The 234502-nt window shown below is 42.9% G+C and overlaps 6 protein-coding genes, 1 non-coding gene and 2 pseudogenes across 7 annotated transcripts; 5 read left to right on the top strand and 4 right to left on the bottom strand.

Moving 5' to 3' along the window:
- Positions 1-2798: 2798 nt before the first annotated feature.
- On the bottom strand, positions 2799-32447 carry NUP54 (nucleoporin 54). The gene is made up of 12 exons (XM_012744161.3): positions 32203-32447; positions 28515-28598; positions 28265-28405; positions 18857-19083; positions 16165-16352; positions 14962-15158; positions 12953-13007; positions 12025-12118; positions 7909-8016; positions 6676-6795; positions 6230-6340; positions 2799-3617 (listed from the first exon to the last, which is right to left on the bottom strand). The coding sequence occupies exons 1-12, from the start codon at positions 32267-32269 to the stop codon at positions 3489-3491; spliced, it is 1521 nt and encodes a 506-aa protein (XP_012599615.1). The 5' UTR covers positions 32270-32447; the 3' UTR covers positions 2799-3488.
- LOC142864722 (large ribosomal subunit protein eL39-like) lies at positions 27126-27405 on the top strand. The gene has a single exon (XM_075997762.1). It carries the CDS (start codon positions 27163-27165, stop codon positions 27316-27318), a length of 156 nt encoding a protein of 51 aa, XP_075853877.1. The 5' UTR covers positions 27126-27162; the 3' UTR covers positions 27319-27405.
- Positions 32448-38145: 5698 nt separating the features above from the next.
- On the bottom strand, positions 38146-92291 carry SCARB2 (scavenger receptor class B member 2). The gene is made up of 12 exons (XM_012744175.3): positions 91970-92291; positions 66911-67068; positions 62266-62413; positions 60682-60870; positions 59803-59894; positions 55094-55213; positions 51523-51692; positions 47832-47950; positions 46105-46178; positions 44260-44311; positions 40985-41143; positions 38146-38442 (listed from the first exon to the last, which is right to left on the bottom strand). The coding sequence occupies exons 1-12, from the start codon at positions 92084-92086 to the stop codon at positions 38404-38406; spliced, it is 1437 nt and encodes a 478-aa protein (XP_012599629.1). The 5' UTR covers positions 92087-92291; the 3' UTR covers positions 38146-38403.
- Positions 92292-107544: 15253 nt separating this feature from the next.
- FAM47E (family with sequence similarity 47 member E) lies at positions 107545-125142 on the top strand. The gene is given in 8 exon segments (XM_075997736.1): positions 107545-108986; positions 108988-109290; positions 109783-109922; positions 111678-111825; positions 113903-114103; positions 121247-121402; positions 124197-124274; positions 124968-125142. Coding segments are annotated over 8 exon segments (1188 nt in total). The 5' UTR covers positions 107545-108902; the 3' UTR covers positions 125046-125142.
- A 4097-nt stretch (positions 125143-129239) lies between these two features.
- STBD1 (starch binding domain 1) lies at positions 129240-133231 on the top strand. The gene is made up of 2 exons (XM_012744259.2): positions 129240-129492; positions 131329-133231. Exons 1-2 carry the CDS (start codon positions 129291-129293, stop codon positions 132177-132179), a joined length of 1053 nt encoding a protein of 350 aa, XP_012599713.1. The 5' UTR covers positions 129240-129290; the 3' UTR covers positions 132180-133231.
- Positions 133232-135088: 1857 nt separating this feature from the next.
- Positions 135089-209495, bottom strand: CCDC158 (coiled-coil domain containing 158). Its single transcript, XM_075997801.1, has 24 exons — positions 209322-209495; positions 197193-197335; positions 189871-190088; positions 185682-185791; positions 185242-185569; positions 184688-184764; positions 183661-183771; positions 182531-182645; positions 176933-177052; positions 174693-174890; positions 173828-174310; positions 163230-163419; positions 161193-161345; positions 157736-157848; positions 155263-155421; positions 154193-154285; positions 153521-153646; positions 151304-151467; positions 150078-150137; positions 148940-148999; positions 143309-143376; positions 139454-139612; positions 137186-137293; positions 135089-135196 (listed from the first exon to the last, which is right to left on the bottom strand). Exons 2-24 carry the CDS (start codon positions 197260-197262, stop codon positions 135120-135122), a joined length of 3360 nt encoding a protein of 1119 aa, XP_075853916.1. The 5' UTR covers positions 197263-197335; positions 209322-209495; the 3' UTR covers positions 135089-135119.
- On the top strand, positions 145659-147469 carry LOC105859877 (tyrosine-protein kinase RYK pseudogene; annotated as a pseudogene).
- LOC142864761 (U6 spliceosomal RNA) lies at positions 160435-160541 on the bottom strand. Its single transcript, XR_012915108.1, has one exon. It is a non-coding gene; the product is annotated as a U6 spliceosomal RNA (small nuclear RNA).
- On the top strand, positions 197697-198332 carry LOC105860429 (endoribonuclease LACTB2 pseudogene; annotated as a pseudogene).
- Positions 209496-234502: the final 25007 nt, after the last annotated feature.

Genomic DNA, 234502 nt, shown 5'->3' with positions numbered 1-234502 from the left:
GTACTCCATGGTATACCTATACCACGTTTTATTAATCCACTCATGTATTGATGGGCATTTGGGTTGTCTTTGCAATCGTGAATTGTGCTGCTATAAACATTCAAGTGCAGATGTCTTTTTTTATAGAGCGTCTTTTAAAGCTCTCTTGGGTAGATGCCCATTAATGGAATTGCTGGATCAAATGGTAGATCTACTTGTATCACTTTTAGGTATCTCCATATTGCTTTTCACAGAGGTTGTACTAGTTTGCAGTCCCACCAGCAGTGTGAGTGTTCCTGTCTCTCCACATCCACACCAACATTTATTGTTTTGGGACTTTTTGATAAAGGCCATTCTCACTGGAGTTAAGTGATATCTCATTGTGGTTTTGATTTACATTTCCCTGATGATTAGAGATGTTGAGCCTTTTTTCATGTTTGTTGGCCATTCTGTCTTCTTTTGAAAAGTTTCTGTTCATGTCCTTGGCCCACTTTTTGATAGGGTTGTTTGATTTTTTTTCTTGCTGATTTTCCTGAGTTTGAAATAGATTCTAGTTATCAGCCCTTTATCGGATGTGTAGCTTGTGAAAAATTTCTACCATTCTGTAGGTTGTCTGTTTGCTCTTGTGATAGTTTCTTTGGCTGTGCAGAAGCTTTTTAATTTGATCAGGTCCCATTTATTTATTTTTGTTGTTGCTGTGATTGCCCTTGGGGTCTTCTTCATAAATTCCTTGCCTAGGCCTATGTCTAGAAGAATATTTCCAATGTTTTCCTCTAGAATTCTAATAGTTTCACACTTTAGGTTTAAGTCTGTTACCTGGCGTGAGTTGATTTTTGTGAGAGGTGAAAGGTGTGGATCCTGTTTCAGTCTTCTACATGTGGTTATCCAGTTTTCCCAGCACCATTTATTGAATAAGGATTCTTTTCCCCACTGTATGTTTTTGTCTGCTTTGTCGAAGATTAGTTGGCTAGATGAGGATGGTTTTATATCTGAGTTCTCTGTTCTGTTCCATTGGTCAATGTCCCTGTACTTGTACCAGTCCCAAGCTATTTTAATTACTATAGCCTGGTAGTATAGTTTGAAGTCTGATAAATTGATACCTACCACTTTGTTTTTATTGCCTAAGATTGCTTTTGTTATACAGGGTCTTCTCTGGTTCCATAAGAAGCATAAAATTACTTTTTTTATATCTGAAAAATGATTATGGTATTTTAATAGGGTTTGCATCAATTCTGTAGATCACTTTGGGGTAGTATAGACATTTTAACAATGTTGATTCTGCCGACCCACAAGCATGGTATGGTTTTCCACCTGTTTACGTCCCCTGCTATTTCCTTAGGGTTATATTTGTAGGTACTTTATTTTCTTTGTTGCTATTGTGAAGGGAATTGAGTCTTTGATTTGGTTCTCAGTTTGACTGTTATTGGCATATATGAATGCCTCTGATTTGTGTGTATTGATTTTATAACCTGAGACTTTACTAAATTTATCTATCAATTCAAGGACTCTCCTGGTTGACTCCTTGGGGTTTTCTAGGTATCAGCAAGAAGTGAAAGTTTGATCTCTTCTGCCCCCCATATTGGGTACTAGGATTTCAATGGGACACAAACATCCAGTCTATAGCACTTGGTTATCACTTTCTGAGTCCAGTTATCTAACTAGCTGTGTGACCAAGGACCACAGGCCGGCCTCACATACGCATGCAGCCCCCAGTGGCATAGAAACCTAGCAGGCTGACGAAGCCTGTCTTTAAAGGGGGCTTTGGGCCCTGTCTAGGTGTATTTATTTTATGGAACTAGGAACCAAACAGTAGCAGAACCTGAGAAGTGAGCATGGTATGCATGACGAGTGACCCACCCACTAAATGATGTGGCTCAGTAATAATTCTCATCAAGTAGATCAGTTCTCCCTGCTGTAAGCGAGAGTGTGCAGAGGGACAGAAACACTCCTTCCATACTTGGCTGCGTGGATGAGAACAATGGAAGTGCCTATCTTCTAGGCCAGGGGTCCTCAAACTTTTTAAACAAGGGGCCAGTTCACTGTCCCTCAGACCGTTGGAGGGCCAGACTATAGTTAAAAAAAACTATGAACAAATTCCTATGCACACTGCACATATCTTATTTTGAAGTAAAAAAACAAACAGGCAAAAACACCCACATGTGGCCTGCAGGCCATAGTTTGAGGATGCCTGTTCTAGGCCAAGGAGAAAATGTGGACAAAGAGAAATTCCCGTCAATGGGTAGGAAAAGTATGATGAAAAAGGGTAGAAGAAAAATTTGTATGCCATAGACTTGGCAAAAGTGGCTGCAAACTTAGAAAGGAATAGTTTTAAAGTTCCCAGTCTCCTCCACAACCATAATCTAGTCAGCACCGGAGGAGCAGTCCCCTCCGTGGGCTCTCAGGGCGGACGTGTGTCACACGCACTGCCATCCCCGCAGTGAAACGAGCAAGATTCACAGGGATGGGGCCATGTCTTACGATACCTTCCCACATAAGCCAAAGCACCACACAGAAGTGCACAGTTAAAGCATTTGAAGAGGGGCCAACATGATGCAACCCAAGTATGTAGTCTGTAGTCAGAAATACTATTTAAAATGTTAAAAAAATCACTTGCATATTAAGTCAGATTTTTAGTGTTTTTAGATGCTAATGACATATTAGGGAATTCTTTATACCAGACATCTGAAGTTTTGTCTTTAGGAGGGAAATCAGACTTAAGACTAAAATTCCTGAATTTTGATTATGAATTTAGTAACTGTATGGACATAAATGATCATTCCCCAAAAGCCAAATAAAGCACCAGACAGAATTATATAAAACTACAAATTAAGAATTTATTTGTTTACATTTTTAATAAATCTTTATTAAAAATAGCAAAAATGGTAATTTTGTTATATCCTAATTGCTTAGGTGTGTGTTCTGTAAATTCCAAATAAATATAAAAATATATTTTTAAATCTTTATAGAAAAAGAAAACCACATTAATCATTAAATACTTTTAGATTTTCTTTACTCCTCCCACAGATGAATTCACAAATATAAAAACTGATGTACATTTTACATTCTGAAGTATAAACCTCTAACAGTCAAGTAATTATACAGTTTATTTTGTTATATGCAAAGTAGATATTTTATATTTACTTGCTATGGAAAGCAGAGTACAAGTTCAATGGACAAATAATCATTAAACACTGATTATATTTAAGAAAATGCTGTTGTAAAAATGTACAATAGTACATATGCTTTTGGTAATTATGTACTTTTTTAAAGTAACAGCTTTTAGATATAAATCTTTCAATGGTTTTCTTTGAAGAGCTGTGAGGTGACTATGTTATTTCAGATTTGATGAACAGTAATTTGTTAGTAACCTCAAAAAACCAAGCCGGGAGAGGATTATTTACCTTTTTTTTGTTTTTTGTTCCCTCCATGTGGTCAGTTTCATTCTTAAGGAGGCCTGATGCACAAAGACGACGCATTTCACACAACTCCTAACACAGGTCTGTGAACTGTCAACTACAGACACCGCCTCTGATATGGATAGATTCATTCAATCCATGTTCTACTAACTTTATATCTTCTAGATCATCTTTTATGATGCTAATCAAATGGCTAAGGCCTTCTTGTTGTTGTTTCAAATGCTAGAATGAATGTAAAAACATATTAATGTATGATTCTAATAACCTACTCACAGGAAAAGTACTATCAGCAATAGCGACTGCTCTAGATCTAGCAGGCATGCATATTTAAACATTTGTACTACATCTTTTGCTAACACTTTGTATGACAGTGTAAGACACACTATAAAGAATAAAATCAAATGTATGATGAACAGTATCTTCAACAAACATGTTTTTTAGATAGCTACTCCTCTTGTCAATCTCTGATAAACAAAGCTATGATACAATAGAACTCAAAGAATGTACTCAAATCTAGATGAACAAAATCATTCTAAAAACTGAGAATTTTCTTTTCTAAGAGATAGGCTCTCTGTCACTCAGGCTGGAGTGCAGTGGCATGATCATAGCTCACTGTAGCCTCAAACTCCTGGGCTCAAGCGATCTTTCAGCCTCTGGGATTACAAGGCATGAGCCACTTTGCCTGGCCTTATGTTTTGATGTACATATTATATTGTGATGACTACAGATGCTAACATTTTTAAGAGTCTTATGGATTAAGGCACTATTTTAATAGCTTTATTGGTATTCACTCAAGTCATTTAAAATGCTTTTGAGCACCCTTTGGGGGAAGGTACCATTATCCTCTCTAATAGTTAAGTTGAGATACAGGTAAGTAACCTGTTCAAGATCATAAGTAGATGGTGAGCCATGATTCAATTCCAAATAAAACACTGGAGGGGATGAGTATATACAACCACGAGTCAGATGTGCAACATTTGGGGGATAGACACGCTTGAAGCTCTTACTCAAGGGGGGCATGAGCGATATATGTAACCTTAATATTTGTACCCCCATAATATGCTAAAATTTAAAAAAGGTATTTGTCGCAATTTTATTGCATATACAAACTCTTTAATAGACTAGAATCTGTTAATTTTATTGTAAATACCTAAAAAATGGAATATTATTGAGTATATGTGTACTTTCCAAGAACTTAGCCAAACTAGTTTTTTAGTTACATAAAACAGTAATATCCATTGCAAAGCACATAATTGGGTTTGTTGATGACACTGATAACCATCTAAAATCTTCAGAGCCATGCCAACAGTCCTGCCTCATATGTTCCACAGAAGTTACCATCTTAATATATTTTTAGACACAATGGCCGGACAGATTTTGTTAAGCTAATCTGTAACTACACTAAGGCAAACAAGCCAAAGCAGTGTTTCCCAACTTTTTCATACATGGCGAGCCTTAGACCCAGCCTCCACTTGGGTCCCCAGGGTTGCGGGGACCAGAAACTGAACACATTTGTAACTTGTGGTAAACAGGCTGGGAAGGCACGATCCAGAACAGTTGCTTCTCAACTTTGACATGCACACAAATCATTCCATGGTCTTGAAAAAATGCACACTGAGCAGCTGTGGGGTAAGGACTGAAATGGTGCATTTCTAACACCCACTTAGGTGCTGCCGCTGCCTGCACTGAGTGGCAATGTCTAGGGCACTTGCTGCCTCTACTACCTCTAAATTCATCTTTAAAAAAGGGGATGATTTGCTTTTCTTATTGAGGTAAAACAGGCATAAAATCTACCATTTTAACCATTTTAAAGTGTGTAAGTCAATGGCGTTAAGTACATTCATGTGCAACACTCGCCATCATCCATTTCATTTAGAAGTTTTATCTTCCCAAACTGAAATTCTGTACACATTAAACAGTAAGTCCCCATCCTCTGCTCTCCCAGCCCCTGGCAATCACCATTCTACTCTATTAATTGGGCAACTATAGGTGCCGCATGTAAGTGGGATCGTATGGTATTTGTCCCTTTGTGACTGGCTTATTTCACTTTGCTTAACATCTTCAAGGCCTATTCATGTAGCATGTGTCAGAATTTCCCTCTTTTTAAAGGCTGAATAATATTCCATTGTCTGTGTATATACACCACATATTCTTTATTCATTCCTTGACAGACTCATGGGTTACTTCCACATTTTGGTTATTTTAAATAATGCTGCTATGGGCCAGGCACAATGGCTCACGCCTGTAATCCTAACACTCTGGGAGGCCGAGGTGGGAGGACCATTTGAGCTCAGGAGTTGGAGACAAGCCTGAGCGAGAGCCTGTCTCTACTAAAAATAGAAATTAGCTAGACAACTAAAAATATATAGGAAAAAAATTAGCCAGGCATGGTGGTGTCCATGTCTTTAGTCCCAGCTCCTCGGGAGGCTGAGGCAAGAGGATTGCTTAAGCCCAGGAGTTGGCAGTTGCTTTGAGTTAGGCTGACACCATGGCACTCACTCTAGAACGGGCAACAGAGTGAGACTCTGTCTCAGGAAAAAAAACCAACAAAATGCTGCTGCATAGTTGTACAAATATGTGTTTGAGTCCCTGCTTTCAACTTCCTTGGGTATTCATTCAGAAGTAGAAATGTTAGATCATATATAGTAATTCTATTTTTAATTTTTTAAAAAACTACCATACTGTTTCCATAGAGGCTGCACCATTTTACATTACCCTGAAAGTGCAAGCTTCCAGTTTCTTCACCATCTCACCAATACTACTCTTTTTTTGGATAATAATAAATCCTAATAGATGTGGTAACTTTAAAGAGTATACCTTCGTGCAACACTTACCTGCTTGATTTCTCGTAATAGATCTGCATCTATATAATATCTTTCTTCCGATTTGACTGCCCCAAAATGATTCTGCATCCTGATTTGGGACATCAGTTCATTTAGTCTACCCTAAAAATAAGATTGAGTCAAATTACAACTGCTAACCACCACCACCCCCACTTCTAAAAGAGAATATATTCTTTTGACAGTTTTGAAAACCATCTATTAAAATTTTCGCATTCTCCCCCTATACATTATCTGTGCATTTGTATATTACATTATTTGAAGCACTAATACAAGCAAAAAGAACCATAACTAAGAGTTTACTTTAGAAACTAGGTTTTAATTAAAAGGAGCAAATGTTTAATAAACATAAGTATGTAAAATTCCTGTTTGAAGACTGTAACATTTTTCTGCAGATCTACCTGAAACAAATGTAGCTTTATGGTCTGAGAAGTGCTTACCTTGAACTGAGTCGGTGCATTTAGTTCACACTGAATCGTATCTAGCTGAACTCGCAACTGTTCTTCATCAGCCTGGATGGCATAACCACTCTTCCTTTGAATTTCTTGTTTAATCAGGACCTATGCAAAGAAAAGCCACCAATACCAATAGAATCATCTCTCTTCAGTTATGCAAGTAATTTTATTACAATTAGTTGCTGAAAGAAATCAGCTGAAAATTATACTAACAATATAGTAGGGCTTAATAGTTCAAGAATTGAATTATATTTGTCCATTTTAATTAGGCAAAGGTTATCACATAATATACACTGATGTAAACTTAATTGTTTTAAAAGTATGGTATTTTATGGCTTTTAAAAAGGTAACTCAAAAAAATGGGCAACAAAATGCCAGTTTTAGACATTTACAACCTTTCAAAATCAAGTATTCCTTATGTAAAAACATGAGCCTATAATGTTGAAGTTTTAAAATTGGTTTTCTGGCCAGGCGAGGTGGCTCATGCCTGTAATCCTAACACTCTGGGAGGCTGAGGTGGGAGGATCCTTGAGCTCAGGAGGAGTTTGAGACCAGCCTGAGCAAGAGTGACACCCCATCTCTTCTAAAAATAGAAAAATTAGCCAGGCATGGTGGTGCTTGCATATAGTCCCAGCTACTCAGGAGGCTGAGGCAGGAGGATCACTTGAGCCCAAGAGTTTGGGGTTGCTGTGAGCTAGGCTGATGCCATGGCACTCCACCCTGGGTAACAGTGAGAAAAATAAATAAATAAACTTTTATTGGACTACTTCTGAGATTACAAATATTTGTTTTCATGATACTTTATAATTTCTGTTTTTGTTGCGATTCATTCTTTGAGTTCCTCATTAATCTGGAAATTCTGTTGTTTTTCAACCATTATGGTTACACTACGTTTTCTAGCACTCAAAATAAAACTGTTTTTCTGCTATTTTATGAAAACTAGATATCAGTGATCTTATCCGCACACCAAGATACCTTATTTCTTCACTGTTTTCCCTCACTCTCTAAGATATGGACTTAAAATATTTTGATTCTCCTCACCTAACCTTACCAAGAGATCTCTCTTCCAATTTGTAGGTGTCACTGAAAAAGTTTGGTTAATTTTAGTTTCAGATTATTTCCTTTTAGTCCATTTTTCCTATTATGAAAATCTATATTTAGCACATACTGTGCACATATAATCTTATAAACACTGAAGAAAAAATTCCATATTACTACCTGTAAGGTTCTGTGGGAAAGATCCATGAGTTTCCTCTTATATTGTGCAATTTTGGCCATGGTTGTAGTTTGATTCTTTTGTAGCTCACTAATGTCTTCAGATATGATCTGTTGTTTTAAAAAATTTTTTTTAGGTAAATCAAGTATAGACATCACAGTTATTTAGCGAAGTATAATATGCAAATTCTAATTCTCAGATAAGCCTGAGATTCAGCCCTCAAAATATAAACTCTTTTCCCTTAAATCAATTTTTATATTTCTTCCCTTTTTATACATGTAAAAATTTTGAAAGTACAACTCAAAATTTTCTTTAAAGGTCCAGGAAATTTAGTGATGAGACAATGTATAGAAAAAATAAAACATATGCTTCAGAAATAATTAAGGAATTTTAAGTAATGTTATAGATTAGAGCCAACATTAGGCTTGAATTTTAAAAGTTGAGGTCTGTAAGATGGGCTGGGTGCAGTGGCTCATGCCTGTAATCCTACCACTCTGGTAGGCTGAGGCGTAAGGATCGTTCAAGGTCAGGAGTTCTGGACCAGCCTGAGCAAGAACGAGACCCGTCTCTACTAAAAATAGAAAGATATTAATTGGACAACTAAAAATATATAGAAAAAATTAGCCGGGCGTGGTGGCGCATGCCTGTAGTCCCAGCTACTCGGGAGGCTGAAGCAGGAGGATTGCTTGAGTCCAGGAGTTTGAGGTTGCTGTGAGCTAGGCTGACGCCATGGCACTCTAGCCCAGGCAACAGAGTAAAACTCTGTCTCAAAAAAAAAAAAAGATCTATAAGATGCCATCCAGGCAGTGCCTTAGTAGGTAATTAGCCTTGAATCTAATTTCTTCAGGGAAGTACAGTTCAGTCCAATATTAACTGTTATAGAATACTTGGAGAGAGCAGAGATGAAAAGGAATGATATTAATTATATGACCAAATATAATTCTATGCCTCTGATTTGCTTTTCGCCTGGTCTAAAATCCCACTGTTCTGCCTTATGAAGTCTTAATCTTACAGACTGGGTTAAAATCTCACCATTTCATTAAAGCACTCCAATCATAATGAATCATTCTCAGTCACTGACTTACACTGACATGTTATAAGGAAGAGGATAAGACTATGTGAGACATATTTTAGCATGTCTACCTGCGCATGTCATCTTTTAAAGAAACTTTCCAATGCCAGGCCAAACTGAAGGGACAAAATTAGGTAGCCATGTTTTATACTATGTAACTTAGGCATCCTATCCATCCTAATTTTGTCAAAGTTGGGCTTCCAGACACAAGAGTAATTATAACATTATCTTCTACCAGTAATAACTAAAAAAAGAGAAATGTTAGCATTCATAGTATTTACTGACAACTAATAGGAATTAACCTCAGAATGCACAAGATTTTTTAAAGGAATATTTAAAAACTATTTTAAAGGATATAAAAGACCCCAATGATTAAAGAGACATGCCAAATGGCATTCATTCACAGATGGAATGATTTAATAAGATTTAATTCTCCACAAATTAGTCTTTACATTTAATGCAATTCCAAATGTTTATGGAAGACTAAAGATCCATAAAGAACTAAGAAAATTTTGAAAAGAAGAACAAAGATTAGAGATTCACTTGCTAGATATTAAGATATACTACAAAGCCATAAAAATAAAAAAAATTTGGTACTAGAATAAGAACAGACCAACTGGACAATGAAAAATAAGACAGGGTCTAGAGACATCCGGTATCTATGGAAACTTGGTATAACTGAAATTCTTGGACACATCATGGTGAATATCAAATTTTGACAGATGATATTCAAAATATGAAACCACTACTTACAGAACAATAAAGTTGGGTTCATACCACATACTATATATAAAGGTGAACTCCATGTGGACAAAAGATCCAAATGTGAAAGGTTAAATTCTAAAATGTTAAAAAAAATGGAGACTCTTAGACCTTGGGGTGAAAAGTGATTTAAGCAAATTCTCAAAAAGAAAACACAAGGTGAAAAATTAATGGATATCATTACATTAGGGATTTCTATTCAACTAAGGACACCAAAGACAGAGTTAAGAGAGATGAGAAACTAGAGTAAATGAACTACTGAAGTTCAATAAAGAAAAGACAGGAAGCCCAATAGAAAAATAGGCAAAAAATATGAAAGATTTCAGTTCTGGACAAGATGGACTAAGCACGCCACCTGACCTCTCCCATTTAATACTGCTATACACTCGATGGAAGGCATGCGACAGCTGTCTGAGGACTCTGAAAAGCAAACTGTGGCAGGAAGATGGGGAAGAAGCTGAGTTGGAGGTACCACTGAACTGGTGGTGCGTGTTCCAATTGTCCCCTCAGGCATCCTTAGTCTGGTCTCAGCCCCACCCCAAACCTGGACACGAGCATGCATGCTGACAGCTCTAGGAGAAGCCTGCTGGTTCTAACGCAGGAGACACACTGCGATCTCGCCCTGTGAATTTGGGGCCAGATAACGCTTTGTTGCAGGAGTACTGTCCTGTACACTAGTTGCCGGTAGCCCTTCCCAACCCAGTCTCCAGACACTGGGGGACGAAACCACGGCCACCAACCACTGTCACTGCAACCTCCCAATGAGAACTGCTGCCCTAAAGCAACCACTGAAAACAAACTAATAGTGGAAATGATAAATTAAAAATGGAATGCTAAACAAAGTCCAAATAACCCCAAAGAAGGCAGGTAAGAGAGGAATGAAAAACAGAGGTAACAGAGCAAACAAATAAAATGGGAGACCTGAATCCAAACTTTATGCTAGCTATAAGAAACTCACATCAAATATAATGATATAGGTAGGTTAAAACCAAAAAGATAAAGATACACTACAAAAACACTTATCAAAAGAAAAAGTGACTATGTTAATATCAGGCACAAAGAGACTTCAGAGCAAGTGTCTGAGTAAGTGTCCATGAAGAGATGAATGGATAAAGATGAAACAGCAAGTCTTGGCTGAGGAAAAGAAAAAAAAAAATGAATAAAGAAAATCTCATGGGTGTGGTGGCTCACGCCCGTAGCAGGCCAAGGCGGGAGGATCATTTGAGCTCAGGAATTCGAGACCAGACTGAGCAAGAGTGAGACTCCATCTCTACTAAAAAAATAGAAATTAGCTGGACAACTTAAAAAAAAAATTTTATATATACATATATATAAATAAAATTAGCCGGGCATGGTGGCGTATGTCTGTAGTCCCAGCTACTTGGGAGGCTGAGGCAGAGAATGCTTGGGCCCAGGAGTTTGAGGTTGCTGTGAGCTAGGCTGATGCCACGGCACTCTAGCCTGGGCAAAGAGTCACACTCTGTCATAAAAAAAAAAAAAAAAAATAGGAATCATATACACAATGGAATACCATTTAGTTATCAAAGCTTCAAGATATATGAAGCAAAAATAGACAAAACTGAAAGACAACAAATCCATAACTGTAGCTGGAGACTTCAATTGTCTTCTCACAATGATCAAACTAGCAGACAGAAAAATCAAGAATATAGAACTGAAGAATACTATCAACCACTGGATCCCACATTTCATTTACACTAACAGAAAACTCCACCCCAAAACAGCAGAAGATACATGATTTTCATAGGCGCCTGGGTTATAAAACCTTAACAAAGTTAAAAGAATTGAAATCACATGAAGTTTAAGAATCTTTTAATTATTTGATTATGAAAGCTTATTAAATAAAATATTAAGTAGATTTAAGCATTCAATAATTTAAATTTGCTTCATCAACATATACCAAGACAATTATACCTTATAAACAACAACATAAAGGATAAGTGTAGCCTTCATTTTCATAAGGCACCATAAATAAAAGTGTTTAATAAAAAAAGTAATATGCAATCTCCTGCTGAAACTGGCAATGACAATCTAATTTACTAAGCCAACAATTCTAAATTAATTATTAAAATATATCAAATCAGATCTACATGATTTGGAACTCTCATAAAAAGACAGTTGTATAAAACTATAATTGTTAATTTGCAGTGTATGCTATTTTATTCCCCTGTAAAATAAAACAGTAGTACACAAAGTAAAAACAACTAAATATATTTAATAGCTCTTCCTACTCCCTGGGCCAGAGAATGAAAAGCTAAATGCTTACATCTAATCTAGTTTGATGCTGCTTAGTCATCTGATCTTGAACCTTCAGTCTTCGGAGCAGCTCTTTGAAACCCACCATTGGTACAGGAATTAACCTGAAGACATTCAAGTGGACAATTTTCAGATCTTAAGCCTACTATTACAAAATATAAGACATTAGGGTTCTTAGGATAACATCCATGAAATTTTACATCAAATTTCTAGGGTTCTAAGGCAGATCTATGACTATAAAATAAAAAATGTTAGGGGTGGGTGAAACAAAAAAGAAAAAAGAAAGGAAAAAAATGTTACACCATAGAGATTTTTATTTCACCTATTTTTCAAATGAGGAAATATAGTTCAGTCAAAACACTGCATTATTAGCCGGGCGTGGTGGATCACGCCTGTAATCCTAGCACTCTGGGAGGCTGAGGCCGGCGGATTGCTCGAGGTCAGGAGTTTGACACCAGCCTGAGCAAGAGCAAGACCCCGTCTCTACTATAAATAGAAAGAAATTAATTGGCCAACTAATATATAGGAAAAATTAGCCGGGCATGGTGGCGCATGGCTGTAGTCCCAACTACTCAGGAGGCTGAGGCAGAAGGATTGCTTGAGCCCAGGAGTTTGAGGTTGCTGTGAGCTAGGCTGAAGCCAGGGCATTCACTCTAGCCTGGGCAACAAAGCGAGACTCTGTCTCAAAAAAAAAACAAAAAAAAACAAAAAACAACCACTGCATTATTAAATGCAATGTAATTAGGGGACTGGCACTCAGATTTCTCCATTCCTGGTTCTCACCACACTATGCTTCCTTACCATAATCAATATTTTTAAAATATCAATGACAATAAACCCACCTCATATGTAAGAATTATAATGAATAGCTCACAAATGTTTGCTTTCCTAGCAGCAAGTACCAGTTCTCATATAAAACAAGATAAAGACACACTTACTTTTCAGAATCGGGGTTGTCCACCTTGGCTTGTTCCCAGATGATAGGATCAACACCTATCATTAAGACAACATTTATTTTCTAAAACAAATTATGTTCTATTTTTTGAAATTTATATGAGAAAGGCTTTCCTAAAGTAATACTCAAAACCCAGAAGCTACACAAAGACTGTCAAATATGATGATCACTGTAAACATAAAAATTTTTGTAGAATAAATAAAACTTAAAAAAAGCACTGATTGAAAGGAAGTATTAGGCCGGCACGGTGGCTCACGCCTGTAATCCTAGCTCTCTGGGAGGCCGAGGTGGGCGGATTGCTCGAGGTCAGGAGTTCAAAACCAGCCTGAGCAAGAGCGAGACCCCATCTCTACTATAAATAGAAAGAAATTAATTGGCCAACTAATATATATACAAAAAATTAGCCGGGCATGGTGGCAAATGCCTGTAGTCCCAGCTACTTGGGAGGCTGAGGCAGGAGGATTGCTTGAGCCAGGAGTTTGAGGTTGCTGTGAGCTAGGCTGACGCCACGGCACTCACTCTAGCCTGGGCAACAAAGCGAGACCCTGTCTCAAAAAAAAAAAAAAAAAAAGAAAGGAAATATCTATAACCTATAGGATAACAGATTAACCTCCAGAATATAGAAAGCGCTCCTATAAATCAAAAAGGAAGACGGGAGGGGGTGTGAGGGAAAAAATAAAAAAGGAAGACAAAAAAATCGAATAGAAAATGGGTGAAGAATACCAATAGGAAATTCACAAAAAATACAAACATGTAGCTAATAAACATATATAAAAAGATGTTCAACTTTAGTGATGATCAAGGAAATGCAAATTAAAATAAGTACTGATTTTTTAATTATTTTGCCATGAGTGGCAAAAAAAAAAAGATATATGAGAAAATAATAGATTTCCTGTTATCAATGTAAATGGTACAACTTTCTTTGAAAGGCAATTTGACTAGGGAGGCTGAGGCAGGAGGATCACTTGAGGTCAGGAGTTTGAGACCAGCCTGAGCAAGAACAAGACCCCACCTCTACTAAAAACAGAAAAAATTAGCCAGGTGCAGTGGCACATGTCTGTTGTCCCAGCTACTTGGGAGGCTGAGGCAGAAGGATTGAAGTTGCTATGAGCTAGGCTGACACCACGGCACTCTAGCCCAGGCAACAGAGACTCTGTCTCAAAAAAAAAAGAAAAGAAAAGAAAATTTGACAATATCTAACATATAATATTGAGTCAAAAGTTTCATTGCCAGAGATCTCTTCTAAAAAAATATATTACCTATGTATTCTAAAATATACGTATAAGGATGTTAATTGTGGCATAGTTTATAATAGTGAAAAGACAGAAACAACCTAGAAGTAAAGGTATATTCATGGAATACTATGCAATGTTTAGAGTAAGAATTATCTTCACGTACTGACATAAAAAGTACTAAGAAATATCATTAGTAAAAGGCAAACTGCAGTAAATGTACAATGCAGAAACCTTTTTTAAAGGACTGACATGTAAACATGCTTACATTTAAAACCACAGAGAAAGGACTAATAGAGTACCATAAATTACTAATAGCTACTTCTGGGGAAGGGAGGTCAAAAGGATCTATCACATCCCCTTTATTTGAATCTAGTTATGCCATCTAGAATCTTTTTACAGTGAGAACACATTCAGGTTTTATTTGAATACTCAGTTAAATCAAGAGATAAGCTAGAAAAAATAAATCAAAATATTACTAGTGAATTACCTTTGTTAGATGGATTATAGACTATGGACTATTTTTCCTTAGTTCACTATTTCTCAAAATTTCTAACAAACATATTAGGCTATATAGAAAAAAAAAACCTAATTGACTGAATTACTATAATTATTCAAAACTATATCCTAAATATGCAGACATGTAAAAAGTTGACACTAGTTTTATTTACATTAAAAACCAACCAACGTCTCCCAAACTAGGGGGAGCATTTAGTTCTAAATCTTTCATTTTTTGAACTCTTTGATTCTAGAAACATACCAGCAGGAGGATTCTGTAAAAGCTGTTTGATTTGTGCAGGAGAAAGTTCTGTTCTAGTCATGGAAAGGGTTACACCAAGTTGCTGCAGTTGTGTTTTGACATTGGTTTGCTCAAAATGGGCATATAATGTTGTAGCTGGAACTCTTCTCGAAGTACCATTTGGAGAACGCTCAACAACATAAATGACAACTTCTGTCCTAAAGGAAAGATAACCAATTTATAAAATACAGAGCATGTTACTCACAGCCACAAATCTCAACATGTGTGATTTTAGAAGGGTGGAAGCTAAATTCAAAAGTGGTGTTTTTTGCATGTCTTCTAATTTCACAGGAAAGAAATGAAAACTAAATAAATTAATTTAAAAAAAACAAAAATGGTTGTTTTAGAAGGGAATGTTTTCTTTGTAAATCTTGGAAAATAAGAAACCTTTACTTAATGCTATGTTCACTCATAAATCAACTTAAATGATAAAGTTAAAATGAGGCAGGTAAATAAGATAATATTTATAAAAGGGTTTGCTTAGCTGCAAAGTCATATATAAATACTATTTATTACATTTTCCAGAATTGAAAAGTACTTCAGAGATTCTGTTGAAACTTAGGGATTGCTTCTCTACAATTAGGACCAAAAAGTAAAATCTGATTCAGTTAATATATCTCATTAATAATAATTTTTCTAGCACCACATGTACTCACCAGCAGATTGGTTTCACTGATCAACACCTAAGTGGACATATAGGAATAACATTTATCGAGTGTGTGGGGGTGGGGATGGGAAATATACACACATAATGAGTGTGAAGCGCACCGTCTGGGGAAGGACACACCTGAAGCTCTGACTCAAGGGGCGGGGCAAGGGCAATATATGTAACCTTAACATTTGTACTCCCATAATATGCTGTGTTTTTGTTGCTGAAGCACAAATTAAATCTCAGCATAGAGTCTGAGGTTGCTCTCAGCGAGGCTGATGCCACGGCACTCTAGCCTGGGCAACAGTGTGAGACTGTCTTATAAAAAACAAAAAGAAATCTAAAATTTTTTTTAAAAACTTTTGAACAAGTATTCTATAAATACTGAATAATCTAGCTGAGAAAAAACATTCTATGCTGAGATTTAATTTGTGCTTCAGCAACAAAAACACTGTTGATCCCTCTCTTTGGACTACGGCATGCAGAAATAAACAATATATTTGACATATACTTACTGATCATCTGGCAATGTTTTAATGCCCTCTACGTTTACAGTAAGGGTCTGGTTTCCTCCCAAAACTTTATGCAATGATTCTACCAACTGCTGTTGCTGGCTTCGAATATCTGTTTCTTTTTTGTTGAAAACTAAAACCACTAGCCCATCTTCATCTTTATTACTGGGCATACAACTATAACCTACTGCCTGTGGAATGACAAAATAAACAATATCAAAAACATGTACAGATCTTAAATCAGGTATTTCATATCAATAGTCTAATACCCGCTAAAACAGGGAGAACAACTTAATGTCTGGTAATGAAGGTAACAGTGCTTCTTCCCACCACTCTGTGCCCTAGGAGGTCACAAAATTATAAAGAAAAATATTGTACCCAAGAATAACTTAAACCTATAAAGTGAAATTAAAATTTCCTCTAAAAGAGAGTAACTAAAGAGCTTTCTCCTGCAAAAAAATTCTGAAATCCATTATTGTTGGGTGTTCTGAACTGCTGAAGCAACTCTTGAGCCTGTAATCCCAGAAACTTGGGAGGCCAACCTGGGAGGATCACTTGGGGCCAGGAGTTTGAGACCAGCCTTGGCAACACAGTGAGACCCTGTCACTAAAAAAAAAAGTTTTTTAAATTAGCCAGGGGTGGTGGCATGTGCCTACGTTCTCAAGCTACTCTGAAAACTGAGGCAGCAGGATTGCTTGAGCCCAGGAGTTCAAAGCTGCAGTGAGCTGATTACACCAATGCACTCCAGCCTGGGTGACAGAGCAAGACCTGATCTCTAAAAAGAAAAAGGAAAGAAAAAACAAGAAATAACTCTGCTATGGCATTATAAAAATGACTGCAAATGTTTTATTCATTTCACTATACAGATAGTCCCTGACTGATAATGGCTCAACTTATGTTCTTCCACTTTATGATGATAGAAAGCAAATATGCATTCAGTTGAAATAATATTTTGAATTTTGATCTTTTATATTTTTATTATAAAACTTTTATTTTTATTATTATAAAATATATGATTTGTGTTAGATGATTTTTTCCAATTGTAAGCTCATCTAAGTGTTCTGAGCACATTTAAGGTAGGCTAGGCTAAGCTATGATGTTTGATAGGTTAGGTATATTAAATGTATTTTCAACTTACAATATTTTTAATTTACGATGGGTTTATCAGGGCATAAACCCATCATAAATTAAGCAGCATATGTATATCTGATCCATGGAAACTTAAACTAAATTTTATTAGATATGTTAATATACACAAGTGATTTATACATAAATGCTTTTAGAGTATGTAATGACACTGTCAACCTACAAATACTGTAATAAAAGTCTATATCATTTTATGGTTTCATGTAATATAAAACTTTATGAGACAGGTTAGTTTCTTACTTTGTATTATGTACAACTATACCTTTCTAAAGAATTGCTCTTTTATATAGAATCATTTTACCCCTTGTCATCACTTATATGCAACTTTTTTTTTTTTTGAGACAGAGTCTCGCTTTGTTGCCCAGGCTAGAGTGAGTGCCCTGGCTTCAGCCTAGCTCACAGCAACCTCAAACTCCTGGGCTCAAGCGATCCTGCTGCCTCAGCCTCCCGAGTAGCTGGGACTACAGGCATGCACCACCATGCCCGGCTAATTTTTTCTATATATATATTAGTTGGCCAATTAATTTTTTTCTATTTTTATAGTAGAGATGGGGTCTCACTCTTGCTCAGGCTGGTTTTGAACTCCTGACCTCGAGCAATCCGCCTACCTCGGCCTCCCAGAGTGCTAGGATTACAGGCGTGAGCCAACAACTTTTAAAAAACAATTCAAATTTACTCAACTGTACACTATGCATTTTACCATATGTATGCTGTACACTATAAAAAATTTAAATTATCATATTCAACTTACGTCTACTATTTTATACCTCATAGTCACTAAACAAAATTATTAAAATTTCAACTATATGCACTCAAAAGATATACTCTTTGATTGAGTGATGAGACAAAGAGATGTTCTTTTAACAAGACAAGGTGATCACTTTTTGCTGTTTAGCCCTGCAGCTCTAAACACAGGTTTGTGTACACATTGATTAGGTTTAAGAGACTGATATACCTCACAAGAGGCTGAAGTATAAACTAGATTGCAATATATTTATTTGTTATGGAAAAATGCACCACATAAAGGGCCTAAATACTCTCACTGGCTGATGAGCAGATTCTCTGAAGCATCAAATTCAAATGAGAAGGTTGTCTGATAGGCAAGGTATCTGAACAAAGAAAATGGGCTATATTGTTTTCTTGACTTCAGCATCCAGCTATAATAGTAGTAATAAAGTTGTATATGCCAAGAAGAATTCTCATCCACTGGTTAGGGTATATACTTTCCTGGACAATGTTAAATGAATACCACTAAATTCCAGATTTGGGTCACGCCTTTATAAAAGCCAAGCAGACCAATTCCCCTTTTTCTTCAGGCATGAATCATATTCTTGTCCCGCTTTCCTTCAGTTATATTCTTCAACCACACATATGTAAGAAATCACTTTGCTTTTATAATTTCTATATTTTAAAAATAAAAGTTTGATCATATTATGTTCAAGGAGTACTAAAGACCTAAGCAATTGTTTTCTTGATATTATTTTAATCTCGATATCACATTCTCTCTTATATACACTCTAAAATTGAAGGTCAAAAACAGCATCAATACCTTAAATCGGCAAAAGGGATTTTCTTGTGTGAATTCCACTGGTGGAATGTTATTGTTGAAATATCCTTTGCCTGTTCCCCAAAAGGCCTGCAGTTGATTCCATTTTGCCAAAATAGCATCTCTCTCATCTCCCAATAGCGTTGGAGCAGAAAGAGCACTCGCAGTATTTATCAGCTGGTTGGACTGGGTAGGAGCTTGTGTAGGCTGACTGAAGAGACCACCTAATGCTAAAAATACACCCAAATTAGTATTTAAAAACAAAACTTAATCAATTCAGATCATAGACAAGGTAGGCAGAATAATGCCACCCCAAATATCCATATCCTAATCTATGTTACGTAGCAAAGGGCCGTGGAAGATGGTATAAAGCACGTTAAGATGGAGAGATTACCCTGGATTACTGGGATGAGCTCAATGTAATCATGAGGTCATTAAAAGCGGAGAGTGAGCTCGGAGTTAAAATGAGATTTGAAGACGCGATACTACTGGCTTTGAAGATGAAAGAAGGGGCCACAATCCAAGAAAAACAAGGAAGCCAAGAAGCTAGAAAAAGCAAGAGAATGGATTCTGCCCTGGAGCCCCACAAGCGACACAGTACTGCCAACACCTTCATTTTAGCCCCATGAAACCCAGTCCTGGACCTCTGATCTCCAGAAACCATAAAATAATAAATTTCTATTGTTTTAAGCCACTAAATTTGTGATAATTTGTTATGGCAGCAATAGGAAACTAGGATAAACCTTACATCCTGATCAAACTAATACACTAGACAAACTCTTTGTCCCTTATGTTAAACTTGCTTTATCAGTGATGCTGTCTTTTTTTTTTTTTTTTTGAGACAGAGTCTCGCTTTGTTGCCCAGGCTAGAGTGAGTGCCGTGGCATCAGCCTAGCTCACAGCAACCTCCAACTCCTGGGCTCAAGGGATCCTCCTGCCTCAGCCTCCCAAGTAGCTGGGACTACAGGCATGCACCACCATGCCCGGCTAATTTTTTGTATATATATTAGTTGGCCAATAATTTCTTTCTATTTATAGTAGAGACGGGGTCTCGCTCTTGCTCAGGCTGGTTTCGAACTCCTGACCTCGAGCAATCCGCCCGCCTCAGCCTCCCAGAGAGCTAGGATTACAGGCGTGAGCCACCGCGACCGGCAGTGATGCTATCTTAATATAATTAATTCCATTACCAGAAAACAAATTAGATCCACAATAGTATACCCACACCAAAAAAAGAAAAACAAAAAGAAAAAAAGAGGAATGCATATGGACACAGAAAAGTCTATGAAGTTGGCCAGGCATGGTGGCTGACGCCTGGAATCCTAGCACTCTGGGAGGCCGAGGCGAGTGGATCGTTTGAGCTCAGGAGTTCAAAACCAGCCCGAGCAAGAGTGAGACACCGTCTCTACTAAAAATAGAAAGAAATTAGCTGGACAACTAAAAACACATAGAAAAAATTAGCCAGGCACGGTGGCACATGCCTGTTGTCCCAGCTACTCAGGAGGCTGAGGCAGAAGGATCACTTGAGCCCAGGAGTAGGAGGTTGCTGTGAGCTGGGCTGGCGCCATGGCACTCTGCCCAGGCAACAAAGTGAGACTCTGTCTCAAAAAAAAGTCTGTGAAGTTGTAGGATTTTTTCTTTTTTAAACAACATTTATTGCTGTTATACGAATACAATAAATATAAATTGGGAGATATAAAATAAGCTAAAAAATTGTTATATCAAAATCAGCTTACACTTTTCCTTCTCTTATTATAAAATATATATATATAATGAAAAGAACAAATGGACTAGCCATCAGTATTCTTGGCTAAGGCTTTGGATGGCTGTGGAATTCTGAGCAAGCCACTTCCTCTCCTTGGGCTACAACCTTCTCCAATGCAAAGGAGGGCAAAGTTCCAGGGCAGCTAAATATTTCCCAAAGTGTGACATAAGTAAGCACCCCAGTGCATGAGATTACAGCTGTCAAGCAACAGCTGATTCATTAGGCAATTTACATAACAAAAAACTCTCTTTTGATGATCTAATTGTATAAAGAAAAAAATCTGTTAGGTGCTAATATGCCTTTAACAACTCATGATACCTGCATCTCATTTTTTAACAAGAGGAACAAGTCTAAGGCTCAGAGCTTTAGGCAAAAGTATCTATCTAGAATTTATTAACATTATATTTTCTTTGTACTTAATTTCAATTATCTTTACAGCAAATAATACTGGTTTTTCCATTTATAACAGCAATATAAATTGTGCTTTTAAAATAACTGTTTAATGTTTAAAAGTAAATTGATATAAAGAAAACCTAAATAAATGGTGTGAAGATAAGAGGAAACCATAAAGATAGTACCAAAATGACCTGAGTTTTAGAACACTGTACTAGATATTTAAGTTCCCTTTCAGCTCTAAAGACTGAGAGTGCCACAAGGTCCAGGGAGCTTCTCCAGGGCTAGGAGGAGGCTCTTTTATTCTTCAGAACATGTTACTAATTCTCAAATGGGCATATATGAAAACGAAAGAACTGGACTAGAAGTCAGTACACCTAAATCCTGGTTCATTATAAGCTCAGTGTGTAGCCTTGAGCAAGAAATTCCTAGGCTTTATCTTACTCAACTGTTACATGAGATGAATTATGATCTACACTGATTTACATTCAGTCTCTCCTTTTTCACTTAATTTCACACTGAATTGCAACCATACTAATCCACTCAAAAGTTCAGTGGCTGAAAGTCACTGATGACCTCAAATTACAAAATCCAATATAGATTCTTTTCAATCCTTAGTATATTAGACTTCTTGTACCTTCCTACCTTTTAGGGTCCTTATGCTGTTGACTATATTCCTTCAGCCCCCAAAGAAAATCTTCAACTTCTGTTGAACACACATCCTCCTTGAAAATCCCTTCTCCCTTAGATTTCCCGGCAATATAGTCTCTCTTGGTTTTATTTATGTGTATATATAAAATCATATATTCATTTGTTCATTCACCTTCATTCATATAATAAATATTTACTGAGTACCCACTAAATGTCAGGAATAGAGGTAAATACTAAGGATACAGTGGTATACAAGACAAGGTTCACTAAACAAAGCACATGAAACAAATACTAACAACTGTGATAAGTTCCTCAGAAAAGCACAGAGACCACGAGAGTACCATGTGAGGGAGCTAAATTGAGCCTGAGAGAGGGGTCAAGAGAAGGCTGTCCCATTAGAACTTCAGTTAAGGCCTAAAGGAAGTAGCCTGGCCATGGAGCAAGGGTAAAGATGAACAGCATATACAAAATCTCCGTTTAGAAGGAGGGCAGACGGGCTGGCAAAAGCAATTAAGGAGGACTGAACAATGAGATAGGAAAAAAACAGACTAGGGTGTCATAGCAGTCAAAGTTTCCCACTGGCCAAAAATGTGACAGGGTAAGCATCAAAAATAATAATGAATGCAACTACCTGACATATTTATTAATGCCCGTGCATTCAAAATGATAATTTTAACAAGTAAAAATCAGGTCTGGTGCAGTGGCTCAGCCTGTAATCCCAGCACTTTGGGAGGCCAAGGCAGGAGGATCACTTAAGGTGAGGAGTTTGAGACCAGCCAGGGCAACATAACAAGGCCCCGTCTCTACAATAAAAATTAAAATAAAAAATTAGCCCAGCATGGTGTCACACACCTGTAGCCTTAGCTACTTTGGAAGTTGAGGCAAGAGGATTGCTTGAGCCCAGGAGTCCGAGGTTACGGTGAGCTGTGATTGTGGCCTGCAACTGTAGCCGAGGTGACAGAGTGAGACTCTTGTTTCAAGGGAAGAAAAAAAAAAGTAAAGATCAAAATTTTTAAAAATCCTAACTCCTTGCACACCATTGGCAATAGAGCCACCAACTCTCTTACAAAACTTGTCAATTAAAAAGAATTTTTACTGCCTTTCCTATACAAACTATGTATCAGGGTGATCAAGTAGTCTCAGGGGATGAAGAAAAAGTTCCTTTTACAGAAGAATTTCGTGTGGAAGGGAGGAAATTAGAAAATCACCATATTGCAACTCCTGATAAGACAACTTGATTGAGGCAATGATCACGAAGGAATGAAGCCATTAAGTTAAGCCATTAAGTTGACGGGGAACTTTGTAAGATAGAGACCTGCTGTCAGCATCTGACCCCACTCATGACCCTGAGCATCACTGAGAGACAGCCGTTTCATGCACCATGATGGGAAGCACACAGCACCACCTGCAAAGCATCCCCGCCAAAAAGTCCAACCTAAATCTAATCAAGTCCCTAAAGGTAACTTCATTTACCAGAATTATGAGAGATAACGTTAAATAATACTATAAGGAGCAAACAGAAAAATCCAGAATGAGGAACATTTCACAGGACAACTAGGAAATTCATGAGGGGAAAAAAAGAGAATGGGGAATTTTCTATACTAAAATGAACTTAAGAGACATAACAAGAAAATGTTTGGATCATGATTCAAACCAAATGCAGAAAACATTTTGAGACATAAGGGGAAATGTGATTACAGACTAGGTATTAGATAATACCAAGGAATTATTGTGGGTTGGAATGACATAAGACATATAATAAAGAAAGAGAGAAATTACATGCTTGGGGTTTGCTTTATTTTATTATTATTATTTTTTTTTTTTTTTTTTGAGACAGAGTCTCACTTTGTAGCCCAGGCTAGAGTGCCATGGGGTCAGCCTAACTCACAGCAACCTCAAACTCCTGGGCTCAAGCAATCCTCCTGCCTCAGCCTCCCAAGTAGCTGGGACTACAGGCATGCGCCATCATGCCCGGCTAATTTTTTCTGTATATTTTTAGCTGTCCAATTAACTTCTTTCTATTTTGGGTAGAGACGGGGTCTCGCTCTTGCTCAGGCTGGTCTAGAACTCCAGAGGTCAAACGATCCACCCACCTCGGCCTCCCAGAGTGCTAGAATTACAGGCATGAACCACCTCACCTGGCCGGGATTTGCTTTAAAGTACGTCAGCACACAAGGAAAAAAAGGGAAAAAGGAAATAGACAACAAATGTGGCAAATTCTGACTTTTGATGACTCGCTGGAGGACACACAAAGGTTCACGTCACTATTCTTTCTTTGTTGGAATTTTTCATAAAGAACAGTAAGCGTTCATTGGATTTACTGACATGATTAACGACCTTAACTGTTTGGTAAAGAAAATAGAAACCACATTATCGTGGGCTAAGAGGGAACAGGAGACAGAAGTAGGGGATCCTGCTCTTCTCTAACAACTATTTCGAGTAGTCTGTAAAGGGGAGAAGAGTGGCAGCTGAAGTGAAATGTGAGATAAAAGTCATTTTTTCTTGTTGGTATTACCAATATAAGAAAAAAGAAACTTCAGGTTTTTAACACATTAACTGCTACATAAGTTGTATTTAACTCATGCTAGTTTTGAGCCCAGGGCCTCGAAGCAAGCCCTGGGCAAAACCCTGCAGCTGGTTCATGAAAATCTGTTGACGTTCTTACTGTTACAGTTAATATTGACAAATTAATTCTAAAAACACGGATTAAATAGAAGTCAATAAATTTCATTTTCATTACATTAGAAAGGATCATTTTGTTTTCAAAGTTTTTATTCTATTTTCATAATCAAGCACTAAGGCCCCAAGGAAAAAATTTTTTTCTAGTGTGGCAATGTGTTAAATGTGGATGAGAAGGACCACTGAGGAGAAAACTGAAGACAGCCAGAATAATCAACAGCACAAGGGCCTAAAGAAGGTAGGAGGTCATGGGTTCCTAAGCACAGTTGAAAAGAGGAAAGGATGAGTAGTAGGGAGAGGAAGAGAAAGATTTCACGGTGGGAATTTGAAGGAATTACAATGCAAGATTCTATTTTCTCTTTCAAGCAGGGGTCAAGGCTATCTGCTAAAAGCAAGAACACAGAAATTTGAGATTTGAAGGCACTAAAGGTTTAAAGTAATCATTATAGAAAGTGAGAGAATAAATCAAAAATAGAAACTTCACAGGATTACCAGGCAATGTTGAGGCCTAAGGTTGGTAATCAAGAATTTAGAAGTACTATTCAATCTTCCATACCATGTGACTTTTCTTAAGCAGTATCTGAATACACAGTTGGGCTTACAAAGACTTGGGGGATTTTCAGGCACATGTGGTACAAAAACAGTAAGTTTAGCACACTGGCAAGAGTCACTGAAATGGAGGCCATAGAGAGCTGACGGAAAAGAGCAGCAAATATCAGTTGTCTAAAGACTCCACAGTCTTTTGGACTATTCTGGAAAAATCAGTGCTTTAGCTTGAAAAAGAGGTCTGGTGGTTGTAGGGAAAGCTGAGCGTCTGTTCCTCTTCATTCACGGGTGTTGTCAACCGAGAGAGGCAGTACCCGTGGCGGCTCTCTTCCTCTGCCTACTCAATATTGCTCTGGAATCAAGTTTCCTAAATGACATCATCCGTATCGACTGTTTAAAGCAGCGATGGTTTTCTTATATTTCTCCTGAGTTCACAGCCACATATACAACCACAGAGGGGCAACTCAAACTACCTACAAACACCGGCTCTTGCTCTGGTGTTCTGTGTCTTAGTGAAGAGCAAGAGCTCTGTCAGTCATGCCGTCCATGAGTCCAAGATACCTTTATCCAGTCATTAAGTTTTATTGATTCTACAATTTAAATCTCTCAACTCCATCTCCTGTTTTTTTCTCTCCACTACTGACTACCACTGCCTTAATTTAATTCAGGTCTTCGCTATTTCTTACTTAGGGTTTTGGCAACAGCGTCAGAACAAGCATCCCTGCCTCTATTCCAGCCCACCTGTAACCTATCCATTCTCTCAGAAAGTTCTAAAAATCTGATAATTTTCTTATGTAAGCTAAATCTTACAATGGTTCATACATGCTTAAAGGACAGCTACTTATTAAAACACACAAGGCCCCTCATAAACCAGTTCATCTCTCTCTCCCCAACTTTCACCAGTGACCCTGAGGTCAATTATGCATTAAAACTATACTGACCAAGCTGCGGGTCCCAAATGCATTATGCTCTTCCATGAATCCATGCCTTTGTCGATGTTAATAACCCTGGAATCTCCTGGTAGACTATGAGCAGGGCTTATGGTTTTCACCTCTATACATCAGCGCCTGACATACAATATATACAATAAACAGCTATGACGTAACTGAATGAGCCCCTTTCATTTCTAAAACAGCATCAGATTCAAATTCCCATTTTTCCCCATCAACAGTAATTGCAATTACAATTACTCAGAGTTGGAGAGACTTCATTTCAAGAAACAAATACTTTATATTTGCTTTTCTCTCCTTAACTACTTGGACATTTCATTGAACTTTTTTTTATTGAACTTTGTATTTTTGCAGGACTGTAGAAAAGAATGACTGGAACACCAGAAAGAATTCTGACACAACTATTATCTTTATCCTATTGGTTAGGTAATCCTTGAAATTCATGTTTAATTATTAATCTTCAATGAATGAGTAGGATAGATTTTACCCAGTTAATTAAGTTACCTAAGAAAAATGAAACAAAAATGATTTTAAGAGGTACCAGACTGTGGACAAGTGAAGAGAGCACTACACAGAGAGTCAAGGAACTTGAATTTATGCTCCTGTACTCCTTAAGAGATGTAAGGATAAGTCACAATCTCTCAGTTTCGTCTCTTCACCCATGAAATAGGGATAGCAACAGTGCATTTCACAGAGTTCTTGTGAGAATTAAATAAGTTAATTCATACAAGATAACTCCTGGAACTTACGGCCATACCAGCTAATAAGGAAGCTATCAAAGACTGATACCAGACTTGTGTCAATGGGACTTGGGAGCCAGCTTGAAGAGGTTCGCGTTGGCTGAAGAGGGAATAACTTAAGCATCGATAAGAATAACAACTGCAACGGATTAAAAAATAAATAGTTCAAATGCTTGTGTTACTGACATTAAAAAAAAATTGGTCACCTTTGGAAAATGCTAGACAACCAACTCTTTATTTTGAAAACTATGAACAAAGGAAAGGATCAAATACATGAGGTGAAGCTTCTCTTTATAAAAGTATTTCAACAAATAAATGGAAAAAGAATTGAGGTAGAATAGCACCATTTTGTAACCTCTAATGAATTAATGGATCTAGGTAATAATCACCCATGGCTGCTAACATCACATACAAAAGAGACAATTAGACATTATATGCCTCTTGATAAAGAACATAATACCTATAAAATAGTTTTGCAAACAAAAAACTGATCAATATGAATAAGCCCCCAGATACAACCCAATTATTGAGAAACATATCTTTCTCCCTTCGTCCGCCATCGTGCTGCGTGCGTTTGACTCTCTCGCCATGTCTTCTCACAAGACTTTCAGAGTCAAGCGTTTTCTGGCCAAGAAACAGAAGCAAAACCATCCCATTCCCCAATGGATTCGTATGAAAACTGGCAATAAAATCAGGTACAATTCCAAGAGGAGACACTGGAGAAAAACCAAGCTGGTTCTATAAGGAATTGTACACGATATAATGGCACACATGTTTTATGCTGTATCAAGGTCACTATCATCTTACCATATCAAGTTGGAAATCTCACTGTTATCCAGACAGACACATTTCATTGGGAAAAGTGATTTTTCTCTGTTTATATGCCCTGTACTAATAAGCTGGTTCAGTAATAAATATGAGACCTTTTATTTAAAAAAGAAACATACAGGACAAAGGAATATGCTAAGCTATACTATGGCAACGTAATTGGTAAAATCTTGACTAAAAACTCTGAGGTCCCCAATCCCTGGGCTGTGGCCCATTACCAGTCAGTGGCGGCTTATCGCCTGAGCTCTGAGCTCCACCCTGACCCCATCCCCAGTGCATGGGAAAATTGTCTTCCATGAAGCTGGTCCCTGGCACCAAAATGGTTGGGGACCGCAGCTCTAAAGGACAAATGATCTGATTTCTCCAAAAAATTAAAAAATATAAAAGAGAAATAAAAGGGGAACCCATAGAGATGTAAGATAGGCAAAACTAAACAATACTGTTTACATACTTGACTGACAAAACTATAAAGAAAAGTAAGGAAATGATCACCATGAAACACAGGACCGCAGTTCCCCTGCTGGGGAAGTGTTTGGGAAGGGAACGGGGTGGGCTTCTGAAGTGGCCAGCCAAGGTCCATCTCCTGACATGGGCAATGGTCACCAGGGTGTTACACTCGTATATAATCCATTAAGCTGTACTTTCGTGCAGTTTTCTCTATTTTTAACAACAACAAAGGTTTCAGTCTTCTCCCCAGCTGCTATTATATATAAACATGAAAAGTAGCTTAGGGAGTCCTTTAGAATATTTACAATTCTTAAAAAAAAAAGATAATCCACTAAAGTATATCAAACAATGCACTCAATTATGTTAGCTATTATTGTTACAGTTTTATATTTGAAGACGAAAACATCGTACTTACTACTTTGCTGCTGCTGTGTATTAAATCCTCCAAATCCCAGTCCAGTTCCCAAACCAGTACCTAAACCAGTACTTGTTCCTGTTGTTGTGCCAAACCCAGTACCGAATCCAAAACCTTTGTTCTGAGTACCACCGAAGAGTCCTTTCAATGAAAAATTGGAATTGCATAAGTTAAAAAAAACAAACAAAACCCAAAAACCCCTAATCTCTACCTCATTTACTACTACAAATGACTTAAGATGGCTTCTTACCAGTAGTGCCTGTGTTAGCTGGGGCAGAAAAGCTGAATGCTGAGCCTGCAGTTGTAGATGTTGTTCCAAATCCTCCAAACCCACCTAATTAGAAAAGGATGAAAATAGAAAGGAAAAATATTTTGTATACATAAAGGCAATTTCTTTTTCAAAGTATAAGTAAATGCTACATATTAAATCAAAATATATTTATCTGGTTTTTCCTTTCTCTATTTTCAACATCAATTTTTAAAAAAACTATACTACTAACCAAGAAGTCAATGTTGCAAGATATAAGTGACTAAGTATTTAAGATAGAAAAATCAAAATGCTTATATACTCTTCAACTAAAGGGGTGATTAATAGTAACATCCAAGAAAACGTGTTAAGACTATTGCCATAACTCGAAGCTTACTATATATGTGCTTTTAGATTAGGGGTTGCAAATTCAAATGCCTACAAGATTTAGATTTATAAGATTAATGAGCAGACCATGTGTTTACTGACAGGTGGAACTGTTTAAAGCGAACAGTTTGTTTAAAAAATAGCTGCAATTCCTAAATTCCAGTATATTACTATTACAGAAGAATGGTACTTTACTAGTGCCATATACTTCCATTTTCCCCCAAGAGAAATAGAAAACTGGATTTTCCATGTAAAATTCATTGGTTTTTAAGCTCTAATTCAACTATTTTTTTGCAACTAATTCAAATGGTTTAAAAATAGTATTCCAAACATGTCACATAGGCAAACTTATTCCAGTTGCAACCTTGGTTTTGGTAAATTAATTTATATCTACATTAGCTTATATTTCTACTTAGTCGGTTTCAAGACTAAGTAACTTTTCAAAAGAAACATATCAATATGCTTACCTCTATGCAAAAAGAATGTGTTTCTTGAAGGAAGAGATAAAGGCAAAGAAACAACACAGGTGGAGGCAGGGCGGGCAGCAGAGCTCCCACAGGCCTCCGCACCACCACAGTTTGGCAACTCAGACAAATTTTTAGATAAGTCTAGAGAAGAAATTACTCTCAGCTATATCTCACTTGACATATAAATGGAATGCTAGCCAATCCAAAACTGTTTTTATTATTTTTAACTCAGTTTCAGTCTTCAGCTAATTATCAATGGGGTGTCAAAAAGCCTTTCAAGACAAATGTTTGAGCCATTAGTGCTGAGTTATGCCACAGGTTTTTCTGGGATTCTCCCTTTGAGCGCATATATTTCTAGTATACATGACAGATTCATCAATATTTTAACATTAAAGATAAGAAAAACACAACCATTTGACATTAATCACATAATTTTTAGAAAACTACTTAAGAATAGACTGCTTGTTGCATGCAGCCACATTCTATTTATTTGTAGGTTCTACTGCAGTACTGCAAACTGTAAAGATTTTGATAAAAATCACCTAAAGTATTAAGCATTGTTCTTAATCTCTTTTCATTACTCCTCACTTCCATAGAATAACTATGATATAATCTGAATTGGCTACTCAATAAAAATATTAGTTCATATCTTATGCTCCACAACACCAAAAATGTTTTATTACTAATAACAGATCTGCAAAGAAACAAAATAAAATATACACAAGAATTTCTATCAGCCCTTTGCTGCAAGCTAAGTTAATAAACACATAAAAAAGTAGTTAAAACAGTTATATTATCGTAACTAAAACTTAACGGTGATAACTTCAAATGAAGATGAAATCAAGCGAATACCAACAGGTGTATTTATTGCTGTTGAATTATGAGTTGAGTGGCTTTATTCATAACACACATTTCAAAATAAGGTTTCTGTTTTACCCAGTGCCAATTTTAAGCAAACAGGAAAAAATAAACATACCAAAGGATAATGATACATAATCACTTCAAATATATCTTAAATGATAACAGATTATTTTACCTTTGGCATTTTCAAATATTCTTCAAACTGTTTTCAACTCAGATGTTAGGCTGATATTCACATTGCTGTAACAAGTGAATGAACAAAATACCAGACTTCTCAAATAAGTTTTAGGGAACAAATGATGTTTACCAAATGCATATAATTGGCATGGGCATAAGAGGCATAATGTAAGAGAATATGGGCGATAAATTCATATACGAGCAGCTGAAGAACAAGATTTTTCTATAGGGCCCTTGAATGGAAAGTACATATAAATCTATTTTTAATTGATATATATATCTCCATTGCAGTTTGTGTTTTGCAAAATTTTTAATCAGTTTCACACAATCCATATAGATACAAATATCTTCATAATTATCTTTTAGAATGTAGTGATTGATATCTAGCCTACCTTTTAGAACTCAATGTTATCTGACAATAAATCAAGCTGCTCTCTGAGCATATCCCAAAAATCCAGTGAAGAACTGGGGATTCTTTCTATAATCACATACCTTATAGAAATGTATCCTAATCTGCTGAGTCAACCAAAGAAATACATTATTATCATTATCATACAGGTTAAAAAACAAGACAGATTACTGCTGTTCGTATAAGACTTGTTTCTCTTTGGAAACACAAGGACAATAACATGAAATCCCAATGAAAGATGCAGAAAAATGACAAATGACTGCAGGAGTCCAAGAACCCAGGAAAACAGGCCTGACTGGTGAGCTTATATTTTGGAAGACATATCTCATAACTTAAAATATATATTTTACCCAAAATTATAATCCAAATTCTTATCATTTGGAAGATACATTCTTTTCAATTAAGTGCAAATTTAACAGGAGAATATTATAAGTTGCAAGTCTTCTCAAAACCACCTTTTACAGTCAAAACTTAATACAAATGTTTTTGATTCAATATAAGGAAATGAATTTCCTTTCCTTATTAGAGAAGTCACTGTTCTTCCCCAAACTCCAGGAATCACGCAATATTCTTGGACTCCGGCTCCCAACAACTGGTTACACATACGACCCGCAGTATCTACCTGCACTCGCCAGACTGTTACCAAAATTGAACGGAGTCGCCGAGGTAGTAGAAACACCGAAATTCCCAATATTAAAGTTCACTGCAGGATTAGCAGTTAATCCGAAACCCCCAAAATTAAACCCACTGGCGGTGGAGTTGGCAGTCTCAAGCCCACCAAATCCTGATAGGCGTGTAGGCAAAGAAACAAACAAAATTGTAAAAAAAAAAAAAAAAAAAAAAAGGGGAGAAAGGGAAGAAGAAGAAAAAGAAAAAGAAGAAAGCAAGATAAGGATTACAAGAGTCAGCAGAAGGCTTCGCAGAAGCGAACAAATGTGACTTCGCTCCAACAGGTCAAGAAAGCAGAGGAGGTGGGACAGACAGAAGGAGCAGGAGCGTGAAACCCACGCCCAGGAACACCGGGGGCCGCGGCGACGGCTCCCGCCCCGCTGGGGTGGGCCGGGGGCCGCAGGCAGCGCCCCGGTTCGCCAGCCCTGTCCCCAGCCACGCGAGAGAAGGGGACAGGGGAGTAGCCGCCCATCTCTCCGAGTCGAACTCCCCGGCGGCGGGACGGGGCCCGCGGGGACCACGCGCCGTGAGCGCCCCCTGGACCTCGAACACCCCGCGGCCGCCCCGGGAGCCGCCCGCCCTTTCCCGCCGCCCCTCGAGGCTCCGCGCGGGCGGGAGACCCTGGGATCCCCAAGCCGGAAATTCTCGGACCGAGGGGGGCGGACCAGACACGTCCCCCCTCTTTTCCCCGGAGAAGAGCCAGGGGTGGGGAGCCACTCACCCGAGGGAGCCGCGGTGGCCGCAGCGGTGCCCGAGGTGCCCGAGGGAGCCCCAAAATTGAAGGCCATGTCGCGAGAGCAGAGGGCCGGCGCGATGCTCCCGCGACGCTCGGTGCGCTCCGCTTTTCGGTCCGGCTGGGAAACCGCGAGCCGTGTCGCCGCGTTCCGCCTCCTTTCCGGCCCAGCCTAAGAGGCTGAGACGCCGCCGCGCGGGCGGAGCTGGGTGTATGGTGCGGCGGGAACGTGCCCCGGCCCGGCTCGCTTCCGGGGCCTTTATGGCTTCACGTGGCGTCAGGTAGCACAGCTGTGGTGAGACGCTGGGGAGCCCGCGAGGTGTGCCGCCTGAGGGCAAAAGCGGCATCGCTGAGTCAAAGGACAATTGTAATTTTCATAGATGCAAGGGCTTTTTTGTTATTGTTTGTTTGTTTTTACTTTTATTAAAGTCATACCTACAAGCACATAGTTTTAAGAATCAAACAGTTCTAGAAGGCGTATTATTAAAAATGAAGAAAAGCAGGCACCACTCCCAGAAGCACCTCTTTCAACCTTTTTTTGTTTTTTAATTTACCCCCTTGACTCCAGATGACCTGCTGCCTGGTGAATTTTAGTTTGAGCATCGCCCCTGACTCCCCACCCTGGAGGGCGAAGATTGGGCTCTTTCCTGCTCCCCTGCCCTACACACACCGAATCAAAATAAGGTTAAAACAACAGGCCCCATAAACTTAAAGAAATGTTCATTTTATTCTGAGCCAAGTTGAGAACCACAGCCCAAGAACACAAACTTAGCAAACCGAGAATTCACCCTGGAGTGGGCTACGTGAGGCTCAGTGTTTGTATGTTTTGCTACACAGAAAATGGGAGAAGGGGGCAGTGAGGCAAAGGTGACATTCTTACAATTCTGAGTGGTTCTCAGTGACATTACATGCAAGATAAAGCCAATACGTGGTTAATGTATATGGAATAAAAAGGGGTGCGTAGGCATCTTAGGGTCTGGAGAGGGATGGTTGATCCTAGCTTGCCTTTGAGCCTCATCTGGTAGGCAGGGGTGCAGTCAGTGTGTTAATATATGTGACAGATCCCATCCTGGGAAGTGAGAGTTCAGTGTAGTTCACAGGCCCAGTTTCTATTACCTATATGTCCATCCTGTAGCTATCTTTGGGCTTTAAAACTTTTTTATTTCAGCTTTTCCTTTTTCTGGCATTTTACAATATAGTTATTCCATAATTTTGGCTAGATCAATATTCAATTTACATTATTGGGATTACATGGAAACTTTCTACAATTGACTCCTGTAGTAAACCTTTTTTACTACGTTTCCTTTCTCAAACAACATTGTTTAATTGTCCCATGTGTTTATCACCAATTCAACCCCAAACTCTTTGCTGATTGCCTCTCTTCGTAAGCCATATGCTTTATCACAACTACTCTATTCTTCTCTTGCAGCAATGAAAGTAGCTGTAGACACATGAACAAATGATGCGTCTGTGTTCCAATAAAACCGTATTTTACAAAAACAGGCAGTGGGCTGGATTTGGCTACTATCCGCCACTCCCTTGAGGGCTCTCTGCTCTCTTCCTAATACTGGCACTTAGCTGCAACCTCTTCTCCCTTGATACTCTCTCCCTGTCAATTCCATTTACTTCCTTGACTTCAACTGCAATCCAAACGTGGGCTTCTTTCTTCAACTTCAGCCCCACACATCCAAATATCTGCGGATATCCCCAGCCAGGCTTTCTCAAACACAGTATCTAAAGAAAGGAACTCATTTTTCTTGTCTTCTTCCCAAACTCCCATTACTGGAAAATGGCATTCACAATCTATCCCGCTGTAGAAGCCAGAAATCAGGGACTAATGCTAGACTCCTTCTTTCCCTCCCCTCCACATCCAGTCAATCAATCCGTCCTCAGGCTTCGTTCCTGTTGTCCTCATCTGCATATCTACACCCTCACTAGGACTCCTGCAATATCCACTATTAGCATTATTTAATTTTTTAAACAGGTAACCCATTTACAATTTCAAAAATGATAAGAGGTTTAGAGTGAAAAATCTTCCTCCATCCCTATACATTTTCCCAGACATAACCAATATTATTTTTTAATGTATCTTCCTAGAAATATTTTGTGCAAATTACATGTATTTGTGTATTCTAGCCTTCTTTTTCTTTACTCAAATTGTCGCATACATATTCCATACATGCTGGAATGAAGGACACTGAAACTCTCCATTCTCCATTGCCTGGAAGTGAACATGATTTTCACATGCCCAATATATTCCATTCCTTTTCCTGTGTATGTACTGGAGGTAAGAGATTTTAAATACGTATTTAATCTTAGCAAGAAAACTATTTGGGACAGGTTATGATGAAGACTGTGGTGATAAATCTTTGAGGCTGTTTGTGTGCATGTTTGTCCACTCTAAACACTTACTGGATAAACTGTGCATGAATTATGTTCTGAATTGTGCATTTTCATGTAATTTATCTTTGAGGTCTTACCAGCACATAAAGAGCTTTTTTTGTTCCCACCTCATGGCTAAATAGTATTCCTTTGTATAAATGCAACAAATTATTTAGCCAAACCCTTGTGTGTTTCCAATCATTAGTTATCATAAACAATGTTGTAACAAATTATCCTGTATTCTTTAATTTTGCCACATCATTTGTAACACTGAGCTACATCTTCTGTTTTCTTTTTTCTTTTCTTTTTTTTTTTTTTTGAGAAAGGTCTTGCTCTGTTGTCAAGACTAGAGTGCCATGGCATTATCATAGCTCACTGCCACTTCAAATTCCTGGGCTCAAGCGATCCTCCAACCTCAGCCTCCCAGAGTGCTAGGATCACAGGTGTGAGCCACCATGCCTGGCCTGAGTTAGATATTTTAAGACTGATCTGGATTTGCTGACTTCAAAAATAAGATGCAGTATTGGGATGGGAAAGGTTTTAAGATAATCTGAATTTTTGTACTAGTAACTTTAGTCCAAATGTCCCCAGAAACAAAAGCTGGGGCTTCTGTACCTCTTCGATAGCTCTCTGATCCTACTGAGCCCTTCGGATGACTCATCTGATTTTAGTTGGGTTTACCTGGAAGCAGACCTGAGTTAAGATAGTGCAGACAGATGTTAGTGTAGGTAGATGATTTGGGAGGAAGCAGTGAGAGGGCGGGGAGAGTGAGACAGGACTCATGGAAAGCAGTTACCACTGTGAGCAGTCCTACTTGATGGACCACAAAGAAGGAGCCTGAGAAGAGTTCTTCTAAGAAGTGGAACATTTATCAGTGAACTCTTGCCCCCTTTGGTTGAAGGCTACATGGGGTTTCCCAGGCTGTGGAAAAAGCCCTGAAACAGAAAAGCAAAATGTGGGACCTGCTGGGAGTGGAACTTACCAGCTGCCTATGACTGTCCACTGCAGCTGAGCTGGAATCAGAGGTGGCCTGAGGGGTGTGACTCTGAGCTGCATTTGTCAAGGAACATCTTTCAAACGAGACTCCATAGACAACTGGACATCTGATGACATGACTACTGGTGCAATTTTATATATAGTTTTTTTTTTTATTAGTGAAACATTTCATTGCATTAAGGGTAGAAATAAACATGTCAAGAGTCACATGAAATCAATCAAATGTAGAAGCTACATGAAGAGCATTCCGGTCAGTATTCTCTTTAACAGGCACAAGCAATTTACTCCGATCAAATGCCCAGAGGGCCAAGTGTGAGGATCACCTTTTGCAGAACTCACATCCAGAGCAATTTAAATTAAAAATTACCCTCCCTTAAGTAAAAACCCCAATAGGGGTTAGTCATGTAGTACTTGTTCCACTTGACCCTTAGTGATCTTTCTAGAACATAAGGAAATAAACTTTAGTGGGAAAAGCCTGGGGCTAAAAGTGGCAAAGCCCATTTCCTGTTCTGTGCTCAACTCTCAATTTTCCCTGAGAGAAGTAAGTGAAGCTCTCTGTCTGGTTTCTCCCTCTCTAGGTTGAGTGTCATGGTATGGGACACCTGTGTTCTGTGATCGTGACGACTGACAGGCACAAAGCCTTTGGGATCCTTCCAGGATAATGGCTGCAAGAGAATGAGCACAAGGAAGAGTTTGTTATTTTTAATCTATAACCCAATAGAACAATAGGTTCATTTTTCTTAACCAATCTGTAATTTTGACTGCAATTTATAGGTTTGCCTCAGACTTTTCAGAAGGAAAACACCAAATGTGATTTGGGCCAAGTTACGATTAACAAACATGATACAAATATGGAATTAATATGCTTTTGGTCTCCCTGCCTGTGTGGGACTCAGTCTAAATGTGCACATCATCAACTATTACCATTTACAGTATTTAAAATGTCCTCCTCTCAGATGATTATATCCTGATAACAACACTGAACAAATAAGCATGCACAGGTTTATCGGTTTTATTAATGTGGATAAGTACATGCATAAATAAGATATTCCAATGATCTAATCATTGACAAATTCAAAAAAATCTATGTATTTAACATTATTGAAGACCAAATATTTTTTATTTAGTTGTTCACATTTTAGTGAATTAGGATATCTAAAGGTTCTATCTTGATTTATAGAAAAGTTGAGAGTCTAATGATGCAGGAAACAAATCACATATTGCTTTAGTGTAGAGAGAAGAAAAATTGGGGCTCATAAATTAAAGCAATGTATTACCTCCAAACAGGGATGAGAAACTATGTAAGTCAAATCTATGATTTTTTCCCTTCATTTGCTTTCATTGAAATCCAGGTTTAAACAAAAAATCCCTTAGAATGATTCTGTTGTTAAAAAATTCTGTAAGCACATTGCCAGATAACTATATAGGCTTCTCAATTAAAAATGAATGGTGAACTTTGAGAGTCAAAGAAAATACGTTTAAATATGCTAGAATTCTGAATGCTGTGACATATGATGGTCCCTAATTCCCGTGACTTAGGTTACGCTGAAACCAGGAAGTCTTTTGAAGAAGATGGCTCTGCTTCTGGTCCCAAGGGATTTTTCTTTAAAGTACTTTCTGTATAGTGTCATAAACTTCTGTCATTCTATCAGCAAAATGATTGTCACAGGAAGTAGAGAGCACAAGTTACTCTACTCCGTGAGTGGGAGTGAGCCGCAAAAGACTGGAAGGAACTGAACCCAAGGAAAGAACTTACAGAAACAATTTCAATGTTACCGAAAAGACTGTCCCAGAAGAAATGTCTCTTTAGTCTCATCAGACTTCCTGAAATGTATGTGTAACTTATGCTGTAGAAGGATGGATTTCCTATATTCATAATTTTGCAAATGATCACTCAGTAGTATATTAATTAATCCAGTACCACAGTGGGCAAGAGTGACTGGGGAAAGAAATCAGTTACTATGTTCTCCCAGAAGCGTCTTTCCACATCAAGATCATTTTCACGACAAAATAATAGTCAACTATCCACAAGCGTCATAACTAGCACTTAGTTCTACTCTACATGAAATATCTGTACTTATCCTTGCCAGCATTATTTATGCTCTCTCTTGGTTCACAAAAGGACAAGTTAAAAATCCTTAGGAGCTTGTTACTATTAATTCATTGGTATCCCTCTACTCACCCCTTCTCCACTTGATTCCTACAGTATAAGAGTAGCTAGAAGACCGAGTTATATTCCTGGAGGAATTAAGAACTGAAGATTAGCATACAATGCCATGTGTAATGTCTTAAAGAAAAAACTAGATGCATCTGAATGATATATCAGGTGAGGCTACCATTTTTCCCTGGGTTCCGAACTCTTTCTTACTTCTGCTGTGGGAGTGAAGTGGAGGAATACAATAAAATGGCATGTGTGGATTGTGAGCACAGAGTTTGATGAATGAAGCGTAGTGAATAAAGTTAGACCAAATAGCACTAACAAGTGATGCGGAGACATTTTCTCCATGACAGTGGTCATAATACTCTGGCTACTGGCACCCAGCAACAACAAAATTACTGTACAGGGGTTTATTAAATACTTGCCAGACATGTAAAAGACAATTTCAGAGACCACATTTGATTTGACAAAGCATAGTGGCCAGCCAAGCCAGCCCGTCCTTTAGCCGCTGGCCAGAACGCCGTCCTCACTTGCCAGCACGCGCCTCTCCCCTCCTTCCCGGGGCAGCGAGCCCGCGAGGCTGCGGAGGCCTCCCGTGCCCTGGTCCGGGTCAGGACAGCTCCCACGGTCCCTTCACCAGGCGTGGGCAACGGCTAGGTTCGTATGAGGGGTGCTCTTTCATCTGCTGTTCCCTGAGACACGGAAGAGGAACGAAGGGGAAGTTAAGTGTTAACATCAGAAACTTCTACACACTGCGAAGAGTTGGGGCGAGGCGTGTGGAGGAGAGTGGAGGAAAAGACTGATAGGAAGATGGTTCATCCCACAGCCCTCTTTGGCCTGATTCTTCTTCTTCTTCTTCTTCTTTTTTTTTTTTTTGAGCCAGAGTCTCACTCTGTTGCTCAGGCTAGAGTGCCCTGGCATCAGCCTAGCTCACAGCAACCTCAGACTCCTGGGCTCAAGCCATCCTCCTGCCTCAGCCTCCCGAGTAGCTGGGACTACAGGCATGCGCCACCATGCCTGGCTGATTTTTTCTATATATTTTCAGTTGTCCAATTAATTTCTTTCTATTTTTAGTAGAGACGGGGTCTCACTCTTGCTCAGGCTGGTCTCGAACTCCTGAGCTCAAGTGATCCTCCCACCTCGGCCTCCCAGAGTGCTAGGATGACAGGCGTGAGCCACCATCCCCGGCCACTGATTCTTCTTTTGTGTAAGATTCACGCCCAGCCTTATCCAGAAGGCCTTCTCGGACGCTTGCACCGCCAGTGCCGGAGCAGCACCCTCCCTGAGCTGGCCTGGACCAAACACTTGCCACGCACCGTTGAATCTGCCTCCTTCCTGATTTGAAACCTACTAGGAAACAGTGGCTCAGATGTAACAGGCACTCAACAATTGCTTGCTTGTTGAATACATGAAGATGGTTAATTGGAGGAGCAGTAATTAACATTTCCATGGGGCTTCACTTGTGCTTAAGAAAATCTCAGTGACTATACAAAGTCAGACTGAAAGATCCACAGATAAAAATGACAAAATGGCCGGGCGCGGTGGCTCACACCTGTAATCCTAGCACTCTGGGAGGCTGAGGCAGGAGGATTGTTTGAGCTCAGGAGTTCAAGACCAGCCTAAGCAAGAATGAGACCCCATCTCTACAAAAAATGGAAAAACTTGGCAGGGCGTGGTGGTGCACCTGTAGTCCCAGCTACCTGAGAGGCTGAGGCAGGAGGATCGCTTGAGCCCAGGAGTTTGAGGTTGCTGTGAGCTAGGCTGATGCCACGGCACTCTAGCCATGGCAACAGAGTGAGCCTATGTCTAAAAAAAAATAAAAATAAAAAGGCAAAATACTTTGCCTCATGGCCCATTCAGGCTAGAGACTGGCATGGGTTAAGAGAAATAATGAAAGGTGTGGAATACAGGGACATCCAAGCTGACTTTACTCAGATGGTTTCAACCTATGTACCGAGTTTCCCGGAAAATAAGACAGGGTCTTATGTTTAGTTTTTCTCAAGAAGACTACCCTAGGGCTTATTTTCAGGGGATGTGTTATTTTTTTTTAAGTACGGTTCAGCAATCTATATTTATTCAAATATAGTTAAGTCATCTTCTTCTGGAACATCATAACTCTCCAAACCCCAAATTCCATCCTGAATTTCTTGTGACTCTATTTCCTTTAGAACCACTGGCCCCAGTCTCTCATGCGGACCAATAGAGCTCTCATGGGACAGATGAGAAGGGCTGCTGGTCTTCTTTGCTGCTCCACGACGAAATGCATAGATTGTGCCAATGAGCTGTGTAGCCACGCCCATCACTAGAGCTTATTTTGGGGGTAGGGCTTATATTGCACAAATGCTTAGAAATCTTGCTTGGGCGTATTTTACCAGTCTTATTTTCAGGGAAACTCGATATTTTCTACTTCACAGTTGCCTCAGACACTTAGCTGAGGTGACTAGGAGAAAAAAATGCCTTTGTTGCAAAAAGAGAATTTATTAAGAATTTAAGAAGGGCTCTTACAGAAAACAGTCACTGGAGGTATTTAGACTCCTGGCTGGGCTACGTCACTTCAGGAGGCCAACCCAATTTCTTGTCCCATCCCTCCAGGAAAGTGACCATTCCTATGTTCCAATTGTTTATTATACTCAATCATAGGTATCTTCTGATACATCAGGGATGCATTTGAAGCAGGTCTCTGGCTGCCTTGCTCTATAATCTTGGAGCTGTTTTATCATATTTAATAAAAATAATGTTTGGTGAGCTCTTACTACACACTAACACTGGACCTTTATGTTTACTACACCAGCTAATCCGCACAAAAAACTCACAAGGGAGGCTCTTACTACCCCATTGACAGATGGGGTCATGCAGCTGTTAAGTGGCAGATGTGGGATTTGAACCCAGGCAGTCTGACACCAAAGCCCAAGTGCTTAACAGCTACATTTCTTCCTTTTCTTTTCAGGCTATTGTTTTTTTAAGACATAAAGTTAACTCCCAGGGGCTACATCCAGGAGTTCCATTCCCTAAATAGCTGGTACTATTCTATCACTCTGCCTTCCTTGCCACACTTCCTTTGCTTTCCATTTGGTCCAACAGTAATATTAATATAACCACAAAGTCACCAGGCCCAGCATAAACCCCAGAATCCATCCTAACGAGCCAGCTGGCCACCCCTCAATGAAGCACAGTTGAGGAATTCCTCAGGTAAAGTTACCTAGGAAGGGAGAAGCTCCTGCAACCAGTACTCACCTCATCCATGGATCCCTGTCCCTTGCATGCCAGCCAGGTGAAGATCATGCCAAAGAGCACGCCCAGGGCCATGATGATGTAGGGGATGTTGGTGATAATCAGAGTCGTGTTGATCACGGACTTCAGTCGACTTGCAGTCTCTTCATCAATGAGAACACTCTGGAGGGGCAAACGAATAATATTCCCTTTGTGACTGAATATCCAGAATGTACCCTTTTTTGCTGTCTCTTTCTTTCACATCATTAACACATTAACTGCCATGTGAGTTGTATTTAACTCATGCTAGTTTTGAGCCTGGGGCCTCGTGAAGCACATGTAACTCATGCCTCTTTTCACCTTGGGAACCGAGTGAACTATTTTTCAGCTTGCATATAACTCTCACATACAGAAAATAATAAAAAATATATCTTTCACTAAATTAGAAAGGATCATTTTGTTTTTCAAAGTTTTTATTCTATTTCTGTAATAAAATACCATGGCCCCAGGGAAAAAAATTTTTTTTTCTAGTGTGGCAGTCAATGTGTTAAACACAGTTTGGGTATGTCCTCCTGTTAGCAAATCAGATATAACTAAAAATTCATTTAAAAATTAGACTAACTAGAGGGGCATTTATTCACTAATATCTTCTCTTTTCTAAGAACATTTTTTAAACACTTAAAATAGTTTGGAAAAAGAAGAGAAAAAGTATTCAGAAATACTGAGATCATCTTCTGTTTTATAGGAGACAGTTCCAACTCATCCCTCAAAATCCAGCTTAGCATTACTTCCTTCCAGAAGTTTTGTCTGGCCATGCCGGGCCTGGTTAAAGGAACCTTCTCTATGCCATCTCACTCTCTAGCCCCATCATTGTCCTTGCACCCGACATTGTCACTGCCTATTTATCTCCCAGTGCCTGTGAGGTTCTTTGAGGCAAGACTTTTCTCAGTCACCTCCACACTGGGTATAGTATCTAGCACACAGTATGTGCTCAATTAATGTTAGCTGATTAAGTGAACAAACACTCCAAAAATGGTATGTGGAAAGTATAATTTCTCTCTTGGTTACATCGATAGTAATCAGGACCAGAGGTCTCCACAGAAAGTGTTCAGGAAGTAATGGGGCTATAACCAGAATTCTGTTGATAACCAAGGAAACGTACTAGAATAACACTTTCTGAATGCAGAACGGGGGTATTATCACCTAGTGTAATGGGTAAGGTATCTGAAGAGCTTAATTCCATTAAAAATTATAAGCAACAATTCTGGCTTAATTTAGGCTTAATTTGTATTAGGCTAAGTCAGGGGATTGGGTTCTAGGACATTCTTCCAATAAATGGCCAAGGGCCCTCCTGGTCAGAGTTTCCTCCTCTGTAAAAAGGGAGTGGGCCAGTAGTCTCCAATCATGTCCAGTTGTAGTCATTTATTTTTCTAGAGAAGAGAAAAATTAAACTCTTTCTAGGAAGCAGTAAAAGCACAAGGCTTCACTCCATGTTTCTGGACTCAATCTAGTCGTTAACAAAAAAGCCAAGCAAAAGTTGGAGGTTAAGGGGACTTCAAATATGCCACTTCTATGAACATAAACTGGTGGAAATGGACCTTCTGTGTTTTCAAAGTCTTTCATGCCTCTCCTCACAACAATGATGATCTAGGAACAATCTCAAATAGGTCCTATAAATTGGTACATACTTCCTCAATTTTTCCTATGAAACAATAAAAGCCTCATCTTAGAACTGCCCTTCAAAAGTTTATAAATGTGGCTACCACTATAATGCTAAATAAAGGAAAAAAGATATAAAACTGTCTATGGTATGATTTAACCATGTAATAAAAACCAGAAAATACCAGGAGGAAACATCTGAAGATGTCCACCATACATGTCTCTGAGAGGCTTGTCAGTAATTTAGTTTTTAAATCGATTTTTAAAAAATTTTCCAAGAGTTCTATAAATAGCGTGTTTTACAAAATGTAAAGCATTAAATTGTTTTTTAAGTTATTGTTACAACACATTGAATAAAATAAAACTAAATTAAAAACAGTATGTAAGGCTGGTGTAGATTTTGTGACTAGTGTAACAGAAGAAATGGCTTGAAAAAAGTGGCAAAAATGTTTTCTGTCTTTTTAAAACATCCCCCACCCCTTCTATGAGAACTAGGACCTGCATCCCCACTTCAGGCCAGTGGTCAGCAGGGGCAGGGGAATGTCTTTTGTTCTTGGTGCCACAGGAGATGGCTCCAGAGAATTGTCTGGGCAGAGGTCAGGAGATCATTTTAGCTGAAGATGGGATGAATCCAAACAGAGGTCACAAGATCACCTTAGCCAAAGATGAGATTAATCCGTTAGGAGGTCACAAAATTCTTTTAACTAAAGATGGAATGAATCCAAGCAGAGGTCATGAGATAGTCTTAACCAAAGATGGGATTGATCAGAACTTGTCAAAACTCTGTACTTCTGCTCAGAAGCAGGACTCTGGTACTTCGAGATGGGAGCCTGCCAACCTCCTCTTTCCCTGCAAATTAACAAACTTAATAAATTTCTCTTTCCTTCTCCTCAAACCTCTTGTCCTCGTTCTTCTGGTGCAGCCTCGGGGACAAGTGCTGAGCTTTCGGTAACAATAGTGATTTTAATTTTTCCTTTTCTTGCTAATCTCTGTTACTAAATTTTCTACAAGTATTTTTAGGGAACAGAGGAGAATAATAAAAACTTTTTTAAAAAATGCTGCTATTAGTAACAGAAGTCTGCCAATCAAGATTTATTGAAGGAGAAAAACCTTTTTTTTTAGTTTTTTTTGCATTTTTCCCCTCAAAACTGGGTGGAAGAGAGGGAGAAATTGAGGCTATAGAACAATAGTTAATGAGATATGTAATTTAGAAAAGAATTTATCACAGGTGTCTTAAACTGGCAGGATTTCAAAGGAGGAGACAAAGAAAAGTTTAACTGGACATCTGTCTCGGCGTTGGCTATCCACTGTGCTTCAGTGGTGTCCGACAATGCTTCATTTCACTTTATGTGTTGTGTCTCACATAAGCAGCCCCCCAGAAGGGAGTTTTGCCCAAATAATGTTCTTAAAGCAGGAAAATTTCTGCCATCTCTCCAAATCAACTCTCAGATACAGGCAGGTTCGCAGGTTCATATAAACATTTAAAAGAAATTTTCTGAGGACAAATGGGTTTCAAAAATCATCTTTCCCTCATTTTTCATGTCTCAAATCACACATGGCTGCAATAGTAGACATCATAACAGAGGAGTTCCAAGCGTGGGCAGTTAAAAACACACTGACGGCTCTCTCTCAGGACTTACCTCATTGAGATACATCACTGGGAAAACCATAGTTCTGATGTCTCCCGTCTCACTGCAAAGACAAAGGATGAGATTATTTTATAGACACCCTCACAATGGCACACTTGCCTGGAGAGACGAGTTTATACGAAAATTCTAGTACACTTATTTCATTAAATTACCTAGGATTTACTGCTTAGTTATCTTTACAAATACATATAAATCGGAAGTTAGATTCCAGTCCATCAGTCTAGCAATTCCAAGTGCTGCACATTTATATGGTGTTTTTACCAAAACACAAGATACTGAAAGCAGATTCTTCAGAATGATGACTGTTGTCCCTCAAGTCCCGCCCGGCAGAACAGCGCGGCCGCCGCTCCCCAGGGCGCTGGTGCTAGGCCGCTGAGGCGCCGCCTTTGCGGCAGGGGCCGGCTGAGCGCTTGCCAGGTGCCAGCTCTGTGCCGGGGTTTTGGAGACATTATCTCATTCAATTCTTACAGCAGTCACGTGCGGTGAGTATTAGTGTCCCAGGTTTACAGACGAGAAAATTATGGCTTGAGGAGGCTAGCTAACTTGTCACGAAGCGCCACAAGTCAGTGGTGGGGCCAGGACTGTCATTCCATTTTGATTCTCGGGTTCTAGCTCTTAACTACGAAGTCACACCACCTCAGAAGCACGAGCACAGGCGGCAACATGCATTCTTGCAAACTACATTTGGTTCTTAAAGATCCGTGACACGTGGCATTAAATCTGACAGATTTGATGGGGGAAACAAACCACGTTTTATAGAGAGATATAAAATATTGTATGTGTAGTTTTGCATCCTGTTCTTTCATTCGACATTGTACCATAAGCATTTTCTCGTATTTAAAAAATTCCCCATTGAAAAGCTTGAGCAGGAGATTATACTTAGGAGTCTTAATCAGGTGTTAGTTTATAGACCGAGTGCGGGGAGAAAAGGCGGGACTCGAGAGACTGTTTGAACTATGCAAGTGAGAGGTGTGGCTGGCCCGGGGGGGGGGGGGTGGCGGGGGGGACATCGGGATGGCATCCAGAGTCACAGTGGGGAGGGACAGGCTTACTGTAGCAGATAGAAGCCGACTCTGAAGCCACACAGCCTTACTGTAGTCGACAGCCACAGATGGACGCACAGCCCAGCGTCGACTTTAGCCGACAGCCATGATAGGACTTTTCTAATTTTTCATTTATCGAAATAAAATGTGAACATTTAAAAATAATGTAATGAAAACATGTATGTATGTGTTACCTATTCTGATTTACACGACAAGTAAAGCTGCCTGTAAAGCAAAACAAGCTTTCAGTGCTTTCAAGCTTTCCTCATCGCACAAGAGCAAGACGGACGCGCCGTCAATGCGCAGCGCAGACCCCCGTGCAGACTGTGAGTGCCGGCTGTGGGCAAGGTTTTGAGGCTGGTGAGCGCCACACCGAAGTGGTTAAACTCTCTGTGCCTCTGTTTCCTTATCTGTAAAATGGGGCTAATATAAGGTTATAAGTGAACGTATATAAAGTGCTTAGATGGGTGGGGTCCTGCGGCCTTGGGCCACATGAGGCCTCCTGGGTCCTTGAGTTCAGCCATTTGATGGAGGGCCACACCTGGGGATCTGGAGGGCCACGTGTGGCCTTGAGGCCGTAGATTCCCCACCCTAGCGACAGTTTGACAGTCTGATTAAATAAAACATGTAAATTCCAAGACCCAGGCACCCATGGACATGCCGATCAGGTCCTGTCCCTGGAGGGACAGGGACGAGCAGAATCAGGAGGGCTCTGTACTCCCAAGATCAGTCCCACCAGAAAGGCAACGTAGCAAGATCATTCTCTGCCTCTGTAGAAAGAAGCAAAACTTACACAAAGTCGTCCAATTTTTGGACATACACGTTGATTTGGAACCTCTTGGCTGCTTTTAGGATCATTCCAGTCAACTGCAAATCAGAAAAGTGAAAAGAAAACATTAGGATTTATTAAACTGCAAACATAATTTCTTCAATACACAATATTTTTTGAGGTAAAAACTGAATTCATTTTCTTTTCTTTTGTTTGTTTTTTCCTTCATTACTTTTGTTGCTAATGAAAGCGAGCCCAGGAGGGGTGAGGCAGAACAGCTCCCTCTTAAGCACATCATTTCTTTTTTAAAAAAATAATTAATCAATTTTTAAATTTCAGAATATTATGGAAGTACACGTTTTGGTTACATAAATTGCTTTTGTACTGTTTGCATCAAAGTTACAAGTGCACCCATACACCAGATAGTGTGCATTGTACCCGTTAGGAACACGGCACCATTTCTGTGTAGTAGTTTGTTTGTTTTTTTTTGAGACAGAATCTTGCTTTGTTGCCCAGGCTAGAGTGAGTGCCGTGGCATCAGCCTAGCTCACAGCAACCTCAATCTCCTGGGCTCAAGCAATCCTCCTGCCTCAGCCTCCCGAGTAGCTGGGACTACAGGCATGCGCCACCATGCCCGGCTAATTTTTTCTATATGTATACTTTTAGTTGTCCAGCTAATTTCTTTCTATTTTTAGTAGAAATGGGGTCTCACTCTTGCTCAGGCTGGTCATGAAAGGCATTCTGAATAGTGGTCCAGAAAGACTCCAGCGGGAGGGAGACTTGGCAGGTGGCCCTCAGGCCTGGACAACCCACATGGTTGTCTAGAGAGCCGGATGGTCACTGCCAGAGAATGATGTCCCACTCATTATTATAGGGCCCTGATTATCCCTTGGTGACAAGCACTGCTAACAGTTTGGCTGATGAAAGGGAACTGATTGATCGATGGCTAAGAGAGAGAAAAGGGAGAAAACCACACCCGATCTTATTCACCAAAGGATAACATTGCTGGTTTCCCAGGTACAAATGCAATGCATGTAGCTAAGAGTGAAGGGCCCATAAAATTCTGTGCCAAAAGAATGTTCTTGCTTTTCTTTACTGTTCCATAGTGTTCAAGGTCTCAAAAATGAAGATGTCCAACGTTCATTCAGTTTCTACACTGAGGGGCTCTCACTGTGAGATGATATTCACATCCTCTTAGCATGGTTCTCAGTTTTCTCCTCTATGAATACAGGATAAAAGTGTATGTGTATATGATACTTTTTAAATTAACAATAGATTAAACTCTCAAAAGTACTATAGAAAGAGATTTGCCAAAAGTGATTGAAGCTAATATACATATTTAAATTTCAACCAAAATATTCCTGATATCGAGTAAACAAAGAGACATCTTCAAGCTAACTGATCTGTACCCCAATGAGAGAAATGTATATATGTTCGGGTCCAAAATAGGTAACAGAAGATTGCCCAGGTTACGTGGGTCCAATGTCAGTTGTTTCCAATGACTGAATTTTCACTCTTGCTTTTTGGTTAAATAAAGCAGGTTTGCTGGTATTTCTAGCAGATCCACAGAATTCAGCCTTCAAATTACAGAAGTACCTGAACCAGCACTGAGCTGAGTTCCCCCCACTTTTATGTATATTAAAGGAAGATACTATGTTTTTCAAAACTGCTCAGGACTAAACTAGTGAACACTGTATCAACAGAATAAAACACACACTTTTTGTTTTTGCCAGGAATGAGTGTGTACTCACAGGATTAATGTCCACAAAGGTCTCGTGAGCTTCCTTGTTTGGATGCATGCCTTTTATGGCAGACACAAACCTCTCATCTGCTTGGTAAAAGTGTGGGAAAGACATAATGATGGGTGCACCTGCATTTTAAGGAAAACAGGAATGAATGATGCTGTTCTTAAAATCTAAGATGTATATAAAGTTCCTGATCACAAACCTGCTTCCCAAAGGTCGAAAAAAAAGCTATCTTAAGTGAAGTTGGGGGAGGAGGGCAAGCTAAAATATCGCCCTATGCCTCCTAGTTCAGGATTTATACTTCATTTTCTGACATCTTATTCACCCCACATTATTCTATTATTCTAAGTTATGTGTTGAAGTCCTGTCTGCACTATTTATTCTTTAACAAACATTTACGGAACCTATAAAGTGTAAGTGCTTTATATACATTATTTTAATGAATGTTCCCAAGAGCCCTCTAAAGCTAGAACTATTATCCTCATTTTGCAGGTAAAGAAACTAAGGCTCACAGAAGTTATAAAATTTACCCATGGACATCTAGCCTTCCGGTTTTATAGGCAGAATTCTAGCTGATTTAGGGATATCCCGTCTCAAAACACTCGTTTCAACAAAATTCTCTACCAGTAAATGGACCATCTGTTTTTGGGTTTTTTTGTTGTTTTTTTTTGGTTTTTTTGAGACAGAGTCTCACTTTGTTGCCCAGGCTAGAGTGAGTGCCATGGCGTCAGCCTAGCTCACAGCAACCTCAAACTCCTGGCTCAAGCAATCCTCCTGCCTCAGCCTCCCAAGTAGCTGGGACTACAGGCATGCGCCACCATGCCCGGCTAATTTTTTGTATATATATTAGTTGGCCAATTAATTTCTTTCTATTTATAGTAGAGACGGGGTCTCGCTCTTGTTCAGGCTGGTTTCGAACTCCTGACCTCGAGCAATCCGCCCCCCTCGGCCTCCCAGAGAGCTAGGATTACAGGCGTGAGCCACCGCGCCCGGCCTGCTTTTGTTTTTTGCTTTGCTTGTTTCTGTTTGTTTTTTTTTGTTTTTTTTTATTATTGTTTTACCAAAGATGGACCTTATTGTTTTCCTGAATATATTCATGTAGGATTTTCTAAGAGTTTGCCTGGTTGTGCTATATGCCCAGCCTCTAACACGTCATGAAGACTCTGATTTTTTTTCTTCTCTATTCCTTTTAAGAACCAAACAGGGAAACAAGTTATTAAAGGAAACATTGATCTGATTTTTAAAAAGAAGACAGGAACCCAATAATTGCTGCCAGGGAAATACATTTTTGCAGAAATGAGCTTACTAGCAAGTCATGTAAATTTGCCTACATATCCGCCAGCCGTGGTTAGGGTACACGCCGTCTCTCACACACACAAGCTCTTTGCTCTTTACTGCTAATGGTGCCACAACGCCAAAAGCTCCTTCTCTGTGGCCGACAGCACCCTTTTAAAAGTATATTGAGGGCTTAATAAGGGCGAGACACTGTCCTGAGTCTTTTACATACATTGTCTCTAACCCTCACACGTAACCTTCCAAGAACTTACAATCACCCCCATTCTACAGCTGAGAAAAGTGATGTCTGAAACAGTTCTTAATCAACTTGGCCAGTTTGCCAACAAATGGAACAGGGCTCAGACCCAGAACTGCCTGACTCATCCACCTTCCAAAATGTTCCCCTAGAGAATTCAAAACACTTAAGGATAATCCTGGAAAATTTAACTTTTCAGCCCAAATTTGGGAATATGTAACAGGCAAGAGGAAAAAAGGATGGTAGCAAGAGGTTTGACGTTACCAAGTAGATCTTGCTGTGGACCCTGGCACAGCTTCTTGAGGAAACAAAACAACAAGACAAATGCATCTGTATTTGTGCCTTGAGCCAGAGGCACAATGGCCTGGGAGGACAGGGACAGGTAAAGGGCCATTCACCGAGTAAAGCAACAGGAGAGATCAAAGCCAGGAACCTGACTCCATTCACCCTTGGTCTTTATCTCCAGGTAAGGGTACCGTGTTCCCATGGATGGTGGTCCCTAGGTACCTGGCCACCATCTTTATGGGAATTGCCTGGAATGCTTGTTACAAGTGTAGATTCTGGGGCTCTAGTATGTTTGGCGTGGGGCCCTGGGACATATATTTTTAATAACTCTGCAGACAATTCTGATGTAAGGCCAGGTGTATGGGCCACTGCCCTGTCAGATGAGGACAGGGAGGTTTATTGCTCAACTCAGACTTATCCCCAAAGGAGATTTTAAAACCAATTAGACATGAGAGCAAAAGTTAGCACATTATTTTATTAAGGAGAAAAGGGTATTATTAAGGAGAAAAGGGTTTATTCAGGAGAAAGGGGGACATCTTTAAAAAAGAGGGACAAAGAGGGACATCTCTCAAGAGAAACTTCAAAGAGGAATTACAGCCCAAGAAGGCAATCACAGTACAAACATGAGAAGACCCTAAGTTCTAGCAGAGATTTGCTCAGAGATAAGGGTTGTGTTAAAATCGTGTCCCCACTCTGAGCCCTGGTTTCCACAATTATGAAAAGAGCCCACCGAATGTCTCGCAAGGCCCCTGTGAGTAGTTCTGTGCCACAGCGCTGTTAAACTAGTCTTCAAGACAAAGAAAGCCCTTTTGTCAGTGGCACCGCCGGTAATTCTGCCTCCCTCGTGGAAAGAAGCGGAGTAGCTCAGGCATTAAGAAACATCGGGAAATTTGTGGTCAGGGCTTAAAACTAACTGCTTCAAAATCATTGAGAATCTTTGCTAAGATAGGGACTTTCTTAAAAACTAAGTTATTCACTTTCTCTTTTAGCATTGTTTTCAACGTGAAATCAGTTAATGCTTTACATGTATTGGCTACATGTAAACATGCAAACCACTTAGAACAGTGACTGGGACATATTAAGTGCCCAGTAAACATGAGCTGTTATTACACTATTAAGATTTTTAAACTACTGCACAGAAAAAAAAAATACAACATGGCACTCTAGAAATAAAAAGCATCACAGAAAAGCCAATAATAATTTTTTTTTACCATTCAATAACCATAGTATAGGCGGGCGCTGTGGCTCATGCCTATAATCCTAGCACTCTGGGAGGCTGAGGCAGAAGGATCATTTGAGCTCAGGAGTTCAAAACCAGCCTGAGCAAGAACGAGATCCCGTCTCTATTAAAAATAGAAAGAAATTAATTGGCCAATAAAATATATAGACAAAAAATTAGCCAGGCATGGTGGCACCAGCTACTGGTGGGACCAGTAGTCCCAGCTACTCGGGAAGCTGAGGCAGGAGAATCACTTGAGCCCAGGAGTTTGAAGTTGCTGTGAGCTAGGCTGACGCCACGGCACGCTAGCCCGGGCAACAGAGTGAGACTGTCTCCAAAAAAAAATAAATAAATAACCATATTATAAAACGTTATTATTATTATTATTTAGAGATAGGGCCTGGCTATGCTGCCCAGGCTGACTGTAGTGGCTATCCACAGGTGCGATCACAGCACCTCCAACTCCTGGGCTCAAGCAATCCTCCTGCCTCAGCCTCCCAAGTACCTGGGAACAGGCATGCGCCACTGTACCCAGCTCAGAAACATTTTCTTGAAAGATCAGAATCGTTTTGTCTGTTAGGCTGACAACATATTCTTTATTGTAACTCCAATCCTTCTTCATTCTAAACAACCATAATCATGCCCCCTCTCTGAGTTCTTACCGTTCTTGCAGATGCTGACATTCAAAACTCCTGAGCCCAGGCAGTTTCCTTCCGGGACGCAGAAGCCAGCATTGTCTGAGGTATTGGCTAATATTTCTGCAGGGACTTTATACCGAAAGGCAGGCAGTCCGTGGACACTCTCAAAGTCACTGAAAGTTATATACACTGACCTGTTAGGACATAAGAATAAAAAGTCAATGTGGTGTGTTCACAATGTTAGGTTCATTAAAAAAAGAAAAAGGTCCGTATGGGCTCCCGTGGTTAGCAATAGTTCTCAGGTACGACATGGCTAGAAACGGACAGGGGAAGCAGAAAACGAAGAGGCAAAAGAATGCCTGAAAGCAGCTTTGCCAGCTCACTGTGTAACACAAGAGAAGATGAATTGCAGTGAAAGATGTTTAAGAGGTAGCAACTATGGCAATATGCAAACAAGGGCAAGAAAAAACAGAATATGTGACAGGAAATTAAGAAGATAACATTTGGAATGGAGGCTCACGCAAATATAATAACGACAGAGTCCGCTCGACCAGCGTGGACGGTGGGCCGGAGGCAAAGCAACGGCAGGAAAGGCGGCGATGGCTGGCCTGGTGGACTTGATGACTCGGGAAGTGTCACCTGGACACGTATTTGATCAGAATACATACTTTCCTATCCATTTCCCCACATAAAAATAATCAGTTTCCATATTTTGCCCATTTATTTCAGCGGAGCGCACCGTAACTGTGCTGTAGTCCTCACTGAGCTTCCAACACGCGCCCGTGCGATGCGGCCCTGGCGCTCGCACAGCGCCTGACTCACAGACAGAGCCCGCCCCGCCGCCCCGCCGCCCCGCCACGCCCCGCCGCCCCGCCACCCCGCCACGCCCCGCCGCCCCGCCACGCCACGCCACGCCGCCCCGCCACGCCCCGCCGCCCCGCCACGCCCCGCCGCCCCGCCCCGCCCCGCCCCGCCGCCCCGCCACGCCCCGCCGCCCCGCCACGCCCCGCCGCCCCGCCACGCCACGCCGCCCCGCCACGCCACGCCGCCCCGCCCCGCCACGCCACGCCACCCCGCCACGCCCCGCCGCCCCGCCACGCCCCGCCGCCCCGCCGCCCCGCCGCCCCGCCGCCACGCCACGCCGCCACGCCACGCCACGCCGCGCCGCCACGCCGCGCCACCACGCCACGCCGCCACGCCACGCCGCCACGCCACGCCGCCACGCCACGCCGCCACGCCACGCCGCCACGCCACGCCGCCACGCCCCGCGGTTTGAAGGCTGGCAGGGAAGCTTTCTGGGCTTCACTTTTTCATCTCTGCACTAGCGGTGCTGACACGTCTCTTGGAAGTTTGTGAATAACACGGGAGTTGCCTTCCACTGCACGCCCCACCCCACAGCATTTTTAATAATATATTTTAGGCAAACAAAAAGATTAAAAAAAAAATACTATAACAAGTACACTTGTTTCCAGCACTTAGATAAATAAAACATATATGACGGATAGGACTGAAGCTCTCTATATAATGCTCTTAATTCCATTCCTTCTCTGCTTCCCCTGAGGAAAGACTGTCCTGAATTTGGAGTTTACCATTTCCATGCACATCTGTGTTCTTTTACGTATGTGCACGTTCATAAACAATCTGTGGCGCTGGTTGCTATCATTAAATGCTCCTTAAACAGTATACCATATTGCCTTTCTGTAATTTGCCTCTTCGTTCAACATTATATTTTTAAGATTTATTGGGCCAGGTATGGTGGCTCACACCTATAATCTTGGCACTCTGGGAGGCCGAGGCGGGAGGATTGCTTGAGCTCAGGAGTGCAAGACCAGCCTGAGCAAGAGTGAGACCCTGTCTCTACTAAAAATAGAACCAAATTATCTGGACAACTAAACATATATAGAGAAAAAATGAGCCGGGCATGGTGGTGCATGCTTGTAGTCCCAGCTACTCGGGAGGCTGAGGCAGGATGATTGCTTGGCCCAGGAGTCTGAGGTTGCTGTGAGCTAGGCTGACGCCACGGCATTCTAGCCCAAGCAACAAAGCCAGACTCTGTCTCAAAAAAAAAAAAAAATTTTATTAATGTGCACAGCTGTTTCCTTTATTTTCAATCCTATATGACATTCCATCATACAGGATACTCTATCACCATGTTTATATTCTCCTTTTCGTAGGTATCAAGATTGCTCCCAGTCTTTCACTGTGATAAGATTACAATGAACATTTCTGCATAAATGTCCCCTTGCACGTACACACACGAGTTCTCCGACCCAGGAGACTCCCTAGGCGAGAACGGCAGAATTAGGAAGTCTGCATGTCTTTGGCCTTACTAAGTGTTACCAGATTGCTCTCCAAAGTGATTATACCGGATCAGAACGTGTTTCCTCTGTGCCACATCTTTTAAAAATTTCCTACAGCCCTTCTGGGTTCCAGGGTTTCACTCATAGCACTCAAATCCATTTTCCCTTCCTTCAGACATCACTGAGCATTTGCACACATTTACTGAACGGGCGGCCGGCTGAGGGTGACCATGGCTTTCCATCTGAAGGACAGGGAGGGTCTGAGCCACAGCACACGCGGCAGGGAGGGAGCTAGGGATGAGTTCTAGCGCGATTTCTGAGGACAGATTGAATCAGGGTAGGAGAGGAGGGAGACTGACGGTGTCGCCAACGAGCCTGGCACAGCTGACTGGGTGAGTGGCTCAGTTTTGTGAGACACAACAGGGAAGGGCAGCAACGTGCAGAAGTGTGAGCACAACGGATCGCCAGTGTCCAGTGCTGCTAGGCCGCTCTGCCCGGGAGCGGGTTTCCTAGAGAGAGCCTGTGGGCTGGGTGGGAGAGGAGAGCAGGCTATAGGAGGCGGCCACTCTTCCAAGCTCTCGAGGGCGCAGGGTGGGAGCAGAGCAGTGGCAGGGTGAGGGAGACGGAAGCCAGGGTGGAGGGAGGGTGAGGGAGCCATGCTCACCTGCAGAGACAGGGCAGGAGGGAAGGCAGGAGGGAAGTGGAGATCACAGGGCCAGGGAGAGTGGACGAGACCATTAGGAAGGTTAAAGCTAAGCATATCCCCATAGACTCCAATATGGACAACAGTGTCATTTATTAATCTTCTGTGTAGAGATCACCTGTTGACTGCAAGAAGACTGTAAGAAGACTAGCTCAATTCATGCTTTACCAAGTATATCACAGTAACTAAGAGCCAACGCGCAATGTCGTTTACTTTGTGATAGGCCCTACCTAAGCATTTTACTGATTCTAACTCATTTGTCCTCCTACCAACACCCGAGGTAGGTGACTACTTCTATCTTTGTTTTACAAATGAGGAAAGTGAGGCACCAGAGGTTAAATAACTTGCCCAAGGCCACACAGATATAAGTGGAGGAACCAAGACCCAGCCGATGTAGTCTGGAGTTGGTGCTCTGGAGTCGATGCTGTGACCCAACACCGTGTCTCAATATGCCATCTGCAGTCATCACGACACAGCATGAATATCCACCCACAGTCAGTGTACTGTGTATGTTCTCAATCCTTTCGGTGGTCTTATAGTCAAAGATCTTATTTAAAAAAAAAAAAAAAAAACTTACTTTTAAAGCTCTTACCTGCAAAAATCAGATGGGAAGACATACAGGACTTCGTCTTTGGTTATTAATGGGTGAAAAGAATCTCCGTCTGTTCCATTAATCATATTGCACTTGTCTGTTGTCCACCAGTCAAGTGACCTGTAATTGATAAGCACAAGAAAGAGGAAAGATGAATCAAATTAGATTTTAGGTTCTCTTAAATGGTCAGGGCTTTACAGGATGTAAGTGTAGCTGGCTACCCACACTGTGTTATCCACACACAGACACAACAGTGTTAGGGATGAGATCAAGGGGGGAGAAAGTAGGCCCTTGGCCCCAGATTCATTTTCACAGAGACAATAGCCAAAAGCCCCTTTTTCCTTCCTCCAAAAAAGCTGTTTCCTACATAGACGTCTAGAAATGCTGGCTGACTTAAAGCAGCGATCCAATTCAGCGTTAACAACAGCCTTGTTCACAGCCAGTCCACAGACCAACAAACTCTGCATGGCTTAGTCGGGCTCTGTAATATTCATGACCGACTATTTACTCAGTCTGTCCTCTGAACAATTCTCTCTTCCAAAAATAGTGGAGGACTTCTCTTGGAATACAAGAAAGCTCAATCATAAAGTAACTTCATGCTCATGAAAAACAGTTGAGACAGCAGTTTTTTTTAAATTAAATTTTTAAAATAATGGTACATGCAATGGATTGAATGTTTATGACTCCCGTCTCTCCCCAAATTCATACATTGAAATCCTGACTCTCAAGTTGATGGTGTCAGCAGGTGGGGCCTTTGGGAGGTGATTAGGTCATGAGGACAGAGTCCTGATGAATGAGACTAGTTCCCGTATAAGAGGACCCAAGACTCCCTCACCCCTTCCACCATGCGAAGGTACAGTGAGAAGATATCATAGATGTGAGAAAATGGGCCCTCCCCAGGCACCGAATCTGCCAGTTCCTTGATCTTAGACTTCCCAGCCTCCAGAACTGTGAGAAATAAATTTCCATGTGTTTATAAGCCACTCAGGTAATTTGGTAATTTGTCATAGTAGTCTGAATGGACTAAAACAGTACAAAATGCAAAAGGAAGGAAAGGACAGGCAATAGATAGTAATTCTCCCAATTTCTGGCCAAGATGGCACTCTACGTGCACGAGCTCTTCCAAGTACAAACACAAAATAGAACACAAACATCTAGAGGATCCATACTATCCTTGAACACAAATGTTTCCATAGACAATAAAAAGATGATAAATGCAAAGTGGTGAGCAGGCCTAAAGCCACTGCCCTGCAGATCTGGGAATAAGGAGAAAGAACCAGAAGTTCAGCTTCTCAAGTTATTAAGAATTAAAAGTGGTCCACCGAAGGCTCGGAATCAGGGTCTAAGGGGCAGAGATTTCCTGCTCATCAAGTGAGGCCAAACAAAGCAGCTTCCAGCTGCCATGTGGATTTAAACCTGTGCAAAGCTTAGGGCTGGGGAGGCAGGAAGACGCAGACATAGCCTCAAACCAGAACCTGAGCCAAGCTGACTGTTGATTTCCCCACTATAACTGTGGGGAGGAGGTTCCCCTGTGCATGCTAGCTCTGGACTGGGGGTTCCAAAGCGGGCTGCATGGAGGCAGCTGCAAAGCTGTTATACAGGGAGAGGTAAGAGGATGGAGAGATAGGTAGGTAGCAAGTACACACACACACACACACACACACACACACACACACAGATAACAGACTAACTTCCCAACCAAAATAATTCTACAAATCAACATTAAAAATATATATATATTGAAGGGACTGGATACAGTGGCTCATCCCTGTAATCCCAGCACTTTCGGAGGCTGAGGTGGGAGGACCGTCTGAGGACAGGAATTGGAGTCCAGCCCAGGCAATAGCAAGACTTCATCTCTACAAAAAATAAGGAAAAAATAAGCAAAGCATGGTGGCGCATGCCTGTAGTCCCAGCTACTTGGGAGGCTGAGGCAGGAGGATCAGTTGCTTGAGCCCAGGAGTTGGAGGTTGCAGTGAGCTATGATGATGCCACTACACTCTAGCCTGGGCAACAGAGTAAGACCCTGTCTCAAAAAAAATTTTAATTTAAATTTAAAAATTGAAAGCAGTTTATGCTAAGGGACAGGCAACAAAATCAAGGTGAATTCACTCTAGAAGAGATTAAAGTAATAGAACAATCCAACTAATACTTTAAATAAATACATTGTTTAGTATCCTCAAAGAGATAAATAAAAGAATAACATCTTAAAAAAATAATGGAAAATTATTAAAATATAAAAAGGAAATAATGAAACGAGAGTAGAGAGATAAAAAATAGAAAATTAGAAATCTTGAAAACAAAAGGTAGTTTCCAAAAGAAAAACTCAATACAAAACTCTAGACAACACAGTTGAAAAGAGAATTGATGAATTGGAAGATAATTTCTAAGGAATATGCACAAATATAAACTCAGAAAAATGAAAAATTAAAGTATCAAGATACAGAGAATAGATTGAGAGGCTCCAATAAACATTAATAGAAGTTCAGGCTAGGGAGTGGGAAGAGTGAGAATGAGGTGAGTAACAGGGAAGCAGTAATTGACAGGATCATTGCTCAGAGTTTTCCAAAATTTAAGACAGACATGAGGGCTTGGATTGAAAGTATGCCTCATGGGCCAAACCAAATAAATAAAATAAATTCAAATCCGGTTGAGAACCATTGTACTAATGGATAATCTTTAGCAAGAACAAAAATAAACCCAGAGGGCAGATGTGAGCAGGATAAAAAATAATAATAAATTAACAAAATATGTTGCTAAATTCAGTTAAGTATTTATTATTAAAATAATAAATTTTTACATTTATATTTGACTTCCCAAGAAGGTTATAACAATTTATAGACAAGAACAGCAAGGAAGATGTGTACATTAAGAAATGGGTCAAGCCGGGCGAGGTGGCTCACGCCTGTAATCCTAGCACTCTGGGAGGCTGAGGTGGGAGGATTGCTGGAGGTCAGGAGTTCGAAACCAGCCTGAGCAAGAGTGAGACCCTGTCTCTACTATAAACAGAAAGAAATTAATTGGCCAACTAATATATATAGAAAAACTTAGCCGGGCATGGTGGCGCATGCCTGTAGTCCCAGCTACTTGGGAGGCTGAGGCAGGAGGATTACTTGAGCCTAGGAGTTTGAGGTTGCTGTAAGCTAGGCTGACACCACGGCACTCACTCTAGCCTGGGAAACAAAGCGAGACTCTGTCTCAAAAAAAAAAGAAATGGGTCAAGTTATTGCCTTGTTTAGAAGGAGAAGAGATAATAAATAGGTTTAGATTTTGTTGGAAAAATTATTGTTAGATGGGAATCATAAAAATCTAAAGTTGGAAAATAATATAAAAATAAGTCCAAATATATCAAATAATATATATTATATCACAGATATATCTATAATTACAATACGTATAAAAAAATTAAGCTGTGCTATTAAAAGACTGGAAAATAAGAGATCTGGTTTAAAATAAAATGTACTTACATCTTGTTTACAAGTAATTTCCTCCCAGCCTGGGACCCCGATCCCTCAGGCCCCTCTGAGGCAACACTCCTGCCAGTCCCCCCCATCCTTTCGGGGATCTTACGTACTGCAGGGTCTGTGTGTGTGTAAATATATGTTTGTGTACGTGTGTGCTTTTTAAAACTTAAACTCTAAATAGTTTAGACTCACAGGAAAGTTGTGGACCTAGTGCAGAGTTCCCCTATATTCTGCATTCAGCTTCTCCTACGATTAGCGTCTTATCTGTAGTACATTCGTTAGGACTAATGAAGGACTACTGACACCTTATTATTAACTGAAGCCTGTACTTTATCCAGATTCCCTTAGTTTTCCCTGATATCCTTTTTCTGTTCCAGAATCCATCCAGAATACATGACATTCAGTTTTCATATTTCGTTGGGTTTCTGCAATAGTTTATCACACTTTCCTCGTATTGACGACCTTGGCAGTTTTGAGGAGTACTCAACCCAGGTATCTTGTAAAATACCCCTCCCTTTTGGATTTGTTTGGTCATCTTTGGAGAAAAATATACCAATAACCCACAAACACAAAATTAAATTAAAAAGAGAACCTCTCCCTCACTCCTCAAAGCAAGTGGTTTGGAAAGTATTTGTGCTATGGCTGCTACACAGCACTCAGTGACTATGTAGGAGTGAGGCTTTTCCCTGGCTATGTAACCCGTGCTTGACTATTATAAATCTACAAATCACTAATATTTCATTTGTTATATGTTTATCCCTATCTTGATTTGTAAAATAATAATTACAAGAATATTTATATATTTAGACATTTTTCATCTAAAAAGTGAATGCTTTTATTAATTAAAAAATTTTGCTTAATTTTTTTTTTTTTTTTTTTTTGAGACAGAATCTTGCTCTGTCACCCCGGCTAGAGTACAGTGGTCATCATAGCTCACGGCAACCTCAAACTCCTGGGCTCAAGCGATCCTCCTTCCTCAGCCTCCTGAGTAGCTAGGACTACAGGCATGCACCACCATGCCCGACTAATTTCTGTATTTTTAATAGAGACAGGGTCTCACTCTTGCTCAGGCTGGTCTTAAACTCCTGAGCTCAAGCAACCCTCCCGTCTCGGCCTCCCAGAGTGCCAGGATTACAGGCGTGAGCCACCGTGCCTGGTGCCAATGTTTTTAAACAATGCAAAAGTTGAAATTCAACTGAAATGAAAATTGAAAAAATAATCACACTGATAAATCATTAGACTTACGTCTTTCCATTCCATTCCACAATCTTTGTAAAGTTAAGGTAATTGTCTTCCCCAGTTAGAAAAACATAGTCTCCATCATTAGTCCCATTTTTCTGAAAATAAGTAAATATGATAATTTAAAGCAACTGTGACAGTTAATTTGAGGCTACCGTGCCCTGTTGTTGGTCAAACACTAGCCCAGTGAGGTATTCTACAGATGTGATTAACACCTACAGTCGGTTAACATTAAGTAAAGAAGATTCCCCTCTACAATGCAAGTGGGTGGTGGGTGGCTTCCACCTAGTCAGTTCAAAGCCTTAAAAACAGAAAACAGGATTTCCTGGATCAGAAAGGCCTTGAGGGAACCTTTGTATCTCTCAGTAGATGAGGGTAAGGCTCTTGAACAGGCAGAGCCAAAAAATAACTACAGAGTTAAAGTTGGGCAAACTCATCACAATCCCAGGGCCCACCCCAATCTAATATTTTCTTCCTGAGGTTAACTTTGTCTTTTGCCAACTTCCCAACTACCCATTTTACTCAAGTTCCCCCCCTCAAGAAAAAAGGCTTTCTGATTTTTCACATACTCTACACAGGGTCCCCAGCCTATGGTCCTCTACATTATATATTACAATGTAATAATAATAGAAATAAAGTGCATAAAAAATGTAAAGCACTTGAATCATCCCAAAACCATCCCCCTCCTCCCTGGTCTATGGAAAAATTGTCTTCCATGAAAACAGCCCCTGGTGCCAAAAAGGTTGGGGGCCACAGCACAAGGCATCTAGCCTTCAGGTCATTTTAGTCTATATGACACCCAAAGTCACAACAATATCTGGCTTGGGGTGCCCTGTCCCCATGGTCAGCGGAACAAACAGGCACTGAAAAGAAAAATCAACTCACCCCGTAGAACAGGCCAAAATAGGGAGAGATGTCGGGTCTGAAAGGATGGATGAGAGACATGATCACATCCTTGTAGCCCCAGAGCAACTCATGCACCGTGTGGGTCACGAAGAGCTTCTGTTCGTAGGTCTTCAGTATGGCCTCGATGATCTCCCTGAGGAAGCGGACCTGGAACCACTGCATGGCGGTCTGAAGGGCAGAGGCGGGTTGAGACAGCAGTGCAAACACCCCCCAAACACCCCTGTCCACGCCCTCCTACTGCCCCTCAAAGATGGGGCTGGAAACTCAAAATGTAAAGGTTGAGATTAAACAGCTGAAAAATCAGTCAGTGAGCTCCTCTCTGGCTGCATGTGGAAGGGCAAGACTCTTCAGCTGCTGTCCTTTCTGACCTTGGCATCCCCATTTGCAGGCTCTGAGCTATCCAGACACCAGAGACGGGGCAAAGCGCTTGTAAACATGTTGGCATCTTTGGGCACAAGGTGGTGCCACCTCCCTCCTGGGCGGGGCCCTCACTATGAACCCTACACGCCTGGGCAGCAGGGCAGGCCCAGATCTGGGATCCAATATTCTCCAGGTCCTCGGTCCACCATCGGTGTCCAGCGACATACGGAGCAGGGTTAGGGTGGGAGCCTCAGAAGGGGCTGCTGCAGGTGAGTAAGAAAGTGTCCTGGGTCTCAGTATAGCACAGGTGTGGAACAGGTGTCACTGTTAGGCAGAATCGCCTTTATAAACAGAGCCCAGTGCAATCACGGCAGCCTGCGATCAACAGCTCAGTCTGTGGTTTCTATTTGAAAAGGGGAGGAGTCAACTTATACATTTAGAGAATATAAAATCCAAGATAGAAATCTGAGCTAAGAAGTGGTACGGGCCGGGCGCGGTGGCTCACGCCTGTGATCCCAGCACTCTGGGAGGCCGAGGTGGGGGGATTGCTCAAGGTCATGAGTTCAAAACCAGCCTGAGAAAGAGTGAGACTCCATCTCTACTAAAATAGAAAGAAATTAATTGACCAACTAAAAATATATAGAAAAAACTAGGTGGGCATGGTGGTGCATGCCTGTAGTCCCAGCTACTTGGGAGGCTGAGGCAGGAGGATCGCTTGAGCCCAGAAGTTTGAGGTTGCTATGAGCTGGGCTGATGCCACAGCACTCTAGCCCAGGCAACAGAGTGAGACTCTGTCTCAAAAAAAAAAAAAAGAAGTGGTATGCAAATTACATTGCTGAACAATGTAATTTGAATGTCATTTGCAAGAGGCAAATAAATACTTTTTAAATTACTAGCTACCAAAAAAATCCGAGGGGCTTATTTATTTGCACAAGTGCTAATCCCAAACACACAAGAAGAAATTGTGAAAACAAATCCTAAAATTTGCATTTTTGTCATCATTGGAAAAGACCTTGTTTGATTGATTGATCTTAGAAAAAAGTCTAAGATGGACTTTAAAGAAGGGGAAAATGTATTTTTCTTTTTATATATGTATACTTTCAGCATAACTTAATAGCTCTTAAATGTAAAATTGTAATAGCATTAACTTAACTTTTTCCTTTCTTCACAATCCACAATAATGATACCAAAAGGCCTACTCACCAATACAGGAATATTTAATGTTCTAATTAAGTCAATTTTAGGGTCTCCAACAGATTGGTTTCGTTCAAAAACATAGGCCTTGTTGCTAACAGCAGAAATTGTTGTTCCATTATCTCCAAATTGAATATTTGCTTTGTTTCTGAGTTCCCTAAAGGAAAAAAAAAAGGATTTGATTTGAAAATAGGCACCACTTTAGTAAGCAATACTTCTCCTTTCTTTGAACATCAAAGTTACATTTTCAATATAACATTATACAGAGAGAGACTGCAAACACTAAGCCCTTAAAAACAGGAGATTAAAGCTGTAATGATGGAAGGAAATACGGCCTAGGATAGTCTTCTCAAAAAACTGTTGTTTTCACTCTTTCCACCCATGATTGAGGAAATACAACAGTCAAGGTGCACCTTGACCAAGGAATTGAAGTCAATAAACTCCCTCCTGGGTTAAGGTTTGGTCCTGAAATATTTTCAAAATTTTCAGTTCAGTTTATAGATTGTTGGAATTTCAATTTATTTACCAATGTCATTTTATTTCTAACTTGAATTCAGTTAAAAATTTGTTTTTTAAAAATCAATGTCCTCCCAGCACTCTAGGACAAGGTGGGAGGATTGCTTGAGGTCATGAGTTTTAGACCAGCCTGAGCAAGAGCAAGACCCTGTCTCCACAAAAAAAATAGAAAAATTAGCCAGGTGTGATGGTACGCACACCTGTAGTCCCAGCTACTCAGGAGGCTGAGGCAGGACGATCGCTTGAGCCCAGGAGTGTGAGGTTACAGTGAGCTATAATGATGCCACTGCACTCTAGGCTGGGTGACAGAGACTCTGTCTCAAAAAAAAAAAAAAAAAATCGATGCCCAAGGCTCAGTAAATTAGAGCTCACTCCCATTTCTGACATGCAGTTCAGTTTGGTTCAAGTCAGTGTCCCCGGATGTGGCCTTAGGAAGCTCGTAGAAAGCGTGCGGTGCCAGGGCTGGGCCCAGAGCGAGTGTGAGTGAGGACTCACCATCAAGGGCTGCCAAGATACTCAGTAATCAAAATCAATATTTTAATGTACTATTTGTTAAAATCAAAATTAGTGCCGAAAATTCATGATGAACAAAATATGAAAATTTTAAATAAAAGCACAATCTGATCTTTTGTGTATCACATGCCTCAGGCTAGTCCTGGCCATGCCCGGGACACAGTAGATGTTCAGTGATCCCAGTGTCTATTCCTTCTCTCTCTGCTCGCCTCTCCTCCTTCCTCCTCCATGCAGGGATAGTGGCACTGTAGCCACGAGTCACATGTGATCACTGACCACTTCAACTCTCAAAAACAATACCAAAAAAATGTAAAATATCTCCTTACCTTTTTAATATCAACTACATTTTTGAAATGATGCTATTTTACATATAATGAATACAATAAAAATATATATATATAGTTTTGGTTTTTTTATTTTGAGACAGAGTCTCACTCTGTTGCCCGGGCTAGAGTGCCCTGGCATCAGTCTAGCTCACACCAACCTCAAACTCCTGGGCTCAGGCAATCCTCCTGCCTCAGCCTCCCGAGTAGCTGGGACTACAGGCAGGCGCCACCATGCCCGGCTAATTTTTTCCATATATTTTTAGTTGTCCAATTAATTTCTTTCTATTTTTAGTAGAGACGGGGGTCTCGCTCTTGCTCAGGCTGGTTTCGAACTCCTGACCTTGAGCGATCCTACTGCCTCGGCCTCCCAGAGTGGTAGGATTACAGGTGTGAGCCGCTGCGCCCAGCCAAAAGTATATTATTAAAATTAATTTCACCTGTTTCTTTTTCTTTTTTTGAATATATTGGCCAACTCACTAGCATACAAAAAGATATTTAACACTTACTATATTTGTGTCCTATGGTTTTAAACAATTTCTCCACTGTGTCCTGTGGACTTAAACCATGGCTGAAGACGTCCCACTCACTCAGCCCTGCACACTGGCGACTCTGAGCCTGCTGTGGGCCACGGCCCCTTTGGTGCCCTACACAGAGCCTCTGGGCTCTTTCTCAGAGCAACACTTTCAAATATAGAGAACAAATGCCCAGGATTACAAAGGAAGCCAATTATATTGAAATACAGTTTTCATTTAAAAATCTGTGATATGGCAATATGTGTGCCTATTTATTAACACTTTTAAGATGTAGCAGCAGGTTGAATAGTTACTATAATGTTGAGGTATTTACGAATATAAATGATATTCCAGACAGCTATAATGAGGGCCAACAATACCTGTGTTTCCATTAGAGGCGTGAACTAGAATAAAAGTTTAAGGGTCACTCCCCGCCCCACCGGCTGACTGAACAGACCAAAGGAATACCCTAAAACTAAATTTCCAGCCATGAGGAGGGAGGTCAAACATGCCTTATCATGCCCTCCTCTTTTCTTGGGGACTTTCTTTGTAACCCATTAACAGGCCTAATGGTATGCAAGACACACCTGCAGGTCCTCAATTTACACAATGAATCTATGTCCAGTGGTGGGTCTCTGATCACAGCTCCTTAAGTTAAAACCTTCCAAGCCTTTAGACAAAGCTTCATGTTTTTAACCAATTACAATCCAAAGAATCTTTAAACCCACCTGTAACCTATAAGCCCTTGCTTCGAGATGGCCCACCTTTTCCAGCCAAGCCAATGTCTGCCTCCCACGTATAGATTTATGACTTTACCTGTAACCCCCGTCTCCCTGACATGTAAAACCAAACTGTAGCCCAGCCACAGCGAGTCCACTTGCTCAAAGCTTCTGGAGCATGGCTCTGGGTCATGGCCCTCAAATGTGGTTCTGAGTAAATATCTTTAAAATATTTTACAGAGTTTGGCTTATTTTTGCGTTAACAGAGGTGAGGTCACTGCTAACACTGCTGTGGTCTGTTGTATACATTTATACTTAAAGGAAACGCTAAATGTCAGTGAGAGGGTAGGGAAAAGCAAATGTAGTTTTTCCCCACCCAAGCCATAGACAACCCTGAAATCTACCCAGTGAGCCCTTAGGGATCCATGGATCCCAGGTCAAGAGTCCCATAAAATATTCCTGCACTTTCATCAGAAGTGAATCCGCTGAGGTCCCTAACAAATGGGCACAGGGCGGGAGTGTGGGGACAAGCGGACCGGGCTCTGCTTCTAGAATTTGTTGCCAGGACACAGCCAGGAGAGCCCACCTGCGCCCACAGCCACGGCTGCCCCAAAGACAGCTCGGCAGAAGAATATTGAGATTTCTGTGGGTTATGATTAGAAATCTAAGTCTTTTCCTTTCAAGTAACAAGGATAATGATCACAGGAACAGGCCAGCAGGCCCAGAAGGAAAATTGTTCATTACAGTTTTTCTTTAGTTCTCAGTTGAGGTTTATTCCTGCCAGGAGGCGGGGTCTCCCTCTCAGCCTGAGGAATTTAGTTTTAAAAACAATAACAAATAGCAGGACAGCCTGGGACACAGACTTGCTCTACCCAGTACGTGGTTTCTTCAGGCTTAAAACACATACACAAGTGCTTTTTAAAATGAGGACGAAGGTGTTTTCTTAAAATTCCTTTATATAGCAACAGGGTTCATCTTTATAGTTCTGCATATTGATGTGTACAGATAATTAATGCAGTAAGAATAAGAGGAACCAATTATCACTAATTATGCTCTAGGCACTAGTCTAGGCACTTCATAAATACTGACTCACCGGCTCACTTAGTCCTCATAACAGTCATACAGAGGAGGACCTATTCTTATCCTCATTTTATAGATAAGGAAACTGAGGCACAGATAACTAGCAAGTCACAGAGGCGGGATTCGAAACAGGCCATCTGACTCCAGAGCCGGAACAAGAGCTCCTAAGGCAAGGATCAGGATTTTTAAATATCTGTATTCCCAGCACTGAGAATGGTACCGACTCATAACAAATGAATCAGGCGGCAATAATTCATTAAGTAATCGATATGGGATTATGAGGCACGCTCACCATTTAGCAGGTCTGAAGAAGAAAGACCTTGCTGTCTGTTTCCACTACTCATCTTTTTTTTTAACTCGGTAAGGAGAGACTTACTGGAAAGATCACTGCACTAGGGGATGGAATGTTAGTTGCCACAGGGAAAATGCTCTGACCCAGGCGCCCCCCTCTTACTAACTTTTTTAAAACCCATTAAGGCAATCCCGAGTCCCCAGTGTTTGGAACTGACGATGACCACCAGAGACTCCAACTAACTTTCCTGCCATGTGGTCATCACTCATGCCAAGCATGGGCAGGAGTGGACAAGAAACAGAAAGAACCATCCTGGACCAACAATAAATTTTGGAAACTGGTTTAAAACTAGGTATGTGGAGCAGCGAAATGGGTAAAGGCCCTAAAATTCACTAAAGAATATCAAGCGGTGACATTAAAAGGGTCAGGAGTGGGGAGCAGCTCCACAGGATCGATAAGCACATTCCGCCAGCTCAGGAGGAAGCCAGTGCGTCTCTGACCACAGCAGGCTGAACTCAGCCCGCCCACAAAGCCACCCCTGCTGAGGCCTCACACATGCCTGCAAAAAGGCAGCAGCATTTCAGACAGCAGGGGACCAAAAGCCCTGCTCCCGCACAGCCCCCAGGGCAGCACTCGCAGGGGCCACGGTGGGGACATTCCACATCCCCACGCGGCAGGGAGGCAGTCAGGACTCACCTGTAGGTGTACGGCCCCACTTCCTCTAAGCGGGGGGCCTCCCCTCTGAGGACCTCCTCTGGATTGGTGACATTGAAGAAATAGAACTGGGTGTACACGGGTAGAGGGGGCTTCTCCCAGGAGTCAAAGAGCTCCGTGCCGTTCCTTAGCACGATATTCTAGGAAAGGAAACCAAAAGGGCATTCACAAAACGGTAAGGCGGCTGGCTCTGAACACAGGAGGCAGGGGGAGGGAGGCTCCTAACTGGGATGGCCTCGCTCATTCCACAGGCCTTCAGCGGCAGCCTCCTGAGAACACGGCGTGTCTGCACCCGCAGGCCCACAGCCCTGCCAAGTCACAGAAGGCCTGCAGTCACTATCTGAAAAGGAAGCTGCTAGAGACATAGCTATGGGAAGAAACACGGTGTCACCAAAAGGGAGGCCACAGACTGAGGCCCTACTGGCTGGATTAGCCTTGAAGATCCCCTGATGGTCTAGCTTCCGTAGAAGTCAGGCTCTTCTGCAAAGCACCATCCACCCCAAGGTGAGAAGGGAACAAGGAGACGGGCCAGGAAGGCCAGTGCTGGTCCTTCCTTCTGAGGTGGAGCCACACCCATCCCTAACCCTCCACAGCAGGCCTTGGCATGCATTTCGTGTTCGGTCTCCCCAGACCATATAGCAGAGACTCAGCCCTGTTTCAAGGACCAGGAGGATGAGCCTCAGTCCACAATCCTCCTTTCGCTTCCCACCTCGTTAGGTGTTAGGAGCTGAATCATGTCCTCCACCCTAAATTCAGGGGTTGACATCCTAACCCCCAGCACATCAGAATGTGACTGTATTTGGAATGGAGGTAAGAGCCTTTAAAGAGGTGATGAAGGCTAAATGAGGTCATGACCATGGTCTTATGACCGGTGTTCTTTTTTCTTTGGAGACAGAGTCTCACCCTGTTGCCCAGGCTAGAGTGCCGTGGCGTCAGCCTGGCTCACAGCAACCTCAAACTCCGGGGCTCAAGCGATCCTCCTGCCTCAGCCTCCCGAGTAGCTGGGACTACAGGCATGCGCCACCATGCCCGGCTAATTTTTTCCATATATTTTTAGTTGTCCAATTAATTTCTTTCTATTTTTAGTAGAGACAGGGTCTAGCTCTTGCTCAGGCTGGTCTCAAACTCCTGACCTCAAGCAATCCTCCCTCCTCGGCCTCCCAGAGTGCTAGGATTACAGGCGTGAGCCACCGCGCCCGGCCTAGGACCGGTGTCCTTACAAGAGGAGGACACTGGGACACAGACGTGCACGGAGGGAAGCCCAGGTGAAGACAGGGAGAAGACAGCTACCGGCGGGCCAAGCAGAGAGGCCTCAGGAAAACCAACCCTGCCAGCACCTTGACCTCAGGCTTCCCGCACCCAGACTGAGACCCACTTCTGTTTCTCGAGCCACCCAGCGTGTGGTTTGCTCCAGCGGCCCCAGCAAACCAGCACGCCAGGGCTTCCCTGGGAGAGGATATCCCCGCCCCACCCCCACTGACTTCGGGCGTGGCCACATGGCTAGATTTGGCCACAGGACATGGTGGAATGTCAACGCTGGTGTGCAGCAGAGGCCGTGAGATGCGTGGCGTGTTCCCGCCAGCCTTCCGGGAGCCGCCACCCTCTGCCAAGAGCAGAGCAGGCGCTGGGCACTCTTGACCCCTCAGCGCGCCCTAAAGCGGGCATGGGCAGCCCAGACCTGAGGTTGAGCAGAGCCCGGCGTCCCGCCAGCTCGGCCGAGCCAGTGGGTTTCAGCGGCAGCCCGCAGCCGCCGGCGTGTGCAAGCCAGAGGCGCCTGGGCGGTAGCGAGTTGGCCACCTGGCGGCAGCCCACAGTGCCCCGGCTAGCGAGCAGAGATCCGACACCCAGCAGTCCTAACAGTCTCCAGTCTGTTCCTGGAGAGAAACCTTGTTATTTGTACAGCAGGAACTACTCAAGGGCACAAGAAAGACAAAAGCACAAACCAAAAAATAAACAAACCAAACCTTGAACAGTGATTCCTTTGAATGTTTGGAATTTGGATCACTGTCATTCTCACCTTGACAAGATTTTGTCTTTTCTAACTTTTTAATAATGAACAGAAAAAAAATTAACATTGAGAAAATTTTAAAAAAAGAAAATCAAACAAGGAGAACAGGGTCCACTGAGACAGTGTCAGGCCTTTCCGAGAGCCAGATGGCACACACACCACCTGCCACCCTCTGCAGTGAGGCTCTGAGCGACACTAAACAAAGGGACCGGCTTCAGACCACGTGGGTAGAACAAAGTCCAGGTCTCCCGTTTAATAGAAACAATGTTGCAAGAGAAAATCCCCCAAGAATCTCTGCGGGGGAGGGGGGAATGACTATAGAATAAATGAATGTAGAAAACTAAACAAATCAAAGCCCGTCATCCGGAGGACTGGCAGTAAATAAATCCACGCCCACGAACTGGCCGTGTCCTAGAGTGGGGATTACTCACGGTTTGGCATCCCTGCAGACTCCTGTCCAACGATACATTGCCCAAAGACTATTGGTCTTTTCTGAGTTGCCATCAGATGGATGAGACAAACAAATTTAAAGACAAACCATGAAATCCCTTTCCTCCGGCCTCCGGGGCCAGCTCCGGACTCTCCTTAGCAACGCCTCCCCCCTGCTGCCCCCCTGCTGCCCCCTGCTGCCCCCTGCTGCCCCCCTGCTGCCCCCTGCTGCCTGCACCCTGCTGCCCCCTGCTGCCCCCCTGCTGCCCCCTGCTGCCTGCGCCCTGCTGCCCCCTGCTGCCTGCACCCTGCTGCCCCCTGCTGCCCCCTGCTGCCTGCGCCCTGCTGCCCCCTGCTGCCTGCGCCCTGCTGCCCCCTGCTGCCTGCACCCTGCTGCCCCCCTGCTGCCCCCTGCTGCCTGCGCCTGCACCCTGCTGCCCCCTGCTGTCCCCCTGCTGCCCCCCTGCTGTCCCCCTGCTGCCCCCTGCTGTCCCCCTGCTGCCCCCCTGCTGTCCCCTGCTGCCCGTGCCTGCACCCTGCTGCCCCCGTTGCCCCCTGCTGCCCCCTGCTGTCCCCCTGCTGCCCCCCTGCTGTCCCCTGCTGCCCCCTGCTGCCCCCTGCTGCCCCCCTGCTGCCCCCCTGCTGCCCCCTGCTGCCCCCCTGCTGCCCCCTGCTCCCCGCGCCTGCACCCTGCTGCCCCCTGCTCCCCGCGCCTGCACCCTGCTGCCCCCTGCTGCCCCCTGCTGCCCGCACCTGCACCCTGCTGCCCCCTGCTGCCCCCTGCTGCCCCCTGCTGCCCGCGCCTGCACCCTGCTGCCCCCTGCTGCCGGCGCCTGCACCCTGCTGCCCCCTGCTGCCCCCTGCTGCCCCCTGCTGCCCGCACCTGCACCCTGCTGCCCCCCTGCTGCCCCCTGCTGCCCACGCCTGCACCCTGCTGCCCCCTGCTGCCCGCGCCTGCACCCTGCTGCCCCCCTGCTGCCCCCTGCTGCCCCCCTGCTGCACCCTGCTGCCCCCCTGCTGCCCCCTGCTGCCCACGCCTGCACCCTGCTGCCCCCTGCTGCCCCCCTGCTGCACCCTGCTGCCCCCCTGCTGCCCCCTGCTGCCCACGCCTGCACCCTGCTGCACCCTGCTGCCCCCCTGCTGCACCCTGCTGCCCCCCTGCTGCCCACGCCTGCACCGTGCTGCCCCCTGCTGCCAGCGCCTGCACCCTGCTGCCCCCCTGCTGCCCCCTGCTGCCCCCCTGCTGCCCCCTGTTGCCCGCGCCTGCACCCTGCTGCCCCCGTTGCCCCCTGCTGCCCCCTGCTACCCCCTGCTGCCCCCCTGCTGCCCACGCCTGCACCCTGATGCCCCCTGCTGCCCCCTGCTGCCCGCACCTGCACCCTGCCCTGGGCCGGGAGAGGCCTAAGCAGCACCTCAGGCAGATACTGAAGAGCTCTGTGGTCTTTCCTCTCCTCTCCGGAATCGAAGTCTATGCTGTTTGAGGAGCAGCAAGGACTCAGGCTCACAGTGCAAGAAAACAATAGTCCTAGGAAGAGCGCACGGTTGACAAGGTGTGACGCGGAAGCCCGGAAGGTTAAAAGCCGTTCTCTACTTAGAGTCCGAGCTGGCCTGGAATTCGTGCAACTTTTCTCCACTCTCCCATCCTACCTCTTCAGACACCTCAAGAAAACGGGCACACTATATGACACCGCTTAGTTATGCAAGTTAAATGGCGGAGTCTCCAGAGCGCCTGTCAGCCTAAGATGAGCCACAGAGGCCACTCTCCAAAGCAGAGCTTATTTGGGAAGAGCAGGACCCGCAGCCTGGTACCCTGCTGTGTCAGACAGTGGGCGCATCCCAGGGGCTCAGGGCAAGAGGGACGATTTGCTTTGCTTTTATTTTATTTTTTAAGACAAAGTCTCGCTTTGTTGCCCAGGCTAGAGTGAGTGCTGTGGCGTCAGCCTCGCTCACAGCAACCTCACACTCCTGGGCTCAAGCAATCCTTCTGCCTCAGCCTCCCGAGTAGCTGGGACTACAGGCATGCGCCACCATGCCCGGCTAATTTTTTCTATATATATTAGTTGGCCAATTAATTTCTTTCTATTTATAGTAGAGACGGGGTCTCGCTCTTGCTCAGGCTGGTTTCGAACTCCTGACCTCGAGCGTTCTGCCCGCCTCAGCCTCCCAGAGTGCTAGGATTACAGGCGTGAGCCACCGCCCAGCCTGAAGCTTTGCTTTTAAAGACTAAGCCGTTTTGAAACAAAGACCACTGCTTACGGGGCTTGTAGGAGCCGGCGTTAGCTCACGGGTGCAGACAGACATTGGTAGGCAAGGGGCCCTGGGCAGGGCTTATCTGTAGCACCGCAGTTTGAGGAATTCCTTGCATAGTTCCGTCATAGGCAGAGGCACAAGTATGCGAGGGTCCCTCCTTCCCCGCATCCCAGCTCCACTTTGTTAGGGTTTGACATTAACGACCCATTTTGATACAAATAACTGTCATACACCTAAAAACAGGTCAGTGCCATGAATTTAACCTACCTAAAACTGACATGTCAAGGTCTGCTATGAGCAGGTCTAACACGTAAATCATTACCTTGTCTTCTATAGGGTTCTAAAGGCCCAGGGATGCTTAACAAGTTGTCTGGTTTCATTAAAGTAAGGATCTCTTTTTCTTGTACATAAGTTTCCAGGAAACGGCAAAACAATAATAATTTTCCCTTCTACAGGAATTCCTTGAGTATCCCTCCAACTGGACAAATCGTCTCTTCCTTTGAACCCCATAACACCTGATGTAGAAATCTCCTAGGAAAAAGCAGTCAGGACAGAAAACATCTTCTAAAAATTGAAGTTAACAGGAATCAACCTGAAGCAGATGAAATTAGCAAACTAAAAGGAGAAGGAAAGGGCAGCTCTTCAATCAACATGGCAGCAGGCCGAGTTGACGCTGGCCTCTCAAAGCAGGAGGTGCTGCTCCACAAAGAAAGCACACTTAGTTTTTGTTTTGTTTTTTCCTTTAATACTCCCCACAGTGCCTAGGACAATGCACTTTCTGGAGAAATATTTGCTCAGTTGATGAAACTATGTCGAGTCACTATAGTTGACTGTAGGTTCCATTCCACACTGGCTCCCATTAGCGCTTGCAAAACAGGAGAGAAGAATCCGGTAAGAGGTGAACAGAGAGGGGCAGAGAAGGGCCATGGGGGGGGGGTGGCAGGGGCAGCCCCAGGCTGTACACAATTCGCATCAGCTGTGAGTTTGGCAAGCTGTCAAGGACTGTTTTTATTGTTTTATTGTTGTTAAGGGTTTGTAATTCTGAGGTGATTTTCTTTACCTGAGCAAATAGATGAGATCCCAAGTTCTTTTTCACTCTAAAATTCCCCACCCATCATAACGCTTCTCACTGCACAACCCCTCCTCACCCTCCTCTCCCTCCCCTCCAGGCCAGGCTGGTCTTGGGAAGTCATTCTCTCATCACTACTGTCAATCCTGCCATTCTGTGTACCCTTCTTCCCTCAAGGTTCCTTCTGACCTGGTTCACTCCTCCCTTTAAAAGAAAGACTCCTTTGCCTAACCTTGGAGACTCTTGCAGATGTCCTGGTCAGAGCTTCCCACCCTCCACACACACACCTTGCAATAATCCTTTCAAGCCGTCTGTCTTTATCTAAGTCAGGTTTGCTTTCTAGCTAACACTCTACCACTGCGGTCCTCAACCCCTGGTACCAGTCTGCAGCCTGTTGGGGACCGGGCGGCAGAGGGTCCCCCATGGCCCCTCTGCCTGCACTGTGGAAAAACTGTCTGCCATGAGGGGGAGGGGAGGAGGGGGAGAGCACAGCAGGAGGTGAGCGAGCCAGGGAAGCTTCATCTGTACATCCCTCCTGCACTTACAGCTGGCTTCGCTGCCTGAGCTCCGCTTCCCCGCCCCTTGGAAAAACTGTCTGCCATGAAACTGGTCCCTGGTGTCAAAAAGGTTGGGGACCGCTGCTCCACCACACTTTCTATTTAGAACTGACACAGGAAAGAGGTATTTTAGAAGGTGATCTGGCACAAATGGGAAGGAGGGGCTGGCTATGATTATGACAAGGATCAAATGAGATTTCAGCTGAGTGTTCATCTCAGGACACACTCCAAGGGCTCAGGAAATGGTAGCTGTGATCTTGATTATTACTATCCTCAGGCTGGGGTTGAGAAGATTCTAGGGCACGGTCTGAAGAAAGTAAGGAATCATGTCACTCCCATGAGTCCGCTGAAATATAGACAAACCAGCAAATGTCAAACAAAATAGGAACAAACAACAGAAGGTGTCTTCAGTGACGACCCTCTCTTCCAGCTTAGATATAACACGGTTTTGAAGCAGTATGGAGTTAGCACGAAACTGGAAATAATGAGAAGGTTGAACAGGAAAAGAATGACTTAGAAAATTATAATGATTCATAGGTTAGAGTAGAAAGTAACCATTAAAACTACAAAGACTAAATAAAAATAAGAAACATACTTATGATCTATGTTAACTGGAAAAATCAGACAATGTAAAATAGGTCCCTGTGTGGACAAGACTAGCAGATAAAATGCTGACAGACACGAAAACACTAGGACGGTGAAACATAGGTAATTTAAAATTCCGATCTTTCAGTCACCCTCCAACTCTGCGCACCCACACCCGACGCAGCCCTCTCTATAGGCCACCACGTAAGGGCTCCATTTCCTATTGTTTTTGTTTGGATTTTTACAACAGAAATAAGTTACTTCTATAGGCAGGAAAAAATTGTTCCCTTATCTTTTTTTTTTACAAAACCAAGAAAATCTAAGTGTTAGGTTTACTTAGAGCGGGAACCCGAAAAATATCATAAAGCCTGTGAAACAAAAGCGGCAGGAGTCTGGAGCGTCCCAAGTTATAAATCTAACTTCAACCGCAGGCAGCTACAGCCAGGCCTGATTCCTATCCGCCCTCACGAGGACAGAGCTGCTACCCTCCCCTATCTCTGTAGGTGGTACTTACTCCCCTTGGAAAAATCCTCTATAAAACCCAAGGCTGGGCTGGGCTCGGTGGCTCAAATCTGTAATCCTAGCACTCTGGGAGGCCAAGGTGGGAGGATTGCTTGAGCTCAGGGGTTCAAGACCAGCCTGAGCAAGAGCAAGACCCCGTCTCTGCTAAAAATAGAAAGAAATTAATTGGCCAACTAAAAAATAGAAAAATTAGCCGGGCATGGTGGCGCATGCCTGTAGTCCCAGCTACTGGGGAGGCTGAGGCAGGAGGATTGCTTGAGCCCAGGAGTCTGAGATTGCTGTGAGCTAGGCTGACGCGATGGCACTCTAGCCTGGGCAATGGAGTAAGATTCTGTCTCAAAAAAAAAAAAAAACAAATAACCTTGGGGTGGACACCTTTTTTGGCCTCCACCCAGCTGCACCCAGATGCTCAAGACAAACAGCATTCTGCTGCGCCCACGGAGGCACAGGCCGTGCTCCCCCACCGCCCAGACCTAACCAAGAAACCCAGATTCTATACAGTGTTATCGACAGACTCTAAGGGAGGGAGAAGGAGTAGATACAAAGAGAACCCACTTCATTCTGGCCTTTCCTTCGTTCTGGCAAAATGAAAGGGAAGTTGCCCCAGCGGCTGGGAGCGGCAAACGCCCCAGGGCAGCCACCCCCGCGTGGGGCTGCAGCCTGTTTCTTTTCCTGTCACTGCCAGGACGGTTGATTTAGCACTCTGTGATCCTTGCTAATCTTTCCTGACAAGCACCACAGTGTGTGGGGAGTTTTGGAGTGAGACAGGACTTGAGATCACATTTATTTGTTCAAGTAAAGAAAATCAGCTCAGAAATAGGAGCCCTGGAAGAATCAGTGAGCTGAATGAACACACGGTTCACCTCAAGAATTGTCTCGCCTGTCCGGAAACAAGGGGAAGAGTTTCCAGAGAGAAAGAAGGCAAACCTCTCCCAGAAGGAAGGGCGAGCCCGGCTGCTCTCGCATGTGTCCACAGTCCAACTTGGAAGCTGTTCCCCCGACTTCCAGGACAGAAACAAACGTTTAGTGGACTCGACTCCTAAACTAAATGAAGCAAATGGAAAACAGACAATGACAATAAAACGGCCTTGGGAGCTTGCCAGATTCACAGCTGGCCCAGACTGTGCAGCCAGGGGCTGCCTGTGTCACCTCCACCTCCCTGTCCCCCTCTCCCCGGCCACTTCTTAGCTGAGCCAACAGCATCCAGACACACTCTCATACCCACTTTTATTTTATTTTATTTTGAGACAGAGTCTCACTCTGTTGCCCAGGCTACAGTGCAGTGGCGTCAGCCTGGCTCACAGCAACCTCAGACTCCTGGGCTCAAGCAATCCTCCTACCTCAGCCTCCCGAGTAGCTGGGACTACAGGCGTGCGCCACCATGCCCGGATAATTTTCTCTATATATTTTTAGTTGGTCAATTAATTTCTTACTATTTTTAGTAGAGACGGGGTCTTGCTCTTGCTCAGGCTGGTTTCGAACTCCTGACCTCAAGCAATCCTCCCGCCTCGGCCTCCCAGAGTGCTAGGATTACAGGTGTGAGCCACCGTGCCTAACCTAATATCTGCTTTTATTCCACTCAAATATCTCCCTCAAGGAAGTTGGCTTTTCCTGCACCTTTAATGTGTCTCTTGTCCTCCATTCCACACGGCTGGACGTTTGTCAAGAGACCTCCTGCAGGCCGGGCGCAGAGTGAAACTCTGTCTCAAAGAAGAAAAAAAAAGCCCCCTGTGAATCCCAGAGCAGGCTGCGTGCTGTATTGCCCGTGCGCGTGCGCGTGTGCGTGTGTGTCTACATCCGTGCACAAGCAGGGAGGGAGAAAAGGAATGAGAGAATGGGGGAAGTTGTAGATACAGCTGCCATTTCTGAAACAGTTGTGTCTTTATTTTTATCTTCTCCTCTGACTTTGAGCTCAGAGAAAGGCGGTCACTATATCGCTACTGCTACCAGCTGCGACTCTCGTGAGTCTGCTAGAGCCAGGCGCCGTGCAGGGGTCTTTATGTACATTATCTGAGCCTGCCACTGACCCTGGAAGATAAAAAGTGCCATCTTGCGATGGTGGCGCTGGCTTTCCCAAGCCACACAGCCAGTGAGTTAAATCAAATCTGACCAAGTGTGTGAGTTGGCAAAGCCCACGCTGGGCCACTCCGTCGCACCCCTGGGGTAGAGCTGCCAGATTCAACACATAAAGACACAGACACCCAGGTAAACGTGAGTTTCAGCTAAACAACAAAGACTGTTTTAGTATGGCTCTGTCCCAGCTGTTGCATGGACTGTGTCAAAAGTGCTTTAAATCTTAGACGATACATGCTGAAGGAGGTAGAGGCAAAGTGTATGTGTGATGTCTGCAACTTAAACAGATCAAGAAAAAGTGTACCTGGGAGAGATAAAGTAAATATGGCACGGTGCTAACAACCGATACATCAAACTGAACTGAAATATCGCACAAGGCAGACTCATACGAAAATAGCACTCGTTGTTGTGTATCTGAAATTCAAATGTAACTAGGTACCCTGGATTCTACGTGGCAACTCTACCCACCCTAGTGGGGCTGTGAAATGATGGAGAAGCACAAGTCGAACTCTCTGAACTCTGCAGGGTTCTTGGGCGGTCAGCCCTTCCCTCTGGCGGGAAGAAACCAGGGCAGCTGTGAGGTCATGGTCTGTGCGTTCCCTGGCACGAACTGAACCGATGCAGGAAATGAGGAAGGGAGAAGTGAGTTTCCAGGTGCCGCTCAGACCTCGTTATGCTAATGTGTCCAGAGAAAGCACCAGAAGAGGGCTCCGTTTCCACTTAAATTTCTCATTTCAGCCCCAGATACTTCAAAGCATTTACATGTGCATTCCTAGGAGCTCGCTCTGCAAAAGAAGGACTGAGAAACTAACAAATAATAACCTTAACCTCTGGGCCGCAGAATGTCTGGCAAAGGAAGTCAGTCATTCCCCCAGATTCAAGGGGGGCATCCCCGGGCAGGGGCCCTTTGCCACTCTAAGCATGAGCCAGGGCTTGGGAACAACCAACTGATCCTCCTCACCCAGGGCTCTGCTGTGTGGTGACAGCCACCAGACAAACCTTGCAGTCAGCTGAGTTTTCTTACACTAAATCAGAAATCGGCATAAGGTCTTAAATTGGCTTTACAGTGTGACTGTGGATAATGCTCATTAATTTCAGCCAAGCAGAGTGTGATGCATGTTTCCAGGCACAATACTGTGCTACTACCACTGTAAAAAAAAAAAAAAGTTGGAAAGATTATGGAGTTATGTGGTGAATCTGCAGTTTCAATAGCCAAATTAATGATTTAGACTGAAAAACTTACTTTTCAGTTAATCAGCCAATATGTGCATATCGAGAGCTTCTATGTACCCAAGAGATGTAGGCCCTGTTCGCAAGAAGAAATTCAGCTAAGGACACAAAACTGACATGCATGTAACAGTAAGTGAAAAGTCATGTGCAGGACCCAGTAATTCAACCCCAAAAAGGGCTGATGCCTGAAATTATCCGGATCATCCCAGTGGTGTGCACCTGCCCTAAAATCCCCCCCTTTGTCCATCCCAAAGGCTGATCCAAGTCAACATGACCAAAAAGTGACTCATGATGTTCCCCCCTAATCGACCATGAAGTCCCGCTGGTTTTGCCACCTCCTCCTCCCATTTCTACTCCTAGGCCCATTTCACTGAGAGCTTGGACTACGGCAATACTGTATGTCGTCTTCTAACCTGTCTTCTCTCTCCAGCCTCACTCCTTTCAAATCTCTTCTCCATCTCAGCCTCCAGAGAAGGCTGTCAAACAGAACAGTCGCTCCCTCCACGCCTGCTCACAGGAGACAGTCCACAGCCCTTGACATGGCGCGACCTCAGGCAACCCCATGCCCTGTCATCACCTCTCACTGCCTGGTGGGCATGTTACGCCCCAGCAGTAATCCTCGGTCTGTTGCCCAGCACCCCCCACGCTGGTGCCCAGACAGTGCCCTGGCCTGAGTCACACACTACCCTGTGCCCAGGGTCCCCAACACCTGGCCCACTTCTGCTTGGGCTTCAGGGCTCAATGCACAAATGCCATGTTCCAGGAGGCCTCTTGGGGCTGCCTGTCTCCTCTCTGCTTTCATGAAACTTTGCAAGTTTTATTAGGATGATGTTCATTAGTCTTCGGTATCAGACTGGGTCATCTCGGAGGCTAAGGAAAGACTGAATCACTTGCATCTATCCCCAGAACATGACATGGTTTCTGGCCCAGTTTGGGCACAATCAGTGTTCAACTGAGGAACAGGTGACACTGTGACAGACATTCCTTCTCCATCCTCCACCTCGTTCTTCTGGGTAAGGGCTTCAATGTGGCAAAACACAGCACATTCTAAATAATAATGAGAAAGTTGGTCTGAATAAATGAAAAGTCTGAACTTTGGTGCTATAGATTCAAGAAGAAATAGTAACTTTCCTGCCCAGGTGCGGTGGCTCACGCCTGTAATCCCAGCACTCTGGGAGGCCGAGGTGGGAGGATTGTTTGAGCTCAGGAGTTCGAGACCAGCCTGAGCAGGAGTGAGACCCCGTCTCTACTAAAAATAGAAAGAAATTAATTGGCCAACTAAAAATATATAGAAAAAATTAGCTGGGCATGGTGGCACATGCCTGTGGTCCCAGCTACTGGGGAGGCTGAGGCAGGAGGACTGCTTGAGCCCAGGAGTTTGAGGTTGCTGTGAGCGAGGCTGACGCCAGGGCACTCTAGCCTGGGCATCAAAGTGAGACTCTGTCTCAAAAAACAAAACAAAAACAAAAAAATACAAAGAAGAAATAGTGACTTTCCTAGCTGCAAATATTATTTTTCAGGGAGACACTTTGGCCCCCTTTCATAAATGGTTAAGACTAGTTTGGAATTAGCAGGATTCATCTGTATACATAATTAACATGCCAGAAGCACACAAAAATTAATTCTCCTAGGTCTATTAGACCCATGTTTAGCAAATTTGTTTTCAATACGAATTTCTTATAAAGTTCTTTTTCATAGCAAGTACAGCATAGGATTTTCACAACCTTAATATTAATGAAATTCTTTCATTCTTCCTACAAATATTTATCTAGTACTTGCCATGTGCCAGGAACTGTTCTAGGTATTGGAGACACAACAGTAGATAAGAAGTCTTGTCTTCATGAACTTATATTTTATTGGTGAAATCTGAAAACTTCCTAGGGTAACAAAGAACAAAATAGACTTGTAGGCCAGGCGCGGTGGCTCACGCCTGTAATCCTAGCACTCTGGGAGGCCGAGGCGGGCGGATTGCTCAAGGTCAGGAGTTCAAAACCAGCCTGAGCGAGACCCCGTCTCTACCATAAAAATAGAAAGAAATTAATTGGCTAACTAATATATATATATAAAAATCAGCCGGGCATGGTGGCTTGTGCCTGTAGTCCCAGCTACTCGGGAGGCTGAGGCAGGAGGATCGCTTGAGCCCAGGAGTTTGAGGTTGCTGTGAGCTAGGCTGACGCCACGGCACTCACTCTAGCCTAGGCAACAAAGCGAGACTCTGTCTCAAAAAAAAAAAAAAAAAATAGACTTGTAAGCAAGAAAATATCACTCTTGCCTAAGAGAAAAATACCTAGATAACACTGTCAATGAGCAATCTATGGAAATTTCCACATTGACATTAGGGTTAGAAGAGATATTTAAAGCAGCAAATAACATTACTGCAAATGTGCAGAAAAGGCACGTTACATCCAGTCCCCGTTCACAGTTAGGCTACTGATTGTTGTGGCCTTAAATCAGGTGAAATGTCACTCCATCCTCTTTCTACCCACTCCATCTAATTTGTCATAGAAAATATGAACAACAAAGAAAGTAAAAGGAACAAAATTTTATTTCCCTGTTGTCTACATTACCACTATTAACATGTAGGTTATTTCCCTCTGGTGTTCTATCAATGCAGATATATGTGCATTTTAAACAAAAATGGAGATCATAAGATATGTATTATTTTTTATCAAGTTTTTCTCACTCATTTTCTATAAATGATTATCCTTGTTATTAAATAATTTTTGAGAACTTTATTATAATGTCTGTATACTAACCCACTGTACAGTGATAAATCAGTTTATTTAATCATTCTCTTACTATTGGACATTGTATTGTTTGTATTGTTTCCATGCTGTGGTAAACGTTTTTGAGTATATTTCTCCAACGCATTGGATAATTTCTTAGAATGGACTCCTACAATTGGAATTATTGGGTCAAAAGAAAAAAAGTTTTCACAAACTTATAAGCCTTTAAATGTTGCCAAGTTGCTTCCAGAAAGCAGGGTGTGAGCAACCATTATAGTATATGTACACAAATACTGCTATTTAAGATTTTTAGAAATCTTTCCTTATTTAAAAGTGGGGAAATGGCATCTTGTTTGAACTTGCATTTCTTAGAGTACTAAAGAAGTATATATTTTGCCATGTATGCCATGGGACTGTTTTTTTTTTTTTTTTTTTTTGAGACAGTCTCGCTTTGTTATCCAGGCTAGAGTGAGTGCCGTGGCGTCAGCCTAGCTCACACCAACCTCAAACTCCTGGGCTCAAGCAATCCTCCTGCTTCAGCCTCCCACGTAGCTGGGACTACAGGCATGTGCCACCATGCCCGGCTAATTTTTTATATATATATCAGTTGGCCAATTAATTTCTTTCTATTTATAGTAGAGACGGGGTCTCGCTCTTGCTCAGGCTGGTTTTGTTTTTTTTTTTTTTTTTTTTTTTTACAGGGTCCAAGCCCCAGAGCACCAACGCAGTGGCCACTCTCGCAGGCAAGGACCAACTCAGGCTGGTTTTGAACTCCTGACCTTGAGCAATCCGCCCGCCTCGGCCTCCCAAGAGCTAGGATTACAGGCGTGAACCATGGGACTGTTTTAAAGCAAAAGTTAAAAAATCTTCAACCAGGGCCAGGCATGGTATAATCCTAGCATGTAATTCTAGCACTTTGGGAGGCCGAGGCGGGAGGATCGCTTGAGGCCAGGAGTTCCAGACCAGCTTGAGCAAAAGCGAGACACCAACTCTACAATGAATAGAAAAATCAGCCGGGCATAGTGGCGCATGCCTGTAGTCCCAGCTACTCAGGAGGCTGCAGCAGGAGGATCATTTGAGCCCAGGATTTGAGGTTGCTGTGAGTTAAGATAATGCCACTGCAGTCTAGCCTAGGCAACAGAGCAAAATCAGGTCTCAAAAAAAAAAAAAAAAATCTTCACCCAGCATGAATCTTCAGGCTGAGCAGACAGAACGCTGGCAAGAGTCGGGCCTGAGAACAGTCTCTGAGCTGCGTGCAGTGGGCATGGAGTGCCAGCCAGGCTAATGCCTGGCGTTTAGGTGAGGGACCACACAGGCTGGATTAGCTTCCACTGCTGAGTGCTGGCGTGACTCAACACAGCCAGAGAACACGTTACCTCCCAGTCAGGCCAATGTCCGTCGTTTGGGAAGGCACCACCACGAGAGTCATGGACCCAGCTGTCCTGGCTGGTGTAAGCCACTTCCAGAGGATAAAAATAAGCACTGAAAGAACTGCGTTAAGCTTTGATGGGAATAAGAAGTATTTTTAAGGGAACTATCAGTACTCAAAAGCATTGCTAGCTGTTCTTTAAGATGAACAGAGTGCTACTTAATAATTAAACACAACTTAAGCATCCATGTTGCCATCCGTGCAGTCTAAATTCACCCAGAGATAATGCAGACCAATTCTGTATGTGGATAGTTCTCATTGGACTCCAGTATAAAACACTCACTATAGGCTGGGCATGGTGGCTCACGCCTGTAATCCTAGCAGTCTGGGAGGCCAGGGCGGGAGGATCACTCAAGGTCAGGAGTTTGAGACCAACCTGAGCAAGAGCGAGAACCTGTCTCTACTAAAAATAGAAAGAAATTAATTTGCCAGGTGTGGTGGCTCATGCCTGTAATCCTAGCACTCTGGGAGACTGAGGCGGGCGGATTGCTCGAGGTCAGGAGTTCAAAACCAGCCTGAGCAAGATCGAGACCCCGTCTCTACTATAAATAGAAATAAATTAATTGGCCAACTAATATATATAGAAAAAATTAGCCGGACATGGTGGCATATGTCTGTAGTCCCAGCTACTCAGGAGCCTGAGGCAGGAGGATCGCTTGAGCCCAGGAGTTTGAGGTTGCTGTGAGCTAGGCCGACGCCACGGCACTCACTCTAGCCTGGGCAACAAAGTAAGACTCTGTCTCAAAAAAAAAAAAAAAAAGAAAGAAAGAAAAAAAAAAATTGGCCAACTAAAAATATATAGAAAAAATGAGCCAGGCATGGTTGCATGTAGCTATAGTCCCAGCTACTCGGGAGGCTGAAGCAGGAGGATCACTTGAGCCCAGGAGTTTGAAGTTGCTGTGAGCCAGGCTGACGCCACAGCACTCTAGCCTGGGCAACAAGAGTGAAACTCTGTCTCCAAAAAAAAAAAAAAAAAAGCATTCCTGTTCTGTATGTTTATGCTAATAAAAAATAAAATAAAAAAAAAAAAAAGCACTTACTACAAATCAAAACAACAGTTGGTTGACTTTGTTTTTTAAAATTGCTCCCTAAAATTAAGCAAACCCAACACAGACTCTTGTAGTAATTTAAGTAATTCCCACTACTTATTTGTTCTCAGTTATTTCTGGAGTTTTTTTGGTTTGTTTGGGTTTTTGTTTTGTTTTGTTTTTGAGACAGAGTGTTGCTCTGTCGCCCTGGCTAGAGTGCAGTGGTGTTATCATAGCTCATCGCAACCTCAAATCCTGGGCTCAAATGATCCTCCTGCCTCAGCCTTCCAAGTAGCTGGGACTACAACCATGAGCCACCACACCCAGCCCCTATTCTCTGTTGGGCTAAAAGAAATAAGCTGTCACTAACACTCTACCCTTATTTCCTGACCTTATTTCAACTCAGGAACAAATGTATTGGCATTCATTTTTTTTTTATGTCGCTGTTGCTTAAATCATTGTGCTTTAACTCCAACTAATGAGATGTGACAGTTGAGATTCAAATACTAGTTCATGGGTGAGTGGCTACTCTTGTCTATAAATTACAGACAGGACAATAAGGTGGAATAGCTATCCGGAAAAAGGCCTCCTGCTACTAAACACCCACCGGAGTATTTTTCAAAGCTTCCAGGTGATTACGAATGTGCAGCCAAGGCTGAGAACTGCTGCCCTAAAAGGAAAAATCTCATACACGGCATGAAAAATGGGAAAATATATGTTTGTGTGGAGGAGGCAGCTACGGGAGGGGGTGAAAAAGGATATTTTTTTCTTTTTTTAAAAGATCTTAATTGGCACATAATAATTGTGAGAAAGAGGATTTTAAGATGTGAATAAATAGGAAGTATGGCATGGAAGCAATGCCCAGCTTCTGTGTGTAGTTTGCACGGCTGTTATTTTTCATTTTACAATCTGGTGGGCTGTGATTGCATTAACAGTTCTCAAAGTTGAAATAGGTGATATGTGCATCACGTATGTCTACCTATGTCTTCTTCCATTACTGCTGATTATCAGAAATACAGTATTAAAAGAAAATATCCTTAAAATGGGAATTGCAGAGGTTGGGAGGGTTGGGGAGATCTTGGCTAAAGGACACGAAATTTCAGTTAGATAGGAGAAATAAGTTCAAGAGATCTATTATACGTCACGGTGACTATAGTTAATAAGAATATATTGAATACAATACTTGAAAATTGTGAAGAGTAGATTTTAAGTATTCTCACCAAAAAAATGATAAATATGTGAAGTAATATATATGTTAAATAGCTTGATGTAGCCATTCCACAATATATACACACATGAAAACATCATGTTGTATACCACAATGATACACTGTTTTTATTGTCAGTTTAAAAAAAGATTTTTTTAAAATACGGGGCTTGCAATAAGTGACCCCACGACCGTGCCAATGCCGTTCTGCCTCACATGAGGGGAGCAAAGGCAGTGGGACCAGACGCCGAGGGCCCAGGCGGGCGGGCGGGCGGGCGACGCAGCTGTGGCTTGCGCTTGTCTGCACGTCTGGCCCTGGCAACAGCGTTCCCTTCCGCGCAGAAGTGCGCCCCTTCCCATTTTTGTTAAACATGTGGCCTTCTCAGGCTATCTTTCTTTTTCTTTCTTTTGATAAAGAGCGGCAGATACAGAGAGATGTTTCTCTACTCTGAGAAAAACAGAACAAGTGTGACAACAAAGGGCACCTTGCTGGGCGCCGGCAGCCTGCAGGTATGTGTGGGCTGGTAGGTGCTGTGGTCTGAATGTTTGCATTCCCCCAAAACTCGTAGGTTGAGATCCTCACCCAGAAGGTGATGGCAGTGGGGGGTGGTGCCTTTGGGAGGTGATTAGGCCATGAGGGTGGAGCCCTCTTGAATGGTATGAGTGCCCTTGTAAAGAGACCCCAGAGAGCTCATTCCCCCTCCTGCCACGTCAGGTTACAGTGAGAAGACAGCTGTCTGTGAGGAAGTGGGCCTTCGCCAGTCACTAAATCTGCTGGGGTCTTGACCTTGGACTTCCCAGCCTCCAGAACTGTGAGAGATAAATTTCTGTTGTTTGTAAGTCACCCAGTCTGTGATATTTTGTGGCAGCAGCCTAAGGGACTGAGGCCATGGGGAGCGAGAAAGGCAGGCCCAACTAAGGACTGGCCCCTGCTCTGCTCAGGCTGTGGCCACACAGGATGGGGGCAGCCCTGCAAAGCATCACATGTTTCAAAAGACACTGAAGGTCTGGACCAATGGGTGAAGTTTCCAGATTTTAAGGGCATATGTCACTCGTGAGGCAAACACGTGACCACTAGCCCACAGAGTAGGACAAAATGTGAGACTGAGCTACAGCATGCAGACAAAATCTTCCCCAAAGACATAATTTTCCTCTATTCATCCTTACATTCATCCAGGCAATATTTGCTGGCCATTATTTTATGTAAGACATTGCATTTGGCAGTAGAAGATGATACAAAACTAAAAATGACAGGACCTCTACCTTCAAAGAGAGCTTTCAAGCCAGGTTAAAATACTGAACTGTCATATGGGTTGAAAATCTCAGCAGGGCTGAGGCTAGGAGGGAATTACTGAGTAATTCAATTATAGAGATGCAAATGTTCTTGTCTAGTTTAATCAGCACACAGGGAAAGATAGGAGATTCACAGAGCTGGAATCACTGATGGCCTAAACTACTGTTTTTAACACTGGACTCACATGGAAGCCAAGAGGGCAAGTGAATGAGAAACACAATAAACAAAAAATTCTGGTGGCTTGAAAACATTAATAATATGGCTTCCAAACTGGCCTCACAGAAATATAACACAGAGATACTGTGTACTTTAAAAAATATATTTTAAAAAATCAAAATGATTAATTAAATTTAAAACTAAATCAGCGGTTTTCAGGGTGTAGTCTGAGGACCCCTGGGGGATGCTCCCCCACCCCAGAGCCTCTCCAGCCACGAGGTCAGAACAATTTCCATAATAATACGAAGGCATCACTGCCTTGCTCACTGCCTCTCCCTAAGTGAGTGTAGAGTTTTCCAGAGGCTGCATGGCGTTTCACTGCTTTGACAGTTATTGGAATACGTACTTGTATATTCTTTTGATTTAAAGATTTCTCCAAAAAACCTTACCAGTTGTAGTTTCTAATATTGTAAATATCAACAGATATAACCCACAGACACAGAAGTTCTTTAGGGTCCTCAATAACTGTTAAGAGTGTAAAGGGAACAGAGGCCAAAAGGTTTGAATTGGATTATAATGTCTAAAAGGCCAGGGATTGTGTCTTGCTTACTGTTATATCTGTAGCTCTTAGCACACTGCCTCACAAATGGTGCACACCTAGTAAATAGTTGCTAAATAAAAGAATGACTGCCAAAGCATGTACCTAAAAGTGCTTTTAGATACAGAAAGCAAACACCTAGAACAAACTATTTCCCTCAGTTGTTTTTGACTAGTTACCAGCATTGATTTAAAATGGTCCCTACCTTAGTACATTTTGTATAGACAGTACAGATCTTGATGATACAGGACATGGATGTCTGGTCACTTGAACAACATCCTCTGTTTTCATGAACAGGCTTATAATTCCACCTGCTGATTCTTCCCTGGGAAACAAGCGAATGTCTAGCAGAACAGATGGTCCCTTCACTGTGGCCTGACAGAATGAATTTTGCACTTTATTCAACAATAAAGCAAAGGGGTTTCCACAGGCAGGAACCTTCCCCTCACCCCAGCAAATCATCTTTTCTTTAATGTAAGCTTGCAGATTAACAGTAATTATTAATAGTAATACCCTCAACTACCATTACTATCTCAAGGAATGAAGACATGGGCTAAAACAATTACTATACAAACCAGTAATAGATTTAATGGTTAGCTTAACTTGGGTCCTATTCCCAAGAGTCTGATTTAGCAGGTCTGAGGGGGGTCTGCATTTTCTACATCTCCCCATGTGGATTTTGATGCCTCTCCCTAGAGTCTAGGGACTCCTGTTGGTCTATAGCATTGTCTTCATCATTAATAACAAATGCACTCACAGTCAACACGGATTAGCAAGACACCGAAAGAAACTTAATATGATTTTAATATCACAAGATCATATTTCTAAAACCCAGGAAAGAGTTGGATAGTTTTGCTTAGGAGTTAAAGACTCTCGCAAGGAAATAAACGATACTGCCTCTGTTTATAGCTCAATGATCTCTGTTTGTGCTGAGCCCATCACGTGACTCTGTTAGGAACTTGAAAAAGGGAAACTAGGAGGTGCAGCTTGTGGGACGCCCAGCAGCTGGGAAGCTGCAGGCAATGGGCCCGGCAAGCCCAGAGTGGAGCTAGTAGGGGACTAGGACAGGACAGCAGACAGAGGACGGCTGGCTGGCGGGAAATCAGAGGGGAGGAGACATGGGCACCTGTCTCTCTCTCCTGCTGACTCTCCACCTTCTTCTGTGCTCCCAGGAGGCCTCACTCTGCTGTGGTAGGTTCCACCCTTGGATTTTGAGCTTCTCCTTCTAGATTTACCAATACAAAAACAAAAAGCCTATCTTGCTTCAGCTAGCTTGAGTGGGTCTCAGTGCCTTAGACAGCATTGCTCCTCTTTTTGCAAAGCAACGGGAGACCGTGTGGTATATAAAGACAATGTGGAATGGAGGGGTAGGGGACAGCCAAAGAATTTATTGTCCAAACCAGAAATCTTTTGGAGAAAAGAGGGTGCCAGTAATTCCACCAGAACAGCAGGTAACATACACCAGGCAGGGCTGTCCCAGGCAAGTCCCGTCTGATCACCTCGAGATGGGAAAAGCGGATCCGGTGTCAGGAGACCCAGTGGGCTTGCCTGCCTCTTCCCACTGCTCCATTCGGCCCTAGACAAGTCACTTACTCTCCAGGGCCTCAGTTTCCTGGACTGTAACATACAGATTTACGTCATCGCTAAGGTTTTTTCTGATTAAGAAAAATCTTAGACCAAAATTCTAAGTCTTCTTAACTTTGAATAGAGGCAACTCAGGCGACGAGGCCCATACACGAGACGGAGCCCTTTAAGGGTATATGTGGTTGATCGTATTTACGTAAACTGCAATGACTATGTGTCACTGATTTGACTTTAAAAAAGATGATTCCACATATTCACCATCAAAATTATTTGGTTAAGTGATTATATTTTCTTTCTTTCTCTGTTGCCCGGGCTAGAGTGCCGTGGCATCAGCCTCGCTCACAGCAACCTCAAACTCCTGGGCTCAAGTGATCCTCCTGCCTCAGCCTCCCGAGGAGCTGGGACTACAGGCATGCGCCACCATGCCTGGCTAATTTTTTCTATATATTTTTGGTTGGCCAATTAATTCCTTTCTATTTTTAGTAGAGATGGGTCTCTCTTGCTCAGGCTGGTCTCGAACTCCTGAGCTCAAACGATCCTCCCGCCTCGGCCTCCCAGAGTGCTGGGATTACAGGCGTGAGCCACCGCGCCCAGCCGATTATATTTTATTTCTTAAGGCGCCAGCAGAACAGCTCCAAAGTCAGTACAGCTCCCAAACGAGGCCCGCTGGTTACTCACTCGCCCAGAGCCTTAGGTGCAGGTGATGGGTAAGTGCGTCTCATCCCTGAGCCCTAATGCTACACTCCCGCCTGGACTGGGAAGAGGAAATAGAAAGTATAAATGGATTCTCTCCTTTGCACTGGTTCCCGCGCCCGCCTGCCCCTTGGTAGCCAGCACTGACTTGGCCAGTTCTGTGTCCCTAGTCCTGGGAGATGTTCAACCCCCAGCATGTCAGCAGGGGGAAGAGGGCAAATTTAATATTCTGAGCTGCACAGCTGATCTTAAAGGTCACTGTGCCCGTGTCATAGGAGTGCAGAAGTTTGGAGCTACACAGAACCTTAGCTTCTATGTAAGCTTCAATTCACAGATGAGAAAATAGTAGCTAAAAACAATAACGAATGTCGACATGCAGGCACCGTGCTGGGTGCTCTGCAGCAATTGTTTCATTTCACTCTCTGACAGCCCTATGAAGGGGGTGTTCTTATTAGGAGGAACCTGAGGCTTTGAGGGATTAAATAACTTGCTACTTTGCTTGTTCAGCTTAAACCAAGTATTTCCTAGTGGCAAAGAATTTCCACCCAGTTCTGCTGATTCTCAGGACACTCTTCTGTCCATTAAAATGACCACAAGTCAGCCAACAGGCATTTAGTAGGCACCTACAATGTATCCGGCACTGTGCTAGGTGCCGAGGGGATTAGTTGGGCTACCAAATGAAATGCAATATAAAATCCTGCCCTTCCAGGCTCCAAGGAGGAAAACTGACTGCTGGGTCTCTGCAAAGCTTTGTCTCTAGGAAGGCCCAAACTCTTGCTAGAGAAGGCCTTATTAATGTCTATAATGCCCCCCAGGAAGTAAGTGCAGGCAGAAGAGAAAGGCGGTCCTACTATGCCTCTCTCACAAATGAGAAAATTGAAGCAGAAATAATTACAGAGCTAGCCCAATACAAGGCAGTGACCAGTGAGGCCAAGAACGGAACTGAACTATCTTGACTCTTTCCACTATATTCACTGGGCAGTCACCTCTGCTCACTGCAGGGTTCAAGGACAGTGATCACTTGAGACAAATTCTTCTGAAAGGAATTATTTTACTAAGCTTACCACAAGCAGTCAGATCTACTCATTTAAATTTCATCCCTTTTCTGTCTCCTCTTCTTAATGTATATAAGCCAGGGCATGCCTGACCTTCAAATGAAAAACGAAGAACTGGCAGGATCAGAGTGGATTCTACTACATCTATATTAAAGTCAAGTTATGAATGAATTGTTCCATAGCAATGCTAATGAAAACGTGACAACTACCACATACTGATCGCCGACTCCGCGCCTGACAGTGTGCTAAGTGCTGTGCACTCGGCCCCACGACAGCACACGCGCAGAGGCAGATCTCTGAAGCTTAACAACGAGTGGGAGGGGCCCTTCCTAAGAAAAAAGAAAATGTCAGATACTGAATTAGGTTCAGGGCTTTGGAAAGACCTGTGCAAGTAAGGAACCCAAAGCTTAAGCCTCATGAGCTTCACAGTAAATTCACCACTGTGCCCAAGATAGCTAATGTCCCACATCCCCCCCCCCTTTATTAACACAAGTAATGAAATTAAGGCTCAGAGAAGTTAAGGAACTTGCCAAAAGTCACAAAGCTTATTAAATGGCAATTCTGGGATTTGAAAACAGGGAATCTGGCTTCAAATCTCACGTACTTTTTCTTTGTGTGGCTTCTAATAAAAATAAAACTGCTGTCATTTATTATGCACTAACTATATTCCAGGAAAATCACACTCATTTTCTTGAATAATCCTTTTAACCTTTCTATATACATTAGCTGTTACTATCCCTATTTACATTTAGATGGAGAAACCATGAATCAAGAAAGATTGAACAACTAGCCCATGGTCACCCAGCTGGTACGTGGCAGAGCCAGGATTCAGGCCCAGGAGTGTTGACCTGCAAAGTCTTACTCTTTCCCACCTTCCCCCAAATACATAGCCCCCTATAGGTAACCCAGGAAAGGGCTGAATGATAATGCCAGACCTCTACTGACTTAAGAATATTCCCAAGTCAGTCCACTGAACTAGTCCTGTCCTATCATTCCATTCACCATATGTGCAGTGCTCCCGAGTGGGGGCTGGGCAGTTCTGAAGGCCCGCTTCCCCTGTGCCATTACCTATCAGCCCGACAGAGACCATTCCGCATGGAGAAAAGCACTTGGAAACACCAACACAAACTCAGGCCCCAGATAGTTGCCTCCCAGCCGCCCCTCCTCCAGTGAAACAGGGACCCACAGAGACTGCAGGGCACTGGGAATGTCACTGTTTCAGGGTTCCCCTGAAACAGGCTTTCAAAATCACACAAGAAAATTCACATATTGACTATAATCGGAGTGCTGAAATCTAGTCACCCAAAGCAGAACTAATATCCTCAAACAAATCTTGCCGTGGATTTGAATTTGGACAGAAGTGAAGAAAGGATTCTTTTTTTTTTCCTCCTCGAATATGAGTGCTCAGGAGAAGTGGTGATCTTTGAGAAGCTCAGATAGTGGGCCTTGTCTGGCCTTGGCAATGTGAACTTTTAAAAAGTAAATTAATTTTTCAAGTAATCAATTACTTTTGGAAACCTCAGTTAGCCTCATTGCCACCTGGAAGAAGACAGCTTTACTCACTGGTGGAGTCCGGTGACTCCAACTGGATTAGGCCTGGGCTTTTTATCTGGTGGAGGGCAAGTGCAAACTTGTGGGAGAAGCCACGCCCGTGGCTACGGGAGCTGGCAGGAAGGGCTCCTCCAGCATGTTTTTTCTTTCTTTAAGGAAAAAGTGATCCCAGTGACTCTCTCTTGTTCCCCTTTTGACACAGCTTGGAGGACCTGGGTGAAAGGGCAGAAGAGATGACCAGTGAAGTCAAGAGATGAGCAAGTGTTCTGGAAGGGCTAGCCCCCAGCCCAGTCATCTGGGGCAGAGACAGATTCGGCTTCCTGCAGAGATCGAAGTGCACCTGTGCCTGAAAACCGCGGCAGTCTGGGGAGAACAGGAATCCATGGAGAGACAAAGCAACACACTGTTGGGACAAGACACAAAGCCGCGAGTTGGCCTTCAGCACAGACCACGCCTGGCTACCCCTGCCCAGCCCCCTTGGAAGGCAGGAACGCAAACCACTTCTCACCCCAGCCCCAACCACTTCAAAGGCTGCAGCGAGCAAACAACACGCTCTGCCTCTTCCGCGGTGTCTTTCTTTGACTTTTCTTTCTTCGTTAAGTGGCAGGGATTGGGGCGCGCGGAGGAGGGAGCAGAGAAAGGCACACGACAGGGCAAAAGTGAAAGGCCCTTGGAAAAGTCAAGATCCATAATCTTGTTATTATAAAGGGACAGAGTAGTCTCTATTTCTCCCCATTCTTCTTGAACGCCCAGGAGGACTCGGAAGAAAGGAGGGCTCTCTGGTCCTGAGGGTTGGCCGAGTGCAGGTTTTCTTTGCACAAGGTTCAGCAGTGGGAGGGTGCGCTGGCACCCCCCCCACACACACACACACACACGCACACACACGAGCGCGCACATACACACACACACGCACACACACGAGCGCGCACACACACACACACACATGCACGCGCACACGCGCGCGCACACACGAGCGCGCACAGCCCGCCCCGCCTCACCTTCTCGATAGTCTGGTCCACGGCCTTCTGGAAGACCCGGGCCACCAGCAGCGCGACGCTGGTCACCAGCAGGAGCAGGGACAGCGTCCCCGCCGCGTAGAAGCAGCACCTGCCCATGCCGCGCCGCTCCCGGGCGGGCCGCGCCGGCGGCCGGGCTGCGCGGGCGGAGGGCGGCGGCCCCGAGGCGCAGGCCTCCCGGTGCACCGAGCAGGCGGGCCGCGCGCCCCGGGTCGCGGCTGTGGTTTCGTCTCCCTCGGCGGCGGCGCAGCCCCGGGGGTGGAGGGAGCGCGCGGGGCGGTGACGCTGGCGGGCGGGCGGGCCGCGGCCCCGGGAGGCGACAGCCGGCGACTGCGCGGGCGCGCGGGCGGGGCGGAGGCTGCGGCCGCGGTCATGTGCCCCGTGGCGGCCGCTGCGATTCGGCCCACGCCCGGCGTGGCCGGTCCCGGGCGGCTCCCAAGTGGCTGCAGCTGTGACCTCGGCAGGCCGGCCGCCCCCGCGCCCCAGCCCTGCGGGTCATCCCGCCGGGCTCGCCGGTCCGGTCCTCACCCCGCAGACACTGCTGCGGCCTGCCCTGGGCCACGAACGGATCTGAGATGCGGGAGGCAGTCCCCTGCTGTGGCGCCCCCAAGCTAGTGGGACACTGTCACAGCGCCGTGACACAACGTAGCGTAGCGAGCGCTGCCACCCGTGCGCGCTGAGACCCCGGCCTGCAAGCCAGTGCTGCCCAGATGACCCGGGACCCCTCAGCTGAACTGAGTCCTGGGGGACATGTCAGGGTTTGTCACGTGGGGGTGTGCAAGACACTCAGGAAGAGGCCTTTCGTGGAAGAACAGCGGGCAAAGGTTCCGGGGGCAAAAGAGCAACACCGAAGGAGGAAACAGGCTTAGGTGTGCGGGGTGTGGACAGGGAGCGTCGACCCTGTGGGGCCGGACTTTGCAGGGCTCTCTGTGACCTGTCCAAGAGCTGGGAGTCGGCAGGAAGCCTAAAGCAGGTAGCACTCAGGTATTTGTCTGCTTTGCTCACCGTCAGGTCCCGCATACCTGGGCCAAGGCCAGAACACTAAGGGCGTCGTAAAAGCGCACCAGACCCTTATTAGGGACTTTCCACACACCCACGCAATGCCCACAGCAGCCCTGTGAACAGGTGCCTGTGTTTGTGCCAGCACTTCAGAGCCAGCGCCAGACAGAGGCACTACCCAGGAGATACTTGAGGGAAACGGACAGGGTGCCGCACCTGGGGTGCAGGTGTGATCATGTGAAGGAACGAGGCTAGGAAGCAAGGTCGGTGGAAGGAAGCACCTGGTACTACAACTATAAAGTCCAGCAAGGCAACTGGGGTGAGGGGGTCTTTGAGCCAAGTGAGCTTGTCCTAGGAATCTGACATCTTTCAGAAATAGGCCTGCCTTAGTGTCCCTGCTGTGCTCAGTCAGGGGCTGGGAGCAGCAGTGGAAAGCTGGTGTCTGCCCAGATGGGGGCAAATACCGGAGGATAGATTCCAGCAGAGCTCAGCAGTCAGTTCTGCTGTCTGCACTGGAAGATCTGAGAAGTACCTTTGCTTGGCCACTGGAGTAGTAATATCCTTATCTTAGCCCAGGAAAACCAGGGCTCAGAGAACTAAGTAACCTAACGAGCTCAGCCAGTTGCTGAGTGGTAGAACCCGCCGGCCTGGATCAGGGTGCAGGGCTGTGGCCTCCAAACTCCTCACTTTTTCTGCTCTGTGCATTGCTCTCTCCCTGCTGTCACTAATGGAAATCTGGGGACAGCAAATCAGTGTGTGTGTGTGGGGGGGGGGTTGTTGAGGATGTGGTGAGACGGTGTGATAGTTTAAGCTTGGTGGCAAATTCTTTCCCACTCTTCCCATTGAGAAATAGGGTTTGTACCATCTCCCCTTGAATTCGGACTGGATTTAGTAATTTGGTAAACCAATAGAGTGTGGTGGAAATGACCATACCCCAGAACTCCTGAAGCTAGATTATAAATGCCTTGCAACTTCTGCCTGGGACTCTGGAAATCCTTGCTCTTGGAGCCCCAACCCACCCCTAAGTTCAGCTACCCTGAACTATCATGCTGTACAGAACGTGGGAGAGAGGTGCCCTCCCAGCTGTCCCTAGCCTTTTGCGTCACGGGCCCCAGACATTATGGAGCAGAGATGAATGGTCCCTGCTGAGCCCTGCCCAAAATGCCAAAGAGAGGATTGTTGTGGTTTTAATCCACCAAATGTTGGTGTAGGGTGTTACTCAGTTATAGATGACTAGAGCAATGGTGAGGGCAGGACTGAGGCTGGGCACTGGTGGTGACTGTGGCTGCCCAATCCTAGCTCAATGCAGCTGTGGCTACCAAAGGTCTTTCAGCAGCAGCTCCAGAAACCAGTCCTGTGTGTGAATGGAACCTGGCAGGGTCCAGAATGACTCAGCTGTCCAAGCCTGGTGGCTAGTATGCCTGGCTTGTCCCCAGTCCTCATGTGCCCACAGTTGCCAGCTTTTCCCTACTCCCAGCCCTGCCCTGGCCTAGGCCTGTTGTGTCCCCGTCTCTGCTTTAGAGTTCAGTTACCTGCCTCCGCCCTGCCCTGTGTCCCCCTCCTAGGCATCGGCTGTGGTCCTGGTACAACTGTGTGTGTTTTCCTTCCCTAACAAGAAAACAAGATGCGGTGACTTGCCCGCCTGGGTGCTTGGCACTCAGAGGCTCATGCTCAAATTGAACCCCACCCCACTCTTGACTACCAAAATCAGATTTCCTGTTTACTGGCTCTATTCTGGACAGCAAACTCCATAGTTACCAGCCCCCTCCAGCCCTGAGCCACCAAGCCCAGGACAATCTTCTCATTGTGCAGTGAAGTCTCTTCTTGCCTCTTGTCTGGGCCATCAGGGCATTAACTGGCTGTGGGTGGACGCGAGGCGGACTGGCTGAGCGCTGTGTCTCGGTGCAGGAGACTTCTGGACAGGGTCCAGCTCAGTTGCTCTCAGTTTACTTTCCCTTTGAGGTTCTCACTCTGTTGTTTCCACTATGTCAGGCAGTTGGTCAAGCTGCTTGCCCTTTAAAACTCAGGACAAGCTGACAAAAACCTCTTTCTTGTTTCCTGTTAGCACAGCTGACCAGATTAGCATGTAAAAATGTATTAACATAAGACAGAACAAAAGAGGCTTAATTGCAAAGAAAAGAAATAACTTTAAGAATGTATGTTCCCCAAAATAGCAGTCTGTGATACCACAGTATCTCTGTCTTATTACAAAGCTGGCACAGCTTTTTAGCCCCTGGCCTGGCTGTCTCCCTATTCAGTTCCATCTTCTCTCCACCCCACGACAACTACTCTCGTGAACTTTTGGCCCAAAGCCCTCCACTTCTGATATAAGCTTCTCCATGCCCCTTGGAACTTCCTCTTCATTTCTGATCTGTAGGGTCTGGGGCAGGAACAGTGGCCAGGGGTTACTGCTCCTACTGTTTAGATGAGGAGGCTGATGCCATGGCAGGGAGACAATCAGAAACTTTCCTGGAGACCACTCTGCTATGGTTTGGGTGTTTGATCTTCTGAATCTCATGCTGTTGAAATTTGATCCCCAATGTTGGTGATGGGGCCTAAGGGGAGATGTTTGGGTCCTGGAGGTGGATCCCTCATGGGTAGAATACTGCCCTCCCCTGGAAGTGAGGTCTCATTATTAGTTATGGGGAGAGCTGGTTGTTAAAAAGAGCCTGACACCTCCCCCACCCTGTGCTTCCTCTCTCGCCATATGATCTTGTACATTGCTGGCTTCCCTTCTGCCTTCTGCCATGAGTAGAAGCAGCCTGAGACCCTCAACAGATGCAGATGCCCAATCTTGAACTTTCCAGCTGACAGAATTGTAAGCCAAATAAACCTTTCCTTTATGAACTACCCAGGCTCAAAACAGGTGTTCTGTTATAGCAACACTAAATGGACTAAGACACAAAACAAGGAGGCTAATGCTGTGGCAGGGAGATAATCAGGAATTTTCCTGGTGACCCCTCTGTCCTTAAAATGGAATACTTTATCTGAGAAGAATGAGCACACTTAAGAATAAAGGGTTGGGCTGGGCGCGGTGGCTCACGCCTGTAATCCTAGCTCTTGGGAGGCTGAGGCGGGCGGATTGCTCAAGGTCAGGAGTTCAAAACCAGCCTGAGCAAGAGCGAGACCCCGTCTCTACTATAAATACAAAGAAATTAATTGGCCAACTGATATATATATAAAAAAATTAGCCGGGCATGGTGGCGCATGCCTGTAGTCCCAGCTACTTGGGAGGCTGAGGCAGAAGGATCGCTCGAGCCCAGGAGTTTGAGGTTGCTGTGAGCTAGGCTGACGCCACAGCACTCACTCTAGCCTGAGCAACAAAGCGAGACTCTGTCTCAAAAAAAAAAAGAATAAAGGGTTGTTGATGCCTGTTGAAATTATACAATCATTCAGAATGCAGAAAGAAGAACTTCCTTCACAGACTATAAGACAGAGCTACCATAGGGAAGCAAGAGGGGTCTTTGGGCTCCACCTTAAATTTAGAATATTGATGTTATACCTAAATGAGTTTTAAAATACAGTCATTGTGTACTTTTATGTTAAGTGTTAATGTGTTAAATGTAAACATTTAAAATACACTATGATCGGCCAGGTGCTGTGGCTCATTCCTGTAATCCTAGCATTCTGGGAGGCCGAGGTAGGAGGACTGCTTGAGCTCAGGAGTTCAAGGCCAGCCTGAGCAAGAGCGAGACCCCATCTCTACTATAAATAGAAAGAAATTAATTGGCCAACCAATATATAGAGAGAAAATTAGCTGGGCATGGTGGCGCATGCCTGTAGTCCAGCTACTTGGGTGGCTGAGGCAGGAGGATTGCTTGAGCCCAGGAGTGTGAGGTTGCAGTGAGCTAGGCTGACGCCACGGCACTCACTCTAGCCTGGACAACAAAGCGAGACTCTGTCTCAAAAAAAAAAAAAATACACCATGATCTTTATAACCCTGTAGGGCAGATAATCTTCAAATATGACTGCCAACACTTCTTCCTATTTTTATAGGCTGATGCTGCTCTTCACATCAAAGGTGGGGGTTACTTCCTCCCTCTTATATCTAGGTTGGCCTTGTGACCTGTTTTGAGTAACGAATATGACAAAACTGTCATACTGTGCCAGTTCTAGGGTTAGACCTAGCAGCCTCTGCCCTTACCTTCTTGGGATCCAGCTGCCATATCAGAAGCTCAGCTTAGACTGATGAGTGATGAGCGACTGCACGAAAAGGGACAATGGAGAATGAGAGGCCATCCTGGATGTCACAGCTCAAACAAGTTTCCCAGATGAACTTAGCCTTATGCCCCATGGGAGGGAGATGATGAACCATCCTTCCTGAGTCGTGTCCAACTTGCAGAATTGTGAGCACATGAATGGCTGTATATTAAGCTACTAAGTTTGAGGTGGTTTGTTACACCACAATAGACAGAAGAACTACCATGTTTGTTATTTATTAATTATTTTAATATTCCTGGGGGCTAAAAAAGAATGGAAGTGGCCCTAGGCCTTTGTGATAGGTCCAGCTCCAAGATATTTCTGAAACTCTTGGCTTTCTTATTATTATTTGAAGGAGATCTATAAAATGTACCATCACACCCTAGTGATTTGATGTGTGTTATGTCTAAATGTTTGTGGAGCACCCTCAATCTTCAGCAATGTAGGATCCATAAGAAAAAATTACTCTCTTTTCCCTTCCTCACTTCTCGTAATGTCAAAGTTCTTACATTCTGTACATTCTTTTTGTGGGCAGGTTTACAGCTCCCTAAAGTAGAGCCAATCTACCGTTTATGTTTTATCATACACACACCATGCCAGGGCAGAAGGAATCTCTGTGAGGTTGTCCATGGCCCTGTCTGCTGCCTTCTCCAGCCAGGAAACTTTCAATGTATATTTTGACATGAAATATATTCTAATCTTTTCTCACTCAGGGTAGTTTGATGGTACTTTCTAGACGCAAATAAAGCTTGGGTTGTGTGTTTAGACAGCCATTCAACTCAGTGTGGTAAAGCCAGCATGTTATGAAACATCAGGGCTGTCTGATTTCCCGCACATTGCGAAATCAGGGCTAAATCAACAGCACAAGAGTTTACAGTTATTTTTTGATGATTCATTCCATGAGTAGAAGTTGTTTAAGTGAGAAGACCAAGCTTACTCTGCAACCCCGCCTGAGGGGGAGGAAGGAGGGGAGACAGGGCTGCCTGAGGGCAAGGCAGGCTCAGCCAGGAGTGGTGGGGAGGAAGTACTTGGCCAGGGAAGGGGTGCCATGCAGGGGGTGGAGACATTCAACTAGGGAAAGAGCAAAAATAAGACCCACACCCACCTCTAACCTACTCCTCACATTCCCTGAGGCTCTGCAGAATTATGACCTAGAACCCTTCTGTACTGATCCAACCTCAAACAAAATTGTTTTTCAGTTAACTTTACAAGTATTTATTTAGAAACATTTCCAATTCTTTTTCTTTTTCTTTTCTTTTTTTTTTTTTTTTTTTTTTTTTTGAGACAGAGTCTCACTATGTTACCTGGGCTAGAGTGCCATGGCATCAGCCTAGCTCACAGCAACCTCAAACTCCTGGGCTCAAGCAATCCTTCTGCCTCAGCCTCCCAAGGAGCTGGGACTACAGGCATGTGCCACCATGCCAGGATAATTTTTTCTATATATTTTTAGTTGGCCAATTAATTTCATTCTATTTTTTTTTTTTTTTTTTTGAGACAGAGTCTCACTTTGTTGCCTAGGCTAGAGTGAGTGCCGTGGCGTCAGCCTAGCTCACAGCAACCTCAAACTCCTGGCTCAAGCAATCCTTCTGCCTCAGCCTCCCAAGTAGCTGGGACTACAGGCATGGGCCACCATGCCCGGCTAATTTTTTGTATATGTATTAGTTGGCCAATTAATTTCTTTCTATGTATAGTAGAGACGGGGTCTCGCTCTTGCTCAGGTTGGTTTCGAACTCCTGACCTCGAGCAATCCACCCGCCTCGGCCTCCCAGAGAGCTAGGATTACAGGCGTGAGCCACCTCGCCCGGCCCATTCTATTTTTAGTAGAGACAAGGTCTCGCTCCTGCTCAGGCTGGTCTCAAACTCCTGACCTTGAGTGATCCTCCCGCCTTGGCCTCCCAGAGTGCCAGGATCACAGGCGTGAGCCACCGAGCCTGGCCACATTTCCAGTTCTTTGATAAACAATAAATACAGTCTCTTTTTAGCCTTGAGGACTGAACTCTGATTTTTTTTTGCTAAAAACTCCTTCCTAAAGAGGTCAGCTGGGTCAGGCTGACAAATGGTAAATTCCCACTAAGTGGCTTTTGTTAACCAAGTAAAGCTGTGATTTACTTCCCAACCTGATTCTGGTATGGCATTAACATCACCTAAAAGATAAGAAGCCCCTATCTTAACTCAAGCATCCTAGCAGATGCCTATCATAAATTTAAAATGTCTTAAAGACTCCAGCCTCCTAGCAGATGCCTACTCTTAAATTTAAAGCATCTTAAAACATCCTAGCAGGCGCCTATTGTAAATTTAAAATGTCCTCCTCTCTGGACCTCCCAGAGTGCCCACAACCTTATCTTAAAATAAGCATATCCTTTCTGGTCTTCTAGATGAAGTCTAACTCTCTCAGCCAATTGCCAGCCAAAGAATCTTTAAACCCACCTATAACCTGTAAGCACCCCCCTTCGAGATGTCCCACCTTTTTGGGCCAAACCAATGTATGCCTCTCACGTATTGATTTGTGACTTTGCCTGTAACCCTTGTCTCTCTGAAAATGTATAAAACTGAACTGTAACCCAGCCACAGCCAGTCCACCTGCTCAAGGCTTCTTGAGAGTGGCTCCGGGTCATGGTCCTCAAATTTGGCTCAGAATAAATCTCTTTAAAATTATTTTGCAGACTTTGGCTTTTTTCCGTTGACAGCCTCAATGAAGAATGTTTCAGAATATTCATGACTAGTGATTGCTTTAACGGCCTTGTAAGCTATTTTGGCCAGCACTGTTTTCCTTCATTTTGAATCAAACCAGAGGAGATCAAGATACAAACTCAGGGTTCTTCAAAAAGTTAGACATAGAATTATCATATGACCTAGCAATTATACTCCTAGATATGTTACCGAAAGCTTGGCCACTTGTCCTCAAGGCTGCATCACAAGAACAAGAACAGTCTGGGCACGGTGGCTCACGCCTGTAATCCTAGCTCTCTGGGAGGCCGAGGCGGGCGGATTGCTCAAGGTCAGGAGTTCGAAACCAGCCTGAGCAAGAGCAAGACCCCGTCTCTACTATAAATAGAAAGAAATTAATTGGCCAACTAATATATATAGAAAAAATTAGCTGGGCATGGTGGTGCATGCCTGTAGTCCCAGCTACTCGGGAGGCTGAGGCAGGAGGATTGCTTGAGCCCAGGAGTTTGAGGTTGCTGTGAACTGGGCTGATGCCATGGCACTCACTCTAGCCTGGGCAAAAAAGCAAGACTCTGTCTCAAAAAAAAAAAAAAAAAAAAAGAACAAGAACAAATGGTTTGGGGAGAAGAAAGGAGACATTTTATTACTTTGCCCACAAAGGAGGAAGATGGAGACTCCTGTCTGAAATGCCATCCTCCTCCTAATAAACAAAAATACAGAGCTTTTAAAGGACAGGTTCTCAGCTTCAGGCAATTGCTATTCAACTACAGTTGATGATTCTGCTCATCCCATCTCCACTGAAGACAATCAATCCCCTGACCTCTACCCAGGGGACCTCCCTACCCAGTCTGGGCTGAACCATCTCCTTTAGCACAAATAAGGAATGACTTACTCTGCCCCTCCCAACCACCGGCCTGAAACAGGGATGCAGATTTTTTTTTTTTTTTGAGACAGAGTCTCACTTTGTTGCCCAGGCTAGAGTGAGTGCCATGGTGTCAGCCTAGCTCACAGCAACCTCAAACTCCTGGGCTCAAGCGATCCTTCTGCCTCAGCCTCCCAAGTAGCTGGGACTACCGGTATGCACCACCATGCCCGGCTAATTTTTTCTATATATATATATTAGTTGGCCAATTAATTTCTTTCTATTTATAGTAGAGATGGGGTCTTACTCTTGCTCAGGTTGGTTTCGAACTCCTGAGCTCAAAGGATATGCCCACCTTGTCCTCCCAGAGAGCTAGGATTACAGGCATGAACCACCACCCTGGCCAGGGATGCAGATTTTAATTCTCAAAAAGCAGTGCAGGATGTTTTAAAGAGACAGAAAATATCTTCGCTATTTTTTCAGGCCATTCCTTCTGTTACAGATATTATATCAAAAAAAATTGAAAACAGGTATTCAATACATATTTGTAACTGAATGTTCATAGTAGCATTATTCACAATAGCCAAAAGGTAGGAAAAAACCCAAATGTCCGTCAGCCAATAACGGATAAACAAAATATGTTATATACATACAATGGAAAATGTTATTCAGCCACGGAAAGGAAAGGAACGAAGTACTGAAACATGCTATCATGAGAGTGAACCTTGAAAACATCTGGCTAAGTAACAGAAGCCAAACACAAAAGGTCACATATTGTATGAAATATCCAGAATAAGCAAACAGATTGCTGGTTGCTGGGGACTTAGGGGAGGAAGGAATAAGGAGGGACTCTTAATATAGGTACCGGATTTTCTTTGGGGTTGGTGGAGCTAGACAGAGATAGAGTTTGCACAACAATGTGAATGCACTAAACGCTATTGATGTGTGCACTTTAAGATGGTCGATTTTATGTTATGTGGATTTTAAAATTATATAACATAAAAGAATGTGAATCATCGGAATTTTATAAGAAAATGGGAGGGTATAAGAAGGAAATGTATAAATATTAAATATCCCAAGGATTTTTTTTCTTTCTCATATTGTTAGGGTGGAAAGCCTAGTAGGTGTCCATGGGTGGAGGAAGATTGCTTGGGCAGAGATTAGAATAGAAAGAAGAGGTTAATTTACTGTTCTCTGGGGAGGTGGAAAAGGAAGAATATGCTGGCCCAGAAAACCAGTTATTGAGGCTTTTCAAAGGAGGCTGTAAAATATCAGGTACAGTCGAGAGCTCCTTCCTTTCTTCTTGGTGGCAGGGCTAACAAAAACTTCGAGGATGTCAACATCCAAGAGTTGGCTCTCCCTCCTTTCTGTGGAGAAGGGATCATCCCAGGAGATGTGACTCAGTCCTCGAGCTGTGGCTGAGGCCTGGAGCTTACGCCCTGCTGCTCACTCAGAACTCTTCAGACTGTAAATAGGCAGATTCTCAAAAAACAATTTTGAAAGAGAGAGATTTACATCTCTTTCTATCTATTCAGCACTCCTTACAAGTTGTGCAAAACAGAGCTCCTGCAGGGTGCCTATCAGCAGAGAACTCACAGGACTGATCTTTTACTGTTACTGAGGAGATCGTGGGATTTTCCTGTTATTTTTGCAGGGCCGCCCCTTTCGATATGCCATTTCTGATTTGAGTGCTGGTCTCTCTTACAATATGATGTTTTGAAAATTCAGTGATGGGAAGAGAATTATAGAAATCTCTGGTGCCTTTTTTCACAGGAAGAAAGAAAAGGAATAAGCAGTCATCGGTGCATTTTCTGTTGTGTATTAAGCAGGATTGTCCCAAATGGCTCCAGTGCTCAGCTAACTCCGCAAATATATAAAACCAAACTGCAACCTGGCTGCTGCAGGCACGTTTTCTCAGGACCTCCTGAGCCACGTGTGCCGGGCTACAGTCACACATGTGGTTCAGAATGAACCTCTTTAAATTAGTTTACAGAGTTTGAGGTGTTTTTTTTTTATTTTATGAACAACCTAGACAAAATTCCAGTGAAATTCCTTATGGAGGCTATGTTCTTCAACTTGGTTCTCAGGTAAACTCTCTCATCTGAGCAGCTTGGGAGCTGACAAACCTCTACTCTTGTCAGAAGGCAAAAAGGGCAACATCTTATTCCTTGGAGGAAAAAGGACAGAAATAACTGAAATGAAGGAAGTATACGCCCTGTACTTGATTTCAACCTTGTGTTGCTAACAAATATTTCCTAGGCTTTTAACATAGTAAGGACTACAACAAACCTATCAATAAACCCAGGGAATGCATTTGAGCCAATATTCTTAAGTGTTTCCTTGGTGCTAAATACTTAATATTTCTATTGTCCAATTATGGTTGCTATAAGCCACATGTGACTAACGAATATTTGAAATGTGAGTAGTCAAAATTAAGATGGTGTTGAAAATAAAATACACACCAAATTTTAAAGACTTAGGATGAATAAATGTAAAATAAATATCTCATTAATATTTTATGTTGATTATATGTTAAAATCATAATATTTTGATATGTTGGGTTAAATAAGACATATTGTTAAAATCAACTTTATCTATTTCTTTTTACTTTTTAAAAAGACTACCAGAAAATTTACAATAACTTATGTGGCTCACATTTATAGCTTGCATTATATGTCTATTGGAGAGTGCAGCTTTGGATTATCTCCATACTACATCCCATAACCTGACAACATAGGCTATTATTAGGTCTATTTTATGAAGAAGAAACTGCTGAGGTGTGAAGACTACAGGTGACGTGTCCAGCATTATTAAATTGTGGGCTGTGATTTAAGTCCATGCTGGTCTTAGCCACTAACACATGCTGCCTCTTCACCTTGGTTTATGATTCAGCAGTTTTCTGGGTGAATCACATGTGGATCTCTGGGTGAATTGAGATGTGATCCCCTCACTAATTGTTTTCATGAGCTTGGGTGATTATCTTTATCTCCTGATGTTATTGGACATGAGCCTCATAAGTAAATAATATATTATTGTTTTATTTGAATCACTTCTTTGGCTTTACAAACTATTGAAACAAAGATTCAGTTCACCTTAACAAATGTTTCTTTAACATCACTATGTACAATTGTGGAAAAACCCAAAGAGCACCATGAAATATATTATTAAACAAGTCCTGAGAGAGAATTATGTTTGGAGTAACACCAGAAGTCATGGACACATTTTAACTTCCCTATTTGTAAAATGAGAATAGCAATGCTCACTTTAAGCTTAATAGATAATAGACACAATACAGTTTCAAACTATATTTATTCTATCAGGTGCTCTACATAGGATTATTTCTCAAGTATTTTATGAAGGATTTTTACAACCGCTTTACACAAAGAATCTTCAGGATTTGAGTGGTTTTGACTCCCTCCCTGGTAGGAGACAATTAACATGCTTTTTATTAACCACTTCAGTACGGCGCTCACTGGCCGCGAAAGCTTGCCCACAGCCGGCACTCATAGTCCGCAGGGTAGTTTGTGCTGTGCATTGGCGACGAATCTGTTTTGCTCTTATTTGATGAGGAAATAAAGCACTTTATTTATTCAGTGCTTTAAAGCACTGAAAGCTTGTTTTACTTTTTTTTTTTTTTTTTTAAGAGAGTCTTGCTTTGTTGTCCAGGCTAGAGTGAGTGCCGTGGCGTCAGCCTAGCTCACAGCAACCTCAAACTCCTGGGCTCGAGCGATCCTTCTGCCTCAGCCTCCCGAGTAGCTGGGACTACAGGCATGCGCCACCATGCCCGGCTAATTTTTTTTTATATATATATATCAGTTGGCCAATTAATTTCTTTCTATTTATAGTAGAGACGGGGTCTCGCTCTTGCTCAGGCTGGTTTTGAACTCCTGACCTTGAGCAATCCGCCCGCCTCGGCCTCCCAGAGAGCTAGGATTACAGGCGTGAGCCACCGCGCCCGGCCAAGCTTGTTTTACTTTACAGGCAGCTTTACTTGTAATGTAAATCAGAATAGGTAACATATACATATATGTTTTCATTACGTTATTTTTAAATGTTCACAATTTTATTTTGATAAATAAAAAATTAGAAAAGTCATATCACAGCTGTCAGTTAAAGTTGATGCTCGGCTGTGCACGTTCATCTGTGGCTGTCGACTATAGTTGATGCTGATACCAAAGTGGTTTAATACCGCACCACATTGCATACCATAGTTGTAGTCATTACTCAGGGAAACTCTCAGAGTCTCTCTCTCTCTCTCTCAACTCAAAGGTGAAATGTGTTAAATGTAGTGATTTAATGAGTACATGTTATTTAAGAATGAGGCTAGTGATGTTCCCAGTATTTTTTTCCCTAGCCTTTTTGCTAGATAGGGTGGCCATTACATTTTCAAAAGAATTACTCAAATATATATAACAGGGTTTCTAAACACTACTACTCCATTAACTGACTTTTATGACAACTCTGTGAAACAGGCAGGACAGATATCACTACCCTCATTTCCCAGCTGGAATGATAATATTGAATAATAATACTCCACAGTTCTCAGGGATTCTTAACGGCAGCACCGAGTTCCTTATCTCACTGAGCCTTCCCAGTGGTCCTATAGAGAGAGGCTATTATTTTCCCCATTTGCAGGCTAGGTAATTAATGAAGCCTAATTTTTTTTTTCAGTAACATGCCCAGGAGCATAATTATTAAGTGGGAGAACCAAGATGCATCTCAGGCAGTGGGACTTCAGGGCGAGGGTAGATGCCAGAATTAATTTTGACCTTTGATACTATCCAGGTATTTCCTAGATTCTCAAGTTTAGTAAAGCTCGTTTATTCCTAGAGGATTTCAAGATAAGAAGATTCTACCTAAATGACTACAAACATAACAATTTACTGCGATAATTTTAGGACAGGAGAATGCACTCCTGCTATTCCTCTGGAAGAAATGCTTATATTTAAATCAGGAGCACTCTGAAGTAGCAAGAGAATTCAGTGAAACCGAAACATGTCTTCATGCAATCCGTAGGCACTTACCTCGCTGGGTCAGCCAGAGGGAGACTTGAGGCAAGAGAATTTGAGAGCACAGGGTCAGGGAGGGACTGCCCCTGCGGGGATCAGGGAGGGACTGCGGGGGTCAGGGAGGGTCTGCGGGGGTCAGGGAGGGACTGCCCCTGCGGGGGGTCAGGGAGGGTCTGCGGGGGTCAGGGAGGGACTGCCCCTGCGGGGGTCAGGGAGGGACTGCGGGGGTCATGGAGGGTCTGCGGGGGTCATGGAGGGTCTGCGGGTGTCAGGGAGGGACTGCCCCTGCGGGGGTCAGGGAGGGACTGCGGGGGTCAGGGAGGGACTGTCCCTGTGGGGGTCAGGGAGGGACTGCCCCTGCGGGGGTCAGGGAGGGACTGCCCCTGCGGGGGTCAGGGAGGGACTGCGGGGGTCATGGAGGGTCTGCGGGGGTCATGGAGGGACTGCGGGTGTCAGGGAGAGACTGCGGGTGTCAGGGAGGGACTGCGGGGGTCAGGGAGGGACTGCCCCTGCGGGGGTCAGGGAGGGACTGCCCCTGGGGGGGTCAGGGAGGGTCTGCGGGGGTCAGGTAGGGTCTGCGGGGGTCAGGGAGGGACTGCCCCTGCGGGGGTCAGGGAGGGACTGCGGGGGTCAGGGAGGGTCTGCGGGGGTCAGGGAGGGACTGCCCCTGCGGGGGTCAGGGAGGGACTGCGGGGGTCAGGGAGGGACTGCGGGGGTCATGGAGGGTCTGCGGGGGTCAGGGAGGGACTGCCCCTGGGGGGGTCAGGGAGGGTCTGCGGGGGTCAGGGAGGGACTGCGGGGGTCAGGGAGGGACTGCGGGGGTCAGGGAGGGTCTGCGGGGGTCAGGGAGGGACTGCGGGGGTCAGGGAGGGTCTGCGGGGGTCAGGGAGGGACTGCGGGGGTCATGGAGGGTCTGCGGGGGTCAGGGAGGGTCTGCGGGGGTCAGGGAGGGACTGCGGGGGTCAGGGAGGGTCTGCGGGGGTCAGGGAGGGTCTGCGGGGGTCAGGGAGGGACTGCGGGGGTCATGGAGGGTCTGCGGGGGTCAGGGAGGGACTGCAGGGGTCAGGGAGGGTCTGCGGGGGTCAGGGAGGGTCTGCGGGGGTCAGGGAGGGACTGCGGGGGTCAGGGAGGGTCTGCGGGGGTCAGGGAGGGTCTGCGGGGGTCAGGGAGGGACTGCGGGGGTCATGGAGGGTCTGCGGGGGTCAGGGAGGGTCTGCGGGGGTCAGGGAGGGACTGCGGGGGTCAGGGAGGGTCTGCGGGGGTCAGGGAGGGTCTGCGGGGGTCAGGGAGGGACTGCCCCTGCGGGGGTCAGGGAGGGTCTGCGGGGGTCAGGGAGGGACTGCGGGGGTCAGGGAGGGTCTGCGGGGGTCAGGGAGGGACTGCGGGTGTCCTCGCGACGCCACGTGCAAGTGCGCAGCCTGGATTTGGGCGACCAAGGGAGTCCCAAGACCTCCGGGAGAACATCTCGCTGCTAAAAGGCTTACCCAGGGTTGGGAATCTGTCTCTTCCTTTCGCCCCCTTTCCACTCTCCTCCTCTGTCCTGCTGCTTTCTTCCTTTCTTTTCCGCAGTAAGCATGTTTTGGAGACGGCGATGGGCAGAAACGGGCAGGTGCGGCTCACGCAGAGGTCGGCGGGGAGCTGAGCAGCCTCCGCAGCAGATGCGAACGCGGCCTGGCTCCCTAGCCCGCCGCGGGCACTCGGAGCTGACGGTCTCCTAGCGACCGGGCGGCCGGCCACACCGGAGCCGGGCGACATGAGCGCCCGCGGACTGCGCCAGGCGCCCGAGCGCGTGAGCCGCGGGCTGGGGTAAGCGCGGCGCGGCCGGGCGCCTGGACCCCGTGGGGGGGTGGCTGGGGACGCGGGTGGCCCACGGGAGGTCCGCCTGCCTTTGCCCGATGCCCCCTGTGCCTATAGCAGTGACCTATGGATAACCAGCGCCCCACGCCGTCACCGCAAAGGACGTCTCCTTCTGTTATCCTCACAACCCCCGCCGGTGTCGACTGACAGCCACCTCCCAGGGGGAAACCAAGGGCCGCAGGGTCTGCTGCACAGCAGGGCTAGCGGAAGACTCAGCACTCCTGCCCGTGACCGCTCTGCCAGGTGCCCTGGGGCGCCAGCAGCCCCACCTGGGATATGAGGGACTGCAGCATGGGGGGACTTTGGCCACCTGTCCACCCAGCTGGTGGCCGTGGTCTCAGGTACCGGGAGGTCTGCAGCCAGGGCGCAGGAACAGCAAGCTCTCTCTGCCTTTGCTGGCTGCTTGAGAGTGGGACTCTGGGTCTCTCACAGGCAGCAAGGTGTGGTGGCGAAGATTCCAGGCTCTGGAACCAGAAAGACTTGAGTTGAAGGCCGGTTCTCATTTTGTTTGCCTGGTGATCTTCGGCAACTTAGTTGCCCCTCTGGGTCCTTTTCCCTAACTGTGATATGGGGACCTTAAAAGGAATCAGATTTGTAAGATTGTAGCGAGGAGCAACCGAGCTAGCACGTGTCAGCCTGGCTCACAGTCTGTGCTGTGTGCATGTTAGCAATGGTGAAAGCTTCGGGAGTCTTTTCTCCTCCCACTTAAAAACTTTTTGTTTCGAAATAATTGTAGACTCACAAGAAGTTGCAAAAATAGTACCAAGGTCCCATGTACCCTTCCCCTGCCGTTTCTAGGGGTGCCATCTTACAGCGAATTGCCAAACCAGGAAACGACACTGGCCCAATACAGTAGTTAGACCGCTTGGATTTCATCAGCTCTTAATTGCACACGTGTGTGTATGGTGTCCTGTAAAATTTTGTCATCTGAATACATCAAGAGACAAAACCACCTTGTGCTGCCCCTTTAACGCCACTCCTCTTCCCACCCCCAGAATAGCAGCGTCTATGGAGATTACGTCTGCATGCATGCAAAAGGACGACTCAGATTTGCGAGGAGGTGTACAAAGGACATATTTCAAATCCAGTAGAGTGGTTTCACCTATTCAAGGAGACCCCTGAGAGTGGGCTGTGGGGATCGAATAAAGACAGCAGGAGAGGGGTCTCGCGCAGACCAGTGATATGTGCCATGAACTATCATAGGAATATGATCAACTCTGTCTTCTCCTGGTGAATCCCTCTTCCTCTCCCCCCCTCCCCAAAGAGGTGGGGCCCAGGATCCTTGCAACCTCCTTCTCCCACCCTAGTCCTGTGACTGGGGATGTTGTCTTCTAGGTACAAAGAGAATCTACCTTCCAAGTGTTTCCCGAAGGACAAGAACAGGCCGGAGCTCCCCACCACCCTGGCTGGACAGCAGGCGGTGGGTGTTCGTGGGGAATGGGCCGGACAACTTCAGGGATGGCTGCCTGCCTGGCCTTGGGCTGATCACTCGGGGACCTGAGCAGGGCTTCCTGCCCCGGATTCATCACAGAGCTTCCCAGCCAGCCCCAGAGAGGAGGCAAAACCAGCTGCCCAAGGACGCACCCTTGTTTTCTAGGCTGTCGCCAGCCCGGCGGGCCCGGCTAGCATTCCTGGAGGAGGTGGAGGCCCGCCTGGCCTCTCACCCCTGGGCCGTCCCCCTGCATCTAGAAGAAGCCATGCCTGCAGAGGTGACCTGTCCTGAGGTTTATGGGAGGAGCTTCACTGGGGCCTTGAAAATAATTCTGTCCAACTGTCTGGGGAGTGAAGGTGTCATGTTTATAAGAGGGACAGAGAAATGTCTCCTTCAGGGTAGAGGCTCTGCCCTAGGAAGAAGACCAAAAGATGTTTATAGGCCCATTTCTGTTAAATGTTTTTTGAAGAATTAAAAAATTTTTTTTTCCAGAATTATACTTTTGGGATTGCGATTTTGGGGATTTTGGACTTTAGCGATTGTGGTTTCTGGATTTCAACATTCAGGATTATGGTGTTCTGGATGGTGTCTTTTGGGATCATGGCTCAAACCCATCGTCGGTACCTAGCACTGAATATGACACATAAATTGATGAACAGCATTGATTGACTAGAAAAGAAAAGCGCAGGGCAAGTTGGTGTATTTTTGTCGCAGAATAGGGGTCCCCTTTTTTAGCATATTTTTTTATAAAGCTGTTTTCTGTTTGTAGCTCTTACTAAAGGTGCTGGAGGTGCTCGATCCTGACAGGAAGCTGGAGGACGCATGGGGTTATTGTCAGGACCCCAGAAAAAGAACAAAGGAATACCCAGAGCTTTTTAGAAAAAATTCTATGCAAGTCCACCTGGGACTGTGAGTATTGTTCTTAACTCCTTGATCATTACTGTCACCTGATGAAACATTCTAGGAGTTATCTCTTTAAAAGCTTCTCATCTTTAGAATATTTTTTGTATACATTTTTAAAGTTTTTAATTGACAAATAATAATTGTATATATTCATGGAGTACATATGATATTTCAATACAGATAATATATAGTGATCAGATCAGAGTAATTAGCATATCCATCATCTCAAACATTTACCTCATTTCTTTGTTAGGAATGTTCAATATTCTCCTTCTAGCTATTTGAAACTATGTGATACATTATTAATTATAGTCATTCTATGGTAATATAGGAAACCAGAAATTATTCCTTCTATATAGCTGTAATTTTGTATCCTTTGACAAATATCTCCCTGTCTTCCCTCCCTCTCACCCTTCCCAATCTCTAATATCCTTTCTATTTCTGTGAGATCAACTTTTCTTAGCTTCCACATCTGAGTGAGAACATGTGGTTTTTAACATTCTGTTCCTAGCTTATTTCATTTAACTTAGTATCTTCCAGGTCCATCCATGTTGCTGCACAAGACAGAATTTCATTCTTTTTTATGGCTGAATAGTATTCCATGGTGTCTGTATCACATTTCTCTATCCATTCATCTGTTGTTAAACATCTAAGTTGATTCTATATCTTGGCTATTGTGAATAGTTCTGCAATTAACATGGGGTGCAGATGTCTCTTCGATGCAATGATTTCCTTTCCTTTGCATAAATTCCCAGTGGTGGGATTGCTGGATCATAGTTTTTTGAGGCATTTCTCTACTGTTCTCCACAGTGGCTTTACTAGTTTGCATTCTCACCAATGGTGTATAAAAGTTCCCTTTTCTCCACATCCTTACCAACATTTGTTATTTTTTGTCATTTTGTTAGTAACCATCCTACCTAAGGTGACATGGTACTTCATTGTGGCTTTGACTTGCATTTCCCTGAGGATCAATGATGTTGATCATTTTTTCATATATTTGTCAGTCATTTGTATTTCTTCTTTTGAGAAATGTCTTAGAATTAGGTAGTGGTGATGGTTGTACAACTTCGTGAATACACAAATCCCACTCTTTTATACACTTTTGAAACGGTAACTTTTATGAATTTAATGGTATGTGAATTATATCTCAGCTTTTAAAAGGAAGCTATCGATGAGGCTTAAGCAATTGGAGACAAAGGGTGGCTGCATGTGATATGCCTGGATTTACATTTTGAAGTGACAACTTTGGCTGCAGTGTGGAGAATGGACTGGGCTTGGGCTTGGGGGCTGTAGAGATGATGCTGAGACACTAGTGAAGAGCCTTTTGCAACAGTCCGGAGAATGAGACAGAGTTAAAATCTGCCAGACTTACTAATGGGCTAGATTTTTAGAATTAGAGAGAAGTCAAGATGTCTCCTACTCGTCCAGATTATCTGAGGCTTTCGTAGACTTCAAGCACAGTCATTTGGGCTTTTACTTGGTACATGTTTTAATAAGTGGTACTCTCAATTTAAAAAATAAACTTATAACTGTCAAATGCTATGTAAGTTTTAATTTCTATAACTAATTATATTTGTTTTCATGTGTGATGTTGATAATGGCAATGTAAGCTTTGAAAAATTAAAATATAATGCATGTGAGCTTGCAAGAGACTGTTAGAAATTCTTGCTTTATGATTTTCTTTCCCCCATGAAACTTTTTGAAATCTGTATGGATTCACTGTGCTTCAGTGTAATTCTTCAGTGATCTCATTACCTTCAGTCCCAAGAAGATTCCCGTGCCATGTTCAGGCCAATGGCTCTATGAAGAAAAGCCTTGTAAAATGGATTTGCTCCACAAAGATGGTCTTCTTCTTTATGAAAATGTACACAGAAGAGTTAGTGACTTCTGCAACTGGGCTACTGCTTTGGTAAGTCAGTACTTACACCTACTTCCTAAAGTCAAGCTCAAAGTTGCTTTTATTAAAAAACAGTGTTTGGATAAAAATCTAAGTCAAATCATCAAAGTCATGAAGGAATCATTCTCTCCTACCATTTATAAGAAAAATGTTCCTAGAAGAGGAAATTTCTGGAAACTTGCAGCTGATTTGAATGTTTATGTTTATATCTCCTTATCATTGCTGTTATTTCATATTTTTATTTTCCATTTCAGTGTCAGGACCTTCTCTCTGTCCTTCACTCCTTCTTCAGCTCATTTTTCTGAGTTATATTTATCCGCAGTCCCTGAGCAGGTACGCCTGGCTACAATCTTCACAAAAAGTTTTTCTGACACGAAGCAACTGACTCAGTTCTCAAGGTCATTCTTGCCCTCCTTCCAAGAACCTATTTAGTTACCGATTCCTGTTCCTGAGTCTTTGTAGATGTCTGGATTCTTGATGCTTTTCTTGGATTTAAGACCTCTAGTATTTTCATTCTCTCCCCTCTTCCCCCAATCTTTTGAGTGTATTTAGTCAGTTTTAGTCATGTACTATTTCATTAGCAAGTGACTGAAATATAATGTAGACTGGACTAAGGGAGAAAAGGGAGTTGTCCAGTTCTTAGGAGCTTTAGGCACAGCTGGATCCAGGTGCTGGCATGTTTTTAGGTGTTGTCCTTATCTCTTGGCCATGTTCTTCTCAAGCAGTCTTTCCCCAAGAGATACCAAAAGTAGCCACTAAAATTTCCAAGCTTATACCCTACCAGTAAGCAACTTAACTGGGAAGAGAGTAACCCTTTCCTAGTAGGGAAATTTCCAGGGCTTACCCTCCTGGATTAACTTGGTTCATGTGCCTGGGCCTGAATTACCCATGATATTAAGGAGATGGAATATGATCATTGGCTAGGCCAGGCCACATGTCTAACCCTGAAGCTGAGAGGTGGGGGTGTCTAGCCCAGCTGCAGCAGCCTAGAGCAGGGAAGGGGAAGCTATCTCCTAATGTAGTGACACAGACCTCCTCAGTGGCTGACTGGGGATGCTGATACGACAGAGGATGCCCTGGGCCTCGTGCCCAAACCACCACTTGCCCGTAATTTGGCTGGACTGGACTGCCTGCATCCAAGCCCCTCCCCTCTGCCCATGCCCACTGCTAGACACCAGTCCCCATTTAGGCAGGAAACTTAAGGGACCTTGGGATGGCAGTCCAGCTGCTCTGGTGACTAGCCTGATTTTTACTCCCTCACGACCAAGTCCTGTCTTTATTTACATTCACAGCCTGGTCCCTGTCACATCACCTGTGCATTCTCCTCGCAACTCTGTATTGTCTTTTCCGTGCTATTCATTTTCACCCCACTGGCTCCACTGCTTCAGTTCTCCTTCACTGTCACCCAGCCTAGTTTCAACTTCCCTTATCCCTTTATGCCTCTGACACTATCCCGTGACTCCTGCCTGTAAATCATACTCCACCTGCTGGTGGCCTCATTCCCTCTGCATTTCCCAATCTCTGTCTGCCAAAGTGGGATTCTGTTGAGTCTAATTTGTCTTCTCGCCTTAAGCTGTATCTTATGTCAAGGTGAGCCTGTGGTGTAGCTGCTGCCCCTGATGCTGGGCTAGGGGAAGGAGACAGAGACAGTTGTTCTGTGCACAAAACGTGGCTGACTAAAGCCATCTCCTGCAGCCGGACCCGTGAACAGGGCAGCTCCCCTGTACGGGGCTGTGGGCAGAAGCATGTCTAGATATGTCTGGGAAATACCTCTAGGAATGTCACTCCTCTCCAGTGCTGGGCAAGTTAGCTGTTGATCAAACAAACTGAATTTTCCTCAGCCCACGGTTTCCCCCAGGGACACCCTGCTTCTTGCAGGTCCTAAGCTGTCTCCTAATGTAATGACACAGACCTCCAGACCCCACCACATACTTCTAGTCTCAGTGAAGACCGACTGAACATTTTCTATCTCTCTTCCAAACTACCTCTTTCCAGCAATGCTCAACTAGATTAATCCCCTAGATTAAAGAAGAAAGCAAGGAGCACCTCACCATTCACCCTCCATTCGTGCCATGTGATATTCTTCCAGGGAAGTTCGAACATTGATGAAGAGTTCATCCTGAGACAGTTTGACGTGGACTGTCCAGGCACACCAAGCCGGGATGTGCTCCCCACACTGAGGCCAAACCCAGTTCCTCGGGAGCTACAGCCCAGGGTGGGGCTCAACACACAGCAGGAGCTGGATTCCTTCCAGAAACTGGACTATCAGAGGAAACTCCAGAAACCACAGGTAATTGCAGAAGGGGGGCCAGCTGAAAAGCAAAGAAATTAAGTCATCTTGAGGACTTAAATGTTCTTGAATTCTGATGCTTTGGGGAGCACTGGATTTGTAAAGTAAAATTCTTGAATTTTTTTCGGGATCCATAAATATTTGTTAAATGAATGGAGATGTTTAATGCATTTAACAAAGTCAGTTATACAAACGAGGCATGCCATTCAGAGTTATTTTTAACACGTGAGTAGGCATTTTCAGAGATAATCTTTTTATATGTTTTATATGTTGAAATTCTAACAGTGAGTGGAAATATACCTGAATGGTTATAATTTCAAGAGTAAAATGCTGCAGTTAACGACTGTGATGCTGTTAATTTTTTGTTGTTGTTGTTTTTATTCTTATGTACATCCTGTAAAAAAGTTTCTAAAAGCAGGATTGAGTGCACTACATTAGTACAGCTTTGCTTCCAAAGAGGCTTGCATTCTACTGCTTTTATTCCTAAATCAGTGAGCCTATGTAAGAGTCAATAAAACTCACCATTTATTGTTATAGCAAGGATTGTGCCTTTTTATATTCATTATTTTACTTACTCTTTAGGACAACCCTATATAAAACAGGTACTATCATTAATTTCATTTTACAGTTTGGTAAACACGTGTAACGAGATTAAATGATTTGCCCAAGGTCACACAGCTAGGACATGGCTATGTCAGGGCTGGGACTCAAGTCATGAGACCCGTAACCATAAAATACCTCTCTGTGGGGGGATACAAGGGAGGGGAGAAACTATTTTTATTAAGTAAATAGTTTAAAATAAAGGTTTAATTACTTTAACGAATAATTTAAGATCGCACCATATATCAGTTGAAAACCAATAGCGTAAAATAAGCATCCTTTAAGAAAAGTAACTCTCACCAGAGCGAGTTTAAAAAGTCAAGTGTATTTTTCCAAACCACATTAAAAACACTTTTTGCAAGTATTGAACTTGCAAACTGGCTCGCGAAACCCTTCCCACCCATCCTGCACGCCCAGCCAGCCCTCTGCGTTGACGTCTCTTCTCCCTGCCACTAAACCGCCATTCGCTGCGTCCTCTTACTCTCTCAGAAACGCACATCTTGCCTCTCAAGTTGCATTCCGGCTCAAAGCCCTGTCATAACTTAAAACATTCCGGTGTGTCCCTCAGCAGTACCAGTCACCACAGCGAAGGTGCTTAATAAAATGCTTACTGTCCCACCACACGGATTCTCGCACAGGTATGGCAAGAGGCACGCCTTGAGTCACGCGGGGCCCTAAACAAGCTCCAAAGGGACTCTGGGCAGTCCTCTTACACCAGCAAGGCAGAGGTGCAAGGCCTCTCACCCTAGGGCCTTCTCCATCAGCCTCTCCCCGGGTGCCACGCAGGTTTCGCGTGCTGCTCTGAGGAAAAAGCTCCAAAAGCTGACAGCACTGCCGGCTGGCGCGAGAAAACGCGCGCGACGCTCTGCGCATGCGCGGGACGCGTCCTCGGCGCGCCCGGGCGGGAGACCAGAGAACAGGCTGCGGCGCCAGCTGCGTGCTGCGGCCAGTCGCGTCCGCCTCAGACTAGCCTGAGCCGGGCCTGGTTCCTCAGACGCAGTCCCAGAGGCGGCGGCCACCCCCGCCCCAGGAGCCAAAGCCCTCGGCTCAGCGCGCAGCTCCAGACCCAGTGCTGCTGATTTTATGTCCAAAGAATTCTCTAACGTCCTACCGGAGTCGTACTGACCGCGGGCCGTCACTGCCGACCGCGTGCCTGCCCAGCTGTTAACAAACCGCCCGCTTCGCAGCGCCAGTTGCTGTGGAGGCGGAAGGCCGGGGCACAGAAAGGAGAAACAGCACGCCGCGTTTTAGAGCGAGTTCTGCAGGCCCAGAGCACTTGTTAGCTTTTCTACACAATATGTCGATTCTACCCAGACAAGCCCCATCCTGTCAGTCAACGACGGACTGCCTAAGTTGCGCGTGGAGGGTTTCCTTCCCCTGAAAGTGAAAAACAGTATATTATCTCTAACTATCCTCTGCCTTTTATGCATTATCTTTTTTTTTTTTTTTGAGACAGAGTCTCACTCTGTTGCCCCCCTAGAGTGCCGTGGCGTCAGCCTCGCTCACAGCAACCTCACACTCCTGGGCTCCAGCGAGCCTCCTGCCTCAGCCTCCCGAGTAGCTGGGACTACAGGCATGCGCCACCATGCCCGGCTCATTTTTTCTATATATTTTTAGTTGGCCAGTTAATTTCTTTCTATTTTTAGTAGAGACGGGTTTCCCTCTTGCTCAGGCTGGTCTCGAACTCCTGACCTCGAGCAATCCTGCTGTCTCAGCCTCCCAGATTGCTAGGATTACAGGCGTGAGCCACTGCACCCGGCCTTACGTATAATCTTTGATATTATATTTCCAGAATTGTGAACATCTTAATTTTGTCCTTTACAACTGAACACAATGGACCAACCTATTTTGACATGCATGATGTTTCTATCCTTGACTCCGTTGCATAGAGTTAATGAAAACACTGCACTAATATCAGCTCTTTAATTTTTCCATTTTCCTCTCATCTTTCTAAAAGGTAAAATGTGAAATGGTGCTGGACAGGCTGATCACGTCAGCTGAGGCCTGAACCGCTGCCTTTCCTGAATCTGGGCTGAATAAAATTGCACAAGTCCCTGTACTTACAAATATCTTGTGCAAACACTGCTTTATAAACCAGGGTGGTTATTGCCAAAATTGAACTTTCGACCGGCACAAGGAGGACCACGGTGCAAAAGTTCAAAATATATTCTTTCCACATAGTATCGATTTTCTTCTGCCTGAAGGACTTCTTTGGACATTTCCTCCAGTGTGTGTCTGCTGGTGATCCACACTGGAAGAAAATTCACCAAAGTATATAATAATAAAAGTGCAAAACAGTGACAAAGAGAACATCTTAAAAGCATCCAAGGGAAAAGCACATCCAGAAAAGCAAAGACAGGCTGCTGTAGATTTCTCACCAGAACCAGCACAAGCAAGACGGCAAGGGAGCAGCACCTCTAGCCGGGTGGCGGTGCACGCCCTAGTCCCAGCCACACCAGAGGCTGAGCCAGGAGGGTGGCTTGAGCCCTGGGCTCTTAGTTTGCAGCGAGCTACGATGATGCCGCTGTGCTCTAGCCTCTAGGCCGGGCAACAGAGCAAGACCCTGTCAAAAAAAAAAGAATTGGAAAAATTTTTATCATTATTTCTTTAAATTTTCTTTTGTCTTTCAACCCCCTCCCAGGACTCTAATTACATGTAATTAGGATGCTTGAAGTTGTCTCATGGCTCTGTTCAGTTTTTAAATTCTTTTTTTTTTTCCTGTGTTTCTATGGCTATGTCTTTACATTCTCCAATTTTGCCCCCTGCAATGTGTAATCTGCTGTTAATTCCACCCAGTATATATTTTTTTATCTCATATATTATAATTTTTAGCTGTGGAAGTTTGACTTGGGTCTTTTTATAAATATATATCTTCCATGTCTCTACTTAATCTCTCTCTCTGTTGTTTTTTTTGTTGTTGTTTTTTGAGACAGAGTCTTGGCTCTGTTGCCCGGGCTAGAGTGCCATGGCATCAGCCTAGCTCACAGCAACCTCAAACTCCTGGGCTCAAGTGATCCTCCTGCTTCAGCCTCCCGAGTAGCTGTGACTACAGGTGCACATCAGCACATCAAGCTAAATTTTTATTTTTTGTACAGATGAGTTCTCCCTATGTTACCCAGGCTGGTCTCTTACTCCTGGCCTCAAGTAATCCTCCCACCTTGGCTTCCCAAATACTAGGATTACAGGCAGGAGCCACAACATCCTGCCTCTACTTAATCTTTTGAACATGTGGAATACAGTTATAATAATTGTTTTTATGTCATTCTCTGCTAATTCTAACATCTGTATCAGTTCTGTGTCAGTTCCCATTAATCGATTTATCTTGTCATTATGGCTCATGTTTTCCCGCATTTCCTGGTAATTTTGGGTGGAAATTTTTGGTAGACATTGTGAATTTTACTTTACTGGCTGTTGAATATTTTTGTGTGACTGTAAATATTCTTGAACTTTGTTGTGGGATGCAATCAAGTTACTTGGAAAAGTTTGAACCTTTTGGGTCTTGCATTTAGGATTTGTGGGAAGAGACCAAAGTGTAATGTTCCGTCTAGGGCTAACTATTCTCTACTATTCAGGCAAGACCCTTCTGTGTGTCCTATCTAGTCTCCTCCGGACCTTTAGGCTTGCCAGGAGGGAGAAGGCACAGTTCCTGCCCCGTGTGGGCGCTGGGCAATCTCCCTCTCATCTTTTCTGTTGCACAGCAGGGGCCCTCTGTAATCCTCTGCCGCTTCCCCTCTGTATACCTCCTTTCTCTATTACTCTGCGCTGCCAACTTTAGCTGCTCTGGTCTCCCTGACTCTCAGTTCTGTCTCCTCCATTCCGGGTCCACTGGGCGCCTGCTCCGGGCACTCGGCCTGCACACTCTCAGGGCGTGGGCTGGGGGCTGTGGGGCTTCTCTTGCTCAGGGCTCATCTCTCAGGGACCACTGCTCCTCCCAGTGTCTTGCAAACTGCTAGTCCAGGTATGTTTTCCCGGTTTTTGGTTGTTGCACGTGGGAGACTGAATGTGCTCCTTATTCTTGAAGTGAAAGTCCCTGTCTTTGTTTTCTTACTTCACACGCTCTCAGGCCTGCTCCACTCGGGTCTCTGGGTTCTTCTTTAAAACCCTGAGCTTCCCACCAGCAATTTACTCACAATCTTCTCCTCCCTACATCCTTTAGACACAAGGCATGTGCCCAGTTTTCCACAGAGTTTTTCCAGGTCCTTGGCTGATATTAATCGGTTCTTGCTTCTCTTCTTTCACAGCAGACTATGCCTCTATTTTAGCATGTCTCTCTTTGCATGGTATATTAATTCATCCGTTTATTTGTGCATTTATTCAACAAACATTCCTGAGCATCTACTTCTGTGCGTTCCAAAGTGCTGGGAACAAGTGGGCAAGAATGGGGGCTGCTCCCTGCACTTGGGAGATGACAGTCCAGTGGGGCTGGCAGGTAAATGATTAACCATAACAAAATGATGTCATGGAGTGGACAGGGCACAGGCAGAAATAATCAATTCCACCAAGCATGGGGTAAAGGCTTGCTCAGTGAAGGATTCACAGACGAGGTTGGGTTTGTGCTGAGTCTTGAACAATCACCAGTCACCCAACAATGTAGCACATTCCGGAACTCAAGTTCTTCAGTGTGGCAGTCATGGAGATTCCATCTCTCTCCCTCTCCCCTACCTGTTCCCTCCTCTTTCCTCCCCTCCTTTCTCTAATTCAGCGGTTCTCATCTGAGGATGATTTTGCCCTCATTTTGCCCAGCTCAGGGACATTTGGCAATGTCTAGAGGGACAATATTTTTGGTTGTCACAGCTTGGGGGATGCAACTGGCATTGAGTGGGTAGAGGCCAGAAGCACTGACAAACATCTGCGATGCAAGAATGTTGCTTCCCACAGAGTCATCCAGCACCAAATGTCAATACTGCCACAGTTAGGAAACCTAACTTTAGTTCACCAAGTATTTATTAAGCACCTGTAGTGTCCTAAGTATCTTTCTAGACGCCAGGGGTTTGTAGCTGGAAACAATCCCTTAAGCTTATGTTTTAGAGGGTGAGAAGAGAGACAGACAGACAAACAGAAAACATATAGCATATTAAGTGGTAGTAAGTGCTGTTAAGAAAAACGAGGAAAGAAGGCGAGGAGTGTCGTGAGGGGGTTACAGTTTTTAAATCGGATGGTCAGGGAAGGCGCCTATGAAAAGGCGAGATGAAATAGGCAAAGAGGCGAGCCACATGGGTGCTTGGGGAAGAGCATCACAGTCGAGGGAACAGCGAGTGCAAAGGCCAGAGGCACAGCGTGATGTGCTCTGCACACGGGGAGGAGGCAGCGTGCCTGGAAGAGGGGCTGCAGTGCTGGGTCCTGCTCTAGAAGGGACTTCCCTTCTCGCTGCCGTGTTTTACACAGGCACATCTAGCTAGACTCTAGAATGCCTCACACATTCCCCTATGTAGTTTACATGCTGTGAGAGGACAGAAGGACAGAGCCTTTGTAGTTTCCTGTTTCTTTGCCTCCCCCAAGAGTTGGACCCTTTTGTTAGGAGGGAGTCTGCGGGCTGCGTCCACAGCCTCAGGCTACGAGCCAGCCAGAGGCTCTCTTGCCACCCTCAGTGCACTGCTGAGGCACGGGAAAGAAGGGGATGGGATGCATTCTTCCTCCTCCTTCTCTCTTCCAATTAAAGAATCTAGGCCAGGCATGGTGGCTCATGCCTGTAATCCTAGCACTCTGGGAAGCCAAGGTGGGCGGATCATTTGAGCAAGAGCGAGACCCCGTCTCTACTAAAAAAACAGAAAGAAAGTAGCTGGACAACTAAAAAAAATGTATATATATATATATATATAATTAGCCGGGCATGGTGGCACATGCCTGTAGTCCCAGCTACTCGGGAGGCTGAGGCAGGAGGATGGATTGAGCCCAGGAGTTTGAGGTTGCTGTGAGCTAGGCTGACACCACGGCACTCTAGCCTGGGTGACAGAGTGAGACTCTGTCTCAAAAAAAATTTAAAAAAAGAGGCAAGAGGTTGGTGTTAGGTAGCAGTTTGATCGAAAATAGTGTAGCACTTAGAAGGCTGAGCACAGAGCTGAGCTCATAGTAAGTCTAATAACTTATTATTTTGATTAACTGATTATTGTTCAAGGTCATAACCCTTGTGGGAAATATATTATTTTTGCATGATTTCTAGCTGCTTGACATACATTTTTCTCCTTTAATCTTTGCAACAACATTATGGGGGTGGAACTATTGTTATATCCATTTTACAGACGAGGGATTTGAGAAACTTGCTCATGGACTCACAACTACTGAAGGGGAAGAGCTGGACTTGAACCCAGGTTCGTCAAAGTTCAAAGGCCATGTTACTATCCACTACATCATCTTTTCAATCATGAAACTTGCATGTTCCCTTTGTAAAGTCAAAGAGTGCTGAGACTTCATAAAATACTTCAGCAAGGACCAACCATAAATTTAAAGCAAGGATACCACTTTCGTAAGTTAAACTTTAGGTTAATGGAAATGACAAACCAAAAAAAACTGACAAAACTTTGGGAATTGTGTTACTTTCTGTAGAATCCTTATAAACCCAAGAAGGTGAAGATGAGGTACGGAGCATGGTATCTGGACACCAAGTTGTGGAAAAAGCAAAGAGCAGATGAACCCCTAGTTGACCCTAAGGTCTCGCATAAAGCTCAACATGAGAATTTTAAAAAGCGACTACAGGAACAGGTATGTCTGATGCATATGCTGAGGTCTCACCACAGTACATCTGTCCCCCCATACGAAAGCCAGAAACTCTGGTGTGATACGGAGACTCTCACACTGTCTCTAGAGATGGGACAGCCATTCATGGTTGTCCTACCATTCTTGGAACAATTGCTTCTGTGGATAATTGTTCGAAGGGTGGTACGCGTGACCTGGTAGAACCACCTTAGTGCTCAGAATGGAGGTGACGTCATGAGTTCTCTTTGGGCAACTAAATGTGAAGCTTGTTTCCTATCAGCAATAAATGAATGTCAAAGAACACAAAATTGGCCGGGCGTGATGGCTCTCACCCGGAGTATCATTTGAGCTCAGGAGTTCAAAACCAGCCTAAGCAAGAGTGAGGAGACCCCATCTCTACTAAATATTTTTAGTAGAAAATTAAAGAAATTAGCTGGACAACTAAAAATATATAGAAAAAATTAGCCGGGCATGGTGGCGCACGCCTGTAGTCCCAGCTAATTGAGAGGCTGAGGCAGGAGGATCACTTGAGGCCAGGAGTTTGAGGTTGCTGTGAGCTAGGCTGATACCATGGCACTCTAACCCAGGCAGCACAGTGAGACTCTGTCTGAAAAAAACAAAAACCCTCAAAATTGCAATCAAGAAATTTCTTTTATGCAAATCATTTGAGTTGTAGGATGTGTCTGAAAGGAAAGGGACAAAGGTTAAGTACTGTTTGACAGCCAGGCGCGGTGGCTCACGCCTATAATTCTAGCTCTCTGGGAGGCCGAGGAGGTCAGGAGTTTGAAACCAGCCTGAGCAAGAGTGAGATCCTGTTTCTACTATAAATAGAAAGAAATTAATTGGCCAACTAATATATATAGAAAAAATTAGCCAGGCATGGTAGCACATGCCTGTAGTCCCAGCTACTTGGGAGGCTGAGGCAGGAGGATCGCTTGAGTCCAGGAGTCTGAGGTTGCTGTGAGCGAGGCTGACGCCATGGCACTCACTCCAGCCTGGGCAACAGAGCACTGTGAAAAGTACTGTTTGACCTTGCAAAGGAACAAAGTCTCACAAGGATGAGCCCTCATTGTACTGCAGATAAGCTCTGTGTCTGCCCATCTCTTGTACAAATTATCTAATACTCATTGTAGTCTTGGAAATTTAGAAGTATTGACACAACACTTCCGCAGGACTCTGATGAGAATATTTGTGAACCTCTTCTCTTTTGCAACAGACCCAAAACTTCTCCCAGATAGCAGATATGAAAATACACTGAAAAAGTACAATACTATGCAAATTTGGCTTATCATTCATCAGTAATCACTCATCAATCACATCCTCCAGATTGGACAGCTAAGACAGGAAAGACAGTCATTTTTTTACCTTTTCCAGTATTGGGTATAAATTCTTATTTTAGGTATGAGGTATGACAAATTTACAAGCACAGCATGCTTATATAAGCCTCTAAGTCATGTAAATAATGTTTAGCAGAATTTCTTGGCATGGTTTTTGGAGCTGCCTATCTAAGTTTATATGAATTTAATACATGACATAAAACTATTCTAGTTGCACTTTTTTAAACTAGCAACATTTTCTCAATGAATTAAATATTCAAAAACTAAAATAGTTACAAACTTTTGTTTCAAGGTATCTAGAAGTTTTTAAAAAATATGTTCTTAACCACTAATTCCTAAAGACTGAAAGAATTTTGCAAAACATAATTCATTTTGATGACAAATGCTAGTAAAGATGTTTGCCAAAATGGTTACTGTAGTCAGCTAATGAAAATGTAGTTTATGGGGAGTTTCAGACACAGGAAGGATTAGAAACAATGAAATTGTTCCACAATGATGTTTATAAATTACACCTTTTTAATACCTGAGCAATGTTTTACCCCATGGACTTCAGGTGATGCCACTAAACTCTGGCACCCAGCTCACTTAGCTACGATGACATGACTGTCTAGCTGGAGACTCATGAGTGTAGACTGTTCTCGATTGCTTTGGTTTAGGAAGTGAAATGGTCTTAACGTACTGAATTGCAATTATGAACTTATATAACCCATTTTTATTTATTTATTTATTTATTTATTTATTTATTTATTATTATTATTTTTTGAGACAGAGTCTCACTTTGTTGCCCAGGCTAGAGTGAGTGCCATGGCATCAGCCTGGCTCACAGTAACCTCAATCTCCAGGGCTCAGCGATCCTACTGCCTCAGCCTCCCGAGTAGCTGGGACTACAGGCATGCGCCACCACGCCTGGCTAATTTTTTGTATATATATATTTTAGTCGGTCAATTAATTTATTTCTATTTTTGGTAGAGACGGGGTCTCGCTCAGGCTGGTTTCGAACTCCTGACCTCGAGCAATCCGCCCGCCTCAGCCTCCCAAAGTGCTAGGATTACAGGCGTGAGCCACCATGCCCGGCATAACCCATTTTTAAATTCAAATAAATGTAAAGAAAAACCAAAAGGATGTATGAATACTGAGAGGGTGCAGCTTCTCTATGCTGATCGTCATGCCATTTGGAGTTAAGATTCCAGACATCCTAGGTTGACATTGTCTAATTGCTACAATAAAACAGTTGCTAATCCTTAATACAAGGGTAAGGAAAAGGGAAAGAAAGTTGAACATCTTTGAAAACCTTCATATTCATCAACCTTCATATTCATAGGTGTGTTATGCACACACCTATCCAGCAACGAGAAGGAGTTGGTTTAAAATGAGACACTTTGTACAGAGCTAAGTGTTTTTCATCAGGACAGATGTGATCTCAGGCTTGGCTGACCAGCGCTTCCATGTGGACACTCTTTTAGGAGGAGTTCCTTGCAGACCTTTGTGGAGCAGTTGCCTTTAAGGATTTCATTCTGAGCAGGGGCTACAGGATGCCGAGCGTGAGTAAAAGGGTCACTTCAGAAAGCCCCAACGATGGCTTCACAGCCGACGGTCGCTGATGGGAAGGGTCAGCACCCTGACAAAGTCCGAATGCGTCTCTTACAGGCTTGCACCACGACTCAGGACCCTGGAAGACAGGGCACGCTCTTCCCCAGACAGAGGCTCAGAGAGAGGAAGTGGCGTTCTGCCCTTTCTTTGGCAAAGGAGATACCTGCACACACACACACACACACACACACACACAGTGTGCGTATACTGACAGTACTTACTTAAATTTATATGTGACCATTCATTTTCTTTGTTACTCCCATAATGTTTGCGTATGCTGTGTATATAAACACTCATGCACGCTACATGAGCACACGCACTTATATACACATCCCGGCATCTGCTCCCGGATTATCTATTTATTACCCACAGCTTCACTTCCTCTGCCCCCCAGGTGGACGCCAGAACTTTAACAGCAAGGCTGGGCACAGAACAAGTGTGAATTCAACCTGAGAATTCCCGATCCTACACAACTGTCCTCCAAAGACCACACATGTCATGGTCAGATGATCGACATGTGACTGTGTGTAGTGTGAGGATACATGTCACAGTGTGAAACTTGGGTATGATAGTGGCCGTAGGAAGGACTATATTGCACAATTTTTGTTTGCCGCTCTCATGAAGGTTCTCGTATTTGTTTTTAGTTCCTTGAGAAGATGTATCCCAGGAAGGAATGTCAGCGTGCGTGTAACAAGACTCCTATAAAACTGACTCAAGCATAGAAGAATCTTGGGAAGGTGATTAGTCAGATTTTATCGGCTATATACTGGGCTATTTCTCTCTCTCATTTTACACATTAAACAGAATTTATGATGAGTGTACCATTGTGGATGTTCATCTTCGACTTGGCAACATCTGCAAACGTAGTATATAATACTTATAAACATTTCTCAATGATTTTCTGCTTCAATTAATCAATATTTCATACATATTATCAACTATGAGATCATACGTAATCTCCCATTTTTGTAGCATTGTGAATATTACCTAGTATATATGCTATTTGTAAAAGTAAATAGAACAATAAATATTAATAAAAGCAGAATTCCTCTGTTGCATTTTTTTCAGGGTATTATTTTCCCTGGTTTACAGCCTTTAGAACTGCGAGCCGAATAAACCTCTTTTCTTTATAAATCACCCAGCCGTGGGTATTCCTGTATAGCAACACACACTAAGACAGGCATGCTGGTCTTGATAATAACGTGTATCTATAACATAAGGTCACAGGTCAGAAAGTTTAATGGAAACTCTAGGTGACATGTATATTTTAATTATATTTTTTAAATTACTTTTTATTTAAAGATGTTAATGTTCATCTTAGGAAAATCAGAAAATACAGACTAGCAAAAAAATATAGGAAATACTGATATTTCCTATGGGGTGAATAGTAACCACTCTCTGTTCATTGGAATGGATTCTAGATCTTTCTCTAAGAAACACACTCTGGATGATTTGCTCAAAAAAGAATTTATTGAAAGGATATTGAGTTCCACAAAATATTAATATCTTTATGGACAGAGGACCAGCTTGGTCACTCTAGCTGGAGCGACAGAGGAAGACTTTGCCTCAAAAAAAGTAATAATAAAAACTGAGGTGCAGGGACGGAGAATCGGGGAGGCAGCCGCTGGAGGTGAGGGCGGGCTGTGGTTGCGGAAGGGCCCTCTGAGCAGTGTTCCGGCCCACGTTCTCTCCAGGAAGAGTCTGCACCTGAGCTGGGTGTTTTCGCTCCTTGTTACATTAACTTGAGTTGTTTCCACTTCCGAGAAGAGCTGGCTCGCGGGCATGGCCACGCAGACAACAAAGGGAGCCCCATGGTGCCTCCTGGCTTCTCCCGACTTCACCCTTGAATGATTTCCTGTTTTCTCCCTTCCTTCCTCCCTCCTCTTTCCCTCGGTGCCTTCCTCCCGTCCTCCTGAAGCCTGAGGTCTGATAGGGCCGGGCTCCTTAGCCTCCTTGCACTGACTGGCAGCTTGTTAGAGACGCAGAGCCCCAGGCCCCAGCGCAGGCCTATTTATTTGTTCATTCCCCTTTCTCCCAACTCCATTCCTATGCCTTTGCCCACCAAAGACACTCCTTTTCATGTGTTGAAAATCGTCCTTAAATATTTATGCATCTTTGAAACCTCATCAGCATTGAGTGTGAATGCATTTTCAATTTGCATAAATGTTATTATACTATAAATCTCATTGTTTCTTACCTTTTGGGTCACTGTTACGTATTTAAGATTTAATCATTTTGCTGTGTGTAGATTTAGTTCATGTTCTAACGACTGCACAACATTTCGTGGGCATTCAACACATTTTACTCAGCTGTTTCCCCACCAGAAGCAGCCAGGTGGCCTAGAACTTGCCCTTGGCTCAAAGAACACTGTGTGTTCCTTAGAGTCTTGTGAAAATTTTCCTTTGGGCCAAACGTGTTGGGGTGGGCTTGCTGGGCCATTGGGTGTGCGCACGCGCAATCTCACAAAATCATTCTAGATGGTTTGCACCTGTTTACTCTTCCAGCGATGCAGTGCTGCATCTTCTTTCTAATCTTTGCCTCTCTGACGGATGTGAAATGGTGTGACATCACATTTATCTTATACCAGTGAGAACATTTCTATGTCTATGAATTCCATTCAGTCAAACATTATGGTACCTATTATGCTCCGGGCATTGTTCTAGACAGAGAGAAAAAGGACATCCTTTGTTCCTTTTTAATATTGGTTCCAATGCTTTTTTCTTGACAGTTTTTAAGAGATCATTGCAGATCGAGATATCAGTCCCTTGTCAACGTAGACAATACAAGCATCTTCCCCAGTCTGGACTATCTGATAACTTTGCCAATGGCATCCTTCACTGACCAGATAGCATTATTTTAATGAAGTCAAAACATTTTTTTTTTACTTAACATAAGAGTTAGGCAATGTCATATTGACAATTCCCTGGATTTTTGTTCTGTTAGCTTTGTAGTATTATGGGTTACACTGAGGCTTTTATTTCATCTGGAGTCCACCATTTATTTTATGTGGTATAAAATAGTAATCCAGTTCTATTTCTCTCTATCTAACAAGCTAGTTTTTCTAACATAGATCTCCCTTTCATAAAGTTTTCATCATTTAGTATAACCAGTCTCAGGCTCAAGTCTATTCTGGAACTGAGATGAGTCAGTGTTTCCAAACAGCTCCAGTTAGCAAAGGTCTCTGTGACACCTGACTCCAGGCAGCTCCAAATGACCCTTGGCAGAGACGCATTTGTGGTTAATGTTCTGTGGAGTCCCAGGAGCCAGAGGTTTGACAGCAACAGACAGGTGCTGGTGGCCCTCAGTACATGGCCCTAAGGAAGGAGAGGGCTTGTAGAGAGCGGAATTATAAATCAGGAACCAGTCTGCAAGTCACCGTAAATGTTGGGACACTCCCAGGAGGGTTCTCTGCTGTCACACATCCAAACACACACGCTCAGTTCTGAAATTTATGCTTTGAAATTTGAACATGGTGTGAGAGTCGTCAGGATTCAGGGCAGCCAGAGTTTCAGAGTATGCGTCCTGCGGCCAGAGCCCCAGGTTAAATCCCGCCGGCGACTCCTCTCCCGCTGCGGGCACGCCCAGCGAGCTGGGCTCAGGCACGCAGTAAACGAAAGAGTGACGAGGAGGCCTGTTAGACGACAGTCCTGACATTCCGGGAATGTCCAGCTCTGGAACAGGCTCTCACCCTCAATGGATGCATGATCTAAAGTGGGGACGAGACAAGTCACACAAAGAATTGTTCCATAAGAGAAAATCTGGTGTGAGGGAACTGGGGCTTGGTAGGAATAATGAATGGCGCTCTGATCACTCAGGAAACCCAGGGGTTCCGGGAGCTCTGTGCCGGAACCCGTCTCTTCCTTCTGCGACCACACCCTGAAGGATCCGCAGCGCCTGCCAGGCCGCCTCCCCCGCTTTCCCTAGGGCCCCAGCGGGTTCCCTCCTCCGCATCGCAAAATGCTCCTTGTTTCCATCCCTTCCTTTTCGCACGTCCGTCTCCTCTGCTTCCTCAATCCCAGGCCAGCCTTCCCACTGGTGCCCTCCCCTCTGGGCCTCCGCCCGCGCAGTCCCCAGATCTCAGCGCCTTCCCGGCTCCCCCCAGCTTCCCCAGCTTCCGAGCGTGCGGGGCTCCGCCACCCTGCAGCCTGGGCGTTTTCTGTTGTGGTTGTTTTGTTTTTGAGACAGGTTCTTACTCTGTTGCTCGGGCTGGAGTGCAGGGGCGTCAGCCTCGCTCACAGCAACCTCAATCTCTTGGGCTCAGGCGATCCTCCTGCCTCAGCCTCCCGAGTAGCTGGGACTACAGGCATGCGCCACCACGCCCGGCCGATTTTTTTCTATATATTTTTAGTTGGTCAATTAATTTCTTTCTGTTTTTAGAAGAAACAGGGTCTCACTGGTTTCGAACCAGCTCAGGCAGGTTTCGAACTCCTGACCTCGAGTGATCCTCCCGCCTCAGCCTCCCAGAGAGCTAGGAGACAGGCGTGGGCCGCGCCCGGCCAGCGCTTCCATTTCAGGGCCGGGCAGAGGGGCTGGGAGCCGAGCGCAGCTGCGGCCCGGCCTCTCGGTCCTGGAGGCCCCGGGCGCGCTCCGGGCCGGGCGCGGGCGGCGCGGGGCGGCGCGGGGCTGGGAAGTTGAGCGCGGCGCGGGGCTGGGAAGTCGGGCTCGGCGCGGGCGGCGGGGCGGGGAAGGACGGGCGGGGCGGGGCGGGGAAGGACGGGCGGGGCGGGGCGGGGCGGGGAAGGACGGGCGGGGCGGGGCGGGGAAGGACGGGCGGCGCGGGGCTGGGAAGTCGGGCTCGGCGCGGGCGGCGGGGCGGGGAAGGACGGGCGGGGCGGGGAAGGACGGGCGGGGCGGGGAAGGACGGGCGGGGCGGGGAAGGACAGGCGGGGAAGGACGGGCGGGGCGGGGAAGGACGGGCGGGGCGGGGCGGGGAAGGACGGGCGGCCGCGCGGTCGCCCGCCGCAGCCATGGGCGCCGTCTGGTCCGCGCTGCTGGTCGGCGGGGGTCTGGCAGGGGCGCTGGTCGTGTGGCTGCTGCGGGGCGCGCCCGGCGACGCGGGGCAGGGGCAGGACGCCCCTCCGGGGGAGGCTGCGGCGCCGGGAGGCGACCGGGACGGCGGCGGCGCGCTGGGCCCGGGCCCCTCCGGGCAGGAGCCGGCCACCAAAGCAGGTACCTCTGCCGCCCTGGCTCGGGGACAGGTGCGCCCGGACTTGGAGGCTCATCGAGGAAGGGGACGGACAACCCGCGTGGAGCTTGCCCCGCCGGCCGGCCCTGCTTCGCCCGTGGGCACGCGCCCCCGAGCGGCCCCTCCCGCCCTCGGAAAGGGGGACTTGGGTTTGGGGGAGCCCTCGGCGCTCTTCCGCGTGTGACCGAGCGGGCACCTGGCCTCCGTCCCAGCCCCGTAGCCTCGCGCCCTCCCGTCCCACAGCCCACGGAAGAGCCGGGTTTGGGGACAGCCGCCTGCTGTCCACACGCTGTGTGCGGGGCAAAGTTCGGGCCGGACTCCGGCCGCAGCGCGCGTCTCAGCCACCGCGCGGGGAGGTCTGCTCCCTGGGGAGGGGTACTTAACCGGGGTACTTAGCAGCGGACCCACTCAGATGAGCACAGTTTACTCTAGGGCTCGGTGTCTGCATTTCAGAGACTTCGCCAGGCAGAGAGCAAACGCTGGCAGAAGACCCTGCCTCGCCTGGCCTCCCTTGGCGAGCGCCGGCCTGGACTGCAGCCTCCTGGGAAAGTGACACTGTGAACTTTATTTTTAGTAGGGTGGAGTTCACGTGTAGCCCCATGAAAATGCCCCGTGGCTCTTTCTGGAATGGGTTTGGGATGAATGCAGAGTTCATTTATCTTTTTTTTTTTTTCCTGAAGGCAAATTGGGAACACAGAGTAATATTTTTTCATATTTTACTGCAACCCCACCATTAAAGAGACAAAATGAGAAAAGACTGTCCTCCTCCACCCCCCCCCCCCCAATAAAACTTCAATCTGCTGATGTGAGCTATTTGGACGATCAATGATGTGGCCAAGAAGGAAACTGAGTCTTTAGGGGACTTGGATTATGTGTTTTTAAGAACATTAAAACAAAAACAAAAACTGTGTTCAGTGAGAGGGGTTGCAAAAAGCCCTATGCTTTGTTGAAGAGGTTCCTGATGCATGTGGGATTAGCAGGGAGAAACCAGTCCTCTGCCCCCAGCTCTTGCCGAGTGACACCCTACTGTCTTCTGTGTTCCTCCACAGCCACGGCTCCTGCCCATCTGCCCACAGATCGCCGAGCCCTGGCTGCCCTGCTCGCTTTCCTGGGAGTGTGGCACCCTTCTGGTTGGTAGGGCGGCCATGCTGCCCTCTGCCCCATGGGCTGTACTTTTTTTTTTTTTTTTTTTTTTTTGAGAACAGGACTTGCTCTGTTGCCTGGGCTAGAGAGCCGTGGTGTCATCATAGCTGACCACACCCTCGACCTCCTGGGCTCAAGAAATCCTCCTGCCTCGGCCTCCTGAGAAGCTGGGACCACAGATATGCACCACCCATGCTCATCTAATTTTTTGTAGAGATGGGGTCTCACTTGCCTAGGCTGGTCTCAAAACTCCTGGCCTCAAGCAATCCTCCCGCCTGGGCTTCCCAGAGTAGTGGGATTACAGGCGTGAGCCACCGCGCCCAGCCTGGATGACATTTTTTGATGATAGGTACCAAGTAACTTGACTTGGTTGCATGCCAATATGGCCTGGACTGTGGGAGACCAGGGACCATGACAGGTCATACTTTTGCCTCCACAACATGGATGCCCCTGGCTGTGTGTGCCTTTTATTAGCACATACAAATGTATATTCTTAGTGCACGGTGTCGGGAACATACCCAGGTAATTAAGTAGCACTTGATTTTAACAGCGAATTTGTGAACTGCAGATGGATTAGTAGTAAAACCTTCAATACTATTAATACATCTTCTCAGTATAACTCACTTTTTCTTACATGAACTGCCTAACACTATTACATTTTCCATTTCGTTTCTTAGAGCATCTTCAAGAAAGCAACGGACGTTTGATTTCTGAGACCAAAGATCTTGGGCACCCACAGGAAGAAGCACGGGAACTGAAGAATCCTGGAGAAGTCTCTGGCAAGTCAGGAGAGCATGTTCCTTCTGGACAGTTTCCAGATACGAAATGTCCAGCTACTTCCGAGAATGGTAACTCTAGGAGTTACTCTGAGTCCTCAAGAAACGAAAGCCTTCAATCTCCCGCAGAAGAATGGGGATTCCGCAAAGGACGGGAGACATCTGCTGATGCAACTCAATGTTTTGCAGACAAGTTGCCTTCTAGCAACCTGCGCAAGGACAGAGATAGAGACGTGAGCCTTGCCCCGCTGGACAGCCAGGACCTGGCTAACCACGGGGACTGGGAACTGGTGTCTAGGCACTCATCGTGGGGGGATGTTGGTGTGGGTGGCAGTCTCGAGGCTTCAGTGTTCGGCCCAAACCAGGGAGCGGACTACGGGAGAGGTGGTGTCGTGGAAGCAGGAGGTCGGGAAGCGTGTGGGGAAACGGAAAGGGCGGCAGCGAGATCATCAGAGACGCAGCAGGTCAGCGTCAGGTTCCAGGTCCATTACGTCACAAGCACTGACGGGCAGTTCATTGCCGTCACTGGGGACCACGAGGGGCTCGGGAGATGGAACACGTACACCCCACTCCATCACACTGACGGGGGCTTCTGGGCTCACTCTGTTTCCCTGCCAGCAGACACAGTGGTGGAGTGGAAATTTGTGCTGGTAGAGAACGGGCAGGTCGCCCGCTGGGAAGAATGCAGCAATAGGTCCCTGGAGACCGGCCATGAGGATAGAGTGGTTCACAAGTGGTGGGGGGTTCACTGATTCCGTCTGCAAAGTGCTGGAGAGGCTGCAGCAGACTGTGGAAGAGGCAAAGGTTGTGGAGCACACGGCATCATTTAAAATAAAGGCAGTGTGACTCCAAATTTAGCAATCAGCGTTGTTTCAAAGCCAGTGGCTTTGTCTACTGTGCAGAAATATATATATGCAGATAATGGTCCCAGTGAGCATGGCCCTCTCCCCCTGTGCATTGATTGGTGGTTTATGCGGATCCATCACCACTTTAGGGCTTGATCCTCTTGGGGGGTGACGAGGCTTCAGATTATGGTCACGGAGCTCAGAAACTAACCAGCTGCGCACGGTCCAAGCTTGAGCCTTTAGGTGATCCTTAGACCAAGGTAGCAAAATAAGCCTCATTCAAAATAGCTGGCCTCCTATCCGTGCAGCGTGAGAAACGCTCTTTACAACGTGTGTTATACACTGAATGTTTCAGAATCGCTGACACCATATGGAACTGATCAGAAAATGCCATCACTAGACGTGATGAGTAAGGATCTGAGGTAATGCTCTAAGACTTTCTAGTGGGTTTTTGTTTGCTTTTACCTGCCAGATAAGGATTTTGAAGGTAGCAAGTCTGTCTTCGAATATTCTGCGGCTGGTGTAGAGCCAAGGGGCCTGATCAGAGCCCGTCGTCACGGAAGTCAGTCCTGGGAGCAGCCCAAGAGGAAGGGGGCGTGAACGGGGCTGGAGTGTGGACTGGGCGAGGTGGCCTGAACGACATCTCGCCGAGGACTGGGAGGCACAGGTGCAGTGGACTGCAGGGAGGGGACACTCACCCTTTACCCATGGGAGCCTCTGCGGGGCCACCCCTCTCCCACTTGTGCTCACCGCTCCCAGCAAGTCTGGGCCGCTGTGTAGCAGTCGCCTCTGCCACCTCTTCCCTCTCCTCCCACACCAGTGGCTATCCTGGGTAACAGACTCACACAGGACAGTGATATAGAAGTGTGTCTTTGCTCTGAGAACAAATAAACATTTAAACTTTAAGTTATTATAACTGAACTAATATTAATAAAACCTGTTTTAATGTCTTTATTAAATGTCTGAATTATTTGTCTAAATATTAGTATCATAATAGTCTAGGTATAAAGTAAAAACTAATATTTTCCTCCACTAATGATAGACACATAGAGAAAAGCAAACATCAAAACCCATAGAAGAAGACTTATGAAGAGTCTGTTTTTCTCCTCCTTTTGAAGAGAAAGTTTAGAATATTTCCTGTAAAACTGTACATTTTACCTTTGTTGGAGGGAAAGTCAGCATGCCTGTACTTGAAAATGAATTCTTATGTTAAAATAACTTACAGTAAGTGTAACAAACCTTTGATGAAACAATGTTTAATCCTGGCAACGGATAATCTTTGCTGAAAAGCACAAACCCAACTGAAAATGGCATTAGAAAGTGCTTAAAATAACTGTGTTTGACAGTTTGGGGCTCATAGCACTTCTGTGTTGAATTTATATATACTGCTTACCAGGACTGCACAGAATGCCCAAGGTAAAGCAATTTAAGTAAAAGTCTCTGTAGAATTCTATAACTAGTCATTTTATCACTACCTGATGAAATAAAAATTAATCTTTTAGCAAAGCCAATTGACTTAAGATAAAATATTAACTTAAGAAATCACTATTTAAAATTGGCCGTGCGTAGAGTGAAAGCAGGGACAGGAGCGCTCGCTGCGTGACGCGCCGCCCTGCCCGGCTCGCTGCGCAGGTGGCTCCCGCCGCGCAGGTGAGGCTCCCTCCGCGCAGGTGAGGCTCCCGCCGCGCAGGTGAGGCTCCCTCCGCGCAGGTGAGGCTCCCTCCGCGCAGGTGAGGCTCCCGCCGCGCAGGTGAGGCTCCCGCCGCGCAGGTGGCTCCCGCCGCGCAGGTGAGGCTCCCGCCGCGCAGGTGAGGCTCCCTCCGCGCAGGTGAGGCTCCCGCCGCGCAGGTGAGGCTCCCTCCGCGCAGGTGAGGCTCCCTCCGCGCAGGTGAGGCTCCCGCCGCGCAGGTGAGGCTCCCGCCGCGCAGGTGGCTCCCGCCGCGCAGGTGAGGCTCCCGCCGCGCAGGTGAGGCTCCCGCCGCGCAGGTGGCTCCCGCCGCGCAGGTGAGGCTCCCGCCGCGCAGGTGAGGCTCCCGCCGCGCAGGTGGCTCCCGCCGCGCAGGTGAGGCTCCCGCCGCGCAGGTGAGGCTCCCGCCGCGCAGGTGGCTCCCGCCGCGCAGGTGAGGCTCCCGCCGCGCAGGTGGCTCCCGCGGCCGCAGGGCAGGCGCCGCGCACCCACCTACCCCCTCGGACAGCCGTCCGTCCTCCCTGCAGGAGGGCCGCTCTCCCGGCAGAGAGCCCGCCGCCTGCTTCCTCCTGCCCCGCGGCTACGCCACGCGTGCGGGAGGAGCTTTCTCAACCTTGGGCTGGGGCCCAGCGTTTGGTTCTCTGGCTACTCGCACCGTGTTGACAGAATAAACAGCGGGTTCAGGGCCACAGAAGGTGTACGCCGCACTCCTGCCCCTGGCATCACATCACATCTTGCACTCTGTGGCAAAGCAGTTTTTCCCACTAGCATTTTTTTAAGCTGGGAAAAAAAAAAGATTCTATTGTCTTGGGACCAGTAACAATAATAAAAAACACACAATTATTCCAATACACTGGAATTTGCACAAATTATATCTTGTAGTTAATTGCCTTATGAAGTTATTATAATACCTTATAATATATGAATACTTTATAAATATTAGGTATTATAATTTATGAACAGTTCCAATCTAGCTAGTAGACATTTGAAGTTTTACTGTGAGAGCACTCAAGAATAGTTTATTTCAAAATAGAGTTTACAGGACAGGGTATCTTTTATTAAATTTTCACATAAAAAGAAAAAAGTACACAGGGTACTAATTATAAGTAACACCACAATTAACTGGGTATCATCTCTCTAAAGAATAGGCAAGCAATGAATCATTTTAGTAACATTTTTTCCTGGTCTTTCACTTTCTGTATCCTTTTTTCTTGATTTCTGATCATTGAAGACATTGCTGAAAATGTTGATAAAACAAAGTTAGAATAGCAAAGATCACTCAGACTATCACTATTCTGTTATGTGCTTCTTAAAAGATCAGTTTGTTAGTAGAAAATAAGATACATTCTGTGCTTGAGAAGTTCTTAAAAATCGTGATGTAGCATATTTTTGAAAAAGTTGGTGTCATGGAACTGATCTAAGGGTAAATCTTTACTTGTTCAGTTGTTTTAAATGAGCATAATTATTATAAAAGTAATACATACTAATCGTAAATAATTCAAACACCTCAGTAGGGTACAAAAGCGATTAAGGTCCATCTTCATCTCTGTTCCCTCCATCTGCTGGAACCCCTCCCCACAGAGGTCATTATTATGAATATGAGCGGTTTGGAGAGTATTCTGCACACACACACATTTTCTTCTTCACACAAATAGAATATGTGGTATAAGTTGTTCTGTAGCTTGCTTTTTTTCATTTAACAAAGTGTCAACATCTTTTCAGTTCAGCTCATGTTTTGTTATGACTGCACAGTACTTCATTATATGAATGTACCAAAAATGTTAGTAAATAAATAAAAAAGGTTACTTTCTTATTTCTCAATGCTTTCTTATTAAACAATGCTATAGTAAATACTTTTGTATACAGACCTTTGTGTATTTGTACAATCATGTCTTGTAAAATAAATAGCCAGAAGTAGAATTTCTTGGTCAAAGGTATGTGCATTTTAAGTTTGGATAATGCTCCCCAAATCCTCTCTACACACATCTGTTCACAAACTTCTAGGCGATATCCCATACAGACATTGCACCCAATAAAAAGGTATTTTTAAATTTATTAGACAAATAACAACACATCTTCCATGTATGTTACATGGTGGCATAAATCAAAGAAACTCAGAAATATGTTAAAGTGTGAACAAAAATAGGGCCAATAAGATAATGCATCTTTCTTTAAAAAAGACTCACAATAAACTTGCAATCAAATTTTTTACTGATGTTTTCTATACACAGGGATCTAGGGTTATCAAAGGGATTTGGAACTTTATCTAACAACAATTTACTAACCTTAGTGTATTAAAAAATATGTGGATTTTGGAGGCAGAAACTGCAGGTATCAGATCCCAGCTCTACTCCGCATTGCGTGACTTAGAATTTATTGACTGTGCTCTTGGAAATGAGTTTCCTCATTTTCCAATGATGTACTAATACCACCCACTGGTCAGTGTTGTGAGGATCACATGAAAAAAAGGTAAGTGAAGTTCTGAGTATAGGGCCTGGCACATAGTTGGGAAGTGCTCAATAGATGCTAATAATAATAATAATTATTATTAAGGTTAAATTTAGTTTATAAATATTTGTCCAAGGGAAAATATTTATTTTCCTTCATCCAGCAATTTATATTCTCTAGGAATAAAAGATGGAATTAGAATAATAGATGTACTTCAAAATTAATTTCTCTCTGCCAAAGGCTCCTGGATTCACGGAGTCAGTCATGAAAGCACAGCACACGGCAGCCCCCACATGCACAGCACTTTAGATTCAGCGTTTTCAGAAGGGGCATATCTTTTCATTTTGTGACTCACTGGGTGACACAGTCTCTTACAATGCTATGCTAATTATTCCTGTCTAAGGCTAAATACCATTCTTTTGCTTTCTGGCTACTGACTGCAATCCTGTCTTGTTTGCAGACCTACTACGGACAAGAAAGACAGTGTGTGAGAAAGTCCCATGGGAACAACCACTCAAAACGTGTCCTCCTGGGGGCTGTCAGCAGGATATCATCCCCGCTAGATACCGGAAGAGCAGGGCCAGAGCAGCCGCCCCCAGGCACGCGGCTAACTCATCAACCCAGGGCTAGTCCTGGCCAAGACCTCATATTTGGACTAGGGTTTCTGAAGTGCTCATTTGATATCCTTTCAGTGGGTCTAGCAACAGGAGGCTTAACCTGCAGGGAAGGTGGGCATTCTTGTGAGTGAGAAAGACTTCTTCAAAAATGTACACTGTACCTTGGTTCTTCATCTGTAAATCTTCTACCAGAGTTTGCAAGCTTTCCAGTCTGTTCTGAAGCTTCCTGCATGTTTTTCCTGTTGTTTCTATTGGCGGAGACTGTGAATCTATTAGAAAATTGCTTAGATGTGACATTAAAAGTCTATTCAATATTTCTTTTTAGAAATCTTCCAATTATAGGCTATACAACTTTTCCTTTAAAATAAAGGAAACTTTTTTTCATGTGGGGGGTTTTACAGCAGACAAATTCTAAAACAGCTGTAACACTCAAACTTTATAACGCTATTTTAAACAGAGGAAAAAAATGTTTTTTCTAAACTTTGAAATACCAGCTTATATGATTTTGTTTCAAACCAATCAGACTTACTATTGTTTAACTACACAGTATGAGTGAGAAGACTACTTCGAGTTTAATAATACATTCTGAATTATAAATGACAGCATTTGACACCAAACCTGAGCAGTTCCACTCACTCAGGGTTTGGAGGAGCACAGGCCGACACAGATGCTGGCACCGTTTTGAGTGTGTGTGAGGCCAGTGCCCGGGCGGGTCGCTGCACTGGAATGAGGACGGCCTTTCACGAGGGGAGGGCCGCAGCGAGCCTACGACAGACGTGGCCGTGGCATGTGCACAGGGCCTGGAGGCACGCAGGCTGTTCTCTGAGAAGTAGGCTAAGTTTTGTCAACCTCTAAAAATGCCTGATTGTTAATCTGAAGATTTAAAATTTGATCTAGCCCCTGACTAGCTATATAATCTTGGGAATATTTTTGATTGTTCATTTTCCTATCAAAAACACCCTTTTCACTTACAGAAATCAGCATTAAAGGCAATTATCTAGACATTATTTTAGTTCAAGGGGATAATAAAGTTTCTTAGACAGATTTTCAATATAAATAACACAAAATATGTAATGTTGGATGAGACTCCGACAACAATGGGAAAACAACGAAAACGCCATGCCATTATGCAACACAATAAAGAAGTGACAAGTGGCACCGTTTTACTCCTGCAATAATCACAGCTCTCACAGATAAACACCACTTTAAATTTTTAAAAATACTAAATGAATAGCTTAGAAACATATGAGATGAAAGAGGATACAAGTGCAAGAAAGATAGTAAAAAACAAAATTTACTAACCTATGTGATCAGGCATTTTTTCAGGATCTAGAAATATGTAAGGCATAGTTGCCTTTATTAAAAGGATTTGTTCTGTAAAATTTGGATTCCATCAAAAGGCTGCAGTCAAGAATCCAGAAAGCCACATGTGGCCCCAGGGCCCCGGGTTCCCCACCCCTGAAAGGACTGAGAACTGACTTGCACGTTGGCTGATTGTATCCCGTGAAAGGGAATGGTGTCGTGGGCGCCGCGGCCAGGTGTGGTCATTACCGTACTTGAGGAGAAACGTTTCAAGCTCAATTCAACAAATACATATTTAACACCCACTTATTTACCAGGCCTTCTCTTATTCTAAATCAAACCATTTTCCCCATCTGTCTTAAATAACAAGTGAACTTAAAATTTTAAAAATGAGAAAATTTTGACAAATCTGTAGACACTTGCACTTACAGAGAATGAAGGAGAGCCACGATTTTAAAGAATGTCAATATGAAAGAAAAGTCACTCATATTTAAAAGATTCAAAACCTTATAATAGGCTGGGCACAGTGGCTCACGCCTGTAATCCTAGCACTCTGGGAGGTCGAGGCGGGTGGATTGCTTGAGGTCACAAGTTCAAAACCAGCCTGAGCAAGAGTGAGACCCCATCTCTACTATAAATAGAAAGAAATTAATTGGCCAACTAATATATACAGAAAAAATTAGCCGGGCATGGTGGTGCATGCCTGTAGTCCCAGCTACTCAGGAGGCTGAGGCAGGAGAATTGCTTGAGCCCAGAAGTTCAAGGTTGCTGTGAGCTAGGCTGACTCCACGGCACTCACTCTAGCCTGGGCAACAAAGTGAGACTCTGTCTCAAAAAAAAAAAAAAAATCCTTATAATAAAATAGAGGAGAAAATCTATCATTCATGTCAGAGAAAAATAGACATAATATTTACATATAATATTTATATATATTTACTAAGATTTACATGTGTATACACATAGCTGCTCTATTTAAATAAGACCCAATTAAGTTACACAGCATCAACTAGAGCTTGCATGCAAGAACAGCATGCGAAATCATATTAATTCTGAGTAAAAAGAACTTGCTGAAATTCAGCACAGTAAGAAATTAATCAATCCCACTGATGATATCAGATCATTCTTACCTTTGACGGACTCAGAGGAATGAACAGGTTTGGTGCACCTGTACTGCGGCGGGGAGCCTACCGACTCTTCGGCCGAGCTGGTGAGGAGTGAATGCACTGGAGACTTCTTAGGAGAAGAACTGAATGAACGGCAAGGTGAGTTTTTCACAGATGGATTTGCTAAAATTTTGCAACAAAAGTAAAAGTACAGAATTAATTAAAAATAATGTACCACACCTCTCAAAAAAGTCAAACTTCTATAAGAAAATGTTCCCAATGATAGGAGGGAAAGGTGATATTCTGGTAAATAGCCAAGATTTTGGCTAGAACTAAAAAGGGCTATCCACTGAAGGGCGCCATGCCTTAGGACTAAGGGTGAAAGGAAAAGACCTGCCCTTGTGGATCTGAGGTCTAGCTTCAAACCCTCTTAATTCCTGATGTCATTAAATTGATCTGGGTTGCTGGTGTCCTTAGTTGTCAACAAAAGCAAGCAACAATACTCTCTAGAGGAAGGTAACTCCATTCTAAGCCTCAAATCAACTGTACAACTTTTCAGATATAATGTGTCATACAATAAAAATAACCAGGTATGTGAGGAGACAAGATGATATGGTAGAAAACCGAGAGAAAAAAATACAGATAATAGAAACAGATCCATGGGGGTGCAGATAATGGGGACATCAGGCACAGACGTCCACAGATTCAAGCAGCATTACTCCAAATAGGTTCTTCTTATATTAAAAAAAAAGTCATACCTGTACATATCAATAAGAACTGCTAAAATAGGCCAGGTGCAGTGGCTCACGCCTATAATCCTAGCATCTGGGAGGCCGAGGAGGGCGGATTGCTCGAGTCAAGGTCAGGAGTTTGAAACCAGCCTGAGCAAGAGCGAGACCCCGTCTCTACTATAAATAGAAAGAAATTAATTGGCCAACTAATATATATAGAAAAAATCAGCCAGGCATGGTGGTGCGTGCCTGTAGTTCCAGCTACTCGGGAGGCTGAGGCAATAGGATCGCTTGAGCCCAGGAGTTTGAGGTTGCTGTGAGCTAGGCTGACACCACGACACTCACTCTAGCCTGGGCAACAAAGTGAGACTCTGTCTTGAAAAAAAAACAAAAAAACAAAAAAAGATTATAACAATCTTGAAGCTTCCAGAAGGGGGAAAAGGGGCAGATTACATTTAAATGAGCAACAACTAAACTTACAGTTGCTTTCTTAGTAGAAACAATGGAAGCCAGAAAACAAGGATATCTTCAAAGTGAAGGAAAAAAATGTCAACTTAGAATTCTATACTCAGAAAAAACATTCTTCAAAAATGAGCATGAAATAAACATTTCAGAAAAACAAAAACTGAGAGAATTTGTCACCAGCAGACTTACATTAAAGAAACACTAAATACAACCTATTGCAAATAAAAAAGAAAAAAACTAAAAATAAAAATAAAGAAACACTAAAGGCATAAGTGAAATGATACCAGTTATTAATGACACCAGAAAGTTAAGTATAAATATGTGGGTATATCTAAAAACTGTTAATATATATAATCCATTGTGGTAATTATATGTATAATTTCCATTGATAATTAAAACATGTAATAACAACTGTAAAAGTTGTAAGGACAGTGAATGGAGTTAACATGTTCTAGCGCACTTACAATGTATGAGAAAAGGTAAAAGCATTCATTTATATTAATCTAATAAGGTAAGGATATATGTTGTATTATCCTGGGTAATCATTAAAATAATAGTAAAAAACATGTAAATGAAGTAAACCTGAAAGAATTAACTTCATATAAATACTCTTTTCTTCAAAGTATTAGTTCCTAAAAGATTTCTCCTAAACCAAAGATTAAAAAATTAAGAATTTGCATTTATTGAAGAACATTGTGAACTTTTTATTTATTTATTTTAGAGATGGAGTCTCGCTCTGTCACCCAGGCTGGAGTAAAGTGATAGGGTCATAGGTCACTGTAGCCTCAAACCCCTGGGCTCAGGGGATTATCTTGCCGCAGCCTCCCAAGTGGCTGGGACTACAGGCGTGTGCCACTAGGCCTGGCCTTTTTTTCATTTTTTCAGAGATGAGGTCTTGCTATGTTGCTCAGGCTGGATAATTTTGATTATAGGTATACAATCATACATCACTTAGTAATGGGCTATGTTCTGAGAAATGAAGTGTCAGGCAATTTTGTTATTGTATGAACATCATGCAGTGTGTACTTACACAAATCTAAATGGGATAGCCTACCACACACCTAGGCTGCAAACGTGTACGGCACGGTACTGTACTGATACCGTAGGCAACTGTAACACGACGGTATCTGTGTGTCTAAACATAGAAAAGGCACTGTGCTGCAGTATGACATTGTGACAGCTACGCCATCGCTAGGCAACAGAAAGCTTTCAGCTCCATTACAATCTTATGGGACCACTGTCTTATTTGTGGTCCGTCATTGTCCGAAGGTGTATTAAGCAGCACATGACTGTATACTGATACTCTTCTATAAAAGAAGAAAAAATTCGGAAACATCTTTCTCCCAGCTCTTTTCATGTTGCCTTGATTCTTCTTATTTATATTATTTATTGTCCAGATTTATAACTACATTTTTGTTGAATAATCATCATTTTCAGTTTCATTCTCTCTCTTTGATTTTGTTCTCTTCCATTATGTGTCTGTTAGTTTGCCTTTGTCTTCCAAATCTAACATATTTTCTATAATTATTTTTTCTTCCTATTTTTAAAAATTCTTTTGGGGCTGGGCGCAGTGGCTCACGCCTGTAATCCTAGCACTCTGGGAGGCTGAGGTGGGCAGATTGCTCAAGGTCAGGAGTTCGAAACCAGCCTGAGCAAGAGCGAGACCCCATCTCTACTATAAATAGAAAGAAATTAATTGGCCAACTAATATATATAGAAAAAAATCAGCCAGGCATGGTGGTGCATGCCTGTAGTCCCGGCTACTTGGGAGGCTGAGGCAGTAGGATTGCTTGAGCCCAGGAGATTGAGGTTGCTGTGAGCTAGGCTGACACCACGGCACTCACTCTAGCCTGGGCAACAAAGCGAGACTCTGTCTCAAAAAAAAAAAAAAAGATTTTTTTCTGTGTAATTTTCTCTATGGCGATCATTTCAGTCATACCTATTTTATTTTTCATTCTAAAAGGCTTTTCCCTGTAATATTTTTATTTTTCCCTTCTAGTGCTAGTCTGGGTTATGCCAGTTTGTTTTTGAACAGATTCAGTTGTCTTTCAATCTCTTCCTTCAAGAGCTTGTTTTTATAGAGAGTATCTTGTCTATAATTCCTTAGAAATTACATGAAGAACCATATGTCTTGATTCCTCTCCTTTTCTTTCATCCATTCAATAAATACTTTTTGAACACCTGCTGTGTGCCAGGAAAGTTCTAGGTATCTGGAATCCATCAGGGAACCCAACAGTTAAACACATCTGCCCTTGTGCAATTTCTGTATCACAGGGGGTGACACACAGTGAACAACGTAAATTAGTAAGTTATATAATATGTGGGAAGATGATAAGTAAGGGGACTGGGAGTGTGGGAAGGTTGATTTTCAAATAAGGTGGTAGGAGTTAGGCTCACTGGGAAAGGGACATTTGAGCAAAGGCTTTAGAGCAGGCGGGGGGTTAGCAACTTGGAAGGAACCGTGGGCATAAACGCCCTGACACGAGGCTGTCTGGCATTTTCAAGGAATAGTTCAAGGATGGATGAAGCAGAAAGGGTGAAAAAGAGAAAAGCAGGAAATGAGGCCAGAGTGTTAATGGGGACTTTAGGCTGCCATAATGACTTTAACTTCAACTTTCACGAAAGGGGTGCCACTGCAGGGTTTTAAGCAGGCCTCATTTCTGTGCTTTTGTTGAAAACTCACCTGTAGGTGAGAATGTGAAGCAACTAGATGGATCTTCCAGGTCTCCTGCGTGTAGCGTGACTGGGTCTCTGGAAGCAAAAGAATGGTAATGCAAGCATCCATCCCACAAACACAGCCTAAGATTCACGGGCAGAAGCAAACCAACACAGGCAAATCTGACAGCTTAAAATCTTAATATAAAGTCAAGATGGCAATGATAACCCTGAACTGCAGATATCCTACAATAGAATATTTTAGGACGGAGATTCAAAGTTGTATTATCTTTTTGCTTTCAGTACCTATGAACATTTTGCAGAATGAAAATATAATAATAAATAATCTTGGTTAGAAAATTCATTTTTGTGCAATAATCGTTATAAAACCTAAAACACTTTTCTCATGGATTCTAAGAGATGTAATCTTAATGACTCACTGAGAAATGAAGAAACCAAAGAAAAAATAACAACAAAATCCTCTTAGCATTACTAGCATCAGTTTATAAAACTATAAGTCTTAATGAAATCAATGAGTTCAAGTAAACCACACAGTGCTCTGAGTTGGGTACCAGTAGGAGAATATTATGCCAGCAAGTTCTCAAGGTGGTTCCCTTTCAGGGGGCTTATCAAGTCAAAACTATTTTCATTATAATAATAAGATGCTATCTGGTTGTTAAGCCAGTCTTTCACAGTGTGCAGTGGAGCTCCCCAGAGGCTACGTGACACCTGATATCATACGATTAAATGCATAAACAGGTATGAGAATCCAGTTGTCTTTTATTAAGCCAGTCATTAAATTTTAAAAGAATGTCTTCTCAGTGATTGGGCTCCTTTCCAAGTAGCCCAGTGTGGGGGCACAGAGGCAGTGCACAGCAGTGGTCACAAGCTCAGGAGACAGCTAGACCTGAGTTCAAATCTGTGCTCCACTGTTCCCAAGCTGTATGACCTTGGCAGTTGCTTAAGCAATCTGAGCTTTCATCTCTAACCTATATATATAAGAAAACAATTTCTCCCTCATAGGTTATATTATTATGTTTCTTTTTTTTTCCACATGGATTGATGTTACCGGACCTTCAGAAGTATTATTTTTTTTGAGACAGGGTCTCACTCTGTTGCTCTGGCTAGAGTGTAGTGGCGTCATCATAGCTCACTGCAACCTCCAACCCGTGGGCTCAAGCAATTCTCCTGCCTCAGCCTCCCAAGTAGCTGGGACTAAGGCACTTGCCATGGCACCTGACTAATCTTTTCTATTTTGGTAGAGACAGGGTCTTGCTCTTGCTCAGGCTGGTCTCAAACTCCTGACCTCAAGCAATCTTCCCACCTTGGCATCCTAGAGTGCTAGGATTATAGGCATGAGCCACCACATCCAGATTATTTTTTGAGACAGGGTCTCACTCTGTTACCTGGGCTACAGTACAGTGGTGTCATCATGGCTCACTATAGCCTTGAATTCCTAGGCTCAATCAATTGATCCTGCCTCAGCCTCCTGAGTAGTGGGAACTATAGGCATGTACCACCATGCTCAGCTAATTTTCCTATTTTTTGTATAGATGGAGTCTTGCTATGTTGTCCAGGCTGGTCTCAAACTCCTGGTCTCAAATGATCCTCCCACTCTGGCATCTTAAAGTGCTGGGATTACAGGTGTGAACTACTGTGCCCTATCAGATTATATTAGACTAAATGAGATAAGTCTAAACAACCAGAAAACACTAAGAATAAAAATATCTAGTAGTGAATTATAGGTATAATAACAATAGGTACAATATAGTATTATACATCCAGATGAGAAGGAAATCAAAACACCATTTTTTCAGGCTAAGAGAAAGATCCAAAGTTGGTCCTCTCTATCTATGGGTTCAGCATTCAGGGATTCAACCAACTGCAAATCAAAAATATTCGAGAAAAAAAATGGATGGTTTCATCTGTACTGAACATGTACAGACTTTTTTGTCATTATTCCCTAAACAATACAGTATAACAACTATTTACATTATATTAGGTATTATAAGTAATACAGAGATGATTTAAGGTATACAGGAGGACATACATAGGTTATATGCAAATATTACACCATTTTATATAAGGGACTTGAGCACCATGGGTTTTGGTATCCACCGGAATACTGGAAGCAATCCCCGAAGGACACTGAGGGCCAGCTGTTTAGAAAGGCTCGCTTCAGGGGGCGCCGCCGCGAGGAGGCGCTGGCGCGGAGGCGCGCTCCGGCGGTCTGAGGCGGGCTGGCGGCCACGGGCTGGCGGCGCGATGACCTGGGCGGCCGCCCCCGGCTCGGGCTGTGAGGGGCTCGGGGCCGGGGTGGGCGGCGGCGCGGCGGGCAGCAGACGCTCCTCCTCGGCGGCGGCGGCGGCGGCGGCCATGCGCGGGCGGCGCGGCTGGGGCAGCCGGGCCGGGGCCGCCTCCCGGGGGTCCCGCGGCCTGAGGGCGCCGCCGCCGCCGCCGCTGCTGCTTCTGCTCGCGCTGCTGCCCCTGCTGCCCGCGCCTGGCGCTGCCGCCGCCCCGGCCGCCGGCCCAGCGTGAGCCTCTACCTGAGCGAGGACGAGGTGAGCCGGCTGATCGGTCTTGATGCAGAACTTTATTATGTGAGAAACGACCTCATTAGTCACTGTGCTCTATCTTTTAACCTGTTAGTACCCAGTGAGACAAATTTCCTGCACTTCACTTGGCATGCAAAGTCCAAGGTTGAATATAAGCTAGGATTCCAAGTAGACCATTTTGTGGCTATGGACATGCCGCAGGTCAACATTTCTGTTCAGGGGGAGGTTCCACGCACTTTATCAGTGTTTCCGGTCGAGCTTTCCTGTACTGGCAAAGTAGATTCTGAAGTTATGATACTTATGCAGCTCAATTTGACAGTAAATTCTTCAAAAAATTTTACAGTCCTAAATTTTAAGCGAAGGAAAATGTGCTACAAAAAACTTGAAGAAGTAAAAACTTCAGCTTTGGACAAAAACACTAGCAGAACTATTTATGATCCTGTACATGCAGCTCCAACCACTTCTACGCGTGTGTTTTATATCAGTGTAGGGGTTTGTTGTGCAGTTATATTTCTTGTAGCAGTAATATTAGCTGTTTTGCACCTTCATAGTATGAAAAGGATTGAACTGGATGACAGCATCAGTGCCAGCAGTAGTTCCCAAGGGCTGTCTCAGCCTTCCACCCAGACAACTCAGTATCTGAGAGCTGACACACCCAACAATGCAACTCCTACCTCCAGCTCCTCAGGTTACCCTACCTTGCGGATAGAGAAGAACGACCTGAGAAGTGTCACTCTTTTGGAGGCCAAAGCCAAGGTGAAGGATATAGCAATATCCAGGGAGAGGATAACTCTGAAAGATGTGCTCCAAGAAGGTACTTTGGGGCGTATTTTCCATGGGATTTTAGTAGATGAAAAAGATCCAAATAAAGAAAAACAAGCATTTGTAAAAACAGTTAAAGATCAAGCTTCTGAAATTCAGGTGACGATGATGCTCACTGAAAGTTGTAAGCTGCGAGGTCTTCATCACAGAAATCTTCTTCCTATTACTCATGTGTGTATAGAAGAAGGAGAAAAGCCCATGGTGATATTGCCTTACATGAATTGGGGGAATCTTAAATTGTTTTACGGCAGTACAAATTAGTAGAGGCCAATAATCCACAGGCAATTTCTCAGCAAGACCTGGTACACATGGCTATTCAGATTGCCTGTGGAATGAGCTACCTGGCCAGAAGGGAAGTCATCCACAAAGACCTGGCTGCTAGGAACTGTGTCATTGATGACACACTTCAAGTTAAGATCACAGATAATGCTCTCTCCAGAGACTTATTTCCCATGGACTATCACTGTTTGGGGGATAATGAAAATAGGCCCGTTCGGTGGATGGCTCTTGAAAGTCTGGTTAATAATGAGTTCTCCAGCGCTAGTGATGTGTGGGCCTTTGGAGTGACGCTGTGGGAGCTTATGACTCTGGGCCAGACACCCTATGTGGACATTGACCCCTTTGAAATGGCCGCGTACTTGAAAGACGGTTACCGAATAGCCCAGCCAATCAACTGTCCTGATGGACTATTTGCCATGATGGCCTGTTGCTGGGCCTTAGATCCAGAGGAGAGGCCCAAGTTTCAGCAGTCGGTACAGTGTCTTACAGAGTTCCATGCAGCCCTGGGAGCTTATGTCTGACTCTTCTCTCACAGTCCTTAGCATCAGGAGGAAGGTGCCTGTCGGGGCTCACCTGGAACCTGTCATGGACACTTCATATACATCACAATGCCAACAGAAGCACATTTGTCTTCCAGAACATCGTGCCTTAGGACTGCTTTAGAATCTGAACTTTTAAAGACAGACTTAATAATGTGGAATATTTTCTAGATACCACTTTTATTAGGTTGAACTGAAAGAGTTTTTGTAAATTTTTTGGCCAAAATTATTTTAAAACATAGTTACTTTGGACTAGGGGTGCATTCTTACAAAATAAATAAACAGGTTTTTTTAATTGTTTAGACACAGATATTTGGAATAGCTATCTTAGTGCCAACTGCTTTTTTTATTTTTTTACTTCAAGGTAATGTAGGTGACTCACCTTTAAAGTTTTTTTAATATTATTTTTTATCACTACTCTTGGAAATGGTTTGTCTTCAAGATGCAATACTTTTCTTAAGAAAGGAAAACATCACAAAAAGGTGTCTGGTTTGCCTTGTACAAGAAAAGGCAATATCAGAGGAAGAAAACTTAAAAGCTAGAAGAAAAACACTGAAAGAATTTTTTTTAATACTTATTAGAAGCAAACTGCCCTTGCATGGGAAATTGTTTACTTTTTTAGTGAAAAGGACTTCTGCTTTCTTGTTTTGGGGGAAACAGAGCTGAGTTCATTATATCTTAAATTTGGCAGAAATCAGCCTTTCTGTGAGCCAGAAGGGGATTGGGGAAGATCCATAGTAAGCAATGGTGATTTTATTTATTTTTACTCTCTGGAAAAGGAGATAACACAATTCCAGAAAGTGAAATCCTGTCTCTAAGGTTAAGATTCCTTTTTATTGCACCTAAAATAGTGCTATGCACAGAGTGGGTGCTTGTGTTGTGGCTTAAAAAAAAATGTAAGCTGATAAATTTTGTGCTTATCTTCAAGGCTGGCTTAAGTATAAAATTGTTTTTTAAAACACTTGAACAATTAAAGGATTTGTTTTATATTAAAAAAAAAAGAAAGACTCAAGTTCTCTATATTTTGATCAAGTAGCAGAGACAGTAGACAATACTTACAATGCTACCTTAATTCATTCACTAAATACTTACTGCAGGCTACTGGGCAGCAGCATATGCTTGGTGCTGAAGACACAGCAATAAGCCCCTATCTACCAGATTTTAACAGTAGAATTTACTTTCATATTCTTAAAAAAAAAGAGGGCTCAGATATCTCTATTTTTATAGGTGGTGAAAACAGAAAAGATAAAAATAAATTTTTCCAGGTAGTCAGTCAATCAATAGCCCTTATGAGTACATGCAGCTTGAGAACAGGGCTCAGGCCTACCTTGCTGCTCATTATGTTCTAAGGGTCTAGCACAGTGCATGGCACATTAAGGACAATTAAAGATCTTTTGAATTAATGAATGAATAGTAGTAAGAGGGAAATTTTGAAAATTAGGGGCTGGTATGACAATTTCTTACCTACTAAGAGTTTCGCTTGATTTGCTGCCTTCAGTAGAGTCCCTTAATGAGTTATTGCTTCTGTTGGCAGAAGGATGGGAGAAATCAAAGTCTACACAATGTTATTTTCTTACCAATATAACAAAGGTTAGTGAGGGAAATTATTTTTGTTTTGTTTCTTTTTTAAAAATTTTATTCTGTAGGGTGGAACGGTATCAACTGTCAGCTAGATGAATACATCATAAATATTAACTAAATGATAAAACAAAACTGTTCCTTTGAACATTACCTGCAGATAGATGCAAATGCAAAAGCGTGAGATCGGGGCACTGGCTCCTATGGAGAAAAGCTTAAAGACAAAAAGCACTGCACTCCTGGGAAGCAGGAGTGGCCGGCGGTCAGCGCACAGCACTGGAGTACAAGGAGCCCGGAAACCAATCGGGAGTCCACGCGCCCGCCTGACGCACCGGCACTCCCGCAGCGCGCAGTGAGGGCTGCTGAAGGCTTTCAAGCTTCTTATAAGAATAACAAATTAATATTTGCCTTTTTATATTTTTTGGCTAAAGTCAATTTTTAGAAGTTATCTTTGATTTGATTTGGAAGTTATTTGAGGTTATGGGTTTTATTTCTTTATGCTCCTTTAATGATTGCACTTAAAAATTTAGCTATTCAATTATTGATGAAAATGGAATTGTTTTTAATAAGGTTTTGTATAATTTTAAACTAAGGTTATTATAATTTCCTTTTGGATCATGCTTTTCTCAAAAGTTATACAAGCCATTGTAAATATGTGTATATGTGTTACAGAAAAAATTCTTCCATTTTTGGTATGGCATACCATATGAAAATAGCTTCATATGGGTAAACATCAGAAAACTTTAAAATTAAAAAAATCTCTGTTGACTTCTAGAAAGTAAATTACTTTAGTATATTTCATTAAAATCCTTTTTAGAGTCAGTTAAACAATAGAACAGCTCTCCTTCAATGAACCCAATATGCCCATTAGGTGCTATATAAACTGTCCAAACAGATTTCCCAAATTACCAGGCCACATATAAAATTCTTAGACAATTAATATGATTCAGAATTTCCAATGCTTAGTGAAGGAGTAATTACTGAAAAAAAAAAAAAAAAAAAAAGAATTTCCAATGCTTTTTACCTCTGGCATATGTCTGATCTCAGGCTTGATTCAGTAATGCAATCTCTTACTCGATCATCTCTGTGTAGACAAAAAACTCTTAGTTAATTATATAAAGCACAATTTCTAGATTCCATGTCTTTTTAGAATAATCAATTGCTTACGTGTATTTTTTTTTTTTTTTTTTTGAGACAGAGTCTCACTCTGCTGCCTGGGCTAAAGTGTCGTGACATGTGCCTAGCTCGCAGCAACCTCAAACTCCTGGGCTCCAGCGATCCTCCTGCCTCAGCCTCCCGAGTAGCTGGGACTATAGCCGCACACCACCACACCTGGCTAATTTTTCTATTTTTAGTAGAGAGGGTCTTGCTCTCGCTCAGGCTGGTCTCACACTCCTGACCTCAAGCAATCCTCCTATCTTGGCCTCCCAGAGTGCTAGGATTACAGGCATGAGCCACTGTGCCTGGCCTAGAAGCTGTTTATATATAGGTATTATTTCAGAAAGTATTACTTTTAGATATTTGTCATATAATCAGAAAACAAATATTATAACAATAGATTATTATATTAATATATGTATATATATACCATAGTAAAATGCTTTAAGATAAACTAATCTGAATGACAACATACAATACAATTAAAAAGCACTATTTGAAAATAATATGAGAACCTCATTGATTTTTGCAGCTATGTGCAGAGAAGGGCTGGGGATCTGGCTGAATCCTTTCTGGATCTGACCTTTTATTAATCTGAGGTGAGTCAGTGGCATGAATACCTAGAGAACCAAGGTCTTTCGTATTAGCGTATCCCTGCAGTGTTATGTCATTCTCAGGGTTCCAGTTTTAGCTCCACCATTGAACTGTGTACCTACAGAAAAGTCAACCTTTTGAGATTTATAGTTTTCTCATTTATAAAACGAGATAAATAAATGCTACCCTGACTTGTCTCAAATGGTTAATGCGACATTTAAGTAAAAGTATGGATGCAAAATTTGTTAGGAGCTATAAATCACTCTACGGATGTAACTGTGGGTAACACCGAGCACTGACTACTCTCTGAACAGAATGACTATATTATTCTCTCTTGATGTCAGCTCTTCCATGTCCATGTTGCTTTCCCTGGCAACTGCAGATATTCTTTCCAGTTATTTACACCTCACCCTCCCAGAGAGTCACACATGACAACTCAATGGCAAGCCACCCATGAGATCCGCTTCCCCACTGTGGGCGCGCACGTGCCCGTCTTACACAGCCACACACAGGGCCCCCAGCGACGACGGCGCTCTCCCGTCCTCCTCCGCCTTGCCCAGGGGCACGGCCGGCTCCTCGTTGATCACGCTTCTCAACTCCTGCAGGAGCTGTTTCAAGTCCCGGGTGGGGTCTTCCTTCAGCGCGTTAGCTTTCATAGAGTGCTGAATTGAAACAATTTACAAAACAAAGACACTTTGTTTTTCAGATTCCTATGCTATTTCCTGTTACAGAATTAATTCAACTTGTACATAGAGATTATGGAAGAGCATATGGAAAAAATTCACCCATAATCTTACTACTACATTATTATAATCAATAATAATGAATCAATAATGAATAGCGTACTACATCTAATTGATATATATGTGGGTATACATTGTACATGTATGTACATTGTACATGTACATATACACACATACTTATATGAGATCAAACTAGGCACGTTTAATTTTAAACTTTTTTTATTTTAAAATTTTAACAATGTAGTATAAAATCTTAAAAGTAGTCAGAGAAAAAATTACCTCCAAAAGAGCAACGAGAAGATTTATAACTGACTTACCAGGAAAATAATGGAAAGCTGGAGACAGTGTTCTATAGTGAATTAATTCAGCCATTAGACAAATATTTATTGAATACCTACTATAAACTAGACACTGTTCTAGGTACTTGGCAAATGTCAGTGAACAAAACAACATGTATTACTTTTATCATGTAAAATTATATAATAAACATTTTTAAGAGAAGAAATTTATTGTATAAAGCATGTTTAACCATCTATTTAAAAAATTAATTTTTGCTGTTAGAATTATTATTTTTAAAAACTTAATACTTAAGTTAAAACTTAAGTTAATGACTGGTTCTTTTTCAATAAGAGTCTTTAAAATCAAGTATAGTCTGTATATTAAGCAGCTACATAAAATCTAATAGAGGCTCACTTTTGAGTAATGAAAAATCATGGAATTTCTGAGACAGTCTTTCTAGGTGACCCTGGGGATCATTTTGTCCAGACTACTCTTTAGAGATGAAGAGATCAAGGCACAACATATTTAACTGACTTGCTAAAGGTCACACAAGGAAGTTAAAGACACATCTGTAGTTCCAACGACTCCTGGTTGAATGTTATTTGTTGTTTATTTGATTGTGGGGTTATTTCTGGAAGAGGGGGTAATTTAATTTTTATCAGTGTGACATGTACATTTTTAAAAGTGAAATGGTTTTATAATACTTCAAACAAAAGTAGCAGTCTCCTGCCCTTCCTCTGCCCATTTCTGAATCTAGTCTCCAGAGAGAACCAGGTTCAACTTCCATCATTAATATTATTATTCCACTGTTTGACAGAATATTCTTTGTTGTGTGATAGCTTATTTTTAGCACAAGCAACTTAAGTGTATGGAGGAGTCCATTTCAACTTTTACTCATTTAAACAGTACACAGTTTTCATTTAAATGGTACAGGTGACATAACGAGTAGGTTACTGGTGATCCCACTGCCATATAAAAGATAGGACTTTTAGCTAATGAGATTGATTTTCATGTGTGATTTATGGAATAAGTCTCATTTCTTTATAGTTGAATACTGGTTGCAAGGAATTTGTGGTACCATAAATACATATTTTCAGAAAAGACAAAGGTTGAATTTTATTTTGCACATATAAAATAAACTTCTGAGCTTTACAAGTATAAAAGATTAAAGTAAAAGTTTTTCAAAGTTTCTAACATTTTAATTAAAGAGAACAAAAATGTTTTATGCTTAATAAAATCTCTGTGATTATAAATAAGTTCACAAAGGAACCACACATAGCAAATAATTTTCATCTTGGTAGAATATTAAATATACCATCAACTTGCCTGTGGCATTTGAAGTGATACTCACTTTAGTCATCTCAGCATTTGTTTTGTAAACTGGAAATGCTTGTAATGGAAATAACCAAAGAGTTGGATGTGAGACTATTAAATAATTTAACAATTATTGTTAACATTAATTCCATTGAATATTTCATTCTTTGTTTTCCCCAGAGAAAACACCAAATAGTAAAGAAAATATTTTCATTTAGCTGGACTCCATTGGATTTACAGGAAAATTTATAAATCTAAAATCTAGTCATTGAAAATGCCATAACTATAGATATATTAATTTTTAGTGCAATTCTTTCTAACTGAAAAGTAGTGACATAGTATGTCATTTGCATCACGGATCGTAAGACTGGTCACTCACATGAGACAGGAAGCTGGTTGTGGACTGGGAAGACGGCACGTTGGAATGAGAGCGGGTGACAGACGCCGGCTGGAGGAGGCGTGGCTTCACTGCCGGGTTGGAGGTGTACCCAGGGCCCTGGAGCTCCTGAGAGACAACACAGAGGTGAGCAAAATCAACGCCAGCCGGCAACTACAAAGAACTGTGAGATCAAAATGCATTTGATTTCACAGGCAAAATCCATTATTGGGACTTTAAAATATATATGTAACTTTAAAATAGACCTCTGAAAATAGGAATATATTTCAGTGGGAAATCTATTTTTAAAAGACATGTTTCTGTCACAGAGATTATATCACTTTTGCTATTCCCCAACCAACCAAACACCCTCACGCTTTGGGTTTTTGTATTCTCTGGACTCTGTGCGTGGCAAGCTCGTCCTCTGGGGGTGCCCAAGGCAGGTGCTTGTGAATTCACTTGTAAACTAAGAATAAAGCCTAGTGCTTCAATTTGTTACTATTTATGAAAAGAACAGGCATAGCATATAACAAAGTTTGTATAGATCCTATCGTGGCTAGTAATCAGATGATGCTGGAATATACCTGAATGTATCCAAGGTATATGAAGAAAATATATAAGCCCATCAAACAAAGGCATTATTTTTGCTTCAGCGACTATTTATGATGACCTTACTTTCACATCCAGAGTGTGCTGAAGTTTCAGGCGCACAGACTCTTGCTCCTGGCGCTGTATTATATCTTGACATTCTGCAAACTGCAAAGATGCCTATAATCAAGCAACCATAAGTGGTTTACCCTCCATTCTTCACACACTTGTACTTTACTAGCCTATGAAGGCAGAGCTGCCAGATCTTCAACTAAACTTCCCCCTTTCACCGCACTATCTCATGTTGCAATTATCTATTTATCTGTCTTATTCAGTAAACTGGGAGCAACTGGAGGCCCTGTCTCCATCCTCTGTACGGCTAGCACATACACAGGATTTAGTATGTGAGGGGCACTCGAAAGAATGAATGAATGAACTAAGTATGGAATGAGTAGTGTTAGCAAAGTATAAAAATTTATGCAAAAATAATCACAGCTGAAAGTCATTGAGTCAATATAGCATATTTTAAGAGTCAAAGGTAGCAGGGGTGGGATCACAAATTGCTTATCTAACCATGAAGGCTCTGATTTCTCAGCACTCAAGGGTTGGTTTTGGTACAGTTTTAGGTTCCAGAGTTTCTAGGTGACAAGAAGAGAGATTTCTCTCTCTATAATAAGTGGCAATGACAAATACAGTGTCATTGATCCTTCTCATTCTTTTAAGCTGTGTTTTCTACCTACATTTTCTGGACCCTACAAACTGCCAGACATTAGCTTTAATTTACCATTTATTGAGATTATTAAGAAACTATATTCTACCTAGAGCCCAAGTCATTTTTTAGTGGTAAGTTAGGTGCTAAAGAAGGCATTTTTACTTATTCAGGCCACTAAGGATAATAGGAGCATCTTATATCTTATAGCTTCCTGCTCCTGTGACTCTGTCAGTTTAAAAAAGATAACTTAGCAAAAGTATGCATTATGACTATGTTTTTAAAACTCAGAAGAGCCTTCTCTATATAATTTTCCTTTGTGCTAGGTGATTAGGATATAATGCAAATTGACAAGTTCAGTTTCTATCGACACAGAGCTTTTATTCAGACAATTCTATTTAGTTGATACCTATTTAGTTGATAATTATGTATGCAGTTAATAACTAACCTTATCCAGAGCAACCTCCATATTAGCAACCTTTTCCTTCAGGCGGCGTTCCTGAGACCTCAGGACTTCCAGCTCCCCGGCCATCTTGTTTTTCTCTGTTACAACAGTGCCCAATTCCTGGCTGAGTTTGTTCTTCTCTTCTTTCAGAAAATGTTTCTCCTACAATTACAGAGAAGAAAGTATCAGAAACAATCTGCTGATGCAGATGCTGAGAGGTAGCTGAAATATAATTAAAGGATCCTGAACCAGATAAGTTTAATCATATGCTATTTAACTGCTTCTGAGTTGGGGCCAGGAGCTACCAGAAGTATGTTATTATGCACTCTCTCCTATTTCCATCACTACTAGTAATATTACTTCTTTCTAGGTTTAATAAATCTTTGATGAAACCTACAAAATATGAAATAACTATATTGTAATAAAAAGACAGTATTTTGGTGAGTTGGGATTGAGTAATCATATACCAAATTTTACTGAAATTTATTCCAGATGACAAGAGAGATTTAAAGAAGATGCATTATTTGAAATTTTTGTGGATTTCAATTTGGCTTCAAGGTTGAATATCCGTTTCACACATACCTTCAGTAGACCCTGTGACGTAAGAGCAAGGGAGACACGTCCTGCCCTCAAGTCACATCACCAGCCCGGGCCGAGAGTGAGCTCACCGGCATGTCAGTGTCTCTTTAGTATTTAACAGAATTTCATTACAATTAATTCATTCCTTTAAGAAAAACACCATGGACTAGGTATACAGAAATAATAAATGTATAGTTGTCAAGTTAAAATATAGACATCAGTTGGTTGAGTTTGTATTTCCTGTTTGTATTTGGGTTTTTTTGTTTGTTTTAGAGGCAGGGTCTCACTTGTGGCTTAGGTTGGAGTACAATGCCATGATCATAACTCATTCTAGCCTTGAATTCCCGGGCTCAAAGGATCCTCCTGCCTCAGCCTCCTGAGTAGCTGGGACTACAGGTGTACACCACCATGCCCAACTAATTAAAAAAAACTTTTTTAAGAGACTGGTTCTCGATATGTTGCCCAGGCTGGTCTCAAATTGTTGGCCTCAAGTGATGCTCCTACCTCAGCCTCCCAAGTAGCTGGGATTATAGGCACAAGCCACCACATCTGGCTATCTTTTAAAAAGTATATTGTTTTAATAGTGAAAAATGTTTAATGTAAATAAGGTAGAAGGTGTTGCTACTGTAATACACATTTTGTAGGGACATAATTCTTCCTTTTCTAATTAGGTTGGGCAGAAAAGGCTTCAGAAAGAAAGAGGCATTAATTTTATAGGGTTCCTCCATTTCATTTGGAGGAAATGTCATTCAACTATGGGAACACTCTCCTTTAGGTGGGGGCAGGCTTTTTTGCTGCTAGCAGGCGTAGACTCTTAAGCATTAAGAACCATCAGGGAAGATACACACTGCTTTAGGTTCCCAAAGGCAAGTCACAGAAGGAGAAAGGGAAAAAAATGAATTGAGGACAAGAGAAAAGGAGAGAGAAAAAAATGCAGAACACAGAAAGGAAATAAGTAAGTCTATATGATGAAGGGTGTGCACAAAAGTATATACATACTTGTTAATACTGAGTTGCATTCCAAAGTTTTTAGTAGCTCATCATGGATAGTAAACTAGCAATTACTTCATTGCACTTATTTTCTACTTAGGCTATCTACTGCCTCACCTACATCATTATCAGTCCTGTTATAAATCTTCTTTTGAAAACATACATTTGTTCCAAAGTGGTATCAGGGAACAGCTGAGCTTAAGGCAAATGTCATGGTTGCTATGCGCAGTTTCATTCATGACATGCTGGTCAATGCAGAACACTGCACTTAGCCCAACAGCTGCATGGGAATACACAAGCACACCTGCATACTCCTCAAACACCCACCTACCAGCTACCTCGTGTTACGAGCCACATGCATCCACATTTGGTGTTACAGGAAAGCCTACGTCCACCCCTTCATGATAATATACAAGCTGTAACCCTTGACGCATACTTCTACAAGAAAACTTCAGGTCTTTTTCAAGGTAAATGGCCTTACTTATTGTGGTATTTGTGCATTTCATACCAATTTAACAGTGGTAAGACTGTGCTACTGTTTTTATTAGGTTCTTGTTTTTTATGTGTTCTCATATGCCCTGTGGTTTTTATTACACAGTTTTGTACAGCATAGCGATTTTTAGAAACACATATATCACATTATAATGGAACTCACTGTCCTTTGTTTGGATTCATTCTCTGCCTCTACCAAGAATATCCTTTTGCCTACTTCCCACATTTAAAATATTAGCTTTCAAGACCCTGCTCAGATGTTTCTTCAAGATCTTTTCCCTCATTCTAATCTCAGTCAAAAATAAGCTTTTCTCTTTTCCCCCTGCACTTTGAATCTCTGTCATGTCTTATCCTGCCTTGAAGTATATCAGTGAATGAACATGCTGGCTTCCCCTCTCTGGGAACAGGGACTCACCTTATTTGCGTTTGTCATTGCCTCCTCCAAAAACTGAATCTTGCTCTGCAGGGCGTCTATCTGGCCTCTTTTGGCTGTGATCTGCTTCTGCATCCCCATTGCCACCTTCATAGCTGGGGGAGAAAAGGAGGCAAACTGTGCCTTAGTTTCTAAAGTTTCTAACGTTTGAGAGGCTACTGTAATTTGATGGTTAAACTGTATGAGAAGCTGACAAGTAAGATCCTCCAAGGTACCTGGGCAGTTGTAAGGAAAGATCACAGACAAGTCTTCACTTTTCATAATTTTGGGATGTAATAATTTTTAGCTACTATTAGAGATTTCGAGCTGGGAAATATACATATGATGATGATTTGTGGGGATTTTTTTTGCTACTGAGATTAATTTCATTGGCCATTGTAAGTTGCCATATTTCCACTGGCAACTTACAAACTCACACATATAGGAAAAATATATATATACACAAATATATAGTCATATAATGAATAATGTATATTATTAAAATGATTTTTCCAGAAACTCATACTTAAAATACTACTATATATACTATATGTTTTTTAAGATTCCAGTGATATCACAAACCATTCCATTTTCATTCTCATGGTTAATGTCATGTGCCTGGAACTCACTACTGTCTCATTTGTCAAGCTGCCAGCATAAGCATGTATGTGATTATGTTTGGAAAACTGATGACGACAGGATGAGAATGTTCTAGATGGTCAAAGGCAATACTTAAGAAATGGCAGGGCATTGAAAGGATATATGAAGCTCATGTTTACTTGGAAATTCAAAGTCAGAAGACCGTGTGTTTTTTCTTATAGTCAGCTGAGGAAAGAGGCTTGAAAATGCCACTGTTTTTGAGTCTCAGGTCTGGTTGTAGCTTACAGTTTAAAAATAAAAAATAAAATGTACTATTAAAAACAAACTATCAGAATGAAAGGTATGACTTGTCACTAACAAGAGTTCTTATACCTAAACTGTCAAAAATAGGGTTAACACAGACACAATACATTGATTTATTAATAGATCAAAAGTCTAACATCATCAAAGAGAAGAAGACATTCTATTATAAAGACACCTGCCCCCGAATGTTTATGGCAGCACAATTCACTATTGCAAGGACATGGAAACAACCCAAGTGCCTGTCAATTCATGAGTGGATAATCAAAATTTGGTGTATGTTCACAATGGAATATTACTCAATTCTAAGAAATGACAGCGAGCTAGCACCGCTTATACTATCCTGGATTAAGCTTAAGCCCATTATCCAAAATGAGGCGACACAAGCTCAGGGCTCCACACCTACTCGCTCCACACCTACTCGCCATCAAATTGGTACTGACTGATTAACACTATGGTGCCCAAATGGTGGTGTTGTTCACCAGGGATTGGGGGGCAGTAGACCCACATCTTAGGGATGTGGTGATCATTGTGGAGGGGAAGGACATACCTCTAACCCTTCTTAGGGAGAGGCAAAGATATAAAATGTAACCAAAATGTCAAAAAAAAACCCCAAAACCTTTTATCGGGTGTGGGCAGGTGGGAGGGGAGGAGGGTGGGTGCACACCTGCATGAGTTGCCCCGGGCCAGGAGGGCAGACGCGCTTGAAGCCCTGACTCAGCGGGGGTGGGGAGGTGGCGAGGGCAACATATGTAACCTTAACTGTATTTGTACCCCCATAATATGATGAAATAAAAAGAATGTTTAAACAAAGTCTAACATCATTTGCTCAACACTTTAAAGAATTCTAGTCTAAGTGGATCATGGCTGGCCTTCAGAGGTAATTTTCTCAAATATATCTCTTTCATTTTAAACTGATTTTATTCAATAAAAACAAGAATTTGAGAGCTTGTTTGGAGGTTCTAGCAGGGGAGGGCAGCTATTCGTCTACGCTTGACTGAAGAATGGTCCTCCTCTACCGGGAAGGCCGTCCTCTCCACCCAGCTCACAGCTTCCGGAGGGCGCACAAGGAGCGGTGAGGGAGGAAGGGCACACTCGCCTAGCCAGCCAGACCGCCAATCAACCCTGGCCATCAGGGCCGTGACAGATATCACCCTCATATCCCAAAACAAGAATTTGAATGGGAATACAAGGATTCTCTAGGTAACCTGATAGTTGAGACACCCCTGGCTGGGGTGGTAGTGGACATGCCTACAGGGCGTTGAGACAGGGATGCCATCTGGGGGTGGGGGCAACCCACAGACCCCAAAGCGGCTTCTTTTTTTAGACAGAGTCTCACTTTGTTGCCCAGGCTAGAGTGAGCGCTGTGGCATCAGCTTAGCTCACAGCAACCTCAAACTCCTAACCTCAAGCGATCCTCCTGCCTCAGCCTCCTGAGTAGCTGGGACTACAGGCATGCGCCACCATGCCCGGCTAATTTTTTGTATATATATTTTTAGTTGGTCAATTAATTTCTTTCTATTTTTAGTAGAGACGGGCTCTGACTCTTGCTCAGGCTGGTTTCGAACTCCTGACCTTGAATAATCCTCCCATCTCGGCCTCCCAGAGCCAAAGTGGCTTCTTAAGTGATCTCCCCAAACCCCAACGTTTCCTCAGTGTCAGCCAGCAAAGGGCCAAACCACCAAGGACCAACAAAACATAGAAGGCGGTCCTTGCCTGCGAGAGTGGCCACTGTGTTGGTGCTCTGGGGCTTGGACCCTTTAAAAAAAAACAACAAAAAAAAACAAAAACAAACAAACAAAAAAAACATGGAAGGCTCCAAGGATCTGCCTGTCATCCTTGTGCAGGGACTACAGTGACCTTCTTTATATCATTCCAATTTTAGTCTATGTGCTGCCAAAGCGAGCATAAAGATAAATCTTCTCACATCAAAAAAATATTGAGAAATGGAAAAATGTACACTTTAATTAGATAAATATTAACCTTATAGTCAGCTAATACAGTCATGCCAACAATGATATGAATAACATGAAACAACAGATAAACTTCCTCTCTGTGTTAGTACGGACAGAAGGTAAAAAGGGGACAGGTCTAGGTGGCGAGAAGGGACCCTTCACCTACTAGTTCAATTTCCAGGGTTCCTTTGCATTTTTGTCACAGAGAAGGAATCAAGAACTGCCAATTAGCCAGAGATTGATAGTTTATATAGATAATGCACATGTTGAAAAATAAGGAGTTGAATGAAAATTGGTAATTTTTATTTATAGCCTTAAAAATAATTGACATTTATAGACATTGAGATCTGTTAGAAATTATTGAAATAGCTAAAGGATAAAGGGAAGATTCAGATACTTTAGGGATTAAATTAAGCACATGGTAATTTCCCTAAAAAACTGAATTACTGCTACATGACACCCATCATCAATACCTATTACTGTATATTTCTCACATCACCTGGCACTGTAAGAGGTGTAGGCAATGTATTAGGGTTTGTGTTTTAATAAATCTAGACCAATGGAATAAAAACAAGAGGAAAATTTTAAAATCTAACAGAACATACCATGACCATCAGATCCTTCCATTGACTTTAACGTGTTCCTTGTTTGTTCTAGTTCAGATTGTGCAGATTTTAATTGCATTTTCAGCTTATTTGTAGTAGTTTCCATTTCTTCAGTTTTGTTTCGAAAATTCCTTTTTAAGACTTCATAGTCCTCTATACAATATGATAATTTATAATAGATGATTATTTTTTTCTATCCCAGTATTACAAAGTATATTTTATTTGCAATTAATAATCACAGAATTTTAGAGCTAGAAGAAAACTTATTTAGTTATATCTTCATTTGTTACAAAAATTAGATGTACGTACACAATTCATCTATCTGACTCTTTAATCTATTTGGGTAGATCCTCCTCCTTTACCTACTTATTACACATTGTTTTTTCCCCAACTATTGTAATTAGATCATATCTATTTCATATTGAACTTTCTTCTTGGATGAACACATACATTATAGCAGATTTAACCACCATCTGTAGGTAGGTGAATCTCTTTGACACTGTGAGTAACCTGAGGTGCCACGTGTCTTATCTGACTTTATATCTCCATTACCTATCAAAATACCTGGCAAAGACTCATCATTCGATATATTAGAAAACATACACACAACGTCCATCTATATATTTATATTTCTCTATTGATATATGATTAGATTTGCATATAAAAGGAACAAAGATTCAGCTCCATCGATCCAGACATTTCCATGTCGGCATATGTCCTGACACCACCTGAAACCGACTGCCTCACGCTGACCACACCTCACCCTCCTGTTCTCAAGCTGACCGCTCCGCTGGTCCCCTCCTAGCTGCTGCTATCATTACCCTCCCAGCACTACAAGCTAAAACCTGAAACCTATGCTTAACCCCTCCAATCACCAAGTCCTGCTGATTCAACCTCCAAAAACACCTCTCCTTTGCTTCTCACTGCCACTGCCTTAGTTCAAGTCCTCATCATATTTTCCTGGGACTACTGCAAAAACCTCCGTAAATGGTTGGTCTCTGTCTCTTTAGACTTGCCTTCCTCTAATTTATCTGCTAATACAATCCTTCCAAAATCTGATGACAACGACCTACTATTTAATACCCTTCACTGGCTCCACATTGTCTAGCTCTACCTACCTGCTACCTCATTCCTTTGTACTTCTGCTCCAGCCAATGCTTCTGAGGTCAATCATGTTATTTCATGCCTTCATGCTCACCTGGTATTTGAGCATGAAGGCATGAATAACATGACTGACCATAGTGCTCTCTCTGTCTAGAATGTCCTTCTACCTCTTTTTCACCTGCCAAACTCCTTTCTCTCCAACCCAGTGTAGATGTCACTTCCTAACAGGGGCGGATTCTCTGTCCTCTGTGCTGTCTTTGAACCCGATGCACTTCCACTGTAGCTCCCTCACTGGCCCGCCACCCATTTCTGTGTAGGTCTGTTTCCCTACCGGGCTGTGAGCTTCATGTGGGGTTTCTAGGACCATCACAGTGTCTGGCACAATAAATGCTCAGTAATTACCGACCGTGTGCGTGTGACGTATGTGACACTGGCCCATACCAGCCATAAACTGGAGTGTTTCAATGTTTAATGTAAGGCCTTGGATCTTTCCTTTTAGTAAATTTGCATAAGTCTGTTTACATGTCATTTCACTATCAGACCTCTTATCAAGCTATTTGACTCAAAGGACTCAAGGTTTACACTTCCATGGAAACAGAACTGTGCAGACAGCATGACTGATTGATGCTGAACACCTGCTGTCCTTCTGGGAGCCTGGAATCTGGACACCTCACCCTTCTCTTAGAGACTCCGTACAGGATTTTCTTGAGTCTAAGGTTGACTAAAGTTATGGTTAGTGAGTGTAAGATGTGGTGGCTCTTTCTGGAGAACCATGAGGATTTCAGGCCATCAGTGATTCCACAGGGGCAGCATAACTATCCACATTTATAATGTGGGATGAGACGCCTTTCTCTTGCCATCATGCTGGGGTCTACGTCGGACTTCACTGACAAGTACTCCCACTTTTAGTAGGATTTGCACTGAAGAACATACCTGAAAGACCGTTTAACTCATTCCTGCTAGTTTTCACCTCATTTAACAACTGGTCTCTTTCTTGTTTGATGTCCTTCACGGCACGGAGCCGCTCGGAGCCCGCGTTCACCAGCTTCACCTTTTCCAGCTCCAGGTCGCTCACTCTGGCCTCAAGCTCCCGGATCTTCGCATCTTTTTTATCTTTCAAAATCTAAATGTATGGATAAATGCAGAGGATAGGGATAGAAATAAAAAATATGCACATGTATAGCCACAAATGACATCACATTAGTGTTCTATCTGTACTTAGTATCTTTTAATTATTTATCAGGACATTAAACTTATATTTTATTACAAAGAATCAATAGTAAGTGCGAAACAAAAAGAATAGTTACCTTTCTTTTAACCTTAGATGTCAATTCCTAGAATCACTTGCCACAACATTTCATTATTCCTATTCTACATTTATTCATTTGAAAAATATGGATAGAACATCTACTTTGTGGCAGGCATTATTTTACCTGCCAGGGAGACAGACGCAGGGTCGTGACCAGGGTAAGGCGAGTGAGGCAGCTGGGTGAGGGCCTCCAAGCTAGGTATCACTCACCTCACCCAGTCCTGGCCCTGGACACAGTAAACAAAACAAACCATGTCTTTGTCCTCATGTCCTCCTTTCACGAGAGTAGACACACAACATCAAGTATTTAACATGTCAGGTAAGAGAAATAAGAATAAGAAGAAAAACAGGGTGAAAGGGTAGAGAATGAATGTGAGGAAGATGGGATGCTGCTTCAGTTAAGCTGGTGTGCAGAAGCGTTAACCTAGCAGGCCTGACTGCTGTCCTCAGAAAGGCCTGCTGAAAAGACTGGCCCTTGGCTGGCATCTAGGAACTTGGATTTCAGAAGGGCTCCCACCACCCTAGCTGGTAAGAGTGGCTCTCTAAGCCAAACCTGCTTGTGTACACAATGTGGTTTACGCTGAATACCTGCTTTCCTTCTTCGACCCTGGAATCTGGATACTTGCCAATCTCCAATATAAAACCCTGGCTGAGGCCGGGCGCGGTGGCTCACGCCTGTAATCCTAACTCTCTGGGAGGCCGAGGTGGGCGGATCGTTTGAGCTCAGGAGTTCGAAACCAACCTGAGCAAGAGCGAGACCCTGTCTCTACTATAAATAGAAAGAAATTAATTGGCCAACTAATATATATAGAAAAAAAAAAATTAGCCGGGCATGGTGGCACATGCCTGTAGTCCCAGCTACTTGGGAGGCTGGGGCAGCAGGATCGCTTGAGCCCAGGAGTTTGAGGTTGCTGTGAGCTAGGCTGACACCATGGCACTCACTTTAGCCTGGGCAACAAAGTGAGACTCTGTCTCAAAAAAATAAATAAATAAAAAATAAATAAATAAATAAATAAATAAAAATAAAACCCTGGCTGAGTCTTTAATGAGCCGCTCTGGTTGGCAACATTTGACAGGTGTCATAATTTCTTGCTGGGGAAATTAAGCACGTCCTGTTTAATTCTGCTGGGACATGACTCTTGGAAGCTTGTGCCTGGTTTTCTCTAGACTTTGCCCCAGTACTTTTTCCTTTTGCTGATTTTGCCTTGTATCCTTTCACAGGGATACATAGACAGTAATAAGTCATAATAAATCCCAGTAAATCATAGCCCTGAGTACGACTATACACTGACTCCCATGAGTCCTCCTGGAGAATAGTCAAACCCTGCCACAGATGGTCAGGAAAGGCCTCTCTGATGAGGTAACATTTGAGCAGAGGCCTCGGGAAATCAAGGAGCAAGCCCGGTGGGCAGCTTTGGAAGAGCTCCAGGTGCAAGTGAGGTATGTGAGGAGCAGCCAAGCTGCCAGTGGGGCTGGAGGGAGCGCACTTGCCGAAGTAGGAGATGAAATGAGAGAGGGAGCCATGGGAAAGATCACGCCAGCCTTAGAGGCAACGTAAGAACCTGAGACTTCATTCTGAGGGAGAGAAGAAGTCACTGGATAGCTTTGAGCACAGGAATGACTCAATGTTTCACATACATAACTCTGGCTGTAACGTGAAGAATAAAGAGTAGGGGCTGGGGGTCGGAGTAGGAGCAAGGAAAACACTGAGATGGCAACTGGGAGAGCAAACGAGATGGATGGAGGCTTAGATGAGAGCGGTTTGCAGTGGCAGTCTTGTCCTTTGAACAGAGTAGGAATATGAATATGGCAACTCTAATCTGGTATTTCCAACTAACTGTCAGAAATTCCCAGCTTGGAATGCTCCACAAACTCTGACCAAAACACTATTCCTTCTTCACAGAGGGTTCTTCCCCAGGACTTCTTCCTGGCCCTCTCTGTTAGGGCTGCTACCACGTTGCCAATCTTAGTTTGAACCCTCCACGTGGGTGGTGTCTTTCCCTTCCCCTCGCCCCTGCTTCCGAGCTGTTCGCCAGTTCCCGCCCGATCTCCAGGTCCCACGGCCTCCGCTTCTCACGCAGACTTCCAGTCGCCTCCCAGCAGTCTCCGCCTGTGTGGAAGCCTTCCTGGGAGGAAGCCCTTCCTTGGAGAGCAGGGTAGGTCTGCACGGGTGACACGGCAGCCACAGGTAACTATCGAGCACTTGAAATGTGATTAATCTAAGTGGATGCGTGCTGTTAGTATAAAACACACATCAGATTTCAAAGACTTTGTGTAAAAAAAAGAATGAAAATATCTCAATAACTTGTTATATTGATAATATTAAAAAATCACCATATTTTAGATATAAAATTAAATAAAATATGTTACTAAAATTAATGTTACCTTTTCTGTGTCTCCTAGAAAATTCAAAATTATATATATGGCTCACATTATATTTCTAGTGGACAGAACTGGCCTAGATCTTCACAAGTAAATGCTGTTGGAGAACAAAATTAACTTTCTCTTGTCATCAGATTGTCTCCCCAGATTGAAGCCTGTTGTACTGGCCAATGCAATCTGACTGTTGTAACAGAAGTTTAAACATAGAGACCAGGGCTACATTTGAAATGTAAACACATGACAAGCTCTTGGTGTTCAAAAATGGTCAGTGGGGAGCTCCGAGCTTGTCTCACTGACCACCTGTGATGGGCTGGGGCAGTGAAGGCCCTAAACTGGGGGCTCTCTGATCCCTGCCTAGCTGCTCCTGGCAACTGTCACACTAAATCCGGCCTCATGGGGCGAGGGATGGGGAGGGCTTCCCTGGGGCAGCCTGAGGCATCACAACCAGTACTGGGCATGTGCTGCTCCTATCCCACCTCCTGGAACCAGCTGATGGACGTTCAGTCCTTGCTCAGTCTCACAAGAAAGGCTCCAGCCTTCAGGGCCCACAGTTACTGGGAGAAAGCGCACCCCGCTTCTCCGCTGTCAGTGGGAGCAGTGCTCAGCCTACAAAGCTGAGAGAAAGCATACCTCCTAGGGCTGTGGTTGGGAAAGAGGAGGTCAATCTATCATTTTTTGCTGATGATATATGATCTTTATCTAGAAAACTCCACAGATTCCACCAAGAGTCTCCTCAGCAAAGTCTCAGGATACAAAATCAAGGGAATCAGTAGCATTCCTATACACCAACAAGAGTCAAGATGAGAATCAAATCAGAGACTCAGTACCATTCACAATAGCTACAAAGAAAATGAAATATCTAGGAATATACGTAACCAAAGAGGTGAAAGATCTCCACAAGGAGAACTATGAAACTCTAAGGAAAGAAATCACAGAGGATACAAACAAATGGAAAAACACATCATGCTCATGGATAGGTAGAATCAACATTGTTAAAATGTCTATACTACCCAAAGTGACTTACAAATTCAATGCAATCCCATTAAGTTACCAAAGTCTTACTTTACAGATCTAGAAAAAAATAATTCTAAGCTTCATTTGGAACCAGAAAGAGCCCAAATAGCCAAAGCAATCCTGAGTAAAAAGAACAAATCTAGAGGCATCACATTACCAGACTTCAAACTGTACTATAAGGCTATAGTAACCAAAACAGCATGGTATTTGGTACAAATATAAAGACACAGACCAATGGAACAGAAAGAGAACTCAGATATAAAATCACCTACCAAGCGATCTTTAATAAAGCAGACAACAATGTACACTGGGGAAAAGAAACCTTATTCCATGAATGGTGCTGGGAAAATTGGATAGTCACATGCAGAAGAATGAAATAGGATTCCTACCTCTCACCACTTACAAAAATTAATGTAAGATGGATAAAAGACTTAGATCTAAGGCATGAAATCATAAGAATTCTTGAGGAACGGATCCGAATCAAGATGGTAGATAAGAAACACCGCCAGACAGAGTGTCTCTGCAGAAAAGACAGATTCTAACAGAAATTAGAAGAAAGAAGCAAGCAGACGAGCCTACATCGGATGAGGGTCGGCAGGAGGGGTACCTGAGACCATGGGAGACTCCACGGGAGGAGATTGCAGAGAAGAACTGGAAGGTGAGACCTCTGTAGCAGCCTGGAGACCAGTGGCAAGGGGAGGTAGAGCGATTAACTTTCCCCTCCCTTGTAACTCGGACTGCTGGTGGGGACCCCAGAAGGTGGAGAGACCTGCGACACCAGCCCAGAGACGGCCACTGCCAGTGAGAGGTGAGCCTGTGGCGGACGCAGCACCAGGCTCCCAAGTCCCTCGGGGCACTGCCGTGTGCACAGACCGGAGCCGCACGGCAGGCGCCATATTGGCTCCTTCTCCCCTCCCCCAACCCTACCCGTGGCTGCTGAGAGACAATATAGCCACCAGCCGGAGGCACCTCCAGGAAACTGGACCCCCCTTTTGGGGCCCTATAGCTGACTAAGGGGAACTCAGACTGTGAGCTCCCTACCCGCCAGCCCTCCCAGGAGCTGCTGGCACGGTGATCCCAGGAGAACAGGGCAGACCCTGAGGCTGAGAGACATAGACCCAGCTTGGGCTCCCTGTGGGTGAACTGGGACTGGCACTCCTCTCCCTGGTGGGGATATAGTTTGAACTCTGGGGCCCAGAGGTCAGACCTGCAGACCAGATCCTGTGCACCCAGGTCTCGCATTGCCTGGGGCACAGAAGGGATATACAGGAACAGCCTACTGAGGTGTGTGTGCCTTCAGGGCCAGATCAGCGTCCTAGAGGGCAACCCTCCTCCCAAAGGGAGGCCGTGGGCCCAGGCCAGGTGGCGTTCCTATGCAGGGAACCTCCCATCGGCATCACAGCCAGGGGAGGCCTGGTGGCTTGAGGTCTGGCCTGCTGGCAGACACCTAGGAGTAGCCGTGGAGTTGGGGAGGGTGAAAAGGAGTGAGGCCCACTCCAGACTGCGGGTCTCAGGCAGCCCCACCCCACACGTAGACTTTCTGACTGAGCGGGACCATTCCAGCCCCTCCCTGTCAGCTTTGCCTGGAAGCAGAGAACAGAACTTTGACCCCTGCTAACGGCATTGGTGGTGCCTGAGGGCAGGCTCACCCAACCCAGCTCCGCCCAGACTCTCTCCTAGACCAGCCCTCACTGAGGGGGAGAAAAGGACACACCTGGCAGTCCCAGGGCGCCACCGACCACCTGAGGCACTAGAGTGCCTCCCTACAGGAACAAGAGCTGATAACAGGACACAAAACAACAGCGTAGCCTGTTCCTCCAAACAAGCGCCACCTACCAACAGGGAGGACATCCTGCACAGCCTTTTCACGTCACCCACTGACTCATTATACAGGGAGTGGTCGAATCTCACCTACAGACACCACCTACTGGCTCAGAAACTAAACAAGGCGTGTGAATATCCAAACGAAAACCTAAAGGAAAGAAACAACAACTGATCGACATGGGAAGAAATCAGCCAAGGAACTCCGGAAACATGAAGAACCAAACGGAAACCACACCCCCAAAGAGAAGCACCAGCCCCTTAGAAACGGACACCAACCAAAATCAGGCAACCAAAATGACAGAAGAGGAATTCCGAATGTGGATCATAAGAAAACTCAACGACCTGCAAGAACAACTCAATAACCAACACAAAAAAAGCACAAAAAGCCTCCAGGACCTGCAACAAAAGTTCACTAAAGAAATCAATACAATGAAGAAAAGTTTAATCAAACTCCTGGAAATGAAGAATCAATTCAGGGAACTACAAAATTCAGTGGAAAGCCTCAAGAACAAGGTAGATCAAACAGAAGAAAGAATCTCAGAGATTGAAGATAACACCTTCCAATTAAATAAAACAGTCACAGAGATAGAGCATAGAAACAAGAGAAAAGAGCAAAGCCTACAAGAGATGTGGGATGATGTGAGGAAACCTAATGTGAGGGTCATAGGGTTGCCAGAAGGGGAAGAAGCCAACACTCAAGGGTTGGACAAGCTATTTGAAGAAATAATAAAGGAAAATTTCCCAGGCCTTGCTAAAAATCTTGATATACAAGTTCAAGAAGCTCAGAGGACCCCTGGGAGATTCAATGCAAACAGGAAGACGTCAGGACATGCAGTCATCAGACTGACCAAAATATCAACTAAAGAGGCCCTTCTAAGAGCTGTAAGACAAAAGAAGCAAGTAACATACAAGGGAAAGTCAATTTGAATAACACCAGACTTCTCTACTGAAACTTTACAACTTTACTGGGCCCCCATTTTCACTCTTCTGAAACAGAACAATGTCCAGCCTAGAATCTTATTCCCTGAAAAACTAAGTTTTGTATATGAAGGAGAAATCAAGACATTCTCAGATAAGCAAAGACTGAGGGAATTCACCACGACAAGACCAGTGCTTCAAGAAGTACTCAAAACAGTGTTACCCACCGATCAGCACAATAAACACTCACAAATGTAAATCTACTCAAAGCTAAAGATCAAAGCCCAGACACCACAATGGCTCAAGAGAGAAAACAAAGCAACAAAGTTCAACCCAACATAATGAACAGAAATCTTCCCCACCTATCAGTTATCTCAATAAATGTGAATGGCTTGGCCAGTTGGGGTGGCTCACGCCTGTAATCCCAGCACTCTGGGAGGCCGAGGCGGGTGGATTGCTCGAGGTCAGGAGTTCAAAACCACTCTGAGCAAGAGCGAGACCCCGTCTCTACTATAAATAGAAAGAAATTAATTGGCCAACTAATATATAGAAAAAATTAGCCGGGCATGGTGGCGCATGCCTGTAGTCCCAGCTACTTGGAAGGCTGAGGCAGGAGGATTGCTAGAGCCCAGGAGTTTGAGGTTGCTGTGACCTAGGCTGACGCCACGGCACTCACTTTAGCCTGGGCAACAAAGTGAGACTCTGTCTCAAAAAAAAAAAAAAAAAAAGTGAATGGCTTGAACTCCCCACTCAAGAGACATAGGCTGGCGAATGGATAACAAAACACAAGCCAAGTATCTGCTGCCTTTAGGAACCACATCTAACCTGCAAGAACATTGGCCCAGGCAACGAATTTATGAAGAAGACCCCAAAGGCAATCACAACAGCAACAAAAATAAACAAATGGGACCGAATGAAATTAAAAAGCTTCTGCACAGCCAAAGAAACTGTCAAGAGAGCAAACAGACAACCCATAGAATAGGAGAAAATTTTTGCAAGCTACACATCTGATAAAGGGCTGATAACTAGAATCTATTTAGAACTCAGGAAAATCAGCAAGAAAAAAATCAAACAACCCTATTAAAAAAATGGGCAAAGGACATGAACAGAAACTTCTCAAAAGATGACAGAAGAATGGCCAACAAACATATGAAAAAATGTTCAACATCTCTAATCATCAGGGAAATGCAAATCAAAACCACAATGAGATATCACTTAACTCCAGTGAGAATGGCCTTTATCAAAAAGTCCCCAAACAACAAATGCTGGCATGGATGTGGAGAGAGAAGAACACTCCTACACTGCTGGCAGGACTGAAAACTAGTTCAACCTCTGTGGAAAGCAATATGGAGATACCTCAAAGCAATACAAGTAGATCTACCATTTGATCCAGCAATTCACTGCTGGGCATCTACCCAAAAGATCAAAAGTTACTTTATGAAAAAGACACCTGCACTCGAATGTTTATAGCAGCACAATTCACAATCACAGAGCTATGGAAACAACCCAAGTGCCCATCAATTCATGAGTGGACTAATAAAATGTGGTATAATACCATGGAGTACTACTCAGCTTTAAGAAACAACGGTGATATAGCGCCTCTTATATATTCCTGGCTACAGCTGGAACCCATTCTACTAAGTGAAGTATCTCAAGAATGGAAAAACCAGCACCACATGTACTCACCAGCAAATTGGTATTAACAGATCAACACCTAAGTGGACACATAGGAGTAACATTTATTGAGAGTCGGGAGGGTGGGAAGGGGGAGGAAGGAACGGGTATATACAACCACAACGAGTAAGAAGTGCAATGTTTGGGGGATGGACATGCTTGAAGCTGTTACTTGAGGATGGAGGGGGGGCATGAGCAATATAGGTAACCTTAACACTTGTACCCCCATAATACACTAAAATAAAATTAAAATTAAAAAATAAATAAATAAATAAATTTTAAAAAAAGAAAGAATTCTTAAGGAAAATGTAGGAAAAACTCTTCTAGATATTTACCTAGGCAAAGAATTTATGAAAAAGATTTCAATGGCAATCATAGCAACAACAAAAATTAATAAATGGGATTTTATTAAACTAAAAAGCTTCTGCACAACTAAGGAAACAACAGAGCAAGTAGACAACCTACAGAATGGGAGAAAATATTTGTAAGCTACACATCTGATAAAGGGCTAATAACCAGAATTTATAAAGAACTCAAGCAAATCAGCAAGAATAAAACAAACAACCTTATTAAAAAGTGGGCAAAAGACATGAAGAGAAGCTTTTCAACAGGATAGACAAATGGCCAATAGACATATGAAAAAATGCTCATTTCACTAATCATCAGAGAAATGTAAATTAAAACCACAGTGAGATATCACCTTGCCCCAGTTAGAATGGCATTTGTTAAGAAGTCCAAAAACAGATATTGGCATGGATGCCGAGAGAAAGGAACACTTACACACTGTTGGTGGGAATACAAATTAGTACAACTTCTATGGAAAACAGTACGGAGATTCCTCAAAGAACTAAAAGTAGACTTACCATTTAATACAGCAATCCTACTACTGGGTATTTACCCAAAGGAAAATAAGTCATTTTATCAAAAAGACGTCTGCACTTGAATCAGCACAATTCACAATTGCTAAGATGCGGAATCAACCCAAGTGCCTATCAATTCATGAGTAGATTAATAAAATGTGGTATAGGTACACCATGGAGTACTACTACTTAGTCATAAAAAGATGAATTAATAACTTGTGCAACCATCTGGATGGAACTGGAAATCATTCTCCTAAGTTAAGCATCTTGAGAATGGAAAAACAAACACCACATGTACTCACTATTAAATTGGAACTAACCAATGAGCACGTGTGCACAGAGGTAAGTAAAACTCAGTGGAAAGTAACTGGGGGCAGGGGGGAGAGGAAGAGAATAAATCAACCTAATGGGTACCATGAACACTATTTGGGTGACAGGCACACCTCTAGCCAGGACTCAAGCATTATGAAAATGATCCATGTAACCAAAAACATTTGTTCCCCTTTAATATTATTACATAAATAAAAAAAATTTAAACATGGTCAAGTAAAAGCTTAAGCAATAGAAAATTCTAATTTTTTATGGAATTAAATTATTTATTTCCATAAGATGGACAATTATCTATTGCTGTTCCTATATTTAGAATAAGAAAACTGAGGCATCTAAAGTTTATGTGATTTGTCTCCTACTACTCACCAAGTCAGGGATACAGTGATATAAAACTTAGCAAATAAAAAGTTTTTAAAAATCTATTTAGTCAGTTTAAATTTTGATAAATATTTACTCAGCACCTTCTGGGTGCAAGACACAAAGACATGGGGCAGAGGGTACAAAGATTAATAAGATGTGTACCATGGCTGAATAAGTCTGCCATTTTATAGAGCAAAAGATGCATAGCTATGTAAACACACACTCACACAGATACACACACTCACAGAGTGCAATATAGAATGTGATCCAGATTTTAACAGGTACAAATAAAGTATGGTAAAGTTCAGAAGGAAAACAGAATTCAGGAAAGAAACTAATATTTACTAAACATCTTATATAGGCCAAGAACTAGGCTAGGTCCTTGATATACATTTTCTGATTTAAGCCTCACAGTTACCCAATAGGGTTTTGGGGGAGTTTCATTTTGTTTGCGTTTTGTTTTCTTTTGCTTAACAAATATATAAGGTCAATATTCAGTAAAAGGTCTGTTTTACAGTTACTGAATGGCAAGAGATGGGGTTTAGACTTAGGTCTGTCTGAAGAGGGATAAAATACTTCAAACTGTGGGATCAGGAAAGACTGCAGAGGATCTGGATTTTGTGATTTTTTTTTCTTTTGTGCCTGTGATTTTGGACCTTTTCTGGGTCATCTACTACTATTGGAATTGGATAAAAGTATGCATCCTTTCTCACAAAAACACACATAGGCACATAGAAGTAAATACTTTCAATTTCAGAGGGCCCACAGATAGCAAGAACCCCTGCTCAGTACATTAGCTCCTACTTGATCATGGGAAAAAAGATACTTCAGAAGCTAAACCACCAAAAAACTCCACAGACCTTAAATTCCTGCAGTTCCAGCCTCCTGTCGTTGATCTCTTTCTCAAGCTGAGCCTTTTCCACTTGCATAGCGCCAGCGGTCCGTCCATGCTGGCCCACCAGCTGCGTCATGTTTTCAATCTGCTGTCGCAGAATCTCGATCACCTTGTCCTTTTCTGTCATCTGTAGCTTGAGGGCCTCGCATTCCGTCTGCACGTTTCTGAGGTGGTCCCCTTCGTTCTTCAAGTGTTGCAGCTCCTGCAATTTCAAGTCCACTCGCGAGCGGAGCTTCGTGATCTCCGCATTGGTAGCCTCGATGGCCCTCTCTTTCTCCTGAAGGGATGCTGTCAGGTCTGACACTGTCCTCTCTGAGCTCTCCAGGGTCATTTTCTTGGCTGTCAACTCTTCCACTACTTTGCGGAGCATCTCTTTGGTGGATTCAAGCTGAGCAGTCAAGGAGGATACTTTTTCTAGACTTTCATTCTTTCCCTGAATTGCTGCCATCTGTTTGTTAAATAAGAAAGAATTTCATGGATTTGGGAGGATAGGCATAGGCAACTTCAAGAGATATGCCAACTTAACTCGAAAGCTTGAAATCATGAATTAGATAATGTCTAATTAGATTAACTCAAATCATTTTGCTGTCAGAACTCCAACTCTTAGAACATGTGTAAGATGGACATATGCTAATTAACCAAGGTCTCTAATTAGACCAATGTACAAACAAGATAATACGTTTAGTTTGATCAGAGTGGTCAAAATCAAGCAAGAAACACCAGGTTTTTATAAATGGCTCACAGAGTCCAGAGCTCTACTTTAGAGCTGCCCACAGACACAAAACACGTCTCCCCAAGGAGACGGTCTGCCCCAGCGCAGCGGCTCTGACCTGCCGCTCCATCTGGCCCTGGCACTCGCTCTTCATGGCCTTGAGCAGGGCTTCCAGGCGCTGCACCTCCATGTTGCGGTCGTCCAGCTCCCGCCGCAGGTGGTCGATGGTGATGCTGTTGCCCGTGTCGCGGTCCCACAGGCGCTTGTTCTGCTCCTTCTCCAGGCTCAGCTCCTTCTCACGCTTGTGGAGATCAGCCTGAATGAAGCAAGCGAGGGGTGCTTTTTCCTTCCTGCTATTAAATAATTAAGGTCAAACTCTTATATCATCTTCGGGGTTTTTATGTGATTTGAGAAATCTTTGATTTTGGAATCTGATTCCTTTTCAATGGCTTATTTAAGAGTGCTTGTTTCCTAGAAAAATAAGTTAACATTTTGCTTACTTAAAATTTAGCGTTACATGGCCGGGCGCGGTGGCTCACGCCTGTAATCCTAGCTCTCTGGGAGGCCGAGGCGGGCGGATTGCTCGAGGTCAGGAGTTCGAAACCAACCTGAGCAAGAGCGAGACCCCGTCTCTACTATAAATAGAAAGAAATTAATTGGCCAACTAATATATATAGAAAAAAAAAAATTAGCCGGGCATGGTGGCGCATGCCTGTAGTCCCAGCTACTCAGGAGGCTGAGGCAGGAGGATTGCTTGAGCCAGGAGTTTGAGGTTGCTATGAGCTAGGCTGACGCCATGGCACTCACTCTAGCCTGGGCAACAAAGCGAGACTCTGTCTCAAAAAAAAAAAAAAAAAAAAAAAAAATTTAGCGTTACAAATCAGTCTGAAGGGACTAGATCTCAAACAATATAAAATGGAAAGAAAAATATGGTCAATTTTAACAATCATCCTGTTTTTAAGTCTTGGAATTTTCTGACAAAGACATTATACTTCATGTCAGGTGTGCTCCTATGATAAAGAAATGCTTAAAAGCTTAAAGAAATAATGATAGTAAATTGGTATACTGCTTCAGAAACGGCAAAATAGTGGCAGGTCCTGGGACTAGAGTAGCACGTGGGCTGTGATTAGAATCACCACCCTATTTTACATAGTGTTTATATGAGCAAAAACTCTGCAGAGTAGGAGAAACAAAGATATACTGACCTTTAAATGATTTACCACTCAAGCAAAGTTAAGACACAGACATAAATAACTGGAAGTGATTTTTCATTAGTGAGAACAGCTTGGCGAGCGGAGATTAGGGAGGAGGGATGGGAAAGGGGCATGTGTGCTTTGCTTGGGGCACTGCGTCTATGTAGAGAGAAGGGATCGGAAAGGTAAGCAGAGGCTGGATCATGACAGTCTTGAACTGGCGGGAGACTGACTTTATGGAGAAAGTAATTTGTGAAAGGAATTAAGAGGGCACGACCACAGCTATATTTTAGCAAGGTGAACATGGCAGAGGAAGGAGAGAAGAGGGCAGAAACTGGAGCTAGGAACACTAGTAAGGAGACTGCCATCCTCCAGGTGAGGGGTAATGAGGGGCTGGAATGAGGTTAGTGGTAAATGAAAAGAATGAAAAGAAAGGACAGGTTTGAGGATCTTTCAGACATATGCTAAGCTTCTCAAATTAAATATGAGAACACTTAGAAACGCACACATGGCTAGGGGAAGAAGTGAAGAATCATGCCAAGGTTAAGAGCTTCTCTACACAGCTGTCGGTCCTCCCTTTATCCCAGCTCAACAAGCCTCGCCCGCCTGCCGAGAGTGGCTACAGCAGGGGACAGCACCACGCTTTGGAACGGTCTGGTAGGCAGATTTATTCTACTGCACCACTAATATCACACAAAGGGGTACCCAAAGTTTCTTGAACTTCTTAGCCTATAGTTCTTCTAACAGAGGACAGAGGCTGATTCACTGTTACCACAATGCTACTGTCTTTTTCTTTTTTAAAAATTTCACTTAAACTTCCATTCAAAATTTTACACATATAATTTGTCAAGTGTCTTGAAAGTTATTTGGCTGTAAAATAAACACGTAACATGACTTCAGTTTAGTAGAATACAGTACCTAATTGAAAGACTGTGGCTGTTTGACAATATCCTTCACCTAACACCATAACAGCTCTGCTTAAGAAAAAAAGATACACAGATTATATTTTATTTGCAAACCTGAATAGTGTCTAGGATACTCTATCGTGCGTATGTACAAATATTTTGTGAATTTGTAATTTTATAAAGGAAACAGTTCTGTGAAATATTTTGGTGGAAAAATTTCCCAGAACTAATTTCATTCATAATTTAGAGCATAATCTTACCAACAATTTTTGAAGCTGATCATCCAAATTTCCAGATTCCTGACTGAACTGGTCACGTTCCGTCCGTGCTTCAGTTAGCTCCGAGTTGGAGAGGACCAACTGCTTTTCCAGCTCTTCTATCTAAAAGTACAAAGTGAACAGAGTTTGACTAAGTCAGTGGGTGATATAAAATAAATATAGTCTTTGGAAAACAAGTGGTAATTATTTTGGGGAGAAAAATAAAAGTTGGTACTCTAATGTGTTTTGTAAATCTATGTTGAATAATCAAGGAAATTAGCCAAAATGAAATATTTGGTACTGTTGCGTTTGGGCACTGTCTGCAATACATCTCTCTCTTATTTCTCTACTCAAGATTTATCTTCTGTGAAGATATGTTCTGTAATCTGGCATTTAAGGAAGCTTGATGTGGCAAAAATCACATGCTGCAGAGCCTACAGAAATGACCTGTACTGTACTTAGAAGAGGTATTTTGTTTCAGAATATCAAAGTTTTAATAAAACACATTGGATATAAAAGAATGGAAATAATAAGTTATTAGCTATTGTGGTAATTTTGTTGTCACTACTAACAAGACAATGTTGATCTATAGAGTGATTCCTGATCTTTAACTGTGATGTCTACCATATTGTCATCCACTTTCCAGTAATAAGAAATTTTTCATATCTGTATAAATGCTACATATTCCTTCTTACTTCTAAGACTTCCAAATCTACTATGTCAAGAATAAAACTTGGTTTGGATGATATACTGTGATCAAACTTTCTTAATTAGAGAACATATGAACTAAGACTAACTTTTTCTTGATGACTTTCTAGTTTATTTTTACTTGGAATGGGTTCAATTAAGATCTTCATTTATTAATTCAACACAAATTCAATAATACTATTATATACATATGTATATACAATATATGCATCTATCTCTTTAATAAATAAGCATGAATACATAGAAGCTATATATATCTACACATACATATATGACAAGAAAGCACTAATATAGGACTATAAGTTTCACATTTAGATACTATAATGTAGTATTACAGCCTACAATGATCAGAATATAGATTTTAATATTTATATTGGCTATATTTTTAACTGACTTTGTATTTGATTATATGTTCTACATAAAAGTATTGCATAAGAATTAACTACTAGGTACACATAAAATATTAGGTACAGATTGGAATGTGTTCCTAGACTCTGATGATCTTATAAAGAAGTACTTTCACTTTTGTGCTCCTTTGGGAGCACATATAGAAAAAATGCCCCATAAAGATTCAATCTCTGGACCAGCCTGGACAATATAGTGAGAACCTGTATCTATTTAAAAAAATATTAAAAATTAGCTGGGCATGGTGGTGTACACCTATAGTCCCAGCTACTTGGGAAGTTGGGGTGGGAGGATCACTGGGGTGGGAGTTCAAGGCTTCAGTGAGCTATTATCATGCTAACTGCATTCCAGCCTGGATAAAAGAGCCAAACCTTGTCTCTTAATGAAAAAAAAAAAAGGGAAAAATCAACCTCTGTAGCACAAGTAACTTCCTAAGAAAAATGAATTAAAAATATCAGTTGATATAATCTCTCCATTTTTATTATTATCAGGAAGGGCTAAGTCAGCACACACTTGGTAAAGCCATTAAGAATACTTAGGGGAAGAACCACAGCCTTTTACTGTTACATGTTTATCACATTTGCCTGGCGAGAGATGGGAGAACGGGATCGGAGAGGCAGTAGGATGTGGCGAAGAGCCAAACGCCTGAGGCTCCGGTCCAGCTTCTGGCATATAACCTGAGTATCAATTATTTTCAGGCATAGTTTAAAACGAGTATTCTATATCATCTCTCATGTTCCTTTTCTATTCTGTTTCTAACACTGTTTTTGAAGGAAGAACAAGCAGCACTGAGAAAGCTAGAATCCTGTATTTTTCACCTGTCTTTTGAGCTATAAATTTAAGAAGAACACTTTCAATTTGAGTTAATCATATGATTAAAACAAATATTTTCTACTCCGAGCCTGGCATAAACCATTTCTATCCTTGAGCAAAGAAAGTATTTGTATTTGTGTTTTAAAATCTTAAATTAAGAATTGCTATTGTATGTATATTTTTACTTTAAAAAAATTCTGAATGATCATTCCATAACATCAAACTAGATGGTAAAATGAGACCAAAATTAAAAAAAGAAAAAAACAGAGCTAAGTCTTATCTTTCCATCTGTTTATTGAATCTCGGAAGTCCCTCCAGACCCCTGCAGGGACATTTGTTTGTAGTTGTCAGTACTGACTCAGCTGCTATAGCTTTGCTTTTACCTTTCACTTTTTAGAGTAAAAATATTTATATTAATTATTCAGTCAGAAAGACGAATGGAGAGTGAAAGGGAAAACCACTGAAGTAGCAGCTGAGCTGATACAAGCAGCTGTAAAAAACACTATAAAGAAAAGCCTTTTAAAATGCCCGGAATAAATACTGACATCTGAGATGTATTAAAGGTGTTTTCTTTTTCTTTTCTTTGTAGATAGCAGCACTGGTTTTCCCTTTCACCATCTATGAATCCAGCTTCTGGATCACTGGACAAACGAGTGATGGATCTCAATCTAATCTCACATTGATTTTAGGGAAATTGCAAATCATATCAAATCATATGCCTTTTTTTGTTTTTTTGGTGGCATTCTTTTTGCTTCTGTGCTTAACAAGACACAGACACAGGATAACAAGGGACGCTGCAGGTCAGCGTGGAGGCGCATTGGCAGAGCTATGCGAAGAGGTTGGCACAGAACCTTCCTTCACAGCACATAGCTCCAGCCAGTGCTACCAAATCGTTACGTTTTGAGTATGAAATTCGGCCCTAATTGCTTTAAAAGTAGGAAAAATAAACTTATAATAAGATCATGAGATATTTTGTTGTCAAAAAGCGAAAGTTAAGAGTAAAGCCAAATCTACAGAGCCAATAGTGACAGCTTCTACTGGTCCAAATTCATAAAGGGGAATTCTGGAGGTTCTCCTAAAATGGAAAAAAAGAATAGAAAACATTGCAGTAAAACATTTTTGTAAGCCACTAAAGCTACATCTAAAATTTTCTTTGAAACACAATTTTTATTTTCACCAAAATGAAAATACTCTTGTTAATCTAAAGAGAAACATTACCCTCCTAAACAAATTTTCTTTTAATTTATGCATTCTAGTCATCAAAGTTTTGTGCAGACCTGTCATGTCATCAATTTTTTAAAATAATAAACACTTTTCTTACAAGGAATCTTACCTCAGGAGAAAATACTAGTATTGCCCTCATAAAACATACACACCCTTATAAGTTTCTTTTCACGCAAATCTCACTTTTAATCATAGCTTTATGTATTGTTTTGATTTTTGTCTATATATTTTTTTTTTGGGCACTCATCTTTGAAATTTTTTGTCTATATTTTTATTTTGACAGTATGTGCTAAAATGTGCACTGAAGCAGAGGAAAAAGAAAAATTTGAAGGTTTTAATAGGCTTTAGTAATGTAAAGTCAAAATATGTGAAAGTGAAAGAAATTAAGCGGAAAAATTTGTAGTTTTTTTTAGATTCTATATTCAATTTATTACAAAAACATTTAATATCAATACAATTTTTCATGATTCCCAAATGAAATCCTTTTTGTTAACCTGCTTGATCTCCCTTGTTCAGTTATATCACATATTAGTTGTGTCATTTTAGGCCAGACTATACTTTATCTATATTAACACGGGAGGACAGTCATCTCTCAGTGTTCCCTGACTAAACTAAAAGCACTTACTAAAAGAGCCCAGTTAACCATTGGCTCAGCATCAACTCTATTTAGGTTCACTATGTGTATTATAAATCTCAGTGACCTAGGTTAAAATTAATTAAGCTGATATGTCCTCCTTATTTCTAACAATTGTTTACTATTTAAGACTGTTAAAATTCTGGGTGATCAACTGTTTATATTAGAGCAAAATAAGATAATGATTCTAATCACTTATATATTAATATCTATATGACCCCAAAACATTCATACAAAAAGTTTGCTGTTATTCATCTAGATCTTATGCTTCTATAATGCCCAAGATACATTTATAAAAACTCAGAAACTGTTTTCATATTCTTTTTAAGGATATTTCGGTATTTGTTAAAATTTCCCACTATGCCCAAATTTAGAGTTGATCTGTATGATACTACTACAGACCAAATACAAATTAGCAAATAATGAGTGAGGCTTATGAAGGGATAATTTTTCCAGACAACACTATAATGGAAAGCTACAGCAATTACTGATGATGTAACAAAACACAGGTGAGTTGAGATTAATTTAGTACTTTGTGGCTTTTCAAAGGGTTTAATTTGTCGATAAACAATGAATATTTAATCTTTTCAAAATGATTTGAACAATTATTCATGAATATCAGTTATTGCATTGGACTATAATACAACAGCTTTGCTATTTCCTCTCTCACTGTCAGACTGTCAGCTCTCCCTTCTGCCAATGAGCCTACCTCCACCAGACCCAAGTAGTAAAGCATCCGGCCACCCCATGATGTACTGATATCATAACCATCCTGCTGTTGTTTGCAGGGTGAGGTCATGACCTTTTGTGCAGGCTTGGTCTGTCTAGACTGGAGTGGACATTCCTGCTATCAATCATCAGGGAAAAGCTTGTCCTGAGAAAAGAAACTAGAACACAAAAAGCAGGCCTCAGAGAGGCAGAAAAGAGCAAATGTTTCTTTCTGTCTTTCTGTTCCCTTTAAGCAGCCTAAGGTCCCTCAGAGTTGTTGGAGGTGGCAAGGGTTGAAATGACCTTACCATAAGGATTTAGGCTAAGGGCTAAGTAAGGAGGCAGTGTTATTCAAACTGCAACCCACCTGTGAATCATGACATCAATTTAGTAAGCTTCAAATCAGCATCTGAAGAGAACAGAAAATAGCCAGCATCACGTGTAATAGAGATAAATGTTGTTTTGTGAAACTTGCTTCAGTTGCAAGTGTGTATTGGACATTAGATGAACTGTATTTCTTGCTGTGACTGGTGATCGAAAATATTTGGAAGACACTGCAATAGAGGACCCAAATCTATAACTGAGATCATACAGTTTTATGTTGCTCTTTACTGCTTAGACTTTACAGTAAAGTCATGTCTAAATTTTCCATCCTTATTTTAGCTGTGCCCAGGGGATAAAGGTCAAGATCTTATTTCCACGCTTGAACCAAGGAGAAACAGCTCCCTCCCATGGCCAGCACTGGAGTAACAGTGGTAATTATAATGAGGGGTTGCCCAAAGAACGACAAGTAGCTGGAAGCATTAGTCCTGCAATATTTAATTCTTCTCATATGGTCTTATTTTGAATTTATTTTTTAGAAATTTACTTGAATTATGCAAAAATATTTTTCTAAGACTGAATTAATTTGAGCATACAATGGAAATTAAAATTGTTTTTCTATAATTTAACATATAAAATAATTTAGCATCCTCCTATTCCAGCTTATAAACTGCTTATAATTTGAAATTATTACTTTGATTCCTCACTTTCAAATAAATTATTAAAAATAGAAAATTGATTCTGTGTATTATAGTTTCTAGAAGCAGAGCATCAAAACCTAAACTCACCTTGTCTTCATACATTCTTTTGGCTTCCCTTAATTCAGAACGTAGCTGAGAAACAGTAGATTCCAGATCACTGAGCTGGCGCATGTACATTGAATTTTGGTTTCTTGCTTGCTCTCTAAAAAGAGTTCAGAAGGGGAATAAAAGAAAATAGTAAACTAAGAATAGGTGTGATATGGAAGAATACTCTAGCTTTTAGACACCACCACTAGTTATTTTATATGGCATTATCTGGCAAATAGTCTTTTATTTTCCAAAATTGATTCTTGAAAGCTTCAGTTCAAAAATGTTATTTATTTATTTATTTTGAGACAGAGTCTCTCTCTGTTGCCCGGGCTAGAGTGCCGTGGCGTCAGCCTAGCTCACAGCAACCTCAAACTCCTGGGCTCAAGCTATCCTCCTGCCTCTGCCTCCTGAGTAGCATGCGCCATCTCACGAGTAGCTGGGAACACAGGCGTGTGCCACCATGTCCGCCTAATTTTTTGTATATATTTTTAGTTGGCCAATTAATTTCTTTCTATTTTTAGTAGAGATGGGGTCTCACTCTTGCTCAGGCTGGTTTTGGACCTTGGACGATCCACCTTGGATGATCCTGACCTTGGACGATCCACCTGCCTCAGCCTCCCAGGGTGCTAAAAAATGTTAACTGTCAAAGCTGGGTGACAGGTGTATACTATTTTCTACTATTATACTATTTTCTCTCAACTTTTGTGTGTGATTAAAAATGTCCACATAGAAATTTTTAACATACCTGCTCAAATTATAAAATCATTTCTATGCATATATATTGATATATGTTTATATAAATAATATGTGTGTGTACATATATATATACATATATATATATAGCACATGTGTTTATTTTATCCTAACAGCTGCAATATGAACAATATTCAAAACAGCGAATCCCAGGAGGCCCAACTACTTATAATAATACTTCTTATATGGTCAGATAATATTATCTATATGTTAAGTAATCTTTTCTGTTCATTTGAATATTGGGAACATTTTATTTTCTTATAGAATCTTACTAAGCAATTTCTAAAATATCTTAGAACAGAAAATTCATTACAGTAATATCTATAAAATGAAGATAAATGACTACCACTTTCAAACCACCAGGCCACACGTACTGAATGATTTCCAGCTGACTCTGGATACTATTGGCTTGACTTCGAGCACTGCTGGCTTTCTCGGTAAGTCCTGTGATTTCAACTTCATGTTCACTTATCAACTGCTCGATCCTATAAAAAGAATGTGGTGACTGTCATTTGATACAGATTGTTATTTGCCTCAGTAGGAGTTATTCCAAAAGTTAATGATTTTCGACACTCTCAAATTTAGTATTTTGTTTTGGCTTTGTAAATACTACTCTTTTTATGACAAGTGTCTATGACAGGTCCAGAATCTTCTATCCCAATCCTTTGGAAGACAATTAGGTTTTGGAACTTAGAATTTTTTTGATTTTACATTAGCAATACATTGCAAGTACTATATATTATATGATATTCCCAGTGAGATACAGGGAAGTAGCCTATAAACCAAACATATTATGAATAGAACAATAAGTGTGTAAATATTCACATTAAATCATAAAGACTATAAAAAGCTTTATGTTAGCTCAGATCAGGTTTTGCCAAGAGGTTAGTAACAAACTTGAATCAGGTTCCTCTGAGACCTCAACCTTTGGCCTGCCTAGCCTAGTTTTAGCAAGAATTCAGCCAAGCCAGTTTAGTTCTCCCACCTGTGACACCTGATCAACCCTTGATATCTGACCAAGTTCCTCATCTCCATCTTTGATATCTGAGTCCTTAGCCTGCCTTTAGCAAGAATCCCCCATCTTTGATGCCTCCTCTTAATAATTTTCCATACACTGATGCCCTCACCCTGTTTCTTGGCTATAAATCCCCATTTGTCCTCATTGTATTGGGAATTGACTCAATCCCTCTCCCTGATAGCAATACCCCTGTTACAATGGACTTCAATAAAGTCTTCCACACAGCTTTAAATGCAAGGAAAAAAATTTTAATATGCCACAAACCTACGGAAAAGAAGTTTTGTGTTTCAGAGCTTTTTAGATTTTGGAATTGCAGATGAAAGACAGTAAAAGTGTGATTTAGTTTCGCTGTGATTTTCTGTATCTCAGGGTCAGAAACCTACCTGCCTTGATGCTGTTGAAGAAGTAGTTCTATTTTGTTCTGTGACTCAGATTTCAGTGCTTCAAGCTGATCCTCTACCTGGTTTTTTATAAAAGACATTGATTAGGTATTGATAAATAAAAAGCTTAAACAATTAATAATTTTCAACTAAAGGAATGTTTCAGAAAAATCCAAACAGAAATAATACTAAAATCAGATACATTCTATCACTGTATTTTATTAGCTCTTTTACTTGGCTATACTCTCATGAAGCTACACAGGTAAATCAAGCAGTTTCTATTATGAGAGATCACTGTGGAAGTAACTTCTATTATTTCAGAGAAGAAATATGAGAACTTGGCTTACTTTTAAGAATTTTTATAGTTATATGCCTAATACTTTTCTCTTAATGCATTTTAAAAAATTCTTATGGGTACAGAGCAGTTGTATATCTTTATAGGGCATATGTAATATTTTGATATAGGCATACAATGTGAATTAATCAAATCAGGGTAAGTTGGTGTATCCATTTAATGTATTTTAATGTAAAATTGAAATAGTGTTCTCACCACTTACTGGAAATATCCTCCCTTTAAGATAAGAGATCTCTGTGTCTAATTCTCTCAGGATTTTACTAATAGCTGAGGCCAAGTTGCGGAAGTGCATGGTGGATATGCTGTCGTGTTCATATATTTTCTTGCCTGAGCCTTCTTCAAAGTCAACTAGGATCGATCGGATTTCATGCAGCACTCCCTCGTGACCAAGCATCATTTTTCGCAGCTGCTCTATCTGTGTGTTGCTGTCTTTCAGCATGTCCTCCTTCAGGCATCTGGCAACTTCAAGTTCATGAACTGTATTTTGAAGCTGATTTCTTAGATCCTCCTGGGACTGACTCTCTCTTCGTCTACAAAATAAATGAAAGGCAAGAAATAATATTGAGAAAACTCATATTTACAAAAGAAATTCTACCACAAAGAGTAAACTTTGAAAAACAACATCACAGAACAAATCCCAACCTGATGTCAGCCATCGCATCTCTCTCCATTTGCATCTCTTGAAGTTTTGTTTGCAAATCAATGACTGATTGCCTTAAGTAAAACTTTTGTTTCTCATGCAATTCATTGCTCTGGGGAAAAAAAGCCATGGAAATTAGAGGAGCACATTTCCTTATAACAAATAATTTCCAAAAGACTATATATTATTAATTTCTTTTTATAGGGACTTCCTTCCCTTGCCAATTTATTTCTGAGACCAATCAAATCATTTCTCATCTAGAATACTGGAACACCTTAACTATTCTCCCTGTCTCAAGCTTGGCCCCTTTTAATCCATACTCTACAACCAAAACATTGCTTCTAAAATAAATCTGATTTCCAGCTCAACATAGAGATGGGAATAAGTTTTGTTCCTGAAAACAGGAGAACTGGTTGAAATTCTGTACACATAAAAGTCAACCCCTGCTTCCCACCACTTAATATACCTGGCAGCAGACACCACCAATCCCAAAATCAAGGTGTTCTACTACAGAGAAATTCACAAAAATTTCTAACATCAGGTGGTGAAGGATACCCCAGCATAATAACTGATGCCCTACCTAATCATCCTAAAGCAAAGCCATCAAGCTCTGCCCAAGAACAGAATTGCCATCAGCTTTGTTATGACCTGATCCTTGAATATGAACAGTAAAGCAAGAACCACTGAACACCTGAAGGAAGATTCTAAAACAATAAACAGGCCAACAGTAAATAAACAAGGAAACACCCTGAAAAAAAGATTCAGAGGAAACAATGACATATAATACAAGGATTGGAAGAACACTTCCAAAAACTTGTATTTGCAAAGAAATTCAAGAGACATTATTACCATACAGCAAGAACAGGGTGCTATGCCAAAGAAATTATCGGGGGAGAAAAAGTCTTAGAAATTAAAAATATGGTTGCAAACTAAAAAGTTTAATTCAATACAAATGTTACAAGTCAAGAAATGCCCTCCAGGCTGGGCGTGGTGGCTCACGCCTGTAATCCTAGCACTCTGGGAGGCCGAGGCGGGTGGATTGCTGGAGGTCAGGAGTTCGAAACCAGCCTGAGTGAGACCCCATCTCTACTAAAAATAGAAAGACATTAATTAACTAAAATATATATACACAAAAAATTAGCCGGGCATGGTGACGCATGCCTGTAGTCCCAGCTACTCGGGAGGCTGAGGCAGGAGGATCGCTTGAGCCCAGGAGTTTGAGGTTGCTGTGAGCTAAGCTGATGTCACAGCACTCACTCTAACCTGGGCAACAAAGTGAGACTCTGTCTCAAAAAAGAAAAAAAAAGAAAAGAAAAGAAATGCCCTCCAAAGTCAGAAAAAGTAGACAAATATTTGGAAAGAAAAAGTAAGAGATTTAGAGGTCGAACCCTAGGAAATATGTGGCCAATAGGAGCTTCAGAAAGAGGGAACTAAAAACAGAAAGAAGGAAACTGTGAAAGAAAAAACACAACTGAATTCCTCAGAGCTGAAAGGCACAAATCTACAGACCAAAAGGGTCTACTGAGTCCCTGGCAGTGGATGAAAAAACAAAAATCCACATCTGAACACATTATTGTAGAATTTTAGAGTCAAAGAGAAGACCATAAAGATGAAATTCAATTAAATAAAAACATATAATCTACAAAGGAACAAGAATCAGATAGACATGTACTTCTCAGAAGCAATACTAAATGCAAGGACTAAATAATCTTCAAAGGATTGAGAGAAATTTTCAACTTTATCCGGCCAATTATCCATTAGGTATGAGTGTAAAATAAAGTAATTCTCAGACATGCAATGGTTCATAAAATTTATCTCCCATACATTCTTTCTTACGAAGTTGCAAAAGACATGCTTTGACTAAATGAAGAAGTAGATCAAAAAAGTAGAAAACAGGGAATCCTGGAAACCATGGATGCCACCAGGAAAGCAGTAGCAGGAGTCTCTGGAAAATAGTTATGTAAGAGACCTAAGGAGAAACTACTCTAGACCGGGCAACAGATCAGAAGATACTTAGAGAGTCCTGGGTCCAAGGAGGATATAGAAAATGTAGATAATTGGGGTTTTTTTTTCTAATGTGGATATGATAAAGGCAAACAGTATAAGAAAAAAAAGGCAATTAGGAACCACAGGAAAAATAAAAATCTACATAAGAAAGGAAATGTACTAGGATATTATATGACTGTGCAGTTGACAATGTATATAAATATAGCTATAGTAAGGTAAGTCCCTTTAACTTCTCCCCTTATAGTCCAGGTGCATGGCTGTAGCATTCTGAATTTAGGATGGTAACAGTGGAGAAGGAAACAGATTTCATAAATATATGTGAGGCACTCTTGAATGGACTTGGTGACGAAGTGGCAGTCAGAAGGACAGAGGGAGCAGTGTGGAGAATGAATTAGGTTTCTGCCTGCGCCGTTACGTAAAGGCGGCGCTGCGCATCACTAGAGAGAACAGCGGCGGCTGGGGAAGCTCATGTATGCAGTTGGAAACGTTGTATTTATGGAGCCTAAGGAACAGTTGAGTAAAAATGTCAAGTTAGGTACCTGTATATATCAACTAGCATGAAGCTCAGATAAGAGGTCTGCACTGGAAATATAAACTGGATATTCTTTGGCAAACATTTGGCAATAGACGCCATGGGAATCACCATGACTGTCTATGGACGGTTTTCCTGGAACAAGAGACTGAAAAAGAATGAACTTGAGGAAAATGTGCAGAGTGTGTTTCCATGAGCTCTGGGGAAAAGAGCACTTGAAGAGAAAAAGAATAGTCATCTCTGTCAAAGACTGTTGAAAAGTCAGCAAGGGATGTAGAGCATCATGGGTCTAGCGCCACTGTTGACCCTGCTGTAGCACAGTCTCACTGCTGCTGTCATTCTCTAGTTTAAACATCTCAACCACAGGAATGTCAATGTGCACAGGGAAAGGACCACGTCTTTTCCATCCTTACATATCCAGTACTAGCACAAAGTCTGTCACTTAGGAGGTACATGGTAAATATTACAAGTACTCAAATAGCCAAGTTATTTATTTACTGCTTTAATACTTATTTATTGGGAGCCAATAAAGCATCATATACTCAGCCACAGGATGGGCGTACAAAATAAATTAAGATCCTGTTTCTTTTCCTCATTGCTACCTCTGTGCTTCCTTTGTCTCTCTGTATCTCCACTAGTGTATTTATCACAAGGTACTGTCACTGTTTCTATGACCAGGTCCCCTCTAAGACTGTGAACTCCTTATGAGTCCTATCTTATTCATCTTATGTCCCCTGTATATAACACAGTGAAACACAATTTTCAGCACTTACAATTTTAGGATTTTTTCCTGAAAAGTGTTCACACAATCAGATGAGATAGAACAAAGTGCCACTGAGTAAGCTGAGATTACAACAGACGTGTGCGTCAATGGTAACAGCTGTGCAGGGCAGAACATCTGGAAGAAAGACTTTAGAGAAGGAAATGCTCGAGCTGATTCTGGATGAATAATAAGAGTTTTCCGGGCAGACCAGGCAGAGAAGAGGACAAGGCCTAGGCAAAGGCATGAAGGTCTAGAGTAGCATGGTAGCTTGCTATTGCTGGAATGAGGATATGTATGGAGTAAGTAGCATACAAGGCTGAAATGTACTGGGGAGAGGGGGATCATGAAGGACTTCGTATATCATGGTAAGAAGTTCGACGTTTAGACTGTGGACTACCAGGACTCAATATACAATTAACAAGGCCAGCTTGATGCTACATAAGATCCACTAAAAATTTTCAGCAAATAACTTCTCTAGGCTACCTAGCTATCATGTATACACATACATCTAAAAACCTACCCTCTACCACTGCTTTGTAAACAGAAATCAGGTATCATGATAGCAGGACAGCAGGCCTACACCAATTATTAATGATAACTGCAGATAAATGTCATTAATTATAATTTGGAGCTATTGAAGTTTGATTATGTATCATGAAACCAAGGCATTATGAATAATTATTAACAAAAGGAAAATAGATATGTGGATTTTTCATTAGCCCAATTTTTAATACTGGAATAAAAGACACAGGTCAAATAAACATGTTTAACCAATAAATCTACTGTTAACTTTTTCTTCCAGGACGTTTAGGTTCTATTCACAAGGCAATGTGCCCCCTCTGTTGTCCCCAAAATGGCATCGGGGACTACAAGAGAAGATGCAACTCACTTCACTCAGTCTTCTCTGCAAATCTTTGACTTGATGTGAATATTCTTCCAAAACACGTTCAATGTGCTCCTTTCCAGGGTAAGGGATGATTTTTCTATGACAATCAAGTTCCACTTCATATTTAGGGAATAAAGGAATTTGTGTCAAAGTCCCAGCTGAAGATGTGTTTTCAATTATTGTGCCACGAACAGGTGACACAAAAAATGGACTTGAAGAACCTAAATATTAAAGAATTCATTAGTTAACTTTTTCATAAAATAATTTTGTGGCAAACATTATGCTAGGTGATTTCCTTATTGAACCTTGAAGAAGTTGAGGTCTCATGGGGAAAACAAACAAGTGAAAGGGTAGTAAGAACTCTGAGAGAAACACAAAGTACAAAGGAGGAACAGACTGAGGGCAGAAGGGACATCAAAGGATACCTGAAGCTAAATGAGGCTTCAAGTACCTATGAAGAATTAACCAGTCTGGAGGACACGAGAGAAGGAAAGACATTCCAGGCAGTGGGAGCACCATGATTATAGGTGGGAAGGAGGTCTGAGACAGCACGGATATTCTGGGTGGGAGGAAAGTAGGGGCCAGATATAAGAATGAAAATGTAGGACAAATCAGGAAGGGCCTTGTAGTCAAGGAGTTTGGATTTCATCTAGAAAGCCCTGGGGAATCATTAAAGGACTTGAAAGTAGAGAAGCAACATAACAGGTTTGTATTTTGAAAAGGCTTCCCTGGCTTCAGTATGGAGGATGGATCAGACGAGGGTAAGACTGAAGTTAGAGAATGCAAGTAGGAGAAAGCTTTCAACAATGCTGATGAGAAATGGCAAGAAACTGCCTTCCCTAAAGCAAGAGGCAGCAGAGATAGAAATAAGGACATGGACTTGAGAAATGTATGTGGCAATTAAGACAGAGGGACACACCAAGATTGACTCTTGGAGACCAGGCACAGTGGCTCATGCCATAATCCCAGCACTTTGGGAGGCTGAGGTGGGAGGATTGCTTGAGGCCAGGAGTTTGAACTGTGATGGTACCACTGCACTCCAGCCTGGTGAAAAGACCTCGCCTCTTAAAACAAAGAGTGGCTCTTGGGTTGGGTTTTACTTCAGAAACATCCATGTAATAAGGTTTGAAACTGTACATGGACTTAAAGTTCAGGAGTGTATTTTGTTTCAAAGATAAGGCCTTTGAATCATCAGCATGTGAGTTCTAATGAATCCTTGGAGTCAATTGCTTCATCGGGGACAGAGTACAGAGTGAAAAGAGAAGAGGATCACGAAGAATCCTCTGAGGAAATACCAATATTTTAAAAGGAAGACAAAAGAAGTAAAACTCAGTAAGATTCATAGGAGATCCACAAAGATTTTTAAGAATTATATTTAAGAAATACTGCTGGCTTAGATTGAGGGACAGAGATAGTTGAGATACAAAAAAAAAAGAAGGGAAGGAAGGGAAGGAAGGGAAGGAAGGGAAGGAAGGGAAGGAAGGGAAGGAAGGGAAGGAAGGGAAGGAAGGGAAGGAAGGAAGGAAGGAAGGAAGGAAGGAAGGAAGGAAGGAAGGAAGGGAAGGGAAGGAAGGAAGGAAGAAAGAAAGAAAGAAAGAAAGAAAGAAAGAAAGAAAGAAAGAAAGAAAGAAAGAAAGAAAGAAAGAAAGAAAGAAAGAAAGAAAGAAAGAAAGAAAGAAAGAAAGAAAGAAAGAAAGAAAGAAAGAAAGAAAACCAAATTTCCACAAGCAGGCTGAGAAAACCACTAAGCTAGAAACATGCTACCACCTTTCATCCAAAAGCAAGAATGACTCAAAGTCAAACTCGAGAGTCCCGAGTACAGTAGCTTTCTACTTGGATTCTCTACCTTCAATCTTACCCTTGTCCAATCCATCCTCCACACGGGAGCCAGGGAAGCCTTTTCAAACACAACCCTATAACAGTATACAAACAAAATACAAACCTAGCTTCACCATGGAGAATTAGTCCCAAGCTTTGAGCCCCAACTGAGGAATGGTCAATCTGTGCCCAGCTAGATTTCAGAATTATGACAGACCCATGGATTCCTGCTTCCTCCTTTTTGACTAGGAATGTCGATAGTGGCTATCCTATTCCTGCCCTATCATTATATGCTGGGTGTCGCAGGTCTTCAGATTAAGAAGAACTCCACTCAAGGAGCTATGCCTAAGAATCACAGCTGAGGAGCCTCATCCATACTCAAACCTCATTTAGATAAAGCATTTTTGGCTGTTAGCTGATTCTGTAACAGGATGAGACTGTTAGGAGCCTTCTTGGGAGGGAGTGAATGTATTTTACATGTGAGAGAAATGTAAATAATTTATCAAGGCCAGGCACGGTGGCTCATGCCTGTAATCCTAGCACTCTGGGAAGCCAAGGCCGGCGGATTGCTCGAAGTCAGGAGTTCGAAACTAGCCTGAACAAGAGCGAGACCCTGTCTCTACTATAAACAGAAAGAAATTAATTGGCCAACTAATATATATAGAAAAAATCAGCCAGGCATGGTGGCGCATGCCTGTAGTCCCAGCTAGGAGGCCAAGGCAGGAGGATCACTTGAGCCCAGGAGTTTGAGGTTGCTGTGAGTTAGGCTGATGCCACAGCACTCACTCTAGCCTGGGAAACAAAGCAAGACTCTGTCTCAAAAAAAAAAAAATTATGATCAGAGGGCAAACTATGGTTTTAAAATATGTCCAAATATTCTTTGATATTCTTTCCTTGAAGAGGTGGAAGTTAATTTTCCTCCTCAGTATAAGAAAGGGAACATAAGAGTATATGTCCATTTGTTTGCATTTGTGTGTGTGTATGTGTAACATTTGCTTACTTTTGCAAAAATAAACACTGGAAGAATAAAACATAAACTCACAAAAATTGTTCTCTACAAGGACATGGGGATTGGTGGGAAAAGGGTAGAAAGGACAGGGATGGGAGCAAGACTCTCTTCAGTATTCCTTTTTATAAAACTTTTACTTTTGAACCACATAAATGTTATATATATATTCAAAAAATTAAATTAAATTAAAGACTAATAGAAACAAGTAAACTTAAGTGAATAAGTAAATTGATAACATAACCTCACAGAAAAATTCCTTCAAATAATTTTAGAACAAAGTACCCTAACTATATAGCCAGTCTTAGTAACTTTACTTAGTAGGTAAGTTTTTAATGGTGGTAGCATTATAATACTTCTGAAACAATTTCACATGTATTATCGAAAATAAAAAATAAATAAATACTTTGAAGTTTTGGAAATTAAGGTTTTCACTGTAGGGGAGACACAAAAATGGAATGGGGGCAGATAAGGAAGATCTCTATGGTTGCATTTGAATTATCAGTGCTTATAACTTATGATTAAAAAAATCTATTACCAAGCTTTAGCCACTGAAATGTCCTAGACACATGGCGCCTCAGTAGCAATACGCATACCAGACTTCAGTTTCCAAGTATGATCCCCTTTGAAAAGGAGCAGGGCTTCTCAGCCAAGTGGCTGATTCCAGGTCTGAGGGAACAGGCAAAATACAAGCTGTGCCTAGAATATTTTGTGTCCAGAAAGCAACAAACTAGAGTCATGTATTAAAAAAAGACACAGGAGCCAGCTAAAAGGAGCCAGCCAAATTTGATACAACTGAGCATCAAAAACAATGGAGTTAGCAATGCATTATCTATCACATTTTGAACCATAAAGAATTGGTGGATCTATAATGATAACAAGGAAAGCTTTTCTTTCCTGAAGAATGCCAGATAAGAACTATGATAAAACTAGAAAATCTTCAGTGTAGTAACTGATTCAGGCAAGGATCTTCGGTTGATGAGGAAACCACTGACTGAAAGACTATTTTGTACCAGGTTATCCACAAGGTTTCAAAGGACATCCTACAGACTACTCACTAATTATAAATGGGAAAATGTAACTTTAAATTAGTGGGATGCGGTAGTATGTGTTCCCTTATGTACACTGTAAAAAGTGTATATCATTTATGTAAAACTCCTGTCCAATGAGTTTAATATGAATCTAAACATGAGAAATAGTGAAAAAAACTAGTATGAGGGATATTATACAACTATTCTGAACTCTTAAAGCCAATGCCATGAGAAAGAGTGAGAGAGAGAGAGAGAGAGAGAGAGAATGGTTATAGATTTAAAGACAATAAAGAGACCAAACAACCAAATACAATTTAATATATTTGACTGGATCCCAGATTAAAAAACATATACCTGAGACTTTTTTGGAAGACAACTGGAGAAATTTAAATGTGAACATATTAGATGATACTGCATCGATAATGAATGCCTTAGATATGATGTGGTTATATACAAAATCATCCTATTCCTAGGAGATGCACATTCAGGTTTTGAATCATGATGCTTTCAACCCATTCTCAAATGGTTCAGCAAAAAGAAGTATATATTGTAGGTATAGAGAGATAAAGCAAATATGATAAAATATTGACAGTTGGTGAATCCAGTTGAAGAGTATATAGGTGTTCACTGTACTATTCTTTCAGTTTTTCTATAACTTTGAACAATTTTCAAAATAAAAAGCCGGGGGGCTGGGGGTCACAGAATTTAGCAAAGAGGGAAAATCTGGTCACATTGGCCAGAGTGGTTTAATCGGAATACTGGGCTTAAAAGCCACTAGGCAGTTGCTTATAGAGTGAATGGACAGGGAAAAAATGAAGCCAGTGAAATCAGACTTTTTTTCAGAAGGCACAGCTATGAAGGAAAGGAGAGACAATGAAGGCATAGGTTGAGAAAAAGGGTTTTTATTGTTGTTTGGTTTGTGTGTTATACGTATTTGCTAGTGGTTTTAGGTTGGGAGAGACTTGGCATGTTTTTACTGATGGAGGAGTGTGAATGGACACAAAGAAACGAGTGAGTGGGGACCATTTCTGGAGCCGGGTCTCAGAGGAGGGAGAGGTAGGGTGGGAATAAAGCAGGGTAGTGAAGGAAGAAGGGACCTCTACTGCGGAGCCACGAGAGAAAGTGGCAAAGTATGCAAGAAACAGTGGGCCTGAGGGGCAGGACCAGCACAAGAGGTTCTACTTTCTGGAAAGATTAGGAAAGGATGTTCTCCAAGAGTGAGAAAGAAGGTGGTAGGGGAAGGGACTTGAGAATGGTATAATTTTGAAATAAGCATTATGGAACATTGAAAACAAACAAACAAACAAAAAACGGGCTAAATCATGAGAAAGATTTCTCAGCAGCATCCAGGTGAGATAGGAGACTATGACCTTGAGGTGGCAAATTGGTGGAAAATCCACATTTGTATATTTTCTCCAGCAAAATCTTGTAGCAGCCCAGTATAAATCCTGATGAGGATCTGGGTTTTCCAAATGCAACAGAAGAATAAAGGGAAAAGGAAGTTGAGGATATTAGCAAGTGATTGGCTGAAATAATAAATAATAAAAAACAAAGTGCAGATAGGAAGAAGTTAGTAATTTGGGGGGAAATGGCAGAATCTAGAGCCATTGTTCTCAACCTTTGTTGTAAATCAGGATCCCTTGCAGAGCTGGAGCCAGTGGTGCCTGAGCCCCACTCCAGACCTACTGAATCAGAATCTCCAGGTGTGCATCTAAGTCATTTAAATGTTTAAAATATCAAAAAGTAATTTTGACATGGGGCCATAATTTAGAACCACTACCTTCATGAGGCAGAAAAATAGGCACTGTCTAGGCATAAGAGAGTGAGAAGGTTGCGAGATAGGAGGTTGGATTTTAAAAGTCCAACAGGCTTTTTTTTTGGTTTTCTTGTTTGTTTGTTTTTGAGACAAAGTCTCACTCTGTTGCCTGGGCTGGAGTGCAGTGGCATCATCATAGCTCACTGTAACTTCAAACTCTTGGACTCAAGCAATCCTCCTGCCTCAGCCTTCCAAGTAGCTGGGACTACAGGTGTATACCATCATACTAGCTAATTTTTCTACCTTTTTTTTTTTTTTTTTTTTTTTTTTTTTTTTGTAGAGACAGGGTCTTGTTCTCGCTCAGGCTGGTCTCAAACTCCTGGCCTTAAGCGATCTTCCCATCTCAGCCTCCTCCTGAAGTACTAGGATCATAGGCGTGAGCCACCAGGCCCAGCCAGAAGTCTAACAGTTTTTGGTAGTAAGATCTAAGATAAAGGAGTGGGTGGCTAGAGTAATTCAAGATGGTAAGAATTAAAGAAGTCAAGAAGCTGTGAGTCTTAGATCTCAGATGGGTGTTCCATGAGGACCATATTACAGCATGATGTGCTCAAGAAGGAAGAGACCATGAACTAAGTGCCCATGATGAGTGTAGTGGGTATAATTATGTGGGAGGTGAATGAGTGGAGGTGGGCAAGGGAGATGGGTATGGTAGAAGTATGGGTATGGAGAAAAACTTACATGGATCTGGCATCTAAGACAGACTAGTAAAGAAAGAAAAAAAAAAAGAATGAGCTAGATGAGAGAACCAAGACAGGGTTCTATGTCCTGTTATAAGGACATAGAACCCAGGACTGCAGAGCGGGCTGCCTGGTGGAGCTCCTCTTCTAATTGTCCTTCCAGCCCAAAGGGAGGTAGTATCTTCCTACAGCTGCTAATCTCTGGGTTGTTTCAACCCTTAGGCTTAGAGACTCTTTCAACCAATTCCCTGTATTAAATTCCACCTGTTTATTCCAGCTGTGTCTGTCTTCCTGGCTACTACCTTTTGACTGAAATCATTTGGATCAGAGATGATAGGGTCCTGAACCAGAACAGAAGTAATGGGAACAGAGACGGAAAAGTGGATTCAAGAGACATTTCTGGGGATGGGTATATACAAACATAATGAGTGAGATGTGCAACATTTGGGAGATGGTCACGCTTGAAGCTCTGACTCAAGGGGGGGGGCATGGGTAATATACGTAACCTTAACATTTGTACCCCATTAATATGCTGAAATTAAAAAAAAGAGAGACATTTCTGAGGGTAGAAAGAGCAGGGTTTGGTACCCAACTGGCTGTGGAAATAGGTGAGGAAAAGAACTAAAAATGATACAGAATTCTGACTTACGGCAGACCAAGAAACACAGTAGGAAGGGAAGGCATTAGGGAAACATGATGGAGTGTGCTAAGGCTGAAGTGCCTCACTACAGAAACTTTTTCAAACAAAAAGGTGATATAAACATCTGCTAAAAAACAGATATGCTAGTTTAAAAAAACTAAGCATTTTCTTCCTCAAAAAGTAGAATTATAAACAATATGGTAGACATACATGACCATGGTCTGTACCCTACACAGTTAAAAGTAAAACATACTTAAAAACAGCAGCTTCAATGAATATAATGAAGATTGCTAAATTCTGATTTTTTTCTCATTTTTGTTTTATAAAGGGCACATACCTCCATTGGATGTGATGCCACTACTTGATAAAAGATCTTCAGTATTTGATTCACAAGGTTTTGATTCCATATTAAATATTGCTACCTCTTCTTAGAGATCTTGAACTATAAATGCTTCCCTGTTTGTTTCTTTGGGTTCTTGTCTGCCAAAGACAAGGATTCAATCTTTATTAATAAGGTAGTATGTGAAAAAAGTTCACAGAAGAACAGGAACTGACTTTGTTAATATTTGGAATTTAGTAATATTTTTTCTCTAGAAAAATTATTTATACAGAAATACCTTATTATTACATAAAATTAATAAGTGAATAGAATTGTGAGAAAATTATTGATTTTCATGACCAAATGAGTTATTCAAGACAACTTGAAAATCAAAAATGAATATTTTAATTATTATGGTAATTAATGCTCTGGTTTGGGGCAGTTCTTCTCAAGTCTCTGCTAATGTCACACTGTTGCTCTGTGCCGTGGAAGCTGGGCATGCCACGCACCAGTGTGGCTGAAATGGCTGCCATGCTGCAGGCACCCAGGGCTGTGCAGTCACATGTTGGGCACGTCCCTGCAGGGCACCAATACCTACGTAGTGGGGACCAGCCCCAGACTCTACCTATTGTATTAAAAAACTCCCATGGAATCCTCATGGAGAAGAAATTCTAGGAAATGGAGAGCAATAATAATATGTTTATCTGAAAGATAATGATGTAATTAAAACTGAGGGAGCCACTCTAGGAGCTGTGTATACACCTGGCCACAGTAATGATCACATAGCTCTCCTCCTAGAAGAGGAAATTGCTCTCTTCTCTGGAGATTGCATCCTGGGGAAAGGAATAACTGTATCCGAAGACCTCTATGATTATATGAACTTCCTAAAAAATTACTGAAAATGAGAATTGATATTATATATCTATATCATGGCCCAGCAATCCATAATGCTGAAGCTAAAATTCTGCAATACATTTCTGACAGAAATATCTGAGAACAGCAAATTCTTGCATTATTCCATAGAACTTTGAAAAATCAGTTTTAGTAATGGAGCTTGTAACAATTATTTACAAGAATATTCCTGAACATTTACATAAAATAGCTAAACATAATCTCTTGCTTCATTTGAAAAATGGCCGTTGTAAATGTAATAGGTAGTGGTCAAAGGATACTATTTAAAACTGACAAGAAGTAAAAGGTTAAATAAGAAAACAAGGGTTTATAGGTGCATTAGAAAAAGTATTCATATAAAAGTAACCACTAGAGTAAAAATACAAATCTTCTTAAATGACAAAAGAAGTTTTAAAAGTAAAAAAAAAAAAAACCCACCAAATAAACAGCAAATATGACATAATGCATACAGTAATTACATCCCAAAATAATACAATGTGAAAATAAGATGACAGAGTTTAGACCAGACATAACAGTTGTTGATAAACGTGATGGGACTTAACTTGCCTACTGAAAGAAAAGGATTGGCAGTGGCTCACGCCTGTAATCCTAGCACTCTGGGAGGGCAAGGCGAGTGGGAGCTCACTTGAGCTCAGGAGTTCAAGACTAACCTGAGTAAGAGTGAGACCCCGTGTCCACTAAAAATACAAAAAAAAAAAAAAAAAAAAAAAAAAAAAATTAGCTGGGCGTTGTGGCACATGCCTATGGTCCCAGCTGCTTGTGGGGCTGAGGCAGAAGGAGCGTTTGAGCTCAGGAGTTGAAGGTTCCAGTGAGCAATGATGACACCACTACCTACACTCTACCCAGGACCATAGAGTGAGACTGTCTCAACAATAACAACAAAAAAACAAGGAAACCAAACAACCCTCCTCACAACAGCACCCTCTTTAAAAAAAAAAAAAAAGAATGAAAGAAAAGGATTTTCAAATGGGCTCATAAAAAAAAAATCTCTATCTTGTGTACAAGAAGCACGCTTAAAACACAAAGATTCAAAAAGGCTAAAAATAAAGAGATACACAAAAACAATAAGAAAGTGTGGGTTAAAATCCTGATATCATAGCAAGTATTCTTCGAGCCTAAGAGCATTAAATAAGACAAAGGACACTGTAAGTTAAAAGTCACATTCCACAATAAAGATATAATAACATATGCCATAGCAATCACTTAGATGAAATATAAAGTATAGAAGATGCAATAATAATAAGAAACACAGCAGTAACGACAGACTTTAACAAGACACTTAGTATGAGACAGGCCAAGTAGACAAAAAATAAGTAAGAATATAAAAGATTTAGATGAAATAATCACTAAGGTAGACCTTTGGCTATATGTTGACTACTACCCTTTAATAATAGAGAATTTATTTTCCTCTTAAGAGTATATGGAACATTCACAAAAATCAATCATGTTCTAGGACATAAATAAAAGATCAGTAAGTTCCATAAAGGAGAAGTGTTACAAGCAACGTCCTCTGGATTCTCTGTGTTATCACAGTGTAATAACTAGAATTCAAAGATGAAATCCCAAAACTAAAAAGGCCTTTCCACCCAGAAATTAAAAGGTCTTCTTAACAACTCTTGTATGATAAGGGAAATAATAACTTCTTCTCAACAACTTTTGTATGATAAGGGAAATATAAACACAAATCAAAGAATTTCTGAAAGCTAATAATGAAAACACTACATATCAGAATCTGAGACATATTAAAAGTAGTGAAAAGAAGAAAATTCCTAGCCCTAAACACCTATATCAATAAAAATAAAAGAATGAAAATAAATGAGTTAAATCTCTAATACAAAAGAATGGAAAAGGAACTCTTGTACACTATTGGTGGGAATGCAAATTAGTATGGCCACTATGGAAAACAGTATGGAGATATCTCAAAGGCGAAAATAGAACCACCATACGATCCAGAAATCCCATTACTGGGCACTTATCCAAAGGAAAAGAAGCCAGTGTATCAAAGGGATACATGCACTCCCATATTTATCACAGCACTGTCCACAATAGCAAGGATATAGAGTCAACCTAAGTGCCCATCAGAGGATGAATGGAGCAAGAAAATGTGGTACATATATATAATAGAATACTATTCAGCCATAAAAATAATGAAATCATGTCATTTGTAGCAACGTGGACAGCTGGAGGTCATTACAGTAGGTGGAATAAGGCAGGAACAGAAAGACAAATATTGCATGTTCTCACTCACATGTGAGAGCTAAAACAGTAGATCACAAGGAGGCAGAGAGTAGAACGACAGATACCAGAGAGTGGGAAGGGTGTGTTGGGGAGCATGAAAAGAGGTTGGTTACTGGGTACAAACATACAGTTAGAAGGAATAAGTTCTAATGTTTAATAGCAGAGTAGCATGAGTATAGTTAACAATGTATTGTTTTTCAAAATAGCTATTATAGAAGAGAAGATTTGAAATGCACACAACGCATAGAAATGATAAATGCTCAGGTGATGGATACACTAAACACTCAGACCTGATCACCACGTATTCTACACATGTAACAAAATTTCACACATACCCCATAAATATATGTGAACACAATATATAAAAAAATATTTTTAAATAAAAAAGGTAAAAAAAAAACATTAAAAAGGTAAAAGAAAGTACATGTAGAAAATAATAAAGATAAAAGTAGAAACTGAGGTAGAAAACAAAAACAAGAAGTCAAATTAGTAAATTGAAATAATGGTTCTTTTAAAAAAATGAAATAGATATGGGTGAAAACCATTGAAGTGATGAAAAGAGGAAGATCGCATATAACATACTGCTTATCGTTTTTACATTAATTCATGATTGTAAGCATACAGTGTTAAACATTTTTTTAAAACCTATGAACTAAACAGAGCTTTTTGATTGAGCAGAATTCCTTATTTCACTCACATTTTCTTTCTTTTGATTATTGCAGTGCCATCTGTCAAAACTACAATTAAAGATAAATTCTACCTTACTATGTTTCGTGCTATCACTTCTTAGAAAATAAGTAGAAAATAGGGAGACATTCCATAAAGAATTATAACAAATGGAATGTTAGTCAAGATTGCTAGGCAATTCGAATGTTCTACATAGAAGGGGGGGGCTCTTCTCATTTAAACAAATTTCATCATGATTATTGTATAATTTTACTTACACACGAAAATGATGCATTTTGGGATTCTTCAGGATGATAAATGACACTAAGAAAATTTAAATTACTGAGTAATGTTATTAGAAGTTACAGATAGATGAAAAACATAAAGAAACGAGCAGGACAGGTAGAACCACAGCCCAGCATTGGGAAATCATATACTAGTCCAATACCCAAAATAGTATAAAGCAGGAAACAGAACATAAGAGCAAGGTAAGCGGAAAGCATGCCTGTTTACTTTGACAAAAGATGACGAATACAGTAAATTCATTAATTCAGTATCACGGAACATAACAGAGCATTGGAAAGTGGCAGTCCTTCCGAGGAAATTTCTTTGTTAGTAAAACAGTTTAAAGAAGACAGCACCGGTTTGTTTACTTAAACAAGAGTTTTAAGATAACCATTTATTTGTAAAGAAGATGCTTAGTACCTCTCTTTGCCAATGCTGCTTAGTTATTTTATGTACCTTAGAATAGTGAAGTCTGCGTTTTAGAAATATTTGTAATTCAGATTTACATTATTTTAAATTGACCATATCCTCAATTTGGTCAAGTATTCAATGTTTCTCTACTTTCATGACACTATAAGAATTGAAATATTATTCTTATTTTCTGGCATAAAGCTTGTGAAGTTATTAAGGATTTCTGGCAAAAAATAAATTATAAAATTGTTAAAACTTTGCACTTGGTTGATTTGGTCATGATCATAACATGAACTAACATGTGTTTGTTTTAAATCTCTAAGTAAAATACAGAGGTGAGATCTTGGCCTCTTCTGGGATGCCCAAGGTCTATTATGAACAATTCTGCCCAATTTAAAATTATGAACAGGTTCACATTGAAAAGGAGGCTTAAATTTCTGGCAAGTAATAGCTATTAACATGTAAATATTCTACTCTAGTTATTTGATTAGAATGTTGTAGAAAGGATCTCAGAAACCACAGACCACATAGAGGGCCCTTTGTTTTTTTGAGACAGAGTCTTGCTTTGTTGCCAAGGATAGAGTGCCGTGGCGTCAGCCTAGCTCACAGCAACCTCAAACTCCTGGGCTCAAGCGATCTTCCCGCCTCAGCCTCCTGAGTAGCTGGGACTACAGGCATGTGCCACCATGCCCGGCTAATTTTCTCTATTTTTTTTTTTTTTTTTTTTTGAGACAGAGTCTCGCTTTGTTACTCAAGCTAGAGTAAGTGCCATGGCATCAGCCTAGCTCACAGCAACCTCAAACTCCTGGGCTCAAGCAATCCGGCTAATTTTTTTCTATATATATTAGTTGGCCAATTAATTTCTTTCTATTTATAGTAGAGACGGGGTCTCACTTGCATAGGCTGGTTTCGAACTCCTGACCTCGAGTAATCCGCCCGCCTTGGCCTCCCAGAGTGCTAGGATTACAGGCGTGAGCCACTGCACCCAGCCTTCTCTATATATTTTTAGTTGGCCAATTAATTTCTTTCTATTTATAGTAGAGACAGGGTCTCGCTCTTGCTCAGGCTGGTTTCGAACTCCTGACCTTGAGCAATCTGTCCGCCTCAGTCTCCCAGAGTGCTAGGATTACAGGCGTGAGTCACCACGCCCAGCCTAGAGGGAACTTTTGTATAGAAATTTATAGGCTCTGGTTTTTGTTATACAGGGCTAAAGGGCTTAAAAATATCTCCTGGGTTCTTATCCCTTCTCCTTGGATTCCAAAAGGCTATGGTGGATGTACAGCTCATACTTTCCCTAGTGTGAATAGTCACCTTGACTTCTTATGGCTGCTGCTTCAGGTGGACCTTTCCCATGACGATGACAGAATGGATAACTGTATCCATAGCAAGCTGATTTAGAATCCAAGCCCTATTTTGATTGGGTACAGATTACTTACAATGTATGTTCTATTTAGATTCTTGGATTCATCAACTAATGACTCAAGCCCCTAGCATGATGCACCACCCTGCCTTCCACAGAAACCTTACAGAATTGACCCATACTCCCCTAGAACCAGTCTTCAGGTATGTTTTCCTTGGGAAGTTCTGAAGTACCCCAGGACTGATCCAAATAAACATATCTGGGCTGGCACAGTCTCAGAAACATAATAAGGAGAACAGTTCATGTTGGACAGCACTGAACTGCCGAGCCACTGTTAACTGCTTATTACGTTCACATCACTATCACTGTCCACTTTCTCAATCACAGTCTTTCTCTCTAGATGTGGTCATTGAGGGCTAGGGTTCAAATCCTAATTCTGTGATCTACTAGCTATATCACCTTGAGAACAATATTTAACCTCTGTAAGATTATAAGATAAAGAGTATATATCCCAAAAGAATAAGGGTTAACCAACATAGCTCATGTGCAGGCCTTCCTGTATAGACCTGCCTCAATATATATGTACATCACATTGTAGGATAGTAATAACATGAATAATAACACTGCCATTATAATTTAGGCAATATATACTAACTTACTTTCCCATAAATGGCTGTATCTTTTTATTTATCTAGAAAGAAGATGTAACTTTCATGTAAGTCCACTAACAGAAAAGAAAGTGGGTTTGGTCTGCAGTTACTAAACACAGGGCCTACTGCAGTGTCACACAGAGTCAAGCTGTGTCACGCTTCACTGCCCATCCACTAGGGGTGCAACACACAAGCACTGAACTCAGAATCAGGAAACTTGATTCTGTCATCCATTAACTATGAGAACATGGGTAAACCTTTTCATGTCTCTGAGTCTCAGTTTCCACCTTTGCTAAATAAAATTACAGTTGTGCTTTTCAGTCCATTTTTAAGCAGTAGAAACTTTTCTTTAAATCTTCTGAGCCCCAGCTAAATATCCTCTTCTCTGCCCCAGAGATACCTCTATGGAACACCGAGGGCTCCATTGAAAATAGTCTGAAAACCACAGAGATAAAGCCCTTGTAGCTTTTATATTTTAGATATTCCATCCTAGATATTCATCAAGTTCAAGGCTCAGGTTTTCTAAAATAAACTAGAGATAGATATAATAGATTAGTTTATCAGTTCTATATGTTCACAATTCTTTAATATAACTAGAAGTAAAACATACCTTAATTTCTGACTATTCTTATTTTCACTTATTCTATTAATACCTAAAAAAATTTAAAATTTGCTTATTAATATACATTTCATTAACTAAAATTTATTATTTTCAAAAAGTTCAATTTGCAAGTTCATTTTCATCACTTAAGATCTTGAAAACACCCAAAACACAAATATAACAACAGCAACAAGAACTATTATTTTTCCTTTCATATGAAAGCATTTTGATTAATAGTCTATAGCACTTATCCAGGCTATGTTCTTACAAGAATATGTGTTCAATTATATGCTCCCTTGTGGCCCAATTCTAATCTTATTGGCACAGATCTTACTGCCATTATCAAGATAATGTATCAAGTAAACCTATAGGCACATATGACCCCATCTCTATATTCTCAGACCTGACCTTTCTCCAGGTACAGTCCAAACTGACTTCAACAGACCAGCTAAATACCTTCTGACAATTTAAACTGATGTTCACTGCCTGAAGAACGCTTCTAACCAGACAAAAGTTCTTGTGCTTAGTTAGAGAAGTCACTGGATAGAGAAACTTCTGTCTGGGGAATCAAAATAGGTCTACCGATTTTAAACTGAAATGATAAATAGCCAGGGTTTTTGGATCTCGATGCATCTAAGTAAGGAGTTACCACATATTAATTCATGATTTAATGAATGAATATACTCTCTGTGAATTAGGGCTAATGAACAGAAGAAGCAGATTCTAGTTCAAGGTGGAGATAGACTTTCTAAAAACTAGAGCACACGGTGGGCTTCCTTGTGAAGTGTTCAAGCTAGGGTAGATGAGCACTTTTTGGGATGCCAATGGCTACTGATAGCCTTCCTTGAGTAGAGTGTTGAACTAAAAGATCTCTCAAATCTTCTCCAAGTTGGACATTCTATGATTTCCCGTGGAAAACAGTCAGCAAAAAGCTAACTAAAAATATGACTTTTCACAGGTGATTTCAATCCACAAGGCCAGATGGGAATAATTCCACTGCTTCCAGCAAGTTTCATCCTATACGGTTACAATTTTTTGGCTATAAATTTTAATGAATTTATTTTCCTTGAACATTTCTGCATATATGTTTACAGTTGTATTAAATTCGCCTTATCCCAAATCTGGTCTCTTTACCTTCCCACCAAACTTACTTGCTCGAGTGTTCTCAGATGTCATTTATTCAAATCCCATATCCAATTAATCACCATGTTCTGTTGAGTCCATCTCTATAGTATCTTTTAACTCAGTAAAAAAGACTTAAGTTTGGTCATAAGTAATAAGGAAGGAATCCTTAAATATGAAATCTAGTTTATTCTACTGCTGTTGTATTTTCATGCTTTCATCAACTCTTGCCTACTGCAAAATACCTCGAAATGATATTTCCAGCTTCTTAAAATCATTAAGTTTCCTTTAAAACCAGAGCCATCTTGCTGTATCTTGCTCAAAAACTGAGGTTTGAACTAAGGCCAGCACTCTAGCCCTCTGCCATTGGGCCTACGCCCTTCCGCACTCCACCTCCTGCTACTCCTCTGACACACACTGTGCTCCAGCAGAAGTCTTGCTTGCTGTGCCCTCAGTGGGTCATGGTCTTTTAAGACGCTGCTTTTATTTGTACCATTCTTTTTGTTCCTCCTTTCCTTCCTAGCAAAAACCACTCCAGCTCAGTTTTTAGGGATGTGGAGAAAGGGGTTCAATAGTAGCGGCAATGTACACTGATCCAATCTTGAAAATCAACATTCTAATAAGAGAAAGAACACTGCCCAATGCCTTTGAAAAAATAATATAGGAGACTATATTTGGAGGACATGCTCCCCTCACTCTTCCCACATGAAAAGTGGTAAGCTACAATTAAATAATTCATGCATACAAAGCACTTAGCACAGGGCCTGGCACAGAGCATGCATTCAAGAACTATTAATATTAATTGCTGCTGTTGATATTTTGGTAGTTTACAATGTGCTATGAATAGTGTTTCTTCCCAGTGGAGATCCCAAGGGAAGAGCAGTTAAGTGCAATGAAGAAAATGACGCAGGTAGTGCTATATACACAGGGATGCAGTTGAGGCTACTCTAGTTAGGGTAGATTAGGGAAGGCCTTTCTAAAGAGGTGACATTGAACTGAATGACAAAAAGGAGTCAGCCCTGCAGAGGCCTGGAGCAGGTTCTTAAAAGGAAATGCCATACGCAAAGGCCCTGAGAAGAGCTCAGTGCTCACAAACCTCTGAGGAAGGCTAGTGAGGCTGCAGGGTAGTCAAGGGAGGATGAGGGGCCTCCTGACGGACAGCTAACTGTGCACCATGCACAAAAGAACACTGTGCTTGTCGCTTCCTTTCCTAAATTATCCTGAGGCAATGCCGGTGAGGTTGGCAAGGGTAGAGCTCATGTGGCCTTGAAAACACCATATACTAAGGATTCGGGCGCTTGTCCTGCTGCAGCGGAAACTCGCTGGGCAGTTTGAATCGGGGGCCGTGACCCTTCAGTGGCGGGGCAGAGAATACACTGAGTAGGAGCTGAGGCCAGTTATGAAGCCATTGGGGTGGTCCAAGGATGGGGCTAAAACCTAAGTCTAGAGCGGGCCAATGATCAAAAGTGGATTGGTGCTGGGGTTGGGAATCGGGATTGACAGCAAATGGGTAGGAGAGGTCTTTTTTAGGTGATGGAAATGTTCTCAAACTGAACTGTGGTATTGATTGCAACTCTAATTTATTGAAAAATCACTAGATTATACACTTAAAATAGGTGAATTTTATGGTATGTAAATTATACCTCAAAAAGCAGTTTTAAAAAGAAAGGAGATTGGGGGAGTGAGAGTGGAAAGTGTAAATTAGCTGCCTGAGTTCCAGAAGTGAATCAGTTGAACCTCATTATTGCTTTTTCTTGCACCCCAAAGACTCTGAAGTGTCTTCATTCAGATGAACAGAGGTTGCTTTCAGCCACATTTTAACACCCAATCACATGGAAGTGCTTCGGCAATCCCTCTTTTCCCCAGGCCTGGCTCTCATCCCCAGAAATCTGTAACTCTCCTTTGGTACACAGATGGATGGATATCCAATAATGACCCAGCTAAGGACCAAGCCTTCCTCACTTTTTACCTTTACTCTCTTTAGCCAGAGCAAATACAGCCTTATATTAATAGGAATACTTTTAAGTGCTTTAAAAAATTGTTTTAAGTGCTAGGCTACCTCTTGCCTATGCACTATTTAATTTCTTTTATCTGCTTACCAAATTCCCCATTCAAATCCTTTCAGGAAAATATATAGTGGTCTGCACTACTGCACCCACTAATGCCCCAGCTGGAAAGTTTAAAAATGCTCATCAAAAGAGGAGGCTGTGTGATTTATGAGCACAGCCATAAGTATTAGTTTCCTATAGTTGCCATAACAAATTACCACAAACTTGGTGGCTTAAAACAATAGCAATTTATTCTCTCATGGTTTGGGAGGCATGAGAAGTCCAAAATCAGTCTCACAGGCCTCAGGTCAAGGTGTCTGGAGGCTGCACACCCTCAGGAGGCTCTTGGAGAGAATCAGTTCCTTGCCTCTTCCGGCTCTATCGGCTGCCGGCATTCTTTGACTCGTGGCCACATCATTCCAAACGCTGCCTCCTGTTCACACTGCCTTCGCTCGGCTCTTCTCTCTATATCAAATCTCCCTCTGCCTTTCTTATAACCTTTACGTTTGCATTTAGGGCCCACCTAGACAATTCAAGATAATCTCCCCATTTCAAGATACTTGACTTAATCATGTATCCAAAGACCCTTTTCCCTTATAAGATAACATCGGCAGGTTCCTGGGAAAAGGACTTGATATTTCTGGTTGGTCATCATTCAGCCTGTTATACCATACAATTTGGGATCATCTACCTTGGGGACAGGTGGATCACAGGACGCTCTATTTAATAAATGGCAGAGTTTTAAAGCGGGCCACTCTAACAAACTAGACAACACCAAGTCCTCATTGCAAATGCACATTAGTAAAGACCTTGCATACCTACCAAATTGCTGTCCTCAAGTTATTTTGGGAGTATAATAATATCTCTACGGCATGAAAACCATTTCTCCCACAACAAAATAAACAGATCTCAGTATCAAGATTACAAACTACAGGCCGGGCGCGGTGGCTCACGCCTGTAATCCTAGCACTCTGGGAGGCCAAGGCGGGTGGATTACTCGAGGTCAGGAGTTCGAAACCAGCCTGAGCAAGAGCGAGACCCCGTCTCTACTATAAATAGAAAGAAATTAACTGGCCAACTAATATATATAGAAAAAATTAGCCGGGCATGGTGGCGCATGCCTGTAGTCCCAGCTACTCGGGAGGCTGAGGCAGGAGGATGGCTTGAGCCCAGGAGTTTGAGGTTGCTGTGAGCTAGGATGACTCCATGGCACTCACTCTAGCCTGGGCAACAAAGTGAGACTCTGTCTCAAAAAAAAAAAAAAAGATTACAAACTACAAGCATGGTACCGAGGTGGGAGCATCAGACCTCTCTCCCACCACCCCGATACTCCACCCCACTCATGACCTCGCACACAGAGAAACAGTCCTGCCTCGCTGTTCCGTGGGACATGTGGAAGCCCTGGCCCTTTTGCCCCCATCAGCTGCTGGGAGAAGTAGCAAGAAGTGGTCAGCAGCTGGGCCCGGTGGCTCACGCCTGTCATCCTAGCTCTCTGGGAGGCCCAGGCGGGAGGATCACTCAAGGTCAGGAGTTCGAAACCAGCCTGAGCAAGAGCAAGACCCATCTCTACTAAAAATAGAAAGAAAATAATTGGCCAACTAAAAATATATAGAAAAAATGAGCCGGGCGTGGTGGCGCATGCCTGTAGTCCCAGCTACTCGGGAGGCTGAGGCAGGAGGATCGCTTGAGCCCAGGAGTTAGAGGTTGCTGTGAGTTAGGCTGACGCCATGGCACTCACTCTAGCCTGGGCAGCACAGTGAGACTGTCTCAAAAAGAAGAAATGAAGGCGAGTTGCTCCGGTCCTGAGAAGGGCCCAGCCTGTCCCGGGGCCCCAGGCCGCGCCCGCCCCTGTACCTGAGACCAACACCTAATCCTAAGAGAGCGGCCGCATGTCGGCGGGGCGCCGGCGGGCTGGGGCCGCACCTGCCTCGGCCGGGCGGCGGGGACCGGCCGCTCCCCACTCTCCGCGCCTGGGCCCCGCGGCGGGGCGGCTCCTCCTCTGCGGCGCCCGACGCTGGCCCGGCCCGCGCCCGCAGGCCCGCGGCGCCGCGCGGCCGGCGACCGTTGGGCTCGGCGCCGCCGCGGGGGCTCGGCCGCGTGCCCGACTCGCGCGCCGCCCCGCCGCCCGGACCCCCGCGCGCCCCGCGTCCCGCCAGCTAGCCCGACGCCGCGACGGCTCCGCGGCCTCCGCCTGTCGCACTCTCGGCCACTTTCCCTCAGCCTCCGACACGGGTCCCGCGCCGCTCCTACCCCGACCGACGTGCCAGCCCATTCCACGGCGGTCCCCGCAGTGCCCTTCCCGCTCGCCGACGCGCACAGACCCTCTCGCGCCTGCGCGCCCCGCCCGGCCCGCCTCGGCCCCCGCCGCCCGCCCGCCCGGCCCCGCGACGGCCCCCATCGCCCCCGCCGCCCGCCCGGCCCCTCCTCGGCCCCCGCCGCCCCCGCCGCCCGCCCGGCCCCGCCTCGGCCCCCGCCGCCCCCCCGGCCCCTCCTCGGCCCCCGCCGCCCCCGCCGCCCGCCCGGCCCCGCCTCAGCCCCCGCCGCCCCCGCCGCCCGCCCGGCCCGCCTCGGCCCCCGCCGCCCGCCTGGCCCCGCCTCGGCCCCCGCCGCCCCCGCCGCCCGCCCGGCCCCGCGACGGCCCCCATCGCTCCCGCCGCCCGCCCGGCCCCGCCTCGGCCCCCGCCGCCCCCGCCGCCCGCCCGGCCCGCCTCGGCCCCCGCCGCCCGCCCGGCCCGCCTCGGCCCCCGCCGCCCGCCCGCCCGGCCCCGCGACGGCCCCCATCGCTCCCGCCGCCCGCCCGGCCCCTCCTCGGCCCCCGCCGCCCCCGCCGCCCGCCCGCCCGGCCCCGCGACGGCCCCCATCGCTCCCGCCGCCCGCCCGGCCCCTCCTCGGCCCCCGCCGCCCGCCCGGCCCGCCTCGGCCCCCGCCGCCCCCGCCGCCCGCCCGGCCCGCCTCGGCCCCCGCCGCCCGCCCGCCCGGCCCCGCGACGGCCCCCATCGCTCCCGCCGCCCGCCCGGCCCCGCCTCGGCCCCCGCCGCCCGCCCGGCCCGCCTCGGCCCCCATCGCCCCCGCCGCCCGCCCGGCCCGCCTCGGCCCCCATCGCCCCCGCCGCCCGCCCGGCCGGCTCGGAGACCGCCGCCGCCGCGTCCCCGCCTGGCCCCGCCGGCCGCTTCAGGCTGTCACCGGGCGCACCTTTTGCAGCTTCTGTCGTGTTCCTCGGTCCGGGATGCCTTCAGGGTTCAGACGTGTTGTTAGGTAGCCGACCCTTCTGCCTCCGGAGGTCCCTCCGCTGAGCGTCCGTCACTCTCTGACGTCCTCTCTAATGTGGAATTGATCAGATTTTCTGTCATACGCTCAAACCTTCCAGCGCCGCCTGAATTATCGGCGGAATGGAAGGAATCTGGAAAGGCTGGGGTCTGACAAATGCAACCTGTGGCCTTTAGCTCTATTAGCAAACACATTACACAGCTGCCTACAGCAAACAACTTTTTGTGTGCAAATCGATTAGAAATATTATTAAATCCTACGTTATTTAATGTAGTTACAAATTTTAATAGAAATAATATTAAATGTCATTAAAGATTGCTTTTGGCCGGGCGCGGTGGCTCACGCCTGTAATCCTAGCACTGGGAGGCCGAGGCGGGCAGATTGAGCTCAGGAGTTCGAGACCAACCTGAGCAAGAGCGAGACCCCGTCTCTACTAAAAATAGAAAAATTAGCGGGTCATGGTGGCGCGTGCCTGTAGTCCCAGCTACTCGGGAGGCTGAGGCAGGAGGATCGCTTGAGCCCAGGAGTCTGAGGTTGCTGTGAGCTAGGCTGACTCCACGGCACTCACTCTATCGGGGGCAACAGAGAGAGACTCTAAAAAAAAAAAAAATTGCTTTTTTAAAAATTTCAGCATATTATGGGGGTACAAATGTTAAGGTTATGTATAAAAAGATTGCTTTTTATCATACATATAATTTAATCCATTCATGGGCTAGAATTAACTATAGAATCAAACATTTAACAGGAAATGAAACTAAGCATTCAATAGAAAGGCAAATGGTTTAGGTTCAGACAAAAAGCAATTTTTAATTGTTTTGTTTTTGTCTTTTTTTCCTATCAAAGCATATGTGCATATGGCATAAAAATGTTTTTGTTACCTGATAAATAATTTCCATTGGTGTCTCATTTTGTGTTTGTAACCTGCACAAAAAAGTTTTTCTTCTTTTTGAAGTCTTTAAAAGATGTGTGTTGATTAAAAGTGTGTTAATTAGAATAGCATACAACTAGTTAAACCCACATATATATGAAAAAGACACCTGATTTTATTATAAAATTCTTTACATTTTAAAGTGTCTTGCAGTATTACTTTATGATATTTTAAAATACTGAATTAAAACCAGCTTCTTAGCTTTTTTTTTTTTTTTTTTTTTGAGACAGAGTCTCACTTTGTTGCCCAGGCTACAGTGAGTGCCGTGGCGTCAGCCTAGCTCACAGCAACCTCAATCTCCGGGGCTCGGCGATCCTCCTGCCTCAGCCTCCCGAGTAGCTGGGACTACAGGCATACGCCACCATGCCCGGCTAATTTTTTGTATATATATTTTTAGTTGGTCAATTAATTTCTTTCTATTTTTGGTAGAGACGGGTCTCGCTCAGGCTGGTTTCGAACTCCTGACCTTGAGCAATCCGCCCGCCTCGGCCTCCCAAAGTGCTAGGATTACAGGCGTGAGCCACCACGCCCGGCAGCTTCTTAGCTTTTAAAATAAAGAATTTAGGCCGGGCGCGGTGGCGCATGCCTGTAGTCCCAGCTACTTGGGAGGCTGAGACAGAAGGATCGCTTGAGCCCAGGAGTTTGAGGTTGCTGTGAGCTAGGCTGACGCCACGGCACTCACTCTAGCCTGGGCAACAAAGTGAGACTCTGTCTCAAAAAAAAAAAAAAAGAATTTAAAGATGGAGAAAGGGGCCCAGATTTCCTTTACCCTTTGTTCATGCCACAAATATTTACAGAGCACCTGCCAGATGCCATGTATAGGTTTTGAAAATAAAGCAGGGAACAAAATTAAGTTCCCACCCTTGTGGAGCTTGCATTCTTGTGGAGGAAGATGAGCAATGCACAGACTAGTTGGAATATGTCAGCGGGCATAAGCGTAACGGAGACAGAGGAGGTCAGGGAGTGGGGTGCCATTTCACAGTGGTCTGAGAAGGTCTCATTGATAAAGTGACATACAGCAGAGACCTGTAGGACTGAAGGGAGGGATCCGTGTGGATATTATAGGGCAGAGCTTTCCAGGCATGTGTTTGGTATGTTTGAGAATCAACCAAGAGGCCATGAGGCCTGAGCTGAGTGGATGAGCGAGTGGAGGTGGGGGTTCCGGTCATATAGACCCCAGTCACCAGGAGCTCTTCAGGAAGAGTCCACACCTAGGTCCGAGGCTGTTATGTGCCTCCCTTCATTGGTTCCTACTCTGCACCAGACTTTGAGCTGGGCGCTTAGGGAGATGGAAGCCGTAGTTTCTGCCTTCAAGGAACCGGGGTGTCCTTCCTAGTGCTGTCCATCTGAATGGCAGTTGGGCTCTGTGAGGATTCGATTAAGACTCAGTCAATTTAAGCATGGAACCCAGGTCTGGGCTGAGTTTTGGCACTAGCTTGGGCAAATCATTTGAACTTTTGGAGCATTAGTATTTTCACCTGCAAAATGTTAGCTGTAGTAATTACCTAAAGGGGCTTTTCTAATGGGGAAAGGGGGAATATAAGTTTGCAAAATCAAAGCATAGAACTTCATCTTAGTACAAAAATGTCTATTAAAATTGTACCAGAAAAGCACTTCAGATATCATATACATCATGTATATGTAGGGTCACTTAAAATTTAATTCACAGTTTGCTTAGTTAAAAAAAAATCTTTCTTCACCCAATACAGTTTTGTAAACCAATGGTAGTTAGGAAGAAAACACATTTTTATTTAGCATATAGTATAGATTTTATAAAATTGCTTTAACCATTGTGTTTCCTTTGTGACTTATAACCTTAAAAACCACCAAAGATCTTCAAAATGAAATGCGATGTTAAACCAGAATTACAGTAGCCTGGATTTTTCGTATGCATATTCCCTTCTTGACTATGGTTTAAAAATTTCAATTTCCCTCTTATTTGGTAGCCTTATTTTCCCAGTGCCTGGTACAGAGCTGGACACATCAAAGTGACTCATGTAGAAGTGAGGTCTGTGGGGAAGTTTTCCTCAATCTTAAAGATTCGTTAAGACATGATTCCTTCTGCTTCTGAAAGGCTGCCTGGAAGGACTGTACAAACCTTAAAATAAGGTTTATTTTTGTCTATTTAGAGTTGTTCACAGGCATTATTTCTAAGAAAGACTTAATAACCTTCCAAACCTATAATTTAATAATTTATTTTCTATAGTTATTTTATTTTACCGATTATGTAGGTGAGCCAGAAAAGCCACTAGGTGTCGCTCTGATTTTATTTTCATAGATAAACGTGGCATTTTCAATCTATTCAATTCAAAAGCATTAAAAGAAAAAATCCATTAAGTTGAAATTTAGCAAAAATAAAGAAAAAACATTAAGGAATACTATGAAATATTAAAACCAAGAAATGAAAATTTAAGAGCACAAAAGAGTGATGTGTGATTTTAAAAAGTCAAAACAGGCAAATGACATTTAAAGGAATGTTTGGTGTCGGAATGCTACACAAGTGGCAGAATCAGTATGATTGAAATGTTTTTCTGTTCTGGGGCCATATTCTTAGTAGAGCAATATGAACTCAATTACTAACAGTGGGAATTTTTTTATAGAGAGACAGAGAGTAAAGTTACGAGTTTCGTTGGATCTATTTGTCACAAAGGGAAGAATTTGATTAAGAAAGTAGGAGCAATTCTAGGTTTGAGGCAGAAGGAAGGAAGGATGTAGTAGGATGGGAGAAGACAAGATGTGAAGCTTCATTTGTGCTAAGCTTCCCTAAACTTTCTCCCAAATGAGAAGGAACCACAAAGGGTTTCATTGTACATTGCTCAAAACTCTTGCAGCAGGAGTTAGCAGAACCCCAGCTCTGGCTGGTTTAAGGAAAAAGTAAACAGATATTTATGGGCTCATAAACTGGTAATTGTACCGCTGGGTTGGCTTTAGGCATGGTTGTATCTGCTTAAGGTAGCCGTTCTCAAAGTATGGTGTGGGGGCTTGGAGGTGGGATCCTCAACATCAAACCATTTTCATAATAATACTAAGACATTGTCTGCCCTCTCCTCTTGTCCTCTCATAGATGTATAGTGGAGTTTTCTAGTGACTATATGGCATGTAATATAAACAGCCTGAATACAGAAACAGATAGTAAAATCCAACTGCTACTAAACCAGCCATTAAAGAGATTTACAAATATATAGAACAATGCCTTCTTAGTAATATTTTTTGAAAAAAAATTATTTTTCATAACGTTATTTTCACATGTAAGGGATTTCTTATTTTTAAATGAATAAATATTTTTAAATGTTTTCTGTTTTAATTTTCTGATATACTAAATATTGATAGATATAATACACAAAGGCTGGGCATGGTGGCTCACGCCTGTAATCCTAGCTCTGTGGGAAGCTGAGGCAGGAGGATTGCTTGAGGTCAGGAGTTCAAGACCAGCCTGAGCAAGAGCAAAACCCTGTCTCTACTAAAAATAGAAAAATTAGCCGGGCGTGGTGGTATGTACCTGTAGTCCCAGCCACTCGGAAGGCTGAGGCAGGAGGATCACCTGAGCCCAGGAGTTTGAGGTTGCTGTGAGCTAGCCTGATGCCTCAGCACTCTAGCCTGGGCAACAGAGTAAGACGATGTTTTAAAAACAAACAAACAAACAAGATATAATACACAAACGAAACTTCTTTGGAGTGCTCAGTAACTTTTTAAAATTTAAAGGGTTCCTGAAACCAAAAAGCTGGAGAACTGCTGGCTGAACGTAAGGTACTGTTGGGCCCAAGGCTCAAATGGTATCACCAGAACACTGTCTGCATATCTTTCTTTAAGATTGTTTTTCTCAGGGTTGGCGTCTTTCTCAGGCATGTGATGGCAAAGATGACTTCCAGCAACTTCAGGATTTTATCTGTGAACCTAGTAACCCTTAGGAGAGAATGCCCCTTTTTGGCAACACTAGTAAAATTTCTAGTTATAACATTGGCCACCTGTGAGTCAAATGCCCACCCACAGACCAATCATGTGAGCCTCACATTTGACATTTGACACCTGTGTCTTCATGTCCGCTCTGGAGCCAGGGCAGGGGCCACCCACAAGCACCACAGGGTAGGGGAGGAAGGAAGGAGAGATGCTGAACAGGCAAAAACAAGTCCTTCACCAACATGCTGAGGGTTTAGAAAGACAACTACCCTGTTCCCTGAGAGACTTCTGGCCTTTTCACTGTCCACATCTTGAGACAATAGAGTTGTCTTTCTCTCCTTGGGGAGGAGAGAGTCTGATTCCATTCTCTAATGGAAAGTTTGGGTCCGAATCACAAGCCCCAACAGATGTTCTCCTTATGAATTAGCAAGGCTGCCCCCCAAAAAGTCGTCTTTTTACCGTAAGCTATGCAAAAGACCTGTCTTGAGCTGAGTTCCATCCCTAGATGTCCGAAGATTTTAATTTCATGTCTGTTTATGTTGCTCGTAGGGTGAGTCTGGTGAGACTGTGTAACCCTCTGGTGACCTCTGTGTTCTTGCGGCCAAAGACAAGGGGCGGGCGGGCGGGCAGGCGGTCCCTTGCGGCTTTCGCACTCTTGGAGTCTGAGCAATGGAAGATGGAGAAAAAGATTATTCCAGTCCTGGTCTGTCAGATGCTATACTGAATATCCACAGAAAGATGTTCGACACATTTTTTTCAGATTATGTATCAATTTTTCATTGAATATGTTTCTTAAATGTTTTTGGTGATTACTTAAAATAGAGATTTCATCAGTCTACAAGCACTGAGTTCATATTCTGCTCATCTTTTTCTTATTTCTTTTGCCTTGTTTTCAGCTTTATTACTTTGATATATTTTTATTAGTTTTTAAATTGACAAATAAAAGTTGTGTATATTTATGGTAACACAACATGAATGTTGTACATGAACATTCCACATGCATACATTGTGGAATGGCTAAATTGAGTTCATTAACATATCCATAACCTCACATACTTATTTTTTTGTGTTGAGAGCACTAAAAATCTACTCAGCAATTTTCGAGTATACATCGCTATTAACTCGTCACCATGTTGTACAATAGATCTCTTGAAGTTATTCCTCCTGACTGAAATTCTGTTTAGCTTCATTACTTAAATGTTGATTCTATAAAATCCCATTTAAAAAAACGTATATTAGGAGCAAGTTCATAAGGGCCTTAAAAATTTTTTTCAGAAAAAAGCTGTTTATTGACTTAGGAATTTTATTTAAAAATATATATGTACTTTGAATGATGGAGTGAAAGAAAAGCCAATGTTTCTTCTTGTCTTCTTAATTTATCAATTAAGTTGTAATAGGAAACTGCAATAAAAATTGCATAAATTACCCTTAAGAATCAGCCAATCTTTACTACTTACTTTCATTTGGTACACCTTACGTTTTCATTAAATTACTACAATTACATAAAAATGAGATCTTATTTGTCTTTGAGCCCTTCAGGTGAAGCTACTATAGAAAATTAAAATTAAATAACACGTATCCTGTGTTGTAAGTTAAATAGCACAGTCTTAATTGCATATACTGCTTCTCTATATCAATTTTTCATTAATTATAAGTATAAACACCAAAATCAAATTATCAAACCCTACAGTAATTTTTAACTTCAGTTTTCAACATAATTCCCATGATCTCTACTTTCAAACAGAAAAAGTTTTAGTAATCATATTCCTTGGAAATAATTCTAATTTGCTCCAATAACTTAATAGTTGAGCCTTCTGGGTAAAAGAGACAGTTATCTTCTACTATTCAAATTTCAAATAAAAAGTAGTAATGTTAAATTTTATATAACATTATCACAAAATTACATTGATAACCTGAAATCAGAACAACACTCCACCCTGAGCGCTAGTACTTAAAGCGCTACGAATTTCTTTCATTTGAAGAGTGGGTAACAAATAATTTTAGAGTAGTAACAATTAAAATAAAGAAAGCAGGAAGCCTGCTTCCTGTGTTTGTATTGAGTCAAACAAGCAGAAATTTGCAGTCTATCTCAAGATGAGGAGCTGGTCATGCATGATATTAATACTTGATGGTATTTTCCACTAATGAAAAAAAAGAAAGCCCTTGTGCCACTATCTTGACACTTAAATGTTTACCCAAATGGCTCAGGCACTGCTTCTCAAACTGCAGCGCAAAGCAGAATTGCCTGCAGGGTTTTAAAAAACACCAATGCCTGTGTCTCACTCTCTGAAATTCTGGTTTAATTGGTTCGAGGCGGGGCTATTCTAGCAACTATTTTCCACCCCTTGGTAATTAGCCATCTGTATGGTATTTTTAACTTTCTCTGTTTTATCAGCTGCAAGACTGTTTTGATTGCCAGGTCTTCCCAGTGAACGGAACTCGCACAGCGGCGCTCACGGGGCAGAAAGGTTGCAAGGCCTCTCTCTGCCTCGGTCCGGCCTCACTCCCTCGCCCTCCCAGAGCGGCGAGTGGCTCTGGCGGGTCATCTCTGAGAACTGCAAAGGAAAGAACGGAGCGGCCTCCTTGATATTTTTTTCCCAATGAGGATTAATTCACCATGCTTTTTTTTTCATTTTCTCTACAGCCTGCAAAAACCCTTTTTTTGCCCCCAAGAACCAAACTATGAAATTTATTGCTGAGAAAAAAGAAGTAAATTTTAGTCCGGCTTTTCTGTCTCTTTGGGACAAATCATCAGAAAATTCTGAAGCGAGCAGAAGCGTAGTAAGTGCTTTCTTTCTTTGGAAGCTACTTCTGGGGAGGGGGCGGCCACTGTAACGGTAAATTCTGCTGGGGCGGAGGAAAGGGTTGATCGTCAGTCAAAACTGAGGCATTCCTTTGAGTTTTTGCGATTTTCTTCCCATATGGTGGGAAGCTTTTTAAGCATTTCTGTGAAACAGCAGCAGCAGCGGAGGGTCGGTGTGTGCGAGCGTGGCAGGACGCGACCTTCGGAGCGACACGGGAGCCCGAGCCGACGGGGCGGGGCACCTGGCGGCCTCCCGCGGGCCAGCCCCGGCCGGCGCGGCGAAGACGCTCGCTCTCGCGCCGCGGCTGCTCGGGCCGCTGCTCTGGCGCGCGCCTGGAAGACGGCGGCCGCGGCGCCGAGTCCGCCGCAGGCGCTTGCAGTGCGGCCCCGAGAGACGCGTGTTTGGCGCGGCCGGCACCCCGACAGCGCCGGGGCGCCGAGGGAGCAGGCTCGGCGGTCCGGAGGCCTTCCTGGAGGGGGCGCGCCCCGGCTTCCCTGAAAGGGGGCTGGAGCGGGCAGAGCCAGTAATCATCTCCAAGGTATGTTTCTTTCTCCAATATGGTCTTTTTTCAGCTGTGTGTTTTTCCCCAACTTTTCAACTTTTGTCAGACTTATAACAAATGCAATACGATGCTTAGGACTGCTTGGAATATTACTTAATTTGCTGTTTCATACCTTTCTGAAGATCCGGAAATATTTGGTGTTCAAAAAGAAAAATATGTGTAGCTCATTTATTCTGTGAAATCCCGGGAAAAATTTGCTAGTTCGGTAATCTTCTCTTTTTGTAAATGAATTAGTGTGCAGTTACCACGTGAGCTTTTCGGTTATAAATCAGATTAAAGATGAATACCATGCTTGAGGTGGTGGCCCAATGTGTTTTTGTATGGGAAAGTATCTGCTCTTTCTCCCTTTAACTGAATATCTAGCACTTAAAAATATTTTGTTTATGATTCTGGATAATTGCATAAATGTCATTTATTGCTTTTTTACACATTCAGAGAGCAGAATTAAGCCAGCTTTCAGTATAATTCAAGAGCAAAACACCATTTCTGACTTTCCTCTTTATTTGTGTATTTAAATCCCTTTTTGAATCTTAGTTACCCTGCAACATGCCTTAACTCCTCATTTATCTTTTGGTGTGGGCAGTTACCCCCGTGGAATGAAACTTCTTTGTGCATTAGGGTTAGCATTTCTGCTTTTTCTCTTAAACTACAGAGATTAACATTACTCGTTATAACATTTCTTTTAAAAGTTTGGAATATTAACAGCCTGATACAACAAAATATAAGGAATATAAATATTCTCTCAAGAAAATTTTGTAAATAAAGGGGGGGATTTTTATTTTTAGTTTAATGGTGGGGAAAAGATAATATGCATTGCATTTGAGCTTGGTTATCTGTTAAGGTTATTTTTCATATCCCCCAAAATAACTCCAAAAGGTTATTTTTCAGATCACTGAAATGATTCTTACTGTGGATGAGTCAGTGGCGCCTGGGTTTCACAGCAGTCAGCCAAGAATGTGCAGGATATCACTGTAAACTGTGTGACTTTTCCTTAACTTTCTTAAGGAAAACAAATATATATCCATGTATGTGTATCAGGAAGACTTCCAGCTGTAAAAAACTGAAAATCTGGTTCATACTGGCCCTAACTAAATTGGGTTTTTTCGTTTGTTTGTGCAGTGACATCATCACAGCTCACTGCAACCTCAAACTCCCAGGCTTAAGGGATCCTCCTGCCTCAGCCTCCCAAGTAGCTGGGACTATAGGCGCATGCCACCACATCCAGCTAATATTTTTGTTTTTTGTAGAGCCACAGTCTCACTTTGCCCAGGTTGATCACAAACTCTTTAGCCTCCCTAAGTGCTGGGATTACAGGTGTGAGTCACTACACCTGACCTGGGGTTTGTTTTTCTTATGTTACAAGAAGTCTGGAGGTAGGTTGTTCAGGCAAGGAGCAGCAGCTCGATAATGTTGTCAAGGACCCCACTTCTCTCTCCACTCTGCCATTCTAATGATGTTGGCTTTTGTCCTCATGGTTGCAGGATGGATGCCTTACTTCCAGCATTGCATCTTTATTCCAGCAAGTTTTTGGCTTTCTGTTTAGGCTTTTTGTTGCTCCATCAGACTTTTGCTTACATTTCATTGATGAGAACTGCGTCCCATGCCTACCTTAGGCCAATCACTGGCAGAGGGAATGAGATGACCTTGACTAGTTCAGACTGACTAAGATTACTCTCATGAGTTCTGCAATAAAGACCTACTCTTCCTGAAGTCAAGGAATCTTTGCTCACTATTTGAACAAATTGGGGTTCTTTTTGTAGGAAGAAAGGGAATGGTTGCTTTGTAAATAACTGAGAATTTCTGCGACAAACATAAATACTGTCTCTGCATTTTATTTTTATTTTTTTATTTTTTTTATTTATTTATTTATTTTTTTGAGACAGTGTCTCACTTTGTTGCCCAGGCTAGAGTGAGTGCCGTGGCGTCAGCCTAGCTCACAGCAACCTCAAACTCCTGGGCTCAAGCGATCCTGCTGCCTCAGCCTCCCGAGTAGCTGGGACTACAGGCATGCGCCACCATGCCCGGCTGATTTTTTCTATATATTAGTTGGCCAATTAATTTCTTTCTATTTATAATAGAGACGGGGTCTCGCTCTTGCTCAGGCTGGTTTCGAACTCCTGACCTCGAGCAATCCACCCGCCTCAGCCTCCCAGAGTGCTAGGATTACAGGCGTGAGCCACCACGCCCGGCTTTGTCTCTGCATTTTAAAACTCTGGTTGTTCGCTTGTTTTGCCTGGCCTTTGAATGGTAAAATATTATGTCTATACATTAGAATGTTGTTTGCTGTCAGAAAGGTCTAATCCTACCACTAATAAGCCAGGCTCCCCAACCTCCATTGTATCTGCAGATGAGGGTACACTACTATCTACTTCAATGGGGCGCATAGGGATTACAGGCACGCATGCATTTAATATAGTGCCTGCTAAGGCAGAAACCATCTTGGCAAATTAACGTTTTTGTTCCTAAGTTTTCTCTCTGTGTAAGAAGAAAGTTGTATGTCTTTGTTGAGTTTCCCTATAGCTCTAAGATCCTATAAGTCATTTAACGTTTATTGAGCATCTACTATGTGTGAAATGAGAAGGATTTTGCTGGGAGAAGCAGGACATTCAGCGTGAGTACAACCCATCTGGCCCTACAGAGATTACAATTCATTGGCAGGATGCCAAATGCAAACAATATTAGAAGACACCATGAATACAGGTGCTGGGGAGATATGAAGAAGGAGAAATTCATACAAATGCAGAACAAAGATGGGTTGAAAAATCTGGGAAGAAAGAAACTAATCACTTGAAGGGCAGCAAGAGATGAAGTTACCCTGGCATGATGGGCAGTAGATGTTAAAGGAAAAAGCAAGAAAGGTGAGGAGAGAAACTCAGAAAGCACTGGCTATTATGAAAGGTCAGGAAAACAAGCTGATCTAAGTTGGTACTTGGAGAAGAAAAGGATGACTTTGGAGTGAATCAAACCAACCAGATGAGGGTCTTGGGGAAATGCCAAAAACTCAACTCCAAGTTGAACTCAGGGACTGTGGCTGGTTGTAGAACTGGTAAAAGCAGCCTTGTCTCATAGTGGACTAAATGGGCCAAGGGATTCTGTGGCTGAGGATGGCCTGTCCAGCTGAGGAGCGCTAAGGAAGCTAGAAGGTTGGAAAGGACTGAATCTAGACAGAGGACTATAGAACAGCCAGAAAGGACTCAGCATAGTCATCTGGATAGTTCTGTTCAAAATGAGTAAATTTCCTAACCCATGGATTGTTTTTATTTCCAAAGTCTCTTCACTTCAAAATGGCAGGCTGATTGGGATGTTTTAGATGATTTTCTCCAGAGGAGGAATTATAAAGAGAACTCAGGGATTAGATCAGATCATTAAAGCTAGAAGAACCCAATAGAAGAATCCATTTTAAAATCTGAGTAGTGTCAGCGAACAAGGAGTCTAGGGACGTAAGTTTGAGGGCACCTCCAGCTTCACATGGCCGACTGCCGCCCCCAGTAGATAAGGAAAGGGAAGCTGTGCGTGGGATAGGGTTCGGGAGTCGAGTCTTGGTGGACAAGGCGCAGAGGAGGCTGGGTTTGGATGGCTGCAGTAGGAGGGAGGTGCCCCGGTGGAGAAGGAGTTTCAAAGGAGGGAGGGTGATGGTATGGACGATGGAACCAGCAGGATTTATAATGAGATGGTACAAAGAGAGTCCGGCTGGAGCAAAGATTCCTCCCAGGCGGGCGCTATCAGGAGTCTGAGCCGCGGCGGAGGAATGCTTCGAGCAGCACGCTGTTGAGTTGATGACGCAGAAGAAAGGAGACCAGGGCAGTGGCTTACCTTTAAATTCTAAAGCCCACCTTTGAAAAGACAAAGAGACACCTCCATAGGTGAAGACAGCATGAAGATACTTGCCAACAACAGGAAGTGGCCTCTCATGTGTCTTGAACTACTACTTAAAGGGATTTTTTGAGCCGTAGTCATATATATTTGTGGGACTGTATAGGAATAAGTTTTGTTTTGTTTTGTTTAAAAAAAAGATTCTTCTAATAGATTTAAAACCACATAATAAAAGGTCAATCCGTATTTCACCTAGACGATAGCTCTGGAATCTAGATAGAGCCAAATGTTTGGTAGGCAATGATGTTTGAACAGCATCGTGTGTCAGGGGCGTGGACTCTGGAACCAGAAGGCCTGGGTTCAAATCCTGACTGTATCACTAGTTACTAGCTATGAGAGCTTCAGCAAGTCACTCAAAGTCTGTGTCCCAGTTTGCCATGTATAACGTTGGAATGACAGCTTCCCATGGCAACTTCCTCATGAAATTGTGGAAATTAAATGGATTAACACATGTGGAAAGAACTCTTGTACATAGAGCCTGGACCATAGTAGCAGTAAGTTAAGTGCCAGGAGTTGTTGTTTGTTGCTGTTGTTGTTGCTACTTGATCTGTGACCTCTGGGAGCAGGTGCATTCCCACTGCAGGTGGAACTGCTCTTCCTGGCCAAACACAGGGTGGGTGAGTCATAATACAATCCTGCTGCCAACTTCCTGGACTATTGAATTACCTGAGCATCCACTTACAATCACTGTGTTTTCAGAAAGTTACCCTTTCTTTTTGAAGTTCACAGATTACAGAGGCTCTTTCCTTAACCCCAACTTTCCTTTTCAGGGACATTAAATCCCAAAGAAAGCAATCCAGAAATGATTTATTCTATTGCCACTCCTTTGTAGATCCTTTTCCTCCATTCATTCCCCTGCCTCATTTGTACCTAAAGAAAAATAATACTTCCTTCATTGTATTGTCATCCATAACCTGGCAGTTCCTAACTGCTTTGTATACTGTGTACGTGCCTTTCATATGTGTGACTCAATGCGTGCTGTCCCTTCCCTTCCCCTACAAAGGGGGGAACACCCTTTGGAAGAATAGTAGACATTTTGTTAGCAGTGTATGAGCTCATGTGCACTTTTTTTAATGGTCCTAGAAAGATCTCGTATATGCATGATCAGCTACTAAATTTCACTTTAGTCTCATCCCTTGCACTCCTTAAGGATATGGACTTTCACCAATGCTCAAACACTCTATGGCAGGCAAAATAATGTCTTGTCTCCCCTAGTCATCCATGTTCTAATTCCTGGAAACCATGAATATGTCAGGTTATATGGCAAAGGGGAATTAAGGTTGCAAATGGAATTAAGGTTATTACTCAGCTGAATTAAAATAGAGAGATTACCCTGGATTATCCTGGTAGTAGCAAAGCAATCACGGGAGCCTTAAACGTGAAAGACAGAGGCAGAGTTCAAGGTCAGCGTGATGCAATGTGAGAAGGACTCAGGCTGCTGCTGCTGGCTTTGGAGATAGAGGAGAGGGACCAGGCACCGGGGAATGAGGGCAGCCTCTCTAGAAGCTGGAAAAGGGAAGGCAATAGATTCTCCAGGAGGGAACCCAGCCCTGCTAACACCTTGATTTTAGTCCAGAGAAACATATGTCAGACTTCTGACCTACAGAACTGTAAGTTAATAAACCTGTGTTGTTTTAAACTGTAAGTTGTGATGATTTGTCACAGCAGCTGTAGAAAACTAATACATGTCCCAACTCTGGAGGTCTGTCTAGCATCTTCATCTCATGGGTCTCTACCTCCTTTTTTGTTGAGACAGAGTCTCGCTCTGTTGCCTGGGCTAGAGTGCCCTGGTGTCAGCCTCGCTCACAGCAACCTCAAACTCCTGGACTCAAGCCATCCTCCTGCCTCAGCCTCCTGAGTAGCTGGGACTACAGGCATGCACCACCATGCCCAGCTAATTTTTTCTATGTACTTTTAGCTGTCCAGTTAATTTCTTTGTATTTTTAGTAGAGACAGGGTCTCGCTCTTGCTCAGGCTGGTCTCGAACTCCTGACCTTGAGCTATCCACCCACCTCGACCTCCCAGAGTGCTAGGATTACAGGCGTGAGCTACCGCGCCCGGCCTTAAGACTCTACCTCCTTGCTTAAACTTCCCACCACTTCGTTTTGTCTTTTGCTTATTAATTCAATAGAATTTATTGAGCACAGGCTCTGTGCCAGGCACTGTGCTAGATCCTGGAAATGCAAGATAAATAAGACACAGCCATGCCCTTTCATTTACTCAACAATATTTGCATATTTGTTGAGTGTAACTCTAGGATGAGTTAGATGAAGTAGAGATGAAAAGAAAATAGTCCCTGCCCTAAAAGGCTCACAGACTCCTGAGAAAGGCAGTCAACATAAATAAAATACTATGATTCGATGTAATAAGTACATGATATAGGAGTACGGAAGAGAGACCACCTAACTCCACTTGAGTGAAATCAGAAAAACTTCAGAGAGAAGAAACAGACCTTGAATGAATAGGGGTTTGCTAGACAGACAAGATGGGGGAAGATATTCAGGAACTTTAGGGCTGGGCGCAGTGGCTCGCGCCTGTAAACCCAGCACTCTGGGAGGCTGAGGCAGGTGGATCACTCAAGGTCAGGAGTTAGAAACCAGCCTGAGCAAGAGCTAAAAATAGAAATTAATTGGCCATCTAAAAATACATAGAAAAAAAATTAGCCGGGCATGGTGGTGCATGCCTGTAGTCCCAACTACCTGGGAGGCTGAGGCAGGAGGATCGCTTGAGTCCAAGAGTTGGAGGTTGCTGTGAGGTAGGCTGATGTCATGGCACTTAGCCTGGGCAACAGAGTGAGACTCTGTTTCCAAAAAAAAAAAGAACTTTGGAGCCATGGAGCCATGTGGCACTTGAAATGTGGCTAGTGCAAATGAGAAATAGAATTTTAAACTTTATTTCATTTTAGTTACCTTTATTTGGAATGGAAAGAGCCATAGATAGCTCTTGGCTACCATGTTGGCAGAACAGATTGGACCAGATTGGACCCTTGAAGGACAGGAGACTGCCTTCCTCTCTCCTCCTTCCTGCTGCTGATTGCCTGGAAAGCAGATACGGACAAGTCACCTTTGACCATGCAGACAGGGTGTCACGCCAGAATGGAAGTAAAAAAATAGAAGGAACTCAGGTCCCTGACACCATAGACCCATCGTTCCGCCTGGCTTATGCCCAGACTGTTACGTGAGAGATAAATGCCCATATTGTTTAAGCTACTGATATTTTGCATCTGTGTAAAGCAGCCAAATCTGGCTCCTAATAACAAATGTTTTCTAGAAGAATGAAAAGCAGCAACCATAATTTTTGCTAAGATTCCTTTTTTTTCAACTGCTTCTAGAAGTGAAGGACCCTTCTCTTCCTTCTTTTGTTCTCCAAAGTGCTTGAACTATGCATAACAATTATGAACATAAAACTGTGTTAATGAATAAAGAGAAAAATAAATAAAAGGATCTTCTTAAAAATCTTTGTGAGAAAGCAGTATATGAACAAGATACCAGAAAACGCTATTTAAGAAAATAAGGCAAACTGGTTAAGTTTGACTCTCAGCTTAATGGCGTCTTACACATCTCTAATGTCTCATAAATGTCTGTTGAATGGAATTGGATTGGGGGGAAAATGGAAACTCATGTTTTTATTTAACCTTTAAAAATTTACCTCAGTTGTAAAGTGTTATGTGTTTTTAGACACAGACTAAGTTCGTAACCCCGTCAATGCTGGAAACAGCTTTTATTCAAGTAGCATGCTGATGTGTGCCCAACGGGTCTGAACGGCAGTGGCCGCTGTTTTCTGTCAAAGCCCACAGGCTTTGCCAAGGCTTCGCCTCCCAGCAGGGAAGACAATTTAAGAAATATTCGTCTCATTTAGAGAGCCCACAGCGTGATCCGAATGCCTAATGAGAGACTTTCTATCAATTTCTGAAGAAACAAAACCTCAACGGACATTCTGATCTTAACAAACCCGCAGAGAGCCGCCTCCTCACGCCCGCGCGTGCGGGTGGCAGGCGGAGGTTCTCCCGTCGCCGCCCTGTGGGACGAAGCCTCTCCCGCCCGGCTCGTCGCCGCCTCCCCCTCTGCTGGCCCCGCGGTCCGCGGGCGCTGCCGCCCTGCGTCGCGACCTGTGGGACGAAGCCGCGTCCCGCCCCGTCTGCTGGCCCCGCGGGCGCTGCCGCCCTATGTCGCGACCTGTGGGACGAAGCTGCGTCCCGCCCCGTCTGCTGGCCCCGCGGTCCGCGGGCGCTGCCGCCCTATGTCGCGACCTGTGGGACGAAGCCGCGTCCCGCCCGCCCCCTCTGCTGGCCCCGCGGCCTGCGGGCGCTGCCGCCCTATGTCGCGACCTGTGGGACGAAGCCACGTCCCGCCCCGTCTGCTGGCCCCGCGGCCTGCGGGCGCTGCCGCCCTATGTCGCGACCTGTGGGACGAAGCCGCGTCCCGCCCCGTCTGCTGGCCCCGCGGCCTGTGGCGCTGCCGCCCTATGTCGCGACCTGTGGGACGAAGCCGCGTCCCGCCCCGTCTGCTGGCCCCGCGGTCTGTGGGCGCTGCCGCCCTGCGTCGCGACCAGTGGGACGAAGCCGCGTCCCGCCCCGTCTGCTGGCCCTTTGGTCTGTGGGCGCTGCCGCCCTATGTCGCGACCTGTGGGACGAAGCCACGTCCCGCCCCGTCTGCTGGCCCCGTGGTCTGCGGGCGCTGCCGCCCTATGTCACGACCTGTGGGACGAAGCCGCGTCCCGCCCCGTCTGCTGGCCCCGTGGTCTGCGGGCGCTGCCGCCCTATGTCACGACCTGTGGGACGAAGCCGCGTCCCGCCCCGTCTGCTGGCCCTGCGGTCTGCGGGCGCTGCCGCCCTGCATCTCGACCAGTGGGACGAAGCCACGTCCCGCCCCGTCTGCTGGCCCCGCGGTCTGCGGGCGCTGCCGCCCTGCGTCGCGACCTGTGGGACGAAGCCGCGTCCCGCCCGGCTTGTCGCCGCCTGCTTTCCTTCCTCGGCGTCAGCTTGTTTTGCCCTTCTCTATTTTGAACTGCATTTTTTTCTTGGAATTTATGAGATTTTATCTACATATTTATTTTAAAATACTCTTTGGGATGTTCGTATTAATTTATGTTCATAATTTTATGTTCTAAGTATAGTTTTTCATTTTAGGCAAGGTTGTCAAGCAGGGCGAAATGCACATCCCACACCATAGAGCACTTGGCGTGGAAGTAAACCATTGTCTTTGTTGGCTCTGAGACCATGGCAAGGGACTTGGCTCTCCTGAGCCTCAGTGGCCCCATCTGTACAAATGGAACATTCTTACCTAGTGGAGTTGTTATAAGTATCTGCTGGTGCTTCGAAATGACAAAACACGATCCAGATGTTAGTTATGACACGATGCATAGACTTATATTCCAACAGAAAGAGACTGGCTGTAAATGTGTTTGTATATAATTATTTCAGGGCATGGCAAGTGTTACTAAGAAAAATCCCCCAATAGGATGGGTTTCAGAGTGGTAGTGTCTGTTTGGTAGAGGTATGAGAGCAAGGTTCACATTCAATAGGGTGATTAGAGAAAGGTTTTCTATGAAAATGACATCTGAGGCAAGACCTGAGAAATAAGAAATAAGCCAGTCTGGGCGTGGTGGCTCACGCCTGTAATCGTATGACTTTGGGAGGCTGAGGTGGGAGGATTGGCTTGAGGCCAGAGTTCAAGACCTGCCTGAGCAATATAGTGAGACTCCAATCTCTATGAAAGATAGAAAAATTAGCCGGGCATGGTGACACAGCTACTTGGGAGGCTGAGGCAGGAGGATCGCTTGAGCCCAGGAGTTTGAGGTTGCTGTGAGCTAGGCTGATGCCACTGCACTCTAGCCTGGGCACCAGAGTGACAGAGTGTCTCAAAAAAAAAGAAAAGAAAAAAGCCAGACTGCAAAGAGGTTTATAAATTGGGCTGAGGCAGGAAAGTCTTGGAATGTTCCAGAAATAAAAGGAAAGTGTTATTGGAACTTCGTAAGCAAGGGGGGGAGAGTGGTATGAGATGAAAATGGGAAGGTAGGTAGAGGTCAGATCCTATAGGGCCTTGTGGGTTGCAGAAAAGAGTGTGGACTGGATTTGAATGCAGGTAGGTGGGAACATGTTACCATGAGTCTTTTCCTACTCATGAGAAGGACTCGTTGCAAGTATTAAACTCTGGAGATTTTTAGTGCTTGCTCTTAAAGGCACCTCCTTTCTCAAATGCATCGCTAAGTCACTTCCTGGGTCTACAACAGGATAGGACCTTCCAAAGGACAACTGTCAAAATCATTGTAACTTACGGAATGATGCACAAATAAACAAATATTATTTCTTTTTTTTTTTTTTTTTTTGATGAGTAGGAAGAAAGTTTTCCCCCTCTACCCTGTAACTGGTGATCTCCTGGGTTATTTCCACTCCAAGCCAGCAAGATTTGCGGGGTTGGTTTCGTCACAGTGCTGTGACTGACTTACTGAGGTTCTGCTCTTCAACAGGCGTGCGAGCTCATGCAGGCCACACACAGCTCTGTGAGGTCCTCTAGCTATTTCCATGTCATAGATGAAGAAACTGAAAGCTTGCTGAAGGTCATAAAACTAGCTAGGGGCAGACCTAAGACCTTTTAAACCTTTAAGCCTGAATAATTCCTTTTAAAGTAAAAACCACATTGTCATTTTGCAGTTCCAAAGACCCCTTCCGTCTGCGTTGCTCCAGGTCATGATAAAAAAACTGGGAGAAAAATTGGAATGTGAACCGTGTGAAACAGCCAGGCAGCCCGTGATGTCTTTAGAGTGGCCTGCGTGGTGAAATGAGGACATCTGGCTCTACCAGTGAGACATCAACAGCGAGAGTTGAATTGGACTCTCACGTCTTCCTGACCCTGCTTCCTGTGACTTTCCTGCTACATCTATCGGATTCTAACCTTAGCCTTAGTTCGCCACGCAGATTATTTGGGCAGGATACATCCCATCCCATGGACAGGCCATGATAAAACCTCAACCCCCAGATCAAGCCTGGTGCCCAAGGAGAGAAACACTAAATGAGCATTAAACAGTTTAAAGCTGGCCAGGCATGGTGGCTCACGCCTGTAATCCTAGCACTCTGGGAGGCCGAGGCAGGTGGATCGCTCAAGGTTAGGAGTTCGAAACCAGCCTGAGCAAGAGCAAGATCCCAGATCTACTAAAAATAGAAACTAATTGGCCAACTAAAAATATATGGGAAAAAAAAGTTAGCTGGGTGTGGTGGCGCATGCCTATCATCCCAGCTACTCGGGGCGCTGAGGCAGGAGGATCGCTTGAACCCAGGAGTTGGAGGTTGCTGTGAGCGAGGCTGATGCCATAGCATTCTAGCCCGGGCAACAGTGTGAGACTCTGTCTCAAAAAATAAAGAAAAAGCCAAAAGGAAAACAAAAAACAGTTTAAAGCTAACAGGGGCTGAATCCAGTTAATACCAGGAATCAGACTTGAGCTGTAAACCGACAGAGTGCTGATCTGCCGGGGTAGTCCAAGTTCATGCCTCCTGACTTGACAAAGAGACTGGGTTAAGAGGTGGGCATGGCAACAGGGTGTCTTTCATGGAGGAGTGTGGCCGTTGTCCTAAACCAAAACCTCATTTTGTTTGTCCCTTTCCAGCTCTTGCTTAGTTCATCATACAGTGCGTCTTCTCTGCTTGTCTGGCCTTATCTACTGCTCAAGTGACTATTTCCACACTCAGTCTGTCCGTTCTAGTTCTGTGACTCTCATTACCATTCACCTGCCCTGCGAGGTGTGCTTTCTGGCTCTCCTAGCAGTCCAGGCACTTGGCCTGAACCTGGGAACCCCACATACAATTGTTACCCTCCTCAAAGCCATCATTATCTGCCTAGGGTCCTAGCTCAAGTGGCCTCATCTCGCACCCATTCCTGGTTCCTGGTACAGACAGATCCTAGCATTCTAAAGATCACAACATTTAAAAATAGCTATGACACAAATTCAGAACCAAAACAAGCAATTTAAGTGGAAATAAGCTAGTCAAAGTGCCCAGCTCTTGGGTATTAAATTATATCATGAGCCACACATTTGCTAGAAGGTGGGAAGAAAGATTGGACTTCTAGAACTAATTGTCTTTCTCTTTTCCTTTGAAACATTAAAAATTTTTAATGGAGGAAGTTGTATGGGTGTCATTTAAGGTTTTACCATCTTGTGCGTGTCCTCTGAGAAGTTCCCATCGTTTAGGCCTTCTCTCATGGGAACTGGGAGGTGAGCTGTGGGAATTCAGACCCAGGATTTGGCTGGGTTCCAAAAATTAATAGACATGTTGAGTGTTGAGATAGATAATTAAAAGAATAGGAGAGTAAGTAAACTTGTGGGGATGGGAAGGCTGAAAATAGCTGACAGTTTAATGCCTTGTTTTTTGTTTTCATTTATTTTTCAAACTTTTGGTATTTGCTAACAAGTAACAGGTCAAAAACAAGGCAGCCATTGACCTAAGTGTTAATATAAGACAGGAGGAAGGTTAAAAAGAATTAACCTTCATCTTATTCTTTAAGATTGCATTTATAGTTACACAGTGGTACTTTTGGCTCAAAGTCTACAATTAAATAAGTTCTTGACACTCTCTTGGGAGAATTACTGTCAGTTTCCCTACATATGTGAGTCAGTGAATTTGACCTCTATGGACAGTGTGCCAACACATTTTGCAAATTTCTGAACTTGGGGACTGTAAAGTGCTACTGCCCCCTGGCTTCTTTGACAGAAAGGGCAAAATAAGGAGGGGAGGACTCCATGGAAGAAAGAAATAGTCTACGGCCACACCACCCTGAATGTGCCTGCTCTCCTCTGATCTCGGAAGCTAAGCAGGGTCAGGCCTGGGTAGTACTTGGATGGGAGGAAGAAGGAAATAAATATGGAATAACATTATATTTACTCAGTCTCTGCTGTAGGTCAGTTATGTTAGGTTCCTTTGTGTATTATTTCTTAGTGATACGGAAAATGGCGGGCGCCGGGATGCAGCGGCTTGCCACCTCCCCGTTGCTCTGCATCTCCGCTGGCCAGTGCTGCCCGTGGCCAGTTGGAGGGCACCAGTGCCGCAGGGACCCCGCGTGCTGCCGCTGCCTGTTTCCAGCCGCTGCTTGTGTGATCCTGATTGGGTAATTTTTGAATCCCACTGTTTTTGATTGGATGTTAAAGCTTGTAGTTGATTGGACGCTTTTTGAGCCCTACCAAGGGTATAAAAGCAGGAGAACAAGGAAAGGGGGCTGGAAGGGTCAGAAGATCATCTGAAGGAAGAGTGCTGTAACACTAGGTGTGCTGAGCCTGCTGTAGAAGAGTAAAGGCTGTTCTCCGACTCTTTGCTCCCTTCTTTCCTGGTCAAATGAATAAAAGCTGTAACGAGCTGCACACATTGCCACAACAATAGAATGAGATTTGTTTTTATATATAGGGAAAAAGGGTTTTGATCTAAGATGGAGCCAGGATTCAAAGCTGAGTCATTTCATTCATCACTACCGGTATTTAGTCAACACATCATGCATTGAATGCCTAAAATATGACAGTACTAGGAAACAACAGTAGGACAGGGTCAGTGTACCCCAAGAGGGTGTTGTCTCTTTTTCTTTTTATGCAACTGTAGCCTGTGGCTGTCTCATCTGAATTCCTTTGCTCCTCACTTGTGGGCTTTGCTGGACTTCCAGCTGTCAGTGTCTGCAATTCTTTGCTTTAGGCACTTTGCCGCTGGAATTACTGAAGCGAGGAGCTGCTCCACCTCTGACTGGCTGGAGTTGGTGTATAAAAAGCCCAGTTCTTTCAGCCCTGAGATGGGATGACTCTGAGGCATGTATTTTCCACTAGCTCCTAGAGTTTCTCCAGCAGGATTCAGCTCCAGTTGTCCACAGCTGCAGCTGGCTTGATGAAATGTCTGTATTTGCCCACATCCCTGTCACCTTCTTTACTTCCCAGATAAACTACATGCATTTGAAGTCTTGTCTCAGGGTCTGCTTCTGAGGAAGCCCAAACCAAGACACCTGCCATTTAGAGAATACTTACTGTGTAAAAGCCAGAACCTTTTAAGCTCTAATGTAGATCTCTGTTTCCAAAGTCTATGATCTTTCCACTCTACTATGGAATTCAAGCAGAAGGAATCCCACAGTATCTTAGACCTAATCTTCTCCTGAGTGTGCAGTAGAAATCCATCCCCAGATATGATTTTGCAATTCTCTTTTTCAGCCCTTACCCCTCTCACAGGATGGGCCTACTTTCTCTTTTTCTGCACTGATTGATAAGCCTCATTCAAGCACCAAGAGGGATTTTCTTCCTCCTCTTTGAGAGAAGGATCCAGTCTCTCTTGTTCTATAGGTTCTATTTTGTTCTATGTGCTAATGGTTAAGGAAAATGTGACCCCCTGAACAGAAAAGACAGAAAAGTATTCATTTGGGGCTCTCTGAAGATAATTTATTTTCTAGAATTTTATTTATATTGCTCCTTTTCTTACCCAATTCATACTATACACATAGCACAAAAAGAAGACATATACTGTTTTTTAGTCTAGAATATTTGACAGTATAGCATGGCAGTGGTATGAAGCTTTTGCACCTAAGCAGGCAATAGAACGTAACATAAAGTCCAACCCACCCCAACCCTGAAATAACAGAGTAACTTTTTAACACTAAAATGCAGTTTCCTTGCATAACTTGTACCACTGCCAAATTCAATACAAGAAGCTTCTTTTCTATGGGGGCTATTTCCCCACAATGTGAATATTCTTTAACTCACTATGTTGTCCATTCCCAATTTCCTTGTTTTTTGCTTGAGTTCACTGAAGACTGACAAACAGTAACTTCATGTGACAGCCATTAGTCTGCTTTAAACCTCAACTAGATCTTGAATGGATAGAATAATGAATAGATTCGGTGTCATATAATCCATGTTGCTAGTGATAGGAAATTGGCAGTTCAAGAGAAACTAAATATGCTCCCATGGTCTCTTTTCTAAATTCATATTTGAATATAATAAATGCAAAAGGCATTTGTTCCTTCTTTCAGTCAAAGCACTTTTGCAGCAGTCCGAACTCTGAATAATAGAGCAATAAACATATGCTTTAAAATAGAAAGTGAAGAAGGTAAGTGTTTGATTCTTTGTTAATGGAAATTAACAAGGGTTTTAAAAAAATGCGTTTGTGTGTGAGCGGGCACAGGGAGGGTGTTTCATCATAATGAGGGAGGTCTTGGCAAGTCAGTGTTCATCTTGATGCCATTGATTACCTAATACATTCATGACTGCTCGAGCTTCAGGGAGGCTTTGGAATAGGAAGTAAGAGATTCAGAAAATAGTACAGAAGAAAATCATCTCCCATCCTCCCATCTTTCAAGCAGGGAAAAAGATGCATTCTTCTTAGTCAAATTCCTTGGTTTGTGTTACTTATACTGCATTTCATGGAGATTTTAAAAGTACACCTCTTTATATACTTCAGGTGGGAATGTAAAATGGTGCTGCCACTTTGGAAAAACAAATGGCAATTTCTTAAAATATTAAACATAGAGTTACCATGTTACCCAACAAGTTTTGACAAAACTTGGGAGGATGAATATTCAAAAGTATTAAAAGTATGTCTGAGTATTGGGATTTAAAATGACTTATATTTCCCTCTTTTTCATATATTTTTGAGAAGTTTCTATAATGAACATGTAATCTTGTTGGAGATGGCTTTTGTTAATTAAAAAATGATTAGTTTTTTGTGGCAAAATTTGCAACACATAAT

Source organism: Microcebus murinus, chromosome 26, assembly GCF_040939455.1.
Source record: "Microcebus murinus isolate Inina chromosome 26, M.murinus_Inina_mat1.0, whole genome shotgun sequence".
Classification (NCBI taxonomy): Eukaryota; Metazoa; Chordata; class Mammalia; order Primates; family Cheirogaleidae; genus Microcebus; species Microcebus murinus.
This window is presented reverse-complemented; position numbering and strand designations above follow the sequence as displayed.

What these genes read in the sequence shown, in the direction of transcription:
- LOC142864722 (XM_075997762.1), top strand. Translation starts at nt 27,163, where the DNA reads ATGTCTTCTCACAAGACTTTCAGAGTCAAGCGTTTTCTGGCCAAGAAA.
- NUP54 (XM_012744161.3), bottom strand. Translation starts at nt 32,269, where the DNA reads ATGGCCTTCAATTTTGGGGCTCCCTCGGGCACCTCGGGCACCGCTGCG. An exon ending in TACACAGCAGCAGCAAAGTA is followed by an intron (nt 19,084 to 28,264) that starts GTAAGTACGATG and finishes GTGTATTTTTAG; the next exon opens with CATTAGGTGGTCTCTTCAGT. An exon ending in TTTACAGAATCCTCCTGCTG is followed by an intron (nt 13,008 to 14,961) that starts GTATGTTTCTAG and finishes TCTTAATGATAG; the next exon opens with GTGTTGATCCTATCATCTGG.
- SCARB2 (XM_012744175.3), bottom strand. Translation starts at nt 92,086, where the DNA reads ATGGGCAGGTGCTGCTTCTACGCGGCGGGGACGCTGTCCCTGCTCCTG. An exon ending in TGTCAGCATCTGCAAGAACG is followed by an intron (nt 47,951 to 51,522) that starts GTAAGAACTCAG and finishes CTTAAAATGCAG; the next exon opens with GTGCACCCATCATTATGTCT. An exon ending in CAGTGATGTATCTCAATGAG is followed by an intron (nt 41,144 to 44,259) that starts GTAAGTCCTGAG and finishes TTGCCCCTCCAG; the next exon opens with AGTGTTCTCATTGATGAAGA.
- STBD1 (XM_012744259.2), top strand. Translation starts at nt 129,291, where the DNA reads ATGGGCGCCGTCTGGTCCGCGCTGCTGGTCGGCGGGGGTCTGGCAGGG. An exon ending in GGAGCCGGCCACCAAAGCAG is followed by an intron (nt 129,493 to 131,328) that starts GTACCTCTGCCG and finishes TTCGTTTCTTAG; the next exon opens with AGCATCTTCAAGAAAGCAAC.
- CCDC158 (XM_075997801.1), bottom strand. Translation starts at nt 197,262, where the DNA reads ATGGAATCAAAACCTTGTGAATCAAATACTGAAGATCTTTTATCAAGT. An exon ending in TGGAACTGCAGGAATTTAAG is followed by an intron (nt 163,420 to 173,827) that starts GTCTGTGGAGTT and finishes CCATACATTTAG; the next exon opens with ATTTTGAAAGATAAAAAAGA. An exon ending in CTTCACATTCTCACCTACAG is followed by an intron (nt 139,613 to 143,308) that starts GTGAGTTTTCAA and finishes GCAAAATTTTAG; the next exon opens with CAAATCCATCTGTGAAAAAC.